Source organism: Vanacampus margaritifer, chromosome 1 (assembly GCF_051991255.1).
Source record: "Vanacampus margaritifer isolate UIUO_Vmar chromosome 1, RoL_Vmar_1.0, whole genome shotgun sequence".
Taxonomy (NCBI): Eukaryota; Metazoa; Chordata; class Actinopteri; order Syngnathiformes; family Syngnathidae; genus Vanacampus; species Vanacampus margaritifer.
Genome location: NC_135432.1, coordinates 29,928,948 through 30,172,740, shown reverse-complemented (window position 1 = coordinate 30,172,740; position 243,793 = coordinate 29,928,948). Strand labels below are relative to the sequence as shown.

Genomic DNA, 243,793 nt, shown 5'->3' with positions numbered 1-243,793 from the left:
GAAAAACGACGTTTTGCGAGCGGAGCGTTCACAGACGGATAAAATTCCCGGCCATATTAATCACGGTAAGTGGACACTTTATCCACGTTTTAGGAATTCTGTCTCTTTGCGAACGCTGCGGCTAGTAAATTCGTCTTGCAAAATTATATTGAAGATGGAATTTATGTAAGAAAAATAGTGATAAATTTTGAAGTTGTTTGGTTGGACGCGAAGTCACAGATTTCGGATTTTACCACGGTATTTGAAATATACACATATGTGGTGACGGAGCATTATTTACAAAATGCTGTCACGTTGGATTGTACGCGACCGTTTTGTAGTCAGTTTTGGGAAACATTTCTATGTTTTTACAAGACGAGAGATACTTGGAGGATTGACATAAATTCCTTGTATAATAAAAGCTGAATAGGAAAAACGTTTTGTTCACGCAAACGAGGGTACATGGATAATTTGTTTTTAAAAATCCTTGTGCGCAGCTGCCGATGTAAGAGCGCAGCTGCAAGGAAGCAGTTTGTTCACGCAAACGAGAGGTTCTTGGATTAATTTCAGAGATACTACGATTGAGACAGCGGAATAGTACTGCCCTGATTAAGACATCTAAAGATCCTTGAACATTTATTCAGCGTTGGAAAACAGATTGACACAAACGGATTTAGTATGCCGCTATTAGTGCAATCGAGAGGTCCTTGAATGATTGAATATGAATATTCATGGACAAGTCTGTTCAGCTGAAAGACAACAGAAATACGAATGCGCAGATGAGGATATATTACCAGAGATTGGTACGTAACGTTACGAGGGGTTTCTGCACAATTGAATCAAATAATTGTGAACAGACATGCTATATTAGTCAATAGACTGCTTCATAATTGACTTAAAGCAGTATTTATTATTTTAAGAGGAGATCATGATATTTGTTTGTCTGTATTCTATGTTTTGTCTTGTGATACAATAATCGGACGTCACTGTTATTTTTAAAGGGACCGCGATAAGATATGTTGTTGACTAATTCTTTTATAAGTGAGACGTCACTTCATTTATAAATGTTAATACGACTTCACTACAATATAATATAATATAATATAATAAGCTATAAAATACGGGAGTCAATAATTATGAAGAGAAATGGATGCTCTATTCGAGCGCGAAACAAAATGGTTTGACCCAAATGCGCTTCCGTTGAACGACAACGGGATGACGCTATGAAACAAGTGTTAACGCATGCGCAGTTGCTATCGGAGATTTACCTACGAAATAAAGACGAGAGATAAAAAAGAATTGCACGACTGGGTGCACGATTGCTGTGGAAAAAATCTTTTAGCGCCGTTGTAATCTACGGTAAATTAATTTTATTGATGAAAAACGTTAAAACTTGCATCGCCAGGCGTTCAACGTAAAATATGAGATAGAACCGGTAATTTCTTCGAGTGAAACAAAAGCGAGACATAATCGTGGATTCGTGTATGAAATGATGAATAATGCTAGAATGCTAGCTTTAGGTATTTCTGTGAAGTTATAACCATTTATATAACTTTAATAAAGTAATAATGTTTAATATGAATTACGGTTGCGCTTTTATTCTGAAGGACTGACTGGCTTGACCTGATATTATTTCCGCTAGACGGAACTAAAGCTTCCAGGTTAGATATTACCGTCAAATAAATGATATAAAATGTATTTAATATTGAACGACGGGACTTGAATATATTGGGAAAAAGGTTAGTTTATTCTAATAAGATATGTCATTTGTTTGATGGTTTTAAAGGCGGCAGTTTAACTTTGGATGTGCGTAGACGGCGACCGCTCGTTAATAGTATTATAAGTATATGTAATTTTTATATAGAGGAATATCCCGGAGGTAACTTTAAGAAAAGTGTATTAAATGATGATTAATGCTGTAATATTGACTTTCAATTGTTTCGTACAGACAGCTCGTATGATTTTGAATTACGTAATAAAACAAATGAAACCGTTTAATAAACGCTGAACGGAATAAATTGATTGGACGATATATTACTAATAAAATTTTTAACGCTAAAACCGCGAGCATCAGGGTCTGCGTTAAATAATTGAACGACATTACATAAATTGTTAACGTAACTAAATTTCTAAGCCCTCATTTAAATCCCCTAACGACTAATGTTGAATACTTAATCTGGCTTTACAGCGCATGATGCGTCATAAATGAATTATATTTAATACAAAACGACGGAATATTAGCACGCACATAACATGGAGAGGTACAGTGTTGAAATATTGTAAAATTTCGATGCATATCTCACGCTTATTAATTGACTCGGTATTATATTTGTAAATTTTTAGAGCAAAGCTATCCTTTTTCATCTTAAGTATTATTTATGAAGGTATGCAAAACATATTAAATTAAATATTGTAAAACATAACAATACTGAATTATAATTAGCAATTATTTAATTGTAAACTTTTATTGTTTTAATTATTATTATTTATTTATTTATTTTTAATTAATTAATTATTTTTATTTTTATATTTTTTATTATTTTTTAATTAAAAAAAAATTTTTTTTGGAATTTTTTGAAATAAAGGAGGATTTTGTTCTTCTGACTATTTACTGACATGTTATTACCTAGTACTGTTGGGGCAGATTTTAATGTTTTCAGTCGAGTAAGGTTCATTGGTCGGTGTCATTATTTCAAGTAAGGGTCAACTGGCACGGGGTGGATCTATGCAAGCAAGACACAGGTGTCATCAAAACCAGAAGCTGCAGACAGCAAAGAGACCACAGCTGCTACCACCAGCAGAGGGGGCGTGATGCGGCCATCATCAAACAAATATCTGGCTTTTCCCCTGATCAGCACTCCACCTGCTGGGCCTGCCACCACCTGATGAACAGCAGAGGTTCCTGGCGCCACCTGGTGGAAAGTTTCCACAATGACTGTGCCGTCATATACAAATGTGATAAATGAAAAAACTGCTCCAATGCACACAATGCTCCGCACAAACTTCCTTAAAGCATTCCTGCGTCCCGAACTGTCCTGTGAAAAAACTGCTCCACTACGCTGGTGACTCCGCCCCCACCAACAATGTTTCTTTGAGTTAGTGATACCAGACCATATGATGTGATACTGACTGTTTACACTGCACTCTATATTTTTGACAGACATAAGGTGATAACATTTACAGTAAAACATTACGTAAATAGAACGAACTGATTGGCAACACTATATACACACAGATTTATTATATTCTAATTCTCTTTTGATTTGATTTGATCTGATTTGTTTATCTCTGTCTATTTTAAAACAGTCAGCTTTTTGGACCGACATCAACAAGGGGGACTAGCAAGCTTATTGGTGATATTAAAACTAAGGGCAACTTTATGTATTAATAATAATTGATAGATTGGCTGAAAACTGAGGTTTTTTGTAAAATTTATTGGCTTAAGCTACAATATTTTTATAGTACAAAAGATAATATTGGTAAATTTCGTGTAGTTTCAGAAATTAAAAAACAGCTAATGTGAATAAGTATAAGATAAAATGTATTTCAATCTTAATTATTATATTTTATGTTTATTGAATTTAGTCTTTTAATATTTTTCAAATTTTTTGTAATTTGAACAGTTGTTTGGGACGCATTGTCGAATTTATTGGTTAAATGTAAAATTTTCCCCTCTTTTTAAACAAAAAAGCAAGCAAAATTTATTTATTGCAGAACTTTTATATATTAGTCTGAAAAATTCTCTAAAGCGATCTTTTTCAGATGGGGGAAATATTGGTCGGTCTGGGTATATCGTCGCGAAGGACACAAACAGTCCATGTTGAATTAAATAAATATAGAATTATAAGTTAGTCTTAATGTGATAAATATCCGTGAGAATGAATTTACAGGAGGACAATTGACAATTGGTGATTGGACTTTTGACCATGGAGGAGAGTAAGTTTTGGCAGAGACAGCAAAAATAAGGTGAATATGTTCCATTTCTATTTTTCCCTGTGGCCCTGGGGTCAGATGTTATTTTTTGATTTATTTGTTGGCGAAAGTTGCATTTATTTTATGGCTGGAAGCACATTCATGCCATATCTATAACAGTAAATATTATGGTAAAACATTCCAATAATCATTACATTCTGTAAACAAAATTGGCCTCGTCAGATTTGAATTGGTTATAAGATTTTCATTGTTGCATTAATGAATGTGCTTAGGTCATTAAATTCAGCCAAAGGCTGGATTCTAATTGAATGTCACAACAAACAGAATTTTTCCACAGGACGGGCCTACAGAACTTCACTAACATTTACTAACTCCAAACTAATAAAAACTACCAGATGCTCTTTCAAAAAGGGATGGGAATAAATGTTTATTAGTGACTAAATGAAAATGTTCTGCACCCAGATGAGGTGATGGAAAGGTCAATATGGTCCAGTCCACGGGGGCACCTGGTTCCACATCTTGCCTATCAGACCTGTCGGGTCCGCCTTCTACTCAACCCCCACCAACAGGAGCGAGCCACCTGACGAACCAACTGAGAAACCATTCAACTGCTTCCAGTTTCCACCAGACGAGCTGAGGATTACCCAATGGAGATAGGAGGAATGTGTCCCTTTTCCGGGCATTCCACAAAGAATGAGTCACACCTTGGGCCCGGTGATCAATCCCTGCATCCCTGGCAGTTGATGTGGGTTCTAAAAGAGCTGAAGGACCGATCCATCCATCCATCCATCCATTTCCTTGACCGCTTGTCCTCACAAGGATTGTGAGGGTACTGGAGCCTATCCCAACTGGCTTCGGGCAGTAGGCGGGGTACAACCTGAACAGGTTGCCAGCCAATCGCAGAGCTGAAGGACTCTGTTTGAAAAAACAAACAAACACAAGAACGAAAACGGAACTGACAAACGACAACAAGTCTTCAATCGCGTCTTCAATTGCACGTACATAATGACACTCTTTCTCATAGTGACTGTCATGCCAATTTGCTATTTCTGGGATCCCCCACCACAATTTTTAAACATAATCACAACACATTGTCTTCATATATGATATGCTTATTTTATTGAAAAAATCTTTTAATGAATCACATTGTTTTTGACATATGACTGACCTCCTCTCCTGCTAAAAAATAATGTTTTTATTTTTCTCTTATTCTACTGTTGCACCTGCCATTGTGATGATGAAGATCCCGCTGGAATCTTTGTGTAAAATGTTTAAATGTCTAGTTATTGGGCTATTAAGAGCCCAAAGGGGGTACTGTTAGATATTATTAACATTTTAATTCTTTATTTCATATATTAACCATGTTGAAATGTTTTGAGAACAGAATCTGCCTCGAACACACACCCACACACACTGACTCTGTTGGCATCATCGCTCACGGCCACTCTAAATCTAGTTCAACTTGTTTGTGAGATATTGTTTTGAGAAAAAGTACCCGGAGAGTATATTTTGTCTGGAGATTGGCACAGCTGCAAATCTGTTGTATAACGTGTTTTAAAAGGCGTTTCACTTTCCAAGCTCGATACTATAAGAAGCCATCTTCCGCAAAGGAGGGGACACAATGGGCACTCTGAAAATTCCACCTCCTACGTGATGTTCAGGGTCGTCCCGATGTCCGGAGATCTCTGTTTTAATAAATCATCTTTGCAATGGTGTTTTTTCTTACAAGAAATCTGTCTTCATATTTCTGGAACACGCAAAAGAGGACAAATATGTGTAACCTCTTCAACAACTAAGTATAGCCTACTTGTCAATTAAAAAAAATTCAACAGGGTCAGGTTGGGGAGAATCTGATTCTGCTCCACTGTAAATTTCAAACTTGGAAACAATTTTACTGATACACAACCACCAGTAAAAATGACATCATTGGCCTATTTTATACGAAATAAAAAAATAGTTTGACGTTGAGAGTCCATTGGAGAAATGACTGCATTTTCCTACTTTTTTCTACTATTGATTATAAAAGACAGAAAGGAGAAAGTATATCCTGTCATTTGGCAGATTTGGTGTGTGTATATAATTATTGGATTTGTTCTAGTTATTGAACACAATTGTGAAATTTTCGAAAACATTAACATGTATTTGTCTCACTCTCACGGATACTACGGTCAGGCCAAGATGGTCAAATATATTTGTGTTCTCTGCATTACGGTAACACATCGTCAACACGAAACCAAAAGCTTTTTTATTTATTTATTTTGTCCGTATTTTGGGAGGGAGGGGTGTGATATGGACGTCGATGTTTGTTTTCTTCCAAGAAACCCTCCCTAGACGTCACACCACTAAAGCATGATGTTTAATACAGATGTGAAGTGGAATTCTATGAAGGCTGCAATTTAACTTGATTTTTAAAAATCCTAGTAAAATATTCCCTTTTAGCAATCACTAAACCAATGTAGTCTAACCAGTGTCCAGTTTCTCCCTGGTTACTAGACTGTCCCAAAAAAAGATGGTTCATTAAAAAAAGTGAAGCTTCATTTAAAAAACGTAAAATGTATCCGCATATTTGAATGCTGTGTTTCTGCACTCTTTTTGTGTTGTTGGCACTCTGGCAACGCAATTTCTTGTCTTCCAGAAGTTGGTGAGCTCAGTGAAAGCTAAAAAGTTTACGTGGTTAGGAAGCTGGAGGTCGGGAATCATAAGCATTGTTTTCAAAATAAGAGACAATTTTCTCTTTTACGATTTGCCTTTAATGGCTTTTTTAGTACATTAAAACAATAATATTCTTTATAGGGCCAAAATATTTTGAAACCATGTGCATAACTGAGGGACACAACAGAAGGTCCTCTGTTGTGTTGCTATCTCTGTTTTATTTTGTTATATTGTAATCTTATCGTTTCCTTTTAAAGCTCGCGCTTACCACACCACTCTTCCATTCATCCTGGATTCTCGCCCTCGGGTTTGTCTCAGCCGGAGCTGTGAGCTTGAATGTTTCTCCAGACGGACATGTCAGATTCAACTTCACCGCCCGCCCAAACAGAAGCGATGGGAACCGAGGGGTGTTTTCCCCCAGGGTACAAGCCATTCAACCCCGAGGAGCACGGCTTGGATCGCGGGTTTCGTCTCACAGCCTACTCGGATTTGAAAGGATGAGGCTGCAAGGTCCCGCAGGAGGCTCTGCTCAAACTCCTGGCGGGACTCGAGCCGAACCGGACCGACGGACCAGGGAAGGACGGAGACCAGGCATCTGAGTTCGTGCAACAGTTGCCCGCCGGCCCTCGGCTCGGTAGGAAAACGTTTCGAAGAAAGCTAGCAATGCATCGCGATGCGTGACTTTATTAGCTTGCGTAGCTAAACAGGCTAGCTAACGTGTGGGGATACGCTGCTGGCACTAATTAGCTAAATAATTTAAGAATTATACGTTTGGCTACTATTCAAGCTCCCAAATTATATAGTCAAGGAAAAAAGACAGAGAACATGTAGCAGTTATAAAAACACAATTGACAAGGTAGTATGAGTCAGCATAATTTGAAATCTTAAGGGCTACGGACATGCTTTGGGTCTGCGTCATGTTTATTTTCTTTAAGGAGTTACTTGGAGGCTAATCGACTTCATGCAAACGTTGCTTGTGTAACTGCTATAACACATGCAGTAACATGTAATGCAGAAAATATTATTTGTCTGCCAAAATCTTTTCCAGGAGTGGGGATGGATTGCTGTGTGATTCCTCTGAGGCACGGCGGGCTGTCTTTAGTTCAAACAACAGACTTCTTTTACCCGCTTGTGGAGCATCCCTACATGATGGTGAGGATTTTCCTCCCAAGAGGTTGTGATGGGCATGTCTGCATCACAGTTTTGAGGTTCGGCCGTCGGGGTGTTGATATTTGAAAGTCGCCAGTTCACCCGCATGCCCAATGACAATGATGTAGAAAAGAATATTAAGTCTACTGCAAAGCAGAACTATAAGGTACCACAAGTATTAATGTTGGTTTATATAGCCTCCAAATGCTAGTTAAAACATACTGCAATGCTCCCTTTTATAGTGTGGCACATGATGATAGTGGTAATTGTATCTCATGTGCAAATGTTGTTAATGCAAAATCATTTTTTATACAATTAAAAGGATAATCGGTGGAATACTGTAATCAATTCTAACACGAACTGCAGCTCTAGTCGAAATTTCACGGAGATGCTATTTACCAATCGATGGAGGTACACGTTATGTAACATTTAACATCAGAAACATCATGATGCTTGGGTCTTTTAGTATTTGAAATACTTAAGTCCTCTACTGTTTTATTGGATTGAAGTAAAAACACCTTTTGAGGAGGTGAAACAAACTTTCAATTTGTCTTTGTCTTCCAGGGCAAGATCGCATGTGCCAATGTCCTCAGTGATCTCTACGCCATGGGCATCACCGAGTGTGACAACATGCTGATGCTGCTCAGTGTTAGCCAGAAAATGAATGACAAGGTAATTAGTTACTTATTCCTCTGTAAATGTTTATTGTTGTTTGAGGTGAACTAAAGGTGCTTTATGTGATCACAATATGATGCAGGACCGCGAGCGTGTAATGCCGCTAATGATTCGAGGATTTCGCGATGCCGCTGAAGAGGGAGGGACTTCAGTGACGGGTGGCCAGACTGTTATCAATCCATGGATTATCATAGGGGGAGTGGCCTCGGTTGTTTGCCAGCCCAATGACTTCATCATGTAAGTCAGCATCAAGGGTTGCTCTTGACCAGGGTTATAATAGTTTTGGATTTTTCATTATAGTGAGTCTTTAACTTAACATTTTGTGTTTTTGTTTCAGTTAGTTTTAATAATTTTTTTAGAGCAGTTTTGTTAGATTTTATTTTTTTCTTAATGCTTCGTTTCTCTTGGATTTTTTAAAATTGGTTTTAGTGTTAGTTTTATTAATTTATTTGTATGTATTTATCTGTCTGTTTTTCTGTCATCTATCTATCTATCTATCTATCTATCTATCTATCTATCTATCTATCTATCTATCTATCTATCTATCTATCTATCTATGCATGCATCCATCCATCCATCCATCCATCCATCCATAGCCCACTATTGTGTACCAGTAATAAAATAAACTCCAATTCTCAAACAACTGACCTTTCGCCCTCTATTTGGACGTACAGCTATAACGAAATGAATGCATTTAAAATTAACCTTGTAAGCTCATGTGTGATAATAATTTACAAAAACTAAATCGAAGGACATTTTCACTATGAATATAGTTAGCTTTAGTTCGTTTTATAAACGTAAGATGCTGTTTCGGTTATTTTTAAAATTATTATTGTTTTAATTTTATTTCGTTAACGAAAAATGTTTTTTCAATTTTAGTCAGTTATTTCATTAGTTTTTGCTGACTATAATATCATTTTCACTGACAGCACCATGTGTTGTGCAATTGGGTAAAGTCGTGCTCGAACAGAAAAGCTTTTTTAATTTTTAAGTCAATTTTTCATCATCATATGTGTTTTTTTTGTATTTATTATTATTTAGAGTTACCCTTTTACTGTCCAATGCACCTTTTTAAAAAGTGGTTGATTTTTGCATAATGTTGTCTTTTAACAAGCTTGAAATTAATTTTTTTGTATTACATTTTTTCTCCATAGGTTTGGCACATTTCTTGAAACTGAGATGACATTTTCAAAACTGCAAGCTCATTTGGCCAAACTGACTTACATTTGTGCACAACCTTTTCATTAGCAAAATCACATATCTATCCCAAAACTGCTCATACATGCTTCACTCCAAGTTCCTTCTTCAAACAAAGAGTCGGTACAGTCACAACTGCAAAGATCCTTCTCAATTGCTTTGGCTCATCTGCATTCACTTAGTTCTTTTGTCTAAAACAAAAAAAAAACGGCGTGAATGTCTCAACCATTCCCCTGTGATATGCTGGACTCATTTTGACAATTGAACAGATGATTTAGCATATTATGACTTGCACACTGAAATCCTGCTGACATGTTTTGAAGAGGACAGCCATTAGACTGAAAAACACCTAATCCAGTTCGATCAGCAAGATCAATTCATTTGGAAAATGTGCTAAATGTGGGCAGATGTGCTAACTGTAGGCTAAATGTACACAACCATTTGCACAGATCCACTGAGGCAATTGAGACATGTTGTAAGATATTTGCAATTTGATGAAAGCAATGAGAAATGCCATTCAGTTGTGACCAATTGTAAGGTAGTTTAGGGATTTGTCCATGGTATTTTAAGAATGTCATCTCAGTGCCAAACCTATGGAGAAAAACAGTAACTGGTCCAGCAGAGTAAGGTCTACATTTTGAAAGTCTCTCTCTCTCGCTCACTCTCTCTCTCTCCCTCCAGGCCAGACGGTGCTGTCCCAGGCGATGTCCTGGTCCTCACCAAACCTTTGGGGACGCAGGTGGCTGTTAATGCTCACCAGTGGCTCGAACAGGTCAGTGCCTTGCAATTCAATGTGTAGTCAAATAGGATTTGACACACTCTGTTAGCATTCTGACGTTACTCTTCCTCCTCCCTTATGTGTGCACATGGATCGCGTTGTCTAACCAGCCTGATCGGTGGAACAGGATCAAGCTTGTCATCACCAAGCAAGAAGTTAAAGAGGCCTATCAAGAAGCTATGTTTTCAATGGCAACACTAAACCGTACTGGTATGTAGCGTAAATTGATATGATCTCTTTTCCAATTGGCCTATTTCTGCCCATCTTTCAAATCTTTGTTTCTCACTTCCTCTAAACTTTATTTCTTTCAGTTGATTTGATAAATCGATAATAAGCTGTCATTTGAAAAATGATAACAAAATCGGGAGTGTTGTCATATTTTTTTGTGAGTATGCGTGGACGAATCTGAATACTCATGTTGATCTTTTCCCTCCAGCGGCAGGTCTCATGCACAAGTTCCAGGCCCACGCAGCAACAGATGTGACAGGCTTTGGTTTGTTGGGGCACGCCAACAACCTGGCAACACAACAACGCAACGACGTGGCCTTCGTCATCCACAACCTTCCCATCATAGCCAAAATGGCTGCTGTCAGCAAAGCCTGTGGAAACATATTCAATTTGGTTCAGGGCACGTCGTCTGAGACATCAGGTAGGAATGCAGGCACAAACAATAACAATACAGTAGTTGCTAGGGAACATACATGAAGATTAAAATTGTTGCCATAAAGTTTTATTATTGGACACTGGGTCCATGTAACACAACATTCCGAGTGTTTTCATGACACTCTTTCTCTCCGTTTTGAAGGCGGACTGCTGGTTTGTCTGCCCAGAGAGCAGGCCGCCAAATTTTGTTCTGAGATGAAGAGCCAAAGCTCAGGGGCCGGAGGTCAGGGTGCCTGGATCATCGGAATTGTAGAGAAAGGAGACCGTCGCGCTCGCATTATCGACAAGCCCCGCATCATTGAGGTTCCACCACGAGGAAGCCAAGTGGCCAATCAGGATAACAACTCTGCGAACCCGTTGCCTGGGACTAATGTGTCCTAGACTGTGTGGTTAAGTGTGTGTGTGTGTGTGAACAGTCATCTCCACTAATTGAAAATAATGCAAAATATGTGAGTGAAGATCGTAACATTCCAAAACCGATTAAATGAATATCCAGCGGAACTAGTGTGTTTGTGTATGGATGTTTTTTATGTGACGTGGGCTGCTATGATTTGTTGGCTTGATTGAAATAGGGGATGATGTTAATGTGTCGTGAATGAATTTATTCAACAAATGGAATTGTGTATCCGTCTTGTGCCTGGCTTAGGCATTACAGTCCAGAGGAAGGCTTGAGCAGCTTCCTCCAGACAAGTGGCGCCAGGTACAGATGGCCTTTTTCGGCTGATTGGTCATCCAGCACCAAGTCGCTTACGTTCTTCCAATTTATGAAACTCTGCCCTTCAAACCCCGGTCAAGGGGCCAGGTGGAGTGGATGCTTGTCATTGGAAGGGTGAGGCACACTTGGCTTGCTGGAGGGCTAAAGCTGTTTGTAGATTTTCTGCTTTTTACAATCAATAAAAAAAAAATAAACATCCACTTTTCTTTTTGTCTGTCGTGACATGAAAGCAATCACATTCCACAAATGAACTTTTGTTACATTATTAAAGAATATTGTAATCTTAAATTATTCCACAAAAGATGTAACAATCGTTAATCGCTACAGGGAAAAAAATGCTCGTTTGGCAACTACCCAGATGCACTCACGGACACTTAAAGGATTTTCATTATAAACCACACTACATGCAAGCCACAACTACAACAATGAAGATACAGTACTTTATACTTACATGCAAGTAATCAATAATTGAGCAGCAAAACTTTTAATTACTACGATGAGTGCGATTGGTGTACTGTAGTGTAAAATGGGAACAGTTTGTGTGGGGAAACTGTCCTAATGGACTTATAGTTTTGGGTACAGTGAATATAAATTTATAAAGCAACTTATGAACTTTACTGGGCACAATCGCGGGACAGTTGAAATTATCCCAGAAGTTGACTGTTTGTTTAAAAACAGACTAATACGCTTATTTAAAATCTAAAGCATTGACGTCCATGTTTTATTTGTTTGTTTAATGACAGACAGATTAATACAATTACTGTATTGTGTCTCATTTGGAATGCTAGAATATTTCCTTCGAATCTTCCTACCACTAGGAGGCGGCATATGCATTAGCAGGAAATGCAGAAGAAGAAACGCGGAAGTCCAATCGATAAGAAAACAAACATCTATCAAGGCGGGTAGTTAACGGTGAGATTTTGTGAGTTTAATACCTTAAATGCCTTAAAGCTGTTGCGCTGCGGATAGTTTTTATATTTCGTTTGAGACTCGTACTCGTACCCATCCATTTGTTTGTGACTTCTATGTTTTTGAAATATAGTCTGCACAGTGCACAGTTTAACACAATGATTTGAGACCGCTGATGTGATGCGATAGGTTTTCTGCGGCCACCATGCCATATTTGGGCAATGAGGACACGGTGAGGGACCTGAGGAGAGCTCTGGCCAACCCCCACGTCCAGTCTGACCAGCTGCGTTACAGGAACGCCATTCTCAAAGTCATCAGGTTGGCGGAGGACACGCACTTCACACTCACTTTTTGCCTTTTAAACCAATAAACCTCTTAAACCAATACACCTCTTCAGTTCTAACATTGTAATGGAGAGTGATATTTGCTTTTCGGATAATGGAGAAAAAAAAGGGTTGTAGTTATTTTTGTTGTTGTATTTTACATTGTCCATAGCGTATCCGTCTTCTGTACCTTCATAGGTGTGATGATGGCAACCTGTCTGTTCTTGAGGTCAGATAATATTTTGTTTCAGGCTTTGGATTGGATTCGAAATGCGTTATTAGGTCAATACATTCAGCAAACAAGAAGTGCCCAGTTGCCTTCATTCAACTTTAGCATATTACTAAAACCAGGTTGACAATGACATAAAGAAAAAAAAGAATTTTAGTATGCAAGTGCATTGGTATTTTTGTGAAAGAGTATTGTGATAGTAAGTTGTGACAATGGGCTCTTTGCACAAATGCAATACTTCCATTTCCTGTCTGTCATGATTGGACAAACTGATTAATCCAGGTGCGCCTGACCTCAGTAACCATGACGACAATGGCCAGACATACCTGGATTAAAACTGATGTTTAGTTTGGGAACTACTACACAAGTGTGAGGAGAGACACCATCAACAGACGTACTCCATTAAGAGTTGACATCACTAAAATAAGTTGACTTCTTTTTTTTAATAGTATTTCATTTGTAACAATTATAAAGTGATGCATATGCAAGCATTTGAAATATTCAGAATGTTTTAAGATATATACATTTAACAGGCTTTTGTTATAAATTTTTGAAATACTTACCGGTAGGTTTGAAATAATCCTCACAAAACTTTCAAGCATCACCCCTATTCTTCCTCTCCTGTGTCTCAGGCTGATGTCACAGGGTGTGGATGTATCCAGCCTATTCAGTGAGATGGTCAAAGCATGTGCCACAGTAGACATTGTCCAGAAGAAACTGGTCTATGTCTTCTTGTGCTCCTACGCCTCTTTGAACCCAGAGCTGTCTCTGCTGGTCATCAACACACTGAGGAAGGACTGTCAAGATCCAAACCCAATGGTCCGCAGCCTGGCCCTGAGGAACATGACCAACCTGAGGTGACACACACTTTTGAGTCCCTCCAAGCCATCCTTCTGGATGTGGCGATCATGTAAACTTCTGACTTGTAACCTGACTTTGTGTTGGTGTTCCAGGTTGCCCAGTTTGGTGGAGTATGTGGAGCAGCCTCTCACTGCGGGACTGAAGGACAGAGCGGCTTGCGTGCGACGGGTCGCCGTGCTTGGCTGGGCCAAACTGCACAATCTTCAACCGAATTCTGAAATAGGTGAGGTGGTTGGTTGAAAATGCAGAAACTGACAAATGTTGGAAGCATGAACATTAACAATTTTATTGATCACATATAACTAAGTGTAAATAAAATCTCAGAAATATTTTATGTCCACCTGAGATGTTTTTCAGCTTTGAAGTGCAACTGAATGTGTATCTATTGTGCAGACATGAAAGCACAAATTCAGTTTGTCTGCGCTTGAAAATCAATGTGGTTTTGTAAAACTCTTATGATGATCATTTGAACAGATGCTGCGGTGGTGAATGAGTTGTACAGCCTTCTCAGGGACACAGATCCTGTCGTGATGGTGAACTGCATCCGAGCTTTGGAGGAAATTCTGAAGGAGGAAGGAGGGGTTGCTATCAACAAGCCCATCGCTCATCATCTCCTCAACAGGTTGGCAAAGATTTCAAAGAACCTGTTTAGATGAGAATTGTAAAACGTGACAAGTCTGGCGCAGTTTTATGTCGTAATTTTAATACCCAAAGGAAATTTTCACAGCTGTGTATTACAAGCCATAGAAAAGCAGACCACACGCAGGTAAAGATATGAAGCGCTTTTTTTTTTTGGGATACGCCATTCTACCATTATAACAGCTATCCCCTCTGACTTTAATTGAAAGTTATGCTGAATTCTCAATCCATTGGTAGTGTCATAGTTGACTCTAGTGTGGTTATTAATTCCCATTCGGTGCATCCAGTGATTTGCTGGCGCCCGTTCCAGGCTGCAGTCTACATTCCCTGTGAACTACCGCTTTGTGTGTGTCAACATAGGCTGAAGGATTGTGACGTGTGGGGTCAGAGCGAGGTGCTTAAGATCCTCCAGCGCTACCAACCTCAGTCTGAGGATGAGCTCTTTGACATCCTCTCCATGCTGGACGACTCCTTGGTCAGCCCCCACCCGCCAGTTATGGCCGCCACACTGAGCCTCTTCCTCGGCCTGTGCTCGGCCTTGCCTGCAGTCAGCCTGGCCGCCCTGGAACGAGTACGGGGTCCCCTGCTGGCCGCTTGTGGAAGTGCGTCCAGAGAAATCAGGTTCACTGTGCTGTGTCACATCCAGGCAAGTGTGTGTTTGGTCAGTATACATATAGCAGCATACTGCAGCATCCATCAATCCATCCATATCCAAATGTTTTATTTATTTTTTATTCATATCAACAAAGTGGTGACAGACATGTCTTTAATAGATGCTTTTTTTTTTCTAGATCAAACCTTGTTTCAACCTGATTTTGTTGTTCAATCTGAACCATTACATTTTATATAAAATGTGTGTGTGTATATATATATATACTGTGCATGCTAAATAAAAGTATGACATGTTTGGGAAGAACAAATGTTTGATCATCTCTGATGCAATTTATGATCCCCATGCAGTTGCTTTTGCGATCCGTCCCTGGCTTGATGGGGGCTCACTACAAACGTTTCTTCTGTGGCTATGCTGAGCCAGCATATATCAAGCAGAGGAAGATGCAGGTAGGCATGTCTCTTTGTTTGTCTTTGTTTCTCTCTCTTCATGTATCCATCTCTGAATATCTCTTTCACTCGGCCTCTGTGAATATCTATCTATCTGAATATGTACATAAAATATAGAATATATGGACACAATGAGACTCAATGACCTCCTAGCAGATTAAAAGTTTTTTTGGGTGGCTTGGGCACTATCAAGTTACCCATACTCACTTGACAGGAGTTTGCCATGGACATAACACCCATCAAGTGAGTATGGGTAACTTGATGCGGAAAACCGCCCAAAAAAAAAATCCTTTTGAGAACTGTTCATTATTGTGCTTCCTTGGATTGGAATGGACTCCCATCAAGTCATCTTTCAAATAGTTATTAAAATACACATTACAGATACACTACTTTATTCCTTATAATCAGGGAATTGATGTAATTGCATTTCAAGCAATTTCTATTTTTTATTTTATTTTATTTTTTGTGACCTTTCAAATTGTGTATGGTTGTTTGCCTGTTTCTACTTACTTGATCTGTTTAAGACTGTTTTTGTTTAGTTTGTTTTGTTTAGTTTCATTTTTACTACATAGTCATTTTAAACTTTGTATGTTTTTGTTGAATTATTTGAGGACCAAATAGCGAGGAAGACTAGCGACCACTTTGTGGAAGCCAATAGGGATCCTAATAAAGAATAAATAATAAAGAAGTGTACATTAGGTACAATTTCATCACAGTGTCAATAGGACCTGCCAAGTCCTCTCAGGATTGTAATATGATTAGTGATTACTGTTGTGTTTGCAGGTGCTGGTAGAGCTGGTAAATGATGACAACATTGTAATGTTACTGGATGAACTGAAAGAATACTGCACTGATGTCAACACAGACACGGCCCAGGCTGCAATATCAGCTGTCGGTAAAAAGACACTCACTTTACATAACATTAAGTAGTGGACATTGTTTTTTTACTTTGTCTTTGTTGCCTGAGGAAATTTTAACCCACAGTGAAGCGTCCTTATTATGCTTACAAATGAACCAAAGTGATTCGTTGGTGATCAATTGTCGCTGCATATATTTTTGCAGAGGTCACAGGTTTATTTGAGTTGTGGTAAATGATACATCAACATGGTCTGGCATTGGAAAAACTGTTTTGGACTATCGTTATTAGTACCTGATTGTTTTGTTCAACAACTGTTCTGCTATATATAGACAGTATTGGAGCAGCTCGATTGTGAAGGAAATATTCATCACGATTATATTGGTAATAATTGATCATGTATTTCTTGGTACAAAACAAGAAAATGTTAAAACGTAAAAAATATTAAGACAAAAGTCTTTGAAACACTATAATTCTGCAAGTTCCTTTTGGGTGAAACTAAATGTATTAAATTTGTTATTTTAAAATAAAATAACAAGGGGCAAAATTTAAACAACTCAAAATTAGTATTAATAATATTTTTTCTTTTTAGGATTATGCTGATTTTGTAATTGTGTAGTGTAATAATTGAAATTGTTACTGAATTTTGGTTAATTGCACAACCATGCACAGTATCATGAACAATTGTGGGATACACTATGATTGTCCTTGTCTATGCATTTCTATTTAACATATGGAGTAACTTGCAGGTCGTATTGGGCGGAGCTACAGCGACAGATGTCTAGCGATTCTCACTGGACTGCTCGGACTTAAACAAGAGAACATCACTTCTGGTCATTTTAATTATTACGTGAACTGTACACTAATTTGTTGAAAATATTTTGTAAGACTTGAGTTGTGTAATTGCCTTTATCCGCTTGCCAACTCTGCAGCTGTGGTGCAGACAATGCGAGACCTCGTCTGGGTGTGTCCTCAGTGCAGTGAAACTGTGTGTTCAGCCATAGAGGGGTGTGAGGACATATTGCAGGACAGCCAGGTAAGGCCAACCTGACGCTATTTCCTCATCCCCAAAATGAATGTAAGAAATAAATCAATATATTAGGTGTCAATTTAAATTTGACCCCAAAGTTCAAATTTTGCGACTACTAGGGTATGTCATAATTTATTTAGCATAAAAAGTTGTGATAAATGAGAAACATCGTTTTGCTTATACTCCTCATCCTGCCAGGGCAAACAGGCCTTGCTCTGGTTGTTGGGAACATATGGTGATAAAGTCTCCAGCGCCCCCTACACGCTGGAGGTGTTCATTGACAGAGTGAGGTGTGAGACCTCCCCAGCAGTCAAGATGGAGCTACTGACTGCCACCTTGAGGCTTTTTTTGTGCCGTCCCGCCGAGACGCAGGACATGCTTGGAAGGCTGCTGCATTACAGCATCGGTGTGTTTGTGTGCATGTGCAACAAAAGAGAAAAGAAGATTTCAGAGTTTCACACATTTTCAAATCTTGTGTTTTGCAGAGGAAGAGACAGACATGTGTGTGCGTGATCAGGCGCAGCTCTACTACCGCCTTTTGCAATGTGGTATTGACGAGACGCGCAAGGTGTTCCAGGGTCGGAGGTCAGACCCCTCCCTCGGTGTTCTCATTGGTCGTCCCGCGGAGCCTGTAAGCCAATGGGCTCACATCTTCAACACACTGAAGCCTCTCTGGCAGAGCATCTCAGAGACAGACACAGTAAACATCCGAAGCTGTCAACACACAGCATCTGACCCCAGCTCTGACCTCTCAGGCACCCTTCACTCACGTCAGCTTGAAAGTGTTCAGGCAGGTGAGTTTGACAGTGAATAAGTATGAAAAAAAAAATTTGCGTCCTTAAGTCTAAGGTGACCACTAGCCCCAAAAGAGAATCCAGAGAACATTTGGACACCCTGGATCAAAAGGATTAACTCTGTTATGATTCAACTTTGACTAAAGGGGGAATAGAAAAGGTGTGAGGATGGCCATAGAAATTGAATTTATAACAGTGGACCCCCACCCCCAATGCTCACTTTTTTTTGTCATTTCTTTGATATTTATATAATATTTCCTAATCCCACACTTATTTCCCAGCGTTTGTCCACAGTATAGCTGAAACGACAAAAATTAACATTAATAATAAAAGAATGCTATAGCAGGGTTTGGTCTAAATATAAAGAGACACTCACACTGACATCTGTAACCACGTCTATCCACATCATGAGTTATCGCAGTTAAATTATTATTATTTTTTTTTACAAACGACATAAATATTGTATAACAGTTCATAAGAAGTTGACTGTCCTTCAGCAATACTCTCGCTGCACTTTTAGGGCTCATCAACTCATTCACTGCCATTGACGGTTATGGACGTCAAAAATTCATTTTAACTATTTTTATTAGTTGAACATTTTTTTCCCACTTTTGTTAACAAGAGTATAAAAACCTAGATTTTTTTATTGTGCATTTAGAACAGATATAAAATGTGTAATTAATTGTGAGTTAACTCATGAAGTCATGCAATTAATTAATTGCGATAAAAAGTTTAATCGCCTGACGCTCCTAATTTTTAATAATCCTTTCTTTTTTCATAAATCGCCTCAGGCGATTAATTTTTTTAATTGTAATTAATCGCATGACTTCAATAGTTAACTCACGATTAATCATACATTTTATATCTGTTCTAAATGTACAATAAAAAAATCTAGGGTTTCATACTCTTGTTAGCAAAAGTGTAAAAAATGTTAATCTAATAAAAATAGTTCAAGTGAATTTTTGGCGTCAAAGGCTGTGAATGAGTTAAAGGGGGACCCATTTTTATTTTGGTCTCAAATACCGTTGTTATCTTTGTATGCTTGTATGGCAGTTAGGAATGTTCAGTGGTTCCATGGATGAATCGTAATCTTTCCCATGTGTCTCCTCCAGAGAGCAGCAGTGACAACACACCATTGCCTGCAGATGTCCTGGCGACCAGCGCCTTTGTCCCTCTCAGCTTGCTTCCGGCTTTAACTCCAGGAGAGTTTGAACGCCTGTGGCTGAGTGGTAACGTGTCAAAAAAAGGCCAAGGTCTGTCCTGTCCTAAAACAAATGTAACTCATTGTTGAAATCTTACAACCGGAGGTAATCATCATCTAGAGGGTTTTGGTGTCCGATGAGCCACCTTGATTTCTCTATCAATCTTTAATGAAAGGTGCGCCTTGTGTTTCATGGCTAAACAAACATGTCCCTGTGCTTTGTAAAGGGGACACACAGTGAAAAGATTAGAAGATATGGGTGTGGATAGAATGTACTATATGAGCTTATCTGTTGAATGCTGCATTTCACAGTACCATTTCTGTTACCTTCAAGTTCAGTTTTTCTGACATTTTATTAGGTTACACCAAAAACACTAATAGTAAAAATTGTAGCATAATAATGTATAAAATACAGTATAATTTGTCTCCACTCACAGTATGCGATCATGTTTTAGTGTTTTCTCAGTAAAGTGCTATCGTAAAACACTGGAACTTTAAACTTGTTGATGCGGTCACTGACTGAAGTTCCAAAGACTGCGGTGAATTGATGACTGTAACAGTGATTGATGATAGCAACCTTCTAATGAGAAGATAATACTGTATACATGACAGTAATCTGATTGGACGTTTTCTCACCATTGATATTTTTGGCAAAAAATGTTGAAAACCCTGTTTTAGCTGAAAATCACCCAAATCTGAACTTTCTGAATGTTTTTTTTAAATTATTTTTTTACAATTGTTGAATTACAGTAGATTTAGCAGGTTCACTTTAAATCGTAGCTATACTATGACTATACTATTATCCCATAGAAATTAAAGGATACTTGACTCATTTAGCCATTCTCAGCAATAAGAAGTTAATATTTTGTTTATAATATGATAACTTCATTATTTTCCTTTTTATTTTTATACTTAAATAAAGAATCATTTTGCAGCTTGCTGTTGAATGAAAATGACATCACGTGTGCTCAGGGCTCAGATAACAACCAATCATGGCTCAGTTTGCGAACGTCATATGACCAAACCCAGAAGGCAGGTGAGCTGTGATTGGTCGTTATCTGAGCTCTGAGCATTTGTGATGACATTTTCATTCAACAGCAAATGGCAAAATGTGTTTTCATCCATCCATCCATCCAACCATTTCCTGAACCGCTTATTCCTCACAAGGGTCGCGGGGGTGCTGGAGCCTATCTTAGCTGGCTTCGGGCAGTAGGCGGGGTAAACCCTGAACTAGTTGCCAGCCAATTGCAGGGCACACAAACAAATAAAACATGTTTTTAAAGGTATTCATTGTACATGAAAAATAATAAAGTTATTGACAAACTATTTGCTTTTTATTGCTGAAAATAACTAAATGAGTCAAGTATCCCTTTAAATATACTGTAATTTCAAACTCATCTTATAATAATACCTTTACTTAGTTTTTCTTGCCAAATAAAGCAAATGCTGTACTTTTTTCCTATTTAGACGGAGCTTTGGGTGAGACCTTATTGCATGTCCGAAAGAGCTCAAATCTGCAAATATTGAGATTTCACTGAAAAGCTGGGGATTGTTTAATTGTGAAATTGTCATCTGACCGTCTCTACTATATTTTTATATTTGCTGCTAGGTGTTGAACATGCAGAGCAAGAGGATGGCGGCGTTAGTGAGACAGAACTTGTCCAGTGTCGCAATGTCAGCCATTCTTCACCACAAAGCTTTCAGGCTGCAATGCAGCTGGTCAACATCCAGACACTGGCCTTCACGCCACCACATGAACTCCCCTGGAGGGTCTACCTGTACACACACACTGAAGCCCCCCCCTGCAGCACACTCATACTGGGAGAGTTACTTTATACTGGGAAGGCAAATGAAGGAGGAGGTGAACAGGAGGGCACCGGAGATGGTGAGAATGCAAATAAAACTGTGGTGGGAGGACGAACAGAGAGCCAGGCAAATAATGAAGACGAAGATGCATCGGGAAGGAGGAACAGCACTGATTTGGAAAGCGACAATGGACAAATAGAAGTAAAAGTGACTCTCAAGCAGCAACCACGAGATGACAAAGCTCTGAGGGGTTTCCTCTCTATACTTACCACTGTGCTGCATGCGCTGTCGTCAGAGAGGGAATGAATTTGTCAATGTGTTTATGCTTTCTGTGTGGATTTTGCGTCTTCTTCCTGTGCTTGTGTGGATTCTGTCGACGTGCCGTTTCTTCATCCATAAACACTGACTGAAAGGTTCATTGAAGACTTCGTGATAGACAATTGTCAGTCCTGCGATTGACTTGTAATAATGTCCCAGGTGTGGCTCATTTCTCATTCTCACGTCAACTACGTTAGCTGGCTGACAACGTTTTCCCAACCAGAAACTTCCAACCATCCGTCCATTCATTTGGTGCTTGTCATCTTGGAGCCAATCCCAGCTGACTTTGGATAAGTGTTGGTGGTATTCAAATGAATTATTAATATGAACTCTTCATTTTAAGTCAAAATACAAGAGTGTATTGAAATATATTTACCATAAACAAATAAGCGAAGAGGAGCAAGGGGAAAAAGTTTCAAATCAGCATTTCTGCTCCAAGCATAAATGCCAACGTACCCAGTCACGGCTAAAAGCAAATAAAATGTAAACAAACGCTATACGTACCAAGCTGGACTTGCTTTTTACTGGAGTTGCTGTAACAAAACACATTTAGCCGGAGTGAATAATCAATGTGATTCTGAAAAGGCAGCCAGTACACTAGTCAAAATAGTTGGGTCAAAAGTACCCCACCCCCGCCTTTTTTTTGTTGTTGCTTTTTGACCTCAATTGGGTTATTTTTGACCCAACTGTTTTTAGAGTGTAAGACCTAAGTGTGAAATACTGCTGGTTTATATGTTCCCTGCTATTGGCTGGCGACCAGTTCAGGGTATTCCCCGCCTCTTGCCCATCAACAGCTGTGTTTCAGAGACTGGATGGATCCCAAGTCTAATACCAGTAATTAAGGTAAGGACCGAAACTTCTTGATGACTTGATGAACGGTCACACTTCTAAGTGCTAAAATAAAACAAAAGGGCAACATTGTTTGATCATTGAATAAAATCCCGGGGGGTGGGGGTGGATGGGGCACACAAAATCTTGCCGAGGGAGCCACATTGGCTAGGACCGCCCCTGCTCATGCCTGACCTATGGGAGCGCTGTAGATCTATCTGATGAACTTGCAACACCTATCCTTGGTGCACATTACGCACACATGCTTTAAAAAAATAAATAATTCCTGCGGGTAAGTACAAAGCATCGTGGAGAGCTAGACGGTGCGCAGAGTGGGTTGTCGGTCCTGGTGTCACGTCTCGTGCACCCCGCGGCCGCGAGGATGTCTGCCCCCGGTTCCCACTGATAGTCGGGACCCAAAGAGCAGGACGCAAGTTAGCATATAGGTGAGTACACTTGTTGGACGACACTTTTTTTTTTTCAAGCGACACCTCTGTGTGTTCATGGTCATTGGCTGTGTTTATTTCTCATCGACGAGAGAACCTGTTGCAAAAAGAACGGTAATGGAAGTTCAAGCCAGTGTCTCATCAATACTGTATTAAACTTCTTGGGAGGAATATGTTGCAGTTTGAATTGCGTGTATGGCAGATACACCTGGGCCTGTAGTTCCCATTATTTTATTCTTTGTGTATCTTGAAATTGAGGCACCTGGGCTGATTTCTATTTTCATTCCAGTCCGTGAGTGACTCTTACTAGTTTCCTCTTGCGTTCGGCACGTTGTGACTCAAGCTATAAAGCACTATTACTACATAAATAAACTACCGTTTTGCACAATAATGTAAAGTTTGACATCCGAAGTGATCGTACCTTTCCTGGCTTTCGTTGAACTTGTATAAACTACATTAAATATGCCTAAACAAGTGTCAATTGATCTGTTCAATGACTGTTCCAATCATTGTATTGTATGCCATTTCTTAATTTATGCGCAAGACAGGGTGCACTGTCCATAAAGTTTCTTTACAATGAAAACAATTCATGACAAAGTCAGTTGTTGAGATATTTTAACCCTTCAAATCCGAAACTGTCGGGGGCAACAAGACAACACACTTGTTTTTCAAATTACCGTAATTCCTGAACCGCTAGTGTGAACCGCAACGTAATCCCAATGTTTTCTGAAAGTAGAGAAGCGAAGCTTTACGTAGATACCACATACATTACGGTAGCTAGCAAATTGTCACGTGTGGAGGAGGGGGAAGTCCCGCGTCATAGGGGGGCGTAACTTCAAAGTACCGTAACTCCAGAACTATTTGTGCTAGCAACGTAATTCCAACAGTTTCTGGGAGCGGAGAAGCAGAACTTTGCATCGATTCCACATTACATTACGGTAGCTAGTAGATCTTCATGTGTGGAGGGGCGCTGTTTCATAGAGGAGTGACGTAGGAGACAGGAGATGACGCATGTCTTACAAATCAACGTATCCACGGCACCATTTGCGCTCGCAACGTATCGGAAATTTTCGCTGACATTTTCTTCACCTACATGCCCCTCATTGAGAAATTATTGGCAAAGGGAATCCAATACACAGAAACTGTGAGAAAAATGACCACATGTCCAAGTGCAACCTGATAACTGACAAAGAACCGTCCAAGAAAGGCCGTGGATCCTGAAAGATATTATAACATTTTTAATACCTAATTTCATATATCAACTATTGTTACACATTATGAACATTTTAATTCTTCATATTAACCTATAAGACATATTTTGTGTCCTGAGCAGAGCAGATGATGTCGACCTCGTATGGTCTGGCCTTAAACTGGGTCATATTATTTAGTCTAAAAAGTTCCTTCTCAGCGTTTTGTGCGAAAGCACATTTAGCCCTTGAACCAGAATTTGTCTCAAAAACACACACACACACACACTCCTTTGGCTGGTATACACTGATTGGTCCAAAATTCCTTGTTTTATTTGTACACGCACATCTCGGTCATGAAAACAAAATTTGCTTTGAAATAATAAACACACACACTTTTTGCTTTCTTCATCAGTCACGGCCACTGTAAATTTGGTTCAACTTGTTTGTGAGATTTTGCTATGGGAAAATCCTTCAACTATATAACACATTCTGTCTCAAAAACATCCACCTGACCTTGTTTACGCCATCTGCTCACGGTTTAGTCTACAAATGAAAAGGAGGAGGTCTTTTTAACTATAAGAAGCTATTGTACACGTAGAAGAGCACATTTGATGCTCTGAAATTCCACGTTCTTTAAGTGATGAAATCAGAAGCTGTTGTATGTCCAGAGACTCTCTGTTTTTTATTAAATCATTTTTGCAAAAGGTGTATTTTTCTTACATTAAACCTATCTTCATTTTTGGAACACGCAAAGAGGACAAATTTATTTTATTCCTCTTCAATCCTACAATTATCAAATGAAGTCCAATGCCAACAGTGTTTGTTTGAAATGGCAAAACATATGGTGGACCAGAGTCTTTTGAAAAAGCTCGGCACTGGGACCAAGAAAAGAGTACACCTACATTGATTAGGGAATCACTAGATCCAAAGTACTCAAAATTAGCAAGTTTTAGTGTTTATTTGCTCAAGGCTTGCTTGAAGTTGGAAAGTGGGGTAGGGAAACAACTCCGGGCCCCTCCTCCCTATCACCTTCAAGATATGTTTGAGTTTATGTGCAAATGTTCCTATTGACCAAATCGGCCATTGGCCTGTCAATGAGTAAAATCGCCGTCGGTGTGTCAAAATTGAAACTGCGTTTTGGTACGTACCGGAACCCAGGAGAAATTTGTGATTCGAATCGCTTTCCTAAATCGGTCTCAGAATCAGGTTGTCACGTGACAGTTGCCTTTCGCGTTCCATTACGCCTCCAAACATCACATTGTTTCAGCAAGTGCTTTTTCTAAAATTAAACAAAATCCAACCATTGCACTATATTAACTCATTTACTGCCATTGACGGCTATAGACATAAAAAAAATCATTTGAACTATTACTATTAGTTTAACATTTTTTCCCACTTTTGTTAACAAGAGTATGAAAACCTAGAATTTTTTTATTGTACATTTAGAACAGATATAAAATTTGTGATTAATCGTGAGTTAACTATTGAAGTCATGCGATTAATTACAATTACAAATTTTAATTGCCTGATGCCCCTAATTTTTTTTAATAATCTTTTCTTTTCCCCCCAAAAAAGATTAATAACTACGGAAGCGTATTGCATTCACTTGAAAAAAAAAAAAATCCTGTTTTTTTAAATAATTTTTTTTCCTGTGTTTTTCGGAATAATTTTTTTCTGTTTTTTTAAATAATTTTTTTTCCTCTGTTTTTCGGAATAATTTTTTTTCTGTTTTTTTAAATAATTTATTTTCCTCTGTTTTTCGGAATAATTTTTTTTCTGTTTTTTAAAATAATTTTTTCCCTCTGTTTTTCTGAATATTTTTTTTTCTGTTTTTCTGAATATTTTTTTTTCTGTTTTTTTAAATATTTTTTTTCCTCTGTTTTTCTGAATCATTTTTTTTCTGTTTTTCGGACTAATTTTTTTTTAAGGGGTTTTCCCTCAGAGATTAGAGAACAAACAACAATACAGTATACACATTCATTCCTTTATTGAGAGCCAGTAAGTAAACATGACCATCTTATTTAGTTTAATCAAGCTTTATTTTGATATGGGTTTAAGGCACTGGGAGATAGTCCTGTCTTTGAGTTATATAGACGGTATTATTATTAGTTTGTCGACTTTACGCAGGCACCTGAGGACTTTGCATTTGTTCAGGAGGAAAGCCCATTCAGATCTGCTAGATATATCAATGTTTGTCCAGGATCAGTTGGATAGATATGGCATGCTCCATGGCTACAAAATGATGCATTTGAAATGCATTCAGGCTGGCTATGTGGTGACTCAAGAAACGATCAGGATACTGATGAAAATACTGGATCCGCATGGTGTGCAACTGAGGCGCAGGAATCGCCTTCGGCGCCGTATCTACCAGAATCCAGGCCCAAACTTTTTGTGGCATGTAGACTCTTATGACAAACTCAAACCGTACGGAATCTGCATCAATGGTGCAATAGATGGGTTTTCACGAATGGTGATATGGCTACATGCTTATTCTACAAACAGTAATCCGAAGATAATCGCTGGATACTTTATTAATGAGGTATCATCAAGGAATGGAACTTGTGCCCGAATTCGTTCGGACCTTGGCACTGAGAACTGTTATATTGAACAAATGCAGATGTTCTTGAGGGACGGCCATCAGGACAACTTTTCGCACAGATGCTATCTGTATGGATCAAGCAATCACAACCAAAGAATTGAGAACTGGTGGAGTTTTTTAAGGAGGCAACACGCACAGTTTTGGATGAACCTGTTCCAAGACCTAAAAGACTCGGATTCCTTTTCTGGTGACTTCCTGGATAAAAGTATCATTCAGTTCACATGTCTTGAAATAATAGAGGTAAGAACAGAAATAACTACTATTTTTCCCCTCATAGTGCACCTGCTTAAGATGTTTTACTTCAATCGTAGTAAAATGCCACACTGTGGGTCAGTTTGTGTGTGGTATTCATGTAATGTGCCTAGATAGTGGAAAAATGTTCACTGTCTTTAGGTTATAGGATTCCACACATTAAAGGAAGAGGCCAGTATTATCAGCAGTATACTGCAGCCTATATTCAAATTGCCAGTACTTAAAAAGTGTGAAAATTAAGCAAAATGTTTCCGTTAGCGTTTGTTCTTAGTTACATGATGCAGTTAGTTAAGCCTATTGCAGATGTTGAGAGCAGATTTGGACTAAATTACTGTCTAGTTTGGATCATGTTGTCTACTGTACTGCAAAAAATGTGTGAACCAATGTATATCACTTTCTTTATTTATACTTATTTAGAAAGAACTACAGGAAGTTGTTCACCTCTGGAACACTCACAGAATTCGCCCAGTGATGATGTACACCTTACCCCAACTTTTTGGTGCTAGAGAGTACCTGAAAAAGGTATCCCAACAAAAGATTGAAGCCTGCAGAGAGGAATGCCTTCAGAGGGGACCGTACCCCTGCGAAGACACAGTGTTTGACATTTGCTGCCTTGTCATGGCAGAAAATAATCTTCATCCACCCACCTGTCCAGAGGAAGCCATTGAGCTTTATATGTTCTTACGTGCTTACATGCGAGCTCAGATTGTATGAACGCTATCTGCTTTATTGGATCAATTGACATGATGTAAGCTTCCGAATTTTACCTGTAAAGGGTATTTAGTTAGAGCTGTAAACAATGGTGAATTTTATACTAATGAACATCTCCACTTTGTGCTTTTCTATATCTTCTGTCTATTCATTATTGAGGAAATCGGTTTTGACAGTTAATGAAAAAAATGGAAGACCTTGGTTTCATTATAAAAAGAGCAGTCAAGGAAATCGAAAATAAAAAATGATCAATATAACACTATATAATACAGTATACTATCCACGTGTGTATGCTTAATGTCAAATGTAGCTCTTACAAACAGAATATCTATTAATACCAAAGTGAAATATTTGTTCCTCTTTTGATATTTTGTTTTTGTGCATTATACCACTAAGGAAGTATACTGTACCTTCCTAATTTTTGTAACTCTTGAAGAGATGTCAGGTGTAATTTGTAGCACATGTAATACAATTTTGGTAATTGTATTGGATTTTCATGTCATCTATCATAAATAGATCAGACATTCATATGTATTTGAATGCAATGTCGCTGTATACATTTGTTAAAAAGGAGTTGCCATTAAACTTTCAGCAAATAAAGCATACTGTATGAATAACTGTTATTAGTGCAAGCATCTTGACCTGAGTTTGCATACATTTGATACATGTAACCTTTTGCAATAAAAGCACCAAAAGAAACATGACCAATATTCACACTGTAGTACATACATAAACATGTCTCAGAAAGTATGATTTCTGAACTACATGACTCAACAATAAAGACACGAAAAAAATAAAAAATCAATGAAAACTACTTTTTAATTGAACAGATCCACTTTTGCTGTCAATATTAACATCTAATATGAGGTAGTGTTTCAACTTGTATTATTTAACAGTGGGAAATATAACAGAGCTTGTGCCAGCCGAAATGGGAAATACCCATGGTCCTCCAGTCCCTTGGCCAATATGATGATATGATGGCACCCTCACATCTGCACCTTCAGCTGCACAGTCTAGGAATTCTGTCCAGAAGGCAGCGTATACATCTCTGGACACGCCATCAGCATTTCTCCAATTATTGAGCTGTCAATCTACAATAAAAAACAAAAATATATACATTAGACATGAAAATCTGAAACTTTATGTCCAAGACTATTTACTTATAGGCAAGACAACCAATCATCAGTGCAGATGATAACACAATAGACAGTATGAAACAATGCAAAAACTTATGAAGCTGGCAATAATGAAGTGTGCTGAATCTGCTGATATAACATCTGACATATACGTTTAGAACAATTTTTATACAAGTAATAGAGAATACGCAGACCATAACTGAGAGAACCTGATGACGCTACATGCGAAAAGTGCTGTTCCCAATTAAGTGTAAAGTCTACACCAGTTTACAGAAGTTCATTTTGTTTTGCAAATGCATATCTTATAATCCTGTAACAGTGCAGTACCCATCAGCTCCTGAATCTACTCAAAGCTGTGGATGCAAGTCTTTTCCTAAGGTAAAATGTGTTAATTTTGGGGCTGCAGCTATGGTTTGTTTTTGAGAATTTATTTCTCTTCTGATTATCGTCTCGAATAATTGATTTAAAAAAAACGATTTTTGCATTATCAAACCATAATAGAAAATGATACCTAACAGAAATGACAGGCCAGTTAACTAGACCTAACAATTGTTTTTGTTCATGAAAACAAAAAATATACATCTTTGCTCCAAAAATACAAAATAACTAACGGAAATTTTTTACATTATCTGCAAGTTAAAAATATGATAAAGAAACAAATTCCAACACTTCAGGGTACGCTCCAACCGCCTGGCTTAGCTAAAGATATTACCAAGCTTTCTCCGACAACAACAAAAAAACTTTCAAAAATATATAAGTTACTTTCATATACGGATAAAATGTCTTTACCCATCTTAAAATGGGAGACAGACTTGTCTATAGCTCCGGAATCTGACTTTTGGATTCAAGTTTGTGAAAATGCATTTAAAATGGCAAAACACACAAATTTACAACTTATCCAATACAAAATAATCCATAGAACATACATTACTCAATATATGATGAAGAAAATGGGCCTCTCCGACTCCAACATTTGTCTCCAGTGTTTACAAAACACTACAGACACTTATGTTCATGCTTTATGGTTATGCACCCCGGTTATGTATTTCTGGACTAAAGTCTTAGAAAAACTTTCCGCTATCTTGGACTATAGGATACCTTTATCTCCAAACTTGTGTTTGCTAGGTGACCTAACAACAACTGACCTACCACATAAACAATTTCAATCTACACTTGTAGCCCTTACTATCGCTAAAAAAACAATTCTGGTTAACTGGAAAAATAAACAAACTCTGAATATCGACCAATGGTCTAACCTCCTCATAAATCACATTTTAATGGAAAAAATATCGGCCTCAAATAAAAAACAAATATCAAAATTCATAGAAATATGGTCTACGTATATAGAATATTTTAACCTAATTCTGGTTATTTAATTCTGCCTGTTAGCGAGAGCCACCACATCGTGATAACTTACATTGATGTCTCTGCATTTGGCAGTTTGTTACTAATGGTTGTGTTTTTATAGTCAGGAACCCAGTTGCTACCAACAGGATCGAGCAGATTCACCTCCAATGAGCACTAAAGGCTAATATTCGGATTCACTGCATGCCAGGGGACTAACTCTACAGGTGCTGTCCCCCCTGGCTGGGCGTGGGCGGGTCTGCCCCTCTGTTGGCTGCTGGGTGGCGGCTGCGTCTTGGTCGTTCCCTGGGTCTCGTGGTGGGTGCTGTGTTGCGGGGCTCTCCCTGGTGTCCGGGGCGGCGCCGCCCCGGCGCGGTTCGTCGCTCTGGGTCCGGCGACGCGGGTCGGGGCCTGTGGGCCGCCGGGGTGCCCCGTGGTTCCCTCTCCCCTCCCCCTTCCTCCCCCTTGCTTCCTCTCCCTCTTCACCTCTCCCCGCCCGTCCTCCGCCTCCCTGTCCCTTCTCCCTCGTCGCCCTTCCTCCTCCTCTCCCCCTCTCTCTGCGGCCCTGCCGCTGCCTCCTGCCCTTCCTGTCGTCTCCTTCCCCCGTCCCCTCCCCCTCCCCTGTCCGCCCTCCTCCCCCTCCCCTAGGCCGGGGGTTCCATCCGTGGCCCGGGTCTCGGCGCTCCGGGGGCCGGGGGAGTGGGCGGGATTGGTGTTGTGCCCGCCCCGCTCCGGTGGGCCTCCGGGCACTTCGGGCGGGCCCCGGTATCCGGGGGGCGAGCCCCGCCGGGGTCCCGGTGGGGTGGGTGGGGGTTTTGGTGGGCGGGTGCGCCTCCCCCCCCCCCAGCTGGTCGCTCCTCTTAACTCACTGCACTAGTTTTGCACAATACATTTTAGGGCACATAACACACTTTGGGGGGGAGTGGGGTGGGGTGGAGACACCGTCTCCGCCCTGCAGCTCCCCTCCAAATTTTAATGCACCACACAACTGGGGGGGGGGGGGGCATCGGTTGGGGCGGCTGCGGTATGGAGCAGTGCTGCGGTCGCCTGTCCGTGTGCTGTGCTGTGGGGGGTGCTGGGGTGGGGAGGGTGTCTGGGGATTTGGGGACCTGGGGGCGGTTGGGGCTGGGTTGGGGTGGGTGGCGGGGTTGGGGGGTGGGGGGGTCGCGGGGGGAGCGGGGGTTGTGGGCTGGTGGGGTGCCTGGTGGGCCTGCAGTGCCCCGTCCTGCTGCGTTGGGTTGGGGGCGCGGGCCGCGTTGGGGTGGGGGGCGCTCCTGCTCCGGGGTTTGCTCTCCGGCCGGTGGCCCCTGCGGGGCCCGGGGGTCGTCCTTTGGCGCGGCCGCGGCCTGGGGGGCCCTGAGGTGTTGCGCTTGCTCTGTCCTGGCGGGGGTCGACGGCTCCCCTCTTTGGTGGAGATTTTCATGCATGCTAGATCCACCACACCAGCATCTATCGAGACTCAGACACAATTTGTTTCTCCCTCAGGTCATTGATTCGGTGGAGGCTGGTGTCTGTGGATCTCACTCTGCTTCGTCTGTCCTTTCTACCTTTCCTCAGTTTCTCCTTTGGGCCCTTGAGGTTTCCCTGATTTGTTGGAGTTTGGATGTCTCTGGGGTTGGTGAAGGTTAGTGGCCCGGTGGGTGGTGTCTGGTCGGTGCTGGGCTTCGCTTTTCTTTCTTTTCTTTGGTCCCCCTTCGGGTCTTCTGGCGGCCCCACGACTCTGGCTGGATTTTGAAGTGTTCGGTTTAGGTGAACGGTATGGGAATTCTTATTTATTTATTTTATTTTTTTCTCACGCACGCACGCACGCACGCACGCACACACGCACACACGCACGCACACACGCACAAACACAAATAAAAAAAAAAAATAAAAAAAAAAGGAGAACAATGATGATGACATTTCAAATGATCAATACTGAGATCTCCCAAAAAAAAGAAAAAAAAAAAAGAAAAAGTGCTGTAATATTGTTATTATATTGTTAATATACGAATGGTGGGGCATGGCTGACGTGCTGACAGATGTGTGAGAGTACTTTGATTAAGCGCAAAGCCAATCAGTCTGCGTTCATGGAAGACTATTAGAAATCATTGATCATTAACTGTTGAAATAACAAGATTTGGACCATTTTAGGTTAAAAAAAAAACCTCTCATAATAACTGTTTAAATTGATAAGTGATAACCCATCAACTAATTGTTGCACCTGTAGTTACTTTAGCATGATAGTAAACGTGTTGTTCTAACTGTTCTTACACCATGTAAGTAATTTGCATGACCATGACGTCTACAGTGCATCTCTAAGTTATCAAGCGTGATTCATTTGTTGCACATTCCTATACTGGAAAAATGCAATGATGACCCTTAGTCTTACTTTGACAGTACTGAACACTTCACATACTGTATATTTGTTCTGAAAATATGTCGTAAAATAATTTTAAAACGTGATATTTAAAACCAATCCTGAAAAAAAAAAGGAAATTGTTTGTATATTCATTTGTATATTTCTATAGCAGTGATGTCTACATCAAGCTGCATTGTTGGAAGGGACAATTGACAAATATAAATATTCGAACCTCTGGAGTCACATGTGGTCAGCTATATGTATAGGTGTATAAAAAAATAATTGAAATTTTGTTAAATATTAAAATATACTTGAGACAAAATACTACATGTAGCTTTGCAGGAACAAATTTCCTGTGACTTACATGATCCTGCTGCATTTTCTGAATGCGCTCCTCAGGAACACCTCTGTTGCGTAAAAATGCCCACAGACCATCATCTTGTGGAAGGCCAGGGGTTGATGATGCAGCCATTGCAGCTAGCACTACAAAAATACAGGAAAAGGCCAAGTCTATATGAATAATCCTTTCAAAGTCAACCTCAGAGTAAATATTGTGCTCACTCAAATTACCAATCAAACTGGTTTGTGTTGTGTGTCCTTTTGTGTGTCAAAGTTTATTCATTAACAATAATATTATACTAATAGTACATTAGACTAAAGCCAACATAGAGTAGTAGTCAGAGTAGGGTTTTAGTAGTAGTCTTACTTTTGTCATTATTAATGATCAATTGTTTTAGTAGTAGTCTTACTTTTGTTATTATTAATGATCAATTAGAAAACAGTTCATCAAGATCTGGGCTTTGCAACGTCCTTCCTCATCGTTACATGCTTAAAACAGGTGTCCCGTGCTAAACAATATGTTACGACTCTCATTTGAGCCATAATAATAATGAACGTTATCTAGGGTGACCAAATGTGTCCTTTTTGGGACGACAGACCATTTTTTAAGTCCTTTCATGAATTCATGAAAATGTCCGGTTGGCATTACGTGACTTATAGGAGGTGAAGTACACTGTGTAGCTTCGACTGCTACCACAATTTCAAGGCCGGGGCGAGTGTCCTCTTTTTGTGGAAATGGGAATATAGTCACCCTAACGACGTTATCTGATTAAGCATAGTGTTTGCGCATATTTAGCATATAACGTTACGACGTAGCCTACATACGGCTCGTTCTACCTAAGGTACGGGAGCGTAGTAGTGCATACTGTACTTGCATATAAACGACGTTATGACGAATGGCTCGTTCTACTTTTGTCAAGTGAAGGATGATCAATGCCCAGCGGGAATCCCTCCTGAATCCCGCTGGGCATTGCTTAAGCAAACTGTTAGCTTACTAAAATCATACCGATCGTATGATATGTACGTGTACTTGCATGCTCCATAACATACAATGATATACCTACCTTACACTAAGACATTAATAATAGTGAGTGTGTTACCAATTAAAAACATGCCTTACCTTAACTGAGCCAGGAGGTACGTTGGAGGTATGCGGGAAAGTGTCCGCCATTAGCGAGTCGGCAACAAGTCAATTGGAGTTCAGAGGTCAAAAAAAAATTACTCCGAAAAACAGAACACCAGCTCTGTTTTTTGGAATAATTTTTTTTCCTTGTTTTTTTAAATATTTTTTTTTCCTGTTTTTTTTTAAATATTTTTTTTCCAGTTTTTTTTAAAATATTTTTTTTCCCCCTGTTTTTCTGAATAATTTTTTTCAGCCTGTTTTTCTATACGGAAAATTACTCCTAAAAACAGAAAAAAAATTATTCAGAAAAACAGAGGAAAAAAATTATTTAAAAAAACAGAAAAAAAAATTATTCAGAAAAACAGAGGAAAAAAAATATTTAAAAAAACAGAAAAAAAATTATTCAGAAAAACAGAGGGAAAAAAAATATTTAAAAAAACAGGACTTTTTTTTTTTTTTCAAGTGAATGCAATACGCTTCCGTAGTTATTAATCTTTTTTGGGGGGGAAAGAAAAGATTATCCCCCATAAACCCATAACCCCCACCCCCAATAAAAAGATTATTTAAAAAATTGTCTAAGTTTTCATACTCTTAACAAAAATGGGGAAAAAATGTTAAACTAATAGTCTAAAATGACGCGTAAACTGGTGTAGTAGCTACTGTGTTTGTTTGGAATTGCGGACTTGTTCATGGCCGTCATTTGAGTTCAACCCACTGTCGTTCGCTTCATGCATTCTAGTGAATTGTACACTTCTTTTTGTCCATGAATGATGCCACAAACACCTAAATAGTGCTTTAGTCCTGTAAAACACTACCACCAACAATGAAAAAGTGTTTTTTGATTTCAAAATACGTTTATTTCCATTCAACAGTGTAACAATTTGACAAAACAAATTCACAAACTATTTACAAATGTGTGCAACTGTGGTACTATTTACAATTATGTGGATGTTTCAAATACAGTTTTTCTTGCTCGGTTGTGCTCCGCCTTTTCCGGTGTTAGAATCGCTAGCCGGTGAGGCTTTATGACGTGGTCATAGCTGCCGCGTCAACGCTTCCAACTTTGGTTAAGAAATATTGTATCACGTGTATATTTACAGGTACACAAGTAGGAAATGCGCCGTCATTCAAAGAAGAAATATGCCGTGTTGCTGTTGCTGCTCCTTGCAGGGGGCATCTACTTGGTTCGTCATACACACCCAATCAACACTGTGAGTACACGCTCTCACACGCGCACAGATAACGAACCACTCGGATGATAAAGAGTATGGTCAGAGTTGATAAATTAACGGCGTTTTTCTTGTGAAGGCCCTGGACAAGTCAGAGGAGCCATTGTTAATCAACTTAACATGGAAGGCAGAAAGGCTGGTCAGTATGGAGTCGTGGGTGGAGCAGGGAGACTACCTGCCCCTCAACGTGACCTACCAACTGCTTGCAGGCGTTCCATCCACTCAAGCTAGTAAGTTTGCTTTAACGTCTGCAAAGCTCATTATAATGTCACTAATATTTGACATGATTTTAGTGTTAAGATTGATTTCATGCCCCTTCTCCCTGACAGGGTATCTATGTATTGGATTGTCATCGGTTCAGAGGAAGAAGGGCAGCTATCTGATCCCCACGTTGGTGTCCCTCTTCTCCCAATCGTCTCCTGAAGAACGCTCCTCCTTGGTGGTGGTGGTGCTGCTTGCGGATTTCGACGTCAGCTGGCGGATGACCACAGTGACCAAGATCAAATCTGAATTCTCCTCGGCGCTAGATCAAGGTCACCTGTTGGTCATTCACGTTCCGGAGGAATGTTATCCACCTACTGCAGGTTAAACAACATTTTACACAAAGTATTTTTTTGGGGGGGGAGTTCATGCATGTCATTCAAATCCCCAATTACTATATTAGACTGACTCATTATGGCTGTTTTGGGATGCATTCAATGCCAAACTTTTTCCTCTGTAGCTCAATGTCTTAATTGAGTGTCAGGTTAAATTTGTGTTGTAAATTGTTGACATGAGACCGTGACTATGTTCACACACACGGGGCCGAAGCCACAAAGAATTGACTGCATCCGCTGGTAGCGTCTTTAAAGGGGAAGTCGACCTTAAAACATTTTTGGACAATAATATGTTATATGTGACCTCACTAGTCTAAACACGACATTCTGATTAATATTACCTTAGCGGAATATGAGTTATGCAGCAAAATCCAGCCGTTTTAATCCATCTTGCGGTGGCCATTTTGCAGTCGACTGAAAATGACCCTGGGGGCTCAGGTAACGACTAATCACAGCTCACCTGTTTTCTGAAGCTGAGCTGTGGTTGGTTGTTACCTGAGAGCTGAGCAACTGTGATCTCATTTTCACTTGACAGCAAGTGGCAAAATGGACGCCTTCTGATATTGATCAAATCTAATGGATTTTGCTGCTTAACTCATATTCCACTAATGCAATAATAAATAGAATACCATGTTTAGACTAGTGGGATAGAACATATTGTCAAATTTTTTTTTTGAGGGGGGGGGGGGACTTTCCCTTTAAATTAACTTATTCACTGCCATTGATGACTATAGACGTAAAAAAATAATGCAAAGTATTTCTATTAGTTTAACATATTTTTTTACTGTACATTTATAACAGATAAAATTATCATGCGATTAATTACATTAAATGCCCCTTATTTTTAATAAAAAACATTTTTAATTAGGCCTATCAGGCGATTATTTAAAAAAATATTGTAATTAATCACATGACTTCACTAGTTAATTAACAATTACTCTGTTCTAAATTTACAATAATTTTTTTCTAGGTTTTCATACTCTTGTTAGCAAAAGTGGGAAAAAAAGTTAAACTAATAGAAATAGTTCAAATGAATTTTTCACGTCTATAGCCGTCAATGGCAGTGAATGAGTTAATTGCACTTAATTTGCATCCAGTTTGCGCCATTTTAATATGACATACCAGTGCACACACGCCCACAAAGTTTCACGGCTGAGAGCAGTTTGCACCTGTTTTCTCCCTGATTGCCACACATAGTGAAGGCATTATTTGATTACTTTATTAAGTGTAATCTTTTGCGTGTTCAAATAAATTGCAGAATTGAGATCGTATGAAAAAGTTCCTTTAAGGAGTTTATTTAAGAGCTATTAAAGACACAGGAGAATTGCTTACATTCGAAGCTGATGTTAAGCCTCAAGTGTGACGAATATGATAACATACAGTTGCTTTATACTTGAAAAAAGAATACTCCCGCCCTTAGGCTTGACAAAGAATTAGTGTTCTTAATAAGCAGACATGATGATACTGATACGATTATCTCAGCTCCCCACCAGGCTCGGAGAAATTATGTAGACAGGCTTTGACCTTGGACCTTCAGTTTTTACGACCAAATGACTGGTGACATGAGGACTTGACCACTTTTAAAACATACACATTCTTATCTCAAGAGCCAGAAGGGAGTGAGAGATACCAATATATTTCACAAAAACATTATCACAGTGTTATTCATTTAACTACACAGTTATATGGCATCTATATACTTATAAGTAAATTCATAAACAGTAAAAATATGAATTGAAAATGTTAAATGTCAACAATAGCAAAGAATAAATGCTGACTTTGCGCCAACAATAACGTGGCTAAACAATGTCAGGATGAGATTCTTTCACTCAATTCAAATAACTCAAAACTGCTCCACTCAACAAACAGGACAGTCAGAAAACTTTTATCAGTCGTCACCAAAATACACATGGACATCTCTACTAATCCTCACATTAATCTCAGAAAATATCAAAACGATCACCTCAATATTTTGGAGTTTATGGAGAAATAGAACAGGCACACCGACAAAGTGGACGCAATCTGCTTGCTCCTTTTTTACCGGTTAGCGGTACGCAAAAGCTACACAAACCTTTAGTGGAATCAGTCCCTGGTGTCTTAAACGGACATGAGAGGGTGTTCATCTTGATAACGCAATTAACACTCCTCCGTATTGAGTCAGTGTGAACTACAGTAATTAAAAATTAAAAATTAAAAATAAATGTCACAAAATCTGAGAAGATGAACCTGGAAGTGCTATTAAACATGCTGTCTGTCATCTAGTGGTGAAATGTGTTATTACAACTGAAAACAGTGTACTAGCATTTTTATCATCAATGTAATCAAGGGGCCACTCCAAGTGTGGTTGCAGGTCACATAGCCAGTTGCCCATACCTACTCTCAATCATCTAGTGTGCTGTGGGAAATTAATACCGATTTATTTTCCGGTAATTGGCTCCAAATGAATTTATTTGCAATAGATACTGTACATAATACACTTGTGTGACATTTTGGTTTGTTACAGTAGATACAGCAGATATACAAAGTCTACACCTCAAATGCAAGGTTTTTGTAAATAATAGGGGTGTGCCCAAAAAATCGATTCTCATATGAATCGCGATTCTCATTTGGTATAATTCAGAATCGATTTTAAATGTCCCGAAATCGATTTTATTTCAATTATTTTATACTGTCTTACCCTTGTTTGTGTGTGCCTTTATTGGGAGCACTGTTTATGTTGTACACGATTTGGCCACTTAGGGGCAGTGTGGTTCCGCTCTTTCTGATACACTGTTAAGTTGTAGCCACATAGAAGCAAAAAGTCATGATCAAGTTATTCCAATACATTTTTTTTTTGCAGTGTAGGATGTTAAGATGCTTCTCTGTATACATTCCTGAAGTGTTTTGTATGAGTCGTTCTTTTGAGTGATAAAAGTGCAATGAGTAGCGCACTAATTAGCATTAGCGAGTCAGACTGGAGTAGATCATGACAATTCTTTGCATATCTATAAATTGAAGCAGAAATCATTGTCAATCAAATAATTGTTAAAATCGATTCTGAATCGATAATCGATTCTGAATCGAATCGCAGACCCAAAAATCGGAACCGAATCGAATCGTGAGACAGTCAAAGATTCCCACTCCTACTAAATAAGTAGATCACACAATATCATTCCAAAACGTTTAACCAACTCTAACCTGCCCAAAACAAACCCAAAGCACAATCCTGCCATCAAGTTTTGAAACCAAGGTTTTGTACTTTTTTGGGACATAATTCCAAAAGGTATGTTTGGTGATAAAACAACACTGCTCATCACCAAAAGACAAAATACCTACAGTGAGGCATGGGGCTGGCAACATCATCCTTTGGGGCTGTATTTGTATTTATTTTTTAGCTACAACTGGAGCCTTAGCATTGTAACCAAATAGCAGTTCAGGCTTCTGCCAGAAAGAAAACTTGAACAGCTGAACTTTATTTTGGGCTAATCAGAGGCGCTTTAACGCCCTCACATCTCTCACTGTAGTGTAAAAGAGATCTAGGATTTCTAAAATATACCTTAAACTACCTTATAACAATCCAGGTCACCATTGTTTAAATAACGTCTCTCTGACTCCCCTACAGGTTTAAAGCGGAACTACAATGATTCCCCAGAACGAGTATCGTACCGCTCCAAGCAGAACCTGGATTACGCTTTCCTTGTGCACTACAGCTCGGGTCTCGGCAGATACTACCTTCAACTGGAGGATGACGTCTCCTCGGCAAAGAACTTTCCTACGGCCATAAAGAAGTGCGTTGAGGAGCAAGAAGGCAAGAAGACAACCTGGGCAACGCTGGAGTTCTCCACCCTTGGCTACATCGGGAAACTCTACAAGTCGGCTCACCTGCCTCTGCTGGCCCGTTTTCTCTTCCTCTTCTATCAAGAAATGCCTTGCGACTGGTTGATGTCTCACTTCCGACTGCTGCTGACTCAGAAGGAGCCCATCCATTTCAAGCCTTCATTATTCCAGCACATGGGCACTTTCTCCTCATTCCAAGGGACTCATAACAAACTAAAAGACAAGGACTTTGAGGACAGCGTCTACTCCAATCCTCCAGCCGAAGTTTTCTCCGACATGTCTACCTATAAGAAACACTTTCCCAAAATGGCCTGGGATGCCGGGGAAGGATTCTTCTGGGGCCGGTCCCCGGAGAAAGGCAACTATTTGACTGTGGTATTCACAGACCCAAGAGTGGTGACGGGAATAACTGTCGAGACCGGGTCAGAGGGGAAAGATATCCTGGGCTCGGCACAGGTGCAAATAGGACACGGTGTGATCACCACTTCACAAGAGGAGAAAACCTGCAAGGGTTTCCATATATTGGGATCGCTCAAGAACGGTCGCTTTGCGATGCAGGGGGTCGACAAAAAGTATGGCTCCGCCTCGTCGTGTTTGAGGATCCAAGTCACAGCCGGGCAGAAGGATTGGGTTGTCATTCGGAAAATCCGAATATCCACAAAGCCCGGCTCACCTCCACAGCAAGCACTGATGTGAATTGGTGTTTCCTGTCAGGTGTCCACCTTATTCCTATTCGCACCATGAGCATTTGCATGAAATACCGGAGCGGCTTTCAGTTTGAACAAGAACCGGCGGTTTTGTTTTCATAATAACAAGTCATACGAGTCCACTTTCTATGACACTTATAGACGATTTTAAGACAAACTGCGCTGTTTTCCTCTTTTCCGGGTTGGCACTGGAAAGCGTACCGATTCTCACAACAACATTCTGTCCTTGTTCGGGGTGCATGTTCAAAACTCCTGGAGCGACGGAGTCCACTTTTTCAGTTTGTTCGTACAACCGCCAACAAGTTCCCAAGCTGCGGAAGACGTGTTTAAATGCTATTGGAGCTTATGATCGTTTAGAAAAAAAAAAGGGGGGGGGGACGTTCAGGGAAACAAAAGCTATCATAAATGATTTACAGCTGCTTCTGTTGTCTTCCAGGAAGTTGCTCCCTCAATTGTTTCTACATGAGAGTACTTGGGAATAAGTAGAGTCGTGGGCTGTGTCCGAATGTCCACCCTCGTCCCTGAACCCTAACTGTCATGACGCACCAGCGCATAAATCTCTTGACTATTTATTGTGAATGAAAATGTTTTAAAACTGTACTTTATTTACATTGTTGTACATATTTTCTAACTAAAATGCATTAATTATTTCTGTAATGCTTGCACTATCGCTCGCGCCATGTTTTTTTTATTTTTATTTTTATTTTTATATACTCGCAATGCATTGTGGTCTACATCAACCTGGTTGAGTGAACATCAATGTTCACCACTTTTCAGAGTGCATTGTGGGTCATTTTGAGTGCCCTACATTTTCGCTCCCTGGACATTCGGACACCCCTACAAAATGGCGTGACCCCCTCAGTAGGTAGTGCACTGTATAGGGACTAGGGTGCACATTCGGACACAGCCGTGGCTTTCAACCCCTGGGGGGCGGGGCACTGGACAATTTCAAAGGGAGGTGCAATAGCTCAGGGGGTGGGGGGGGGGGGGATTCTAGTTTGCAAAACAAGCCGCACTAGTGCGGAGCACAGGGTTGTTCTCAGAAATCATGGACCAGGAGTGTGATGTGAGCACAAAACTGAACTTGTGCAAAACCAGTAAAAAACAAACAAAAAAACTTTTAATCAAACCTTCCTGAAGTGTACTATGAATAAATGTAGCCATTTGTTCACGGGAGATTGTTGAAAAATTGGAACAATGGTTGTCGTTCAATTTGAGGATCACGTTGGACACCATCAATGATCGGCTGTTTGATTTGCACAAAAAAAAAAAGGCTCGAAATTCAAATCCTGCTGACTCACACTCAAGAATTCACAAAAATGATTGCAATGAGCATGAAAAGATGTGTCCATTTATTTGATCGTAGTCACTTCCAGTAAAATTAGACACCACGCTGGACGCGGAATAAACAAAAATATTTAATAATTATGTTAATGTAGTATTTTAAAGTCAAACAATTGAACTTCTGGTTTTAAAGCAGTTGAAGTGGATAATATTGTGTAATATTTATCGTCACAGGTATGAGCTGAAAATGAGATGACCACAACAGTGTTTATTCACTGCACCAAATACATTCATATACAAACAGCACAAATCTCAGGAAGGCTTGTTTATGTCATCTGTGTTGTGCAATATTGCAAACATTTTAAAGGGGGAGGGGGGGGGATATTGACTTTCAAACATGGTCACCTAATGCAGCCTGGGGCCGAGCACCATTTCTGAGAACAAACCCCACACTGAATTATTGTCATTTTGAATTTCATTTTCATTTTTTTTCCCACTGACTTGAAATTTCACAAAAGTCTTACACCATGAGTTTTTGGAAAAAAATTTTTATGGTCACGCTCATAGAATTGGTGACACATTTGAACATGAAATGTGAAGATACTGTGAAAGACATTGTTTCAATGGAAAGGCAGACATTTGCACTTATTAAAAATGGCATTTTTGTCTTATGTCCGCTTATGAAGTGTCGTCCAGGGGTAGGGAACCCTGGTCCTCGAGAGCCGCTGTCCTGCCTGTTTTCCATGTCTCTCTCCTCAAACATGGCTGACTCAACTGATCAGCTAATCAGCAAGCTCTCTAGAAGCCTAAAAACGATCCTGTGTCCCCCCCCTCTACAATTGAAGTTGCCCATCCCTGATTTAATGTGCAATATCAGGACACATTTCAACGCAAGGGTCACTGACCCACAATTGAAAACCAATCGACAGATGAATTCAATCTATGAAGATTTCAACTGTGCATGGTTTTACTGATGAGAAATAGCTCTTAAAATAGGAGTTTCCATTGCCAACATATGGAAGCAACTTAGTAGAAGTAAATAGCAGCAAGACTTCATGTGTGTATTTGATTTCTGTTCACTTGATGGATGTGGAGCGGGTGAGGATGTGGTGACTCGTGTGCTTCGTTGAGTCACGAGTCATGGGGTGAGATCCAATCTGTGCTCAGGGGATTGTTATGTGTTTTTCCTCCAAATTCTTACAATGGATTTAGATTATGTACCCCAACGCACAAACAAGTGTGTCACCACTGAGGGCCGTGCACCATGAGCTCTTTTTCCTTCTGCAAGGAATGAGATCATATTGGATCAAATCTAACCAGATGAATCGTGGCCACAAAGTCCTGCTCATCTCTTTTTTGTTGCGTGTCAAAGAAAATGCATACTTTGTTCCTTTTTTTCAGTTTAATTGTGTAAATACTGATGTAGGAGTTACTGAATTGCAAAACAAGCTCCTTTGTTACAACTACCAATCCTTTTTGTTTTTTGAAATGTGAAACATTTGACTCCAGAATTCTCAAGGGCGTTCGACATGGACAGCTGTTAAGCTGAGAAACCAGAGAGCGATCACATTTAAAAGACACTTCTCAGAATATGCTATTTATAAAGCAGTTTGATCTGGTGCATCAGTACAATCGTCCCGATTTAGGAAAAAAAAAAAAAAAGGGGGGGGGGGGTTGGTTACACGCATTTCCTATTTATATTCACTGGGGGCAAAGGGCTGACACCGAACCAGTATTAGGCCTGGAGTGCTCGCCTTCACCTGTCATGGGTCGCAAAGCTGACGTTGCTCTCTCACTCTGCAGCCTGCTCGACACAGTACGGCCATCGCTTTGTCTGTCCGCGGCAGGCAGGGTGACAGATGACACCTCATCGGCATGCGTGCCCCGTCCCTGGTTGCCAGTTGTGTGGTCTGCAGAAATGGGACGGCTCTGAGACGCTTGAGCTGAGGACGACGGGGGCCTGGAGGTTGAGACGGTGTTCTGAAATGACGGCGAGAGTACGTATTTGAACGTGGACTGGAATAAGTCCAAATTAAGCAGTGCATTCAAATGTGGGGGCTGTAGATGACCACAATGTATCCCGCTGGGCACTGGTAGAAACAGATCGGATTGTCGGGTTGAGGGCCATTACTGTCCGCAGGGGGAACTTTATTGACAATGTTGTCATGACAGACCCCAATTTATGATTGTGACGCTCAGCCAAAGTGCTTGTAATGTTATTATCATAGCCTCTTCTGTTTACACTGCACAGCCATCTGTCCACTCACTTTCTATATTGCTCGTCCTCTAAGGGTCATAAGTCACTGGGCGCACCCAAGACTGGTTGCCCAACAATTTGCATACCCCAATTCAGGGGTGGCAAAAGTTTGGCCCGACGGCCATTTGCGGCTTTTTTACATTGCACTTTTGTTTTTAACTTAGCATATTTTGATAATAAATTAACCCGGTCCGCATCACAAGATTGGAAAGTCAACATGATGAAGGAAGGTACACTATTATTTTTTTTTACAGATTAACACAAAATTAGGGATACACCGATTATTGGCCAGGCTGATTATTGATGCCGATGTTCAGCATTTAGATGAATATGGGCATCGGCCTTTTTGAAGAATAATAGGTCAATTTAATACTGTTAATTTCAGGGAACTATTTATTGAAATTTTCAGTTTACTTTATAAGAGATATTGCTGACCCTGGGAACTCTCTACAACCTTGAAATTAAAGCTAAGATAAGTTAATATTTATTATTTCAGATATTTCAAAACTGGAAACCTTTATTTTCTGTAGATAACAATCGGAAGCTATTTACTTGTTGAAGGTCTTATTTAACTTTATATGATATGCTAACAAAGTTAAGAGTTGGAGTTTGTCTTTTTATTTTTTTATTTTGACACCAATATTTTCCCTTTTAGTGAAAATGAATGTCAGCTCCAAATATGAGTTGTCAGCCTCCTTGACTACTAAGAATCGGAATAAGCCATGGAAAAACAACAACTTATCGGTCTATCTCTACTAAAAATGTACCAAAAGTTGAGTATTACCACATTTTTATATAAATATATTTCAATGTAAATTGTTTTAAAATTTGTCAGTTTTTTAAATGTAAAATTGTAGATAAATTTGAATGCTACAAGATATGCTATTTTTTGCTATCTATTGCTAAAGATGCCAAGTAATTGTTTAATTCTCAAACTTGCGCACACCTTTTGCTAATGTATTTCTTTTTTATATCTATTTTTACGTCAGTGATGATGTGGGGGTACCACTCAGTGACAGTGTGAGTGTGAGTGTGAATGGTTGTCTGTCGCTAATACGGATCCTGTGATTGACCGGTGCCAGTTGTAATCTGCCTACCACATGACCCTAAACAGAATAAGTGGTATAAAAAATTGATAGATTTCTTTTATGTTTAAAGTGTTTAAGGCCCACTTATTAAATCATTCCAATAGCAGTTTAAGTAATCTACAGTGGAGCCAACATTAAACAGTAAATAAGGAGAACATTGATACTTCTGCTTACTTTCCTTTACTGTTCCTAAATATTAGCGCTGAGAGAGGTCACTACTAGCAGTCCGCAGTGGCGCCACCCTTGTGCTCAGTTTAATTTTACTTTTCGGTTTTCCACTCACCTGAGGAATGTGGATCAGTGCAGCTTGTATTTGCACATGAAAAAAAAAAAAAACATTTGGCACAGGATCTTGTATCGGGAAAGGCTAAAAATTCTTATGTGTTGTATTTTCAAAGAGCCTTTTTCTTCATACTGCTTGAACTCAAGCTCAATTGTTGCGTCTGTTACTGCGATGTGGACAGTAAAAGAATAAACCGTGTACATGCGTGAGACAGCTGCTGTCTACAAAGTAGGCCTAACCTGCTTGCTAGTATCCCGCGAAGCATCAGTGTTTTTGCTGCCTCCTAGTGGCCCAGAGTTGGCTGTGTGTTCAGGATCCAAGCCCCAAGCCCTGAGCCTTTCAAGACCCTCCACAGAGCGGCTCGTGGGGTTGATTCTGTGCGCTGGTATACGAGCAGGTAGATCCCAGGTCCCTTTAAAGTCAGGCCAAGCGCTGCCTCTCTGGTCCATGACAGAATGCCACATGAGGTTATTTTAATGTAGACTTTACAATTTTAATAATAAATATTCTTAGCACAAGCTTTTAGGGTTTACCTTTACCATTCCAGGGAGCAGATGTCCTCTGTTATCTACAATACACGTGGTGCGGCCCGTCAGTGTTGTGGGTGCCTAAAAACATCATACCGGAGGTGTCCAAACTATAGCCATTGCATTTTTTTTTGCGACATAAGCTACTAAACGACTGACACAGTTCGAACTTCGAACTACTTTCTTTGGAGGATTGTTTTCATCTCTTTAAAGAAGAAGGTGAGTTGGACCCACTGCAACTCTCTAACTTGTTCTTTTTAATTATGCAAAGAACTTTGTTTCACCTGCATCTGGTTTTTGTTGTTGTGTTGTGTTTTTTTTTTTTTTTGCTCTATAATAAAGTTGTTCTGAATGAATCTCAGCACAGGGCCAATAATAATATTGTGGGATGCAAGGCCAAGAGCTACCCAAAAATCTTGGGAAAATATTTTACTTCTTGTTTCATCACCTTTTTTTTTTTCTTTTTTTTTTTTTTTTACAAAAAAATACTAATAAAATAATAAATGCAATATACATTCAATTATGCATTGCGGACATTTTTCATTTTTAAATAAAAAATAAATGCAATGTATATTGAACTGTATGTGATGCATACAACAATTTGTAATTGCATAGCATATCATTACCTACACTCGTGTATTTAAAAATGTATTTAAAGGTGAGTTTAAACAGCAATTACATGTTTGGATTTTTGGTACAGGTAATGCTTCAACTCAACTCAACTGGCAGGTAGGAGCGCGTTTACCTGCCGGGTGAGGAGCACCTGTAGCTAACGCCAAACTGTGGCAGTTTTTTTTTATTTTTTACTTTCTGGACTAGTATTTACCACCTTTGATTTTCAGTGTGTGGCTTTTAGATGAAACGTTTGGACACCCTTGCATTCGGATGGTGACATTGCTGCATTTGGAACGTTTCTGACAACATAAAAAAACAACATTTAGCGACCTTGTTTGTTTGCTTTGCCTGACACCAGTTCTGCAGCCTCTGAGGCCTGAAGGCATCGTCGTACTGAAGAAAGAAAGGTTACAATGCTCATGTGAGAAATACAAATGTTTAGTTTTAAAGCGTTGATATTTACCTGGTTTGCTGTAAAACTGGACGACATTGCTGCGACTGTTTACAAATGAGTCCGTTGAACGGACTTGTTTCATAGCAACCCAACCATGTGACGTCTTTCAGCCGAGAGTCTACAAAGCTAGGGTAGCGTTGACGAGGTACCACTGAAATCTCTTGTAGCATAACTATGTAGAGTGTAGCGCTGTTTGTAAAATAACTTTTATTTAAATTGGGCCTTACTCAAGGGTGAATGTTATTCACTTTGAAAGCGTGACACCTGTCGCGTTGTGTCGGACAATCGTCACCATCGATTAGAGACAAACATACGTAAATATCGTATTCAGCGCCGGTTTGAACGTCGACGTCAGCGCCATATTGGATGTGGAATAGCAGAACGATGCGCGTAGATGTCTCATTCGCGTGCTTCTTGGAGATGTGCCAAGTGCCAACTGCTCTCTACTGTCTTGGGTGGTTTATGATATAACAATGACTCTTAATTGTATTAGGCCATTATAGCATGAATTTGCGAATTTTCTGACTTTGTAGTGGTGAATACTATGTAAAAGTAGTGGGAAACAGGCAGCGGACTTTTCAGAAGGGAGTTTTTTTTCTTCCTGCGAGCCCATCTCCACCAATTGCCTTTATTAGTACTTAAATTAATATAAATCGCTTAATATCAAAAAACGATTAATCAAAATCTGTTAAGTTAAAATTTAACTTCCTCCAGAAAACCCACACTTCATAATACAAATCATGCTGTGACGTTCACCATCAATTATATATGAATATTTTGACTTCGCAGTGACGTGTTACATACATTGTAAGATTAAGCACTCGTGAAAGATTATTTTGTTCATTATCTATTACGTAGATTCAGTGCGTCTAAATTGCGCGACAGCAATGGCGTATTAATAGCGCGCCTGAGAAATGCTCAAAAACTTTTCAATTTTTTTTTATTTAGTGAATCATATTGAACCTATAGTGATTAGGGAGTAAGGGAGTGACTGAACGATTCCAAACTCAGCCTATGTTAATGCATAAAATTGATAGCGTTTTCGTTTCGCTATCAATGCATTTGACCGGATACACTATTGTTTACTTCCGTTAGCTGTTAGCTATCGCGTGGTGCAAGCTTATCCAAGCTGCCATTCACTCACGCCAAGTGCTCCGTTAACTATTTTGGCAACACCTGTTACCGACTTAACCAAAGTCACTGTTTGTGTGTAACCTAGTCTTGTAAAATGTTCTGCGAGGACTAGTCATTCGTTACTGAAGTGCTAATGTTCTAGAAGACATGGAACCGGGTCCGTCATGTCGCTCTCCTGCCGCCCGGGATCAACCTGTGGTTCCAGCCGCCGGGAGCTCTTCTGTCGGGGATGGAGAGGGAAACATTGCTCGGGACATGAAAACACACTTTCGCGTGTGTCGCTTCATAATGGAAGCAGGTAACCAACAACTCGTCTCCAACGGTGGTTGTACTTTGCACAGATGTAAAAGTAGTGTGTATGCTGTACTATACGTTGGTTACTTTAGCTTAGATGTGGGCAAAGTATTCATACAGGGCCTACTTACTTCCATGATCTAGGTTCCTTTGCCCTCCATCCAGCCATTTTCTTCTGTTTATCTGGGTTTGAGTCAGGGGGGCAGCAGGTTTGGCAGAGAAGTCCAGACTTACTTCTCCCCAGCCAGCAGGATCCCGAGGGGTTGCCAGGTCAGCAGGGGAGACTGGTTTTCCGACATGTCCTGGGTCTTCCCCGGGCCCTCCTCCCAGTGGGACACTTCACCAGGAGGCATTCTAACCAGATGCCTGAGGCACCTCACTTCACTCCTGTCAATGAGGTGGAGCAGCAGCTCTGTTCTGAGGCCCGCCCGAATGACTGTGCTTCTCACCCTATCTCTACGGGAGAGCCGGACACCCTGTGGAGAAAATAAATTTCTGCTGTTTGTAGCCGGGATCTATTGGTCGCAACCGATAGCTTGTGACCAATGGTGAAGCTAGGAATGTAAATCAATCAGACTTTGCTTTTTGGCTCAGCTCGTTCTTCACCCCGACAGACTGTTAGAGAGTCTTAATCTGTGCAGACACTAGACTGATCCCCCTGTCAATCTTCGACTCCATTCTTCCCTCACTCTCGAACAAGATCTCATCTTGACTCCTTTACTTGGGCTAAGATCTCATCCCCTACTTGGAGAGGACACTCTTACCTTTTCCAACTGAGGTCCATGGTCTCAGACTTGGAGGTGCTGATTTTCACCCCATCCGCTTCGAACCCAGAAGTTGTTTCCTTAAATTGGCTAATTTAAATGTATTTTAATTTTATTTTTTGTTTGTTTATTTTATTATAGAATTGGCCAATTGAGGTATTATAAATAATATAAATAAAATAAATAAATGTACATATAGATTTAGCAGTGTTTTATTAAATTGTTAAATGGCTGGTTTAATGATAGTAATAATTAATTATGAATAATACAAATTAAAAAGAGAGAATTACATTTTTATGTACAGTGTTTCTTATTTTAAAAATGCAAAACATTTAAACAGAATAAAGATAAACAAAATTAATCTAATTATTCACATAATTTCTTATTTTGAGTAAAGTACTTATTTTACATACACATTTTAACTTTTTTATTTATTTAAATAAATTAACCTTAATTACAAATGACCTGGTTTGCCTGTGCAATGTAAATATCAAAAGTGGGCCTTGAGCACAAGTGTTTTGTTTGTCTTTTAAATTTTCATGCTGAAAGTTTTTTTTCCCCCCATAAAGGAAGGCATGCTGTAAAGAACACCATAAATGAAATTGTATGAACACATCTGTTTAAATAAATCAATACATGAAATATAATGAATATTCATCTCTTGCTCAGGAGTGAAGCTGGGCATGCGCTCGGTGCCTGTTGCCACAGCGTGTGTGTTGTACCACAACTTCTTCAGGTGTGTCAGCCTGAGTGAGTTTGAGCCCTACCTGGTGGCCATGAGCTGCATGTACCTGGCAGGCAAAGTGGAGGAGCAGCACATCAGGACCCGTGACATCATCAACGTAAGCCACAGGTAAACGTCTTTGTTTATGATGTGGTGATGCTCTCAGTTTTGTCAAATACATTTCCCCTCTGGAGAGACTTGTCCTAAAAATATGGTATTATCATTATCATAAACTTGTTTACTATAACACCGTCCAGGTACTTCAACAGTGGCAGCCCCCCTTTAGAATGTGACAAGGAGTTCTGGGACCTGAGGGACAGTGTGGTGCAGTGTGAGCTCCTCATCCTCCGACAGCTCAACTTCCAAGTCTCCTTTGAACACCCACACAAGGTGTGTCTGCGCCTGCGTATGCGTGTGTGCTGGAGTGAGTAATCACGTCCTCCCTAATTAGCGTCTATCCTCCTAGCGTGACACGTTGTGATATTTTCACATATTATCCCAGAGTCCTTGTGTGCACCGTTAGTCGGGATCTCTTTTTTCGGTATCCTGTATGCTTTACTAATTGTGGTCTGTGTAACGATTCTGAGAATAATATTGAATATTTAGCTGGTCTCGCCCTCTCTGTAGTATCTACTCCACTATTTGACGTCTGTGAAGTCACTTGTGAACCGCCATGCTTGGTCTCGATGCCCTGTTGCTGAGACTTCCTGGGCATTGCTTCGAGACTGCTACCATGGCTCCATGTGTATCCGCCACACGCCCCAACACATCGCTATAGCAACACTGTATTTGGCTCTCAACAGCTATGGAGTGGAGTTGCCTGTTGGGGAGAAATGGTGGTGGCAGGTGTGTATTGGCTTTTAATTGTTATTTGGTGCGCCCAGCTTCATTTTTAAATTATTATTATTATTATTATTTTTTTAATCAAACTCATTTTTACTGTATCAAGATGTAGGATATTGACTTTTGTGTGCGTCTAACTCAAAGAACATTTTTACATTTTGTGTATTAGGATAACATGCTTTGGGACTGGCAGGTGGGCTACATCACGATAACTTTCGACTTTTTGTGTCATTAAAACCCGCTTCCTATAAGAGCTTATCCAGCTCAGTGTCAGTATATCGAAAGAGCTTTACTACGGTCAGCATGCTCAAAAAGGACCATCGGTTCAAGGATATATTGTATAATGTTATGGTTGTAGGCTGCAGCATTGTAAAATTGTAGTGTATTGTACTGAGAGCTGTTTTTTAATTTTTTTATTCTAGAATATTTTGGTTACCTCCTTTAGCTATACAGTGTTCCCTCATTTTCCACTGGGGTTAGTTTCCAAAAAATACCCGCAATAAATGAAATCCACAAAGTATTTAGCTTTATGTATTACATTTATTATAAATGTTTGAAGGCTCTAAAACCCCTCACCACACATATTTATTCACTTTTCTAATTTTCTCTCATTTCTCTCTTGTTTCAACTTCCTCAATGTTCAAACCTTGATACATTTTCTAAAATAGGTACATTACTGTAAGAAAAAATGCATGCAAAATTGCTCTAAAAAAATCTGCAAAACAGTGAGGCCGTTATAGAGAGTTAATACTGTATTACATAATGAAGGTGCAGTATCATACAGAAAGCTACTTACATGGACAAAATAATGGTACCCCTTTGTAAATAAAATAAAAACCCACAGTGGTTGCAGAAATAACTTGAATCTGACAAAAAGTAATAATTATATGATAATTATGAAAAATAACCATTGAAAATCAGATACTGCTTTTGAATTGCGGTTCAACAGAATTATTAAAAACAACTTCAGGAAATAGGCCTGGGCAAAAATGATGTTACCCTTTAATATTTTGTTGCGCAACCTTTTGAGGCAATCATTGCAATCAAGTGATATTTGTAACTTTCAGTGAGACTTTTGCTCCTCTCAGCAGCTATTTTTGGCCACCCTTCATGAGAAAACTAGTTGTTTGAAGGGTGTCTTCTCCAGATGGCATGTTTTTCGGCTCCTTCTGAGATGTTCAATAGGATTTAGATCAGGGCTCATAGGCCACTTCAGAATAGTCCAATGTTTTGCTCTTAGGCATTTTTAGGTGTTTTATTAGCTGTGTGTTTGCGTCATTATCCTGTTGCAAGACCCATGACCTGCGGCGAAGACGAAGATTTCTGACGCTACCCTCACAGATTCAAGACGTCCCATGGCAGATGCAGCAAAGCATCTCGAGAATATAACCGAGCCTCATCTGTCCAAAAATATTCTCCCAAAGCTTTGTGGCTTGTCAATGCATTTTCACAAATTCCAGTCTAGCTTTTTATGATTTGCTTTCACCATCCTCAGTCATCTCACGTGAAGTGTGGTGCATCAGTGTGATCTGACATTGGCGTACCTTGGAGTTTTCTTTGGCGGTGGTTCTGCCCTCTTTTATTGCCATTTGTATTATTAGCCTCTTCGATTTGTCATCAATTTTCCTTCTGTGGCCACGTCTAGTGAGGTTGCCTTCAGTCCCGTGCATCTTGAACCTTATGTATAATATTTTAACTCATTCACTGCCATTGGCGCCTATAAACGTCAAAAAATCATTTTAACTATTTCTATTAGTTTAACATTTTCCCACTTTTGTTAACAAGAGTATGAAATCCTAGACTTAAATTTTTTATTTTTTTTTTAAATAAAAGATTATTAAAAATTAGGGGCGTCAGGCGATTATTTTTTTAAATTGTAATTAATTGCATGACTTCAATAGTTAACTCACGATTAATCACAAATTCTAAATCTGTTTTAAATGTACATAATTTTTTTTCTAGGTTTTCATACTCTTGTTAACAAAAGTGGAAACATTTGTTAAACTAATAGAAATAGTTCAAATTATTTTTTGACATCTATAGCCGTCAATGGCAGTGAATGAGTTAATAATATGTATATTATTGAATAATATATAATAGTATAGTAGAGGATGACGCGCGACTGGATTATTATTTTTTGTACTGGATAATCCCACTCCCATCTGCTCTCATAAACTTTTTATCCTTAACCGTCCCAATCCTGTGATTAAAGATAAAGTTGACTTCCACCTTGTGGAAATCCTGGAAAAAAAATGTCATCCTTTAAATGTGCAGTTGTTGTAGTCATGAAAACATCAAGAGATGGTCTTAGCCTTTAGCTTTAGCATTCACTCTCCTTCGATTCTACTGCTCCTTGTTAAGCTTGTGACGCACCTTGTCACCAAACAGCGCAATGTCTACTTGTCCCCTGTTAAATAGGCAGACTGCCTGATTACAAGTTTGTAGACACCTGTGGTGCTAATTAGAGGACACACTTTGGTTGGTTGGGTCCAATTATTTTCAGTGTTTTGTAGGGCTGCAATCATTTTTGTCCAGGCTCGTCTGATGAGTATGTTTTTAAAAAATAATTCTGTTTCATGTTTCCTATTTCATACAATTTTAATCTATTATTACTTTTTCTTCTGATTCACATTATTCCTGTGCCCACTGTGGGATTTCTTTCATTAACAGAGGGGTACCAATAATTGTGTCCATGTTATACTACAATCACAATAATGAACAAATTGTAAGTTATATTATCTTTATAGAGAAATCATTTCCGATACAGCTCTTACGTTGAATCACATTAGATTGTCCAAGGTGGCCATTTTGTTGTGGCTGGTGCATTCAAAAGCTTGTGGATTTGTGCATTGTGTCCAGCTCCATCTTTGTGTCCTTACAATTAGACTGTAGCAAAATGAAGAAAGTTATTGTACAGATCTTTTTGTAATCTTAAAGGTTCCTGATAAAATCACAAAAACATCCACTAGATGATTTACTAACTACCTCTCCAGCTCCAGTCAGTCTTCAAAGTCTTCATCTTGTTATATTAATTGGACGGTGGTGCACTTAAAAACCTTCCATTGTCAAGCAATTTCACTAATCAGGTCTCTTTTGTTGAAGCTCTGCTTTGCAAGGCATTCTATTTAAATGCAAATGCTTTAAAAAAAGAAATCCAGATTTGTTATGCTTCCCGTTTCCTCCAGCCTCCAGGATAGAAAATCTACTGTAGGTTGTTTGAAGTCCACGCTTTGAGCTTTGTGCATGTGTTGCAGGTACTTTGTGATGGTGTGACCAATGCGGACATAGATGCTGTGATCTCTGACCTTCTCCAACTGTACGACATGGAAGCCAAGTGTATCTGAGGACGCTGCACACACATGACAAGACACCAGTCGTTGGTGCAGGCTGCGTGTGTTTAATCGCAGGTGTGTCATTCCTGTGGGAAAATGTACACACGAGACAGAGCTGTGACCCCCCAAAAAACCCACAAACTGCATTACCGATGCTTAACACTATGGGGAGACATTTCTTCATTTCCTGCTACCTGTTTAGGAAGTCTTAGCAAAGCTATACTTTTGTCTCGCCAATAGCAGAGCAACACTTAAAAAGAAAATCTGATTAGTTATTGTTGAACTTTGTTGTGTTTAATTGCCACATTTTACGATTTTTCTGTCAAACAGAAAAAAACTGCTCTTGTTGAGCCTTATTTGGATGCACCTCTGTTTCTCTCATAGTTAAGACCTGTTCATTGTCACTGACACGTGAATGAATCTTAGGGATCATATGCCTGTACATATTTGCCAGCTCAACTACTTAATGTCTTTAAGGGAGTTTTCTTCCTGCAGTCCTGTTGTTTGTTTTTGTATCTAAAGTTTGTTTTCCAACATCCATGTTTTGTAGCATTTGTGTTATGTAATTCCTAACCTCACGTCACGTGACACAAACCAAAGTTTGTTCCTTTTCATTTGACACAACGTCTTTGGGGAATCAGTGACACTGTAGATGATCTCCCCAATAGCCTTGTACACCTGGCTGGTCATAATGCAAACGTTACAAACCATAACAGCTTAACCAAGCTGTTGTATGATAAACAGTGTTTTTTTCCCCTTCTGGCACAAGGGACATGTTGGTGTGAGTCAATGATTACGCAAGTCCCACACATCCCCACCTAGGAATCCTTAATTAGCAGCAGATCATTAGCGCACATTAAGGAGAAGAGCACATGGCCACCACATCCGGCCTGTGTCTTTCCTCTCCAGCATACTTGACTGAATTGAATGAGAATGAACCGGGGTCACTCCCTTTCCCCTTTACATTGAGGTTCATCCAGTTGGGTATTGAATATGCTTATTGCTTCATTATCTAAAGGGTTTGGCGAACAACCTTGGATGTGGTCCTGCCCAGAAGTGTTGTCAACAAGGAGTTCGGCCCAAATTGTCTTAATCTCCTAAAACCTATTTCTCTTCCATGCAGGTTTTTCAGCAGGTTTTTGTGTAGAGCAGTGATGACGCTTCCATCTAATGTCGACTGCTGCTTTTTATGCGGCTTATGAAATTGTTGGCACCCCATGACTGTTTTTAGTTCCCATAACCTTTGTTGAGTAAAACCGTCAGAAAAAAAGAAAAAGTTTCGGTATGGATCTAATATTTAGCAGATAGTTGAGCTAGTGTTACCAATATACTTTTTCAATAATGAACTCATTCACTGCCATTGACGGCTATAAACATCAAAAATTCATTTGAACTATTTTTTCCACTTTTGTTTAATAAGAGTATGAAAACCTAGATTTTTTTAATTGTATATTTAGAACATATGAATTTTGTGATTAATCACAAGTTAACTCATTCACTGACATTGACGGCTATAGACATAAAAAATGTATTTAAACTATTTCTATTAGTTTAACATTTCTCCCCACTTTTGTTAAGAGTGTGAAAACCTATAAAAAAAATGTATTGTACTTTTAGAATGGATATAAAATTTGTGATTAATCGTGAGTTAACTATTGAAGTCACGCAATTAGTTACAATTAAAAATGGTAATCACCTGACGGCCCCTAATTTTAAATAACCTTTTTTTCTTCTTTTTTTTTTTAAAGAAAAGATTAGTAGGCGTCAGGCGATTATAATTATAATCGTAATTAATCGCATGACTTCACTAGTTAACTCACGATTAATCAAAAATGTTATATCTGTTCTAAATGTACAATTAAAAAAAGTCTAGGTTTTAATAGAAATCGTTAAAATTTATTTTTTACGTTTATAGCCATCAATGGCAGTGAATGAATTAAAAAGAAAAACAAAAGATAAAAAAATTGGAGCAGCAGGTGATTAAAATTATGTTCTAAATGCACAAAAAAAAAATCTAGGTTTTCATACTCTTAACAAAAGTGGATTTTTTTTTTTTAAACTAATAGAAATAGTTAATTTTTTAAGTCTATAGCCGTCAATGAGTGAATGAGTTAAGGTTGTTGAATTATGAAATTGCTAAATCTTAATAAATCATAATGACCATTAAGTGTTTTAATGCCTTTTTCCCCTAAATTAAAAACCAGGAAAGGATCATTGAAAATCCAGGTACAATAAGTAAAAACCCCGCCACAGTTTGGATTTGGCCACAGATGCTTCTACTCAACCGGAAGCCAGGTAAATAAGCTCCCGGGTAGCAAACTCTACACCTACATGTGTGGCTAAAGCCAAATGGTGGCAGTGTTTTTACTTTCTGGACCTGGATTTACCATTTTCTAAAGGTGGCAAACAAATCTAGGTCCAGAAAGTAAATACCCTGCCATAGTTTGGCTTTAACCACTGGCTAAAGTCCTGGTCCTGTCTGCTCACACACACACACAAAGATTTTAATATAACCGTGCCACAGTTTTGCTTCAGACAAAGGTGCTGGCAGGATTTTTACTTCCTGGACCTGGATTGGCCACAATATTTATAGAAAATAGAAAATGGTGATAAAATGTTAAATTAAATAAAACTTGATAAAAGTTTTGTTGACTTGCTAAACTGTATACATTATCCCTTTCCCAGTTAACACAAAAATGTAGTCAGCCATTTATAGTTATATTGCTGCATTTGTTTGAATTCCAGTAAATGTATACATATCAAAAACACATTGAAGTTGTAAGCATAATTTATACTTTTTGATTTATTATTGTAGGCCACTGCTCTATGCAAGATTTACATACCTAGACTTCCTGCTAAAAAGCTTAACCAGAAGGCAGAGTACAGTGAGCACCTTTAATGCTGTTCCATATGAAATATGAAATTAGGCAACCATAGCTCCTAAGTGTGAAAAAAATATTGCAATTATGTCACATCTTGTATCAGTTTGCAATCAAGTGTTTTTGTGGACACCCTGTATTTAGTTTGCATCTTTTCTCTTCAATCTCATATTGTATGCACACATTAAGTTAGTTACTTTCTGATGAGAAAATAGCCCTAAAATGTCATGTGCTTTTTAAGGACAATCCTAAGGTTCCCTTGCAGAGATGACTCAAGGCTTTGAGTGCTCCAAGGTTGTAGCCTTGAGCAGTATATACACACACACACACACACACACGCACGCACGCACGCACGCACACACACACACACACACACACACACTGTCAGAGGAGTGTGAGAAATAAGTCTGCGCAGGTTATTTGAGGACACCCTGCTTGTTTTCACGTCGAGCAGAATACAGAGGCTCAAGTGTAAGTATGTGTGAACACTGAAATCTGGCAAGGGTGCTGCTGGGGTTGCATTTCCTTCTTTCACTCGCTTTTAAAGAGGACGAAACGTCACCTAGCCTCATATCCCTTTTTTGTATTTCTCTTTGAACCAAAGTCCTCTTTTGAAGTGAGGATATGTGTCCATGCGAAAAGAATTACACGATCTCCCCTGCCACGTCCCGCTCCCTTCCAATCTCCTCCTCATGCGTTGTGCCTCTCTTCACGCATGGGACAGGAGACATTGCGTGCATTGCGATGGCGTCACGTGACGTGCCACGCAGTTTTCCTCCCTTCTCATCTGCTCCCCTCGCACTGGGGTGGCTATCATTTCACTGTCTTTTCTCCTTCCCCATATTCCTTGTCTTCCCATCCACCCCCCTCTCCTCGTTTCCGGCCTCTTCTTCCTCTCTCCTCCTCCTCCCTCTTGTCTCCCTAATGTTATATTAATAATGGAGAGGAAGCATGTTCAGCCAGACTCCATGAATTAACCATCAGATGGGAAGGAGAACTAGAGTGAGGAGCATGGAAAGAAAGAGTGATATGGATTGATGGCATTTGGGGGGCGAAGGGGACGAGAACATTTGAGATCAGAAAATGAGTTAAGGGGAGTTTGCATCACACGTCTAAAATTTGCAACCCTCCATTCATCTGTGGTGGTCTACTAGCAAGTATTTTTCTATCTGTTTGCTTTGGACTTAAGGAAGCGCTTCTCAATTATGATTTTTTTGCAGCTTACACACAGGACAATTATAAATATCTTCAGCCACCCATAATAGACAGGTGATGGGAAGACATAAATAATAATACTAAAAAAAATCAACATAATAGAACGGGTTCACAGGTGTTTATTGATCATGTATCTGCTAACAGGAAGTACTAAGATGAATTGTGTGGTATACCCGCCCGTCTATGCTCCACTCTCACAGTCAGCCTAATGCTCCAAAACTGTTAGGGTGGCTCGTCTAAGTGCAGATGAATTATGACCATAAACATACTGTGGATTTACAACAAAGGGCCATCCAACATGTTTGTTTAACTGGGATTTCTTGCCCATGTTTTATTATTATTATTATTATTATTATTATTTTACATCTAAGCAACTCAGGCGCTAATAAGCAAAACGCCAGGCTTCCTGTTCAGTCTCCCTGTGTTGGTCATTATTATTTTTTGTGTTTCTGTGTTGTGACTGTGAAGACAAATTGATTCAAATTTTACAGGTGGAGGAAGGAAACCGCATAATTGTATCATTTAGTTGTGGGGGAGGGGGGTCCCAACACAAAGCATTTCTTGACAATAATATGTTATATGTGACCTCACTAGTCTAAACATGTCATTCTGATAAACATTACATGTGTGGAATATGAGTTATGCAGCAGAATCCAGCCATTTTTATCCATCTGAGGCGGCGGCCATTTTGCCACTTGCTGTCGACTGAAGATGACATCACAGTTGCTCAGGCAACCACCAATCTCACCTGTTTTCTGAAACTGAGCTATGGCTGGTTGTTACCTGAGACCTGATCAACAGTGATGTCATTTTCACTCAAAAGTAAGTGTCAAAATGGCTGCCTTCTGATAATGATAAGAACTGCTGGATTTTGCTGCTTAACTCATATTCCACTAACACAATATTAACCTGAAAACCACATTTTGACTAATGGAGCTGCATAGAACATATTGTTGTCAAGAAATTTTGAGAAGCTTGACTTCCCCTTTAAACATCAGTATTCATTGTGAGTGAGTCAATGTGACTAAAGACCAATCATAAAAAGTCAATGTGACTGCTTTTTGCCCCTGTAGGCCATTAAGAGACAGTGCTGAGCTGACACAGGATTTATTGGCATATTTGACATGAAATGTGTCTGTCAGTGCTGTGGGTGCCGTAATTGCAACTGTGTCGGAATTAAAATGAATATATAAATCACCAGCACTGCTGGCTGCAACATGTGCACATGACCTTACAAGTGGAAAGTCCTAAGGCATTCACTTAAAATAGTTTTGATTTCAAGGGCATTTCTGTTTATGTAACTTAAACCAAGCAGGCATGTCTGTATTGAGGCAAATAAACGATTTGCTCTCACCCCCTCAACACGGGTCCAGTGGAGACCTTTGTTCAAAATTGGCACTGCATGTTGTGCCTCTTTATAAAGTGCCTCTGATTTGCCAAGTCATGATACATCACAATAGTGCAATATGTTCATACCTTTTCATACCTTGTTTGCTCACGCACCGTCGTAGAGTATGTCTAAATATTCTCAGTGTTGTTCACTGTCGTTAAGGTTCTACTGCACTGCATGTGACTTGACCATCACGTGCATTTTTTCATTGTCACATGATTGAGAGGAAAAATGTTGGACTATTTTCCTGTACTTATTTATGGAAATATTGAAACAGATGAGTTCTCATCTGCAATGAAAGCGTTTCAGATATTTCAATATGCCTGTGGGAGATGATGTGATGATAAGAGCAGGGAAAGATCAAATCAGCAACAAAGGTTTTTATAAAGGTGTGTGTGTGTGTGTGTGTGTGTGTGTGTGTGTGTGTGTGTCTGCAGTCCAGAGTAGGATATCTATTTATAAGTTCATCTGATGGATCTATAAATACACGTCTCCGCTTTCTCCTGATTGCATAATAAGTTGTGACAGTATTTAGTTCACTGTAGCAATGCATGTACATTGTTGATGTGGGTGGGTGGGGGTGGGGTGGTGTAATGCATGAAAGGAGTGTTTTTTTTGTTTTTCAGCACTAGCGTGTGCTAGCTTTCAGCACCATGGACAGTGCCTTGGGCCCCTGCTTTGTGTGGTTGCGCTGAGCAGAGGAGGGAGGGGAGAAGTCAGAACCAGTACAGTACATGCAAGATGGACTGCAATCGGACCCCCCCCCCCTACCCCTGATTAAATTAAAAACATAGTTAGCCCAACAGATCCTGTATGTAACAGTGGGGCAAAAATGTCGCTGACTATATTGCTTAAAAGAATGTACAGTGCAAGAAAATGACTTAAAAAAGGTCAACCATGAGCATGAGAAAGAAGAATAACTTGGACTTAAAAACATTCACACTTGGGGCTGACTACACTTTGTTTGGCAGCCTTTTGCATTTGTGTGCGGCATAACAGCTAAATGCTGCTTCATCATGTTTGCTTTGAACACCACAACGCCACTATATGACCCGAGTCTGATGACCTCAGCACCTGACTGGGTTTGTATTCTATTATGCATGTCTTGAATGTATTCAGGATTTTTCAGTATTATTCAGTGAGGTACTCCACTATTGCAAACTGCAACCCATTATATTTTGTATGGGATGTCATTTTTATTTCAGAGTAGGGTTTAAAAACAAAACTGTTATTTAAAATGGATGCATCTCTTTCTTTACAGTCACGGAAGACAATTTGAGGACATGATCCTTTGTTTTGGATGCTCGTGCTGATTTAATTTAAATGTTGATGGCTCTACCGGCAATACCCTTCACTGTGCTGCGGTGTGTCCGCTGTCGTCACCACGCAGAGGAGTGCATGAGGAGGGAGGGAGTGACGTAGGCACCCCCTCCTCCTCCTCTTGCCGGTGGATGCTGCGAGCAGGCTCCTGTGCGCGCGCGGCTCCTCCTCCAGAGATGTCGCAGGAGCATCTCTTGTCAGCGCGCCCTTTCTTTACTTCTTTTCTTTTCTTTGACACTTCACTGCATTGGTCCCCGTCATTTTAATCGTCACCATCAGCAGCAGCAGCATCACAAGCGGTAAGCACCGGCAAATACTGCACCCCTCTCCCCACCCCCACCGCAACAGAGGTAAACCCGGTCTCTCTCTCTCTCTCTCTCTCTCTCTCTCTCTCTCTCTCTCTCTCTCTCTCTCTCTCTCTCTCTCGCTCTCTCTCTCTCCCTCCGTCAGCCGCAGAACTCGGCCGACCCACGGTCAGGTGACAGCGCGGAGTGGAATATTCATCAGCACCGTGCTTGTCTTTCATCCCCTCTCCTCCATCGGACTGTAAGGCTGCAGCAGCCCGCTCACGGTCCTCCTCCTCTTCCGCCACCACAACCCCTCCTCCTCCCGCCCTCCAGTGCATCCTCTCTCATCCGGGCCGGGACATTCTCCGCTCCACGCTCACGCAAGATTAACTGGGGATTGTGGCTCTCCGCCAGCCCGCCCACTGATGCTGATGCTGATGTCCTTGAGCTCGGCCTGCACGGTGAGTGGCGAGTCCGTGCGTGTTGGCGTGCTCGCGTGCATGGCTGCGTGACTCCTATTTACCCCACGCGCGTCTCTTGCTGTGATTGTGGAAGAGCACGCGTGGGGCTTTTTCAAAAGATAGATTTTTAAACGACGTCCGGGCCTGGTGTGTCATCGCGGGCCTTGCGGAGCTACTAGAATAGCCATACAGTCGGGCATACCGTAATACCCTGATAAACAGCGCTATGACATTACGAGAGCGTGTGCGCGGTTGCGGAGCTCCACGCCGTGCACGTCCATCCTTCCTCGGATGGTGGGCGAAGGGCTGCAGTCCAATTGTCACCGAGGGCGACCACCGTAGCTGCACGGGCCTCTGCTGCACTATTCGAGCACGGAGCACCAGCATCCTTCCTTCCTCCGCGTCGTTTTTTTCCGCGGCGCGTCGCACCTGCAGCAGGCACCCACAGGGGTGTCGGTTCGATCCAGTAATGATCTCCAGCCGGAGCCACTTTGTCGCTTGGGCCCGGTAACCTTGCGGTGAGGTGGTGGGGGGCACGGGTTCTGGTTGGATTTGAAGGAGGCGACTGGGAACAGTTCGTGTGCTATGCTTGATATTGTTGCCATGTATGTAGTGAGGCTGATGAAGGGCAGCAGCAGGATGATGATGAGGAGGAGGAGAATGATGCTCAGGCACGTCTGAAGGTGACCAGCAAAGGTCATTTTGTGTTCGAATTGGACCAGTGCTGCACACAAGAGAACAGTGGAGAGCATAAGCAAGTATTATGTGAGTGTGGCTATGAGTGGAGGTGGCTCACAAGGGAGAAAAAACTATCTATCTATCTATCTATCTATCTATCTATCTATCTATCTATCTATCTATCTATCTATCTATCTATCTATCTATCTATCTATCTATCTATCTATCTATCTATCTATCTATCTATCTATCTATCTATCTATCTATCTATCTATCTATCATTCTGTGTGAAGTTCATATCACATATACACAGGGCATGCAGCTCAGCTTTAAAGTTGTGAAGCTAAGAGGTCTGTTTAGGAGCAACACACACAACATCAACAGCTAGAAATTGGGATGTTCGATACCAGTGAGTAGTCACTGATATTGTTATCAAGTAATACCAATACCACTAATCCCCCCCCCCCCAAAAAAAAAACAAAGAAACAAAACAATGACCAATCAATTCCTACATATCCCAATTTTTTTTTTTTGTTAAAATTTCATGAAATTAATGGCAATTGAATTTTCTCTACTTCTAATTTTGAGTTCCTGATCGTAAAACGTCCACAAGAGAGCTGCTAATACTGGTATCAGCTGCCGTCGTGATTACCAATACCTTAAAATAATGCCAAGTTTCGGCCAGATACGATGCCTGATATCGGTATCTCTAGCTAGAAGTATGAAACACACGGAGCTAGCACACATGTTAGTTATGTCACAAGTGCTCAGGTATGTGTGTGTGTGTGTAGCCTGGATTAACCCGTCTGGCACAAACACACAGTCACAGAGCACACATAGGCCTACTGGCCCGGAATTAAATCCCAGGAGGACAATTCCTCTCTCTTAACGGTCAACATTGTAACTGCTGGAAACAAGCATTCATGTCGTGTTATTTGCATGGCAAAGTTCAAATGGAGGATGCACCTAAGGCTGTATAATAAGTAAAAATAACTAGCATAAAAAAATGTTTAATGGTGAAGTCAACCCCCCAAAAAAATTCTTGACAAAAATATGTTCTATGCAGCACCACTAGTCAAAATACGGTATTCTGGTTAATATTGTATTAGTGGAATATGAGTTAAGCAGCAAAATCCAGCAGTTTTGATCAATATCAGAAGGCGGCCATTTTGCCACTTGCTGTCAAGTGAAGATGACATCACAGTTGCGCAGGTATCAGGTAACAATCAATCACAGCTCAATTTCAGAAAACAGGCGAGCTGTGATTGGTCATTGCCTGAGCCCTGAGCAACTGTGATGTCATCTTCAGTTGATAGCAAGTGGCAAAATGGCCGCCCCCGAGATGAATAAAAAACGCTGGATTTTGCTGCATAATTCATATTCCACAAATGTAATATTAATCAGAATGTCATGTTTAGACTAGTGAAGTCACATATATTATTGTCAATAAATGTTTACGGTTAACTTCCCCTTTAAGTAATTAAAACACATTTCTGTATAGAATGTATTGAAGTATTTCAACGAGTACTTTAAAACAAATTCAAATTTGGGAGTGACGTGAAAAAGGACTGTATTGACCTTTTATTTGACCGTTTTCATGTTGAAACATCTCAGCCATGCATGGAAGTCCTCTCCTGCTCTCTCTCTCTGCCTGTCACGCTCTCTTATTTAGAAAGGCCCGCGTTCAAAGACACATTTGTGTGTATATGTGATGACAGACAGAGTGATGACTCCGGGCACGAGTGTGTATATCTGTGATGCATACAGTTGCATAAGTGCCGTGCTTATTTAAGAATAAAGAATGAGCAATGATATCGCGCATGTTTTCTTTAATGCGCGCATACTGGACATGTGCAATTGCGCACGTCAAAGCTCGGAATGAGCCCGGCAGGAAAATGCTGTTGCGGCAGGAGCTCCGTTCTTGTGTGAGCTTCATGAAATCAGACAGAATCAGTGAGTAAGAGACCAGGCTGGGAAGAAAGAATGTGACGGGAGGAGTAAATAAATGATTGCAATGGCAGGAAGCACATAGCTGGGGTGAAAGGAGGAATTCTAATGAAGAGATGAGTCGGCCATGTAGCACGATGCGCATGTATGTGCGTTTGGACGAGCAGGTACTGGAAGAGAGGAAACTTGAAGAAGGAAGCAGGGGTGACTCAGTCATAAACTAACACTCTCAGTCAGGATGGAGGGAAAAACAGGAGGGGGAAGCGATGCATGACGGAGCCCAGGGAGGATGAGGAGCAGAAAGGAGGGAGGAGACAAATAATTCATTAGAAGCTTCAATTGTGTTTTTAAATTATTATTATTATTTTTTAACCCCTTTCATGCTTCTGATGTAAAATATCCTCATCAGAATGGTGTGTGTGTGTCATGTGTGATGCTGACAGTATTCAGCCTCACTAATTGCTCATGTGGGATGAAGCAAGGCTTCGGGATAGTGGAAGAAGCAACGCGAGCTCCCGGGCTGCACGGAACGCTGTTGATGTCGGATTTATTTGAATTAAATCATCTCCAGAGATGGTTTGAAACATGAACGTGAATTCCGCAATTAGGAAATGATGTAGAGTGCGTTCGAAGAGAGCAGCTTGCATCAGAGCGCTTCTCCGTTTTCAAGGCCTCACAAGCTTGTCAAAAGTGGACACACCCTGATGTACACTCGCTCCTTCCGAGTTTCAGAACAAGGGAGACGTGACAGCAACATGGATCCAACAAAGACCAGGGGAAAAAAAAGCAGGGAACTCAATACAAACAAACTGACAGCGAGGTTGAAGGGAGCTGATTGGTTTACGTAAACAAGGAACCGGACTGACGAGAACAGGTGGAAAGTACAAACAAACAAAAAACCCAACGAGCAAGACCGGACATGGTCCACAAGAAACGAGACATAATGTGTGTCATGTAATTAAAAAGACAACAAAACACAGATCATGACCGTCCATTAGGAAACTATATGACAGAAACTGTGCCATGTTCTGTTGGTTGTTGACACACATGGCCACATGTGGCATGTGGAATAGTAGGATGAAAGCAACACAAATAAACAAAAGTCCACATTGCATTTGTTCACTAAAAAATGAAAGTTTATAAATAAATAAATGAATATATATGTATATGTATATATATACAGTATATATATATATATATATATATATATATATATATATATATATATATATATATATATATATAGGGCTAGGCAATAAAGCAAATTAATTCAATTTATTATTTAAAAAATCATATAATAATCATTGAAAATTAACTAAATCGTGAAATTGAGTTTTGTCTTCAGGATTATTAAAAGCTGTTGTTCTTATTTTCTGTTACATCAGAATGCTGAATGGGAGGTTTACAAGACATGTTTTACAATTGCTAACAACTTCTTCATTGTGGCAATTAAGCACAAACTCTGCAGGTTAAGTTTATGTTCAAACTGATTTAGAGTCACTATACATTATTGTTGTCTGAATATTTTGCGCAGGAATTATTTTTGAATTAATGAGACCTTTAAATAAATGTTCTTTGGGTTTATTAGATTAAAATCAATTAAAATTGTAATTGTGCTGAAAGACTGAAAAAAAAATAAGATAATTATTTTTTGGCCAAATCGCCCAGCCCTCGTTCACAAGTACACAAAATTGTTGGTACGCATCCATTTAAGCAAGAAAACTTCACACTGCAAATTGACTTGAAAATGACTCAGATTTCCATTCGTTCATTTTCATTACGTTTGGATTTTTGCATTGCTGCACATGGGTCAGTTTTAAGGTATTTCATTGAGTGGGTTTTTCTTTCTTGCTCTGTGATTGACTGGCGACCAGTCCACGGTGCAATCTGCCTTTCACTCAAAAGTCAGCACTGGTAGGCTCCAGCTCTTTGCAACTCTAAACAGTATGACCTGTATTAAACAATTATGGTCAGGTGTATATTTGAAAAGTGCCAGCTGTTGTTTTGCCACACCAGTGGAAATACATTTAAAATGAAATGAAACAGCATGTGATTGATTGTCAGCTTTAATTTAAAAGAAATATATGAAATGAATTCAGGAATCACAGTATTTTATACAGAGTATGTACCTCAATTTAGGGGCCCAAATGTACCTGTTTTTATACAACTGGTAATTGTAAATCAACCATCAATTTAATATTGTCCATTCATATTTATATCAGTTGTCCTCATTAGGATCACTACTAACTATTCCTGACACCGGCGGATTTTGAGCAAGGGGCTGGGTACACCCTGGATTGGTCTTTATTCAATTACTGGGGACAAACATTCATTCATGGGTTTAGAGATTTCAGTTCACTAACCATTCGCATTACGTATTTGAATGTGGGAGAAAGTCAGGGTACCGCAGGAAAACACGTGCAAGTACTATTCCACCGTGCAGCCTCATTTGAATACTTGGATGAAAATGATTTTCAGCCAGCGAGTTGCTCCCTGTGGATGTGCTTTGCCAGACTGCAGTCATCTTTCGGTGGCTTCTTGTTTGTGCTCTTGCAGCCTGCACGTTCAAAAGTGAAACATACCTTCTTTTGGCTTGAGATCAGGAAAGGTCAGTGAAGAATAGCCCATTTCGTCAGAGATTCTAGACTTGTGCACCTCAGAATTGATCTACTTTTGTCAGAAGCTAAATCGTAAATAAAAAGCAGTAGGCCATCAGCAGCTGTGCTGTACGTGCCCAATGTCATTTCGCTGCTCCATACTTTTACTTTTGTCTTCCTACCGTTGACCACGGGTTCATCTGGCCAAAGAATGTTATTCCATCCATCCATCCATCCATCCATCCATCCATCATCATCCATTCATCCATCCATCTATCCATCCATCATCCATTCATCCATTCATCGATCATCATCCATTCATCCATCCATTCATCCATCCATCCATCATCATCCATTCATCCATCCATCATCCATTCATCCATCCATCATCCACCATCCACGCATCTATCTATCCATCATCATCCATTCATCCATCCATCTAGCTATCCATCCATTCATCCATCCATCCATCATCCATCATCATCCATCCATTCATCCATTCATTCATTCATCCATCCATCCATCCATCATCATCGTCCATTCATCCATCAATGATTCATCCATTCATCCATCATCCATTCATCCACACATCTATCCATCCAGCCATCATCCATTCATCCATCATCATCCATTCAGCCATCCATCCATCCATCATCCATCCATCCATCCATTCATCCATCCATCATCCATGCATCCTTGCATCCATCATCCATCCATCCATCATCCAACCATTATCCATCAATCCATCCATCCATCCATCCATCATCCATCCATGCATCTTTGCATCATTCATCCACCCATCATCCAACCATTATCCATGCATTCATCCATCCATCCATCCATCATCCATTGATTCATCCACCCATCCATCATCCAACCATTATCCATCCATCCATCCATCGATTCATCCACCCATCCATCATCCAACCATTATCCATGCATCCATCCATCCATCCATCATCCATCCATCATTTATGCATGCATCATCCATCAATCATCCATTCATCCACCCATCATCCAACCATTATCCATGCATTCATCCATCCATCCATCCATCCATCCATCCATCGATTCATCCACCCAACCATCATCCAACCATTATCCATGCATCCATCCATCCATCATCCAACCATTATCCATCAATCCAACCATCCATCATCCATCCATGCATCTTTGCATCATTCATCCACCCATCATCCAACCATTATCCATGCATTCATCCATCCATCCATCCATCATCCATTGATTCATCCACCCATCCATCATCCAACCATTATCCATCCATCCATCGATTCATCCACCCATCCATCATCCAACCATTATCCATGCATCCATCCATCCATCATCCATCCATCATTTATGCATGCATCATCCATCAATCATCCATCCATCCATCATCCATCTTTGCATCCATTCATCCACCCATCATCCAACCATTATCCATGCATTCATCCATCCATCCATCCATCCATCCATCGATTCATCCACCCATCCATCATCCAACCATTATCCATGCATCCATCCATCCATCATCCATCCATCATTTATGCATGCATCATCCATCAATCATCCATCCATCCATCATCCATCGATTCATCCACCCATCCATCATCCAACCATTATCCATGCATCCATCCATCCATCCATCCATCCATCCATCATCCATCCATCATTTATGCATGCATCATCCATCAATCATCCATCCATCCATCATCCATCTATCAACTATAAGATTTGCAATATTGTCTAAGAAGTCCACATTTTCAGGTCTATATTTCATTTGAGAAGACTATTTCAAATGTGTTTAATCAATGTTCCATAGAGGAATAGTTGAGTGTGAAGCTTCACTGCTTTCATTCACTCTTGGGTGCTCTGTTCAGAAATGTTGGAAGTTCCAGTGGGGAGCTCTAAAACCAAATGTATGACAAGCTGCTCATTTGAATCTTAATTAGATGCACTGATTCTTTGTGCGCACTCATGATCATGTTTGCTTCTTCTTGTCTTGCAGGTTACTGTAGAGCAGCAGTAGCTACGACCTACCTCACATCTGCACCCGTTTCCTTTCTCCGATTGATCATCTTACTTTGGTCATTGGCCCCTCTCTCCATCTTTCAGTCACCCCCACCCTCATATGCGTCAGCCGGCCCGCCCGTCCATGGACTGGCTGTGAACCCTGGAGGGAGGGACACCGGAGAGACGAAGGCCAAGAAAGCTGGATTCGTTTAGATACCGCGCTTCTCAAGTGCTCCTGCGCACTCTTCTTCACCCCCCTCACCCTCCTCCTCCAGTGATGGAGAAGTGAAGGAGCAGCGGAAGGCTAGGCTGAGACACTGAGGAGAAAAACAACACAATCAGCGCCCCTTGATTCAACAAAAGGCCATTGAAGCGTATGAGAATCATTATACAATTTTGAATAAGAAATCAAGGAAGGCGTGCGACGGGCTGTTGAACACATGAGCAAGCTGTCAGCGAGCACACGAGCGGGCCACTGAGCTGAGGACAGACAAGGGAGGAGGAGGGGAAGGACGAACACAACACAAATCAACCTCGTGTCATGTCAACAACAGCGACAATGGGCGAAATGGCAAACAGCGCAGTGGAATTTTACCCCAAAGCGACCCGGGGAGGAGGAAGGGAAGACGGGAGCCGCGGAGGCGGAGACTTTGGGGTCACGTTGAAGGAGCTGAGGGAGCTGATGGAGCTCAGGGGGGGCGAGGCCCTGCAGAAGATCCAAGACAGCTACGGAGACACAGACGGGCTCTGCCAGAGACTAAAATCCAGCACTAGTAATGGTGAGTAGGCACAGAGCACACATGGTTGGTGGATGAAATAAAAAGCAAAGCTCACAGATGGAATGGGGACATGAATGGATGAATGTTTGACATGCATGTTTTTGGAATGTGGGAGAAAGTTGGTTTACATGGAGGAAACCTGCACAAACGCTAACCGCTAACCGCTAACCGCTAACCACTGTGCTGCTCACTGAATCCTTAGCCAAAAAAAGAAGGACATTCTGCTAGAAGCACTTCAGATTTCCACAACACCTTCAAATTGAAGCCATTCAAATTTTGGTGAGACTCTAAGGTTAAGGTTCAGATGTTAGAATTTATGTTCAGTCCATGCAACATCAATGGAACTAGTGCCATTCCACTTGGTACTTGTAGAATTGCTAGCAAATCTGAGGCCAAGTACACACATGAAGTTAATTGGGCTGTTTTTGTCCCACTTTTGTCCTATCTGGATGGAAGATGTCAAATGTCCCGCTTATGTCCCATAAAATTGTCCTTCTGTCCGAGGTGTGTTACTAGTGTATTTGTCCCGGTAAGAGGGTCCGAAATAGGTTAGGCCAGAGGTGGGCATCGAGGGCCGCAGGTTTTGCGTGTTGCCCTTCTCCAACACAGCTGATATATGATCAGCTCATCAGCAAGCTCTGCATAAGCCTGATAACGATCCTGTTGATTGGAATCAGCTTGTGTTGGAAGTGAGAAACCTCCAAAACCTGCAGGCCCTCGAGGACCGAGATTGCCCACCTCTGGGTTAGGCAAACAATCTTAAATACAGTATTAAATGTACATATTTATGAACAAAAATTTGGATGTGTGTGGTCAAAGATGGCTATTCTCAATTCCGTGGACTGTGACGTGAAAGGAAGGTAGCCAATCAAAGAAGCACGCTAAAGAACAATGAAGAGGCAGTAAATAAAACTAAATCTGTGCTACCTAATATTGCTTTTTGTCTAAAAGTGGGTTTCCCAGGCAACAAGTATTTTCCAAAGCAAGTCCTATTTTGATGACGTCACCATTTTACAACACTCCTGCCTGCGGTCTTCCACGGCAGTGGTTCCTAAACCTTTTTTCAGTGACGTTTCCCTGTGAAATATTTTTTTCAGACAAGTACCACCTAACCAGGGCAAAGCATTTCTAGTTGAAAGAAAAGGGGGAAAATGTGCTGTGTCATCATTGTCTGATTTATTAAACTTTGGAACTTTGTATTTACGTGGTCTCTCTTGAACTATTTGGAAATAAAAAGATAACTAAAAAAGAAAGAAATAATTGAACTATCAAGTTCTCCTTTGAGATAATATAAAGCTCTGTTATAAAAAAATGTTTAATTGAATTGAAAAAAAAATTCAAGTAATTGAGAGGTCATTCTAGCTTACTGAATATAAAATTCATTTTATGAACTTGCATTTTTCTGAAATATTTACATATACTGCACTTTTTCAATTATTTTAAAATCTCACGTACTCCCTGGAGTGCCTTCACGTGCCCACAGGGGTTCTACGGAAAAGACTTGAGTAACTTTGGCATATATCTTGAAGTGTCTGTTCTTCTTTGATTTTGTGAGATCACGTGTACACTACAAAAACTGAAATCTTAAGTAAGATATAATTTCTTATATCTCTATCTCTTTCACCTAAATTTGCTTATTTTTGCTTGACAAGTTCTTTTCACTTTTTTTTTTGACAAAATCATTGTGCTTATTTTAAGATACATATTACTTAATTATCTTATTTGATCAAGCAGTCTTGGGATTGAGTGTTAACAGCCAGTTTTAAGTACTGTGAGTTTTAAAACAAGCATTTTCCACATTTTAAGATGGCTAACCAACATCAAAGGCCCTGCACAGGCGTTTCATGAGTTTTCTTATTTTAAGATTTTGCATAATCTATTAATAAGATAAATGGAAAAAAAGATAAGTGTGAAAATAGTTAGACAAAAGTTAAATATAGCACTTCATTGTAAGCATTTTTTTCTTTAAAATCAATTTGTGGTTTCGTTATATATACACTAAACTCATTTTTTTCATTGTTCAGTGGTGTCTATCTTCAGATTGGGAGGTTGTGGGTTCAATCCCTGTTTGGGTCATGCCAAATATAAAAAAAAAGAAAAAGGGACCTTGTGTACGTCCATGCTTGACACTGAGGCCAAGTTGGCCAAATCATTGTTAGTGTATTTTAATCAATATTATTATTATTTATTTAGTCAATATTACTTGTTTTTGTCTAAAAATACTATTTTCAAGACCACTGGGGTTGATATGGGCGTAGTACTTTCTTATTTTGGGCATAGTATTTTCTTATTTTTCATACTCTTACAGGTAAATTTAAGTACAATTTTCTTGTTCTGTTGGCAGATAATTTTGCTTATTTGAAGTAATAATTTTCTTATTTTACTATGTTTTTTTCTTAAAATTTTTACTGTCCTTTTTGCAGTGTGGCCACGTGAGATTTCTGGCTTGGATGACTTTGTTTTGAGAGCGATTGTAGGACACAATCTTCTTGCGTGTAGTGTTGACATAATTGGAATAACCGTTCTATGAGTAGATTCTGTCCAGATAAAAATAATTTAAACATTTTGAAAAACTGAAGAAAAAAACCCCACATTGTGAATGGAAAAACCTAAAATAATCAAACCTCATCATCACGCTGACAGATTGTAATCCAGAAAGCGGATTTATCTGAGTTAGGTGCACACAGGACATGCTGGGTGCATTGACTGATGAATGGATGAAAGGATTTTACTAATGGAAAGCTGATCAACCAAATCAATACATGGATGAGTGAGAGTGTGCGGGGAAGAAGCGCTGGTGCTTGGATTTCACACCTGCCTTTGTTGGAGGATATTATTGTGGGAAATTGCACTTTTGTGCTCTTAACATTGATTCATCTTGTGATGCTCAAACATTAATTTAGACTATGACAAACTTGTATGTTGCTTTTCTAAATTGATCGGCTATTTCATTTATATTAAAGCACAAATATTGACAAATGGTTTGCAGGAGTAGTTTTGGGCATTTTAGTGCATTTCAGCTCATTCAGAATGCATTTGCACACTTGTAACCTCAAACATGAGTGTGGTACGCCTACACTTTTTCAACCGGTTTGTGGCCTAGCAACACAACAGCACAGAAATGTTAACTTGGAAAGTCAGCAAGAGAGAAGCACAAATCAAATGTGAGCTCAAGAGGCTGTATCAAGGCTAGTAAGTGTGTGGCCTATGTGGCCCAATTTGTTCTACTAGTTGAGATGTTGATTTATGGGTTACAACAAAAAAGTATGTCTCTGTTCATTAATTCGTTCCACCAAGCGTTTACATGAGCTTATGTGTTACTTTCTTAATGTTCACCTTGTAGTTGCTTGCTTCTGTAATAAGAGAGTGGCTCAAACTACTCAGGACAAATTCTTGGTATGTTCTGATCAAGTTTTCTGTATTGTATATCTTTATTTTTTATTTTTTACATTAATTGTATTTTTGCCTAAAATTGGTTAATAATATAATTTAAAAAAAACTTTTGATTTATTTTTATTCATTTGTCTTATAAGTTTGTGCTGAAAGATTGATGACAAAGATGTCATGGAAAGCATGCTAGAACTTCTGAGCTTGAAATTTGATTAATCAGAGGCACTTTAAATGAAGTATGTGTTTAAACATGAGGCAGAATGTGATTCGCTCACTCCGAACACAGCTTCATCCACAGTTACCTCCAGCTACTGTATAAGAGGGTGTGCACACTTGTGCAATGACAGGATCTCCGTTTTTTTTTTACTTCCCCACTCGAAAAGTTTTCATTGTTACTATTATTTTTTAAACTGGGTTCTGCAGGTTATAGGTTAGCTTGACGGTGGGATTTTTTTTTTCTTGGTCTTATTCTTTTATATCACAAAAACCTTTCATTTGAACAGGGGTGTGTAGACTTTTATATCCATCATATCATTTGATCTAATGCACACTGTATCAAATATTTGGCAAGAATAGTAATGTTTGCTTTTGATTGACACTGTGAGAGGTATTCATTTATCAACTATTTATTGTTGTTTTTTGCACTGCATACACCACATTATATTTAGAGCTGTGTCCAATATTTTCATTCTGCCATGCTATGCTAATTCAGGCAACCAAAAATATTAGTAGCAACACTCGGTATGATGCAATGCAATACTACAACCATGATTATACAGATACTGCTAAATGAATACCTCTCTGACAGTGTCGTTCCAAGCTGAGCATTGTTATCTGTTGAGAGGCAGTTTATTTGATACAGATCTTGTTGTGGTCATAATGTTGTGTCCGGGTAATGCATTTGTGTATCTGTCTATGCAGTGCATTCAGCGCCGGTTTGACCTGGTTGTAGTATCCAATTAACAACACTCAACAGAGACTTACAGTAACTTACTGTAATTCAATACATTCTCTCTGTCACTCTGTCGGTCTGTTTCTCTCTCTCCCTTCCTTCGCACACACACACACACACACACACACACGCACACACACACACACACACACACACACACACACACGCACACACACACACACACAAATCCACTGTCCACATCTGGGAAACACTCCTTGTACACGCCCAAACATAGTTTGCTTCCTTCAATGCGCTTTCTTATTTTGTATTTTTTGTCCTCTGGTGTGACAAAGCAGCCAAATCCCTCCATCCATTTTCTTTACCGCATTCGGGTCACGGGTGAGTTGGATCCTATCCCATCTGACTTTGGGTCCACTGCAGTGCACATTTAGATAAACAAGCATCAAGTGAAGTCTTTGATCAACCTGAAGTCGGGTAAAGCTTTAGCACTCTTCTGACGCATCTGCTGAATCGAGCATTCGTTAATACAGTTTCAGTACAACTCTCCCAAGAGACTTTCCTGGCTTTGCGTGAACTCTAGGACTTTGGTCGCTTTTTTTTTTTTTATATTTGTGGTGGTTGTAGGTTGCAGGCTTTCTGTTCAGTCACACTTGCCACAGTTAATGTAAATTGTACCACAATGCAAAAAGGACAGTAGAAAATAAAAAAAAATAAAAAATATATAGTAAGATAAGAAAATTATTACTTCAAATAAGCAAAATTATCTGCCAATAGAACAAGAGAATGTTACTTAAATTTACCTGTAAGATTAAAAAAAAAAAAAATTATAATAATACTAGGCCCATATCAACCCCAGCTGTCTTGAAAATAGTATTTTTAGACAAAAAACAAGGAATATATACTTTTTTTCAAGCTGTAATAAATATAATTATTTTCCTAAAATACATGCATATCCATTTACAGTTGACCATCTTAGCCTGAGTGTCAAGCAGGGAGATAACAGGTCCCATTTTGAATTGTCTTTGATACCCAGTCTGAGGAAAGACACTCTACCACTAGACCATAGAGCCGGTAGTGCATTCACATGAGCTTAGGAAATATAACGAAATGAACCACTTAAACAGATTTTTACCAGAAAAAAATGCTTACAATAAAGATCTATATTGCACTTTTGTTTGATTGTTTCAAGACTTGCATTTTTTTCCATTTACCAGTATCTTATTCCTAGATTCTGCCGAATCTTAAAATAAGAAAATACAACCTTTGATGTTGGTTAGTTGTCATCTTCAAATGTGGAAAAGGTTTGTTTTAAGCCTCACAGTACTTAAAACTGGCTGTTAACACTCAATGCCAAGATTGCTTGATCAAATATGATAATTAATAGGAGTGTTTCCAAAAATTGATTCTCATAAGAATCGCGATTCTCATTTAGTACGATTCAGAATTGATTTTAAATGTCCCAAAACCGATTTTATTTAAATTATTTTATACTGTCTTGCCTTTGTCTGTGTGTGCCTTTATTTGGAGCGCTGTTCATGTTGTACTCGATTTGGCCACTTAGGGGCAGTGTGGTTCCACACGGTCTAATACACTGTTAAGTTGTAGCCACATTAGAGAGTAGAAGGAAAAAGTCACGATCAAGTTATTCCAATAAAAGTTTTTTTTTTGCGTGGAGCCGTTCTTTTGAGTGATAAAAGTGCCGCCAGTAGCGCGCTAATTAGCATTAGTGAGTCAGACTGGAGTAGATCATTACAATTCCTTGCACATCTATAGATTGAAGCAAAAATCATTGTCAATCAAATCATTTTGAATCAAAAATCATCCTTAATCGAAAATTGATTCTGAATCGAATCGCAGACCCAGAAATCGGGATCGAATCGTGAGACATCCCACCCCTAATAATTAAGTAATAAGTATCTTAAAATAAGCAGAATGATTTTGTCAAACAATTTTAGTTCAAGTAAAAATAACTTGTCAAAGCAAAATAAGCAAATTGAGGTTACATCTAAGAAATGATATCTTACTTAAGATTTCAGTTTTTGCAGTGTTGAAGCCATGTGACCGTGTGGCCATAAAGCGTCGCAAACTTCGGCCGAACTGCATCAACTGTGAGCTTTCGCCGTTCGAATGAAATTCAGGGCTTAGCAGAAGATGCGACCACATGGTGAATGTATCCTTGCAAATATACATGATGATTCACAACATCATCTGTAATATGATATAGAAGAGGCGAGCGCACGCATGCACGCACGCACTCTGATATGGACACCCAGCGCTGCAGTACGAGACCATTATATCTACATTCAAGAGAACGCGAGGAGGATGAGGAGCAATTATGGAAAAAACAGGGAGAGAAAGAAGCGTGTGTGTGTGTGATGGGGGAGAGGAGAGAAAGCTAGAACAGCTTGCCGCATTGTCAAGGACACATCAAGGGGAGATGGAGAGAGGGAGGAAAGAGAGGGAGCCAAGCAGAGAGGATGAGTGTGGAAGGATGGATGAGATGGAAAGAGAGAGAGAAGAGGAGGAGAGACTACATCGAAGAGAAAACGACCATTAGTCAGCATCACCTGTTTGCTCCCGCCCTCACACTCGCTACGTCGCCTTGGCCTGAACCCTGTTGGGTGTCATACTGTCGCACATTTGTTCAAGGCCGACAGCAACCGTCGCTGCGGCGAGCGCGCCAGATCTGCAAACAGCACACGTACACAAACCCGTGTCATCGTTAGAAGCCAACCACCGCAGGCGCATTGCTGTTCTCCTTCCCCGACAGCCAATCACAAAAAAAATAATGTATCACGCAAACGGAAGAAAAATCCAAACATTGCACACTGCAGGAATTGCATCACCTGTTGCGGGGCAGAAACCTGTTAGAGACAGGAAGCCCGGGACCTGATATACGCATCACCATGGAAACTGCATCACTTAGGTGGGAGGTTGAAGGGGAGAGGAGGGAAAGCAGAACTTCATATTTTGGCGGGAGGAAAATAACATTGGACTTTATTTCAAAGGATTTCTGATCCTGCAAAGAATCTGCAAAAGATTTTGGTTGTGTAGCGGTCGGACTCAGTTTCCAGTGTGAATGATTGTCAGTTTCTAAATGTGCCTAGTGATGGACTGGCGACCAATCCAGGATGTAGTCCACCTTTCACTCAAAATCAGCCGGGATGGGCTTCAGCTCTCGCTTACCCTGGCTCCGATAAGCATTACATGCAAAATGGATTCATGCTTTTGCTTTATCAAAAGGACAGCAGGCAGTTGCAAGATTTCCAGTGACCCCCAAATGTCTCATGCAAACTGATTAATAATGTTTTTTGGGGCGATTTAAAGTGATTTTTCATTGTTTTATTTATAATTCACGCTTTTAAAAACACATTCAAATGTTTCATCAATCATGATCATTTCAATGCTCTCGTTCCCTTGTCATGTAATAAACTGCTTAATCTTACTTTGCACGTGCAGGCTTGATTCTGGAATACGCCAGCAAAATAAACTTTTTGCAGCAGTTATAAAATGAAAAGACAAGAAGGTAAGAGCAAAAAATAAACAAAAATAGATTTGATCAAAACTGCCCATGTCAAATGTCAACCTTTTTTCAAGGTGATAAATGTGCAACAACAGTTGTCAGCCGAAGAGAATGCAGTGAAGTGTGACACGGTGTCTATTTTCGTCACAAAGCGGTCAAAGTAATGAAGCATATTAAATGTGAATTAATTTTCTTGTCAAAGCATTGACATGATCCACTTGTTAGATAATAATCCTCAAGAGCTCAGAAAATAGGGTAATTTCTTCAAATTCACACTTTCTACTTGATGATAGACATTCATATCCATATTCTTTGGTGATGAATATTATTCATTGTAAAGGGGTAAGCGGAACATTTACAAACAGTTATGGAAGTAGTAACTTACGCTGTCAGATAATTGGAACTGATTTCAAAAGACCTTATGCTCTATTTTTGTAGACATGCGCTTGACATAACAACTGGCACATCTTGATTTCCATGCCAGGGCAAGTCTAGTTTACAGTGTTTGGGAATTTGTCAGACCGCTCTATGCCATGCTGGGCCTTCTGGCGGGCCGCGAGAGTTTCTTTTACACCCCCCTGGCTCACCTGACAATATGGTTACCAACAGTAGACAGTAGGGGTGGGAATCTTTGAATGTCTCATGATTCAATTCCGATTCCGATTTCTGGGTGTGAGATTCGATTAAGAATCAATTTTCGATTAAGAAAGATTTTTGATTCAAAATGATTTGATTGACAATGATTTTTGCTTCAATCTATAGATGTGCAAGGAATTGTAATGATCTACTCCAGTCTGACTCACTAATGCTAATTAGCGCGCTACTCACGGCACTTTTATCACTCAAAAGAACGGCTCCACACTGCAAACAACAACAACTTTTTTGGGAATAATTTGATCGTGTCTTTTTCCTTCTACACTAATGTGACTACAACTTAACAGTGTATTTGACCGTGTGGAACCACACTGCCCCTCAGTGGCCAAACCGGGTACAACATGAACAGCGCTCCAAATAAAGGCACATACAGACAAAGGCAAGACAGTATAGAATCATTTCAATGAAATCGATTTTGGGACATTTAAAATCGATTCTGAATCCTACTAAATGACAATCGCGATTCTTATGAGAATCAATTTTTTTTGGCACACCCCTGGAAAGTAGATAGACCTCAGACCAGTTAAAAAACGGTCTAAATTGCGGTTCAGGTGGCGTAACGTGATTGTGGTGGATTTGTTTTAGGTGCGGGCAGACGGATTCTGCGCTCTGCTGATCTTTGTGGTCGATGCCATCGTTCTTTAATCATGGCCCCCGTGACTGAGTTTAGCTTGGGCCCCCATCTACATCAACATCTGCCTCCCAGTTTTTAAGTTGATCAAATATGATAATTAATAGGAGTGTTTCCAAAAATCGATTCTCATAAGAATCGCGATTCTCATTTAGTACGATTCAGAATTGATTTTAAATGTCCCAAAACCGATTTTATTTAAATTATTTTATACTCCCAGTTTTTAAGTTGAGGTTTTGTATCGCGGCTGCAGCCTTGCCATGTGGATTTTGCATGTTCTTCATATGCTTCCCCCCACATTTGAAAATCATTCATTTTAGGTTTATAGAAGACCCTAAATTGTCCATAAGTGTGAATGGTTGTTTGTCTATACGTGCCCTGCGATTGAATGAGGATTGTGTACCCCTCCTTTTGCCCAAAGTGGGCTGGGATAGGCTCCAACTCGCACGGTGTAATTGATGGATGTTTGGGTTGTACAAGGTGTCTCATTGTAACTGTGTTTGGTTCTTGTGTGACCCAGTTACTATCCATGTCATTTGGGATTTTATCAAGATATACTGAAGTGTTTTAAAAAGTGTCTCCCTCCCCCCATCTCTCTCTGTCAGGTCTCAGCGGGGATCCAGCCGACTTGGAGCGTCGCTGTCAGACCTTTGGCCAAAACTTCATCCCCCCAAAGAAGCCCAAAACTTTCCTCGAGCTAGTGTGGGAGGCCCTGCAAGATGTCACGCTCATCATTTTGGAGATTGCTGCAATCATCTCCCTCGCCCTTTCTTTTTACCAGCCTCCCGGAGAAGATTCAGAGTGTAAGAAGAGGGTAGGGGCAGGGGTGCCGTAATGTGGAGAAAAGCGATAACGATTCTAAGGACCCGTGACTGACAGAGGTCCAAGAAAATAGTATTTTTATATAATGTGAAAGAGATGTGTATACAAAAGTTTCTCTAGTCTTGATGAAGCACATCTAACGTGTGTTAACCAAGGTCACTCAAAAAAATAAATACAAAATTGTTAACGAAATAAAATAAAAAATGAAAATGCTTTTCAAAAAATGAAAAATAACTGAAACTACATTTTATGTTTACAAAACTAACTAAAACAAACAATAACATAATAATTATATAATTATAGCAAGAATGTCCTTCATTTTAGTGTTTGGTAATTAATCTAATGCATGAGCCTTTGGGCATGATTTTAAATGTGATTTTGAGTACATTTATCTAACCCCAATAAGGACGTTTGAAAGTGTCACACAGAAGTGACATCCTCTGGTCAATAGAAAAGCACCTTCAGATGACGTCACTTCGAGGTGACAACAAAATGCAACGCTAGGTAAGAAATGAGTTACTTTTCTCATGATTTTACCATGGTGTTTATTAAATACTGCGCACAAGCAGAGGTGGCAAAACCAGGTCCAGAAAGTAAAAACGCTGTCACAGTTTGACTTTAACCCCAGGTGCTAGCTAGCTAGCTAACTAGCTCCCCGGATAGCTCTTATGGTGCTTGTTTATCTGCTAGGGAGCTAGCAAGCTAGCTAGCTAGCTAGCATCAATGGCTAAAGCCAAACTGTGGCAATGTTTTTACCTTCTAGACCTGGATTGTCCACCTCTGCGCACAAGTAATACACATAAAAAATAAAAATAAACTAATACTGAAACTAACTAAAACTAAAAAATAAATAAATAACTAAAACTAATAAAAAGTAACAGAACCACCCTGAAAACTAATTAAAACCAACTAAATTTAAAAAACAAAACTCAATGAAATGAAAACTAACTAAAAATGAAAATTACGAAACAATAATAACCCTGGTGTTAACTCTTTTTCTCCGCTTTGAATCTGTACCTCCTTGAGCCATTTGCTTCTGTCTGTCCAGCCTGTGGCAACCTGTCGGCAGGAGCGGAGGATGAAGGTGAGGGGGAGGCCAATTGGATCGAGGGTGCGGCCATTCTACTATCTGTGGCGTGCGTCGTTCTGGTGACGGCCTTCAATGACTGGTCCAAAGAGAAGCAGTTCCGAGGTCTACAGAGTCGAATCGAGCAAGAACAAAAGTTCACCGTGGTACGGAAAGGAAATGTCATCCAGATTCCTGTGGCTGACATGGTGGTGGGAGACATGGCCCAGGTCAAGTATGGTAAGCGGGTTGCAAACTCTTAACCACGGAGAGTGCAGTGCGTGTTTTTAATTGCTGAAACTACGTCAAGTGATCGTCATTTATTGGAGTAATTCAAAACCAAAATGAAATCTTTCTTTTTCTTAATCCAAATAACACAGAAAGTATGACAACAATGATAAACGACTCTCAAAAAAGCTATTTTAAGCCAAATAAAAATTTTAAAAAATTGTCTGGAGCTGCAAAACATTGTAATGAACAAAACTGTGTGTTAGATTTAGTCTAATGTACTGAGGGCATAAGAGGTAATTAGAGCTGCCCCATTTGAGATTCATTTTCTTCTACCTTTTGTCTTCTGTTTCTGGATTTAAAAAAATATATATATGTATTTTTTGTAATTTTTACATTTTTAGACTTTTCTGCCTTTCTGGCAAACTTTTTGACAATTTTATTGACATATATTATGGTAACTTTCTTCCTCTCCTATTTTTTGGACCTTTTATGGCTATTTTTGTCTACCTTTTTTGCTAGCAATTGTCTGACTTTTTTTTGTGTCAATTTTGTGTACATTTTGTGTCAATTTTCTGGATTTCTTCTTTTGTTTTTGGACATTTCATAGTTACTTTTTAAAACCCTTTTCTTTTCTACATTTAAAAAAATAAATTTTCTGACTTTTTGGGCAATTTTGTGTAGATTTTATGTTCATTTTCTGCCTCTTCTTTTTTTTGGACATTTCATAGTTACTTTTTGAACATTTTCTTTTCTGCTTTTTTTTTTTAATTAAATTATTTGACGTTTTTGTCAATTTCATGGTCATTTTATGGTAAATTTCTGCTGTATGGTCGATTTTTGAAATTTTTAGGTCATTTTAAAAATGTTTACCTTTTGTCTCTCTTTTTCTGACAACTTAAAATGTTTGACTCTGACACTTTTTGAATATTTAATTATTGAATATTTAATTTGATCTAAATTATTAATTCATTTGAAGAATATTTTGTCTGTAAAAAAGTTAAATAATATCAATTTAATTAAATTAATCAATTTTTTAGAGATCCATAGGGAGCCACAGGAGAGGGACTCAAGAGCCACAGGTTCTTAGACCATGTAAAAGCAGGTCTAATTTATGGAGCAGGTGGTGTAATGCAATTTTGGTGGATTTGATCGTAGTTATACGTAGAAGTTGAATGTAGAGTATAATGAAGAATACTTAACCATACCAACAAAAATCAAAAACATAATCTGCTTGGTGAGAAAATGAACAAAGCTCTTGTCTGTTTTCAGGGGACCTGCTGCCAGCCGATGGCATTTTAGTTCAAGGTAATGATCTGAAGATAGATGAGAGCTCCCTAACAGGAGAGTCAGACCATGTACGCAAATCTGTGGACAAGGACCCCATGCTGCTCTCAGGTTGGTTTCCACATGTTCTCGTCATCTCATTGTGACTTTTACTATCATTCAATGTTGGTACATTTTGGTAAACAGAGGGGTGCTGGGATGTGGTTGCAAATGAAAGGTGTTTTTGTCAATGAGGGCTTGGTCAGATGAACGAGGCCACATATTAACTCATTCACTGCCATTGATGGCTATAGACGTCAAAAATTCATTTAAACTATTTCTATTTGTTGAACATTTTTTTCCCATTTTTGTTAACAAGAGTATGAAAACCTAGATTGTTTTTATTGTACATTTAGAACAGATATAAAATTTGTGATTAATCGTGAGTTAACTAGTGAAGTCATGTAATCAATTATGATTACAAAATTCCATGCCCCTAATTTTTAATAATCTTTTCTTTTTTAAAAGAAAAGATTATTAAAAACAAAAAAATAAAAATAAAATTCCTTTTTTTTTAAAGAAAAAAAGAAAAGATTATTCAAAGTTAGGGGCGTCAGGCGATTACAATTTTTCGTAATTTATTGCATGACTTCACTAGTTAACTCACGATTACTCACAAATTTTATATCTGTTCTAAATCTACAATATCTTTTCCTCTATGTTTTCATACTCTTGTTGAAAAAAGTGGAAAAAAAAGTTAAACTAATAGAAATAGTAATAATTTTTTTAGGTCTATGGCCGTCAATGGCAGTGAATGAGTTAAAGGCCTTTGAGCAGTGCTGTCATGAAAAACATGATAAAAGTGTGACATATTCCCTATAATCAATATAATAGATTTATATTCCACATCCTGTAATAATGAACTAATGTCATAGCAATAAATAAGATTTGCTTTTGGAGGCAAAGTGCAATTCTTCGCTAATTGATTGTGTTAGTAGATACATTCATTGGCTTGACTTTCTTTGTCAGACACATTTACCACTGTGAAGTACATTCTAAAAATGAATTGGTTAAAAAAAAACAACTACCAATCTAGTTGGTTAGGCTCATATTGGCTTGATTAACCAATAGATTGGTCAGACATTGACCATTCCGGATGGTTACGGGCATACCAAATGTATTGGTTAGCCAAACAACCAATGAAATTGGTTACAATAGAAAGTAAGTCTTGATAGATCATTTGGAAATATATTTATTGTATCAATTTATTGTCTTCTAAATGTGTTTATTAATTGTTATAAGTGATTACAATATATTATAATCTTGGTCAGAATGACCAAGATATTGGTTAATCTTTGTATCGGTTGGCCCAATCACCAATTATATATTGGTTGAAAACACCTACCATTAAAGAGTGGTTGTTTTAACCAAAGGATCTGTTGGACACATAACTACCAGCAAGATTGGTCAAATGCAACTTTTTTTGGGGTTAATGTGAAGCAGTGTTTCCCATCCTTTATATAGCCAAAGATTCCCATTTTACATAAGAAAGATCTCACAGCACACCACCAAAACAAAACTGTCCCCAAAAATTATGGATACGTAGTGAAATAATGATGATCTTATCTCCGTGCTTTTTTCTTCTTTTTTTTAAACTCAAATTTAGAAAATACTAATCAGTTAACTTGTAAATGTACACTGTAAGATTTGCATGAAAATGTATTTATTTACCTGAAACTTCAGGCTTATAACTGAGCTACTGTATTTAACAAACAGGTTGCAGTCTGTTTCATGTTTGAACAGCCCTGAAATAAAATATTAAGGCTTAATGTTCCATTAATAGAACCCTAACCCTAAAGTAAGACGTTTTGTTGAACATTTCCATCAAAAATTGATGTTTAAAAATCGATTCGGCCACATATAGAATCAATTCGACGATTTGTGCACTGTAAGATCGCGATATATTGTTGAATCGATTTTTTTAAACACCCCTATTAAATACTGTATCTTTGAAGGTAAACACTGAAAACGTGCATAAACTGAGTTTAGTACTGAAATGCTGAGATCTTGCGTGGCTAAACCTAAGTACACACTTGGGCTTTCTAGCATGAGGTATTATGTTTTTTTGTGTTATTTGGGCTATAGAGTTTCTGATGTTGTGTATCCATTTGCGGCGTATGGAGTGAGGCTGTGTAGAAATGGCTGGCCCCATCGCCGCCTGCTAGGCCACTAGCGGTACCTAGCAGTTGCTAGTGGACTCATGGACCAGTGTTGGGGCCGTCCAATTAGCCACAGCCTTGCGCCTTGCAGTGATTGTGGGTTCACACAACAGGTAACGTCAACTGTGTGTTATGTTTGCTAGTGAGTGAAGGAGCTTGTGAGCCATCGATCCATCGAGTTAACAAGCTAACCAGCTCACAATCCTGCTAGCTCACAAGCAGATCGGTGGCAGAGTCATCCAATAAGTCACCACCTTGCTCTGTGTTGTTGTGTGTGGGTCCACAAAAATACAAAAGTTAAGTTAGTTGTGCAACATGCTCATCCTGGAGACATTGGGTTCTATATACAGTTGTATGTAATGTAAACTTATGAGTAAGAAAAAGGTTTAATGGCCATAAAATCCGAAATACAGTGACAATTGTTTAGATATTTTTTAGAAGTTAAAGTTGACATGAGGAGAGATGTGCATGTGAATTTTGGTGACAATTCCTAGCATTTTTTGTGCCATTAAGCGACATTTAGCTTTTGTACAATTTATAGTCGTGCTCATAAATTTACATACCCCAATAGTACTTTCAAGCACACACAGTAAAAAAAATAATAATCGAAAAATATAAAAATTTTGATGTTTATTTTATTAGATTTTACAGATTTTTCCTATATTATTATTTTATCATTTAATTAAAAAAAAAAGAAAAAAGACTGTAGTGGGGGTTTATTCACCCATTTTTATTAGAATTTTCAAGAAACGTGAAAATAAAATAGAAACGCTAGGAATAAAAAAAAAAAGGCCCAAAATTTGCAAAAAAAGTTTTACGCCTGGAGGGGTTGGATTTTGAAGTGTATCGAAAAAAGGAAAATGCAAATTGGAAACAGGATTTGCAAATAAACGCTGACAAGATCGGATACAAGTCGCACGTTTTGACCGGATATTACGTCACACGTACGTCATACGTTTGTAGTCACAAAGCAATGGCGGACGATAAAGTAAGGTATTTTTGGGGAGACGACGAAACATAAATCTTTTTGGGAATTAGTTAAAGAAGCGAATATTAATGCAATTTTAGATGGAAAACAACAAAGAAACGCTACGGTTTATCAAGAATTAAATCAAACTCATACGACATCATCGAACGGCGCAGTCACTTCCTCTCTTCTAATTATTTTAAATTACTGGTGGGTCACATCTCTACAGTGTATACCGCCACCTACAGAGGCGGAGTACCCTCTCAATATGTGCAAAAGAAGAAAAGATGGAGACGGGTATAAGTCGTATGTCCATTTTGCGCATTTTCAGTAAATTCGCTTAAAAATTTCGAAACAATTGGATGGATGGAAACCTGACTTGTGATTGTATATGCTGAATGTAAAATAAAATGAAATTGTGTTTGGCAGATGATTTTTAACTGCACCAAGCTGCATGTGTCTGCGAAAATACTAGTCTGCACAGATTTGCACCACGCCGTGTGCCAGGCTTGCTCTGGGCATGAATATCGAGCCTATACTATACTTGCCGATTTTTTCCCACAAATCTGTTAAGGCTTGTTATCAACATTATTTTCTGTGGTGTGTCAAATTTATATGACATTTTTATTTTCACATTACGGGGACTTTAATTGTTGTGTCTGCCACTGTTCGTTGGTAAAATGGATATGCTGTATTAGCAAAGTTTCTGTGGTGTTGCGATGGCAATCCTCACATTTTGTATTCAGTTAATGAAATGAAATCTCTTTGGACATCTAGGGACACATGTGATGGAGGGTTCAGGCCGCATGCTGGTGACGGCTGTTGGCGTCAACTCGCAAACGGGCATCATCTTCACCCTGCTGGGGGCTGGAGAAGTGGAGGAAGATGGGAAAGAAAAAAAAGGTGGGTAGAAAAGTAGGGGGGGGGGGGGCAACACATAGTGACAAGTTTGTTGTATGACCGCTGGTGGAAGACGACTGTAATCTCAAGACATGAATACTTCCACCTGCTCTTAAAATCAGTGAACATGCACAGATTAAGTGAGAGAGAAAGAGAGCGAGACTGAGAGGAGTACCTACCTGATTTGAGATAAGAGCTTCAACAGGAAGCACGCCAGTTTAACCTCATCGATAATTTAGCCCACATCCTCTCCACTCCCTCTTTCCCTCTTTGCCGTCTCACGTTGTCACGCCTTCTCTCCGCTGCTTATCCATCTTCCTCTATTACTCTTACTTGCTCTTACCTACTTGTTTACCACCACTCTCACCCTCTTTCACTTTCTCCCCCTGCTTGCCTCCCCTAATCCGAGAGAAAGGCTGCAGATTGAATCAATTATTGAAAGAGTGCGGGGAGCCGGAGACACTCTGGAAAGGAGTGTTGCTTGGTCAAAGACGCCAAGCATTAGTCTCGCGCTCAAACTTGTTTGCCATGCTGAAGGTCCTGCAGTCTGAGCAGAGGCTTCACATACTTTCAGAAGCACTTCATGATAATATCGTTACGCCATACGACTCGCCATACCGCTACGAGTGCAGTCTTCTCTCATGTAGAGGAATGTGCGAGACGTTATCTGAATCCTTACATGTAGCAATCTGGACTAGCAGTGATTTATTTAAAAAGAAATCCACAATGATTTCAATCTAGTGGAGTTGTAGATTGCAGATGTGGCAGCAATCTTTGCAGCCTCAACCATTCATGCAGTCATTTACTGGCGCTAATGTATTATTTAGTAAACTTCATGTCATGAATTGTTGATCTTTCCTCATGCAGTGGGTGTGCTTTTCTTTTAGATTTGTTTTACACATGCATCTTTTGGCATCTAATCTGCAAACAAACGCATTCTTTATTTGAGTTTTTTTTTTTAATCCTCCCCTTTCATTCTTTAAATTTCCCCCTTTTTGCCAAATTCTCTCATGTGTCCTCAACACCTTCTTTCCCCGCACAATGCCCCAAACAGAGGACAATACTCAGTTGCTCATCTCCACAGATGCAAGTTACAGCACGGTCACCAATGGTATGTGAGCACACAGTTGTCTGTCCTGCCCTCTTTGCCCCCCCGTTAGCAAGTAAACAGATCCCCCAGTACATCGTGGCGTGACAGTGTCCATGATCCATGAAGGACTCACACATGTACTGTATAATGTCGCTTCACCTACGTGTGTGTCTTTAATACTCTTCCCTTTTTGTTTCTGTGTGGGTTGGAAACGTGTTGTTGCCTGTCACACAACAGCTGAATCGTTGATGACAACACACTTTACCTCCAATCTATCTTTCTACACCCTCGTCTTTGTGTCTGACCCTCTGTTTTCTGCAGGAAAACAACCTGACGGCGCGGTGGAGAACAACCAGAACAAAGGTAAAAAAAACAAAAACAAGAACACATGTGATATATAAAAAAAGAAGATGACGTCATCTGACATCATACAACAATAGTGTGGAGTTTGCATGTTCTACATGGGATGTTAAATCTAAAGTGTTGCTACCTTATATGGTTTTGTGTGTGTGTGTGATTTAGCCAAGAAGCAGGATGGGGGTGTCGCCATGGAGATGCAACCCCTAAAGAGCGCAGAGGGAGGGGAAGTAGAGGACAGAGAGAAGAAGAAGACCAACGTACCGAAAAAGGAGAAGAGCGTCTTGCAGGGCAAACTTACCAAACTTGCGGTTCAAATTGGAAAAGCAGGTACGGACTGAAAACAGGAAATGAACCATTAGAGATACAGTCAGGTGCTAAGAGGCATGGTTACAAAATGATCCTAAAGCCCTTTCAAAGGCGCTAACATACCCCAACAGACGGACTGATTAACTAACCGTCAATTCTTTCATAGGTTTGGTGATGTCCGCAATCACTGTCATCATCCTGGTGCTCTACTTTGTCATCGACACGTTTGTTGTTGAAGGTCTGTGTGTGTGCATTTGAGCAGGAAACAATCCTTACCATCAAGTTGAACCCAACTTTGAAAGTTGAACATTATTATGTTGCAGGTCACGCGTGGGTGACAGAATGCACTCCGGTCTACGTCCAATACTTTGTCAAGTTTTTCATCATTGGAGTCACTGTGTTGGTGGTGGCGGTCCCCGAAGGGTTGCCTCTCGCTGTCACAATCTCCCTGGCTTACTCTGTCAAGGTATGCTGCGTCCTCAATGGACGTTCGTGGAGCGAGTGTTCAAATAAAGCAAATGAGAAGATGGCACTCATGTTGAAAGTTGGAGCCATTAGATTGTATTTGTTTCAACATATAGGCTTAGAGTATAGAGTTGAATGCAGGTGCATGGTTTTGTACCCATGGCCATTTATAAGCAATAATTAGCAAATATAAATAAAAGGAAAGTAGGGGTGTTAGGCAATTAACATTTTTAATCGTAATTAATCGCATGACTTCAATAGTTAACTCACAATTAATCGCACATATGATATCTGTTTTAAATGTGCGACAATTTTTTTTCCCCCTAAGTTTTCATACTCTTGTTAATATAAGAGTGGGAAAAAAATGTTGAACAAATAGAAATATGGCTGCATCTTTTAGTCATTGATAAAGTAATTTCATAATAATTCATAACATTTAGTTAAAATTAAAAAGATGTACTGTACTGTAAAAAAACGAGTGTGATATTGATTTGTGTTGAGGTAATTTTTTTGCCACTAGATGGCATAATTATAATAATTGCATTTGTAAGACGTTGGTGACAGCTCAGTGCATTTTTCTTTTCATATTAAGAGCTATCTAATCTTTAACATGAAGTAACTTGTGAAATTCTGCAAATTTTTAAAATACAACATGACGACAGTCTCCACAAATATATGCATTATTATTATTAAATTCATTACTGCTCAATTTTGTCTGCTGCGTTGCAACTAGAATTCCCCCAATACAGGCTTTCCAAGTAAGGGGCGGTCATCAATCGCGCGTTAAAAAAAATGAGTGGCGTTGTTAGTGGATCTTTAAATTAACTCCAAATTAACGCACTAATTTTAACACATGGCATAAACAACATTTTTGAACTGAGCAAGTACTCAGCGCCCTATAAATGGTTAAGTTTACCTCACAAGCTAAAACCAGTGAAGCTGTTCCATATGCTAATTTCTGGGCTAAAAATCTTCCCTTCATTATTTGTATGTATTCATTAGGTATGTAAAAGGTACAAAATTGTCCCCAATTCTATATGATTGTAAAATGTAAAAACTTATTTTAGTCATTTGAATTCTTTGTACACATTAGCAAGGTGACTTGTACAGTTACTGTAAATATTCTACCTTTGCAAGCTTTAAATCAAGCTAATGCCAATCATCATAGGACGGTATTAATGGTCTGACTAAACTCAATCTGCCCTTCATCCCTTTGTGTTTCGTAGAAAATGATGAAGGACAACAACCTGGTACGCCACCTGGACGCATGTGAGACGATGGGTAACGCCACAGCCATCTGCTCCGACAAGACAGGAACGCTCACCACCAACCGAATGACTGTGGTCCAGGCTTTCGTAGGTGCGTAAACGGAAATTAAATTAAGGTTTGTTATATTCAGTTTGTTATCTTGTGTTTACAAGTTCTTCCCGTGCTTGGGTTTTCTCAAAATGCACAATGGGGTGCAGTTACCAATACTACATGCAGGTCACATTTGGATTTGCCACACGGTTACATTTTGTGTCTTTCTAAGAGTAAATGAGATGTCAACATGAACATTTTCTCTAACGCTAACAAATGTAGGAGCAAACTACTAACTACTTCTTTCACCTCCATCCACTCAGCACCATCACGCAGATGTCCTGCAAGGATATATTGTGGTCATCTATCGCCATGCATTTCGAGTTATTGGGATGTTTTCATTTGTCGTTGCCTAGGTGACGTGCACCACCGCTTGATCCCAGACCCTGGGCAGATTAACTCCCGGACGTTGGACCTGTTAGTCAATGCTATTTCAATCAACAGTGCCTACACCTCCAAGATCTTAGTGAGTCATATACTGATGTCATTGTTTTGCAAGAAAAAAAAAAAAACTTGCTCTTTCCATTCCAATGTCTTGAAACATTGAAACATTTCATTTGCCTGTCTGCCAATCCTCCGTTTTCAGCCACCGGATGTGGAGGGAGGTCTGGCAAAGCAGGTGGGCAACAAGACGGAGTGCGGCCTGCTGGGATTTGTATTAGACCTACAACAAGACTATACTCCCGTCAGAGAACAGATGCCCGAGGAGAGACTGTACAAAGTAGGGATGACTATTTCGAACACAGCATCTATCTTTACCGGCTTACATAGCAGAAATGCCATGGTCATGATCGTTGGATTTCTTGCTGGAAGTGACTCACAACTGTGAATAAGAATTGGAATGATGTCAGCTTTGTGACTCACAATGCACCTTGCAGAGATATTGTGTGGGATCAACAGTAGTTATTTGAAACTAGTTGTCTCTTCAGATATCATGGAAATTCCAGGGTCAAACTGTCACCATCATAAAAACATCGCAATTACATTATTATTATTTTTTTTAAATAATCTCTGATTTCCTCTTATTGGGTTTACAAGATATAAAGTAATTTAGGTTGGAAGGGCCAGGATGCCTTTTTTCACGCTAGTTTCATTGGTCAGAAGTGGCTTTGATTTTGAACAGGACGATTTTGAACAATATTGAAATATATTCATGCTTCAATTGGGTCGCTCTTCTCCTTCATTTGATATGGAAAAAAACTTTCCTCTGATTGAAAGTGCTTGCCTTGTGACCATCACGTCTTCATTATGTTGGCCTCTTTGAAATTTAATCGTCCGTCAACGGAAATGTGGCCGGCCGTGGTGCACTCCTTTATGGCAACTGACATAAAGTTTTAGCTCTGAACAAGACACAGATTCAATGTCGCCGACAGCAACCTTTAATATTGATGAATGATGACAAATGTGTGATGTAAAAGAAATTGGTGATTCAGGTGCAACAAAATTGGACATACAGTTAATATAAAATGTCTATACACCCCGGTTCAAATGCCATGTTTTTATGACATTATACAAAATGTAAAAATATAGTAAATCGTTTACAGGATAGAGGATAAGCAGTACAGTGAATGGTGGATGCTACATACAATACCTGTTTTGGATAATTTAGCAGAGCAGAGTAAAACGTCTCTGCACACTAAATAATATCTATCCCACTTTTATTAACTTGCAGAGTATTAAAGGTCTCATATTATTCAACTTTTCAACATACTAAAATAGTTCTCAAATGTGTAGAAGACATGTCTGTGACATGCATTCGCCAAAATTGACTTTGGATCTAATATTTTTGCTGTCCCTAAATCAGCCCAAAAAACGCTCTGTTCAAAACAGCCTGTTTTAGGGGTGTGACACTTTTATGTAAATAGCTGCACCAGGCCACGCCTAGGCCACACCCTTCTCTCTGAAGGGGCAGTGATTTGGGCCATGGTAGCCATGTGCTAATGTTGTGAATGGAAATGACTGGCCATGGCAGCAGAAGAAAAGAAAAATACAAACATGTCTTTTACACATTTGATAGCTATTTTATTATGTGGAAACGTGGCATAACGTTTTACTATAAGAAAAAGTAGCATAACGTTACTACAGAGGCTATGTTGTAGCATTAGTTTGTAAATGTTTAGGCAATGGTTATTATGCCGTGATCGGCAAATCTCCCGCGAAAGTTATTTTGCCGTGAATGTCTCCAAATTGCCGTGAATGCTTGTAGACATTTACAAGCTGTTATGAATAACACAAATGTGCACATTTAGGCCACTGCGCAGTCGCAACGTGCAAGCTGTCTCGTCCGGACCACTTAGCGGCCGGTTAGCATCACAAAGTCATGTCAACTAGGTGGCGAGTTGCCAGTCACGGCAAATTAACCACCGCGGATTGTATCTTGACAAAATACGCAACCGCTTCTTATTATCCAGCCACCGCTTTATCATATCTGACCTCTTGTAACCAAACAACCTCCACACGACAAATGTAGCTCCCACGTTAGGCACTAAAAATACACTAGTAATATGGTAGAAGGTGCACATCTCTTATTAGAAAGGATAGGAAGGAAGGCTAAATCAAAAATGTTAAACTTACATCTTTCCCGTTTGCAGTCGTGTCACACTGTTGGGACCGATACATTATGTTTAAACGTGTTGCAAATCCAGCCTTTTGTCAGATTAGACAGAGAATTTCTGAACACCATAAAATGGTAGTGTTTAGGCTGGCACAAGGCAACACATAAATCGCAAATCATCCTCGTAGCTGACACCATAATAAAATTCTCTCAAATAAGGCCATGAATGGCTTCTCTAAATCTGTTACCAATGTCGTTAAAGCGCCCTGGTTTATGTTCCTCCTTGTCACTGCTCTCACTGTTTTTCCATCTCAATTAATCAAGATCTTAAGATCTGTGACTTTGCAGCTCCCGTTAAATGTTTTTTTCTTCTTTACATCCTATTGAAAATTGTGATGTTTAAGCCTGTCGAATATGTGACATTTTCAGATTTACTTTTATTTTTATGACTGTTGTTATGTATGGCTTAGTTTCTTAACATGCTCTGAATTGCCTTTTGAACATGTTAGCATAGTGTAGCGATTGTTCATAAATCATGTGTCGCAAACACTTGGGTGGAAACTGCTCACAGGAAACACTCACACATGATCATGTTTTGCTAAATTTTTTTGAGGTTTTGGTGTCACTTTGTTTCGCTTTGAATAATAATAATTCTTCATTTACTCGCAGGTGTATACCTTTAACTCAGTGCGTAAATCCATGAGCACAGTGATAAAGCTGCCAGATGGTTCCTTCCGTCTCTACAGCAAGGGGGCCTCTGAGATCATGCTGAAAAAGTGAGTGTAAGGGAAGAGAAGAGGTCAGACCAGGAAATATGTGATTGTGGTTCCTATTTGTCTATAAGCGCATACGTTCGATCCTCTGTGCTACAGTTTAGCATTCTTTCTCTCCCCAGGTGTTCTTACATCCTCGAAGCCAATGGAGAATGTCGTAGTTTCCGCCCACGGGACAGAGATGAGATGGTCAAACAGGTGAATGATGTTATGGGATATTACGCTGGCCCTTCTGTCGCATGCAAATGCAGAGTAAGGCTTTCATTACCAGGACACAGCTAGTACATTTAAAGACCTGTAAAGGTATTTCATGGATTTGTTTCTCTATACATTAAATATATTTAAGGATAAGAACAAGGATAAAAAGGATAACAATTTACAATTGAATTGCTGCGTTATAATTGAATTGCTGCGCTATATGGTTCTTATTTCCGTGCCCAGTGCTGGTGTAGCGCGAGATGCAGTCTAAATCTGCATGGAGGTGAGCTCGACTGAGTTTTTCCAGATGCATACAGTTTGGCACAGTTAAGAATGTGTATTTTTGCGCTGTTGTGGGAGTGAACACAGCTGACTTGATTCACCACTAATTCATTCACTACCAGCCTGGTAAAAATGGATCTTTGACGTCTATGGCCGTCTTTGGCAGTGAATGTGCTAATCAAAGCGGCTCGTCGGCTTCTCTCATTCCATTTCAAATTGTTGCGTGAGAAGTGCGGTCACTTGCGGAAGAAGAAACTCATTTGCTGGTGTCCATGCAGGAGGTGGAATTGTGCAAAGTATGTTTATAAGGAACGGCAAGCAGACCTCCACAAGCGAATGATGAAAAGGAGGCCAGGGCAATCACAGATCTGCACTGGGCAGTGTGCACTTGGAAACCGCCTTCCACCTGTATCATTCGTGTCCATGTGTGTGGATTTTGACTTGGAGGCTAGCTTCGAACAGGCACGTATTTGATTGAATGCATTCAGCGAACAAATCTACATCCGTTGAAAGTTGGGAGATGTTCTCCATTTTTCAAAATGTTGGAGCCTCATTTTATATACTGCACGTGGTGTCATGTTTTCATTTACTCAAATTTGGCAGACAACACTCTTCTCTGTACTTTGTCAACTTTACATGAAATTTGTTGTCACTTTAACAGGGTCTTTAACTCATTCACTGCCATTGACGGCTATAGACGTCAAAAATTCATTTTTTCTATTAGTTTAACATTTTTTTCCACTTTTGTTAACAAGAGTATGAAAACCTAGATTTTTTTTCTATTGTATTAGAACAGATATAAAATCTGTGATTAATCGTGAGTTAACTAGTAAAGTCATGCGATTAATTCCGATTAAAAATTGAAATCGCCCGACGCCCCTAATTTTTGATAATCTTTTCCTTATGATTTTTTAAAAATAAAAAATATATATTATTAATTTGTAAACGTAATTAATTGCATGACTTCACTAGTTAACTCACGATTAATCACAAATTTTATATCTGTTCTAAATGTCCCCCCAAAAAATTTGGTTTTCATACTCTTGTTAACAAAAATGGAAAAATATGTTATACTAAGAAGAAATAGTTTAAATGAATTTTTGACGTCTATAGCCGTCATTGGCAGTGAATGAGTTCAGTTTTTGCCCGTATAGCAACTTTTTCCTAAGATTTAGTGACTTTTTATATCAATTACTTTTCAAAAAAGCAATGAGCAACAAATCAAGATTGGACGCCCTGAGATTCCCTCCAGAGCAGGATATGTTCACTCCTCCGCACCCAGAATGCAAATGAACCGTGTTTGCAGAAATACACCACTGGCTTATCCGTCCTAACACTGCAGCTCTGCTTACCTTTTAGCTTTGACATGATAGTACTTCCATGTAACAGTCGATTTGAAAATGTCAGATCTTTGCCTGTCCTTATGGGTGGAGAAATTCAGTGTGTTTGTGTGCGTGTGTGTGTGTGTGGGGCGGGTGTGGGCGGGTGGGCTGGTTATGTAAACTAGTATCACATCACTGTGTGCGGCAGTGGGGCTGAAATTTAGATCAGTTTTCTCGTAGACAATTTCAGAAAGAGGCAGATAATAAAAAGGTTAATTTGGTTGTTTAATTTCACACTTGATGGAAGGGCAGAGACCAAATACAAGCAATTAACATTTTTCCATAATAGCGCTCCTTTAAAGCTTATGTGACTTTATCTTAACCACAAACAACATCACCTAATAACCCTTTTCCCTGCCGTATCTTTTGAATAACATAAAATATTACAAACCCTATTTTCATATTTGCAAGCGTCCCGATATGATAAACACAGCTTAGCATGAAGGCAACCTGATATAGTACATTAACTCATTCACTGCCATTGACGGCTATAGACGTCAAAAATTAATTTGAACTATTTCTAATAGTTTAACTTTCGTTTAACTAGAAGAAAATTATTGTACATTTAGAACAGATATAAAATTTGTGATTAATCGTGAGTTAACTATTGAAGTCATGCGATTAATTACAATTACAAATTTTAATTGCCTGACGCCCATGATTTTTAACAATCTTTTCTTTATTAAAAAAAAAATCTAGGTTTTCATACTCTTGTTAACAAAAGTGGAAAAAATGTTAAACTAATAGAAATTCTTAAAATGAATTTTTGACGTTTATAGCCGTCAATGGCAGTGAATGAGTTAATAGTCTATAATCAGTGGTAGCAGTATATCATGTTTATTCTTTTTTCCCACCCTTGTGAAGAAACAAGGAAAGTCGTCAGGACTCAAAATTCACTGTCACTATAAGGATTATGAGATAATAGAGACAAACTCGGTCCTGCATGTTTTGGATGTGTCCCTTCTTTCAACACACCTGATTCAATTGATCAGCTCATCGGCAAGTTGTGCATAAATCTGATAACGATCCTATTTAGTGGAATCATGCTAGTTATACCTAAAATAAAAAGCGTAAACTGACATCAAATCACAGTTACAATCACACCGAACCAAACTCACGTGACATGACTTGATGTGTGTAAATTGTCACCCGTCAGCATATACCCGCTTTGTTACACTTGCAGCACAATTGCTAGATCAGTCAAAAGCGTTCACCAGCTCCAGCAACAGCTGAGATTGTGCAGCAGTGTGAGCAAGTCCTCCCTTGACTGACAGGCGGGCTGACCTGCCTCACGGCGACCTCAGCTTACGCCATGAGAAAAAGAGCTCTTGTCCTTACACAACTGTATTCCAGCTCACTTATTCTGTTTGCATTGTGGCAGCTTCATGCCACGCCAGCTCTTCGTCATATTGTCTTCCTCTGCTGTCCGAGCTTGTCCGGGGAAGGGGGCTTTCCCTCTCAGCGTTGTCAGAAAGAATACCAGCAAAAATGCTCAAAAGCTCACCAGACATTAATAGTTTTTCATGGATATTTTTTGTGTAATGAGAAATTCTAAATTGAATTGGTACCATTTTCTTCCGGGCTGCATCTTTTCTGATGATTTTACTGCACAGGTGATCGAGCCAATGGCATGTGAGGGCCTGAGGACCATCTGCATTGCGTATCGTGACCTGCCCTCCAATCCAGAGCCCGACTGGGAAAATGAAGCAGAAATCGTGACAGAGTTGACCTGTGTCACTGTGGTTGGGATTGAGGATCCAGTACGACCTGAGGTAGGCGTGTGCCATTATGGAGTAGATGAATGAAAGTCAATCTCATCATGTTTCTGTGTGTTCCCAAGGTACCCGATGCCATCCGCAAGTGTCAGCGTGCGGGCATCACTGTGCGGATGGTGACTGGTGATAACATTAACACAGCCAGGGCTATTGCTGCCAAATGTGGAATCATCCACCCTGGGGATGACTTTATCTGTCTCGAGGGCAAAGACTTCAACCGACGAATCAGGAACGAGAAAGGAGAGGTGAGTTGGGGTCTCTTGAGTGCACTCATTCATGCGCACTTTTTTTCTACCGTGGGCCAAATTAAAAATGCCATTAATAAGTTGCATGTTTCCTTGGACGTATCGTATTGAGAAGCCTTTTCATCAAATACCACTGATGACAGTAGTGATTCTAATTCAATCTATTATTATTGTTCTCAAACTGTCTTGTGAAGGAGGCAAACGGTGATGCATTTTAACTCATTCACTGCCACTGACGGCTATAGACGTCAAAAATTCATTTGAACTATTTCTAATAGTTTAACATTTTTCCCACTTTTGTTAACAAGAGTATGAATACCTAGATTTTTTTTTATTGTATTAGAACAGATATCAAATTTGTGATTAATCGTGAGTTAACTAGTGCAGTCATGCGATTGACGCCCCTAATTTTTAATAATCTTTTCTTTAAAAAAATAAATTAATAAATGATTATTAAAAAAATAAATAAAGAAAATATTATTGAAAATTAGGGGCATCAGGTGATGAAAATTTGTAATCGCAATTAATCGCATGACTTCACTAGTTAACTCTCAATTAATCACAAATTTTATATTCCTTCTAAATGTACAAAAAAACATTTCTACTCTCTACTACATGAATTGAACTGCTGTCATTTGGGGACATTGATAAATACAGTTGTGTGTCACCTGCATCACCATGATAGTCAACATTGGCGTTCTGAAGCATTTGATCCAAAGGTAACATATACAGACTGAACATCAGGGGTCCAAGGCCTGAGCCTTGAGGGACCTCAAATGTAATTGCCATTCGATCAGATTCAAAACTTTCTTTCCTCCAAGTAGGACCTGAACCATTTTATGTTCCATTTAGGTACACCTGAGTTTCCAGCATGTTCAACGGTATATTATGATCAATTAATTCAAATCCCGCACTGAGTTCCACTAAGACGTGCACCGATACCTTACCTGCATCAGTGTTCAATCTTAAACACTGTAAATTATCTGTCGGTGTAAATGTCACTAAACAGTTGTTTGCATGTATGTACCTTGTGATTGGGATACGTACAAACCTCTTGCCCAAAGTCAGCAGGGATAGGCTCGAGCACACCCGTGATGTGCATAGATGGGTTGATGTCCAAACTGTGCAGTTAGTACATTAGTACTTAAATACATTATATATTATTAGCTGAACTAATTATTCAACTAGTCGACAACCTCCTTGTCCCAAAATATCCTGGAATCTGCCCGTCAAACGAGTGATTAACAATTATAATTTGAACTACATTAAGAGAACTTGGCTCCTGAAAAAAAAACACCCCCCCACAGTTGCTATCAGGGGTGGTAATCTTTGAATGTCTCACGATTCGATTCAATTCCGATTTTTGGGCCTGCGATTTGATTCAGAATCGATTGTGGATTAAGAACGATTTTTTTATCCACACTGCAAAAAAACAACTTTTATTGAAATAACTTGATTGTGACTTTTTCCTTCTACTCTCTAATGTGGCTACAACTTAACAGTGTATTAGACCGCGTGGAACCACACTGCCCCTCAGTGGACAAACCGGGTACAACATGAACAGCGCTCCAAATAAAGGCACACACAGACAAAGGCAAGACAGTATAAAAAATGTTTTAATAAAATTGATTTTGGGACATTTAAAATCGATTCTGAATCGTACTAAATGAGAAACGCGATTCTTATGAGAATCGATTTTTTGGCACACCCCTAGTTGCTATGAAATAGCAACATTCCCCTAAGCCTATATTTCTATTAGCTAAGTGCACTGCTTAATGGGATGAAGAGCTTCTCATCACGACAGTGGACCTGCACTTTTCCATACACTGTCAATCGTACACAAGTTGCTGTGTATGTTTTAACACCGCCATATAGTATGCTTGATGGTTGATTTGCTCACGCCTGCAAACTGGCTTCTTGGAATCTTCTAAAAACCAGTGAAACAAGTGACCAATGTTAACTAAAGTCACCATTTCTATTTGCCTGCAGATTGAACAGGAGCGAATTGATAAAATCTGGCCCAAACTGCGCGTGTTGGCTCGCTCTTCACCAACAGACAAACATACCCTTGTCAAAGGTGAGTTTTGAGTTGATCAACCCAAAGACACACTTACATTCACGCATGGACACTTACCTCCAGTCTCTCTGTTCTCCCGGTAGGCATCATTGACAGTACCGTTATCGAACAGAGGCAGGTGGTTGCAGTGACAGGTGATGGAACCAATGACGGACCAGCTTTGAAGAAGGCTGATGTTGGCTTTGCTATGGTAACTATTACTATTGATTTCATTCTTCTCCTTCTAATTCTGCTATTCATTAAGGATGGCCATTTTAAACATTTATGGCACAATTTAATTTAGATTAAGTTTGAGTTCTATGTAACTACTTTAACAATCATTTTTTTCCTTTTGATATAGGGTTGTCAGGCAATTAATTTTTAAAATCATATTTAATCTCATGAATTCAATAGTTAACTCTATATCTGTTCTAAATGTACAATAAAATGTACAATACAAGTTTTCATACTCTTGTTAACATAAAAGTGGAAAAAATGTTAAACTAATAGAAATATGGCTGCACCTTTTAGTCATTGATACAGTAATTTAATAATAATTCATAAAATTGAGGTAAAATTAAAACGATGTACTGTACTGTAAAAAAACAAGTGTGATATTGATTTGTGTTGAGGTCATTATTCTGCCACTAGATGACATAATTGCATTTGTAAGATGTTGGTGACAGCTCAGTGCATTTTTCTTTTCTTAAGAGCTATCTAATCTTTAACATGAAGTGGCTTGTGAAATTCTGCACATTTTAAAATTTTTAAAATACAACTTGACCCCAGTCTCAACAAATATATGAATTGTTATTAAAGGTGGAGTCTTTAGTTTTGTCCGTTTGTGTTTGTAAACAACCAATTCAAAACTGACTCCTCCCATGGCTCAACCCCTCCAGCGAAATGCCCCCCGCTCTGTGATTGGCTGGAGGGGTACAAACGTACCTCTCATGGCAAAACACAACAAAATGGCAAAATACAGGCTGGGGTGGTGATGGTGGATGATGACAAAATACCACCACACATTAACAGAAGCCGAGAGGTGTTGATTTAGAAGGATTTCATGTGTATACATCCAGTGTTTAAGAAGTGTTTATTTCTGAGTGAAAATTAAAGACCTCACCTTTAAATTTATTACTGCAAAATTTTGACGTGGACGTTTCTGCTGCGCTGCGACTGGAATTCCTTCAGTACAAGCTTTGCAATGAAGGGGTGGTCATCAATAGCAAGTTAAAAAAATGAGTGGCGTTAAAGGAACTCAAAATGAACGCACTAATTTTGACACCCCTAATATCAAAATATCTACAACTATTATAAACAAAATTCGACAAATATGCTGCTTCATGAAATAATATATCTTGTATATTGAACACGCAAAGGCAAATGATACGTTAAATGAAACTTTTTTTCATTAGAAGGACGTGTTTTGAATATTCACGTCAAAAAGCAGTTTAGCCTCAGCCGCCCCTTTATAAATAATACATGTTGAAAATTTTAGTCACAGTAGCGTGCACTTGTCCTGGACCACATCTTTTACTCATGCCAACTGCTAAGACTTGGAGGGGAACAACACAGCATTGAGGCAGTAACTCTCCAGAATGATTAGAATGCTTGAACGCTCCCATGACTCATGCCGTGACGCAACCTCTGCCAGGGCATCGCCGGGACAGACGTGGCGAAAGAGGCCTCTGACATCATCTTGACTGACGACAACTTCAGCAGCATCGTCAAGGCGGTGATGTGGGGACGAAACGTCTACGACAGCATTTCCAAGTTCCTGCAGTTCCAGCTCACCGTGAACGTCGTGGCCGTCATCGTGGCCTTCACCGGCGCCTGCATCACTCAGGTGCACTGAATTGGCCTCATATCCAATGAACGGACTGGATGTGTTTGTTGACCATTTTTGTGATCGGATGGCGTCATCCCTTTGCAGGACTCTCCTCTGAAGGCCGTGCAGATGCTGTGGGTGAACCTCATCATGGACACGTTTGCCTCTTTGGCTCTGGCCACCGAGCCACCCACAGAGGCCCTGTTGCTACGGAAACCCTACGGTCGCAACAACCCGCTCATTTCCCTCACCATGATGAAAAATATCCTGGGCCATGGAGTGTACCAACTGGTCATCATCTTCACCCTGCTTTTCATTGGTGCGCACACACGTACAAAAACTACAAAGGAAGTGTATTATCAGATGCAGTGCTTAATGCATTTATTAGACCAGCTGTCATGAAGAGAACTTTTAGGGCTTTAATGTGTACTCTTTGAATTGCACTGAGCTCTTGATGTTTCCCCATTTTGAGCAGGAATGAGACATTTCAAACTCAATTTTAAATTTAGATTAATTTTAGCTTAACTTTAACTTTGTTCTGTAAAGTCAATACATTGAATTTGTTATTGAAATAATAATGTGCTATATTATTTTCTCTTTGTAAAATAGTAAATTTGAAGTCAGTAATGATTATATTTCAAGCATTAAGTGTCAGGTTCTGTCAGGAACGTGGTGGTGTAGGACCCAAATGCAGGGAAGCAGAGGCGAGAAGGCAGAGGTTGAGTCTAAAAAGGGTTTCTTTACTTAAACAAAAACAAGGAGGCAAAACAAGGCAAGGTACAAAGAAACAAAAACAGGCTTGGCAAAACGTTGAGGATCAAGAGGCAAGACATGGAGCAAAAGCAACTAACAGCAACTAACAAACACACAACGGACCAACAACAGCTGAATCAAAAAGAGGGGACTAATGCTGCATTCGCGGATGGTCGGAAGTCAGACTTCTGGACGGGAACGCCCCCTTGAACTCGGGAAAAAAAAAGTACCCCGACTTCACAGATGGACTCAAATGTGACGTCACTCTACAATCGCATACTTTGGAAACGCAGACCGTGAATGGTAAAACTTAATTTACTCCAGTATAAAACTAGATAGCTTTCTTCATTCATAAATATTCTATATAACTTCACGTAACACAGCGTACGGACGTGACAGTATGCCGCTATCTCCCTGCATGAAATTATACGGTGAACTACTGAACTGTATGGAATGCTTATGAAATAAGATAAAAACAATAAATGAAGCAAAATTGCGAGAAGGCAAGTTAGCTGGAGGTCAAAATTAGTTTTGAGGACCAAAATAAAAAGCAATTAATATCCGCCATTTTGGTTTACTTTCAGGTCAAAGTAAGTGTCCTTGTAACGCTTTCAGGTCGGAACTGGGGGGAAAAAATTACTCAGATATATCCGACTTCCAACCATCCCCGAATGCAGCATAAATACACACTAATTACACAACAAGGGACACCTGGACAAGGCACACATGGCTGGGGGAACTGATTGACTGGGAGAGTAGACAAGATCGCAATTAACGACAAAGGGAGACAAGGAAAACACAACAAAACTGACCACAATGGAAACAAAAGCAAACAAAAAAACAACCCTAAACATGACATTAAGAATATAATTTCTGTTACAGAACTTCTAAATATTAGTAAAAATAATAAATAAATAAATAATCAAATGATTATGGTTCTTACAAATGTTAATTTTGCACCATTTTACCATAAACCTTACATTGGGTTATAGTCAGGGATGGACTGGCCATCTGGCATTTAGGGCAGATGCCCGGTAGGCTGACATCTTTTCAGCCTGATGTGGTGATATTTCATTATCATTTTCCTCCATTTTACACCAAAAGACTGCCCCACAATTTAGAAGGGCAGCCCATTAATCCATTTACAAAATAGACAGCAAACTGAACCAATCAATATCAGTGGCAGAGCTCCATGGTCTTAATTCCATTTTTTATAAGAACCTGCCTTTAAAATACAACTGATTCTTACAGTCAATGTCAATTATATCCTTTTTTTTTTTTTTTTTTTTTACACAATAGCAAGCAAACATCATGGCTGAGAAATCATTGGTTATTATACCATCCACAGTCATGGTTTCATGACATAAAATGCACTAATATCCAGAACCTTGCTCAACACATTCATAATACAAGCAGGAACAAGCCTAAGTAAAAAGCAGCGTTAAGAATTGTGAGAAATTAGGAGATTTTTTTTTTGTCTGAAAGGTTCTGAATGAACCCATGCCCATGTTTTAGTCCTCATTGCTCGCAATATTATACTAACAGTAACGACCAAAAGGCTGTATATTCTTTTTTCTCTTAAAATGCAGAAGAAGGTCTAATCTGTCCAAAATGGTTTCTACTCTTACATTTGGCTGCCCACTCACACAGGGGGGCGGCTCAGCCTAGCCCATGTGAAAATGTGTGACCTGAGGATCTTAACTGGTTTCAACTAGATAAGTGCGCCAGAATGCAGATATATGGGAAGACGTCAATCCAGGACAGGTCACAGTGACACAACGGCCTAGCTCTAGTCACCGAATTAAGAGGCGTAATCTAGCATGTCACTGTGCTTTTTAGATATTATTTGAATGAATGGGCCTTTAATCGCAAAACGGCCTTGGCTCTGATTGGCTGTTAGCTAGCCAATGCATGAGATAGAAGTACACTATAATGAAAGCAACGGCATCCATTATCTAGTAATATATGTCTTATGAGTGTCTTGAGCAAGGTTATGTGCATTTTATTTCGTGTAACCCTGACTTTGGATGGTATGACAAATAATGGCTTCTCAGTTCCAGTTCTTTTTTTTGCATCCTGGCGCTGCTCTTGTGTTCATCCTAGAGAACTCAACAGGCTACTCACCTCTTCTTCTCTTCCCTCACCTGCTTTCAGGCGAGCGCATATTCAACATCGACAGCGGCCGCAACGCTCCACTCCACTCGCCTCCATCCGAGCACTACACCATCATCTTCAACACTTTTGTCCTCATGCAGCTGTTCAATGAGATCAACGCACGTAAGATCCACGGGGAGAGAAACGTCTTTGATGGCATATTTGCCAACCCCATCTTCTGCTCCATTGTCCTGGGGACCTTCGCAGTACAGGTAAGACGAAGGGCCCCCTTTTTTTGGGATGCACGTCTTCTCATTTAAAATGATTATTCCATTGGAGGTTTGTTAGAAGATGAGAGATGCCCTCAAGGAGAATATTGAGATCATTTAAATCAGGGGTCAGCAACCATTCCTGTCAAGAGAGGCATTTTAGGCCAAATAAATAAGCTAAAATGTTTCTTGAGCTGCAAAAGATTTGAAGATTGTGATGAAGGAAACAGTGTGTTAGTGTTAATGTAATGTACTGATGGCCCAAGAGCTAATTCGAATTGCACAACAACACAAAAATATGCAGCATCCAATACCTTGATTTATTTTCTTCTACGTTTCGTCTTTAGTTTTGGGATATTTTTTTTGTGTCCAATTTTTCATACTTTCTTTTTCATACATTTCTGCCTTTCTGTTAAATTTCTGACATTTCTGGCTATTTTTTGCAAAATTTTGGACATATTTTCATTTCATTTTTTGCCTCTGGCTTTCCTTTTTTGGACATTTTATTTTTTCCTGCCTTTTTTGCCATAAAATTTCTAACATTTTTGGCAATTTTGTGGACATCCATCAATCCATTTTCTTAACCGCTTTTCCTCACAAGGGTCGTGGGGGCGCTGGAGCCTATCCCAGCTGTTTTCGGGCAGTAGGACATTTGATAATAATTATTTGACTTTGTTATTTTGTTTCTGGACATTTTATAGTTACTTTTTGAACATTTTCTTTTCTGCTTTTTTTCTCTTTAAAAAATGTTCTGCCTTTCTTTTGCTTTTGAACATTTTAGGTTACTTCTTGAACGTTTTCTTTTCTCACATTTTTATTAAATTCTCTGACATTTTTGGCAATTTCATGGTAAATTTTTGCTTTACCTCTTCCCTTTTGGACATTTTAGGTTATTCTTTAAAACGTTTTCATCTTTTTTTGACAACTTAAAAAAGTCTGACATTTTTGGGGAATAATGTATTTAATTATGCTTTTTTTATATATATATATAAATCATGAATTCATTTGAAGAATAGTTTATCTAAAAAATACAAATAAATATGTTAAAAAAACTATTACTTTACTTTACTTATAAATTTGGGGGGAGATCCACAAGATGCCACAGGAGAGGCACTAAAGAGCCACACTTGGCTCCAGAGCCGCAGTTTGCAGGCCCCTTTTTTAAATAGTTGCATTAGACTGGAGCCAAGATTCAAGAACCTCAAAACTGTGAGGCACACAGTCTTATAGTCATTCATCCATTACAAAACATCCAATTAAAACACAGCTACACATATCAACACTAGTGTCCCAAAACCCACATCGAAGGAAAAAGTACAGGGATAATTAGCGAGAAAACAATCAGACAAAGTCTGAACGCATCCATTTTAAGCACCCATTTAAGTTACCATTCAGTGGCCATTAAAAGGCTAACTCAGATTTGTCATAGGCGTGTAAGCAGTTTCACATCAACCTTAATGTTGGCTTAGTGTGCATGGTGAAAAAAAAACAAATGTTGCAAAGTGCACCATAATGACAAGTTTGCTTATCAATAAATCATACTGAGGAACACAGCCAATCAGCATGCATTATTTAAAAAGGTTTGAGGACCTCTGTCTTATGTGTTTCAGCCAAATTAAATAGAGAGGGAAAGTACCACAGAGGAATGTTATGAGTACACAGAAAAGAGCAGACAAAGCGCTCCAGTGCTTATTGGTTCTCCAGGGGAAACAAGAGCTGAGAGAGAGAGAGAGGAGGGAGGTGGTGGTGGTGGTGATTTCGGGTATGACAGAGTAGCGACTAGCGGGATTTTGAGGGAAATGTCAGCGTTGTGGACAGAAGGATTCCTTGAGAAACGGATGCAGCTCTTTGTAGAACGTTATCAGGATCTAATTGAGAGGACGCTTTGCTCTCAAAAAGATTGTGTCTCTCTGACATGCCTTTTGGAAGTCTGCTTGTCACTGCAGCAATGCTAAGAATATAGTTGTCGGACATCAATTGATGCAGTTTAAGGTCATATCAGAGCATAGTGACCTCCTCATTAGGAGACATTGGACAGCTTTTGGCAAGGTTCACTACTGTTTTCAATTTTCTCCATTTGTCTTTGTTACATACTGAAATTAACATCAAAATGTAACTATGAGACAAGCTGCTTGTGCCCAACACAAAAATGTGTCATAATATTAACTGCTGATGAGAATAAAAAATGCAATGCACTGTGAATAACACTGCTCGAGTGAAAATGACTTAATGTGACAAGACAGATTCTTGTCTCCTCATTCAGGCAGAGAGCAACATTTGAATTTACACAAATTTATTCTCAAATATGAAATAAAACAAATCATGTAACATAACGCTGTATGTTTAGCACCAATTCAAAGATGTTTAACAGAAGTTTTGCCTTTTGGAAGGGTTGCAGCTTGTTACATCTGGTGTAAAAAAAAACAAAAAAACAGTTTTTGATCTAAAAAACAAAAAAACATTTTGCCTATAGTCAAATATGGTGATGGAAGTGTGATGGCCTGGGGCTGCTTTACTTTTTCAGGGTCTGCATTACCTGGTGTGATAAATGGAACAATGAATTATCCTGTCTCCCCGAAAGCCTTGTAGTTAATTTCCTCAAGCAGGACATGGACCAAAAAACATACATGCAAAGCCAAGTAAACGTTGTGACTTAAATCTAGGGGTGCCAGGCTATTAAAATTTTTAATCATAATTAATCGCATTGATTCAATAGTTAACTCACGATTAATCACACATTTTATATCTGTTCTAAATGCACAACAAAATATATTTTTCCCAAGCTGTCATACTCTTGTTAACATAAAAGTGGAAACAATTTTGAACTAAAAGAAATAGGGCTGCATCTTTTAGTCATTGACACAGTAATTTCATAATAATTGATGAAATCGAGTTAAAATTAAAAAGATGTACTGTACTGTACTGTAAGAAACAAGTGTGATATTGATTTGTGTTGACTGACGTCATTTTCCCTGCCACTACTGTAGTTGGCATAATTGCATTCATATTAAGAGCAATCTAATCTTTAACATGAAGTAACTTGTGAAATTCTGCACATTTTTAAAATTGTAATACAACTTGAACCCAGTCTCCACAAATATATGTATTATTATAACATTTATTGTTACTGCTAATTTTTGACGTGGATGTGTCTGCTGCGTTGTGACTGGAATTCCCCCAGTACAGGCTTGCCAAGTAAGGGGCGGTCATTAAAAAAAAAAATTGTGGCTTATAATTAACACACAAATTTTTACACCTCTACTTAAATCCAATTGTGATGCCACGTTAGACCCTCCAATATAACTGAACTAAAACAAATCTGCGACGAAGAGTGGGCCAAAATCCTTCACACTGGCAGTTATCGCTAATTAGTGAGTTCACTTACAAGGTTCAATCATCTGACAATTTAGAAACTGAATTGTATATTTAGCTGGGTTTCTTTATGTGCTATTAGCGCTAATGCAACAGTGCAGCGTGTTGCGGTCATACAGTCAAGTCCTCATTTGTGTGTGGGTGTGTGCCTCTCTCTGCTGCAGATTGTGATTGTGCAATGGGGAGGGAAGCCATTCAGCTGTGCGCCACTCAACATCGAGCAGTGGCTCTGGTGCCTGTTTGTGGGAGTTGGAGAGCTTCTGTGGGGTCAGGTAAGCACCTCTTCAGCATGTTGAGTCGAAACATGCTTGCTAAGTGCGAGCTGTTGATGTGGATTTTTGCCATCCTACACTAATATGGGATGGCATTGTCACATAGTGAAAATGTAACAAACTTGACATCCAGGTGATCGCCACTGTCCCGACGGAGCGGCTGCCGTGCCTAAAGGAAGCGGGTCTCGGGCTGGAGCCCAGCGAAGAGGAAGGGGAGGAGCTTGCGGAGGATGAAGAGGAGATTGACTGTGCTGAGAGGGAACTGCGTCGTGGACAGATCCTCTGGTTCCGAGGCCTCAACCGCATACAGACACAGGTACTGTATGCTTGATGAGACTGGAATCCAAAAGCCAACATTTGGTGCCTCTCTGTTGTTTGTTCGCTCTGTGCTGTGAGTTTTCCCTCTAACATGTGCTTCTCTTCAACACAGCCGACATTATGTTCTTCTCGGACTTTCATTATGATTTCCCTGCAATTTAAAAGTGGTGGTTTGTAAGACGGACTGCAGTGTGTGTGAGTGTGTGTCTGCGTGCGTGTGTGAAACAAAAGTATTCACGCTCTGTACTCAAGCAGAAGCAAAGCTACTCTACTTGTAAAAACAAAACAAAAAAACAATGGTAAAAGTGAAAGTGTTGATTCATACAAAAAAAATAAAAGTAGACTGAAATATGCTTAAGTACAAAAGTAAAAAGTACAAATATTGACACACACAAAAAACTTCTCCGCACACAAAATAGTTTCCCTCTTTAATTAACTTACATAGTGCTTGTGCTGAGAAGAAATATGTCACATGTTGTTTGATTGCTAGCTAGCGTGTACACATAGCTTTGCTAATATTTCAATGCTTAAAAATATTCTCAAAATGCTTCTCCGAATCTGTTGCCGTTGTTAATGTTTCTTGGTTCATATTCCTTATGAAACCAACAGGGTATTTAACGACTAAAGAATTTTTGTAGTTGACTATAATATGCTGAAAGTTGGGTAAAAAGTCGATCAATCAATAACATAATTGACATTTTTCAGCCCAATACAGCCCCAACCTTTTGTTCGGCACAGACCGGTTTCGCAATAAAAACATACTGTATTTCATTATAATTTATCACAACAAGGTTTGTGTGAACGCCACAACAAATGATGACAATTATACTGTAAATCACCATTACACTGAATGTAGTTATTTTATTTTACAAGTGTGAGCACGTTTTTTCTCTTTGAAGAGCTGGTCCGGTCTCATTTTGTGTTTAGTAGCATAGCGTGTTTAAGATGGGACACAGGTAGCAATTGTTACTGGAAATTATTGCACGTAACATTTTGGAAATGAAGATGGAGCTTCATTTCACACAGCTGCCCACGTTCCTCTCTGTCAGTCCCATGGCCCAGCTGGTATGAATATTTTAAGACTAACTGTGATCAGAATAGCCCAAGCTAACAAGACTAACCGACGTAACCGCTATTCTCATCATTCTCATCCAACCATCTTATTTTTATACCTTTACCTATACGAAGACTGTGTTGCCTTCTTGACTGTTCATTTCGCTGCTCCACGGAACATTTATAGTCTGGCAACGGCAGCAGATGGGCGAGATGAAAGTGCCGATTAGAAGACGAGATTCCTAAAACGGGATTAGTTATTAGCCAACTTCAAATTTTAGACATTGATGCGGAGGAGTAGGGTCAACTAATAAATTCAACCGCTACCAAAAAGAAGTTGAGCTATTTACATCTTTTTTTTACATGGTGTCGTCATCTACAGAGTTTGAAGAGCATAACAAGCCTTTTTTTCTTCCTTTTTTAATTTTGACAACGTAAAGAGTACAAAATACATATAATTGTCTTTCAAATGCAGGGAGCAAAAGTGAAAAGTGGTCAGAAAAAGTAAAGTGTAAAGTACAGAACCCTGAAAAATGTCCACAAGTACAGTAGCAAATTACAGTGGTGCCTTGACATAAAAGTTTAACACGTTCTGCGACTAAGCTCGTAACTCAAATCACTCACATCTTAAATCAACTTTCCCCATTGAAACAAACAAACAGAAATGCCATTAGACTCAAGCAGAACTTACCCAACCAGCGACCACCACTTACAGTGCTTATTGATAGCACGCTCACTTGCAATTGTCATTTTCTTGGGAGACTTACCGAGGAAAAAAAGGTACCTCTTGAAATACGTGATGTGCAAAACAAATTATCTTTACGCTGGCACAACTGAGCAACGTGGATTCACGTGGATGTTGGGCAACAGTTTGTGAGCCAAACTAATATTTGTCCAGTGTTTGTAAACCAATTTGGTTGTCAACAAAGAGGTTCCACATTAATTGTTCCATTCTTTTCACTTCATTAAATAATAATAATCATCATCATCATCATGCTTGTATTGTTACCTGTACTGTGCACTTTGCGATTTTTTTTTATAAATGTAAAATGCACTATAAATGAAATTTATTATTATTATTATTATTATTATTATTATTATTATGGCTCATTTGCCTTTATTTTAATGTATGCTAACCCATAAAACAAAAACATTGCTGTATAATGATAATGTAATAATTGTAATTTATTGCTTGTGTTGGTCTAAAAAAATACATGGAAAAGAGGCCCTTTGAAAAAATTATTGCATATTAACTCATAATGTTGAGGTGAAAATAATGCAATGAAATAATGTTTCAAAATCGATCATCCCTACTTGCACTTCAAGTGATTGCTTGCGAAAAACGGCAGAAAATTGGCTCGTATCTCGAAAAACTTGCAAGTCGGGACACTCGTAAGGCACCACTCTTTTTGTAATTTATGTGCGCGTGTATGTGTGTGTGAGAGGGCGTTAGAAGCAGCAAAAAGGCATCAGCATAAACAGCAATGCTGACCAATGGTAGTGTTCTAGAGGAACAAACTCTGCTGAAGTGCTTGTGGAAAAGAGTGGGCAAAACACACACACAAACACCGAGAGGGTTCGGCACTCCTGCTGCAACTCCCCACCCTCGCCCTCACTGAGTGCCACTGTTTTATCTCTGTCCTGCAGATGGAGGTAGTGAGCACGTTCAAGCGAAGCGGCTCGTTTCAGGGAGCAGTGAGAAGGCGCTCCTCCGTGCTCAGTCAGCTGCACGACGTAAACACTATATCTACCCCCTCTCACGTAGCTCTCTCCACCGCAACAGCCAATACCAGCCCAGCCCCAGGGAGTGAGTCCGCCGAAAGCATGCACACACACTTTCCTTACACACACACACATACACACACACACACACACACACACACGAGCACACGCGCCCACACACACGCAAACATGCACGGCACGTGGACTTGCAGTATTTTACTGTCTCTGGTTGTGCCCCTCCCCCTCCAGCTCGCCCGCTGCTCATGCGTGTACAACGAATCCTCTATTCTTTTTTTTTTCTTATTCTCCCTTTCAAACAGCACCCGGTCCTGACCAGCTGTGCAATTCTGGTCTGATTTGGTCTGGTCCTAATCCAGGTCTGGTCCCAGTCCAGAGTGTGTTTGGTTTTTAGTGTTGAGTGTTGAGTGTGGTGCAGAAGGTTGCTCGCTGTTGGCGTTCTGTGTCAAGAGTAAAACTGACGTTTTAACGTAAATAATGTATCAAAATGACGATGGGATATTTCCAAAAGGAAATGATGAGGGTCAAAGTTCACAGAGCAAAGGACAGCTCCTGCTGCACCATGTCTTCAAGTGTGTGTGTCAATGAGGTCAAGCCAGGTTTGTGTGTTGAACGGCAAACAAAATCAACATGACGTGGGAGTGACTTTCTAAAGCTGTAAACCTTCGAGTATAAAAGCCCTTAAAAAAAACGCCGCTGTTGCCTAACTTGCCATTCTAAGTTGAGTTTCCCTTTTAGCTTTTTTTCTCCTCCGTCTCCTCTCACTTTTGTTGTGGATGGATTCTTTCTGTGACACGACTTTCAGCTTCAGCGTCTCACGTTTGCCTCTCGTCCCGAGCGCTCCAAAAAAATGTGTGCTTTCTCTCCCTGTCTGTCTCGTTAACTTTTCTCTCTTTCTCCAATCTTGACTTTCTCTTTGCTGTGTGTTCTTTTCCTTTGAGATATTACAGGTTTTCCGGTTTGCCCCGAGTGCACATAAAGACTGTGAAATGTACTTTGTTCGTCCATAAGTAGAGTTGTTAGATGTATTTGGATTGCCGCAGATCTGAATACAGGCTCTTGTCTAGCATAACGATAAGATTCCTTTAGATGTTCTCATCATTTTTTCCCCTGTTCCTCCTTCTTTTGTCATTTCCCTCGTCCTTGATTTCATCCATTTCATCTCCCCCTGGAGAGTCGCACCCCCCACCTCATGTTTCCTCTTGATTTCTCTGTATGTCAGTTCGGCGAGCGTCTGTGTTTGTGTGTGCACTTGCTGACGTGCGCAGAGCCGCTGTTGTCATCGCTGGCGTGTGTGTTCCTCAGTCTGCGTGTTAGGAGACACGTGTGCGTGTGCGCGTGTGTGTGCCGGTGCTTTTGACGTGTCTTGTGTGTGTGCATGCTAGTGCGTGCTTGTGCTGTCTCCTCATCAGTCTTCTCAGTTGCTTCTCCTTTCCAACCTTGCTCCTTCCCTCATGCCCTTTGACCTCCCGCCATCCCACGCTGCCTTCTTCTTCATCTTGCCCCAAGTGATGATGTAGGGGTAGGCAGAGAGGCTCGCGTCTGCGCTAAACCACGCTGGTCATTCTCTACAGACACAAGAAGTCGTTCTTTGGGAACATTTCTGTCTTTCCATCATGATTGCCGTGTAGTACATCATGAATTGTTTGGCAATTTCACCCCCAGGCCTTTAAATTTGAGCTGAAACACTGTGTGGCTGGCTGGGAGAGGTAACATGAAGGTGCGTGTGTACAGTGACAAAGGTGCTGCTGCTGGTTAGTTTGATTATTTAAAAAAAAAATAAAATTCCCTCAGTAGTTCTTGAAAAGCTTGTTGTGAGCACCTGATATGACAAATGTATGTTGTGGCTTTGACATCATACAGCCCAGTAAATCTTATAGTTATAAGAATTATCCTACAGGATATTATGATTTATACTAAAAGTAAGTCGTCCCACGTTTGTCGACTGTACTTACATTTGGTTTAAAGATGGCGGTGTGTATTGGAAATTATATCGCAGGGATCTTAGTTTTCTCAGGGCAAAGGTCCAAACCTCAAAATTTCCTTTTCATTATCATATTAATTTGTCAATTTGTAAATATGGTGATTTTCTTTCCATTAGAAAAATATTATCTGTGTGTACCACAAATGAAACTATTTTGATCTTAATAAAGAAGAAGAATGCAAGAACATGTAAACCTTTCCCTTCAAAAGGAAGTCGAGTCCAAAAAATATATACAGTATATTTTTTATAATATATTCTATGCGGCTCCACTAGTCTAAATGCGGTATTCTGATTAATATTGCATTTGTGGAATATGAATTAACTCATTAAGGCCTAAAGCACTTGGCAAAACATGCCTCTAAAACCTACGGGTGACTTTAGAAGTTTTCCTGGAAATTCAACGATATTGTCAATGCCTACTAAATAATTGATAGCTCCTGAAGCAGATCAAAACATCATTCCAAAAACATTTGCGCGCTTACACCTGTGGCGTTCACACAAACCTAAGTTTTTTATTATTATAAATCTTCAGTTCAATATTAAAAAATAAATAAATCAACAAACAACTGTACTGCATCTGTGGGTGTATGTACCGTCAACACCGGAGCGCACTTGTAATAACTCGGGGGCTCGAGTGGTAATTGTTCATCGTCCATTTCATTACAATGCCGTCAAAATTTTCAACATCCTCATTGTCTACACACATATTTCGGAGCGGTATGTCACTGTCGACTTCCTACTCTGGTTCGAAGTTCTCCCGCACCGTAACTTGCGCGAATCTGCATCGACCAAAATTCCAGGACATGCTACGTGGCCCACGTCACCCTCACGTGCATATTCTGATGCATTTCATCGGCTAAGGGACCAAGAATGGGCTTTTTTTGCACAAATCCACTACTTCCTGAACTCGATATCACTCCTTCATTTCCTATCTTCAGGTGTGGCTGACCTCAGTAACCACGACGACAATGGCCAGACACAGTTTGTCCAATCATGAAAAACAGGAAACGAAGGAGTGGTGTTAAATTCAGGAAGTAGTCCAGCTGTGCAAAACAAAGCAAAATGGCATGTCCGCTTTCCTGGTTTTAAAGGTAGAAGAGCGCTAGAGCGCAACTAATGGCAGAAACACGGTAATGCGCTCCTGGCTATAACGGGTTAAGAAAAAAAAATCCACCTGTTTTTATCCATCTCAGGGGGCGGCCATTTTGACATTTGCTGTCCACTGAAAACGACGTCACGGCTGCGTAGGGAACGAGTAACGCCCAATCACAACACACAAGGCGTAAATTCCAGTACAAATTATATTGGCCTAAATTTCAAGTAACATTTGAAGGAAAATTAGGCCTAACTCTCAAGTTGGCTTTATGTCAACATGCTTACCTTCAAGTAACATGTCAACAGCAGTATCATTGAAACAATCCTTTCCCCAAAATCATAGTATACCAAGTGTAACCAAGCCTTGTTGCATGAACTGATGCAAACCTTCTCGGATGTGAGATGAAATGTCTTCTAAGACAAACAGAGCAATCAAGTGGCAACCGATTCAATGCCCTGAGATAGGCAGACAATGGAAGATTTGCTTGGTTGTTCTATTTCCCACTTGATGGATGGTCGAGCACTTCAGACACCCAAATATTTGTTATGAAACAATTGAAGTCAATGTTCTATAATATGTCCCAGCCTTGCATCGAGTCATGTTACCTGGAGCCTTTGAGTGCTGCTTGTTGTTCAGATAACCTCATGTGTTTACACGCTCGCATTTCTCGGCAAAGCCCTCAGACCTTTAACATATTCGGTTTGAGATGTAAGAAGGAAGATGTGTGTCTTTCGTGCTTTCATCCACTTGAGCTGTGCTGGACCTTTGTGATCCCTGTGGATCCAGTTTGTTTTCATTTCATGTTGGCCTACTTTCATCTACATACTTTACAGCAGAGTTCAGAAAAAAGATTACAGTGAGAGTCCTCTCTCAATTTTCCCTTCAGTTCCTTCATTCTTTCTCGTCTTCCTGCATATTTTAAGAGGAGGTGTTAGCCAAACTGAGAATGATTGGCGCGAGGGCTGCCGAGGTGCTGCTTAAGTGAAAAGCATGCATATCAAAAGGACTCATATGACGTCACATTTGGGAACTACTTTATGTAACAGCCATCTACCTCACAGCTTCTGTCTGTATTTATGTTGCACTTTCTTTTCTTTTTTTCCCACACAACAGCCTCAACCTTCCAGTGCCTCTTCCCTTGTACCTTTAATCATCATCGTTTTTCCATCAAGCTACGCTGAGAGGGGAGGGATGAAGGAAGAGAAGGGAGGGTGGGATGGTTGGAGAGAAGCTGAGAGAGAAAGCAGTAACACAGCAGCGCCCTGACCTCCAGGCCTGCCTGGTCACACTGTGGGCGACATATACTCGAACGTTTACGGGGACAAAAATGAAAACAAACCAACTAAGTGAGAAAGTAACATTCTGAAACCTTCTCAGTCTGCATGACGTGTTTTTCTGCTGTCTGACAGGCTCTTTGGAAAAACAGATAAGCACTGAACCTACTGCTTGACCGTCTGCCTGTCTGTCTGTCCGTCAGTTTGTCTGTCTGCCAGTCTATCACCTACGCCAGAGTCTTGCGTAGAGACTTCTCAGAGTTTGGCCAACTGCAGCATTGAGCTGCCTGATTGCGCGCCTTTCAAAAGTCGAGTCGCTGTTGCAGTTGCTAGCAAGCCGTTGGCCAAGCGGTCTCTATGTGAGTCTCTGTCTGCTCGTGCCTGTCTGGATTCTTGCATTCAACTTCTGCTCAATCTGCTTTTCTTCTGTTTGGGCTTGAGGGAAAGGTTGCATGGACCGCCCGCCCGCCCACCCGCCATGGCAACGGAATGCCTTTATGCACGCCTACGCCACACACACACTGCATAATGCACCCACCTCCCCATACACTCATGGACTTCATTCTGGTGTGTGTTGGTTGGTATGACACAGAGCGAGCGAGACTGTGAGTGACGATGAACTGATTCAGCATGACCTGGCCGCCTGCGGACGCGTGACACGGCTGACTTTGAGCCAATCACCTCTTGTTTTGAAGAATCTAACCAATTGCGTGCTCTTAGAACCTGCTGTGATGTCTGCTTTCTTTTTTTGCAACTCTTCAATTTTTTTCTTTTTTTTTCATGTCCCGCAGCAAACTTTCTCATCAGCATCATCCTGATTCCACTCTGCTCGCTATTTGTTTCTCACCGCTTGCATGACTGCAGGACAATTAGCAAGCGTGTGTGCGCGTGTGTCAAAGACTGACTCAGAACTCGCAGTGCACAACTTTCCAATGCATGCAGATGTCCAAAGCTCCAAGCTCACTACATGGAAAAATCTAACTCTTCCTCCGTTATGTTACAATGGCTGCATGGGTGTGTGCACGCGCGAGCGTGCGTGCGTGCGTGTGCGTGTATGAGTAGCCACTTGGTGATTTTTTTTATTATTCTACATTCAACTAACTCACTATAACTGCTTCTTCTCCATCTGTGCCTGGCATTTAGCCTCACCTGTGTGTGCATGCATGCTATCCAGTATGCTACAGTGCGAGTGTATTTCACCACACACACGGACACACACATTTGCACACACATACACGCACATCAGGTGTGTATTATGTGAGGTGTTTGCTGCTTCTGTGGTCTTTGTGGATGCTGCAAGGTCTGTCTGGTGTGTAAGAACTGACATAAGTGTTTGTCAACAGCAAACTCATTTTAAAACACCTTTTTTTTAACATCTTTTGGCGACACACAAGATCAGGTGGACTTCCTCTGCACTTAACTCATTCACTGCCATTGACGCCTATATACGTCAAAAATTCATTTGAACTATTTCTGTTAGTTTAACATTTTTTCCCCACTTTTGTTAACAAGAGTATGAAAACCTAGATTTGTTTTATTTTACATTTAGAACAGATATAAAATTTGTGACTAATTGTAAGTTAACTAGTGAAGTCATGCGATTAATTACAATTACAAAATTTAATCACCTTTTTAATAATTTTTAAAATCGTGAGTTAACTAGTGAAGTTATGCAATTAATTAAAAAAAAATAAAAAAAAATTATCACCTGACCCCCCCTAATTTTTAATAATCTTTTCTTTACAAAAAAAATATAAAATGATTAAAAAAAAGAAAAAAAAATCTTTTAAGATAATATTTTCTTTAAAAAAAAAAGAAAGAAGAAAAGATCATTAAAAATTAGGGGCGTCAGGCGATTAAAATTTGTCATCGTAATTAATCATATGACTTCACTAGTTAACTCACATTTTATATCTGTTCTCAATATACAATAAAAAAATTATAGGTTTTCATACTCTTGTTAACATTGGTGGAAAGAAACGTTAAACTAATAAAAAATAGTTAAAATGAATTTTTGACGTATATAGGCGTCAATAGCAGTGAATGAGTTAAGATACAGTGAATTCATTTTTAATATATGAATTAAATGCATCCCACAGCATCCGTCTATCTGGGCTTTTAAACAAATGACTTCTTTCTTTATGTCCGAGTGCCCCCAAATTCCGCGATTCGCGTCTGTTGGCTGTAGACTGAAAACATTTGGGTTTGACATCAAACAATAAATATGAGACATTATATCAATATTTTAGCTTTTATTTCCAGGTATTTACTGCTGAATCAGGTCCATAATTTACAAAATAGCAACATTTACAGTATTTGAGTCTGACTGTTTTTCATATGAGCAAGGTAGTGCTCTGACTGGCGGGCGGGTTTTGTTGGCCATGTGTTTGCCCACATTTATTATTCAAATAATAAATCTCAGTGATTTTGCCAGCTCAGTTTCAGATTGGAATTCTGCTTGTGAAGACTGCGTTTACGCTACTTAGTAATATTCGCCACACCAGGTGTAACCAGCATACGTAGCTGTCTATAAATGAACTCAACAGAAATATTTTGTGTGCCAATTTGAAGGAAAAAAATGCAATCCAACTGATTGCGAGATCCTTCATCACACAGCAAGATAATCATAATAATAACACATAACTAAAACATCCTAGACAGAATTGTAATGTTTTAGAAGTAGTCAGTCTCCAGATTTCAACCTGTAGAGCACATGTGTCAAGAGTCCTGCATGTTTTCGAGGTTTCTCTACTCCAACACACCTGATTCAATGATCAGTATCATTATCAGGCTCCTGCAGTGCTTGCTGATGAGCTTAAATATGAATCAGCTGTGTTGAACGTGGGAAACCTCTAAAATAATGACCCTGGGGATCGATAAAGTCTCTGGTCAGTTCAGAAGAACGGAATGAAAAACTTGATGATTCAATATTTCACTGTCACTTCCACTTCAGACAGATTATCCAATCATCATTCAGAAGTCAAGTGTCCGGACCAGCCCACCGTCTCATTGGCGGTCCAAGGGGCGGGATACAATGATAATTTCTTAGACGCAGTTTTTTGGTCATATTTTTCGTCATGAAAATTGTTTTTCAGACGAAAATGAAACGAAAACTAAAATAAGAGCCTGAACGGCTTCATTTTTGAGAGGATGACGATAACGAAATTGACTGACAATTTCCTCAGTGACTAAAACGAAAACAACTCAGTGACGAAAATTCACAAAATCCAATCAGAAGGAGGAATGAAACGTGCGTGGCAGAAGGAACCACTCAGAAATTGTTCACTGCACTTGATATAATGTTCAAACGTTTGCATTCATTGTGCAGCTGTAAAATTAATCTCAGATTTTTTTTTAGGTGAAAAGTAAGTTTTAAGATGGCATATTATTATCAGTTCAAATTATTTTGCTACAAATAGGTGTGTTATGCTTTTCTGTATAAAAGTGTATGCTTAAGGAAAACATTGGGTGGATTGTCAATTTAGTCGACTAAAATTTCTCTTTATTTTCATCGACTATAATTGGATTAAAACTCAAATACAATCAGATGACTAAATTATGACTAAAACTTTAATTAATTTGAGTCAAAAGAATATAACTTAAACTAAATGAAAATTTCTAGTCAAAATGAACACTGGCGGAATCAAGGCCAGCATTTATCCAATGACCTTCCAGATTGGCGCAGTTGAAACAACCCACTTGATGCTCCCTCAGAGAAGCAGTTGATGAGCAGCGGCCATGAATGAGAAGGAAGTCATGTCAGTTATCTGTGCAAGTATCTGATTCTGAACAAAATATGAAATTATTCGAGTGCATATTCAGTCAATGAAATGCACACATAGTGGTTCATATTTCAGTGCAGACGTAAATACATGTAAATAGAAAAACGCTGAATTTCTTGTCCGCACATTAATATTTTGATGTCAAAGTCAAATGTTTTCCGTCTCCTTGTTCCAATACATTTGGAGGGCAGTGTAGTTTTGACGAACAGCTCGAAAATAAAGAGCTCGTCGAGATGTATACCTTGTAGTCATTGAAAGTTAACCGTAATGCCACCTGGCCCTGAGTGTCCGTCTGTTTGTGTCTGTGTGTCTGTCTTCTGGAGGAGACCAGTCGGTCTTTGCGGGTTTCCCTTGACTTTTCCCCCAGTTGAGTGTCTGACTCCTTCTTCTCTTGTTCTTATGCTTTCTCCTCCACCTTCCCTTCTTTCGGCAGATGCGAGTGGTGAAAGCATTCCGTAGTTCGCTGTACGAGGGCCGGGAGAAACCAGAATCCCGCAACTCCATCCACAACTTCATGGCCCACCCGGAGTTCCTCATCAATGACCTCATCCACAACATCCCGCTGATTGATGACACTGATGTGGACGACGAATCAGAACTCAGCAGATATCAGCACGTGCACCCGGCCCTTCGCAAGCCGCCACCCCCTCCCACTCAGCCCCAGCCCACGGCCCGCACCCGTCCCGCCCGTCCGTACCGTCAGCATAGCCTCCCGGTGACCCAGTGCAACCGAAACAACAACAACAGCAGCAGCAGCAGCAGCGGCACGTCATCCATCGCCCACGCCAACAAACACAGCATCAACACCGTCACCCCTAGCAACCAATCCGCTCATTACCACCGCCACCATCAACACTGCAACAGCCATCATAGCAGGGACCGGCTGGGGAACCCCCCAACCCCTTACCTAGCCCATCTCTACTGTGTGGAGACCACCTTATAACTGAGAGGGTTGGGGAGAAGGGGAACTGAGTCCTGAGTCCTGGGGTGGGGAGGTCAAAAGGGAGCAGAGGAGAGAGCTTGAGGACGCACACATGACATTTCCATCCAGACTCTCCTGTGACACAGGAGGGGGGAGGACAATGGCTGCCGACCCCACGTGAATTTTGACGCTATCAAGCCCTTTGACCCCCCCTCAAACTACCACCCCCTCCCCCTCATCCACTTCCCGCCCACCCTGCCTCGACCTCACCCGCTCGTCTATTCAGCCTGCCCTCCGTCTGCTGAAGGTGGCTTTGGAGACGGAAGCCATCCTTCCAAAGCGTCATCAGACCCGGGTCATGTGGTAGCAGGGGCCCGATCCCGTCATTCCTCCTGGTGTTAATTGAGTGCGGTTGCCATGACCCCACCTACTTGCCTGCCATGACGCCACAGTTAATCTGGTTTGTCATTGAAAACATTGAGCGTCTCATTTTGCTTGTAACGTATTTGTTGAAGCTTTAACTTCCTGGTCTTGATTCATTCATTTCTGAACATGATATGGTGCTCATTCCTTTCCACGTTGCTTCACTTCGTCTCTTTGTCCCTGCAGCATGATCTTATTTTTCGTTTTACTTCCACTATCACTCCTCCCTCGCGTGTTGTCTTGTCTCTTCGGGAGGGAAAAAAGTATATACATTTCAAACAGATACCCTTCATTTAAGCCTAATAATAAAGGAAGGAGTTATATAAATATATATACAGTACATATGTATATATTATATTATTTTTTTTAATTAATAATTGGGAAGCGACAATACAGAACTTGTCATCAGTCGCCAATCCTTGAATGCTGCCCTGTGTCCACATGATATCGTCTGTGTGGGATGTATACATCTATACATACATACATGCATCCCCATGCATACGATGAACTGATGTATGGCGTATGTCTCCATACTGGATCCTTTCCAAGGCTCCTCATTTCCTCTCCGCCCTCGTCTTGCTGTTCCTCTTCCCCTGCTTTGCTCTGCTATTCCCCACTTTTGTTTTATTTATTTATTTATTTATTTATTTATTTTGAACATTTGTGAAGCATTATCCCTTTAAATGGCATCAGGTCACAATGCACAGACTATATGGCCCTTTAAGACTGACACTCACCTCGAACCTGCTCCTGCTCCCATGCCATGGGGTCAACACCGTCATGTACTACTGGATGTATGGATAGAGTGATAGATAGAGTGGTTGATTGACTCACACAGGCAAATACTCATTGTTGGTTTAGCCGCTAAACTTTAGCGCTAGCTTCACCCGCTAAACCAGCCCCTAAACCTAGCACTAAACTTTAACGCCTAAGCCCGTAAATCCTACAATGTAAAACAAATAAGAGCATAGTGTGTCACATGATTCATTTTAGTCAGTTCAATGTCCCTACATTAGGCATAAAAGTTAAGTAACCAGCTGATGATTGCTTGAGAAGATTCATATTTTCATATGTGTTACACTTAGCGTTGCTTTAAAACTGGACACAGCACACTTCAAAACTAACCAGCTTGTTTATTTCCAACTGGTAATCCAGTAGTAGGCGGAACCTGACGGCATTTTACGATTTTTAAATATAAAGTGTGACTTTCAGCAGCTCCAAAATCAAATTTAGAGGAAGAAGGTAGTGTTACAATTGTCCCCATTCTAGGCCATGTTTGTATTTTTTTTTTTTTTTTTTTTTTTTACTATTGTTAGTATTTTCATAGACAATTTGCACACACAATCACGATACTTTATTATTACAATGTTAAAATTGTTATATTTCATTTGACTTCTTTTAAAACATTTCAGCGACGTCTTTATTCTTCTGCTGCGACAAATCATGCATTTTTACTGCCTCATAGTGAGGCGTTTGGGGGCCATTGTGAATTACTGTCCATGATAAAACGAAGGGAACGGACCCATACAATCTTGTACAATCAAAACAGTTTCTATGCTACTATACAGACAGACAACAGCACTTTACTTTGGCAGAAATATGTGCTTTCTATCGGATAGTTGTGGCTCCGGGGTCAATTGTAACACAATCGCAACAGGTGTGCTATAGACTTGCTGGCCCTTTCCAAATCATTTTGAAAGGCTTAATTGAATTAGTTTTAATGTTTTGTTTGCCCTGCTAAGCTCATGTGAATATGGCAACCATGTGAAAGAGTTCATGTTTTCAAAGGGTATGACACAGCAGTGCGAGTATTTGACAACATCCATGATGGTAAGCCCATGTGAGCCGGCGACCTCGCATTCCACCGCATTCATCTGCGCGACCTTCCGCGGAACATTAAGCACATTCCAAACGAGCGTGTCCCCCGGTGTCCCATGTCGCACCACGTGCGGGCGAACGGCTGACTTCATGTTGCCTCCCAGTGCAACGCAATGCAAATCAACTCCCACCCTCCGCTCGCCGCCGCCGCCTCCTTGGCCTCCTTGGCCTCCCGCCTCCACACACTTTTCTCCTGTTGACTTCCTGACCGGACCCACCACCAGATAAAGGCAAGGGCGGATAATATGCAACTGACTGACATGTCATCGTGTGTAACCCAGATTAGAACTGCAGTGCAACAGGGATGCTAACACATGCAAAAACAGAGCAGGAACACGCGTGTCCTGCTAGTTCTGTTTCAAGAGGGGCGCAAGGCTCTCTGGAAAAACCCGTAACTGTACAGAACTCTTGTCTTCTTGAATGCTCATCATCATCATGGCCGCCACCCACACCCGGGTGTTGGCATTGTGTTACTCTTGTCTGTTTTGAAGCATGCATTTTGGTATCATTAATGTCACTCTTTATGTGTAGGTAAATCATTTAGACTACTGTCACGACTGTGTGCTATGAACTCTCCACATTAATTGCTCTCTCTCTCTCGTGCTCGCACACACGCACACACACGCACACACACACCTGGTCAAGTCTTAACATTGTCTTTCATTGCCTCGTAGCACAGCTCTGCAGTGCTTCTTTACAGTAAACAAAAAGAAAAAGACACGCACACCAAACATCCTGAGCAAATCTACAGTGTTGTAAATTAGACGGAGCAGTTCCAAGTTCCCATTTCTGTCCATCTGTCCAGCCATGTTACATTATGATATTGTGAGATAGATTAACAGAAGGCAAAGCAGAATGTGAAAAAAAAAAGAATATATTTATCCAAAATTAGAAATTGTACAACTGCATCAAAACTGTACAGCTCGCCCCTAAATTGCACACATGCAACTTTGATTTACAGGTACTATGTTCCTGTTACTCTATTTTATGCTTCTTTTTTCCTTTCCTTTTAGTCTTTTTGCTTTTTGTAAGGAGAGGAAAAACTCAACAGAAGCACTTGTACATTACGATGATTACTGATGATTTTCTCCACCGGTGCTCCCACTGAAGGAAAACATACATTGCACATTCTCCTGAGCATATTCCGAGGGCTGTGTTTTCTGTCCGGTGAACAGCCGCTGACGTGTGCAGAGGTGCCGAGATGCTTTCAAATCCCTTGACACCGTACTGGGTGACTTTGCAGTTAAGCAGGAGACAAATGTACCTTTTGATGATCTCAAAGGACTGGGGGGAAAAAAATGAGGCTGGTCAGCTGGAGGGTGGCTCGGAGCTAGGGACCGCAGAAGTGCAATGCATCCATTGTGTGCGTTGTTTAGGCTGCTCCTTTAGATCTGCCGCAGCTGTTTACAGCCTGGGGAGAAATTTGGGCTTTTACATGATTCATGATATTGTTGTACATTTTGTGCGTGTAATACCCCCCCCCCCCCAAACCCCAAACCCCTCCACTCCTTGCACAATGCAGAGCTGTTCTGCAGACAGAAAATGCAGCCTGAACTGTGCTGAAATGAAAAAAAAGACCAAAAAAAAAACAAAGACTATTGAATATATTAAAGAGTTACCTGCCTGTTATTTAAGCGAATAAATATCTATATATATGAGGAAGAACACACCTGTATACTGTAGACAAACTGTATGGAAATCTAAGATAATTTATCGGGAATTAAATCCTACACCTTTTGTCTGTATGAAAGAAAAAAATACATCAAAGTATTCTACAATAATAACTTTGACAAGTCTGTGTGAGCCTGTGTTGTTTGTTTGTGCCGATTCTCAGTGGTATTAATTAACTCATTGACTGCCATTGACGGCTACAGACGTCGAAAAATTCATTTGGACTATTTCTATTAGTTTAACATTTTTTCCCACTTTTGTTAATAAGAGTATGAAAACCTAGAAAAAAATAGTGTACATTTAGAACAGATATAAAATTTGTGATTAAACAAGAGTTAACTAGTGAAGTCATGCGATTAATTATGATAAAAAAATTTAATCGCCTGACGCCCCAAATTTGGATTTTTTTTTCTCTTTTTTTTTTTAAATTAAATTAATTAATCGCATGATTTCACTAGGTAACTCACAATTAATCAAAACATTTATATATGTTCTAAGTGTACAATGTTTTTTCTAGGTTTTCATACTCTTGTTAACAAAAGTGGGAAAAAATGACAACGTAATTGAAATTGAAATGAATTTTTGACACCTACAGCCGTCAATGGCAGTGAATGAGTTAATATTGGCCAAAAATATATAATAGGGAGCTTCCAACATTCAGAAATGGTTTTAGATTAATGACAGCTCTCGTCCATCTTGAATAGCTTCACGTCATTAGTACATTTATGGTGTAAAGAGGTCATTTTAGAATAGCCCACACTAAGGATTGAGAAATGTTGCCTGAGAGCAAGATATAGTATATAGATTATATAGTAGGGATGGAGAGTATTCAGGCCAATTTAAATTTCTCACTTTTTGTTGTTGCAGCCATTCGCTAAAATCTAAAAAGTTTGTTTTATTTCACATTAACATACACTCAGCACTGCATCTTGACAGAAAGAAACTGAAATGTAGATTTTTTTGCAAATGTATTATAAAAAAAGGAAAAGAAAAACTGAAATATCACATGGTCATACTGTAAGTATTCATACTCTAACATGCTGTCTGTTTCTTATGATCCCCATGTAAATGGTTCAACTCCATCAATAGAGTCCAACTATGTTTAGTCAAACTGATTGGGCTGGAAAATGACAGAGCACATGAGAATCATGAAGCCAAATGAACTGTCCAAGGAGCTCATAAACAAAATTGTGGGCAAGGCACAAATTAGCCAAGGTCACCAAAAACAAACAAAAATAACATAGGTAGAGAAAAACAAAAGCCACAAAGTCATTTATCACTGCGGCCCTCTACCAGTCGGGGCTTTATGGGAGAGTGGCCTGACTGAAGCCTCTCCTCAGTTCAAGACATATGAAAGCATAGAATTTGCCACAAAAAAAAAAAAACACGCACACATGAAGGACACCCATGAGAAATACGATTATCCGTTCTGATGAGATGAAGACTAAATTTTGTTTCTTTAGTTCTAATTCTAAGCGACATGCATGGAGAAAATCAGGCCAATGCAATCCCCGCAGTGAAACCTGGTGGTGGCAGCATCATGCTATGAGGTTTGTTTTTCAGCTGCAGGGACAGGACGAATGCAGCCAAATACAGAGAGATCCTGGAAGAAAACCTCTTCCAGGGTGCATGCTCGGGACCCACAGACTGGGCTGAAGGTTTACCTTCCAACATTGACCTTCGGCACACAGCTAAAATGACAAAGGGGTGGCCCCTTAAAATGGCTGCCCATCAATTTTCACCATCCCACCTGATGGAACATACTGTATATATATATATATATATATATATTATATATACATTAATGGCAAATAAAATAAACTTTTTGATATACATTAATGGCAAATAAAAAATATATATTTTAGCAAATGGCTGCAATGAAACAAAGAGTGAAAAAATTCAAGGGGTCTGAATACTTTCCATACCCACTGCATATATTCTACAATGGAGGTTATTGGTGTGCAATGTAAAGAGAATTTCTGGATTTCCTCATTTGGAGTTGCTAGTACTCACTACAACACTTTTGAGCTGCTGTTTGTTTGTGAGAATTGCTGCCTTTTTCTTCTTCAGTAATGGCCCTATTAGCTTGACATCAAGCCATTGAAGAATTTTCTATTTTTTTTTTTTACCTTTTATAAAATGCATGTATTTATTTCATGTTTTTGCCACAAAAATGTGGGTATTTTATCTGCATGTTGATAACAGCGAAGAAAATGTTCAGATGGATGTAATCATTGCATTTCAGATAGCCCATTTTAATCACCAGAACCTTAATGGGGTAGATGCCACGGACTTCCGACTTCCGACAACTGAGACAGACACACTACACACTTGCACCCGTCGACGGGAACGCGCCGAGGGGCACAAAGGCGCAAGCGCAAGAACTGGGACGCGGCCCACACGTCGCAAACAGGAAACGAAAGCAAAAGCTGATGTGTGAAAACCAGGAAGTCGGAAGTCCCGCCGCCTCCGTGGCATATACACCATTAGAAACACACATATCTATCCATTTTCTATAGTGCATGCTTATTATTATTATTATTCGGGTCACTGGGTGAGCTGGAGCTCATCCCACCTGACTTTGGTCAAGAAGAAGCTGGATCCACCGCGGTCTGGTTGCTCGTCAATCATAGCACTCACAGTAACAAACAACTATTCACACTTAGATTCATGACTGTAGTCATCAATGAACCTAACACGCATCAAACATATTATTATTATTATTATTAACATAAGCAGATGCAAACGCCACAGAGGAAGGTTTGAGCTAGGATTTCAAATCTGACCTTTTAGAGCTGTGAAGCAAAACCAATGTTCCATCATGCTGCCTAGTTATAGGAGAGAAAATTCAGATTCTTTAGTATTTATTGGTCCTTTTGAACAAACAAACAAAAATTTTTTTTGAAAATCAACTTCCACATACAACTTTTAATTTGTGTCATATTTGATACATCCGGTCACAACGCTTTAAATTCATACATTTCTAATAGTCCAAAATATTATAACAAACAGACATATTAAACATATTAGTATTTCCCAAAATCAGAAAGAACATGTCCCACAATTAATAAGTATAGGTGTCTCTCCTTTCTCAATTGGGTCAATACATCAGGGTTTTAATTGAGAAAAAGATTATGCTCATAATGTATTGTATTTAATATACTGCAAAAACTAAAATCTTAAGTAAGATATAATTTCTTAAAGTTTATTTTGATTTGACAAGTTATTTTTTACTTAAAATGAAATATCATTGTGCTTATTTTAATATACTTATTACTTAATTATCTTATTTGATCAAGCAGTCTTGGCATTGAGTGTGAACAGCCAGTTTTAAGTACTGTGAGGTTTAAAACAAGCATTTTCTGCATTTTACGATGACAACTAATCAACATCAAAGGCCCTTAACTGGGGTTTCATGAGTTTTCTAATTTTGAGATTTTGCATAATCTAGTAATAAGACAAATGGGAAAAAAGTATAAAAACAAACGAGTGTAATTTGATTCATTTTGTTATAATTACTAAGATCACTTGTCCTTCTAATATCTGATATTGTTCTTATGTGTATGGATGGAAGAGACAACACTCTTAGTATTAGTCAACCTGCGGAATTATTAGAAGGATCGCCGTAACGATCACGTGTCATCTTCCTATCCCGCTGTCAGCAGGAAGTGGGATTGGAATGTTTTCTTAGAACTGGCGTTCCCACATTGTCGAATCTGTCATAGAAATTGGACAGTTTCCATGTAAATTAACCGCCAGTTTTGCTATACTGGAAGCCACTAGTACAGGGGTAAGCAAGTTCGGTCCTAGAGAGCCTAGTCCTGCGTGTTTTTGATGTCTCCCTCCTCAAACACAGCTGAGAGGTTCCTGCAGAACGTAATTATGAGCTGATGATTTGAAACACCTGGGTTGCAGGTCATGTGACCACCGTAACTGTTACGACGCATCGGTGCATAAATGTCTGACTATTTATTGTGAAAGGAAAATGTTTTAAAACTGTACTTTAGTTCCCTTTTCTTAAATATTTTCAACTAAAACGCATTATTTCCATAGTACCATATATATTAATATATTAATGCATCGCTTTGTTTAATTTCGCAATGCATTGTTGTCTATATCAATCCGGTTGAGTGAACATCGATGGCCACTACTTTTCAGAGTGCATTGTGGGTAATTTTGTATCATTTTCGCTCCCTGGACATTCGGACGCCACTACAAAATGGCGTGGCCCCTCAGTAGGGCACTATATAGGGAGTAGGGTGAACATTCGGACACAGCCATTATCAACAGTTGTTACACGAATTTCATTTGCCAAATGTGGTCCTCTTCTTTGATGATGTTCCATTTCAAGTCAAAATTCCACGATCTCTACCTCCTGCTCGTCCTTCACGGACTCCCCCTCACTTTTCTTCCTCCGACTTCTTCCATTTTGGTTGAAAGCAGGTGAACTTACCTGCTGCATTCTTGTAGTGCTCAAACCTGATTAATGGACTGTCACATGACTGCTTTTATATTGACATGCTCATATTTGTCACCAAGAACAAGTAACATGCAGGTATTGCTTGATAAGGCATACACTTCAAATGTAATTTCTTTAGATGGGCTTTAGGCTTAACAGTTTTTGGAAAAAAAATGAGACTCAGATCTATAGCAGATGACAGTTTTCAGTCATCTGCTATAGATCTGAGTCTCATTTTTTTTTTTTTTTTTGCATTTATAGTCATCTCCACTGCACACATGAAACAGCATTTTCTCAACTAAATGATTCATGACAAAATTGTTGGTAACCCGTGTTAATGTAAAAAAATAAACAAACAAGGAACAATCAATTCAAATTTATCATTAAACAATCAAAATCTGCCACTTCTTCTGAATTGTCATTCAACAGAATTATTTAAAAACAACAAATGATCTAATGATATAGGTCTGGACAAAAATGATGGTACTCATAACTTATTTTGTTGAACAACCCTTTGATCAATCACTGCAATCCAAAGATTTCTCGACTGTCAGTAATGAGACTTCTACAGGTGTTTCAGTTCCTTCCACAGATCCTAAGACCCATTACCTGCTTTGACGCTAGGCAGTACATTTCTCTCCAGAATGCCTCGATAGTCTTGAGATTTCACTGTACCTTGCAGATTCAAGAAACTAGCCAGATCTAGCAATGCAGCCCCAGAACATAACCGAGCCTCTTCCATGTTTTCTTGGTATGCTTCATTTTTGAGTCTATGAACATTTGAGTTCATGTGACTTACTAAAACGCTCGTTTTCTCTCATCTGTCCAAAGAACATTCTCACAAAAGATTTGTGGCTTGTCAATATGCATTTTCACAAATTCCAGGCTTGCTTTTTATGATTTGCTTTCAACAGTGATGTCCTTCTTGGTCATCTTCCATGACAACGAATGGTGCAAACTGACACTGACCTTGGAGTTTACCTTTGATTTCTTTGGTAGTTGTTCTGGGCTCTTTGGGTACCATTGAAAGCATCCATTTCCTCTTGCGACCACATCTAAGGGAGGTTGGCTACAGTCCCGGCGATCATAAATTTTTGCATATGTGCCACTGTTGACACAGGGACATCAAGCTGCTTGGAGATGGCCGTATAGCCTTTAACATGCTTGACTATAATTGTCATTCGAATCTCCTAAGACAATCATTTGCTTTCTGTCGTCCATGTTTAGTGTGGTCACCGTGTCAAGTAGGCAGACTCAATGATTATGAGTTTGAATAAATCTATGACGCCAAATAAAGGACACAGGCACACCTGAGTTGAACATGACCCTCTGGTCAAAACTTTATGTAGCTTTTATAGCAGTATACCATCATTTTTGTCTAGGCCTGTTCCATTAACTATGGCTGATTTTGATTGTTTAAAGCAGTGGTGGGCAAACTCGGTTATCAAGGGCCGGCGTCATGCAGGTTTTGGAGGTTTCCCTGCTGCAACGCAGCTGATTCCAATCAACAGGATCATTACCACACTTATGCAGAGCTTGCTGATGAGCTGATCATATATCAGCTGTGTTGGAGAAGGGAAACATCCAAAAACTGCAGGACTCCGGCCCTCGAAGACCGAGTGTGTCCACCCCTGGTTTAAAGGATCTTTGTGCAGTTTGTCACTTTTATACTCCCAACTGCCACCTCTGGCCCAAAGAACAACTGCAGCCTCGTGTGTCAGGCTCGTTCATGGTGTGCATGAGTACGTGCACGATCTTAAAGCGACAGCCACAATTGACAAATGAAGACATGACTTCAAATGAGGTAAGAAAAACGCCGCCCCTCCCCAAAGAAACTGTGGAGTGTGCAGGGTCCGCGCACACTACTAAAGCTGATAGGTACAGTCAGAGAAAAACAGTCAGGGCTCTTCATACTCATCTGGGCATTGATGGGAGCATGCATGATGTAGAAAAAGCTTTAATATTACTTTATAAGTTTCATGTAGTGTTAATTTCGTTAACGAAACAAATTACAAATATTTTCGTCGACATTTTTCACATGACTAAAACTAAAACCCCCATTCATAACCAATAACTGCGACCCCCCCCCCCCCCCAAAAAAAAAGTAAAGCACTACTGACCATGCTATTCTTGGCCTGGAAGGAAGATGATGTGATATATAGACACATATGGAAGCTACATTGAAATGGAGAAAAATGCTAGGCTTGATTTTAGTCGGAGCAAAGGAATGTGATCAAATTAACATTAGTTTCAAGTGGTTTTGGTGTCCAATGTAGGTTTTTCTTTCAAGAACAGAGGGTTACCAACAATTGTGTTTACTTTGTGTAGACCTTTTGCACCTTCGTCACGTGACTTCACCAGTGTGGACGGCGGAGGTGAATGAATGTTGAAGTGGACTGAATACGGTGCAACTTAGCGACTTTTATTTATTATTGGCCATCTAACCATGACATCTGCTAGTTCTACTTAAGTTTCTGTCGGTAGAAGCGGCATATTTAGTCGGGGCTCATGAAGCGCAATATTTACAGAAGTTGGGAAATTGCTAGTTTGGAAACAGACCCTTATACCTTCTATTGCAGGGAAGCTTGTTCTATATCCTGCACAGACCCTTATCATGCCTGCTGTGTTCACGGATTTAATTTAATAAAATTGCAGACTGTGAACACTTACACTGGAGCTGATTAAAAGATTTAAAAAGCCTGGACACATACCGTTTATTTTTTGTTTTTGTCGCTGGCTGGGTCTCCTGGACGGGATCCGCTCACACCAGGGGGACAAGATACCTAAAGGTAAAGCTTGTTTATCATGCAACTTGAGGACAAGCTTAATGTGGCTTAATGTTACCAAAAACAAGGGACTGTTTAAAGTGCTTAATGTTTTTTGTTTTTTTAAACGTCTTAATGTTATAAAACTATGAACAATCGCATACATTTTGATTGGCGAATGTTGGTGGTGATTGCTCTTAGTTTTCTAAGATTAAGCCATGTTAAGCTATTTTTTTTTAACATTAAGCATTTTAGACTGTCCCTTTTTTTTCTTACAGTCCGTCCTATATTGAACTCATATGGAACTAATAGCGAAGTCTGTGCATGTCCAGTTGGCGTGGGTGCTAATTATTTGGCTCGTTAATGCGATTTGAAACGCACTGTAATTTGACACCTCGTTATAATCTTGACCTATGTTTGCTAGTAAAATATACTAGGAGTTATCTACTAACCCTCTAAAAATGATGGCTGCAAATCCGTGAATACTTTGAAGGCTACCAGTCCTTTCATTTCAGTTGCTGCTATGCATCTGTCTTCTATCTTCATCAGCAGGTATGTGATAAAAAGTCAAGATTGGTTTATACCCCTTTTCTATTAGTACAAGCTACCGCACAGCAAGATGACCATTTTGGAAGATAATTCATTAACAGGACTGTATGCTTTATGAGTTTCAACAGTTTCAATAGATGCAGAGTGGTTATTTTGCCATCCAGCGTGCCGGAGGGGGCATTCCCATGAAGGCTGTGACGTCACGTGCAAAAGGTCTATACAAATCCAGACTTAATCGCCTTAAAACAGGATCTAGTCACTAATGACACTACACGGGCAACGCAAATACGAAAATACGCCGTGCTGATTATCGATATGGACCTTTTTCAGTGCATGCCTTATACTTGCAACCTTTACCAGCCTTGACCCAAATGTTGAGGAAAAGTTATCGGGAGAGAGCTTGCTGTTTAGAAAGAAAAAGAGAGATGCATTAATATCAACAATACAGACAAAAACAATGTAAATATTTGCAACTGAAACGTAGTTAAAATATGATTTATTTGTTCAACTTAGGTCAGTTACCTCAAAGGGCACATTTTCAAAGTATGTACACATTTACATGTTATTAACTGACGGAAATGTAATCACCTAAAGCGGGTGATTTTGGATGAAATATTTAAATTATCACAACAATGAAACTCACAAAGGTGATAGTGCCGTTGAACTGAGCTCCTAAAAACAACTTAAACTCTTGACTAGAACAGCTCTGGCAAATAGGCAAATAAAATGACATATACCATTGATACCGATACCACCTTAAATTTTGTTTTAAAAAAATACACCAGGCCACGTTGGCAGCAGCTTGTCCAGTCTCTTCAACCTCCACCAGCAGAATCCACTTCAGCAATAAAGAAAAACAGGTGGCTCTAAATTAAAGGATTCTTTTGTATCATGGTGCTGGTTCACAAAGAGTTCTTTTGGAAAAATACTCAATTTGAAAAACTCTCCAATGTTTGTGGAATTTGAAAGCAAATGGCTCTTTGTGGACCTTCACCATCATTTGTACATTTTTTGTTCTATTGTATTGAAGATTGCTTGACTTACACAGCTTTTAGAAATTAGCTATGACCAAAATGTCTGAAACATAACTGAAAAACTCCCTCCGCTCTGATCCTTACCATGGAGTCAAGCAGGTTAAGGTGTTCAGAGAGCCATTCATCCCTCATGGTAGAGCAACCATTACCTAGAAGAAACTGTCAACAAGGTTTAGCGGTAACGAGCAATCCAAGCCAACATGTCAAACACATGCACTATCAGCGGGTCCTATGTATAAATCATTAACAGTCTTCACCCGCCATCAAGACGGTCAGAACATTGAGCCATGTCTCAATATGTGAAATCAGAGGTTAAGTACTTGACCCTACATTTTAAGTGATGTGCTTGCACTCGCTGCACACTTAGTGCAGAACTCCACTGAGACATGGTTCTTGTCCACGTGGAGGCACACGCCACCAGATGTCTCTTTCTCCTCCACTTTCACACGTTTCCGTGGCAGTGCGTAGTCGTGTTCGTTTGAGTCGGCGCCCTGGAAAAGCGAGGAGGATAATTTCATGCCATTCACACCGCTCAGCCGTGACAACAGCTGAGCCAACATGCTCTCATTGGCCAGCACTGCTCGCAGGTACCTGGTCTCATCTTCCAATTCCTCCACTCGTTTGGTCAACTGAGAGTTTTCGGTTTTGAGTGCGTTATTTTCCGTGGACACGATGCCCACTTTCTTTTCAAGGCTGTTGACATACTCTTTCTTTTTGAGACGATTCAACCTAGCAGCGATGGCATTTTTGTTGATTACTTGGCTTGCTTGCCGTTGCTTATTCCTGATCTTCAGGGTGGATGACACACTCTCTGGAGAGGAGACGGTTGCGACTTCTGCTCCAGAATCTTCATTCCTTTCGCTGTAAAGGTCTCTCCAATCTCCAGTCCATTCTAGGTCTTCGATTCCCAAAAGGTCATCCAACTCCATTCCTGTATTGTCGAAGTCATCATCAGCTTGGAACTCCTCAGGTAGACTTGGGAGATCTTCTATAGTTTTCACAGCACTGCTCACTTCAATCTCAAGGGACTTCAGCGCACTGTTGCAGTTTCCTCTTCTCCTGGTTATCATTGTGTTGGAAAGTGGACAGTTGATGATGTCCAGCAGCTGCAGTATATATCCCTAGAAAGATAAACAAAGTAGATGTTCATATTTCGTTGTAAAGTAACTATTCAACTTAGTAGTAAAAAGCCTTAGGGTGGATTTTCAACTTGTAATCCGAATATCCAATTTCAGTTTACTGCTTATGTGCTTAATTCACTTGTACTCTTTTTGAATTGAACTACATTCGATACAAGAGATTTATCAAATATTCTGCCATTCTAATTATAACATTAGATACATTTATTTGTACACCACTACTGCACACAACCCTAACTATTTATTTCTGTGCAAATTATGATGCATGGCTGTTGCAAAGGCAGGTTCATGAACATCTCTGTTCAAGACAACAACAAAAAATGATACACAAACATTATTGGACAAATATTGCTTGGTTCACCAGCATGTTACGATCACTTTCGTGGTTATGTACTAAAATGTGCACAGCGGCGTACTAACACGTTGATATTCGGTACAAGAAGGCACACTCAGGTACTGAGATACTTACTGTTTTTAATTATTTCATATTTCTTTATTTTACCCTAATCTAAAGTGCATACTGTAGGCTACTAGGGCAGGGCAGTGGAAATTTAAATGGTGATTTCCAGCGTGCTTTAAGCTGTTAATGACACTCGGAGTTTACTGTGAAATATAAAACAAAATGTACGACACACATTGTATATTGCAATAAAAGCTGAACTTTGTTTTAGAAATATGTAAATTACCATTGATAGACTAATCAAGCATTTACATTGAGTTATATGAGTGATATTCCTTCAAAAACAAATGATGTAGTAGCAAAGACAGGTAACATAAGCAATAGAGTGTTTCCCACACCATGTTAATACTTGGGTAAGCCACCCAAGTAAATTGGCCACCACCCACCCAAGAAGTTTTCAAAAATATATATTAAAAATATATTTAAAAAGAAAAAAAATTGTCGCGACAGGATATACCGCGTGCAACATTAGTTCGTCGTCACTCACTTGTGGATCGTGAGGCTAGAGGAGATGTAGTAACAGGACTGATACCCACCTCCCGTCCAACCCGCCTCCTATCCCCACCGCCGGAGTCCACCCACCCAAGTAGATTTCAAATCTGTGGGAAACACTGCAATACTCAAATGCATGTATTCTTCCTAACCTGTAATAAACGGGGCTGTGTCCGAATGTGCGCACTACTCCCTATATAAGGCACTACTCAGATGAAACGAAAAACTGTGCAAGGCATAACAGTTAACATGGCGTTGTAAATCGATGCTTTTACTTTTAACATCGATGCATATTTTAAGCACTTTACTTCGATGCATCATATTCGTTACATCCCTACTATATAGTAAATGAAGGGTTAGGAGTTAAGGGTGGACATTCGGACACAGCCCAGGTTACATTAATGAAGCTCAATCTTAACTTTCTTCTTCTATTTTATCTTATTTAAGTGTGTACATCATGCATACACTGCACCACACTGCCCCAAAAAGGGCCAAAGCGCCCACAGCTGGAACAGACAGTATTTATTTTGTTTATTGCAATTATTTCAATATAATATTATTTTTCCTTCATTACTAATTCATGTTCTGGTTGTTCTTTCAAATCAAGTTACATTTAATAAGAATTCACCGAAATGAAAATGTTTGGCCGAAACCGAAAATGAAAAAACAAACAAACAAAAAAAACTAAACGCCGGAAAAAATTATGCCAATTTTTTACTATCATTGCATTTCTTCTTTTCCTTTTGGCTTTTCCCTTTAGGGATTGCCACAGCCAATCAGTTGCCTCCATCTAACCCTGTCCTCTGCATCCTCTGCGTTCACACCAACTACCTTCATATCTTCTTTAACTACATCCATAAACCTCCTCTTTGGTCTTCCTCTAGACCTCCTGCCTGGCATTTGGAAACTCAGCATCATTCTGCCAATATACTCACTATCTCTCCTCTGGACATAAAATATTTATTTAGCACTGGCATTTTAACAAAACACAATATAAATTGAAATGTGCCTACAGCGCAGACATGTTGAATAATGGTACATTAAACACCAAATGACGGTTGAGCATTTCCTGCGGTGCGATTGTACTTTATAGTCAATGTAGTTCGCACAGGCAGGCACGGATGCGTGCGGCTGGACAAGGTGTGGCGCACTTAAAATCACATATTCATCCATCCATCCATTTTCTTAACCGATTTTCCTCACAAGGGTCATGGGGGGGCGCTGGAGCCAATCCCAGCTGGCTTCGGGCAGTAAGCGGGGTACACCCTGAACTGGTTGCCAGCCAATCGCAGGGCACATAGAGGCGAACAACCACCCACACTCTTAATCACACCTATGGACAACTTGGAGAGTTCAATTAACCTGACATGCATGTCTTTGGAATGTGGGAGGAAACCGGAGTACCCAGAGAAAACACACGCAAGCACGGGGAGAACATGCAAACTCCACCCAGGAAGGCCGAAGCCCGGACTCGATCTCACGTTCTCTGCACTGGGAGGCGGACGGCCTAACCAGTCAACCACCATGCCGCCCCACATATTCACCAACGTTTACAAATAAATTAAACACATTTGTTCGCACCAGCTAATCAGCTTCGGGAACGGACTGCAAAGTCACACACAGCGTCCTGTACACTGTCTGTTGCCACCCGGAGATAGCGTTAAGTGTTTCTGTGTTTAAAACTGTTGATAGCAATAGTGTTACCATTAGCTAAAGTATTTAGCACGGCCACCGGGGTGCCGGTGAAAAAGTGGAAGCGTTCGAGGGGCTCTTTTTATTTATTTATTTTAAGGGAAGGCGCTGCTAGAGAAAGGGGGTCTTTTTTCGACCCGCTTAAATGTTGTACACCAAGCAACATCCCTTTTCAGCCATATTCTTTCGGCTTTAATTTTATTTCGGCCAAAATAGCCATTTTCGGCCGAAATTTTCCGGTGGCCGAATATTCGGTGCATCACTAATACTTAATGTTGAGTTTTGGTAGCTGAATAAATGCAAAGTTCTGAAATTAATTAAGAATCATGTTCAGTGCTCTAGACTGACCCTAAATGATGGCATTTTGGCTCTATAATTTGATAGAGTTAAAGTATTTATTCTTTATTTAATCTACTTGCCCATGTGACCAATATATTCGTTTACTGGTACTTTATTATTGATTAGTTTTAGTTGCTGGCAAATCAAATCAATCACTTTATCCGTAATATAGTAGAAATGTAAATATTTATGGCATGTCATTTACAGCGTGTGCCCCTAAATTTTATACTTTTGCTCCAACATTTCCAGTTAGGGGCCACTGTGCTCTTAGTAAAAAATAAAAAATAAAAATACTGTTAGTCTGGAGCCCTGGTGGTTATTAATCATGATTTCAATATATATAAAAAAAACTTTCCCTGCCCACCAAAATCGAATTATCAAACCGTCAACGTTATGTCGCGGCCTACCTAAACTTAAAATGGCGTGCTGGCGAAGCATTTAGCACCAAAGTAACACGCCTGCGCGCAGTGGTTGAGAACTGTCCAGTCATAAAAGCATTAACGCAGTAAGTGATTAGTTTAAGGGCGCCACCATTTTACGTGGAGTTCTGAATAGTTAGGTCTACAACCGGATGCTTAACGTCTGACCTTCGTTACTTCTAAACCCTAACCGGAAATAGTCTAAACTACACAAAAGTCCTATAAACCTCTATAGCACACGTCTATTCCTATTAACAACCATAAGTTATTAAATTTTACAAACGCTATTCGTCGTAATAGAACTAATGCAGTTTAAATAACCAGCTTGTCGTACGATGTAATTTTGGCGCCCTTAGCATGTTAGCACGGCCCTGATCAAAGAAGTGAAAAGCCCGCGGGGGGGAATCAAGATTAATGGGATATGATTGCATTGTAGGTAAATTACAGGTACAGGAGGCATGTAACTCGTTATCACGGGGCCTTCGAAGCGGTTACCTACCTAGTCCAACTACGACGTTTTTGTTAGCGCTTGCTAAAGTTAGCTTAACAACATGAAACGCCACATGCAAGGATGACATAACAGTTGAACAGCGAAATCTTCACTGCCAATTTACCGTTCTTTTCCAACGTAGGCGGTGTCGCGATGATGTAAATATGTGATCTTGGATTTTAAAAAAAAATTCAGTTTCGCATTATTTCCTCCGCTGCGCAATGCACATCCAAAAGCGGCGTGTTTGGGAGGCGCGTGTCTGCTGTCTGGATCTGGAACGCCTCCTAGCTCAATTTTCAAGATGGCGCTGTGTGCTGCGTTTAGTGACGTTTGTAGTTTTTTTGCTGTTGTTTGACTCCACGAACAAACGTCTCGTTTTGTATTCGCAACTGTTTTAACTTTAAACTGCGCAATCGTTATGGGTGTACGTTTTTATCAACACCACACGTATGTGGTGCTTAACCTAACGGTATACTGTATTATAAATGTGGTTTGCACTGGAGTTGGAAAAACGATAATTTTGTACAAAAACGTAGGCAAACACCGCGACACCAACACCTAACAATTCAACACTACTTTACTAATGTAAGTCTTCACTCAATATCTGTTATCAGCAGGTTGAAATATATGTTAACAGAGCCTGGAATATCTGCAGAAATAAAAGCAGTGGAAAACAACATTCTAATGGGCCTAACTTTTTTTATTTTTGCCATTCAGCTTTCGTAGCAATATGTACAAATGAGTGATAATTCTTTCACTATATTCTTTATTTGTACTTTGTATTGTTATTTTTGTTTGCAAATGTGGCACTCTTTGTGACCACTAAAAATAGTGACTTTAATGTGTAAATGTAGCATCACATTTGCCAAACCCACAATATGTTTAATTAATTAAACAATCAATCAATCAGAATTCCTCGCACATTTAAAAACAACACAAAAAAGTTTCGATAGTGAAACTGGTTGTTTGTCTAGCCGTACAGTGTGATTGACTGGCGGCGACCAGTCCAGGTTGTCCCCACGAAAGCCAGCTGGGAAAGGCTTCAGCTCACCTGTGGGCCAAGAACCTAGTGAGGAAAAGCACCGTTAAAAATAAATTAAATACAAATGGATAGATGGATTTTGAATGCACTGCCAACATAATTTTTATTGACCACATGGACAGAAAATATTACACACCACCTTGTCACGTTGCCATGGTGAAAAAAAAGTGCAACTGAATTAAATGTAGGGTAGGGAAGGAAAAGGATGTTATCTTACTAGGTAATGTCTGTTTAACAAGAAAGTCCATAGAAAGTGTTAGCTCTTCAATGTTCTTAGGAGCTTTATCATAAGAATATAATTTTCAAGTTGAAAATATTTGCGTTTGTAACTTTTGGTTCGATGCAACGCCTTAACATTTCACACAATTTCATCTCTCATCTTTCAGTTACAAAAATATAAATTCTGATCAACTGTAACAAATGTTAATGATATCAAACAATAAAGAATACTGAATAGTGATATCCACTAATGGATGAGCCCCCCCGGATGTGTATATTTTACAACATTTACATGAGACTCAAAAAAGTTGCAGTCCACTTTTGAGCTTGCTGAGGTCACTGTGGCTCCAAAGAAGACCATCAGCTGTCTTTGTTGAAGCAGAAGATCCGGACACATTCTGTGGTGTGCTACTCTCCATCCCCACTGGCTGCTCACACACAGTCATAGGTGAGTAATTGTCCACCATCAGGCATGAAGGCTCATCTGACTGGCCGGGGACTTTGCCTAGAGGGTAATTTTTCCACACAACTTTGTCAAAGCACACTTGCCACGAGGAACCTCGGAGCAACTTTGCTTTTTCCACCTCCGCATCTGACCATTTGTTCTCTTCCCCTGTTCGATTCTTCTGCGGTTCCAACAGCGAGGAGTGGCCGTGGCGCTTTGAACGCTGCAGCTTCTCATGCAAACTCTCCAGCGTGTAAATCGGCTGCTGTTTCTGCTCTGTGTCCGGGTCAGATTGTTCTGTCCGAGTGTAGATGGAGCAGAGCTGCAGGAGCCTCTGCTGGGTTTCCAGAGGAAGCGGATGCTCCATGTCATTTAAGACTAAGTAGAGCAGGTGAGGCGTACTGACACAGGGAGCTTCCAAGCAAGCGGACAGCAGCTGCTGCCACCTCAGCTGAATGCGGTTGGCAAACATCCTGTCCTTTAGCCTGGCTTTCTTCTGTGCCTTTGTTTGAAAGTGATAATCATTTTTGTTACTGTTACAGAGCATTACTTCAGAGATCCACCCAGAAATGTAGTAAGTCTTGTGCTTGCTCTGCTCGCTGGAGAGAAGCTTCAACTCAGCAAAGAGTTTCTCCAGCAAGAGATGAATGAAGGAGGGCGAGTTAAGAGTTTTTAGGAGGGGGAGCCAAAAACGCAGGAAAGTTGGAGGGAGTTTGGGCTCGGTGGGACAAAACCAATCATTGTCGGAGGTGGCACAGCCTAATGATGACAACTGATCAGCTGTTGGAATTAGGAAGCCATCTTCTAAGAGGACATCAATCAGCATCTCACCAAAGTCAACAGAAAAATGTTTTACCTCGCCGAGTATCCAGCTCATATCAGCCAAAGGGTCTGGCCATGTGTTTTTCTCTTTTTCTTCATGTAGCCCCCCACAAGCATCATACTGCTCCTTTTCGTACGCGATCAGAAGCTCTCTTGCATTCTTGTAAGCCTCCATTTCTTTTTGCCTTGCAATGAGCTCATCATCATGCTGTTTCATGCCCATCTCTTCATCCTCTCCATCAGACTGTGCTTCCCAGTCCGCACTGGGCCCACCTCCCAACTGTCTGGACCAATACTCCTGCTGGAGCCAGTCCAGAACCACCTCGCATCCCTTTCGGCACCATTTCAAGGCAGGGAGTTTGCGATGAGTGACGTCATGCCTTAGGTTGACGATCCATTCTGGGATGTTTAAGTTTCCTGCCAGTCTCCTCAATGATCGGGAAAATTTTCCTTGCTGGCGCTCGGTGATCAAATTGGTAAACCTCACCAGGGCCGCACCATAAAGCAGAACCAGGTCATGAGAGTCCAGCTTTTCGGACCGGTCCAGCACCTGACACCGCACCAGGTCCGCGGTGCAGTCCATCGCCACGGGAGTACTGTTGGCGTACCTTGCTTTCCACGCCGAAATCCTATGAAGAGCATTCCTCTGCAAGGTGGAATCCTTGGAGTAAAGATACTCCCGTACTTGATCCCATTCCGCTTTGTTGAGCCACGCCACCACATGGCGTTTCTTCTCGGAGACCTTTTTCTTCATTTTGAAGGTAGAAAGGGTGAGCGGCGGTCTTGTAGGCAACACGAAAAGGTTCAAGTCGGAAGAATGCACCACAGTCTTACAGATGCTCTTTTAAACACCAAAACGTGACGACAGGCTGCAAGCGTTTTACTGTATATATTTTCCTAGTGAGCGACAACGGGTCCAATCGGAAGTGGTTCTTCTTCTTCGCACACTTTTTTTTTATTTTTATTTTATTTCGAGCAAGTTGTAGTCTGTAATGCTGCCACCTGCAGACAAGCGGTGGAGGAGGCCTGCTAGAACGGTCAACAGAACGGTCGAGGGCCTCCACTACTGCGCATGCGCGCTCGTGTCTGTGAAGAAGAAAATGGCGGCCGTTTCAAATGAGACGGAGCGGGCTCAGCGCATTTGGGCACGCCTGCTGGTAAGTTTATTTACTTCGCTCAAACTTCAAGTGTTCAATTCAAATATTCAGTCCTTTTGTCGCTTGTTGTCTTCTGTTTCCTTTCAATATTTTAACTAACAACGCCTAAAGAAGCAAATACAGTTCGTTGTTTTCGTTTTTTTGTGAGCGTAGCTTCTGGCATTTTGCATTGATATCGCTGATAAATACATGTACCAAAATTAAACAGCTCGATGTGAAGTACTAGGATTAATCATACATATTAACATGTATTTTTAAAAAGTAGTGGAGTGCTTTTGTCATGCAGCTATTGATTGATTGGACGTAGACAATGAATCACTGACAAGACAGTATTACGAGTTTTCCAAATGAGTAGGAAGAAGTTCGAGTTACACCGCTTCTCCACAGTCCATTGATTTATGTATTTACTCGACTGTCATTATGATAATACTAATGCACAACGCGGTATTAATATTAAAAATATATACACCGTAATTTTAAATTGCCATAGACAAAGGAACCAAAATTGACAAAAACACAACAGAGTCAAGTACCAAATGAATAATAACCACGAACATTCTCAAGTGAACACCTGTAGACTGTCACACTTAAGTTTCATTACTAACATACGACAAGGCTATATAACAGTAGAGTATTTAGAGTGGATTGTTTGTGATACATAAGCTACTCTGCTTCATTTAAAGCAAAACTATTTCTATAGTTTGGTTTATGCGTTTGTTGTGCGACTTTGAACTGACTTTATTTTCAATATGACCCAAAGCAGTTTATTTTCATCACATCTACTGATATTTGTACTTGTAGCCTACATTTGTTCTGCAATTACCAAATGACATTTATTTTAAGTTTAATGCAAATGTATTTTCTGTTGCAGTTGAACCATATTTTTAGTTTGGTCATTTCATAATGATTTCCAACAAGTATGTCATTTAACTTCTCCTCAGAACAGAAAATCTTAGTGTCATTAGCAAACAGCACCAGTTTCACTACCTTTGACACCAGATACAGGTTATATGATATGTTGTCTTTTTTTTTTTTTTTAGGCTTTACCATGTCCCTTGCTTGAAGGTGTGTACTTGCAGGAGTCTCACAACATGCTACAGCTGCTCTGCACACCATCCCAGCTTCGCACCGCCATACTGACCTGGATCTGCTGCAGGTTAGGAAAACGCGACATACGTCACTAATACCTAGTACTACATATATATATATATATATGCACATCATTAAATTTAAGTGAAAATAACTACTTCTGTTTTCCCAGTATTGACCCAAACTTTTCCAGTTTGAAAGAGGCATCGTCAAGAATCCATGACCCTGATATTTTGATAAAGGGTAACACTTTGGTCTTTAAATTGTTATTTGCATGCTTGATTAGAAGTGTAAGCTTTAGGATGATTCAATTGTGGACGGTCAAAAATTGCAACCTTGAATGAGATGAATAGGTGCGCTTTTGTGATCGCTATCTTGTGTAGTGCTGAAGATTTTATTATGCAGTTAATTTGTCAAGGTTGTCTTCCAATGTTTTTTTTTCCCCCAAACACAAGCATTATTTTATCTGTTTTATAATAAACAATATCAGATTTATTGTACAATAAAGGAAAATGAACCATGAATTAATGTGACAGATATTTTACCTGCCATCATCATAAATCAGTCAGTGATTGGTCAGATTACAACAATAATGCAAACAAATTTATGGCTGTGCTGCTGGATCACTTCAACGTTCATGTTTCATGAAACAATCATATGTAAACATAGCGATGTTTAATTGTTCATCCCTACTTGTAAACAATAGCAACACAAAGGGTTCAGTATGGCTGCTGTATGTGTTCTGTCCTTCTCTACAGGGATGGCTGCACTTGGCCAGGACCTGATGCTGTGCACAGGAGACAGCCTGGACTTGATCAAGGTGGGAAGACCACTGAGGCCAACCTTATATTTTCTTGGCTGGTTCAATGTGCACCATCTTTTCTCAGTGACACAACAAATCCAGAGTATATCTATCTATCTATCTATATCATGTGTCTTGTTTGTCCTTTTAATGTTTCCATACTAATTTTCCCTCCAGGGTGATGCCAGTTTTCACCAGCAGCTTCAGTTCCTGGAGCAACTTCTTGACACGGTCTCGGACTGCAGTCTGTCCACTGTGCACGATGCGGATATGCTGCTCGACACAATTTTTGCTGATGAGAATCGTTGTCATCTTGCGCAAATGTTGATGCCTTCGCTGGACACCTCTCTTTCAAACATCGCGTATGTTCGTCTCTTCCCCCACAATTCGCTTCTTCTCTCTCTTTCTTTTTAGTGTGTTTTCTTCATCAGCTACAACCCTTCCAATCTGTATTTCTATCACAGGGTTTTATACAAAGGTGCCAAATCAACCAAGCCAAGAAGAGATGACGCTGAGTGTGTCGCCGCCCTTATTCAGTCTACTCGCGCCATGCTGGAGCAGCTGCAGTCTGAGGTTTGACCTTTACTTGGCTGCTGAGTCATGCTAGCAAAACTACAACCACAAATAATCGATAAATCAATTATGTGCTTGTGTAGTGTAGAACGGCTCGTTCATAGATGCATTTTCAGAAAAATGGGCGGAAAACAAATGTTTGTTGTAGGGCTGGGTATCGATTCAGATTTCCAAAATTGATGCAATTCAGAAGGCCCCGATTCGATTCACGATTCACATTGATTTTTGATTCAATTTAGGATTTCATGCAGTACCAATTCTTTTTTTACATGGAAGACATTCTCAGAAGTATAAATGCTCCAAATTGAAACTTCTTGCTCTTGATTGGTGCATTAGTATGAAAAAAATATATATGAATATTTACATTTAGAATTAAATCCAATCCAGTTACATTAATCATGTATGTTTTATTGAACAAGACCTGATCAAAACAATAACGCCTCCCAGTGCAGAGGACGTGAGATCGAGTCCGGGCTTCGGCCTTCCTGGGTGGAGTTTGCATGTTTTCCCCGTGCTTGCGTGGGTTTTCTCCGGGTACTCCGGTTTCCTCCCACATTCCAATGACATGCATGTCAGGTTAATTGAACACTCCAAATTGTCCACAGGTATGATTGTGAGTATGGTTGTTCGTCTCTGTGTGCCCTGCGATTGGCTAGCAACCAGTTCAGGGTGTACCCTGCCTACTGCCCGAAGTCAGCTGGGATAGGCTCCAGCGCCCCCCGCGACCCTTGTGAGGAAAAGCGGTTAAGAAAATGGATGGATAGATGGAAAATAGATTACAACCACAGCACTATGTAAAGAAAGTGGCAAAAACACTGGGCTCCTCCTGGGGAACTCTGAATCACAGAAAGGCACATTTGCATTTGGTAGCCATATTTAAAAGTATCGATTCATGATTTTGTGAATCGATATTAGACTATGAAAAGGAATATCGATTCAATATCGATATAACAATTTTTTTTAAACCCAGCCCTAGTTTGTTGTGTGATTTCACACTTGATGGGTGGGGGGCACACTCCATTAGATTTAAAAATTGACCTTTCCTCAATCTCTCCCCTTGAATGTACAGTTAGAATAGGACAGGTAATGTTGGCTCTAATGTTAAATCTGATTTCTGCTCTTCTCAACTCAGTGCGACTTCCTGACAACCAATGAGGTGCCAAGTGCCCGTGTCTTCACTCCCTGTGCGCTGCAAGTGGGAGTGTGTGACCTCCAGCAGCTGATGACCACTTTCTGCCACGTCTATGAGACACACCTGAGAGTTTGTTGCACGAGAGAGCCACCTCGCTTTAGCGCAGACACACAGGTCTTCCAGAGAGTTTATGAACTTCTGCAAGCTTGCAGCACGGTACACACACACGCACACACGTTTGTCGAAGATGAGTACCTACCCAGAAAGAGGCCCTCACTTGGATGCAACTTTCTGCAGGAATTGGAAATGCTGAACCAAGTATCCAACGCGTCAACTTGTGTGAATCAGGATGTGAGCCAGCTGCAACCCATGCTGTGTAGTGCTAGCAAAGGAAAGAAGGGCACTTTATGTGAGTCTTACCATACATCATTAGGCTCCTTCCTATCATTGTATTTATTTTTTTTGCAATCATTTCTGTCAACTAGAACTGTGATGCTGAACTGCTGTGCCGTAGCATAATGGTGTGCAGTGAAAAATCATCAGGCAAAAAATGAAATGATCTAATTTCATTTAGTCGTCCATGACGTGGCCAAACTAGTCAACTGTGAACAGCAAGTTGTGTAAAAAGTAATGAAACATTGAACAGCTGGCTATGCATTTAAAAGTTTAGAGAGGGTTAAATTAACTCATTCACTGTCACTATAGACGTCAAAAATTCATTTGAACTATTTCTATTAGTTTAACTTTTTTTCCACTTTTGTTAACAAGAGTATGAAAACCTACAAAAAAAAATACATTTAGAACAGATATACAATTTGTGATTAATCGTGAGTTAACAATTGAAGTCATGCAATTGATTAAAATTTAAAAAATTGAATTGCCTGACACGATTTAAAAAAATAAAAGATTATTAAAATTTAGGGGTGTCGGGCGATTACATTTTTTTTCCGTAATTAATCGCATGACTTCACTAGTTAACGCACGATTAATCACAAATTTTATATCTGTTCTAAATGTACAATAAAAAAATCTAGGTTTTCATGCTCTTGTTAACAAAAGTGGAAAAAATGTTAAACATAGAAATAGTTCAAATGAATTTTTGACGTATATAGGCCATAGCCGTCAATGGCAGTGGATGAGTTAATTTTATGTGTTCAATTTAATTTACGATCATCATAAAATTTCACCTGAAAGCTAAATGTCCCAACCTGAGTTGTTGTGTTCAGACACATCACTTTCTTTGGTGTTGTCTTAATTGGTCTAAAATGAGTCCAAATCTGTGTGTGTCTTTGAATGCCTCTTTACCGGCTTTAATAGGCCCAGATTTCACACTAAGTCAATTTCAGTGAGATATTTCAGTGCAGTGAATCTCCAGCTATTCGGATGGGGACGCCCTGTAGCAAATGCAAACAGCCATTAGTAATTGGCTACCCCCACCACAAGATGGAAGCAAACCACAATTTTGATCTAAATGAAGCTCCTCACTCACCATGAGTTATGTTTCCTTAGCAACACGATTCCACAAAATGGTGGCAAAGCATTATTATGATTATTATTATTGGTTTGGCCTGTGCACAAAAACAGCAGAGGTAGTTTTTTTTCATCAAATAACAGAAGATAGGGGCCCAAAAAATCTAGTAAGATGTGAATTTGCGATTCCATTATGTATATATATTTTTAAAATTTTTTGGGGGGTGTTTTTTTTTTTTACATTTGTATGAGCCATTAAGCTACTGATACTGTAAATATATACATACATTCAGCAGACCCATTTTATTTTTAATTTTAGTAAAGGATTATTTAATAATATAGGTTGGATTTAAATTTGAGTCTTTGTGAATTACATGATTTTCTTTTCTTAATTCCTTGAAAAAAAATTGTTTATTGCTTTGTATTTCTCAGCTGATCAACTGGACGAACTAACCAGACGATACAAGGACTTTGTCTCCCGCCTTCATTAGTCTGTGCAGCCAACATTGCAACAATGAATGGATCGTTCATCAATGTACAGTATACATGATTTTTTTTTTAAGAATACCCTCCTTTGATGTCTTGTTTGTACGTGTAAATATGTTGTTGCTCTGTAACATATTTTAAATGAAGGCTATTAAACACTGAACTGTGACCAAACGAGACACATCTGCACTTACAGCACTCCGCCTCTATGAAGGCAAAACAATGCAGCAGCAATTTATCACAATTCACAAAAAGTTTGTTCTATTTTTAATACAAAAGCTCCGTAATTTTGCTCTACTGTATTTAGTTGACAGTGAATATACATTCACTTTGTTTTGCCAGGCAATCTAGAATAATTTTCTCACATTCAATTTAGGAAGGTGAAACTATAATGAACTAACGAGACAATGTTGCAGGTGACAACACACCAGCAAATTGCAGAGTGCATTTTAAGCAGGCAACAGAGCCGTTAACTTTAAGAGATGTCAAATACTGTGCCAATGATCATTAAAAATGTTTTTTTTTATCACATTATTTAGAACATTTCATGCCTACAATTTAGGCATCGTTTAACTAAATGTTGCATAAATGGCTCATTGGTCTTTTTTTCCCAGAAAAAAAAACCTGAGTCAATTACTGATTATATTATTTATGAATAAAGGACCATGAGAAGATTTTTTTCTCAAAATATTGTTCGAGTCAATAGGTCATTAGTGTAAGCCATCCATCTTCTTAACCACTTGTCCTCACAAGGACCTATCCCAGCTGGCTTTGGGCAGTAGGCGGGTACACCCTGAACTGGTTGCCAGCCAATCGCAATAGTTTAAGGTATGTATTTGTATAAATGTATTTGTGCTGCTTTATGGGGTAAATGCCACGGGCTTTCGACTTTCACACATCAGTGTCATTTCCGGCCACTGATGGCCGTGTTCCAACACTCGCACCCCCCAACCGCAGGGCGTCTCATCTCTCAGAAATGCTTTGGACAACTGAGCCAGACACACTACACACTCGCGCCAGTCGACGGGAACGCGCAAGAACTGAGACGCGGCCCACACGTTGCAAACAGGAAACGGAAACAAAGCTGATATGTGAAAACCAGGAAATCGGAAGTCCCGCCTCCTCCGTGGCATATACACGATTATCGGCTTATCTCAAATTTGTACAGTACAACAGACCCCTGCTATTTGCGGGTATTAGGGACAAGTCAGACCGCGAAAAGTTTAGTGAACATCTGCGTGACCGCTTAAAAGTGATCATAATGTACTTATTTTGAATCCCAAATCTACCACAAAATATCCCCAAACACTTGGGTGGGGTTTCACTGCAGATGCTTATATATGCAGTTGACAGTACTTTGCCACAAAAACAATTTAAAAACAAATACTTGCATATAGGCAAGTTTTTCTGTGAATAACAGTGTCTTGCATGCATTAAAATAATTTTCATTTGGTTGCAGCCGTCCACAATTTTGAGCGTGTCCAAAGGTGCACTGCTAATTTTACATTTTGAACATTCAATATACTGCAAGTGTAAAATGTGTTGCAGTGCTTAAGTTTGTTGCTTATTTATATTTTAACACTTTTAATTGCATGACTACATGGTGGTGTCCTGGATGGAAGGGATGAGACACCGTAAACATATTTACAATTGTTAACGTTTTATATACATCTGGAATCAATTCCAGCATTTCAGACATCAATAACTAATAGTTACAGAGCATGGCTCTCATTAACAATTCCGAACATCCGGGCATTTCTGATATTTCCCCAATGCAACGCAATGTAAATGCTGCCTTTATACAGTGGAAACAAAGGGTGTATTATTATATTGCTTTTACCTGTGACTATAGCATTAAATAAAGCTGATTGTTATAGTTGTCAAACGACATTTCATCACATTTTGATATCAAAATAATCCTTACAAATCAAAATACAACGATCCAAAGTCCAATGCTTTTTAATGGACGGAGATGGTCATTTCACTGAGTTGACCGCCATTTTGACTTGTGACGTCGGCTCTGAATTGTCAATAGGCATGCATGCATCGATTCATTGATTAGGTTACCAGAGTCCAAGCAACGCGTCTTTTTGGTGTCAGACAACGTTGAACAAGTGTCACTTTCCGTCACGTGGTGCACGCGTGTGTGTCCGACACAGGCAAGTCGACGCCTTTTCCGAGGGCTTTCAGAAGCCTTTACTAGTCAACCATTCCTTTAGCTCCTTCTCAAAATTTCCTTTCACCCTCAATGTCATCGTGACCTCGTTGACTTGCGTGGGCATTTGTTTGCCAGTCATGTCCTTCAAGTACTGTTTCACGTCGTTGTCCAGAGCCCAGATGTCGCCCTCGACCTTCCGGACCAAAGTCATCCGGCGGTTACCGTGGGTCACGTCAGTGTACACCGGAATGTTGTGCATGCGGGAGCGGCGAATCATGTAAGGGAGAGACGGCGGGGACTCTGCCGGGGGCATCCAGCCGGACGGCGTCGGCCCGGAGTGCTTGGGCGGAGAGGGGACACGTGACGGCGGGATGAGACGCTCGACGAAATGATATTCCTCAGTGGACTCTTGGAATGGCGCTGTTGGGGCACAAAGGTACCTGAGGCTCACAAATGCATTCGGAGATCCCGGCGCCCCAGTGTGTAAACCAAATGATCCCCGCAACGCCGCTGAACGAACTGCGAAGTAGAGCGCCATGATTGAAGGAGAAGGAACGGTTCTTGGTCGGCGGAAGTAGTAAGAGAGCTTCCGCTTCCGGTCGTCCACTTCATACAAACCCGAAAACGGGGTCAAAAACTGACTTATTCATAACCTAAATACTTACAATCATTTATTAACGGTTAACAACCATTAAATTAATAAATTAGATAATTAGTTAATGTATTTTTTAAATAAATGACAAAAAAATGAATACAATACATTTTAAACAACTTTTGAAGAAAAAAATGAATGCAGTAAATATTGCAGGACGCTTGATAATGTGAGTGTTCGGTGGGCCAAATTAAAGAGCCACGGGCCACGCTTTACCCACACCTGGTCTAAAGTGTAACCAGGGGTGTCAAACTAATTTTGTGGGCCGCATTGTAGTTATGCCTTTCCTCAGAGGGCCGTTTCGACATTTAAACCATTTAGCTAAATATGTAATTGCCTCAAGAAATTGTGGATCGGCCGACATGTAGTTTCCTGCTTCACTCGTAATTCACTAATAATGGCCAGGACTCCTTTGAGAAAGAATTTTAGACTCAATCGGACATTCCTGGTTAACTAATAAAAAATATTATTATTATTATTTTTTTAAACAAGTATCTAGTTTTGAAATCCAAAGTCAGGGATAGTAGTTTGTTTACATTACTGCGAAAAGGGGTTTGGTAACAACAAAATGGTTACAATGTTTCAACATTTTCATTTATTACTGTTATGACACTTTTAAATGTTGGCACAGATTTGAACAAAAATCAAGGATGTTGGCATATGATGTTCTTTCATGGGCCACATAATAATATGTGGCAGGCTGGATCTGGCCCCCAAGCATTGAGTTTTACAGTTGTACAGACACCGATAAGGGGTGGGGTCACACCCTTAGAGGATGGACTAAAACGTGCTGCATTTATTTAACACTGTAACCTTCCTTACTACAGAGAGCGTCCCTCTTAGTGTAACTGGAGAAGCTTCTTGACTCGCTCGTCCTGTCTGTCACCTCAGAATTTTTTCTTCTTCTTCCTCTCCAGTTTCAAGAGTGTTTCTCTGACACCGCCTTTCGTCAAGAAGAAGAAGAGGAAGTAAATTGTCAGACAAAGCAAAATGGACAGAGAACGTACACACAACGGGGAGGCCGTCGCTCTCAATAAGCCCAATGACATAGAGGTAAGGAAGAGGAGATGGATGGATGGATGGATGGATGGATAGATAGATAGATAGATAGATAGATAGATAGATAGATAGATAGATAGATAGATAGATAGATAGATAGATAGATAGATAGATAGATAGATAGAGTGAAGTTTTTCCCACCGATATCGAGGGATGAATGCGAGCGTTGTTACTCAAAGAAAGTTGAAGTTTGAGTGTCATGTCACACCTCCATGTGCAACAGGGTTTTTGTAAACACACGCCAAAATGCCTCGGGCTAACGTGTATTACTGCCTGCTTGTGTGTGTATGTAAGCAAAGGCTAACAAAACGGAAATTTCCGTTGCCTTTTTCCTACGTATTGCAAAAGAGGGCTTCCCATTTTTCATTCTCATTATCCAAAGAAGAGAATTTATGAAATTGTGTCTGTGAACACATGTTGTTCTCTGGCCAGGTGAGTCAGCGCGTGTGCGCCACACCCTTTTGAAGCTTACACACCTAAGTGCTTAGTGACGAAACAAACAAGCGCCTCTCTGATGTTGGGAACAGAGGAAAAAGCCCCATGGGTGCTGTGCTCAAAAATTTGTTGCGGCCAACATTGTAGACTGTGAAATCAGTGAAATGCAGTATATAATGGCCTCACGGCTTCCAGTCTGTCACCTGTGTGGTTCCCTCCACAGGCGGCGACATCCCCCTCAGGCAAAGTGTATCGGCCCATCAACATGAACCACTATGCCACCAAGAAGAGTGCGGCTCAGAGCATGCTGGACGTGGCCTTATTGATGGCCAACTCGTCCCAGCTGAAGACGGTTCTCTACGTGGGGCCTCGGTACCGTTTCTACATCCCCCTCGTCGTCTTACTGTGTCTGTCCATCACGCTGCAAGTCATCGTGGGCCTACTGCTTGTTTTTATAGGCACGTAACTGAAAGGAAAGGCTTGCTTTGGTGTAGTACTAGTAGTAATTGTTTTGTTTTGCTTTCAGTGAAGTACGATCTGAACGACGTGCGTAAACACGCCAAGTTGAACATGATGAACAACGTGACGACGGTCTTCGTCTTCTTCACCGTCCTCATCAACATCTTCATCACGGCCTTGGGCTTTGAGGGACACGCTCTCAGGTACGGGCCGCCAAACGCACGCGGCCACATCTCGCGCTTGAATAATAACGAGACTGTCTTGCTCGTTCCCAGGCCGTCACAGCATGACATGATGTTTGAAGCAGCGCCACAGATGTCCCCTCAGTCTTCTGAGCGCAACGCGACTGGTCTTTGATTTGACGCAGCACTTTTAATCTGTTGTCAAACGCAGCTTGCACGTTACACATGTCAGGTTTTCATCATGTACATAGAGCTTTGTATTGCCACTCTTCAAAATGGTGCATAAAACATCAATTTCTATCAACATACTGCCTCCATGATTGTTTGGTTTATGGATTTATTGAACATGTAAATATAAACAAAACACATTACAAGTTTAAAATATAAGTTGATGTAAAAAAGAAAAGAAAAAGAAAAACAAGTGTAGGAAGCAAGAAAGAGTTTATATGTTCAAAAGGGGTAGGAGGAAGTTAAAAACTTATCTAGTCCTACCCCTTATTCGTTTTATGATGATAAAATAATAAGGTCGTGTATTTCAACAAAAGGAAATATATAAACCTAATCATATATACAAGTGCACTTTTAACATACGCACATTTGCCAGCGACATATGTACATGAAATAAAAAAAAATCAGATCCTCATACTCATACAATTTTCATTACAGTCATACCGATACATCCCAAAAAATTACAGCATAAATAAATTTTTAACAGCTCCTGACTGATTTATCATTCCACAAATTCACACCTTTTACAGAAACACACCTTTGTTTAATATTTGTTCTTGTTTTAATTTTTTTGTAAACACTTGTACCACTTATGTTATAAGGACGCTCTCTCATTTCAAACAGCTTCTGAATACTGTGGCAGAGTTGATTGTTGTGTACTTTATACATTATTTGTGCTATTTTAAATTCAAATAAGTCGTAAAATGTCATTGTATTTGATTTAATAAGTAGAGAATGAGTTGTTTCTGTATATTAATCGGTATTTGTTTTATGTGCGTTTCCCCAGATTTCCACACAATAGGTCAGCTATGGTAATAATAATGAACAATATAATGTGTATAATGATTTCTTATTCAGGACATCTTTAGTTTTAGAGAGTATCCCTATAATTTTTAACATTTTCACATGTGTGACTTCCGACATAATTTTTCATCAATAACTACTCCAAGAAATTTATGTTCATACACTCTTTCTCTTTCTATTTCAATTGAATTTACCATAATTTTGACCTGTTGTGTGGTTTGTCTAGTACCAAAAACTATAAACTTGATTTTGTTTAAGTGTAATGATAATTTGTTGAAGTCAAGTTGTGTCATCGGCGAATAAGACACTTTTGAATATTTTTGAGACACAACAGATATCATTTATATACAATATAAATAATTTGGGGCCTAGCACAGACCCTTGGGGGACTCCATGAGTAATCTTCAAGTGTTTTGATTGTATACTGTTAAACTGTAAGTACTGATATCTATTCTCCAAACTTTTCATCCATTTATATGCCAAACCTCTTAAACCATATATTTCTAATTTATTCATTAGAATACAATGATCTATAGTATCAAATGCTTTTTTTTAATCTATAAAAAAATCCAACAGTGAATTTTTTTATTATCTATGTTGGTAGATATTGCTTCTACGAGTTCCATGACTGCCATTGAGGTGGTCCGTTTTTCTCTAAACCTATATTGATTTCACTTAAAAGCTTATGTTTTTCAATAAAATTGTCCAGTCTACATGAAAATATCTTTTTCTAGAATGTTTGAGAATTGTGGCAACAGTGATATTGGTCTATAATTAGTGAATATGTGTCTTTCTCCATTTTTATGAATAGGAATAACTTTTGCTATTTTCATTTTTGATGGAAATATACAGGCTTAAAAACGACAAATTACACACACACACACACACACACACACACACACATATATATATATATATATATATATATATATACTTTTTACTAATGTCATATCAATGTTGAAGCAGTCAGTGGACTTTTGATTTTTTAATATTTAACAACATTTAATACTTCTGTAAAAGCCACATAGTAGAAATTTAGTTTTTTGATGTGCTTATCTATTTCATGTTTGTTTCTTGGCTCAAGGATTTCTTTTTCCAAATTACTGCCAAATAATATACTCATACTAATACTCATTCAAATCATTAGCTATGTCTGAAATGTTTCCAATAACAATATTTGTATCTTTTATAAAATATAATGGATAATCTAGCAGCCAAGGAGCGTTGTGTTCTTAGTCTTGTTCCTGGTGTGTAAGTTATTGCTGGTTTTGGTTGTGTGAATATGAAATGAAATTCTCTTATATTCATCATTTTGATGGTGTTGCTGGTCCATTTAAAAGATGGTATATATAAACAGTATAGTCTAACCCCTAATTGATTAATTACTTAAGAGTCACAAAATTTGTATGCACATTTTAACCAAAACTTTATTGAACCAAGGCACGTTACATAGTGAAAGTGTCACAGTACACCCCAAACAAAAATAGCACAAAAAGTATATACAACATACTGAAGTAACGATTGTATCTCAATTTACTATGCACGTTTATTTACTCAATGTGAAACCTGGCCCTGTTTAGTTGAACACAAAATGTGAATATAATGGTTAATAATGACACCTTCTGCCATCTAGCGAGAACGTTTAAAGGTTCTGCTTGTCAATGAACGTCGCTGGCATAGATGAGCTAATATCCATAAGTATTGTTGTGAATAATTTTCAGAACAGGTGAAATCATTTACCTTCCCCACAGCACACCTAATGAAGTTCAATGAAGATTCAACGCTACAAGTAGAAGTCAAATGTAGTGTTTGTATTGAAATACAATTTGTGGCAATTTTTAGTTTGACATGATTTGGACATTTAGTATCATGTACATAATCGTGAATACAAATATGTTTTAGACCACAAAAACAAACACTTAAAGCAACGAAAATGTTTTAAAAAGAAAAAAAAGGAATGTAACATGTGCAAGAAGTAATTTAAACTAATAAAAAAAGTTTCGTTTTTATTTCTCTCTCCAAGTGGATATAAAAAGTATTCAACGCACCCCATGTTCAAATGCTGTTTTTTTTGTGATCTGAAAAAAATAATGTGGTTGCGCAGGTGCGCACACGCCTCTCATGCATGGGTTGTGTACAGCTGCCTTCACAATTAACCAATCACTTTCAAACTCATGTTAATGGGATCCAGTATCGTATCGTAAAGACTAAGTCTTTCTAAAAAATAATAATAATAATAATTCTGCATCATGCATGCTCCACCTTTTTTTAACTCGTGACTGCCCCCTCTGGCCTACAGCGTAACTGCGGCCACACCACACTGAAGGGAAGATACAAGATGATAAATGCAGTTAAAAAGTCTGGGCTTTTTGTACACATCTGGGCATCGGTAGAGCATGCATGATGCAGACATTTTTTAACATTGGCATTTTAAACACCACAATGCACCTTTAAAGGCTTTTGAATTATGAATTTCAATGTCACAGTAAGTCCTTCAAGGGGGCCTACATTATTTCACATTTGTTGCATGTAGGACCAAAATATTGATTTGACTTTGGCAGACAGCATTTCCAGTTTTTAATTGTACAAAAACACAAAAGACTATAGCAACAAATACCCAAAATAGAGTTTGATCTAAGTTATGGAAATGAGCTGACATCCTAGAAGGTATCATTTATTGAAGCTTGAAAGGATTTTCGTCTTTGGTCAAGTGACAATAAGTGTAGTAGGCGGCTACTACCACTGCCATCAGCAGTAGCATTTTTATCACCCCCCACATTCTGCACCCAGACCGGACGGTCTCCTTGGAGTGCACGGCGTTCTGATTGGTTGCTCTGCTCCTCAGCTGGATGGGCCTGTAGCACAGGAAGGGATGAGCACCATTATATGAAGTCAGTTGTTGTGATGCGAAAAGTTTACAGACATACTCTTCGTCTCCGTCTGATTCTTCATCTTCATTTGGCTCGCTGTTGTATCTCCTTTTCAGCCTGGTGGAAAACCAATTCACTTTATTATCGACAATGACGTCACATTATAGACATAACGCTGACTTACAATGAAAATTTGCCTCATACATTTGATTGCTTTTAAAAGGCCACATATGATGCATATTCCCCCGTAATTTAATACCAACCAGCTGTTGCCCAAAGAAGCTCAATGCAGCTTTGCTTACCTTGAAGCACCACTATGATACAACCTTAACACCCATAATTAACCCATTCACTGCCATTGACGGCTATAGACATCAAAAATTAATTTGAACTATTTCTATTAATTAAACATTGTTTTCCCCTTTTGTTAACAAGTGTGAAAACCTAGAATTTTTTTTTATTGTACATTTAGAACAGATATAAAATGTGTGATTAATCGTGAGTGAACTAGTGAAGTCGTGCGATTAATTACAATTAAAATTTTAATCGCCTGTCGCCCCTAATTTTTTATCATATTTTCTTTCTTCTTTTTTTTTAAATCCCGTCACGTGATCATTTTTTTCATTGTAATTAATCACATGACTTCAATAATTAACTCATGATTAATCACAAATGTTATATCTGCTCTAAATGTACAATATATATATGTATTTTTAGGTTTTCATACTCTTATAAACAAAAGTGGAAAAAGTGGAAAAGTAATAGAAATAGTTCAAATGAATTTTTGACGTCTATAGCCGTCAATGGCAGTGAATGAGTTAATTGCAACACCAGCTAACTTGTTCAGTCAGGTTTTCATGTAACTCCACCCAGCAGGACACAAAATGGGATAGTCAAAAAAGGTGTGTGAGTGTGAGTACACTGTGAGGCACTCACATGTCTTCATAAACTTCATGCTTGACCTGTGAAAATAATAGCAGGATGGAATGTAAGACGACTGACCTTGTCTCTATGTCAAATTAGCAACAAACAAATTGATAAGCAGTTGCACTTACCGGGCTGCGGTACGTGACGTACGTAATTTCCTCTTCTGTGAAGACAGACAAAAAATCAGTACACTTTTATTGCGGTCACGTGTTTCTGGACTGGTCGGTCCCCCAGCAGAACACAGGTCATTGTCTTATTTGGAACATGCTCACACTTTGTATGCATTCTTTTGAAATGTCACGGTAAGCTATGAATTATTGATCTTTTGTGTATTTTGAGTGAAGCATGTGACATTTAATTAAAGTAGAAGTCAACCCCAATTTGTTTTATTTTTACAAGAATATGTTCTATGCAGCCTCACTGGTCTAAATACGGTATTTTGGTTAATATTGCGTGAATATGAGTCAAGCAGCAAAATCCAGCAGTTTTTATCAATCTCAGGGGGCGGCCATTTTGCCACTTTCTGTTGACTGAAGATGACATGTTGCTCATATCTCAGGTAACAACCAATCACAGCTCAGCTTCAGAAAATAGGTGAGCTGTGATTGGTCGTTTCCTGAGCCCTGAGCAACTGTGATGTTATCGTCAGTCGATAGCATATGGCAAAATGGCCGCCCCCTGCGATGGATAAAAATGGATGGATTTTGCTTCATGACTCATTTTCCACAAATGTAATATTAATCAGAATGTCATGTTTAGACTAGTGAAGTCACATATAACATATTATTGTCAAGAAATGTTTAATGTCGACTTCCACTTTAAGGTAACCGTTTTAAATTTTGGGGGGAAAAATCATGTCATGTTTAAAGGGAAGACGTTTACAACAAAAGGCATGAACCAAGATTCAAACTCAGTCCCCATCCCAACACTAACCTTCGAACTCAAATGCCAAATGCATTAAATCTTGTTACATTTGGAGTTTGTTTGACCAACATTATCAAAAAAACTAGGCCTTCAATTGTGTGTTTTGCTCTTGTGGCACATTTTCTAATTCGGTGGTCACCAGAATATTTATGACCGTCAAGTCTGTGAACTTATTCATTCAGTGTCAAGCCACTTTGAAATGACTATTTGTTGTATTCAGCCATGGTTAGCTCTGTTACTAGTTTTATTTGAGTAGGTTTCTACTGTCGGTTTTTGGTCCCATTCCCATGAGCTTGATGAGACTCTCAGCCAGTATTAAGGAATTTGATTTGCATATTCTGTGATTGGTCTGCTGCATTTGCGTCTCATCTGTTCATGATGCTTGACAAGAAGCAGCACTGAGTGAAAGTGTAAACAGCTATGTTAGCTTCTCATGCTATCCTGGTTAGCTACCATATGTTTGTCACTTGGGAATAAAAGGCGGAGTGTTACAGTATGGGTATTTCTTTAATGCTTTATATTACATTAGTGGTTGATTTCATTTGATACCTTATACATATTTAAGAATGAGATGTATTCCCTATCCTTAGTCATCATTAGTCTGTAAATGGACATACAGTAATGTGCAAAATTGACTTTTTAATGGCTTAATTTTAGACAAATGTGTTTAAAGTGCTTAAAATTAAACAAAGTAAATCTGAAAACCAATACAATATAAATAGATGATGCATGTTACCACAGCATGAAATGATTTCTTTTGTTTGTTTTCTGCCAATGTTTCTGTCCCAAAAAGCCATTACAGGAACACTGGAGCATCCTACCTTCCTCTCTGTAGTAAGTCTTATCAGAGGAGGGTTTTCCTGGCATTTGTTTCATGGCCCTCTCAAGCTTCTTCACATACAACTTGCGAGTGGAGTCTACGGGCACAGATGCACGTCAGCTGTCTACAATACAATCTTCAAACTTCATACCAAAATATGCACAACCATGCATAAAATGGCTTAATTTTGTCAGCAGAACTGTTGGCGTACATTACTACCAAATGCAATGCAGTGTTAAAAAGTACGTTAATTACTTGTGTTCAGTTGATAATACTGTATCTGTATTTCTTACCAACTATGGGTCCATGTTTGATGCCGTAATCGGTAAGCAACTTGCTGAGCTCTTCATCGCTTTTGTCACTCAATGACATTCTACACAATGATAGAGATGGATACGTGTGATAGTTTCGATCAACAGAAATGGTCGAGTTTAGAGAAGCGAACAAAACATGGAGCGAACTAAAACCAACCAACAAAAAACACTGATTGGACAGTTAAGAAAAGATTCAAACTTACTTTTGAAACAGGGGAGGGGGAAAGAGTTCCGCGTTGGAGAAAAAAAATCGTCCCGGCCAGACAAGTTTTGGATTTGAGGAGGAAGAGGGCGGAGGGCGTGTACATCTGGAGTGGATGACGTCACATTCTCTAACAAATCAGTTCACAACCATCACATACGTATGGAGTTTGAATTTGAAATATTTTTTAGTATCGAACTTCAGATTTATTTATTTATTTACATTGTTTTGTATTTTCCATACACTCTCTCGGGGAAAAGCGGTTGGGTGGACATATAAATAATATCCTCATTCTAATTGTCTGTATCAAATTCTTAACCTCTTTAACCTTTTCAACCCTTTTAACTTTTCAACCCTTTTAACTTCTGTCCCACTAAAAAACACATTTCTGGTATGATATGTTTGCAGAAGGAACACCTTGCCTGTCCGAGGTGGATATGCCCCTTCATATGGTTTGATGGATTATGGATATGCATAAACAATAGTCGACGACGGGTCACGGGGGGTGGGGGTGCCATGGATAAGAGGCGTGAGGGTAGCGACTTTACTTAATGTAGACCCAGTGGTGTCCAACTCTTGTCCTCAAGTCTTGCAGGTTTTTAATGTTTCTCCTTTCTCTTCTCCAGCACACCTGAAGCATTATCAGCAAGCTCTGCATAAATCTGATAACGATCCTGTTCATTGGAACAGGTGTATTGGAGCAGGGAAACTGGGAAACAGCCCAAGCCTGTAGGACCCCGGCCCTCCAGGACCGAGTTTGGACACCACTGTTGTAGACGTACTATCAGAACGTAATCAAGTTGGTCGGTGGTGTGCATGCAGTTTCCGCTTTGTCCTCTTGGTGTCGCCCAAGGGCCACAATTGGTTCACTTTTCTGAAGACTGCGCATTCAGTTTCAGATCTTAATAAATCCACAACAGGCCTAATAAGGGTATGTTTTTTGCCTCTCTTAACTCAGCAAGTTTGAAGCGCGGCTGATCTAAATAATGGTCAAAGCTACAGAACTTTTTAGTAAATTCAACGTGAACGGCAGCAAGGTTTACTCGATTGGGCAGTTCCTGGTGGGGTTAAGTGAAGTTGAGATGGGTTCAACATCTTGCTCATACGTCGACACATGATCACAATGGCCTGGGGATCGAACCCACAACCTCCTGGTTAGGAGACGACCAATTGTTGCCAAGGAAGTCTTTAGAGGTGCGCATGCGTACTGAAAAGTCATGTGCGCACCAGATTAGATAGACTGGTGCATATTTTTGCATTCCAAGATGCTTGGAGCACTAATAATTAGAGCTCTGTGGTGACTGTAGTTTGGGCAGGACAGCAGAGAACTTTCAGTCAGCAGCCACAAAACGATTGCTTCCTTGGATTAACTTCAGAACAAAAAGGCTGCTAACTGCTAAAAAAGTTATGGTTTATATTTCCATTAACTGAATGAAGCCTGTATGTGGAACTCACATTTCTGTTCACAGTGGACAAATAGTCAAAACACACAGAAAAATACTAGACGACAACTTTATTGTGTATCAAAATACCGTCTTACAAACATTTAAAAGCATTATTTTTTTTAATTTTAATTCTGGACAAGATTCATGTTTCTGTAGAGATAGCGCTGTAAGAAAAAAAACAAAACCCTCAAAATGTGAGACGCAAACACTTAAGAAAAAGCATCTTTTTTTTGGTCACCATATTGGAAAGATGTAATTAATCACAACATCTTTTGTCCAGCATCATTTTAAATTCTTCCCTTTTGAAAAGATATGTTCGCAACACAGGTGGGTGTTCTCCTGAATCTGAGGGAGTTTTGTGAACATACAGCCGAGTCAAACGCACAGAAAAGCAGTGTTGTGAGCATGTGACACGCTTTGCGTTAGAATACTACCTGTTTATCTAAGGCTTTTATGTAATGTTTAATAATTAGATATCTACTCTAACGTGCATAAGTTTAAGAACAGCAGTGCTTAAAACTGGTTCACACTATCAGCAGGTATAACTGTTACCAAAAAAAAAAAAAAAAAAGTATCACATACAACACATACCGAATTGACAAGTCATTTTCCAATTACCAACCACAGCAACAAAATGATCCAAACTTGTTCAACATGAGCGAATTACATTTTATACGGACAATGAAAGAGTGTCATTTGATGGTCAAACAGAAAGGCACATTAAACACTCTTTGGCTAGATGGCCATTATTGTTCATATAAAATGTAAACTTCCATATATGGGACAGACTCGGTGGGATGCATTATGCATCAATTAGACTGAGCCATCGACAAATGCCCACTACGGCATGCCAGAGTTTTTAAATGGAAAAATATACGGTCAATTCAACTGCTAGTTTGCAATCATTAAAAGGTGCGTTATTCTCCTTCCCGAGACCTTGCTTATTAGAAATGGGAGAAAATTGACTCTACAAGCTGAAAACAATATTTGCATCTGAAATCCGCTTAAGAGAAATGTATAACATGGGTGGGACACGGAGCTGTAAACAATTACAACAGTGGTAAGAGAAGCTGCTGATGGTGCAATTTTTTTTTTTTTTAGACAATGATATGGAAGGGGCTGCCGGGAATGTGATCATCTCCCCATTTGACCACCAGGATGTACTCTCCCTTCTCTTTGAGCTGGTAGCTGACATTATACAGGCGGTTGCCCAAATGTTTTACCAGGATCTCCTCGCAGGGAACTTTGGGGCCGTCCACCCCAACCAGCAGCATGTTCCGCCCTATGCACACAGATGGAAACGTATCACTGGGTCAGTTCAAGCTAGGTAGGGTAGTCCATTTACGGTCTTATGGTGCAGAGATTCAACACACCTGCTTTGCTGCAGTCAACGCTGAAGCTGTTCTTCTGACCAACAAAGCCCTTGTTGAGGCCGAGACCTTTAGCCACTACCTTACTGGCATCTGATTGGATAGGAGCACCTTGCTGAGTGGAGCTGATGGCACGAGTCACGGGATCAACCATGACAGAGGAGGTTTCGTGCATACTGTGGCTGGCCACAAGCTTGGAACCTGGAAAAGGGTGTGGCAACAACCATTCTCAAAGTCCATCAACCTTCACTTGTAGAGTCGCTTTCTTACCAGTGATCTTTGCCTTGAAGGGGCTTCCCACAATGTGGTAAGGTCCACCATACTTGATGGATATAAGATAACTGCCGGGTGCCATTGGAGTGTAGGTGACCTTGTATCCCTCCGAGCACTCCACACAGTCCATCTTCACTTTGGAGGGACCATCGATGGTTACAGCCAAAGCCCCGGGGCCTGCATTGCTCGTGTTGACCACAAATTCGCATGCTGTTCCTGTGGTAACAATAGAGGACGATTAGTGTTGGGATTTTCACAACATTCTTTTTTTTCCCCACGCAGGACGTTACCTGTGCTGCCTCTTTCTAAGCCTGGTCCATAGGCAGACACCATCCCAGGGTCTCCGGCCTGGCCCGTCTCTCCAACACGGATCTTAAATGGGCTACCAGGGATGTGACTTCCGTTGAACTTCACATCAATTAGATAGAGGCCGTTCTCTCTGGGGATGAAGCGGACTGCGTACTTGTCTACAAGACAGAAAAAAACCCAAATTCATTTAAAGAGCTGACATCAGAACTCTCCACATAACAGTTAATAAAATGTGTAGAAAAGCATTTTTTTTTGGTGGTTACCTTGGTCTATCTCAGTAACGCAACACTCCTCCAGAGCGCCTGATGGGCTGTGAACTTTTGCGTCGATCACACCCTTTGCTCCATTCAGGCTGACTGCGAATGATGCCGGCTGGTTCACCTTCAAGCCAGACTCCTGCTCGACAAAACACACTCACACTCTAAACTCACCATCCCTGTTGCTCAGCATTTATATAAACACATTTACATGTGTATATACACACAGATATACTCTATATTGCCAAAAGCATTCTCACCCATCCAAATAATCAGAATCTGGTGTCCCAATCATTTCCATGGCCACAGGTGTATAAAATGGAGTAGCTGTTTTTACAAATATTTACGAAATAGAATGCGTCTCTCAGTAAATTCCAGTGTTGCACTGTGAATAGGATGCCACCTTTCCTCAAGTGCAGTCGTGAAATGTACTCTGTCCTTGACATTCCACTGCTGACTGGAAGTGTTTGGGGATGACAGCAACTCAGCCTACGTAAACTGACAGCAGATATAGGGGCACATAGTGCAAAACGGTTGCCAACAGTCAATAATTAGAGACCTCCAAACATATCGTGGACTTGAAATTTCTCTGGAGTGATGACTCTCCCTTTAGTAACCTGATTTATTAATCAGAGTTTGGTGGTGCAAAGTCTTAAGTTTTTTGGAGGGGGGGGGGGGGATTTATGTGTGGGGTTGTTTTTCCAGGGGCTGGTCTTGGCCCCTAAAGTTCCAGGGAAAGGAACTGAACGCTTCAGTACACCAAGAGATATTGGACAATTCCATGCTCCCAACTGTGTGGCAACAGTACGGAGCTGACCTCTTCCAGCCCGACTGAAGCCTGCACAGAGTCCTGACCTCAGCCTGAAAAAACACCTTTGGGATGAATTACAGCTGAGACTGGGAGCCAGACCATCTCGTCCAACACGTGTGTGACCTCACAAATGTGCTTCTGGAAGAATGGTGAAAAATTGCCATAAAAAGAATGGACCAACATCATATTGAACCCTATGGGTTAGGAATGGGACGTCACTTAAATTCATATATGGGTCAAGGCAGGTGAGTCAATACTTTAAGCAATATAAAGTAGTTTGTATGGTTTATTTTTTTATATATATGATCAATAACTGTAAAGACATTTACCAAAGTAAACAAAACAAATATATAAACCTTTTTTGTGTAAATGTATCCCATGCTGTAACAGCTACACCTAGTATGGTTTAAAACATTTTTTCTTTTTTTTTTTTTTAAGTAAGACAATTTAAAATTGTAGGCATTTATAGAAATGTCAATATAAAAAGAGAAAATGTGGCCCACTGAAATTATTGCATAATAGTAAAGACAAAAGTATCAAACTATAAAAACAAAATCATGCAAGTCATACTCTGCTTATGAACTCATTACAGTACCGTACACTCTTTTCTTCATTCAATTGTAATAAAAGTAAAGATGCGCAGCAACTGATTAGATATATCCAATCATGTAATTACACTCTTTAGAAAACATGATGTAAACCACAAAATGTCATTTGGGAGCAGGTTTATAACGATTTTGGAATTTTCATTATAATTAGTTTTGATTGTTTACTTTTTTTCAAAAAAAGAAAATAAAAAATCCGTTTGAATTAGTTCTTAAGGTGGGATTTATTTTTTATTTTATTTTTTTCAAAATAATATTAATTTAAGTTTATTAGATTTAGTATAAACCTTTTTAAATATATGTCATATTTATGGGGCGCAAGATTTGGGGGGGGGGGGGCACTAAGTATTGTGTAATAAAGAACTACAATTCCCAAACGACTGTTCCACTTTCCTCTGCACGGATGTTTTGTAATGCCAAAATAAATGTTTAACATTGACAAAAGTAAAAACGAAGGTCATGTAGTCAGCTTTATAAAAGTATATGGTTTCAGTTATTTAAAAAACAAAAAAAACAACTTAATTTCCCAATGAAAATGTTTTCTTCAATTTTAGTTTTAGTCATTTTGTTAAATGCAATAGCCTTGTTTGGGACACAATGGTTATCAATTTAGCATTAGAAGTTTTTAAAATACTTAAAAAAATAAAATTTAAAAAATCCCTCAAATAACAGTAAAATTAATGCATTTTGAAAAGGAAATTTAATAGGGTAAGTCTTTACAATTATTGATCAAATGTCATGAAAATGACCCACATGCATAGATAATTATTTTGTACCTTACCTGGAGGTCGCTAAGAAGGTTAAAGAGGAGGCTGTACAGTAAGGCAAGCGAGAATTTAACACCAAGAGAAAAGGGAAGACAAAGTCTTGTGTATGGATACGGATGCTTAAGTGATGGTGTTTATGCAACTTTCAGCTACCCAGACAGTCCCAAGCACCATTTTTGTGCGTATGGGACTCAAAGGTCATACTCCTCTGACATCAAGAGAAGCTGACCTGGTCTCTGCTCATTTCCAAGTTTGCTTAAAATGTATTTAAATGTTGAGTGGGTTTGCATGCATCCCACCATTTAAATCATGCTTCAATATGGAAGACAGTTACTTGTGATTAAACATTTAAGTAGTCAAATGGAAATTTTAAACAATAAGTCGGGTAACAAATCTGAATTGTGTATTTCACCTGAATGAAAGGTAACTTTTTTATTTTTATTTTAATTGTCCGAGATGTTCAGATATTCCACAGTATAATCACAATATGTATACTACGATCTACATAATGTATGTGTGCAAGGAAGGGGGTGAGGGACAGCCCATTTCAAACCTCTTTAACCCTTTAGCGCCCCATGATCACAATCAGAGGCGGTAGGCTGTTGGGAGCCTTTAGAACGAGGCACGAGAAACACACACAGTCCTTTCTTATTCCAGAAGCCCTTGGCACTGCCCAATAATGCAGTGGCCTGCATCTAAACCACTCTAGCAGTACTGTCATTAAACATCACAATCCAACTAGCTCCACAAGCTTTATTGTTCTACTGCTCCATTTCCTCACCCTCTACTCCCTCACGATTTCTAAATACCTCAGAGTGGTAGTTTGGATAAGGTCACTTTACAAGCAGATGCATTTTGGGCAGTGCGCTGCGGCCTGGCGTGTGCGTGCACATGGACATGTGTGCGCGTCTCAGAGCCTCACCTGAAGGCTGGCAACAGTGAGGCGTCGGGCGTCATCTGAAGGCGAGGCCACGGGAACGATGAAGGGACTATCAGGGATGTGTTCGTCATTAAAACGGATCGACACCTCATAGTCTCCTATACACACACACACACAAAAATTCCAATAAAAAGGCAATCCCATATTAATCTATATGAATTAGGCAAAACACAATTTTTTTAATCAATACATTTATATGCAGTTCAGTGGAGTTTATTTGCTGTCCATATGCCCACAGTTTAGCCGCTTAGTTCTTTCATTGGCCAACCATGCTGCTAATTTGCTTATATTGCCGTTAGGGGTGTAAAAATGAGTGCATTAATATGAAGTACCTTTAATAGCACAATTTTTTTCATTTTTAAATGTGCAATTATTGCCTGCCCCTCACTTGGAAAACCTGTGCTGGGGGAATTCCAGTCGCAACGCAGCAGACCGTCCACATTAAAATAAAGCAGTAATTCATTTAATAATAATGCATATATTTGTGGAGACTGGGGTCAAGTTGTATTTTACAATTTTAAAAATGTGCAGAATTTCACAAGTTACTTCATGTTAAAGATTAAATAGCTCTTAATATGAAAAGAAAAACGCACTGAGCTGTCCCCAACTTCTTACAAAAGCAATTATGCCATCTAGTGGCAGAAATATGACCAACACAAATCAATATCACACTAGCTTTTTACAGTACATCATTTAATTATAACTACATTTTAAGAATTATGAAATTACTGATCAATGACTAAAAAGGTGCAGCCATATTTCTAGTTTAGTTAAACATTTTCCCCCACTAATGTTAACAGTATGAAAATTTAGAACATACAATTTGTGATTAATCATGAGTTAACCATTGAAATCATGCAATTACAATTAGAACATTTTTAATTGCAATTGCTGTACACGTCTCACTGCATAACAAATGAGCTGCACGCCATCTCTTTATGCATGTTGTACAAATTTACACTACTGCTTCTGCACCTCTTTTCTCACCTGGCTCCTGCACAATGTAAGACACTCCACTAGAGCCATCCTTGCGGTCCTCAAAGGCAATTTCGGCCTTGCTCGGCCCCTCCACAGCAATACTGAGTCCACCAGCTCCAGCCTCCCTCGTCCAGATACTAAATTCAGCTTCACACACACACAAAAGAACCAAGCTAGGCTCACTTTGCAGAAACTCGCATAATCTCCAAACACAATATCCAGCCACCGCACCCACCTGGCACTCCGGCCTCTGCTCTCTCCAGGCCTGGCCCACCAGCACGGACTTTATGTGCCCCTCCCTCTCCAAGGGGGCCAACAGTAAACTGGAACGGGCTGCCGGGCACGTGCATCCCGTTGTATTTCACGCACACCGTGTGCACACCCGTCTCGGTGGGAATGAAACGGATGCAGTACGTGTTGTTCTCTCCCTCCATAATTTCGGCCTGGTGAACTTGACCAGAGGGGCTGGTCACCTGAGCAGCCATGTCCGCTATGCTGATCTCTGAAGAAAACAAGCAGTTGAGTCTTTGAATCATTGAAACTGCTTATTTTAGTGGCAGAAGGGGAGCAATATGTCCGTGTATTGAAAAATTGGTCACCAAGATAATTTCTTTTCTACCTGGGATCTTGAGGCTGAGGTCACACTGGCTGCCAACATTGGCCACCGATGCTGCTCTCTTCTTCCTTGTGATGCTCTCCTTCATCCTGCCCTCACCTGTCACCTTTACTGTGAACGCACTCCCTGCACATGCAATTACAAAAAAAATGTCTAAGCTTAGCAATTGTTGACATCACTGTTGCGGTCTTGTCCTGCTATATTCCCACCTGGAACGTGTTGGTCAGCAAATTTGATGCTGATGATGTAATTCCCAGGTTCAGTGGGGCAGTATGTGACCTTACAGGTGCCATCCTCCTGGTCCTCTGTGTTTATGTCCACTTTGCTGGGCCCTTCAATGGACAGGCTCAGACCACCGTAGCCTACGTAGACCAAAAGTGTGAGGGCGGTTCCAAATACTTCTCAATGACTGACATTACTAACGCTCATAAAGCTTGTACCTGCATCACGGGTGTCAATGATGAATTCAGCAGGCTCAAAAGTCCTGGCTTCACTCAGCCCCAAGCCACTAACATGAACACGGCTGGCATCTCCAATCTCAGATTGGTTAATCATAACTGAGATGGGGCTGCTTGGAATGTGGCGACCATTTTTCTTGATGTTCACCAGATGCTCTCCAATCTCCTTTGGAACAAAGGAGATGCCTGCAACAGAGACGGTGATTTATAAGCTATTAAGATAATGAACGTATATCCATTTGTTTAGAACAATTATACTTACCAACATGTCCATTACGCAGCATCTTTAGGAGGCAGGGTTCCTCACGACCAGAGGGTGTGGTAAGCGAGGCCGTCAGTTGGCTCAGGTCAAAATCTCCAATGTCCAGAGGGATGTCAGCAGCTGATCCCACCTTCAGATGGGACATCCTCATTGAGTCGTCCCCTGGAGACAGGAACAAGGAAGTGTGATGCACACACTAAAACCCAATTTGAACTCCTCTGTATAATATATTTACATAGTGCATTTCAGGATTTTGGAACAAGGTATTGTATCTAACTACCAGTAATCTTTGCTGAAAAGGGGCTGCCAGGAATGTGCTTGTCATTGTATTTGACCAGGATGCTGTAATCTCCTGGGAGAACAGGCAGATAGGACACACTGCACGTTCCATCCTGGTTGTCCACGCAGCTAATGTCTGCTTTTGATGGGCCCTCAATGGCCAGAGATAGACCACCTACAGAAAGAAACTTATTTAAACGACTTTACTCATTTTGGTCAACAATCGGTTAGGAAATAAACTAGCATTAATGGGCTTCAGCCACATTTCTGATGCAGTCTATGATAAGAGGTAGAGAATTTTCATGCTGCTGTATGAGCCCTACATACCCTCGCCTGCATCTTTAGTATTGACTGTGAAGACAGCAGGCTTGTTGACAGTCCCATGGATTAGGCCAGGACCATAGGCACTGACATTACCGCTGTTCATGTAGTCCACAAAGAACTGTAAGGGACTTCCTATGAATGTCAATGAAGAAAACATTGAAGAATGAACCTCTCATGAAGGCAATGTAATAGTGGTGCAACAAATCATCATTGACCCGTGGACCGTTCAGATCAGGCCCCGCAGATTGGTTGGTGGGGGGGAAAACCAACAAAGTGCGCATTCACAGTGGACACCAGACATGTCAAGGAAGCTGAAAGATACTCAACGCAACACACCGCTTATGCTCAGGCTAACTTCAAAATAAAGTTTGCTAAATTAAATAATACATTGATGGCAATGCAAATAGCCTTAGTAGACTAGTTGGCCCACGTTGTAGCGTGATCGCTATTTTGACTTCCCTTTTAGACATTTATTTATTTATCGTAGCTTTGATTGACATTAACGTTGAGACTAACATCAACACGCTAGCTCAAACTCCTATTCAATCGCTAATTTAGGATGCCAATAAGTTGCTAATTAATTACGCCGTCATTGTATGATGCGGGAGAGGTCTCAGACGCAAGTGGCTAGCATTATTAACGGGTGCCTGGCTGGTAGCTGTAAATGAGTTTGACAGCTGGTACCCTGGCTTACTTTAATTATTTTTCAATATTCGGGACCAAGGCTATGTAATTCAATTTCCATGTTTAAAGGAAGGGACTGTGCCTTAAATTGCACTTTGAGGTCTTTTCATTATTTAAAAAAGAGAAAAGAAAAAAGATAAATAGAACTTTGTCTTCATTTATTTGATAAAACACTTTTGCCTTTAAAAGAAAAACATTCAACTCAAAATGTCAAACATAGCTGTTTAGATTTTATGAACACAACTTTAAGCCCTTAATATCATGTCATTTTACACATGGACCATGTATAAAATAAGAATGTTTCTGCCTCATATTGCACTTAAAAGTTGTTCCTAACTCCTAAACTGCTATTTAATGGTGAAGAGCATTTTACAAAATAAATCAAGACAAAGTCCTATTTCTTTCTTTCTTTCTTTGCTGATCCGAAAAATGATCCAACCTGTGAATCCGTGATCCAATCCGAACCATGACTTTTGTGATCCGTTGCACCACTACAATGTACTGCTATGTTTCCAAACAAAAGACCCACCGGGGATGTGAATGCCGTCATATTTGATGTCCATCTCGTGCAGTCCGGCCTCAACTGGCGCGTACTTCACAGTAACAGTGCCGTCCTTATTGTCTGTGATGTCAGGCTTGGCAACCTTGCCTGATGGCATTCGGACCTCACCTTCAGTTCAGGAGAGACAGCAGTGAGATTCACGCAGCACAAAAGAAGAGACCAGCTTTACTGTTTGGTTTCCTACCTGTGATCTCGCCTTTCTGAATGGTAAACGGGATGACCAGGTCAAATGGCCTGAGTCCTGTCACATCGAGCCCATTCATTCCCAGTGGTCTGTCTGTTGCCTAGGAGACAAAGAGCACAGATGTAACAGTCAGTGTATGAAGACGTCGTGGAGATTTTACACATCTTTGTCCTGTGTTACAACAAAACAGCATAGAAAAAAATAGACCCAAGCAAAGAAAATGGAATTTAACATTGAGATGAAATGATCAACAGTTGTTGATCACTGGCATGATGACAACGACGACGATGATGATGATGACGACGACACCAACATAAACTGAGAATGAGATGAGGACTAAAACATTGGAAGGTCAAAAGGACAGTTTAGCACCAAGAGACTCAGAACTTAGAAGACATGTCCACGCAGATCATTTGTCCCTTCAGTTGTCAAAAAGCACTGGACAACACAGTGATTCATACAGAACTGCTGCTATTAAGCTCAATGCCAATTGTTTGAATGTATCACCTAATGACTGCAACACTTAAATGTTGTCCAGTGTCTCTTTGTTACTGAGCAACTCTGTTGCATTGTCCATGTTAGGAACCCTGTTAATGAAATGGAAGAACACTGCGGAAGAGGAGAAACAAAAGGCCTGTCAGAGGTGAGAGACCTGCAATGACACACTGACGCCGGACAATGTTTCATGGTGCAGAGCAGAGGAAGGAAGTTGGGTAAAAAGACAATGGAAATGAGATGAGGGGCCCGTTTATTAAAAAAAAAAAAAAAAAAATGTTGGTACAGAGTATTTCGGTACCCAGGGCTGTTGAGCGTAGTACTGGGGCATTTGTCGCTGCTGCATGAGCTGGTCTGATGGGGCTCCCTCCAGCGCCTGGGGGAGGGGGCGAGAGGTTGGGGGGGGGGGGGATAGAAGGGTTGTAATGAAGTAAAACTGTGACACCTGGATCCACTGAGGATATTTCTGCGGGTAGAGACTGTAAGACTAAAGAATGAGCCATTTTCAGCCATATAGATAACAAAAAAAAAAAAGTTTTGTCATTTTGAAGCATCGTAGCCTATATAGTGTGACATAGCAATTGGAATGTCCAGTGGCTGATTTATGAATCACGACTTGAAGTTTTTTTTCACCGTCAAATTGTAGGCCTAAAAGTTTGTAAACTACTCAGTGGGCTGGACTTTTAACAATCTGGTCAGTTCATATTGTGCTCATTGTTTTACACTGCACAATTCTATTTTTAATTCATATAGCAAGCTGCTGTACCTCCTACAAATTCACTCACCGTGACTTGGAACGGACTGTTGGGAATGTGCTCTCCTCCAAAACGGACGCAGATGACATACTCGCCGGGCTGTGGAGCCGTGTAAAAGATGTCGAATGTGCCGTCCTCGTTTTCCACGACGTCTACGTCCAGCTCGGCTCCCTCAGGCGTGCACACGGTGCAGGTCACCTTGCCTTTCCCGGCTGCCTTAGCATCCACAGTGATGACTGTCTGTTCCCCAATCTGAATGGTTGGGCCAACACCGGCACCTGTGGAATTGAAAAACTATCAAGTAGATGATATACTATGGCAATCATTTAGCATGCACGTTACACCACCAAGAGAATAGGTTAAAGATGAAATGTCAAGTCATGTTAAATTCAGAAACTATTTGCCCAACCTTTGTAATGTTATAATATTTCTATGTAGAACTGGAAGCTTGATTATCCCAAGTGTCATTCAGCATGCCAACCTTAAATGGGTTTGAGTTAGTATTAGTGTATCCAAATGAACATGTGAGCACAATGCACACATGAACTGCTGAGATATGGACAGTAAAAAGAGGGAATGTAGAAGGTGTATAGGAAGACAGAATAAGAGCCCAGGTTTAAAGTGTTGTTTTCATGCTAAAAGACAGGAGTTCCTCTACAGAACAAAGTTGCTCCATGGGCTTACCTAAACCGTGACCTCCGATTGAGACTGATAGTGGGAACGGTGACAAGCAGGATGTGCAAAAGACAAAAGTGACACACACAAGATAGTCAGGTAGGGGTGATTGGAGGCAAATGTGTGCTCTAAAATTCCAAATGGGGAAAAAAAAAAAAACTGTGCTAAGTGCTGTGAGGCAGGGAGGAGTGTCTGCATGTGTGCTTGTGTTGTGTGGAGCAGGGAATAGGCCAAGGAGGAGTGTAACAGCAATAGAAATATATAAATGCATGAAAAGCTGTCAAAAAAGCAGCAGTTGCAGAATTGCGCAAAAACCTGCTGAGAAGCAGACATTTATTGGCTCAAGTCGAGCACAAGTCAAAGTGTCCAATATATCAAACCGCCAGAGAGCAGGGGCTCTGTTCCCATCAATGTCAACCGGGAATGAAAATACAGGGTAGCAGGGGGATCAGTAGTCTAAAACATCTATATTACAACTGGAACTAACTTTTCGATGCAATCTCATGCTCTTAGTCAGTGACCTTTGGCAAAATCAAAATAAGCATTAACCTTTCATCACATAAGTAAGTAAAGCAAATTCCTTGATGGCTTTAAAAGGTAATCCAAAATGGCTGAAATTTTGCGACTACATGAAAAACATGGCTGAGGGTTGGATATCTAAAATAGAAAAAAATATATATCCACAATTAAACTTGTGTTGGAATTGAATAAATAGTATAAATGTTTAAAACAAAAATTCAGGCATATACAACGATTTGTTTTATATATATATTTTTCCCCTTTACAAATGAATGGAATGAAATTTAAGAATACAGAATTTCAGATCAGTGATTGACAGAATTGTTATCAGTTTAAAAAAAACAAAAAACACTAAATTTGTTACTGATTTCTCTAGGACTGGACAGATTTAAAAAGGCAAAGTCAACCTTAAACACTTATTGACAATAATATGTTTTTGTGACCTCACTAGTCTAAACATAACATTTATTCAACATTAATATTACATTTGTGTAATATGAGTTTTGAAGCAAAATCCAGCCGTTTATCCATCTCAGGGGGCAGCCATTTTGCAATTTGCTGTAGACTGAAGAAAACATCACAGTTGCTCAGGGCTTAGGCAACAACCAATCAGAGCTCACCTGTTTTCTGAAGCCGAGCTGTGATTGGTTGTTATCTGAAACCTGAGCAACTACGTTGTCATTTTCACTCGACAGCAAATGGCAAAATGGCCACCTTCTGATATTGATCAAAACTGCTGGATTTTGCTGCTTAACTCAGATTCCATTAACGCAATATTAACCAAAATACCATATTTAGACTAGTGGGGCTGCTATTGTAAATACTTTTTGGGGGGGTTGACTTTCCTTTTAATCAGAGGAAATTTACCTGCATGCCCACACAAACAAAACTATGGAGGATATTGATTGCATACCTGTGACAGTGCATTTGCTGGCATCTCCTGTGGGCAGAGCCCGGATGCGATACGGCGAATATGGGATCTCGTCTCCTCCGTACTTAATCAAGATGGTATATCTGCCGGTCATGTCCGGAACATAGGACACCAAGTACGTTCCGTCGTGGTTATCACGGATGTTGGCTTTCTTTGGCTTCCCTTCTGGGTCCTGCTCATACAGTTAATTCAACAATGATTCCACTTTCTTTAAACTACACATCTTACATGTCACTACACTCACAGTGATTTGCACTGCCAGCAGTCCTTCCCCTGCATCTTTGGCATCAATGGTAAACTCCACAGGCAGAGAGGCAGGCACCCCCGTGGTGTTCAGACCAGGCCCACTCGCTCGCACTTTACTGGCATCGTGGGTAGGAAGCACCTTGACCTTATAGGGGCTGAAAAGGGTGATATAGTTTAGTGTCGTAGACAATTACAATGCTTACAGTCTGCATGTGTAGTTACCTGCGTGGGATTTCCTCATCTGCATATAAGACGTTAATGGAATACGGACCCTCTCTCGTAGGAACATAGTTGACTGTGTGAGTTTGGTCACCATTATCCACAGTTTCTGCAGGCTCCACCATACCTAATATGCATAAAAAACACTCTTCAATCCCAGCAGTCATTTTAAAAATATGACATTAAATTATTGTAAAATACAAGCTTTTAATTGATATCTGTGAATGAAAACAAAGCAACATACCTTTGGGTCCCTGCACGCGAACCTGCAGTGGGCCCACTCCAGCTTTGGTAGCATCTACTGTAAAGGCCTGCGGAATATTGGCCCTGACATTGGCACCAAGCCCGGGACCTTGGCACTTGACCTTAGAACTGTCCACTGTGTCAACGACTGGCACTGAGAAAGGACTGCCTACAAAGGCATCACAAGAATGTTCAGACAAATCAAACATTATAGACATGTTCAACCTAAATGTACAGGTAACCTTAATTTGACCATCTCTAAACTTTAATGTGCGCATGTGCAACTGTCCAATACAATGCATTTCCATGGATGTCCACTTCTACACCATTCTTTCTTTTTCAGTCACACTCCGTTGCAACCTGCTGATGACAGGTTGACACTAGGCTCAGTGGCTACTTCCCTTTGAGAACATCCCATTTGAGGCCTTGCAACATACTGTTGCTTAATACTTGAGTGTCATCTTTGTCTCAAGACATTAACATGTGAACAGCATGACAAAGACACCCGTTAAATACTGAACCAGAAAATTCATTGATATGCTAGTCGAACACCCGTTGTGAATTTTGCTGTTCAGGCTCAAACGTTTAGAGAAGGTCAAATAGTGCATTTTAGGTTCATCCTGAAATTTCGCCCAATGCCACATTTCCCTAAGTTTAAGTAAGCAGGGTTGGATGACAACTGTCACAGCATTTCCATAACAGCATGAGAAATGATGATCTGTAGTTTTTTATTTTCCAATTTTAGTACCATTAATGGGTTGTCCTCCATAGGTCACGTTGAGGTTGTATGTGCCCGGCTCATAGGGGATATACTCAACACTGCAACTGCCATCCTTGTTATCAGTGCAGGACATTTTGGCCTCCGATGGACCTTCCATCGCCAACCCAAGACCGCCAGTGCCTGCTCCCCTGTAAATAAGATTAACATAAAACAAGCAAGCTCTCATGTCATTGTGCGGTCAAACTGCCGATTAGTCTTTCAACTAAAGGATTCAAGTCCTATTTACCGTGTCTCCACTGTGAACTTGTTGGGCTTGTTTGTAGTGCCGCTTTTCAGGCCAGGACCATGCACGCGTACCCTGGCCGGATCACACCCTTCAGTGACGGCAACACGGAATGGGCTTTTTGGCACTGGTGTGCCATCATAGCAGACCTCCACATTGTGTGGGCCTAAAGCATACACAGGGAACATCTTTAAGCCCACGTACTTCAAATGACAACACACTGACTCTAATAAGATGACACGTTTCTACTAACCCTCCTCGTAGGGCGTATACTCCACGTTATAAATGCCATCTCCGAGGTCGGTGATCAAACTATCAGTATGACTGCCCGATGGGTTGCTAATTAGAGCTTTGATGTGGTCGCCTCCAGACAGAGTAAGAGCACGAGCATCCACTGTGAAATCAGTGGTGGCTTCACGGAAAATACCTATAATAAAAAACAACAACAAAAACAAAGCTGTCACAGGCTCGAATGTAATGTTGTAATGCCCTGATGATAGCCCACCGAATCATTAGTATAATTTTGTATTAAAGGTGGGATGAAGCCACTGCTTCTAGTCCATCTGTGACCAATTTATGACCTCAATCCTTCAAAAGGTATTATGTGCTTCTTGATAGCTGTAGTTTGAGCTACAAGAGTTCTGAAGAAATCATGACGTAAGGCTATTCCTTGTTAAGGCATTCACCCCAACCTCAAACAAATGACTCAGTATAATCAAGAGGATGGCAAATAGTGGTAACTACTAAGACTTCAAAAAGGGCCAAGAGAAGAGCTCATTGGTCAGATCACTACATAATTGGAAAATAAATCGATTTTCTCCTTGTTTCTATTTGTGCAGTGGTAAGATGGAAATCTGTGGCTGTAGGGTTAAATCAAATACTATGACAACATTTTCAAGCAATGCCAATGAATGATAAATAGTGTTATCAACCAAAAAAAGTAAATTATTGTTTCACCTTTGCCTTCCACTCCTGGTCCAAACACACGGACTCCACTGGCATCGATGGCTGGCTCCACAGTGAGCCGAGCGGGGAAGTTTGGCACATCCTGGCCACCGTAGCGGATGGTGAGAGTGTAGGAGCCAGGATAGAGTGGAATGTAGGTGATTGTGTATGTGCCATCTCCGTTATCCTCAATATGAACTTCAGCCTCTGTACCACCATCAGAAATTATCTCTATGGTCAGTTCAGCGGGGCCAGCATTGGTACAGTCCACAACAAACTCCCCAGTTTCCCCAACCTTGGCGCGCTCCAAGCCTGGGCCAGAACAGCGCACCTGATGAGAGATGATTATCATCAACTAAAGCCTGCATTTCTGTAGTTCTGATGTATTAAACATGTGCACATATAGTCATTCAGAATTACCTTAGAGGGGTCTGTGGCCGGATAAGCCACGGGCGTGAAAGGCGATCCTGGGATTTGGACTCCATCATAAGTCAGTTCAACCTGGTATGGCCCTGCTTCCCTTGGGATGAACTTGACCTGACTGGTTTCTGGACTCAGCCCAGGCTCCACCTGGAATGATCATTTGCTACATCAACATTTGTACGAGTGTGTGACGAGGTGTAATAAATGCATGCAACAATCTACTCCACCTTGCTAGCAACAGACTTTCCGGAGGGTGCTGTCACTTTCGCCGCCACTTTGCCTTGACCTCCAGCACCTTTTGATTTCACAGTCACCTCCTGATCCTTGCCTACGGACATCTCTACAATAAACAAGCACAAAGATGTAGAGTTGAAGAAAAAAATTACGTTGGGAAAAACATTAAAACGAGGCAAGTTGATCAGGATTTAAATGTGCTCGAAAAACAATTCGGAATCACATCAGTGTGTGGAAACATTGAATTGTTAGCATGGTTTAGAACAGGACTGATAAGCACATACTGTCCCCCAGTCCCGTGACGTTGATCTTGCTGAGGTCCAGTGAGGGCGCCACAGCAACATTAAAGGGGCTCTTGGGTATATGATCTCCACCATAGGTCACAGCAAGCCCCAGAGGACCCTAATGTCGGGAAGGAATTGAGATTCAAGGTGTAACCGTCCATGTCAATGGCAGTGGCAAGCTTTTGACAACGTAACAAATCCATTGTGTTGGTAGAAACAGCGAGGATGGTTGACTTGGGGTAAACACACCACAGCAATGGTGAGTGTGGCAAAGAGGTAAAGAAACTGATCCAAGCAGGTGTGGCAAAGGTGGAGGAAAGTGTCAGGTGTGGCACAGATTAAGATTAGGTTCTTTTTAGGCGTGACCAGGGTGGATAGGATTTGAAATTGACTCATAAGAGAGATAGCTAAGGTTAGATGCTTGAGAGACCAGATTCCATTGTTTGCACATGCTCAGGATAGGGAGTTTCTATTGGTAGCAGGATGATGAGGATGGAGCTGCCAGGAAGAAGGTTGATTGCTGTAGTGAGGAAAGACATCAGCGCAGTAGGTGTTGCAAAAGGAGGATTACGAAGTCAGTCTTAGACAGAAAAGGATGACATGCTGTGACTAAGCCCCGAGACAAGATGAAAGAAAAAAAGTTTGTTCTTACATAACTGTATCTGCAAGTGCTCTTGGCACGTACAAATACAATCATGTGCACTTATGGAATTACAAAACTTAATAGCTACTATGCATATTCATTCAACATACATACTAATAATCTTTGACAAGATGAGTATCATGTTCGTTATGTACAGATCAACACTAATCAAAGTGTAATTCAGCAATTTGGTGATGAAGTGCTGCCTCCACGAGTGAAAATACAATTCATGCTTCATAGTTCACTCGCTTTTTCAGACTCCAGGCTCAACAAAGTCACTCTGTAAATTGCACAGGTGGGCAAGGTAAGCAATGGCTTATTTTTATGAGAGGAGCCCCCCCCCAAATAGTCAATGTAGAGGGCCCTGTAATTGTTTGTTCTTTCTGTATTTAGCCAAAGCATGGCAGGGACTTTTAAGACACCTGTGAAAAGGGTTTAAACTATGGGGATTTTTTTTCATCTCCAAGTAGTAGCTGGACTACATTGTTTCTGTAAATTTATGAATAATCTTCTGTTTAATATTCTGTTTGGTTCAACATGCTAGGACCTTACCTGCAGCACGGGGGTGTATTTCACAGTGTGTGTATTGTCATGGTTGTTAATGATTTCAAAGTCCTTGATTGCCTCTCCTTTGATGGGTCCAACAATGCTGCAGTCCAGGTTTGCTTTTCCCGCTCCTTTTGTGGTCACGGTGAAATGAGTGGGCTTGTTCAATTCAACACCTAGGAAAGGCACAATATTGAATGTGGACGATGAGACATATTAACAAGTACATTATGGCTCAATGTTGACACATTGATCACATACACACACACAGAAAAAAACGTTGGTACCCCTCTGTTGAAAAACCCACAGTCAATCTGACAAAAATAAACATTTTATGAAAATTAACTTCAAATTCTTTTTTTTCTTGGTTGAACATGTCTCTACGGTCAAATTATTTGTCATTTCTAGGGACACCATCATATATGTCCAGGCCTGTTTCATGAAGGTTTTTTTTTTTTTTTTTTTTAATTAAAAAAAAAATGGTACCCTTAAAACGGTACCCTTACCACTGCGGCTGAGTCCTGGGCCTTCTGCCTTCACTTTACTGGCATCATGTGCAGGATCCACCTTGATTCTGATGGGCGTCATGGGAATTGCCTGAAAAGTACAAACATGAAAATGAATATGGTCTTAACAACTTGCATACAGACAGTATATCATTGCAACTTCCATGATGGAATGAAAACTTCAAGTAGGAATTACAACTAACTCACTTGGTCAGCAAACAGAACCATGATGGTGTAGCTGCCTCCCCCAGGTGGGGTGTATTTGACAGTGAACGTATCGTTGTCGTTTCTAATAATATCAAAGTCGATGTCAGCTTCTGCATTCCCCACAACGCCAGGGGCGCACTTGATTCCGATGCTGATGTCACCTTTGGACCACAGAAAAGTAAAATCATGATACACTGGTATTTACGAGCAATGATTTTTGGTGAGCTACAAAAATTACATTATATCTAAATTTGCATTACATCGAATTTGTAATATTTGACCTTGCATCATACTGGGCACCTTTTTACACAACCATTAGGTACCGGTGTGACTACATATTTTGTGTGTATTCTTTTGTAATACACTCCACTACAATTTCGGATGATTACAAAAAAAAGAGAAATAACTAACAGTTTTAGAGAAATTCACAAGCGAAAATGTAGCTTTAACAATGAATTGTTACATCAGATGTATTCCTTTTAATGTCAGAGAAAACTACGGAAAGTGGTAAAGTATATGTAATGTTTATACTTTTGAAGTGTTACAAAGAGTTTTGATTTAGTCATGTGGAAGAAAACTACTTCCATCCTATCCCATCTTTACCTTGGCCAGCCTCAGTGCAGTCAACCGTAAAGTATGTTGGCTCAAAGGCCTTGAGACCAGTCTTGGCCACTCCAGGTCCTGATACCTTCACCTTGTTTGGATGACATCCTGCCCCAACATTCATCTGTAATCCAAAACAAGAAGACCACTGTGTGACAAATTGTCATTTGAAGAAAATCAGTGGAAAACTTTCATGAACCGTGAGAGCATACATACCCTGAAAGGGCTGTCAGGGATGTTGACTCCGCCCCAGGAGACCATGACTGTGTGTTTTAAAGGTTTGCGCGGTGTGTAAGCACAAGTGTAAGTGCCGTTGCCATTGTCTTTAACATTAACATCCAGAGGAGTCCCTTCCCCATCCTGCAGTTAAGGACAACCAAAGTGTAAGAGACTGCGTCAATGAAATCAAACATTTAAAACAAGAGAAGAGCGCATCTCCATCTATTTTAGAACATAGTGCACCATTGTGAATAAGTAAAAGGAAGCCTATCTAGTTTTTGTAAACAAGTCAATTTAACTTATCCTGTAGGTGGCAGTAATATGTATTAGAGTGGTTAACAATAGTCCCCAGAGGTTTCACAGAGTTAATAAATAAATAAAAAATAAATGAAAGCTTAATCTGTGTTTAATTCTAAAAAACAAGATTTACATGTGTATATGATAACTTTACCTGAGCAACAATCTTCAGTGGAGCTTTTCCACCTTGCTTGGCATCTACTGTAAACTCAGTTGGCTTGCCGACAGCCAAACCACTGCTTTGAAGACCTGCACCATATGCCTTAACCTAAAAAAAACAAAAAACAAACACACTTTCACTTTTGAGGAAGAAAGTTAGATCTATGAGGAAAATACAGTTCTGTGTAAAAGCTTAGGCCACTATTAAATGTGTGCTTTTAGAAACACTGAAAGTTTGTGCGTCTAACACTATTGCTTACCTTGTCAGGGTAAAAGTCTTTGCCAGGTGGGTTGACAATCTCAGCCATAAAGGGGGAGTGCTGAATGTCCTCAGTATTGCAAAGCACATGTACTGCATACTCGCCAGGCTCTGTAGGCCAGTAGCGCACATCACAAGAGCCATCGCCCTTGTCGTCACATTCAATCTTGGCCTGAGATGGACCTTCCACAGAGAAACCTGAAGACAGCAATGCAAGCTTGGTGAAACAAGTAGGATGTGAGCGACAGTGAACAGTTAAAGACATCCAAAAACATACCCAAAGTGCCAACATTGTCTCCAACAGCCTCCACTACAAAGTCCGCCGATTTGCCAATCACGCCGCCCTCTAGGCCTGGACCCCAAGCCCTCACCCTCTGCTGGCCGGCCTCGGAACCAACCTTGACTTCAATGGGACTAAAGAAAGCAGTGAAACAGTTTTATATATATATATTTTTAAAGATTTATCTATTCTGTACATCATCAATGCAGTAACATTAGTAGCTTTAGTGCGTGTGATTGTATACCTGCGAGGGATGTGCTGTCCTCCCCAGGTGATGGTGATGCTATAAGTGCCGGGTGCGGTGGGGTAATAATCAAATCCGTACACACCATCACCCAAATCTTTCCTTTTGCAAGGTTCCTCAAGGCCCTCTGTAAACAAGCATCCACATCAGTACCACTTTTTGTCTTGTATGTTAAGAGCTACTGCAACATGATACGGCCCAATTCTGAAAAATTATTTAGCTGACATTTTAAACTACTTTCAGAAAATATTTTCCAGCAATCTTTACAAACTAGTAACATGTGAATACACAAAAGCCAGAGCTAAAAGGTATCATGGTGTAAACCTACCAGTATGAAAAAGTGATAAATGGATGTACATGGAAAAAAAAAAAAGAAAGAAAGAAAAAAACTCACTGGGCCCCTTGATGGTAACTTTAAGCTCTCCAGTGCCAGCTCCTTGGGTGTAAACTTTGAAGTCTGCTGTCTCCTTTACCCTTAGGCCCTTAGGCTGCAGACCACGACCCTTCGCTTTGCATAAGCTGGGGTTGCATGCTGTTGAAAGACACACACACACTGACATTGAGAGATGGCTCTTTGTGTTCTGACAACCAATGACGACAAATCAGGTCAAAAAGGCAGGTGTGCGCACGAGAGCATTGTCACTTTGAAGTGATCACTCAATATAAAGTATTAAGTGAATAGTAAATGTACTGCTAGGACATATGACCTTACAATAGTCTACTGCAGCTGGGCTCTTGCTTTGAAAAGGAAATAAAAATCACTAAAACTTGACAACCAGCAAGCGTCAATCGTGTATTAGCCAAAATCTCAGTGAATTTGATTTTGTTGGCAAGAACCATATACCTACCAATCAGGCCTTTAAGCTATTACAGCCATCTTGGGTCACATATCCTTTGGGTTTTGTTGATCTAACGTAGACAATGACTGGGAATTTGAAGTTGCAAATCGTGGCCGGTGGAAAACTGAAATGCGCTGATTGGACCAATTGATCTTATCTTATGCTGTTATCGTGCTCCGGATACCTTTAATATATAATACGGTTCTTGCCTTTTCACAGAAATAAAATAGTTGAATATTTAAAGTTTGAGTGACAACGGTGCCTTGTAAAAGTGCTCAAATGCCACCTTTTATTGACCTACAATTCAATGTGTTAGAGGGAAAATGGGATGCTATAATATAAAAATCAAAAACATTTCAGTCTCAATGGCTACTGGAAAGAATCTTCTGGTACTTTGGAAATGAGTCTTATCTCTCCCTCTCTCTCTCTCTCTGCCCTCTCCACATTTTGAGTTGTTAACATGCTTCAAAGGAAGTAGGCCTTTACAACTACACAGGAAACGACATCCTTCATTTCGCCTGTTAATGTATAATATAGTGCCTGTCACGGTATGATGGCTTACCAGAGATAAGGAAAAACGCCACAAGAAGAGACTACTAGCTATATGATAATAGAAAAGATATGGCTTCCAGTGAGAATACTCTGGTAAACCTTGCCAAAAATGTTTCATAATAAATTTGTAAATTAAGATAAACAAACACTACCGTCAATACCTGCAATTTACACTTCCTTTTCTTTATGCATGAAATAAACACGGTAGCATCCATACAACTCAATTATGCATCGGAACAATTGCCAACAAGTACTGACAGTGTCATTTTGGAATACAATTCATTCTCTCCAGCTCAGGTTCTGACCAAAACACAGATCAGAACATATCATTCTAGTTCTTAAGGGTTTACACTGCCTCCCAGTGAGCTGTAGAATATATTTCAAAATTATGCTACTGGTCTCTAAACCACTGAATGGTTTGGGTTATTTTAATACATTAAAGAAGTGCAGTGAAGTGAAGTATAAACACAGCTCTGAGATCAGTAGACTCTGATCAATAAGTGGAACAGAGAGTTCCAAGTAAACGTGGTGAAGCTGCATTTAGCCATTATGCTGCACGCAAATGGAAAGGTTAAAAACTTAGTATTTTGTCCTATACCTTTGATTAGAGTCTTCTAAACATTTTTAAATCTTTTTTCCCCCCTTTTAATTATTTTAGAAAACTACTAATTTCTTTACTCTTAAATGTATAAAGTTTTCTCTTGATGGGTTTTAACATTGTCAATGTATATCCTTTTAGAATTTTTTGTAAGCTAATTAACGGTTGTGTTTGTTGGTGCTGCGTCTTGTGTAAAGCACACAGAGTTGCTTTGTGTATGAAATGTGCGAAAGACATAAAACTGCCTTGCCTATACTCAGAAATCTGTTTTGTAAAATATGCGTTGTATGTTGAAAAGTGATTGAAAGAGATTTGAGGCTGGAGGGCACACAACAGTGACTAATGTCATTATGTAATCTGCTGACAGACTGTTACTGAGCTGGAACAAATAGGATTCAAACTGTTTAATGGAGAAAGAGCTACTGACGACAAGACAAAATGTCTGTTGCAAAGCAACATGCAGAGGGAATGAGTACTTCCTCATGGAGGTGTGGAATTCTTCCCCACTAGGTTACAAACAGAAAGCTTATAGGCAGATGGCATATACGCAAGTTCACAGATGCAAACATAACAAGACATGCAATGTTACAAAAACTGTCAAAACCATGGGCATACAGCTCAAACACTCATGCATGAAAACATGCAGTTTATCATTAAAAACCATTGCATATCACTATCTTAGTGAGTACATTCAGTGGTAAAACCCATTTACAGCCCTGCATAGTAACCGATTTAAACACTATAATGTTCACAAAACAAAACATCCTCAAACTATTGTTTGAAGGCATCTTCTGAAACAGAATGCTCTTGCGAAAAGATCCTTACTAAGATGAGTTTTAAACTGTGCCACTTACAAAGACAGCGATACAAGAACACAAAAGCACAGACAAAGACATATGTGGGTACCCAAGAGAGATCCCAGGAAACAGGAAATAACAGCAGAAGGAAGAAGCAGCTCCTGAGAGTAGACAGATGCCACCAGGCCTCTATCAGAGGAGGCCAGGGAGGATCCGGCACAGAGGCAGGAGGAGGCGGCAAAGAATTAAAAACAAAAAGAAAACTCATTGTGACGACAAACGTACTCACTAAAGAGGTTTCAGTAACATTGACAATAGAATAGTGACAACTGGGATTGTCAATATACTGTATAAGATTTTCTTTACGGATCTTACCTTCCCCAATGTCCACTGTGAAGGGACTTTTGCTGATCTGACCACCAGCAAAAGTGACATAGATTGTGTGTTGGCCCTCCTGGGTTGGTTTGTAGGTGCAGCGGTAGCTGCTGTTGCCCTTGTCTTCTATGCTGCAAGTTACAGTGTTCTTCTTCCCTGCAGGGTCCATGATCACAACCTCCACCTCACCAACACCAGCACCTGTGCAACAGAACGGCTCTTAGGAAGACAACCCAAGAAAAGAAAAAAGGGCAGTCTTCGCACATGATACTTGATTCATGTAATTACCCGCTGTGTAGGTGTCAAAGTAAGTGCTCTTGTTGGCAATATTGCCAGTGGGCTCTAAGCCAGGTCCCTGGGCAGTGGCCTTGCTGGAGTCTCCCTGTGCCATGCCAATCTCCACCTCAAAAGGACTCTTGGAGATGTGTTGGCCTGCAAACAACACCGTCACCTACAAAATGTTACAGAAAACAGAAAATGCTGTCATGTCATGGTGTGATAGTGGACAGCGAGCAGATGTTTCTTTGTTTCATCTTCGGAGAAGACCATCGAGACTTCCTCCAGTTCAAGTTCACCCCAGACACAAAATCCAATACTTTCCTGAAAAAACTGGGTATGCTCAAACAAAAGGTTCTAAGTTGTATGTCAGACACAGATATAAACCTCTGGAAACAAAAGCTCAAATGCTGATCTCTTCTCATATTCATCTTTACTGCCAAACGCAAATGTTTTAAGTCTACAGCACTCATTGTTTCAGTAATTATGATATCAGAGACAAAATGATTGAGAAATGTTTTGATGTCATGCATTGCATTGATGTTTTAAGTTGCCTAGCACAATTTGTGTGTGAGGGGGCAGGGAAGAGGTATCTCAGCAATTTAGCAGCATTTTTACATTGAATGGTGTGTTTTTTGTTTTTAACACATGCAGACATTATCAAAACCAACTGTGGGGACAGTCATTTGCATACTGATTCCATGAAATATTACCCAGCATATATTTGAGTTGAGAAGAATGAGGACCTCTGTATTGCGCAAAACAATCTCTAGCTTACCTTGTGCATGCCTGTGACTTTCGGTATATAGAAGGCAGAGTAGGTGCGATTCTTATCATTGTTGGCTGTCACTTTGGCCTAGAAGTAGAAGTAAAAGGTATTTAAAAATGCAATATCAAGTGATACAATGTCATTCATTGCACCAAGTGTCTATAACCTCCTCTCTGTGTCCTGCAGGATCCTCAACATAAACGAGTACTTCTCCCATTCCTGCACTGATGGTCTCCACAGTGAATACGGCCTTCTTCATCACGACATTGCCAAGCGGCTCAATGCCTGCAGAGAGTAGAGGTGGTCTTCATTAGCTTTCTTCATGGAATCGGGTTAGGGTTTAGTGTTAGTGTGTGTGTTTACCTGGCCCATAAGCACGAGCTTTCTTGGGGTTGAGTTTAGGACGGAGCGGTGCACCAGGCTTCAGTTTAGCCTTGGGGAACTGGGACAGGTAAGTCATGACGGAATGCTCGTCCACGTTGGGGTCAACAATTTCCTCGGGCGTTATAACCTATGGGGTGGGGCAACACAAAAAAAAAAAAAAAGGTTTTCACCATGACGCGAGTATTTGTTGATGAAAACAGGGAGTCTATAGCTACACAGCCCAAATGGAAAAAATTACTGTTATCTGCACTACAGTACAAAGTACCTGCAACTTACTACTGTGCAAAAAAACAGAATGCACGCACCGAAACACACATGCCCTTTGTCTTTTGGAAACAGTCCACAAAGACTGAGACAAAGTGCTCTTCTTACCAGAAGTCTAGCAGTGGGCGGAAACAGCAGCGACCACACAGCAAAGTGGTCGCACGCAATGCTGTGCCAGCTGCCAACTCTGTGCCAGACAGCACAACATGACATAGGCAACTGCAGCCCCCTGAGACACTTAATTTGCATTTTAAATTTTGCACCAATACTTCACCAAGTTTAGCCAGATAAATCCTATGGGAGAATAAGTGAAAATGAGAACACGATAATCTTTTTGGCCCAATGCCGACTAACGGTGTTTCACGTAACAGGCTCACTCAAGAAATCTGCATTGGTTGGTGACAACGAGAGTCCCGAGAGTGCGTGCATGTTTTTTTTGTCAGGGTTGGTTCATGGTCGCAAAGATGCTCGCCAGACTCTTTCAAACACTCTTTATATTCTCAAACCGTTGTTGCAGAGAAATTTTAAACCTATTCAAAATTTGATGGTGGCAAGAAAAGCAGTCTTCCTTTTAATTGTAATAAATTAATAGTTTCTATTAGGATTTTCAATTATTTGCTAACATAAACAGATGATCATATGAGACCAGCTCTAGAGTGAACATGGGTTTTAGTCTTAGTGTTAAATAAATAAAGCTGCCTTGCCTTGTGGTGTAGAAGAGGTCATTCATCACTTTACCTGTGGTATACCCAGCCAGTCATCAGCTTGCTGCATGGCCTCACGGGCGTTGTCCACAGGTTTAGTCTGATCCCACTGGTCCCAGTCAGGACACAGACCTAAGGAGAGCATCAAAAGTAAGAAACAGTAAGAAGACTGTGTTTGACACAGTAAAGTGGGGAGTGGCAAAAGCGGTAACCCAGTGTTTCAATTGGCATAACATGCAGTGTATATGAAAAAGCTTTACTGTGGGGAGTAATGTATTTTAACACATTATCAAGCAGCGTGAATACAACCATCAAACAATCAATTAATTTCATCGTTATTCTGGTCAGGACAAGGTACTTTGTGGAATACTAAACATTTTTGTATTGTTTTACAGAGACAGTGGATTAAAATTAGGCCAACAACATGACATTGGCACCCAAATTAAACTGACTAGAGGTAACTACAGTAATCGGGTTCAACATCTACAGATGCCTACACATCTATTCTTCAGTTTACATATAACTGCAAATTCATTTAAGGTTTTTTCAGTATGTCAAATATAGCCATGTTGTTAGTGCAGTTATTTTCAAGTCTTTCTGCAGGGAAACAAAAAGCTTATCTGCCACTTGAGAGTGTGGTGGTATGCCAAACATCCCAAAAATCCATACTTCTTTTCCCTCGTTTCATCTCTATAATTATCCTCTTATTCACCTCCCACTCACTCTTCTGCTTTAATAGAATAATCTCCCCCACACCCTTTCTGTTTAGTACATTAAATGCTTTATTAACTCATTTTCATGACCGGAACTGGGATCTTCTTCACTTCAATTTCAAAAAGCTTTTGCCTGAAGCATCACATACAGTATGCGTTGTACCCATCAATCATAACTACAGTATATGGGTAATTTCACATATGTTTGTTTTCTCATCTTCATTAGCTGTCATTTTGTGAAGCATGCATGCACAACCCTTTCACAGCAGTCACCTGGAGCACAGCTGTCGACGAGGGCCCCCAGAGCCCGGCCAGTCTGCCAGTCTCGGTTGAAGTTTGTGATGGGAAGCTCAGGTAGTTTGTTCTGAATCCATCCCAACAACCTCTGCTTGGGGGTCTTTTGTCTGCCATCATCTGCCTCCTCCTCTTCATCCCACATCGGCATGGAGATTGAGTAGTGCAGAATCAAGGTCCAGATCAGACCCAGGATGAGCTTCAGGTTCCCATCAACGATGGCTTTGGAGTCTAGAGGCAAAAAAAAAAAGTATATTCATTTTTCAATGATGGGTGTTTGACTAGTAACGATCAAGTAAACATTCATTTAACCCTGTGATTAGCAACGAGACAAGAGTTCCCAAAAGTGTTTGTCAAATTGCTTAGTCTGGTTGGAAAAGCCACTCCAACCCAGGAACAGGGCACCAAAATCAGCTGAAAGATTCTAGAGAAAATCATTTATTGTGCTAAGAGGAAAAAAAAAATCATTTTGGGTAACATTTGAGTGTGTGAGATGCCTATGGAAAATAAAAAAGTATAGCTTCATCATAGCTCTTCGACTTTCATTGCATCTGCTAATTGGGGGAACCCCTTTACCAATTGGCTGACAAGTTTCAGGTGAAAATATTAACTAATACGCTTGTATGGGCTAAAAATACAACAAGTTCTCCAAGCCAATGTGCCAAATTGACTGATGATTCAAACTGCATCACTTCCCCTAAAAACTCCACTGAAATGGAACACTATTCATGAGAAGACCATGTGGGCATTACAATAGATCAAGTACATCAATCGTTTTTCCCTGAATTTATCTGGTATGGAATGTGGAAGATTTTAGGTGTGTTTTTAAAGAAAATTCCACAAACGTCATGTTGGTACTGTGATATTATTAATATCTTTAATGAATTGGTACAATCTCTCATTGAATGATCTGCAATCCTAGTATTGTAGTGAATGGAATAATGCCTGGAGGAGTTCTGTATGAATCGTGCATTTTCCCATTGCTCAACTCATGCCAACTACTTGAGACTGAATAATCAGCACCTCTGATTTGATCCATTGGTAGTTACAATTACACATAAATATCATTGTGATTTTTGCTTCCTTAGTTTAAAAAAAATGGGGGGGGGGGTCAAAATATACAGTGATAAAGGTATTAACCATTTAACTAGAGTTTGCTGTTCAACGTTTTCCAGTTATGGTTCTATTACAGAACAAAAATTAACGTTGAGTGATGGGAAAATATGTCACAAATAAGCAGTATGTTAAATAGATACATTAAAGATTGAAAATCTACAACGACAGCATTACCATAAATTGAAAGAATACAATATGTTTGCACTTGGAAATGCATTCTTTATACAATTTCCCCACATCCAAAGCTTCTAACAAGGGCATATTGGCATTCATCACACTGTCGCTCTAAACATTTGACACACTTCTATGTGTTCAAACAAGTCAAAAGGAGGAGAAAATGAGGCGCTTGCCTAGGCAAAAGCTGATACGTCCTAAGTACACACAAACAGCTTGTAACAAAGTCAGAAGCATGCATGTACACGTTGCACAAAATGGGCTTGATCGGAAGGGTGATATCAAACTTGAGGACAAGCCTTGAGGAAAAGGTGGGGCTATGCATGTGTGCGTGCTCAAATACACACACATCCTAACTGATGACAATCATACATGTATAAGCATTTAAGTTTTGATAAACACTGTGGAACTTCTGTTAAGATACTGTACACATGCCGAGTTCAAGTGATCAAATATTTTCGTTTTTATCAAAATGGCACCCCATAACGTGAGGTGTGATGCTGGCTCACAAGATGTCATGTGCACCAGTGGAAAAACAAACCTCACAATGATTTGGAGCAGGTCAGACTAAAAGGGCCTGCTTTAGTAACCCCTTCCCACGGGAACTCAGAATTTGTGGATCACCATAGCAACACGGAGTCAACTCACTCTGCAGTAGTACAAAGAAAGAAAGGTGATGACACAGAAAAGCCAAGAAGCAAAAAGTGTGCTAGAACAGAAAAAAAATAAATCGTGGTGACGAATGGTGATTAACAACTTACTTAAAACTCGTGTGAGATGCCTTGTGTATTCAAGTATACTACACGTCAGAACAAGCAGTAAGAATGCCAATGAGCCAAAAGAAGGGTGCGTCCAACCTTAACCTACCACCTTCGATTTACCAGATGAATAGAAAAATATCAGAAGCACCACACATTAAGAATGACTGGAACCAGGACCTGTGTTCTTTGATGAGTTCAAGATTATTTGGTTCAGGTGGTGTCAAGCTTCACTTTTGTAAACTTTTTCAGATGGTGTCAACTGACTGCTGTATTTGGCTTATTCTGCTGGTAACACACCACTCTGTCCTGTGACTAAAGGGATAGTTGACTCATTTAGCAATTTTTAGCATTAAGAAGTTAATTTTTTTCTATGATTTGATAACTATTATTTTTCATGTACAATTAACACCTTTAAAAAACACATTTTGCCACTTACTGTCGACTGAAAATAAGGTTGCATTCGAGGATGGTCGGAAGTGGGACTTTTCAGAGTTCAAACCAGGAAGTGTGTACGGGAAAGCCCCCTTGAACTCTGAAATTCCACTTGCGAAGACGCAAAAAAAAAAAAAAAAGTACCCTGACTTCACGGACAGACTTAAATGTGACGTCACTGTACAATGGCGACCCCTTTGGAAACACAGACCGTGAATGGTAAAACACAATTTACTCAAATGTAAAACAAGATAACTTTCTTCATTCATAAATATTCGACATAACTTCACGTAACACAACAGATGCGACAGTTTGCCGCTAGCTCCCTGCATAAAATTATACGGTGAACTACTGAACTGTATGGAAAGCTTATGAAAAAAATAATAATAATTAAACCATACATGAAGCAAAATTGCGAGAAGGCAAGTTTGCTGGAGGTCAAAATGAGTTTTGAGGACTAAAATAAACCAATTTATCACTATCCGCCATTTTGGTCGTTTACTTTCGCCTTGAACGCTTTAACGTGGGAAAACTCTGAAACAACTCCGATATATCCGACCATCCTCGAATGCAGCATAACTTCGCGTGCTCAGGGGCCATCCTCAGTTTGCGAACGTCACATGACCAAACCCAGAAAACAGGTGAGCAGTGATTGGTCGTTATCTAAGCTCCGAGCACCTGTGATGTCATTTTCAGTCGACAGCAAGTGGCAAAATGTGTTTTTAAAAGGCATTACTTATACATGATAAATACTGAAGTTAAATTAATTCTAGACAAAACATTTAATTTTACAGCAGTAACACAGCAGTGTTCAGTGATTTCCGTAACAAATTCCAGACAATCCATAACAGCTGGCAGCTCTCCTGAAGCAGAGAATGGTCACCCTGCCTTTGAAGATTGGGCTGCAGCGCAGTATCTCAATTTGAAAACTACCCAAAACACACTTCCAAGTTGACCACTCCCTTGCTTAACAACTTGATGGCAAATGTGATGGACTAGCCAAGCATGTCTCCAGACCTAAATCCAATTGAGCATCTACGCTGCTTCCATCAGAGGAAGGTGGCGGAGCACAATGTGTCCACTCTCCAGCATGCACCTGCTCCGTGATGCCAAGATGGAGAAGTGGAATAGGACTCCAGTGGCAATCAACATAGTTATGGTTAACTATTTAAGAGCGTTAAGGAAATGCTAGAAAATAGTGGTGGCTACACAAAATATTGACAACTTAGAAATACTTTGGACCTTTAAACTTTGAGGTGTACTCACTTTTGTTGCCAGCAGTTTAGACTTTAATAGCCGCGATTCCTTTGTTTTGAGGCGACATATTTAAAGGGACAGTAATGTGAAAAATCAACTTTTTGGAGCTTTTAGCCATGTTAAAATGCTAATTCCTCACCAAAGTGGTGTTTTTCTTGATTCACCCCTCTAAGAAATTTTAGGTTATTCTGCTCGCCAAGCACCAGCCCCTCCCAACCTGACAAAACGAGTGGATGCTCACTCTATGATGTCATCAGGTGCGGATCCACCACCGCACCGCCTATGTGGACTAAACACACACCCGCTTTCTCTGAGACCTCCATGCTCGGAGGATAGTGATAAAAGTAGTCTTTATCAGTAAACATTCTGTCCAAATCAATTCAAAGCAATCAATTATCTTTCACATTTGCAATGCCAAAGTGCAATGACAATTGGCCGTATTCAATTCCCAGAAAGGTTCCGTGGTGGCTGACGTGTAAAATACAAGTAAAATTTTGCACTATTAAACTAACTGAATGAATGGTGAAGTGGTCCCGGGTTCGCGTCAGACTTTTTTTTATTCCTTCTCCTTCTTGCTCTCTCTTTCCCTACGATTTCTTGCGGCAAGGAGGCGTTTTGTTTCAAACGTTTATTGAAGAATTGAACACCCATCCAATTTCCACATTTAAAGAAGACACGGTTGTACTGAAAGGGCTGGCCGATCTTGCGTGGCAGAGGAGTGCTCGAACGCAGCGCTCCAGAGTTTTGTAGGCAATGCACAACGAGGGGGGGGCACCACAGGGGGGAGAGGCGGGGTTTTACTGCACCGGGTGTTTTACTTCGGCAATACAAAAATAGCCAGCAAAATACCTAATGTTTAGTAAAAAAGGACATCGCCATGGTGTCAAAGGTAAGATTTAATCATTATTTGCCTATAGTTAACTGTGGAAGGGTTTGAAATACCGTGATATAGCACCCTTAATACTTTACGTGTCGGCGACTTTAAATTGTTAAGAGGAATTTATTCTGTGTTGTCCCATGAAACGCTGCACAAATATTCACAAAAGTGTGAGATAAAGGTATTATTTTTTTTAAATATACTTCCATACATGTTTTTGTCCCTTCTATTCCAAATCCAATGGATACATCCAACAATCTTGTATCCAGAATTACATACAAAATCCTATATTGAAGACTGTAGGCTAAACAACTTCCTTTGATGTAAGGAAAGAATTGACACAAATCAAAACTGTTCATACAATATATTCCCGGCGAATCGCCAGGTTTTTCTTGACCACTTGAATCTGATATATAAATAGCACAAGTCACTCGTCGCCTCCACGGCAGCAAAAAAAGCTTCACTTCTATAACTAGAGTCATGACAAAGACGAGAGGAAGACCGTCAGAAAGACACAAAGCCATGCTAAGCTATCAAAATGCAGTCGCAAAACACCAAAACAAGCATTTGTGGGATACAGTGCATTTGTTGAATACCCAGTAACTTAAGCAACTTGGGAGGAAAATAATACCGACTTGACACACAGCCTTATGGAGGAGGACCAGAAATGAAGTCGGAATGTAACCCCATAAATCAGGTGTAGCGGAGGATGGGTGTTTGGTTGAGGGGATGAGATTGACTAAAATTATGTTAGTTGTAAAATAAATACAGTACTTTAAAAAAATAAGAACCTTTTTTAGTCAAAATTTTGAGAAAATTGCAGTTTTAACTTTCAACATTGGGGAAGTTTGTATCGTTTCAACAGCAATCGTGAATATACAGTAGGAAATGGGAAAAAAATTTACAAAATGTATATAGCACAAACAACTTAAAATAGTCAGTGCATTAACTATCAAATCCAATCTATCAAGGTTATTTGTCATTTTGAATGCTGATTGTTAATTTTTTGGGTTATAGAATTCAGATCTGATTATTCTATTTAAATAGACTTGCGTTTTTTATTACTGTGAAAGCAACTGATACCCATTTTCATTTCACAAGCAGTCAACAGGTAGTACTAGAAACCATTTACTCTTTTCCTGCTTTAGGCCACAAAGCAGCTCACACTTTAGTAAGCTGCCTTGTTCTTTGGATTGATACATGCCTTTCTCTCCACTAAACTTGCTAGGAATGTGCCGGCATTCCCGTTAGACCACACCAGTTCAGACGGAGCCCATATACGGACACAGACTGCTACATAATCCCCCTCTGCTGAGTCATACCCCCTTGGTGCATGTGTGTATCAGTGAGAGACTCCCCCCCCCCCATTACAAAAAACTCCCATGACTCAACTATATGGCGCATTTGTGCAGCCATCATCAGCCCCCATTCGAGCGTCATAGTCATGACATCATCACAACCTCTGACTCTACCGACCCCGCTTCTCAGCATCGCAAGGATCAAGAGAGAGTGGCAGAACAAACTAGAGAAAGAACAGCGAGAGCATCAGCAGATCTTGATGTTCTGAAAAAGTTCACAATGTACTGCAGCATTTGGGAAAAAGCATCCATGTTCATTACTCATATAAATCCAGACAGACATTTTGATTCAATTTCCATGCAAGCAAAGTACATTTTCTAATTTCCAATGGAACAAAACTCCACTCAGAACAGTGTAGTCCTCCACCAAAACCCAACAATAACCCTCGATAGTTGTAAATTCACCCATCCTTTCTTAGCAGCTAGTCCGGAAACAGCTGGGTATGTGGAAAACGCTTGTAAAATTGTTTTGCTGTGTGTGTGAACAAAATAAGAACAAGCTTTGTTTTAAACTCCAGTCTTGCAAATGGCTAATATTTGCAGTTTACAGTTGATAAATGCCACAAACTGAAGACATAAACAGGTTTGCTGTGTTTATTTTTTAGGGCAATGACCACTGATATATATCTTGCATATCGACCTTAATTTGCTTCATGTGGCTTTGGAGGTAGAGCCACAGAGTAACGTAACTAACTACTCGTCAAATATAGCTTCATCTTCGGAGGATAACGCTAAGTCATGAGTGCCACCTATTTCGCTGACCCTCAGCTGCACGTTCACATTGTTTTACTTCTTACTATTGCTATATTTACTTCAACTTGCACCTTTCTATTGCTAAGATTTATTTTAAATTGCAAACGAAAGTAAAGCAGGAAAAGGTGTCCTCTGATTGTCTGTTATCAGACACATTTCATTGCCGCGTTTCGTAGAACAAATATGCACACAACTCACAGTAATCAACTTAAAATGTATCGGGATCACTAATCACGATCCAATTAATTGTTCGGCCCTTTGTGTAATAAATTGTAAAGTTGCCAATATGTATTATTTTTTATTAATAATGATGATGAAATCCCCAAATCACCAAAAAGAGGTAACTAATGGAATAAATGATTTCGCATACGATAATTCCACATGGGAAAACTGAGCAAAGAAGCAATCTGCCAAACCTATTTCTCAACATTGTATTTAACCTGCATATTGGATTTTGCATTATATTTAATAATGTAATAATGATAAAACGATGGTGGGCTTTCACTTGTCTAGTGCTTTCCTACATGAGGTACTCAAAGCGTTTTAACACTGTTTACTCATTGAACCTACTGATGACTGCATCAGGAGCAACTGGGGGTTCGGTATCTTGCTCAATGACACTTTGACATGGTCACAATGGTGAGGGATCGCACCGACACACATTGGGTTGGGAGACACCCACTCTACCACCGAGCCATGCCGCCCCACAATCACTTGTTTTACGAACACATTTTGCAGCCTCACGGTTTGACCTGCTCTCTCGGGTCGTTTCCCTTCCTCCTACACTCGCCTCCCTCCCTTCAACAAGCCACAATGGATCTACTACACTTCCTCATTTTCCTTTCTGCCATTTCCACTCACTCACCCACCCTGCCTCGGCTCTCCCTCGCTTCACTCCCTGTGACTGGAAAAAGTTCCCCTTGGTTTTTTAGCCTTAAAAGGGCAGAAGCAACTGGATCTTGGCGGCCCTCCCATTCCACAGGCTCTGGTTACAGAGGAGGAAGGAGGGGTTTGGGAAGATTGGGGGAAGTGAGACAGGGAGGAGGGTGGTAGACCTAAAGAAGAAAAGGTAGAGAAAGTGCTGTGTGGGATTTTTTGTTTGTTTGTTCAATCTTGCACAAGTTGAGATACGCTTCGCTTGAGTGATTACACAGTATGGTGAAAATGTAGGTTGAGGAGCAAAAGGGGAGAGATTTTATCCAAAAGGGGTCTGCAAGAGTAGACAAGCTAAGGGTGATGAGAAAGAAGCACATAAAATGATGAACGAGGGGCTTTAATAAATACCATGTGGCTTCAATCAGGTGGTGTTTCATGGAAGCATCTGGTAACACTGAGCAAGCACACAAGTTTGCATTTTTAAGTCATTGATGAGCTCAAAAAGCACAGAACATTTCCAGCATTGTACCCTGCTTCCATCTATTATATACATATGATCCCATTACATAATAGACATTTCTTTGTGAATCCCAAACCGTGGCTTCATGTCGCTTGCTCAGTTTGAACAAGAGGAATGGGGCGTAAGGGCACATTTCCAACTCTGATGTAATGCAATAGGCTGAATGCCACTGAATGGACGGAGAATGCACATTCTACTTATGCTCACAACACCCTCCACCAGTCCCCTTTCTTGGCGTGGCAGGAAGCTATGCCAATGATAAGGAGCTGACAGGAAGTGATCATTTGGACGAGAATAGCAAAACTAGCAAATGCATTCCTCTCTGGTCTTAGGCCTAGCCATCCATCACCTTTCTATACCACTTATCCTCATGAGGTCCATGGTTGAGCTCGTCTGATCTTGGCTGTCTCGGGGAAAAGGTTATAGACTATTTAGATTCTTCAATATGACACAAGAAGGCCACAGTGAAGATTCAGAACCCAAACTTCAGAATGGTGAGGCAAACATGCAAACCACTGGCCCATCTTACTTCTATGCAACAGTAACACTCGAACACTAAAAAGTAAGGGTGTAAAAAAATAATAATAATAAATTCGGCAATATATCGCGATATTACAGCGCACAATTCTCCTATCGATTCAGTATGCAGCCGAATTGATTTTTTAAGATCAATGTTTGATAGAAATATTCAACAAAATGTCTTAATTAGGGTTAGGGTTCAAACTTTAAGCAAGGAAGAATGTTATTTTAATGGAACATTAAGTCTTAAAATTTGATTTCAATGCTGTTCAAACATGAAACAGAATGCAACCGGTTTGTTAAATACAGTGGCTTTATAGGCCTGAAGTACATTTTCATACAAATCTTACAGTGCACATGTTCAAGTTTAGTGATTTTCTAAATTTGAGTAAAAAAAAAAAAAAACACAAAAATTGACTTATAGATTCGTATCGGATTAATCGGAATCGAATTGTGTCCTATGAATCGTGATACAGATCGAATTGCAAGGTACTAGGCAATTCACACCCCAACTAAAAAGTAAATGAACTTTGGAAGAACTTGTCTTAAAAGGAACCCCGACTAATGACAAGTTTGCTCCATCCATCCATTTTCTTGACCGCTTTTCCTCACAAGGGTCGCGGGGGTGCTGGAGCCTATTCCAGCTGGCTTCGGGCAGTAGGCGGGGTACAACCTGAACTGGTTGCCAGCCAATCGCAGGGCACACAGAGACGAACAACCATTCTCACAATCACACCTATGGACAATTTGGAGTGTTCAATTAACCTGCCATGCATGTCTTTGGAATGTGGGAGGAAACCGGAGTACCCGGTGAAAACCCACGCAAGCACGGGGGGAGAACATGCAAACTCCACCCAGGAAGGCCGAAGCCCGGACTCGATCTCACGTCCTCTGCACTGGGAGGCGGACGTGCTAACCAGTCAGCCACCGTGCCCCCAACAAGTTTGCTCTATATGATTTATTTGGTTGTTACCAACATAGGCCTAACTATGAGATTATTTTTTCAAATATAATTTCCACTTTGTATTTAATATCTTTAAACACTATGCAAGATGTTCAATTGTATTTAAAGAGTAAAATAACTATACAAATTTCCACTTCCTACCCATCCACCTCCCACAGAAGCCAGACAATTCCAATTTCATGGACTTTTAGTGTCCATATACAAAATAGTAGGTTTCCTTGGTTCCATTTCATTATTACGAAATAGCCGGGCTGTTGCCACATGCGCATGTGTCTCAACTTGCCTTCTCAGCCCGGGGCAATATACAAGAGAACAACCAGTTACAAAGTTACAGCACAGTTGTGTTTACGCGACATCCAACATGCATGCTCAATCACATTGAGTTAGAGTTAAGCGCAACAAGGGCTGGCTTTTTTATATATATATATCTATATATATATCTATCTATCTATCTATCTATCTATCTATCTATATATATATATACACATATATATATATATATATATATATATATATATATATATATATATATATACATATATACATATATATATATATATATATATATATATCTATATATCTATATATATATATAGAGCGAGAGAGAAAAAGAGAGAGAAAAAGAGAGAGAAAAAGAGAAAGAGAGAAAGAAAGAAAGAAAGAAAAAGAGAAAAAAAGTGAGAGAGAGAATAATTACAATTACAAGATACAGAGAATCTGCTAAAACAGCAGATTGGGGATTACGGTTTAATTAATAAACTACCCTACAAAGGCAGGATGATGCCAAGGTTGAATGATTAAGTTTACTCAAACATGCGTGTTATGAGGCAGTTGGAATATGCACACAAGATATCTCAAGCAGGTGATAGCTAGTGGGTTGGAGCTTCAGTGTAGTGCTTGCTAACACACAGTGTGCCAGAAGGTGAAGCTCTTGATTTTAACTGATCAAACTTCACAGCTGAATTCAGCTCAAGTCATTCACATCACATATACCAAGATGATGATGAGCCAATGGTATCACGTCAAACTAACAGGAAGTCAAAAAGTGTTAATGCGAATTACATAGTGAGTGCTATTTGATTCTCTCACGCTCATAGGTTCACTTTTTTGTTTTGTTTTAAACAGATACCTCAATGGCAAAATTGTCCCCAGGAAGTCCTTGCTCTACACACGCAAAATAAACATCCTGGCTCACACTGACCTGTTAAAGATGCCCCTTTCATTCAACATTTTTCCACAGCTGTAAAGAAAAAAGTTGCTATAGTTCTGTCTTGATTGATGTTTCACTAAAGCAGGGTTCGACATTAAACCTTTTACCTTTGTTTTCTTTTAAATATATATTTAAATTATGAATCTTTTTTTATTTCTTGTGTAAACACACTAAAGTGAGGACGCCCTTCACACGTAGATAATTATATTGTTTTCATGGGACAGCACTGAAGAAATGACACTGACGCACTGAAAACTAGTTAGTCTACATTTTATATAACAGCATAAATCTATTGTTCCCTCAAAATAAAGCTAGTTCTAGCTAAATCTCGGGCAACAAAAGTGAGCACACCCTTAAATGAAAATGCCCAAAGTGTTAGTATTTTAAGTGACCACCGTTATTTTGCAGCAGTGCCTTAACTCTCTTGGGGGCAAGGAGTTGACCAGAGCTTCACACTGGAATCTGCTGTCACTCCTCCATAATGACATCACAGAGCTGGCGGCTATCCGAGAACTTGCGCTCCACAAAAGGGGTTACGGTCCGGAGACCTGCTTGGTCAGTCCATCACCTTAACCTTCAGCCTCTTTTGCAAGGCAGTGGTCATCTCGGTGGGGTGTTTGGGGCTGCTATCATGCTGGAAGACTGGCATGATGCTGGCCTAGCTTCCATGTAACCTGCCCTTGTTAAACTGTTGGATGATCTTGGCCACTATGCTGCAGCTCAGTTTCAGGGTGTTGACAATTTTCTTATAGTCGAGGCCACTGGTTGTCAGGAATAATAAATTTACACTGTTGCACACTTGACTACTTTTCATTGAGTCAATGTAGTTCTTCTGTGTTGTTCCATTGAAAGCTATCATTAAACAACTACAGAAATGTGAAGAGTGTACTGATTTTTGTCAGATACTGTGCAATTTGCAGACACACACATACAAAATGTATAGGAATGGGGGGGGAAATGCCCTTTGTTTAGCCATTTTATTTATTTATTTTTACTTTAATTAGATCTAGCAACTTTATTAATGTTCTGCTTTAATGCATTGTTTAAAATTTTAGATTCATGCTGCATGGAAGCCTCGCCATAGGAAGGTCATGACACTACTACGTTACAACTTTTACACAATTGATAGAATTCTTAACTAACCATTGATTGTGTCCATATGCCAGGCTCACGTCATGTGTACGCCACATTGTACAAAGTATATCACATGACACGATCATCATATATATAAAAAAAAGTATATATGTCACAAGTTGTACATTGAATATCATCACCAAAAAGTCTAAAACTACTGTGCCAACAACAATCTGTAGTTTAAAAATAGCGGTTTCACATGGTGGTTTGGAGTAAGAGATTCATCCGTAGCGTGTTACATGATAAACACGTTTGAGACCGCAAGCAGAAGCTATAAAAGACGCACCATGAGCGAAACTAGGACAGTGGTGAAGAAAGAAAGACCTCAAGCATTATGCTGTGTTCCGATAGCAGTTTGTGCTAAATTGTGGTGCAAGGGTGTGTCCATTTTCTGCAATGAGAGGGGGAAGTAAAAGAGCAAAGCGGACTGGCTGCTCTCTCATCTTCTGATTAGCACAGTCAAAATAGGAGAAGCTGGATAAGGCTGAGTCAGCTGGCATCACGTCCCAACAGACGTACCAATGACCCATTTGGTCAAAGCAAGGGGAGGTGGAGGGAGTGTGCAATTAAGTAACAGGTGAGGGAATTAAGAAATAAAGATATTGTAGGAGGCAATTTAAAATGATTTTGAAAGGAGAATATGCTGGCGTAATGGCAAGTTGTCCAAAGTTCAGAGCGTACAGTCTCACCTGCTGCTTGTTGGGTTCGCGAGCACATGGAAACTACCAAGTGTGCAAGACATTCCCCCAGAGATGTCACTGGTGTCTGCACAGCTACTCAAGGCAGTGCAGGGACCAATCTTTTTCTTGCTTCTCGCAACAGATGTTCCCGTGGACAAATGGACATCTGTCTCAGCGAAAGACATGGAAGACAAACTACAGAGCCTCACCTTGCCTCTGACCTTAAGACCTCTACTAAGTACAAACACACGGTGCAGGTTGAGTTTTTACTCGGCCACGCTAGTATGTGCAAGCAAAACTATACTGTAAAACACCGAAAGGATGCGTCATGAGCCAGAGACGAAACCATTAACGTGTTAGCGTGAGCCAAAGATATACGGATTACCCTTTGCCAACAGATTATACTATTCGTCAACTGTTAGAAATTTAATTCCACAAGAGTGACATGGGATTTTTGCTTGTAGTTGAAAATCCATTTACAGTGTGCATTACTGCCACCTGCAGAAGCGGAGTGGGACTGTATCAAGAGAAATGTTCACTAGGCTGTGGACTAAAGACTCAAAATTGTACCAGAGGTATGAATGTGAGTGGTTGTCTACAATGTACCCAGCAATTGACTCGCGGGATGTACCCCGCCTTTCGCCAAAGTCAACTGGAATGCTCACCTGTCACCCTAAAAGACCGAGCAATTTAGAAAATGGTTGGCAAGTTGTAAGCAGTGACACGTCCAACTAAATCTTTATCTACTTACTTTTCTTTATTGCTATTTGATGTTTATGATTGAAATACCATGATGGTATTATTCCAGCATGGCCCGGATCATTTTTTAAACTAAATTTTAGGGATGTGTATGTGTAAGAAAGTTGGAGACAAACCATGTATTTTCCAGCAGGACACAGTTATAGCATTCAGGGGACACACCCACACCATCTGTGAGTTTTGTTTTTTTTAACGATTTTGAAGCCTTATTTTACATACTTGGAATTTTTGTTTCTAATAATTCTAATTAATCAGTGTTGTTGACACTGTTCTCTGTGTTGTGTTAAAACTTAGACATTTATTTTCACTTTACAGGCAGGGCTGGACTGGCCATCTGGCATACAGGGCAGATACCCAGTGGGTCGGTCTCTTTTGGGGCCAATGCAGTGATTATTATTTCACTACATTTTACCCCAAGAGACTGGCCCACAATTTAGAGGGACCAGTCCAGGACAGCAAACTGAAAATATCATCAATAAACATCAGAGGCAGAACTACATGTTAGGCAAGAGTCAGGCTTGGCTGGGCCCAAGTCAAAATGCCAGGGCCGATATTTTGTGCCAGTCCAACAGGCCTTTTAAGTGTTCCAAAGAATTGCTTGGCTTAGCCATTGCCTGTATATAAACCAATGAGGAAATTAAGAAATGGCAGTACCATAGCTGTCTTGTAGTTTCTTGTGCCAGCTCACACAGTATTGTTTTAGCTGCAAAGCTACGTAGGAGGAATCGATTTCCCTCCTGGAGGTCTAAACCCTTACCAAGTGCTCTTGTTGCTTCATTCACTAGTGCCACCAATGTGTGAGTGTCCATTTCATAATGACTTCTCCCACTATTTAAAGTCTGCGCTTTTGACGCTAGACCATCAAGTCAATACATTCAAGCAAAGTCCATTTGACCCAGTCTGATGTCACCAAGCAGGAGCAAAGTTCTCACACCATGGAACCCCAAGCGTCCAAGCGTGTTCTTCCCAGATCAGCAGGACACCAGCAAAGATTCCCCTAACTACATCCTGACCTACAAAGTTTGGACTCAGAGTAGGCAAACAGGCAGAAAGACAGAAAGGGGCCCTCTTCCCAATCCTACCAAATGGAGTGGAGAAAGAGGGAACACAGCAATGGGCCCATGTCGACACACGCATAGGGAACCGCCTGCTTTTTCACTCAACACTGACAAATGTTACACTTTGTTACAGCCCTATATAACCCCCTTGATGACAGTTGTACTTAGTTTGTATAGCTCCACTACGCAGTTGCTCATCATTAAACTAAACCAGTCTCGTCTTTTACAGAGAATTCATGGGTAATTGGGACACAACGTAATCACTGCACCTGGTCCATAGTGATTAGTGATGCATGTGAATGGGAACAAACGGAACATTATGTCGGAAATCAAAGCTTTTCTTTTGGGCAGCAGGAATGAATAAATCGCTATGCTTAGATTAGCATATTTTAGCTCAGCGAAGTTAAAGCAGCATAAATTCAATCGTTGCCGATTCACTCGTTGCACTCATCATGACTCACCGATGGACACCAGCTTGATGCTCTCCTTGTCCAAGAACTCCAGGGCCACGGACACGTTCTCCAGCTGCATCTGGCGGAAGGTGGGCCTCTGGTTGTACTTTCGGAACATCTTCTTCTGAGACAACACCTCCAGCAGCCCGATGAGCCGCAGCCCGTCGCTGAGGTCAGTCTGCAAGTTGCCAATTCGCTTGTTCACACATTTCAGGTGTTCGTTACACCAGCGGGTGAACGTGTTCTGCTGGATCTTCTTCCAAGGAGCGTCCTCGGCCAGGTCTTTCTCCGTGGCGGGCATTTCTGCGTCCTTGTCCGGGGAGAGAGCGTTGGGAGCGGGCGCGGCGCTCTGGTGGAGCCGGGGGTGGGAACCACTCATTTTTATAGCGTCGGCTGTCTCTCGGTTCGCTGCCTTGTTTCTGGGTGGAGTCTGTTCAACTTTTCCTTCTCTCTGTCACTCGGTATCGTCTGTTTGACAGAAACAAACCAAGAGGGAAAGTTGGAAACACGACTTATAATGGCACGCAAAAATAAATGAATTTGTTCAAGATGTAAACGAGTACGTGTTAATTTAGGGGGACGAAAGTGCAGTGGCGAAAACCAAGTTGCCTCCGGCCACCATTACAGACTTATTTTTTAACCCATTGAATTTCTCCCCCCGCCTCTTGCCCACAGTCAGCGAGGATAAGGAATGAGGACGAACGGTAAAAATAATAATAAATACAAAACAAATTATGGATATTATTGTGTTGCAGACTGCGAAATATACTTTTGAAGTCTTTATTACTTTTTTAATCCATGTATGATTCCAATTGGATCCCGGTACACTTCCGGAATGCTTAGCTCCTCCTCCTAAAAAAAATCCACCTTTTAAAAAAAGTATAAACTGTCAAACTTTGTCAATGCCCTACAAAACTAAGCTCGCAATGTAACTATATTTTACTCAATCTAAGCATACATACGTCTTAGATTTGTATAACAATTATATTTGAGAAAGTAAAACTTTTCAAATTAGATTTTGATTCCATTTTTTGTGACATTCCCAATCCTTCCACACTTATGCCCAACACTTGCAGTTATGAATATACAGTACTGTTCAGACAGTACTACATTCCAAGGCAGTGCAGTGCACCAGTGGTCTGCGCATCGGCTACACAGTTCTCAGGTTCTTGGCTCTGGCCTTCCCTGTGGACTTTGCACGTTCTCTACTCTGTGTGTGGGTTTTCATCATGTAGCCTACTTCTTTATTGCAAAAACTTGCATGTTGGGTTGATTGAACACTTTATTGTCCCTTAGTGTAAATGTGAGCGTGAATGGTTGTTTGTTTATGTCCTGCGATTGAATGGCAACCAGTCCATGGTGTAGGCTACCCTGTCTCTTGCCCAAATTCAGCTGGTGTAGGCTGAGGAAAGTGAAAGTGCTTACATTATCTTTACTAACTATCCATCCATCCATCCATCATACCTTAACCACTTATCAACATGAGGGTCATGGGTTTGCTGGAGCCTATCCCAGCAGTCTTTGGGCAGTAGGCAGTACACCCTGAACTGGTTGCCAGCCAATCCCAAGGCACACACAGACAAACACAATCATTCACAATCACACCTATAGGGACAATTCAGATAATTCAATTAACCTATCATGCATGTTTTTCATAATGTGGGAGGAAACTGGAGTACCCGGAGAAAACCCACGCAGGCACAAGGAGAAAATGCAAACTCCACACAGGAAGTACGGAGACTGGATTCAATCTTACGACCTCTGCACTAGGAGACGGATGTGCTAACCAGTCGTCCGCTGTGCCGCCCACCGTTACTAATTATGTTATGAATAATTCATGCTGTTCATCTATGTGAAGACGGATCATCGCAATCTTTCCTCACAATTATTATCAACTACTATCAGCAGTGTGTTAACAAGGTAGGAAACTGAAATATAAATATGCAACACTTTATTTCTACAAATATCTGTTTATATTGTCAAAAGATTACTTCTACCAATTTCATTGTCCCATCATAACAGGCCTACAGTGGTCCTTGGGGGTGAACTGGTGCCCAAAGGCATCATGCAGTTTTATATTTTGCCTATGTCATTATTTTCGGCTTTTACTCATGTCCAGTCGTGAACATTTTTGTTTGAGTGGTGTAAGGCCGGAACTGTCACTGGCGATGGCGTCATTGTGTGTTGTGCGCAGTATTATCTTTAAAGATGTCACAGAGTAACAATATGTAGACGCAGACTTTAGACACCCCCACTTTGGCTTTTCTGTACTGATGAGAACAAAAGAATCACCATCACCAAGTAGGCACACCATTAGGATGCTGCATTACATTTCACATCAGCTGTCTCTTTTGCACATGTTAACGCTGGTTATAGTGAGAAATGTATTCATCCTATTCATGCATCTTGCCATGTGAACATAAAGTACTGGCAATTAATAAGATGCCTGACTTAGCTCTCTATGAGGCAGAGGCCAAACCCAGAAAATGAATGAGTGCTCTTAATGTTAATTTGATACAAAAAAAACATCATGGCCTACAGCAGGTTTCCCCAAACTTTGGGTCGAGATCCAAAATGGGTATCCATATTTGTGTTTAATACTGTATATGCGTTTTTTCTCTCAACAATAACTTATTTAGCAATTTACGAACTGTTTCCTTTTAGCAGATTTTGCATTAAAAATAAGTTTTCACAGTCACACATACCAAAAACAATCTATTTTCCTTGTGCCATCTAGTGGAAGTATATTTAATTGTTCTTCCCATCAGGACAGACAGACAGACGACAGACAGACAATTTAAAGATTATTATTAATGTATTTATTTGTTGCAAATAATTCCTTTTAGGACCAATTAAGTTAAACAAGATCATTTCCACAGCCACCAGCCGTTGTAATGTTGATGCTACAACTGCCATGAATTAACAGCATCAGTGATTGCCAAAATATTTTTCCATGTTTGTTCAGTATGTACACACTCTTTTAAAAAAATGGTATTTCTAATACTATATTTTTTTTTATATGGTGTGTGTTAGACATTATTAACATTTTTAATTCTTTCATGTGCCAAAGACACTTTAATTGTTTCTGTGTAATTTTGGACTGTTAAATCCAAAAATGACATGTGTTCCTGTGAATTGTCTCTAGTTTTTCAGATATTCATATTTTTGAAAATTAATTGAAAATGTACTTTGACACTTTCTGAAATGTACTTTGATTGTTACTAAAATTAGTGTTTGTGCTTTGACATCACCTGTTTTTGCGTTAAAAAGATCTGTTTACTGCTAATATTGCCTAATTTCCTAAATGTTTGCTTGATTTTGATTTTCACACGTCTTTTATGATATTGCATCAATAATCCTGTCATTTTCAGATTCAGTGACATCAAAATACCCTAAACCCGTTTCTTGGCACCAAAATGTGTTGAGTTGTTAACCAGTGTTATTATTGGCTGGTAATATTCAAATATAGTATTTCACAAAATAAACTATTGAAAATAGTCATTGTTATTTCGCGATTATGATATCAAATTATAGTTATTTACATGAATGTATTGTGATGTCAGTAAAAGTTTGAAACTCTGAATTAGTGTGCTTCCAAGCTCTGATAGTGATTGATTGCATGTTTATTTAGTAACTCTTACTGTCAAAGGGATGAGGCTCCCTAACTTTATGAACACATCATCACAAGCGCCACGGGTTTCAAGTCTTTAGATTCCTCACTAAGCAACAAGGCAGTAGTGGCTGTAAAGACGGGGAGCGATGTGACTGCAGCTTCTTTGACTAAATAAGGAGCTCAGTGCCAGCAGACTTGGTGTGGCCTGCAGCCATTTACGAATGCTTTGCCTTTGTCTCTCTTAGTGCGCGTGGGTGTGTGGCTGTGTGTGTCTGGTCAATGGAGAATTTGAGGAATGCCCCCCCAAACACTATACCAACCCAATAGAAGCCCAGCTCTGGAGCCCCATACTTAATATAACTCCAATATCACTCTTACACTCTCTTGCCATTGAGTGCTTCGACTTTGATCCAATGAGGTATGGAATTTATTTTTAATTTACCAACATTTTCATTGGCTTACACATATAATCCACTGCTGAAATCTGTATCAACATGTCATAATGAACTAGGTAAGAGCTGTAATAATCTCTGCCGGGGTCCTTGGGAGGAAGTAGAGTATGCGAAATGTTTACTTAGTCGTTAGCTGTTCCAATGGTATTACATAAACAACAGCACACACACGACCACGACTCTGATGGCTGAACAGATGTTGCTAGTACTTTTGACATATTCTTTGTCTCCCTCTAGTGACTAATTGTTGTACTGCACTCCCTCTGTCTGTCATGTAAAACTGTTTTTATCTTATCCTGAAAATAAATGATACAGGGATACTCACATCTATCATAATCTTAGATTTGCCTTTGATTTTATTTTTACGACCTTAAATTGTCTTAAACACCTTTAATAGAAGGGCATTGTCTTTTCCAATGACATTTCTCCTCGCAGTATAATGAATGCATCTTAAAGCCAGATATTCTATACTCAAGTCAGACAAACTACCCAATAGTATACTATAATGTCGATAATAAATCAACAATCTGCTAAAGAAAATGTAATAATATCACAACATAATAAACCAGCTGTTCTGATGGGGTACTCACCAACTGATTCTGTGGCCTATCCTTGTAAAAGGTTTGTAAAGATGTGTCATTAGAGTCTGCTCAAGTTGCTTGTTTGGAACAGGTTTGTTCATAATCGAACTAGTTGTTGGATATCAAGGCAATAATGATAATTATTACATAAAATAGCCTTTGAAAAGGTCGATCTTTGTCACTCATGTGACAAGATCAAGGCTTTACATGCACAATTTGAGGGATTCAAAAATAGTTTTCAGAAGGATAAGTGGTCAGGTGATGTGTGTGCAGAGGTGATTAATGAATTAAACTCCTAATTGGTGAAACACAGGCCTCACCTAGGTCCTAACTTGCTTCCTCTCCCCTGTAATGCAGTTGGGTGCCAGCTGGCCATGCCAGCAGCTGTCGTCACAGCCGACCACACCCAGCCAGCCACACAGCCGAGCAGAAGAAACAAACGCCTCTAACCAAGCCGCACACTGCACCAAGTGTCAAATATGCATGTAAAATAGTTACAATCATCATTTCAGATCCACATGCTCCCCTTGGAATTCGATCAAAGCGACAGGATCACTGGTTAAATGTGACGACAACAACAGTGGCACAGTTAGAAATAGCACTTCTTATTTTACACTCTACATATTATTTGCTCCTGTAATGTGTCATTATCTTGTTTATAGCCACACTTGGCAACAACTTCTCTTGCTGATGGTGCATAACATCAACAAATCAATCAAATCTAACATTGTAGCGTACAGTAATTTCCTGAAAAGATAATTTTATTCATTCAATTTCATAAAAAACAATATATGTATGCACCATTAACTTCAAATTGGATGTACTGTATACACAAACTAGACTAAAATAACGACCAATAGAGCAAAAAAGGAACAACTTAACCTAACTTATATACAATCTTGATTCTTCTTTTGCATATCGTCACACTCTTGAAATAATTGCCTAAGTCATTTTTTCTGCACTTTTTTTGCTTATATCATCTCCTTATGATGCAAAAGGTTCAATTTTTGTGTTTCCTGAAAAATCTGAAAAAATGACATAGCCGATTATTTTAAGAATGCGTCTATTGTCTCTTCAGGAGACACTTAAAAAACACCTTAATTGAACAGCATTACATCCAAGTATGTTGTACTTTTAGGAATGTTGCTCCTTTCATTACTGTTTCAAAAGGTCCTACCACACTCTTCCAACTTTTTAGGCCAGACACAGTCACTAATTCTGCATTTGCTAAACAGCAATCTGGCACTCAAAGTGTTGTGCCACTTCCATGTCACTTTAGGGGCTCTGTAGGAATCCCCTAATAACTAATCCTGAGATTAATAGGGACACAAGTTAAACAGCATCAAAGTGGGTGAGGGGAACACAAAGATGTGCTTTGTTCAGTCAAAAAGACACATGCTGCAGTATGTCAAACAGTTAACCACAATTTATTTTGAGGTTATATACCCAATAAAACGTGTAGAATGAGTGAAACTTGCAAAATGCAATTGTGTGGAATATATTAAGACAGTGGTGTCCAAACTATGGCCCGGGGCCCATTTGTGGCCTGCAATCCATTATTCAGTGCCCCGTGGCATATACTACACTCTAAAAACAGTTGGGTCAAAAATAACCCAACTATGTGTCAAAAATCGACCAATCGTCCAATCCTCTATTTGGGTCGATTTGACCCAACTTTGAGTCAAGAAATAGGTCTTTTAGAGTAAAACAACTCATTAAATATTTGTCAGATGCTTTTCTTGGGCCAAAAAAATTGGGTCATTTTGAAAAAAACAACCCAGAAAGCTGGGTCAAATTGACACATAAAGTGGTCCATTTCTGGTCCATACAGGTAATTGAGTTATTTTTGACCCATCTGTTTTTAGAGTGTAAAAATGACATTTGACATGGCCCGCCCAAAAAAAGAAGAAAAAAAAGTAAAAGTGAGGTGGCAGAGAATATGGCTATCTATTTTTTTCCCCAATTTAATTTCCCACCCCAAATCACTAACTTTTCAATCATCAGTTGACTTAAACACGTTCTCGTGTCAGGTGTACATTTATTATAATTCATAATGCAGCGTGTGGTCCATTTCTGGTCCATAATTGAGTTACTTTTGACCCATCTGTTTTTAGAGTGTAAAAATGACATTTGACATGGCCCGCCCAAAAAAAGAAGAAAAAAAAGTAAAAGTGAGGTGGCAGAGAATATGGCTATCTATTTTTTTCCCCAATTTAATTTCCCTCCCCAAATCACTAACTTTTCAATCATCAGTTGACTTAAACACGTTCTCGTGTCAGGTGTACATTTATTATAATTCATAATGCAGCGTGTGGTCCATTTCTGGTCCATAATTGAGTTACTTTTGACCCATCTGTTTTTAGAGTGTAAAAATGACATTTGACATGGCCCGCCCAAAAAAAGAAGAAAAAAAAGTAAAAGTGAGGTGGCAGAGAATATGGCTATCTATTTTTTTCCCCAATTTAATTTCCCTCCCCAAATCACTAACTTTTCAATCATCAGTTGACTTAAACACGTTCTCGTGTCAGGTGTACAATTATTATAATTCATAATGCAACGTGAAATTACCAATCAACCAATCTCTGGTTTAAAAAATAAATAAATCAAACTGTCCCTGGATTACCTTATTTGGTGAGACGCCATAAATGAAGCCTGGCTAACAGAGGATCAGAGAGGCAAGATACATGTTTGCGGGTTCATGCATGATCAAACCGCAAGGTCTGAAATCCACGGCACGGTCACCTGCACGCGTGCGTGAATCGGGTAAAAAATTAAAAAGGTAGCCGAATGTTTACATGGGATTGCGTCACACACTTACACCGACACACACCAAATTTGAACAAAACAATCTCGCACTTTATTTGACAAGGGTCTTTTCAAAAACAAACTTACATGAACTCTTGGAGTGTGAGCCTGTCTGTCTCCGCTGTCCTGCGTGGGTCCTCCCCACGCGAGCTTCCAGCAGGAGGGAATGGACTTTTAAAGTTTAGAGGCTCGTGCTGGTGCAAACAGAAGAGGAAAAAAAGTACTCCCTGCGCTCTTTTTGCTGCCGGACTCTCTTCTGAGGTCTAGTGCTTTAATTGGTGGACGAGTGGAAGCATCAGAGGTGCTGTGGGGGTGTCACTGACTGCCTCGGCTCGCCTCTTCTTTCGGCAGTGACGTCACGACCGCGCCTAAAGGATATTAAAGGTGTGATGTCATCGCCTCGTGCGGCGCACGCACCTCGATAATTCTACTTGTGAGTGTGTGTATATAATGTGAGACCCCAAGCCCCCAGCTGAGTGCTCAAAAGGCAAGAATGTTCTGCTTACAATTCATCAGTGGTGGGAGGACATAAGCAGAGGAGGAGTGGAGACAGAACAGAGGGAATACACGAGGAGGGATGGAGAGAGAGAGAGAAAGAGAGAGGCAGAAAGACAGGGAATCGATGACTCTCTGGAAACGCCATGAAAACTTCTACTTATAAACTCTAACCTCTCTGCATGTGTGTGTGTGTGTGCATGTTGTATTAATTACAGCCAGATGTTTGCTGTTGGGCCTGTGAGCCAGGCGGTCAGTGACATCATCCATGTGGAGTTCGTAGAAGTTACATTAGCAGATCTTTCACGCATTTATTTATTTTTTTGGCCTGATGTGGCTTTTTCCAGGAAATAATAATGACAAAAATAGCAATCTATCCATCCATCTAATGCACGCATGAGATGCATATAATTTCAGTTAAGGTTGCGTTCAATGGTTTCATAATATATCATAGTACACCCACAGTTCAAGCGCTGCTGTAAATGACATGTAGTTGCAAATGTACAAATGCCAATATATGGTCATGATTTTAAAATAAAAATATTCGCTCTTATGTATTGTTATATTGGTTCATTATAAACTGAAACATTTTGACTTTTGTGACGGAGCGGGTGCAATCTTTCTGAAAAATGTCTGACATATAGTAGTACCAAGACTAACCTGTGAGAGGCAGAGAGGGGAAAAAATACAAAGGAAAAAGTAGTAGAAGAAGAAATATGGCACTAGGCTAACAAGCTTTGTGTTGCTGCATAGTTGGTTATTTCATTTAATTGGTTTAGCTGACCTCTGTTAACCACAAAGTATTTGCAATTGCAAATATTGAACAGGTTATAACATTTATAATAATATTTATGATTTTTATCAGATTTAATAAAAAAATTAGGATAATCTTTAAAGACATCCAAATATCATGCTTTTGCTTATTTCAATTTGAATGGAGGAATACAGTATGCTCCAATTTAACCAAATTTAACTAGGGTCAATAATGCTCTTAGGAATAGGCCCCACTGTACTTCAAGTAACTGGATCTCAATCTACTTTGGCCTGCTGGCGGGGTTCAACCTGAGCTAGTTGTCAATCTCACTATAGACAAACAAATAATCCCCTCACATTCATACCTATCCACCTTATTCCTGCGCCCCAGGACCCTTTGCGTGAATGATGCGGGTGAACTCCGGTTTGAACTAATATGGGAACATTAGTTGTCATACTTAGTTTATAAGAGAAAACATTTCAATCCCTCTTACGGGTACGTACAGTTGCATGTTTAGCTACTTCCTGAACGCTTGTCACTTCAACTGCCAGCCGGTGAGGCAATGAGCAATCTCAAAAACTCTGAGGTGTATCGTTAGATTTGTTACCTACACAGCAACAAAGTTGGTTGCGTATTGTCAAAAGAAATTTGGCGCCATCTTATTTTAAAGCAGTTGTAGGACCCAGCCAGACCCTTAATCTTATATCAAACCCACTACTTCCCACTGCATATTAGCCACATCACGGAAATCCTGGTACATAATAACAGCAACAACATTATATGCAGATTAAGAATAAAATACTGAATTGGTGAACAATATTTTAACGTCTGTGCTGGAATTGCCATTGCTATAGACGTCAAAAATTCATTTGAACTATTTCTATTAGTTTAACATTTTTTTCCATTTTTGTTAACGAGAGTATGAAAACCTAGATTTTTTTATTGTACATTTATAACAGATATAAAATGTGTGATTAATCGTGAGTTAACTAGTGAATTCATGTGATTAATCACCATTAAAAAAAATAATCGTCTGACGCCCCTAATTTTTAGTATTTTTTTTTTAAATCACGTCAGGCGATTACATTTTTTATTTGCAATTAATCGCATGAGTTCAATAGTTAACTCACGATTAATTACAAATTTTATATCTGTTATAAATGTACAATAAGGACATTTTTCTAGGTTTTCATACTCTTGTTAACAAAAGTGGAAAAAATGTTAAACTAATTGAAATAGTTCAAATTAATTTTTGACTTCTATAGCCGTCAATGGCAGTGAATGAGTTAATACTGAGCACTGACCAGCAATAGTCCACACACACGAAAACTCCATATTATTGCCTGACTGATATTAAAGTATTTCCCCATATTGTAACATAGCTCTCAATCTTTACCAATGAATCTTCTTCTATGGTTGTCGTAATGCAAGTATAAAGTTTGACGGGCTCTTTGTCCACAAAAGGAAATGAGTGCAACTTTAGGTAAACTTTTCAAATCAAGATTTTAAAACTAATCCTTCTGTGTTCATTCATTCATTCATTCATTCATTCATTCATTCATTCATTCATATAGGTGCTGGAAACTGTAGAGATTCTTACAATAACATTCTCTCTTTGTCCGGAGTGCATGTTCAAAACATTGCTCTTTGTCGCCACAGGTTCAATTGACTCTGGTTGTTAGTCCAACCGCCAACAAATTCTGAAGTTATGCAAGGTATTTATGAATGCTACAAATGCTTACGATTATTTAGCAAAGAAAAACAAAAAACGTTCAAATAAACCGCGCTGAGAATCGAAAGCCGTTGTAACAAATGGCTCGATACTACTGGTGTCTTACAGGAAGTCACGCCCATAATTGTTTATACATCAGAGCCCTCAGGAATAAGGTGGATGGACAATTGGGCTAACAACTTGAGCTTGGGACATGATCTCCCGACTGCTAGGCAGACATCCTAACCACTACATCACTGCGCTGCCTAGGTAGAATATATCTAATATTATTGCTTAAGCCTTATAGCATGTCGTGCAAACATGTATACATTTTCTGTGATTACAAAGCCAAACCATATTAGGCTCAATTGTTAATGCCATTTCAAATGGATAATTTTCAGGATTTATAGATCTGCTGTGCATGGGGAGATTAGACGTAAAAGGATGCAATGTAACGGATAACGACAGGGTCTGCTTTTAATAGTTTTAGAGTCAGTAGTTAAAAATCTGAGTAGTATGGCGCCAACTGAAAGCCTCATAACAAAATTCGTCTTTGCTAGCCAGTTAAGGAAACTAAAGAGGTTCAATGTTTGACTGGAAATGATGAAGGTGATTGTTTAAAATGCCCTTTGGCTCTTGTCTTTCTGCCTCTTGTTCACTGTCTTGTGCACAACTATATGAAGCTGTACGTGGGCCAAGTGGCAACCTTCCTTGAGCTTATACACACATTAACTTATATTAACTCTTGCATGCACGCTTTTTACAAATATAAAAGGAAAATGTCACTGTTTTGTGGGCAATTCAACAATGAAAATTTTCTTGCTGTCTCAACTAATCCCCATATTTGTCTCCAAGTCAAAGGCACTCAACACACATAAACCTTGATCCCATATAACCAACTGGAGATGTGGAAAAATGTTACTCGTTAAAGCAAAGCCCAGTTTTAGACTTGTGAAATATATAAAGAAGCTTTATGACCACTTAAAGCAGGTAAATTGCACAGACACAGCAGTGGAAGCAAAAAAAATCAAGCACATTGAATCTTACTTTTGTTCAGTCACTAGTTGCATAATTACTACCCATAAAAGCATCACAATGTGGATGGCGGAACAAAGACATTTTTCTTTTAGATTTTTGGTGAAAAACTACTTTAAAGATTCACGTCACAGTGTCAACTCAACTAGCTGTTTTCTGCACCAACCACAGCCCATCACCTCATGATTTCTCCACCATGACAAAGCAGACTTTGCCCTTTGATTACTACCAGCACATAATAATAAGGTCCTGAGAGGGTGTTCTTATTTCACATGCTCGGTGAAATCAAAACTGAAATCACATCCCACCTATCATAATAAGCCAATGGCTCCATTATAGTTTAAATACATGAGTTGTGAAGAATAACGTTGGCAACTCAACTAGACCAATAATTTCTTTTTTTTAAAGGAGAAAATTGAGAAATTAAATTGAGAAAATGTTCTGAAATTGCACGATTGACTTTTGGTGGGGTGGGGTGGGGGGGGGTACAAAACAAAAGATGATTTGACTTTTGACCTCAATTAGTAGCATCACTAATTGGTTAACATCAGAAAGTCCCTTTTCTTACCTTTGATATCCGCTACCATGGCCATTGAAAGTCATATATTCTTATTGTCTGTACATAGGCTTGATGAACAAGACACTTATGCATTTTATCCATCCATCCATCCATTTTCTTAACCGCTTGTCCTCACAAGGGTCGCGGGGGGTGCTGGAGCCTATCCCTGCTGGCTTCGGGCAGTAGGCGGGGTACACCCTGAACTGGTTGCCAGCCAATCGCAGGGCACACAGAGACAAACAACCATCCACACTCACAATCACACCTGTGGACAACTTGGAGTGTTCAATTAACTTGTCATGCATGTCTTTGGAATGTGGGAGGAAACCGGAATACCCGGAGAAAACCCACGCAAGCACGGGGAGAACATGCAAACTCCCCCCAGGAAGGCCGAAGCCTGGACTCAATCTCATGTCCTCTGCACTGGAAGGCGGACGTGCTAACCAGTCAGCCACTGTGGCGCCCACTTATGCATTTTAACAAAATACAATTTTCATTTTAACCACAGCTTCAACAGTCACCTTTTATTGGATATAAATGAGTATTGTATGTACTGTAGGACTAGGGATGGGCAAGTACCAATACCAAGTGTCGGTATTGGCCCGATACCTGGCCTCATTTCAAGGTATTTGTACTTGCTGTGGCGGCCGATACCAGCATCGGGTGCCCTCTTGTGCCAGTTTTACGATCAGGGTCTAGAAATTGACAGACCTTCTACAAAAGTGGTACAAAAAATTGTACTCACTGTAGATGGCTGGTTTACTCCAGAAACATGCATACTGTCAATGTGTGTGTTGGGAAGCTATACTGAATCATAAGTTGTCGTACGCCAGAAATTAGGGTTACGATATGTTTATATTTTACAATTACAGTCCTTTTCGCATGTGATGTTGCTCATCATTTGAATACCTTTTATGAGGTTTGGTTTAATTGCAGACTTTCCACACACATTTTTTGACTGATAAGTGGTCCCCCCCAGATGTATACAAACACAACACAAATCCAAACAAAGCAAAACAAATGCAATACAACCAACAGAATCATGCTGCTTAAAACCAACAGTTTGCTGTCATGAAACAAAAATACTGTAGACACCCCACACCTACTGTACATTCCTAAAACTACTACCACAAGCACATTGTAATGTATGATGAAGATTTAGGATCGTCAGACACAGAGAGAGCAGTAATCACAGTGACTCACCACATTGAAGCCAATGATGTCTTCAACAGGCTGAGTCATAACAGCACAGGACTTCCGACCTCTTCTTTGGGTACTGTGCCTCAATGCGGACTGTGGTCAGTGTGCATTACAGTAAATTCTGGTTTGCTATCCATGTGAGTGAGCAATTATTGGCATTTACAGTTAAACACCATCTATTTACGCTCTACTGTAGAAATTTGACCTCTTTTCTGAATGGGGAAAAAAAAAGTTGATTTTGAGGCACACTATTTGTGCCCATAAACTTGGTGTAATTGTCCATTCCAGTTGACTTGTAGTGAGTGATGCATTACATCATGGACCGATCAACTGTTGTTGCAATTGTGGACCTTGCATTGAGAAAGAATTATAAAGACTGCACAAACGTCACCTATGTGAATCATTGAAAAATGGAACACACTATTCATACTGGTTCCCTTGGTTACTTGGGTCAGAGAGCTCTGCCACACCACACAGGAAAGGACAGAGAGAGGTGGCAGTTGCACAATAACAATCATGTCAAATACTGTAGGAAAAGAAATTATTCATCAGCACTATACAATTGTGATAAATGTATGACTACAAAGTAACACAATGGATATAATATTCTGTATTGAAAATAAAATGTATTTTCTTACACTGAAAAAAAACACACACACAAAAACAAGCAAGCTTAACCTGTTACTGTTCCAGATGAATCAAATGTAGTGAAAAACAACATGTTTTACGTATATCTACAATGCAGAGTATACGACACGGCCTCATCTAGTAACTAGCAAAATCCCACATAATGTAGGCTCTTTTCAAAGATTAAATAAACACTTGACTCTTGTTTGGAAAAAGAGGCGAGTATCTTCGGGACATTTACTTGAGTGACTCCTACATGGGTGTCTTTCCACTCCCTGGCCATATTAAGACAATCACACAGATTGAACAAGAGGATTGACAAATTGGTAGGGACAGAAATCTGGACCTTTTCCCAGATTAATTGATGTTTGTACTACATGTGTCAAGTGCAATGAGTGTGTGTTCAAGCATATGCATACCTGTGCAGAATGTGTATATATATCTATGTGTGTGTGTTTCCCCAATAAGAGATGTGACAACACTACAAACGAATCTTTTCCTATCAAAATGTACACATACAAACATTTAAGTAAACGTCTCTCTATAAACAAGTCTTTCTTACGAAACTCTTGATGCCCCACACCCACCTGTTAGCAAATAGATTAGAGAATATCTTGGGAATGCTCACTCTCACATTTAAACACTGAGACGCCCTTCTCTATCTACAAACACAGCCTTTTAAGGAAAGCTTTCTCTTCCTCTCTCTGCCTGTCTTTCTTCCACTTTTACACTGTTCATTTGGGCCACCCCTCCAGCCCCAACTACCCCCCAAACCCCCAAGCCTGCCCCGCCTCCCCATGTGTGTGTGTGTGTGTGCGCGCTCTTATTTTTTCTTGTCTTTGGCTCTTTCCCCAAGCAAGCAGTATTGAATTCCCTCTTGACCAGCATGCCCCTGTCGGGTCTTGTTAAACTAAAGAGAGAAGAGGATCTGTGAGAGACCAGTTGAGGACTAGGGCAAAGCCAACAAACAAGAGCTTGAACGTGATCCAGAGAGATGTGCAGATTGCACTGTGGAAAATGTTTTTGCGGTCCTGGTTTCTGTAGAGTGACAGTAGGGTATTGTTTTGTTATGAGCCTGGATCCTAGGAGGAACATACACCATTAAATTCACTTTTGAGCTAATAGTGAAGGGGCGCACTAAGACACGGGTGGAGGGATGAGCTCCAGTAGTTTTGCCCTTTTAAGGGGGCGGAGGGATGCAGACAGCAGCTATGAATGAATGAGCTCTCTCGCATTTGTTCCCCCCTTCCTCCATCTTGCCTCCTGTGAATCTTTCTCGCTCTAATTCTTCTACAATGAATACATTTCCTTCGGCGTGTTAATCTATGCAATGAAAACATGTTGTGAAATAGTGTGCACAGTACACTAAGATGTTTCAGACGCAATGACATCATCATGACCCCACTGGATCACTGACTTTTCATTTGTGTGTGATTGATGTGCATCATGTCACACATGATGACAAACAGATACCTGCACCTCAAACAAACGTGCCGCACCTGTGTGACTCAAGCGCTGCATTTAAGTTGTGTGTGTCGTAGTGTCTGGTTGTGTTTCCAGACGACCTTTGTATTAGTCCTGGTCATAGGAGTGTGTGATAAAATGTAAGGTGACACCAAATCTCTCGTCTTACATCTGGATCCACTGGAAGCTCATATGAAGGGGAAAGCGTAATGACCTCATGCAAGATTAACAGAAGCATGCAGTGAAAATGTCTGGATGTGATGATGTCTGCTGTGTGTGCGCGCGCGTCTCTCTCTCTGTTCAAGCAACCCTGACAGCATAGCAGTATCAAATGAATTTGACCTGTAAAGTAATTGTTGCCCTTCTCCAAAGTGTTCCCAAAATCTTCTGTTATTCTTGTAGTTTATTTTGTGGCAGCTCTGTTATTGACCTTTTGCACATGACGTCACAGCCCTCATGGGAACGCCCCCTCGGGGACACTGGACGGCAAAAGAGCCACTTGCCTGTATTGTAACCATTGAATCTCATACAGCGTAAAGTCCTTCATCTAATCGATTATCTTATAAAATGGTCATATCTTGCTTTGCAGTCGGTTGTACAGACAGACAAAGGAGGAAACCAAATGTTGCTTTTTATCACATACAAAGTAATGAAGACAAACGACGTCAATTGATAGCAGCAATCAACAGAAAGGACTGGCAGCCCACAAAGTATTTACAGATTTGCAGCGATCATTTTTTGCGAGGTTAATAGATAATTGTTGTAATTAGTAGATAAATGTTCATACGTTTTACGAGTGAACGTACACTCTAACAAAGATTATAACAGAAGTGTCGAATTGCGTGTTTCAAATCACATGAACGAACCAGATAGTTAGCGTCCGAACACACAGCTTAGTTTTAAAACGCACCTTCTTCAAAACTATTAAGTGCATTTGACTGTTTAATAATGGGGGATTTCGTCTTTGTGCTTGGAGTTTTTCACTCTGGATCCGGAGTCATATTCATGAAATTATCGCACAGCTTGCCACTACGATAGTCATTTGTTCCATGCTAGTAAACATAATAACATAACATCATCACAGCGTTTCAATATAGAACGAACTATGTAAAAATAAGTCAGTTAGCATGATAAACAAGTTTTACCTTTGCATTACGAGGTATATTGTCCCCGGGTGTGAGCGTAGCATCTTGTCCCAGAGACTCAGCCAGCGACAAGCTTTTAAATCAGCCCCGGTGTAAGGAGAAGAGACAGCATTGACTGATATAGGTCGTGCGCTGTGAATTTCGGCAAAGTCAGCGATTTGATTAACTTGGTAAAAACAGCAGGCAACAGAAAGTAAGGGGCTGTTTTCAAACTAGCGATCTAAATATCGCGCTCTATGAGTACCGACTAAATGTGCCACTTCGACTGACAGGCGAACTTTGGTTGAAGTAGTAGATTGCAATAATAACTTTTAATTTGTAAAATAACAGTCGCTAAGTCACTAAGTCGCTCCGGGGTCACGTCCACTTCCATTCAACATTCATTTCCTTCCGCCGTCCGTCAAAGGGCAGTCACGTGATCATGTGACATCGGTGCAAATGGTCAATACGCCTCCATAACCTTTACCACTCTGGATTGGCTGGCACTGTGTTACTCATCACACTTATTAGGCCACTAATGTCTATTGTTTGGATTGCACTTTGGGTATGCGCTACCACATACAAATGAAAATATGACGAAACAAGACCCTAAAAAACAGGAGGGGGTGGGGGGGGCAAAAAAAACAACAGTGGCCTGTAATGCTTTGGTGTAATACTGGTGTGGAAAAGCGAGTCTTTCCTATCTGTTTCTTCTCAACCATGAATAATATGCTTGTACTGTATGTGACAGTGCCCAAGCACAGCCTCAGCTTCTGTTCTGCATGATAGGCAGCACGGGAGTGTACTGGCTTGTCCTTGTTATTGAAAGGAACTGGTGCATTAGTTCAAAATCAACCGCGCTGGTTCCAGCTATTATATACATGTTTGGCTTTTTTTTTTTAACATCTTTATTCAAACAAAGTACAAATAGATGAGAATCAACCAAGCATTTCAACGGGTCAATTGTTTATGATTGTTTTGTGTCCTTTTCTATTCTGTACTATGGAACAAGTCGATCAAACTGTAGGGATTTAATTTAAAAAATATATATACATATTTTTTACATCTATTCCAAATGGCTGAATGAATGCTGAATCAAAGAGAAAGGCAGAGGAAACCCCATAACATTTATTGAGAAAGAAAAATAACTAGAGCATTTATTTTAAAGAGAAAATACCTTAGTGTCGAGATAAACATTCCGTACAATTAAAAAGGCATCAAGAGAAAATACATTCTTGTCAGAAACATTGTTCTTCCTCACACATCACTTATATTGCTATCACTCTTGTTAGTTGTTCTCTTTGTCTCACTATGTGCACTCACCCAGGGTTCAGCAGGAAGAGGATGACATCATATGATCTCATGACTAAAGCAGTTGAGCCCAGCACAGACCTGCAGAGACATGACCTGCAGAGTGGGAGACATGGACACACATGGTGGGACAAAACACATGCTGGGCATTGTTTTGTGTACCCTGCTGGATATTTAGTGGCTTTGTAATTACATCTGGCATTGATTGTAACTATACTTAGTTTTGGTTTTAAGTTGTTGAGAGCGAAACTTTCACACATTTTGTATTCTTATTTGAACTATCATCACTCACCTTAACAAACTTGAAGACACGACAATGGCAGAAGATCACAGCGGCATCCTGTCAAATTTGATGTCATCCCTGATACGCACATGTCATCCGGGTGCTGATATAAAGGATTAGCCAGGCTTATAGTTCTCTGTTTATTTTATTCTTTGGCATTTATGCAATATAATAATCATACATATAGTACACTATATGTTATGAATCGCAATATACATTTCACACATACATATTGGCTGTACATATAATTCATTATTTTTATCATTCAGCACAGTGCCAAGTGATGCTGAGCTGACTTGAAGGGTTGTATTGACTTAACATTTGTGTACATTTTAGGGGTGTGCATCTCTCAACACAAGACAATTCAATATGATTTGTGGGGTGCAAAGACAGTTCTATAGTGTGGTACGGCTCAGTTCCAAAGGGTATGATGCAATCATGAAATGACTGCATTATATCTATCTGTCTATCCATCCATCCATCTATCTATCTATCTATCTATCTATCTATCTATCTATCTATCTATCTATCTATCTATCTATCTATCTATCTATCTATCTATCTATCTATCTATCTATCTGTCTCAGAGTTGTACGTGACAGCATCTCTCCAGGAAATCGCAATTTGTCTGTCTTTTTACTATTTCTACATTTTGTCATTTTCTGTGGCAATATGCCGCGACATAAAATCACCTGCGTCATACTCAATTGTTTGCTTTCGTAGACCTTGGGTTTCCATGGAAAAATACAATCTCCACTTCCCTACCCGCAGTTGTGTTACAAAAGTCCACTCAGCATTTTTTTTTCAATCATCTTGTTACTGAATCGGGTCTTGTTCATTCGTACGTCTTCTATTCAGAAGAAAACCACAGTGTCATCCAAATCAGTGACAGAAAAATAAAGACACAAATGACTTCCATATGCTCCATTTTTTTACCCTCCCCCACAGAGCTCTAAGATTGACAGTTCTAACCTGCACTTGACCTGAAGCTAACTTTGTTTTCTATTGAAGACTGTGTTAACCCATTCCACAGCATTTAACCAGCTACTCAGCCATGCCTCTGATTGCATACACCCTGTCCCTTTTTTCACAGCTTCCATGCACTACGAGGCGACTTCTTGCGACACCTGGATGCTGCCCCAGTTCCACCACAATAGACGTGACCACCTTCCTTCACCGCTGCATGTTCACTTGTTAAACACAATAAGATGTTGTCGTCTTCAGTGTAGATGCTGGTGTGGTGTATGATGCCTTGCTCATGGGTAACCCGGCAGTAGCCAGAAAGCAGACTAACATCTCTTCAAGCATCTTCAACATTTTTTTTTTTTTTTTTACATTGTTGCCCATTGTGGGACGTTAACCCTTGTCCTTGACTCTAAAGCCCATTTCCTCACAGACTGATACTGCCATCCATTCATTTGCTATACGGTTGTTCAGGAGTAACTAGAGGCCATCTCAACTGGTGAAAAGCATTCAGCATAACATATATACATGAATATTGACGACCACTCGAGGATGAATGAGGTGGGTCCTGGCCTATACTCAAGAGTCAGACTCAAGACCCTATACAGTATTTAAGTCTTGGTGACCAAGACGTTGGGTAGCATTATTGTTTCCACATCAACTTACAGTAATTGAGAAGGTTGTCAGGTTAGGACAAGGGCTTTGGAACCTCATACTCACATCTTAATGGAAATATTCTCCGTTGTGCCTTTAAAAGCATGCAATCTGTTTTTTTAGTGTTCTGTTCTGATTTAACTTTGACTGCAGGCCTCAAGTCATCTTGATCTTGTTTTATTTTAAACTTGGTATTCATTTTTCAAGTACATGGGGATATTGACCCTTTTGGAATTCTCCAGAGGAGCTGCTTTTCCAATTTTAGTGTTCTTACACAAACATTGACAGTAGACTACACACACATGGGGGTGCAGCACCAAATTCTGAGCCCCCACCATATCCGAAACCCACAATACACAAACGCTGCAGTCTATCATGAAGATGTTTATATGGTTTGAGAATTGCATTGTTTGAAGTTCAACCTCATTGGCTTCCGAGGGAGTATAAAAAAGCTTTAGTCTAAATGTCTGGAAACTATAACCAATCATCACCAAAATTTAGGTGCACATTCCTACTCATGTCCACTTGCTTGTACCTGTAAAAACATAAAAGTAAAAGATGTACTGTATGTAAACAAAATAAAGAAATACATCTTTAAAACATTACAAAAGTCTAGGGCCCCTTTAGTATTATTTATTCGGCAGCCTGCCCGAATCAACATGTCATCATCATCGCTAGAATTAACCTTAACCCCTCGACTCACATTGTTCCCTGCAAATAACACACTCCCTACAACAGATCACACGAACTACACACATTTCCGTTTTCACACGAGGTGTTATCAGCCACACCCTGATATATGTGTCTGTGTGTTTCCCCATCACTGCAGGTCACCAGAAACAAACAACCACTTGCTAAAGAAACATTTATGGTGTTTGCTCCCTTGAATCTCTTAGAATGTCATCCTTGCCCTTCAGATACAGGAAAGTCTGGAGCGTTTCAGACAAAACAGGATTAGACAAGACATGGCAGTGTCCCAAAGCTGATAGATGACCTTCACATGAGACTCCACAGGGATCCCAGTCAGAGCTCACTGGCTGCCATGATTGAGATTAAAAGAAGTGTTCTGACTCACTGATCCAGTAGTAATGTTCCTCCAAAGCTGATGTTAATTGACTTTGTGTTTACCAACCAAGTACAGAGCATTAACAGGTAAATGCAACAGCAGATGTATGCAAAAATCCCCATATATTAATCCAAGAGCAAACAAAACATGACAACTGGACATGCATAATCAAAACAACCTCAGGGACCATGGGATAGCGAATTCTGTTCGGTAGAGTAATTTCATAGTACATTTCAGATTTGGGAAATTCTTACATTCTCTCTATTGTTTTGCATTAACAACAAGAGTTCAAAGATTAAATCATTTCTCATTTTCTCAAAAAACTCACATAGCCTACCACGGTACAATATTGCCCCTTGGTGGTCATCTTATAAATAGCCTCACTTGCCGAAATTTGAACCCAAAACATCTTGACTGTCAAATGTAACAAATTGATTAACATTGGTTGTGTTTATCATTAATGACAAGCCACAAAGTCAGACGTTGGTTGTGATTTTGCTGCATGGGACAGCTGATATTGAGTAGTAAGCCTACTACAACATCAAAAAATAGCAAGAGGTCAAAACAAATGGGCTTTTCAGATTGAATAAAAGTCACGCCGTTTTAAAATTACAACATTTATATTATACGTAACAACTAAGTCAGTTTTCGCCTTTATTGAGTAATCGACTATCACCGACGACGTAGTGTCTAGACAAAACTACATTTCCCAGAGTTCCTTTGAAACAAGACGACCGTCCTCAAACATATTTACTGCAGTTTTTTTTTTCTTAAAACGTGCTTAAATCAAGCATTCAAATCAAATAAAGATATGCAATGACGTTTTTGTGTCAGAAAATAAAGACGTGAAAATAAAAATATTAGCAAATTTCGTGGGCATATGACGAAGCGGAAGTAGAGCCAACTTCCTTTCCTCCATTCGGTGAGTGCGTGGCCGCGTCGCATTTTCTTTGACTCTAGAGTAAATTAAAGAATTGTCGGTACTATTCAAAGCGCAGAGACAAATATTAAACATATAACACGTGTTTGTTCGTTACTTTTCAGATTGCAACCATGGGCCGCCGACCAGCCCGCTGGTAAGTTGGCTCTTTTGACGTGTCGAGCCGCGGCCAGGCAGCAAAGTAAAATGGCAGCGGCATCCACCCCGCGACATGTGGGCTGTACTAGCTCACGGGCCTGGTGGCAAAAGGCTGCTGGCAAAAGGGTGCTGGCACCTTGTCTTCCTGAAAGTTCTCAATTGATATTGCACTCGTTCATTGTAGTCGCTCTTGTGTTTTTAGCTCATGTTATCATTTCGTAGCGCTAACTTTATAGAAAACTTTAGCTGGCGTCACCTAGCATTAAGCTAGCGTTACGCCAGCATACCCGTGTAAGACGGTATTGGACCATTATACGCGTGCCATCATAACGTTGTTACTTAGATGTGCAATTGTGCATCAAATTTATTTGATATCACTGTGGTACTTAACTTTGATTTACGTTTTTATAGCTTTGTTTCCGAACAATCTCAGATTTCAAATGTTAAAATGGAGATTATAAGATTAGTTAAGAACAGTGAATAACTTTTGTTAGCCCTCCTAAAAAAAAAACGTTATAAAAGCAACAACAATTTACTCTCCGTGTGTACTTGCTAAATGGAGAACAGATATTGCATGATGTGTAGAGTGGACATGTATTGGAACAAGGATAGTTTGTGTTTCGGATATTCTGTGAATTGTGCAGATTAAAAAATAAATAAATATATATATATATATTATTATTATTATTATTATTATTATTATTATTATTATTTTTCTTCTTCTCTGAGTTTCCTGTTGAGTGTAGCAATCGATCGGTGACCATCCTATTTGTCCAATGCCTTCTTCACAGCTACAGGTACTGCAAGAACAAACCCTACCCGAAGTCCCGCTTCTGTAGGGGTGTGCCTGGTGAGTGGGTCACTTTGCATCATCGAGGGGGTTGAAAAATACATCTAAATCATATCAACATTGCACTGTAGTAGAATGCAATTTCAAATCGCAAAGATTGCAGTTTTGCAAACAAAAACAACTAAAACATCGGCTTCACTTTGGTCTCTTGGTAGACTTTATTTGCAGGGTTCTCCCTAAACTGGTAACCAGCCAATTACAGGGCACTCATAGACTTTACAACATACACTCACACACTCATAGCTGTCTGGATAAGTTCATTGTCAAGAAGTGCAGCCCACATGTAACTTGTAAAACCAAAACCTTTATGTATAATAAATATTGTTTGTTGTAGTTTAGATTAATTTATTGCTTTTGCAAAAAAAAAAAAAAAATGGGAAGAGAACTTTGACAAAGTAATTGCATATTCAATCGCAATGTTGAGGAATAATATTGCAATCAGATTTTTTTTTTTTTATCTTGTTGAGCCCTAAACGATTGTCAGTGTTAATCATTTCATAGTGGTCTGGCACCCCACCCTGCAGTTTATTAAGCCGACTGGTCTTGCTGCAGTGCATTTCTGGTGTGCAAAGACTGCAGACAGAAATTCTTTGGTTGTGTAAGTCCTCAGCTGGGCGGTGCTGAGTTCTTTAAGGGACCACTGAGACATGTTTAAAGAAAATTTTGGAGAATTAAGATTTCTGCAGTTGCAGCTAGATGATAATCTTGTCAAACAAAACGCTTCACACAATTTTTTATTTTTTTTTTGGTAGATCCCAAGATCAGGATCTTTGACTTGGGCAGGAAGAGGGCCAAGGTAGATGAATTCCCTCTGTGCGGCCATATGGTCTCCGATGAATACGAGCAGCTGTCCTCAGAAGGTGAGAAATGGTCAGGACTGTTTTCACCCCTGCCCTCACCTTTATGCAGTATACTGTATATTGACTGTGTAAATGCAATTTCAACGCCACTTGACTGGTCAAAACTGTGAAACTACTAACTCACAAATGTAAACTGCCCTGGTTTATTAGCATCAACTTTTACATGTATAGTTGGACTATTTGTGCAGCTCTGGAGGCCGCACGTATCTGTGCTAACAAGTACATGGTGAAGACCTGCGGTAAAGATGGCTTCCACATCCGCATGCGTCTGCATCCTTTCCATGTCATCCGTATCAACAAAATGTTGTCCTGTGCCGGAGCTGACAGGTGAGTGTGGCTCATTGTTATTCATGACCTTAAATGACCTCCAAACTGAATTGTCCCCTTTCTGCTTGTAGGCTCCAGACAGGAATGCGTGGTGCTTTTGGTAAGCCGCAGGGCACTGTGGCCCGTGTGCACATTGGTCAGGTGATCATGTCTGTGCGTACCAAGGCCCAGAACAAGGAGCATGTGGTTGAAGCCCTGCGCAGAGCCAAGTTCAAGTTCCCTGGACGCCAGAAGGTATGCAAATGTCACTTCATACAAATAAATTGTAGAGTGAGAGCAGCGTTAACTTGTCTCGTCTACCATATATTTATCATCAAATATTGCAGCTTATTAAGCCGACTGGTCTTGCTGCAGTGCATTTCTGGTGCGCAAAGGCTGCAGACAGCAACTCCTTGGTTGTGTATGTCCTCAGCTGTGCGGTGCTGAGTTCTTGAAGGGACCACTGAGACAAAGCTTAGCAATCCGCTTTTTGTGTCATTGCCATGTTTTTCTTCCCTGTCCAGATCCATATCTCCAAGAAGTATGGCTTCACCAAGTTCAATGCCTGCGACTTTGATGACATGATGGCTGAGAAGCGTGTCATTCCTGATGGCTGTGGGGTGAAGTACATCCCCAGTAAAGGACCTCTGTCCCGCTGGAAGGCCCTCCATACCATTTAGAGCATCGGCAGCCTCTCATTGACTACAACCAATAAAGTGGCTTTCATTACCAATGTGCCGAGTGTATTCAATTATTGGGTTGGAAGTGATGTATTATCGTGATCAGGTGTCGCCAACCTTTTTGAAGCTCAGAGCACCGCTACTTCTTTGCTACTGATTAGTGTAGGCTTCCTCACACCTGGTCCTCAAGGGCCAGAGTCCTCCAGGTTTTAGATGTTTCATTTAATCAGCAAGCTCTACTGAAGCCTGATAATGACCCCAATCTTTGGAATCAGGTGTGTTGGGCAGATACAGTGAGGAAAATAAGTATTTCACCCCCTGGTGATTTTGTGAGTTTGACCCTTTACAAAGAAAGGAACGGTCTATAATTTTCATGGTAGGTTCATCTTAACAGTGAGTGACAGAATATTTTAAAAAATCCCAGGAAATCACATTATATTAATTTTAAACATTTATTTGTCTTTTATTGAGGAAAATAAGTATTTCACCCCCTACCAACCAGCAAGAATTCTGGCTCCCACAGACCGGTCATGTGACCAGGAGGCACACACATTAGTCCTCTTACTTAATTGGTATTCCTAATTAAGTTCCCGTTACCTGTATAAAAACACACCTGTTCACAGAATCAATCAATGCATCAGATTCCAACCTCTCCACAATGGGCAAGACCAAAGAGCTGTCTAAGGACGTCAGGGACAAGATTGTAGACCTGCACAAGGCTGGAATGGGCTACAAGACCATTAGCAAGCAGCTGGGTGAAAAGGAGTCAACTGTTGGTGCGATAGTTAGAAAATGGAAGACACCAATTGACCATCAATCTCCCTCGGTCTGGTGCTCCACGCAAGATCTCACCTCGTGGAGTGAACCGGATCATGAGAAAGGTGAGGAAACAACCCAGAACTACACGGCAGGAGCTTGTTGATGATATCAAGGCAGCTGGGACCACAGTCACCAAGATGACCATTGGTAACCCACTACGCCGTAATGGATTGAAATCCTGTAGTGCCCGCAAGGTCCCCCTGCTCAAGAAGGCACATGTACAGGCCCGTCTGAAGTTTGCCAATGAGCACCTGGATGATTCAGAGGAGGCTTGGGAGAAAATGCTGTGGTCAGATGAGACTAAAATCGAGCTCTTTGGCATCAACTCGACTCGCCGTGTTTGGAGGGCGAAAAAAGCTGACTTTGACCCCAAGAACACCATCCCCACCGTCAAGCATGGTGGTGGAAACATTATGTTTTGGGGCTGTTTCTCTGCTAAGGGTACAGGACGACTTCACCGGATCGAGGGGAGGATGAATGGGGCCATGTACCGGGAAATCTTGGGTGAGAACCTCCTTCCCTCAGCCAGGATATTGAAAATGGGTCGTGGATGGGTGTTTCAGCATGACAATGACCCAAAACATACAGCAAAGGCAACAAAGGAGTGGCTCAAGAAGAAGCACATCTGCGCAAACTTGGTGACCAACTACAAGAAACGTCTGACCGCTGTGCTTGCCAACAAGGGTTTCTCCACCAAGTACTGAGTCATGTTTTGCTAGGGGGTGAAATACTTATTTTCCTCAATAAAAGACAAATAAATGTTTAAAATTAATATATTGTGATTTCCTGGGATTTTTTTTAATATTCTGTCTCTCACTGTTAAGATGAACCTACCATGAAAATTATACACCGTTCCTTTCTTTGTAAAGGGTCAAACTCACAAAATCACCAGGGGGTGAAATACTTATTTTCCTCACTGTATATCTAAAACCTGCAAGACTCAAGCCCTCGGTGACCAGGAGTGGAGAAGCCTGGATTACTGTGAAGAGCTACCAGTTTGAAATAACATTTACTAAAAATACTTTTGGTTGTGTATTATCTATTAGAGATGGGGGAAATAATTGGCTAACTGCTTAGTTGATCAGAAAAATTTGCTGATGCAAATTTCTGCCTTTAAACAAGGTGGTGTATTTACCCAAGTAAACTGGATTAATCAAGAGGAAAATATCTAAAAAGATATGTTGGTGACAACCCTAGTTAACAATTGACATTTATGTGAAGACTGTCAATGATTTCTCACAATAGTTAGGAAACCAGAATTCCAATATGCAATGCTTTTATTTACATTTTCAAATGATCACTTATACATTCTTAAAAAATTACAATGCCCCATCATTGCTGAGCTATTTTGGGAACTGGCCTACAGGGTATCCATGGTCCAGAGGGCTATCTGGTACTACGTCGGTGACCCCTGGTCATGATGGAGCAATCAGGAATAAGTGTGTGGTTGCCAGCAAGTGTCTTGCACACAAAGTGACAAGATTTGAACTACGGTATTAAACAAATGCTTATACTTCCCGAAAGCAGACAAAATGAATTTTTAGCTAAATGACGTTCATTGAGATCCGATTGGACTCAGTAACAGTTAACCATTTTTGCTCATTTTTTTCAACGTTTTGAATCACCCACTTGCCACATACCCATATATATATATATATATATATATATATATATTTTTATCCTTTAGGTCTAGCAGTGGCTGGGTGAAGGGCTATTTGACCTGTCACACACACACACACACACATATTATATATATAAATATATATAAATAAGTAGCCGAATTGTACCTAATTTTCTTAAAATCAATATATAAACCAAATTGAATTAAAAAGCTTTTGCCATCAAATAAAAAACAAATATCAAAATTCATAGAAATATGGTCTACGTATATAGAATATTTTAACCTAATTCTGGTTATTTAATTCTGCCTGTTAGCGAGAGCCACCACATCGTGATAACTTACATTGATGTCTCTGCATTTGGCAGTTTGTTACTAATGGTTGTGTTTTTATAGTCAGGAACCCAGTTGCTGCCAACAGGATCGAACAGATTTACCTCCAATGGGCACTAAAGGCTAATATTCGGATTCACTGCATGCCAGGGGACTAACGCTACAGGTGCTGTCCCCCCTGGCTGGGCGTGGGCGGGTCTGCCCCTCTGTTGGCTGCTGGGTGGCGGCTGCGTCTTGGTCGTTCCCTGGGTCTCGTGGTGGGTGCTGTGTTGCGGGGCTCTCCCTGGTGTCCGGGGCGGCGCCGCTCCGGCGCGGTCCGTCGCTCTGGGTCCGGCGACGCGGGTCGGGGCCTGTGGGCCGCCGGGGTGCCCCGTGGTTCCCTCTCCCCTCCCCCTTCCTCCCCCTTGCTTCCTCTCCCTCTTCACCTCTCCCCGCCCGTCCTCCGCCTCCCTGTCCCTTCTCCCTCGTCGCCCTTCCTCCTCCTCTCCCCCTCTCTCTGCGGCCCTGCTGTTGCCTCCTGCCCTTCCTGTCGTCTCCTTCCCCCGTCCCCTCCCCCTCCCCTGTCCGCCCTCCTCCCCCTCCCCTAGGCCGGGGGTTCCGTCCGTCGCCCGGGTCTTGGCGCTCCGGGGGCCGGGGGAGTGGGCGGGATTGGTGTTGTGCCCGCCCCGCTCCGGTGGGCCTCCGGGCACTTCGGGCGGGCCCCGGTATCCGGGGGGCAAGCCCCGCCGGGGTCCCGGTGGGGTGGGTGGGGGTTTTGGTGGGCGGGTGCGCCTCCCCCCCCCCCGCCCGGTTGGGGGGGGCCCAGCTGGTCGCTCCTCTTAACTCACTGCACTAGTTTTGCACAATACATTTTAGGGCACATAACACACTTTGGGGGGGAGTGGGGTGGGCACCACACAACTGGGGGGGGGGGGGGGCATCGGTTGGGGCGGCCGCGGTATGAAGCAGTGCTGCGGTCGCCTGTCCGTGTGCACCCCCCCCCATTAATTTATTTTAATGCACCACATACGCTCATTGACATGCCTGGGGGGCGGATGGATCGGAGCGGGGGGGGATATCATTTCCCTCTGCTCCGGTTCACCTGCCCCCAATTTTAATGCACCACACACACACACTTATGTATATACACTGGGTGGGGTCACACACACGGTTTAGGGGTAGAGTTCGCCAGTCGGCGAGCTGGCGAACTTAGTAACAGGGTTAGTTTTTCACTTAGATCGTTGGGGTGACGACCGGGGCCTCTCCCCGCTGGGCCTGGGGTTCGGGGATGCCGCCCGTCCTCCGGTGCCCCCATCTCCCCTTCTGCCCCTGGTGTTCCGTCCCTCCGCGTGGTGGGGTGGGCGCGGGTGCCCTCTCCGCTCCGCTGCCCGGCCCCCTCTTCGGCGCGGATGCCTGGGTGCGGTGTGTCCCCGGGGTCTGGGGTCGGGGGCTGGGGGGCTGTCGGTTGGTGGGGGTGGGGGCGGGGGGCGGGGGCGGCTTGGTTGGTGGGGGGGTGGTGGTGGGGGTGCCGGGGTGGGGGGTGCTGGGGTGGGGAGGGTGTCTGGGGATTTGGGGACCTGGGGGCGGTTGGGGCTGGTGGCGGGGTTGGGGGGTCGCGGGGGGAGCGGGGGTTGTGGGCCGGTGGGGTGCCTGGTGGGCCTGCAGTGCCCCGTCCTGCTGCGTTGGGTTGGGGGCGCGGGCCGCGTTGGGGTGGGGGGCGCTCCTGCTCCGGGGTTTGCTCTCCGGCCGGTGGCCCCTGCGGGGCCCGGGGGTCGTCCTTTGGCGCGGCCGCGGCCTGGGGGGCCCTGAGGTGTTGCGCTTGCTCTGTCCTGGCGGGGGTCGACGGCTCCCCTCTTTGGTGGAGATTTTCATGCATGCTAGATCCACCACACCAGCATCTATCGAGACTCAGACACAATTTGTTTCTCCCTCAGGTCATTGATTCGGTGGAGGCTGGTGTCTGTGGATCTCACTCTGCTTCGTCTGTCCTTTCTACCTTTCCTCAGTTTCTCCTTTGGGCCCTTGAGGTTTCCCTGATTTGTTGGAGTTTGGATGTCTTTGGGGTTGGTGAAGGTTGGTGGCCCGGTGGGTGGTGTCTGGTCGGTGCTGGGCTTCGCTTTTCTTTCTTTTCTTTGGTCCCCCTTTGGGTCTCCTGGCGGCCCCACGACTCTGGCTGGATTTTGAGGTGTTCGGTTTAGGTGAACGGTATGGGAATTCTTATTTATTTTATTTTTTTTCGCACGCACGCACACACGCACACACACACGCACGCACACACGCACAAACACACATACAAAAAAAAAAAAAAAAAGGGAGAACAATGATGATGACATTTCAAATGATCAATACTGAGATCTCCCCAAAAAAAAAAAAAAAAAGCTTTTGCCATTTATTATTGTCAAGTAAAGCAGAAATAAACTACAGTATGTTGTGCTCATAAGTTTACATACCCAGGAAGAATTTGCTCCTCTCTCGCTCTCTCTCTCTCTTTCTATATATATATATAAATATATATATATATATATATATATATATATATATATATATATATATATATATATATATATATATATATATATATATATATATATATATATACATACAATATATATATATAAATATATATTTTGTGCTTGCTTTTTTGATCTCCCCTTCGGTTACTCTATGTGCTTAAGTAATATGAATGTTTGTTTAAGCAGACAAAAGATTCATGATTTGCTCCGCCACCAGTGTAAGAGCCATTCCTTTCCACAGGCGTTGACAAAGCTGCAGTTCACACGACGCACTGTCCTGTACGTCTCATCTAGTCACAGGTATGCACAGAGTCCACTTTTTGTGGGGCATTCAGCTCGTAGCAATGGGTGTCCAGTTGGGGAACGCGTTCTTCTTGACTGTTCTGCCGATGGTGATAAAGGAACGATACGTTAATGCTACAAGCCAATCGGTTAGCAACCGATCCCGTTTGGAAGACAGCTGGCAGGTGTCTGTGTCCAACTTCTTCATGACTTACAGAGTCCTGAGTCAACTGGTTCCCATCCTTCCAGGCCTTTTGCTGGCATGGCTTGGGGACATGGGCTGGAGGAAAAGCCTGATTACGGTCCCATTGCTTGGCCTAATGCTGTCCCGGCTTGTGGTGCTATTCATGTTGATACTGGACTGGCCTCTCAAAATCTTGTGGGTGGAGGTAATCATCACTGGATTGTGTGGGGGCTCCACTGTGTTCTGGAGTGGCATCTTGACTTTGTTGTCGCTTAGCTCCACGGGGCAGGACAGATCCAAAGTGTTGATGAGAGCGGATCTTATCAGTGGACTATCTGGTGTTGTGGGATGTGTCACGGCCGGACACTTGTATGATTTCTCCGGTACGACCCTGAGACCAGGTGTTGTCACCTTGCTGCTGTGTTTTCTGCTTCATGCATCCTGCATGCTCTACGTGATCTTCTTCCTACAGGCGAGTGTTCTGTGGCTCATACTTTTAGTATCACAAATACAGCCGGAGGTAATTGGTTTGTTGACTTTATGCCGCCTGACAAATAACTTTCAGTTTAAGTTAATGGCGTCAATTTATGCTAGTGTATATTCTTTTACTGTATGTATTTAACTTTTGTCCAAGAACACTAGCCATGAAGAAAATAACTCAAATTCAAATCCGCCCTGCCTGACTATCTGTTAATACTTAAAACTTTTATTAAAATATATATATTTTTTTACCTCATCCATTCTGGATGAATCAGAAATTGACTCATGTCAAGACTAATCTAGAATAGAATACCTTCATTGTCACTGTACCACAAGGTCCAACGAAATTGAATACAACCTGAACAAAAGACAGTGGGAGACAAAACTGGAATTCTTTCTCACAAACCAACCTGGTCGAGCCTGAAGGTTTGTTTGTTGCAGTGTGTAAATACATCATTAGCTATTGTTTTTTTGTATTGTATTTTGTTAGTTTAACATTTTTGTTCACTTTTGTTAACAGGAGTATGAAAACCTAGAAAAAAATATTGTACATTTAAAACAGATATAAAATTTGTGAATAATCATGAGTTAACTTTTGAAGACATGCGATTAATTACAATTAAATTTTTAATCGCCTGACACCCTAATTTTTAATAATCTTTTTTTTTTTTTTTTAAAGTAGTTTTTTTTTTTTAAAAATGTCTAGGTTTTCATACTCTTGTTCACAAATGTGGGAAAAACCTTTGCAGGTTATTGCCAAGTAGTGAAGTCCATTATGCCTCCACCTACTCAAGACAAACTACTACACATCTTAACTCATTCACTGCCATTGACGGCTATAGACGTAAAAAATTCATTTGAACTATTTCTATTAGTTTAACTTTTTTTTCCACTTTTGTTAACAAGAATATGAAAACCTAGAAAAATATATTGTACATTTAAGAACAGATCTAAAATTTGTGATTAATAATGAGTTAACTATTGAAGTGATGCGATTAATTACAATAAAAAAATTTATTCGCCTGACGCGATTTAAAAGAAGAGAAAAGAAAAGATTACAAAAAATTAGGGCCGTCAGGCGATTAAATTTTTTTAATTGTAATTAATCGCATGACTTCACTAGTTAATTCACGATTAATCAATTTTTTTATATCTGTTCTAAATGTACAAAAAAAAAATCTAGGTTTTGATACTCTTGTTAACAAAAGTGGGAAAAAAATGTTAAACTAATAGAAATAGTTCAAATGAATTTTTGACGTTTATAGGCGTCAATGGCAGTGAATGAGTTACACAAAACATAACTTACTCATACATCCACATGTAGTCTGCGAAAGGCCGACCTATCTTCCTAAAGAATGCACTCATGATGATATAGTGATATGATTTGATTAATTTGTCAAAGTGTATGTACAGTAATGTATTTCCATGCAGGCAGGAGCATTGAGTGATAACAGGAGTTTGAATAAAGCCAACAATGACACCACATGTGACCATCCACGCAAAGTTGCGAACATAATACTGCTGTGGATGTCCGGACTCCTCTACAATGCTATAGATTCTTCAACGAGAAACGTTCTGGTCTTATTTCAGTTAATGGAGCCTCTTCACTGGAGTGTGACCCAGGTGAGTCCATTTTAAAATACCTGCTGGCTGTTGCACCATTGACGTTTGTGCTACAAGTAAAATATTTTAAATTTTTTAGTAAATGCTGATCATAAGCACATTGTATGACATTAACTCATTCACTTCCATTGACGGCTAAAGACGTCAAAAATTCATTTTATTTTTCATTCATTTCAGTTTATTAGTTTAACATTTTTTCCCCACTTTTGTTAACAAGAGTTTGAAAACCTAGAATTGTTTTAATTGTATTAAAACAGATATAAAAATTGGGATTAATCGTGAGTTAACTAGTGAAGTCATGCGATTAATTACGATTAAAAATTGTAATCGCCTGATGCCCCTACTTTTTAATAATCTTTTCTTTAAAAAAAAGTTTCTTTTCTTTTTAAAATTTATTTATTTTTAAAGAAAAGATTATTAAAAAATAAGTTTACATCCGTTCTAAATGTAAAAAAAAAATGTAGGTTTTTATACTCTTGTTAACAAAAATGGAAAAAAAGTTAAATAGAAATAGTTCAAATGAATTTTTCACATCTATAGCCGTCAATGGCAGCAAATGAGTTAATATACACACTACATTCGTGTGGTCTCTGTATCCTGGCTTCTTCCTTCAAAGCAAAAACACGACTCTTAGATTGTCCTATAAGATTGTCCTTCTGTCTGAGCCAAGGGTGTTAAGCGTGGTTTTGTCCCAATAATAGGGTACGAAAGGAATCGGGCCTAACAATCTTACACAAGTTCAATATTTACAACCACAAATCTTCGTATGTACTCTAGAGCCATTTGACTCCATTGACTGTGACATAAACAGAATGCAGCCATTTAAAGAAGCACTCTGACTGACGACCAAGGACAGCAGACAATGTAACTGGCAACTGCAATAGGGACGGGAATTTGTAAAAATGATTTTTAACAAAGTGAAGCACACATTTTCTGTGCATCCATAATCAATATATCAATGTGTTGCTATTTTTACAGCTTAGCCACACACAAGGATTTGCAAAAATATTTACCAGGTTTGGCATTTATGATTGTTGGCCCTGGCGGTTTTCTGTGTAGATCAGGCAGGCAAACTGGCTCTTTTGAAAATCGTTCATTTGCTGACTTTGATTGGAAGTGGATGGAGGAGAGAATGTATAGATTCAGCCTATTATTGCTACGTGTAGCCCACTCAAGCTTGTTGTAACTTTGACCTATGCTGCTCCTGCAGGTTAGCTATGGGAATGCCTCAGGCTTCCTGATTACACTCTCAAGCTTCCTGAGTTCCGTGGTTTTATCAAGGTGGCTCAGTGATTGCTCTCTGATCACTATCGGCTTGCTCTCCAATGCCGCCAGCATGCTTCCTATGGCCTTTGCCACCACCACATACATGTTCTTCATTGGTAAGTTATTTTGGCATTACATTTTTTTTTTTAATTATACCACTAAAAAGATTTTTTCTTAAATTTCTATCCAATTTTCTTCGAACTTGACACAGTGGTCTTTTTCCATCTTATGCACCTCGTGTATTTTCAAAGGTTGTGGTCCAACAATGTTAACACCAGGACCTTGTCTCTGTAGCCCGTGTCCTGGCACTCTTCTCCCTGATGCCAGTTCCGTTGATCTATTCTCTACTGTCCCAGCAAGTGCACGGTTCTTCATACAGTGAGTTATTATTTATTGGCTGGAGTTTGCATGTTCTCCCTGTGCTTGTGTGGCATTTCTTCAGGTACTCTGGCTTGTTGCCACATTCAAAGACATGCAAGTGTGAATGATTGTTTGTCTATACACCCCAACCCACGATTGGCTGGCAACCATTTTATGTCAGCAGGCATCGGCTCCATCTGACTCTGACTGTAGTGAAGATAAGCACTAAAGAATATTGATTTATGGAAATCTCATTAAACATGAGTTGATCAGTGGTATGTGTGCCAAGTGTCAGTGCGTACTTGGGCCAATTTCTGCTTGTAAGAATTTTTTTTAATTTCTTTTTGGAGAAGTTTGTGGAAGTCGGATTTATCAAGCGTTCTGACAAAGATGCAACCAAGGACCCAAGTAAATAAAATCCTATCCTAATAAAAGGATAGTAATTTAAATGATGATGGGCTTCCAGTCAGTTAATTAGTCAATAGTACCTTGGCTTTATAATAACACAAGCACTTGGAAAAAGCTTGCTTCTTTCATTCTCTTATTCCAATTAACTCATTCACTGCCATTGACAGCTATAGATGTCAAAAATTCATTTAAACTATTTCAATTAGTTTAACTTTTTTTCCCACTTTTGTTAACAAGAATATGAAAACCTAGAAAAATATATTGTACATTTAAGAACAGATCTAAAATTTGTAAAACAGATCTAAAATTTTTTCCACTTTTGTTAACAAGAGTATGAGAACCTAGGAATTTTTTTATTGTACATTTATAACAGATATAAAATTTGTGATTAATCGTGAGTTAACTATTGAAGTCATCTAATCTAGGATTTCACATTCTTGTTAATAAAAGTGGAAAAAATGTTAAACTAATAGAAATAGTTCAAACGAATTTTTGACGTCTATAGCCGTCAATGGCAGTGAATGAGTTAAGATGTGTAGTAGTTTGTCTTGAGTAGGTGGAGGCATAGTGGACTTTACTACTTGGCAATAACTTGCAAAGGTCACAATTAATTCAGCCTTGACAGCCTGGAAAATAGAGGAATGATGTAAACAAAAAGAAAGTGATGTTTGTTGCAAATAAAACATGTTTGTTGGTAAAATATATTGAAGTTCCCCTGACTAATAGTTACTACTGCTGCATATATTTAGCAAGTGAAGTGTTAAATGATAATGTAATGTTTTTTTATAAATAGCAATCTTTTCATCTGAGTTCCTCTCATTCCCAGGTAAAGTCCTCATCGCGCTGCAGCTGTCTTTGAAAATATCCAGTGCGGGAACTAACCTGCTGTACGCCAAGATTTACCAAGAGACTTTGAGTTGGTTCCCTGGCTTTGTCCTGATACTATCCGGCTTGATCTCCATTGTGGCCATCATACCCATAAGGTACGCTGCATGTGTAACGTATACAAACAAACACATAATATACCTGAAATGATATTGCAGTGCAGTACAAACAAAATTGAACAAAATTATAGGAACATGTGACTTGACATGCTTGCCTATACGATGAGTTTCAGATTTGTATTTTATTTTATTTATTTTTTTATGAATAACAACAATATCTACAGTATACTTCTTAGAGGGGTAACCAAGATGAATACCAGAGGGCTGTCTATGGGTGAAAATACGAGCATTTGTGGAGGTGAGAGAAGATCAATCAGAGCCACAGCGCAATCTGTGGCTATGCCCAGAATTGTACAACCATTTGGAATGTCCTGCAGAAGAAAGATTTCACTGCTATACGAAAGAACAAACGTTAAACAGGTAGTTCCAGGAAAGCAGCAGCTGTTGGTGACGCATAGCTATAAAGAAATACAGTACTGTCTAAAACAACTGTTAGTGACATCGGTTAAACCTGCAGAGAAAGGAGTGACAGCATCACAATCTAAAGTTTGCACAGGACACACCTCAGTATTTCTAGGAAAATGTTTTATGGACTGATGAGACAAAGATGACCCTTTACCAAAGAAATGATCTGGTCGTGAACTCAAAGACACAAGCTCATCAAATGAACTGAAGTCACTCACGGACATGTATGATAATAGGAAGGTAGAATCCAAGTACCCACTTCTCTATCTGTGATCTCTCTGGCCAACTTTACATCATCTTCTCATGGAAATCTGCTTGCAATTTCTTAACATATTTTGTGTATCTCGTCCAGAGTGCGAGGAGCCGCTTTGATAGGCAGTGATACAAGTTGGCTCTGTCCACACCCACAACGGCGCTTTTTCAAAAATACACCATGCTGCCCCAGCTTGCACTGGTCTGCGAAAATACCAAATGTAGTCCAGCTTGCCCCTGCGCAGATTTAGGCCACGACTCGCGCTTGCATTGGGCAGGAAAACAGAGCCTATACTTGAATCTTAAAAAGTTGCTAAATATAGCAAAACAAAAGATGTGACAAGTAATTATTTAGCTCTAAATTGTTACAAAAGGCATATTGTCTCCTTTAAATGTGGCAACTCATAGCTCTCTTCTATGTCTTTCCTTTTTAGAATATTCAACAGTAGACTGTCTTTTGGGTGCATCCATCAGGTCATTGAAGACGAAGAGGCGGGTCAACATGACCTTTTACTTGAAACGGAAGAACCCAGTGACGACAAAACTATTTGCAAGCAGTGTCCTTCCTGTGTTCAATAAAGGAACAGAATGAGAACAAGAATTTACCCTCTGAGAAAATAATGTCTATTCTGGGTTCAGACAGCTTAATATGATGCTTTGGCGTTTTCACATTTTATTTTCAATACACGCATTGCAAGTAATTAGACTGATTTCAAAAACAAAACTGAACATTATTTATGCACACACAAAGCAACTTTACTAAATCTGGAAAGTGGAAACTGACTGGTTTCAATAGTCAATCTAATTGAAAACCTCCTCTGTGTAACGCTGAGCAGATATTTGTATGTTTACAGATATAACTGATATATATATATATATATATATATATATACTTTATCTACTATATAGCCTATATCTGTATATATGTACAGTATATAAAGTATATTGACGCCTTCTTAAAATAATCGCCAAAGTCCTTTTTTTCAGCTTTTTCAGGAACCACAAACATATTGAACCATTTGCATCATGATTTATTTTTTTATATATTTTTTTTGTGTGCAAAAAAAAATGACTTTGGCAATTATTTTAACTCTTTTACTGCCGAACGTTATCCAAAAACAAACCCCGACTTGATTTCGAGCATTTTCACTCATCTTTCAAGGCATACAACAGAATATCGTGTGCTATGACTACATAAACATGGTGTCGCGTTTTATTCTTTCATTAGAAAAAAGAGTATGTTCCTAACTTATTCCGTTCTTTAGTAATCACCATTTGAAAATAGGTCATTTGAGTGACATTGAGTAAAAATTGAAAAGATAAGGAGAAAGATACATTTTCTGCACAACAATGACTTTGACACTAATCTTTTTTGTTTAGTGGCGCTCTGTGGATTAGATTTAATGTGACAAAGGCTTTGATCATTCACGTCATCCTTGAAAACGTTCTATTTCATCAGATTGGTCATGTTTCAGCGTAATTTCATACTACTGGGAGCCCATTGAAAAGAGATACAATACTGCCATCTGCTGGCCAAAGTAAGTTGTGTTTTGGGATTTTTCCAGCCCATTCACAAAACAGCGCTGCGCAACAACTTCCACTGCCCATTGAGAAAAACAAAACAAAACGTAGTAAACGTCAATTAACGTTTTTGGCAGCATTCATTTGGATTTTAGTATACGTCATTAAACGTTTTTGCCGGTAAAAGAGTTAAGAGGGTGACGATATGTTCATATGTACACTTGTATGTATTTCTATCAATTATCCTTGTTCTAATTCTTCAAAAGGAAATTCTTAAACTGCTATTCTCTGATATTTTTGTTGCACACCCCACAGCGAAGTATATCACCCCCAATGCAGGCATGCTAGGAGAGATAAGAGAAAAAAGGGGTGGGCAAATAGTGCTGCACTTGAGGTGCGGGATTGGTGCCTATCTTAAAAGTCCCATAGTATGAAAATGCACTTTAGTGGGTTTTTCCATCAATAATATGCATCCCCGGCCTGTCTACAATCCAACCACGTATGAAAAAAGTCAGTCCGCGACTTCTTTAGCTTTCTCTTCCTGTGCTGTCCTCACGACACGTGACTCTGTGCTGCTAGACAGCCAGCGAACTTAAAAGGAAAACTCCACACACAAAGCGTACTTTTCTTGCTTTATGAAGTTCTTTGCTCTTACAGACACAGCAAAATATGAATGTAAAAGTATCATGATTTTTTTCTGGTAAAAAGACAAATGTCTTCCAAGGCTCAAGTGTCTGGAGCATTTCTCAAAGGACTGTTTTGTTAGTGAAAGGCTTTTCAGAGCTGGATTTGCAACACGTTTAAACATAATGTATCGGTCCCAACAGTGTGACACGACTGCAAACGGGAAAGATGTAAGGTTAACATTTTTGATTTAGCCTTCCTTCCTATCCTTTCTAATAAGAGATGTGCACCTTCTATCATATTACTAGTGTATCTTTAGTGCCTAACGTGGGAGCTACATTTGTTGTGTGGAGGTTGTTTGGTTACAAGAGGTCAGATATGATAAAGCAGACGGTGGCTGGATAATAAGAAGCCGTTGCGTATTGTTTTGTCAAGATACAATCCGCAGTGGATAATTTGCCGTGACTGGCAACTCGCCACCTAGTTGACATGACTTTGTGATGCTAACCGGCCGCTAAGTGGTCTCGACGAGACAGCTTGCACGTTGCGACCGCGCAGTGGCCTAAGTGTGCACATTTGTGTTATTCATAACCGCTTGTAAATGTCTACAAGCATTCACGGCAAATCAGAGACATTCATGGCAAAACGATTACATTTTTTAAAATTGTAATTAATCGCATGACTTCAATAGTTAACTCACGATTAATCACAAATTTTTACATCTGTTCTAAATGTACAATATTTTTTATAGATTTTCATACTCTTGTTTACAAAAGTTGAAAAAAATGTGAAACAAATAGCAATAGTTCACATGAATTTTTGACGTCTATAGCCGTCAATGGCAGTTAATGAGTTAACCAGTATTTATTAAAATTTTACTCTTACCAAACTGCTGTATGATTAATATTCAAATTGGGGGTTCAGAACCTTTCAAGTTTAAATCCTACACACAGCTGACTGTGAGAAAATGTCATCATCACAGCATGTCATGTTTTTGAATGTGTGAACTAGTTCAACAGAGGATCCCATGTATTTTTCAAACAATAAACACGTTATAAAGGCATTTTATACACAGCTGTTATTTTTTTTATGAACACTTGGTGAAGAATCATCCCACTGAATTTGATTAAAGGGAAAAGGGAAGTGAAACCTGACAGTCACCTCCCATAGGAAACTATGCCCGGCTGTACTGCAGCATGTGCACTGTAGACTTACCAAGTACTGTATCGGAAAGTCCCGCCCACAGGAAATAGTCACGTTGGACAGGCATTTGTAGGGCAGGCTTCATGTTTCACAAAGGAAGAAGCTGTTAGCAAAACGCAACCGAACCTGGTAAGATTGTGTGTTTTGTTTTGTTTTGTTTTAATTCTCATTGCAGGATTCTTACACACAATGGTTCAGGAAAATATCTGACGGGATTGTATGTGTGTGTGAGCATGTTTGTTAGAGAGATTGTGGAACAAATGAAGATAATTCACTCTAAACTTTTATGGTCTGGTCAGCATGAATTTGTGTGTAACAAACGTCATATTTAATGTAGAGATTTTTGTTGGTCCTCCTAATGAGGAGGATGCAGGTTGACAAATTTAGATCTGTGAATGTATAAATAATTTTCCAACACATGATAATAATAATAATAATAATAATTCACCCTCATTTACCGTATAGGCTGGATGACCTTTTATGATTACATTAAATGATGTCCTATTTTAGTCCTGCTTTATATTAATTTCCTTTTTCAACCCAATAAGACCCACATAATATCACAGAGGAAGTCAGAAAACATTGGGTTTAATAATTAATTTAATGATGATAAATCATTTATGTTACATTGGATGTGAATCACACACTTTCTTACCTTTGCATCAAAAGCCAGTTTCTTCACAGTCCATCTAATCAATCTTCAAATATTTGGAGTAAAACTGCACTCACCTGCCTCTTCATTAGGTACGCTTTTATAGTCTACTTTGAGGTCCACTTTCATTGACATATTCAGAAAATTGTACATTTAAATATAAATATATACAACCATGTCCTTCATAGATGGGATTTTTTTTTTTATTTGCATAATAATGCTTAAATAAGTAAATAGTGAATTCTTAATGTATTTATTGGTAAACAAATGATAATAAATTAACCCTTATATAATAAAATAAAAAATGGTTAAAACCACAATTTATTAAATACAAAGGACAAAATATTGTTTTACTAATATTTTGTATTGCATTTTCAATGAAAGACCATTAACAAAAGTTTTTACTAGAGTAAAACAAAACAAAAACAAAAAATAAATAACATTGAAAAACATGCTTTAACTCCCGAAAAACATGCTTTAACTCCTTGCAGCGCATATTATAGGATCATGTAAATTCATAGCGGACCGGACTGAAAAACCTTTGCCCACCCTTTATACTGTACAGTATATAATGTAGAACTGTGTTGTATCATACTGTGAGGTACTTGATTCTCATAATAAGGATGGAAGAAGGAAAATATCTGACATTTTTCAGTATATTCCATCACAGTATTTACAGCGTTAAATGAATACCTCCCTAGCATTATTATTTTTGTATATGCAGATGTATTGGATTATGCAAGGGTACCTAATGTTGTGACTGTTGTGTGGCTTTCCCACAATTTTAAATATCTTTCTCCCCATGACTAATACGACTAACAATAGCACTTCCGCAAGTGCCACACCCAAAGATAAGTACTATTATGAATATTCCACCCAGCCTTGTGACTATATGCCATGTATACCGTTGTCTACTATTTGTCATTTTAACAGCGATACAATTGCAATATTGTGCTTCACATTGGAAGCTATAGTGCAAGGGGGAAAAAAACACAAGTTAAATACTTTAAAGCTGCACACAAGGAAAGTTACACAGTAGCACACACTCAAGACATTGTTTTGCTCCTCTCATCATATTTTCACCTGTCTGGTATGTACTATATATACAATATGTAAAATATAATCTCCCCCAGTCCTCATGCTCTTTTCTCATATAGAGTTATAGAGTTGAGATAGGGCGACTTAAGCAAAAATATTTGCAGTTTTGAAGCACATACCATCGGGCAAAAGTTTCCAACATGTTGATACAGCTCTGCTTTTGCAATGTTATGCAATGTTGTGTGATTGACTGTGTGTGTGTTTCTTTTAGTTTAGGATTAAATTCGCCAGTCTATTATTATCATTTAAAAAAATATATATATTAAATTTTTTAATTAAAATAAATAAATAAATAATTATCATTTTTTTCAAACAATTGCTAA

At 39.9% G+C, this 243,793-nt stretch overlaps 16 protein-coding genes, 3 long non-coding RNA genes and 2 other non-coding genes across 39 annotated transcripts in view; 14 read left to right on the top strand and 7 right to left on the bottom strand.

Annotated features, from left to right (window-relative positions):
* Positions 1-310: 310 nt before the first annotated feature.
* On the top strand, positions 311-5,627 carry LOC144036322 (uncharacterized). 2 transcript variants are annotated; one of them, XR_013288626.1, is made up of 2 exons: positions 311-782; positions 2,677-5,627. It is a non-coding gene; the product is annotated as an uncharacterized LOC144036322 (long non-coding RNA). The 2 variants fall into 2 exon arrangements; XR_013288625.1 differs by lacking the exon at positions 311-782 and adding an exon at positions 790-1,718.
* Positions 5,628-6,843: 1,216 nt separating this feature from the next.
* On the top strand, positions 6,844-11,941 carry sephs3 (selenophosphate synthetase 3). The gene is made up of 8 exons (XM_077546812.1): positions 6,844-7,198; positions 7,613-7,716; positions 8,278-8,385; positions 8,471-8,625; positions 10,267-10,357; positions 10,474-10,573; positions 10,800-11,012; positions 11,169-11,941. The coding sequence occupies exons 1-8, from the start codon at positions 6,901-6,903 to the stop codon at positions 11,405-11,407; spliced, it is 1,308 nt and encodes a 435-aa protein (XP_077402938.1). The 5' UTR covers positions 6,844-6,900; the 3' UTR covers positions 11,408-11,941.
* Positions 11,942-12,551: 610 nt separating this feature from the next.
* ap4b1 (adaptor related protein complex 4 subunit beta 1) lies at positions 12,552-22,263 on the top strand. Of its 2 annotated transcripts, none has more exons than XM_077550445.1 (14): positions 12,552-12,653; positions 12,840-12,968; positions 13,835-14,059; positions 14,156-14,286; positions 14,538-14,685; positions 15,063-15,348; positions 15,663-15,761; positions 16,545-16,656; positions 17,367-17,450; positions 17,550-17,653; positions 17,846-18,053; positions 18,133-18,441; positions 19,554-19,694; positions 21,252-22,263. In XM_077550445.1, exons 2-14 carry the CDS (start codon positions 12,856-12,858, stop codon positions 21,752-21,754), a joined length of 2,463 nt encoding a protein of 820 aa, XP_077406571.1. In that variant the 5' UTR covers positions 12,552-12,653; positions 12,840-12,855; the 3' UTR covers positions 21,755-22,263. The 2 variants fall into 2 exon arrangements, with proteins under 2 accessions (XP_077406571.1, XP_077406581.1); XM_077550455.1 differs by having other exon boundaries at positions 12,621-12,663.
* Positions 22,264-22,854: 591 nt separating this feature from the next.
* On the top strand, positions 22,855-41,386 carry LOC144036251 (alpha-1,3-mannosyl-glycoprotein 4-beta-N-acetylglucosaminyltransferase C-like). The gene is made up of 5 exons (XM_077546741.1): positions 22,855-23,040; positions 35,176-35,286; positions 35,384-35,534; positions 35,634-35,888; positions 39,502-41,386. Exons 2-5 carry the CDS (start codon positions 35,191-35,193, stop codon positions 40,410-40,412), a joined length of 1,413 nt encoding a protein of 470 aa, XP_077402867.1. The 5' UTR covers positions 22,855-23,040; positions 35,176-35,190; the 3' UTR covers positions 40,413-41,386.
* Positions 28,594-34,207, bottom strand: LOC144036280 (uncharacterized). Its single transcript, XR_013288619.1, has 3 exons — positions 34,073-34,207; positions 32,978-33,096; positions 28,594-28,883 (listed from the first exon to the last, which is right to left on the bottom strand). It is a non-coding gene; the product is annotated as an uncharacterized LOC144036280 (long non-coding RNA).
* An 853-nt stretch (positions 41,387-42,239) lies between the features above and the next one.
* cfap126 (cilia and flagella associated protein 126) lies at positions 42,240-47,805 on the bottom strand. Of its 4 annotated transcripts, none has more exons than XM_077546767.1 (5): positions 46,941-47,805; positions 46,808-46,870; positions 45,869-45,943; positions 45,575-45,775; positions 42,240-43,687 (listed from the first exon to the last, which is right to left on the bottom strand). In XM_077546767.1, the coding sequence occupies exons 1-5, from the start codon at positions 46,965-46,967 to the stop codon at positions 43,409-43,411; spliced, it is 645 nt and encodes a 214-aa protein (XP_077402893.1). In that variant the 5' UTR covers positions 46,968-47,805; the 3' UTR covers positions 42,240-43,408. The 4 variants fall into 4 exon arrangements, with proteins under 4 accessions (XP_077402893.1, XP_077402901.1, XP_077402911.1 ...); XM_077546775.1 differs by having other exon boundaries at positions 45,875-45,943; XM_077546785.1 differs by lacking the exon at positions 46,808-46,870.
* Positions 47,806-47,900: 95 nt separating this feature from the next.
* On the top strand, positions 47,901-54,560 carry ccnq (cyclin Q). The gene is made up of 5 exons (XM_077546754.1): positions 47,901-48,363; positions 49,793-49,976; positions 50,105-50,237; positions 50,475-50,693; positions 53,945-54,560. Exons 1-5 carry the CDS (start codon positions 48,213-48,215, stop codon positions 54,032-54,034), a joined length of 777 nt encoding a protein of 258 aa, XP_077402880.1. The 5' UTR covers positions 47,901-48,212; the 3' UTR covers positions 54,035-54,560.
* Positions 54,561-60,955: 6,395 nt separating this feature from the next.
* atp2b3b (ATPase plasma membrane Ca2+ transporting 3b) lies at positions 60,956-123,866 on the top strand. 7 transcript variants are annotated; one of them, XM_077546677.1, is made up of 29 exons: positions 60,956-61,125; positions 61,277-61,574; positions 68,805-69,588; positions 79,305-79,502; positions 80,570-80,827; positions 82,088-82,213; positions 86,045-86,170; positions 87,222-87,278; positions 87,579-87,620; positions 87,780-87,944; positions 88,090-88,161; positions 88,247-88,389; positions 89,615-89,747; positions 90,104-90,213; positions 90,334-90,468; positions 92,971-93,077; positions 93,197-93,272; positions 96,550-96,708; positions 96,777-96,956; positions 98,946-99,033; positions 99,117-99,223; positions 100,667-100,858; positions 100,946-101,159; positions 103,748-103,959; positions 107,493-107,600; positions 107,734-107,916; positions 110,619-110,778; positions 111,014-111,070; positions 119,281-119,459. In XM_077546677.1, exons 3-29 carry the CDS (start codon positions 69,351-69,353, stop codon positions 119,304-119,306), a joined length of 3,672 nt encoding a protein of 1,223 aa, XP_077402803.1. In that variant the 5' UTR covers positions 60,956-61,125; positions 61,277-61,574; positions 68,805-69,350; the 3' UTR covers positions 119,307-119,459. The 7 variants fall into 7 exon arrangements, with proteins under 7 accessions (XP_077402803.1, XP_077402828.1, XP_077402811.1 ...); XM_077546702.1 differs by lacking the exon at positions 111,014-111,070 and having other exon boundaries at positions 110,619-110,705; positions 119,281-123,866; XM_077546685.1 differs by lacking the exon at positions 87,222-87,278.
* An 8,127-nt stretch (positions 123,867-131,993) lies between these two features.
* On the bottom strand, positions 131,994-137,874 carry crebzf (CREB/ATF bZIP transcription factor). Of its 2 annotated transcripts, XR_013288599.1 has the most exons (4): positions 137,704-137,874; positions 132,879-133,669; positions 132,633-132,707; positions 131,994-132,352 (listed from the first exon to the last, which is right to left on the bottom strand). XR_013288599.1 is itself a non-coding variant. In XM_077546588.1 (3 exons), the coding sequence occupies exons 2-3, from the start codon at positions 133,616-133,618 to the stop codon at positions 132,698-132,700; spliced, it is 750 nt and encodes a 249-aa protein (XP_077402714.1). In that variant the 5' UTR covers positions 133,619-133,669; positions 137,704-137,874; the 3' UTR covers positions 131,994-132,697. The 2 variants fall into 2 exon arrangements, 1 of the variants encoding a protein (XP_077402714.1); XM_077546588.1 differs by having other exon boundaries at positions 131,994-132,707.
* Positions 137,875-138,694: 820 nt separating this feature from the next.
* On the bottom strand, positions 138,695-140,865 carry las1l (LAS1 like ribosome biogenesis factor). Its single transcript, XM_077546513.1, has one exon. The coding sequence runs from the start codon at positions 140,859-140,861 to the stop codon at positions 139,140-139,142; it is 1,722 nt and encodes a 573-aa protein (XP_077402639.1). The 5' UTR covers positions 140,862-140,865; the 3' UTR covers positions 138,695-139,139.
* A 124-nt stretch (positions 140,866-140,989) lies between these two features.
* Positions 140,990-146,990, top strand: haus7 (HAUS augmin-like complex, subunit 7). The gene is made up of 9 exons (XM_077546526.1): positions 140,990-141,264; positions 142,305-142,420; positions 142,526-142,596; positions 143,112-143,173; positions 143,333-143,517; positions 143,620-143,728; positions 144,861-145,076; positions 145,158-145,269; positions 146,763-146,990. The coding sequence occupies exons 1-9, from the start codon at positions 141,100-141,102 to the stop codon at positions 146,819-146,821; spliced, it is 1,095 nt and encodes a 364-aa protein (XP_077402652.1). The 5' UTR covers positions 140,990-141,099; the 3' UTR covers positions 146,822-146,990.
* A 1,469-nt stretch (positions 146,991-148,459) lies between these two features.
* Positions 148,460-149,568, bottom strand: mrpl49 (mitochondrial ribosomal protein L49). Its single transcript, XM_077546570.1, has one exon. It carries the CDS (start codon positions 149,510-149,512, stop codon positions 149,003-149,005), a length of 510 nt encoding a protein of 169 aa, XP_077402696.1. The 5' UTR covers positions 149,513-149,568; the 3' UTR covers positions 148,460-149,002.
* Positions 149,421-152,067, top strand: LOC144036151 (ninjurin-1). Of its 3 annotated transcripts, none has more exons than XM_077546549.1 (5): positions 149,421-149,551; positions 150,544-150,679; positions 151,344-151,578; positions 151,647-151,782; positions 151,855-152,067. In XM_077546549.1, the coding sequence occupies exons 2-5, from the start codon at positions 150,617-150,619 to the stop codon at positions 151,934-151,936; spliced, it is 516 nt and encodes a 171-aa protein (XP_077402675.1). In that variant the 5' UTR covers positions 149,421-149,551; positions 150,544-150,616; the 3' UTR covers positions 151,937-152,067. The 3 variants fall into 3 exon arrangements, with proteins under 3 accessions (XP_077402675.1, XP_077402683.1, XP_077402666.1); XM_077546557.1 differs by lacking the exon at positions 149,421-149,551 and adding an exon at positions 149,604-149,795; XM_077546540.1 differs by lacking the exon at positions 149,421-149,551 and having other exon boundaries at positions 150,197-150,679.
* Positions 152,068-155,451: 3,384 nt separating this feature from the next.
* emd (emerin) lies at positions 155,452-158,841 on the bottom strand. The gene is made up of 6 exons (XM_077574586.1): positions 158,628-158,841; positions 158,336-158,431; positions 156,719-156,753; positions 156,600-156,625; positions 155,721-155,780; positions 155,452-155,648 (listed from the first exon to the last, which is right to left on the bottom strand). The coding sequence occupies exons 1-6, from the start codon at positions 158,704-158,706 to the stop codon at positions 155,468-155,470; spliced, it is 477 nt and encodes a 158-aa protein (XP_077430712.1). The 5' UTR covers positions 158,707-158,841; the 3' UTR covers positions 155,452-155,467.
* A 1,507-nt stretch (positions 158,842-160,348) lies between these two features.
* flna (filamin A, alpha (actin binding protein 280)) lies at positions 160,349-207,120 on the bottom strand. 4 transcript variants are annotated; one of them, XM_077546417.1, is made up of 49 exons: positions 207,031-207,120; positions 202,385-202,843; positions 187,455-187,706; positions 186,503-186,600; positions 185,480-185,627; positions 185,283-185,401; positions 185,126-185,203; positions 184,360-184,522; positions 184,072-184,272; positions 181,305-181,442; positions 180,911-181,037; positions 180,664-180,800; positions 180,388-180,584; positions 180,123-180,236; positions 179,669-179,812; positions 179,453-179,576; positions 178,850-179,010; positions 178,643-178,733; positions 178,143-178,312; positions 176,948-177,065; positions 176,657-176,769; positions 176,427-176,576; positions 176,019-176,337; positions 175,315-175,488; positions 175,065-175,227; positions 174,806-174,966; positions 174,059-174,226; positions 173,818-173,941; positions 173,594-173,750; positions 173,332-173,521; positions 171,909-171,932; positions 171,255-171,502; positions 170,771-170,845; positions 169,975-170,074; positions 169,758-169,898; positions 168,548-168,676; positions 168,222-168,395; positions 167,942-168,103; positions 167,662-167,865; positions 167,431-167,583; positions 167,225-167,347; positions 166,841-167,107; positions 166,615-166,752; positions 165,610-165,725; positions 162,511-162,643; positions 162,229-162,405; positions 161,936-162,154; positions 161,669-161,866; positions 160,349-161,577 (listed from the first exon to the last, which is right to left on the bottom strand). In XM_077546417.1, the coding sequence occupies exons 2-49, from the start codon at positions 202,752-202,754 to the stop codon at positions 161,393-161,395; spliced, it is 7,635 nt and encodes a 2,544-aa protein (XP_077402543.1). In that variant the 5' UTR covers positions 202,755-202,843; positions 207,031-207,120; the 3' UTR covers positions 160,349-161,392. The 4 variants fall into 4 exon arrangements, with proteins under 4 accessions (XP_077402543.1, XP_077402560.1, XP_077402552.1 ...); XM_077546434.1 differs by lacking the exon at positions 170,771-170,845; XM_077546426.1 differs by lacking the exon at positions 171,909-171,932.
* LOC144036115 (uncharacterized) lies at positions 202,553-208,398 on the top strand. The gene is made up of 3 exons (XR_013288587.1): positions 202,553-203,079; positions 206,234-206,406; positions 207,379-208,398. It is a non-coding gene; the product is annotated as an uncharacterized LOC144036115 (long non-coding RNA).
* Positions 208,399-223,975: 15,577 nt separating this feature from the next.
* On the top strand, positions 223,976-226,899 carry rpl10 (ribosomal protein L10). Its single transcript, XM_077548812.1, has 7 exons — positions 223,976-223,994; positions 224,117-224,148; positions 224,942-225,000; positions 225,753-225,860; positions 226,049-226,187; positions 226,259-226,421; positions 226,691-226,899. The coding sequence occupies exons 2-7, from the start codon at positions 224,126-224,128 to the stop codon at positions 226,844-226,846; spliced, it is 648 nt and encodes a 215-aa protein (XP_077404938.1). The 5' UTR covers positions 223,976-223,994; positions 224,117-224,125; the 3' UTR covers positions 226,847-226,899.
* LOC144042003 (small nucleolar RNA SNORA70) lies at positions 225,519-225,651 on the top strand. Its single transcript, XR_013290492.1, has one exon. It is a non-coding gene; the product is annotated as a small nucleolar RNA SNORA70 (small nucleolar RNA).
* Positions 226,508-226,640, top strand: LOC144042004 (small nucleolar RNA SNORA70). The gene has a single exon (XR_013290493.1). It is a non-coding gene; the product is annotated as a small nucleolar RNA SNORA70 (small nucleolar RNA).
* A 5,460-nt stretch (positions 226,900-232,359) lies between the features above and the next one.
* LOC144033951 (solute carrier family 46 member 2-like) lies at positions 232,360-239,106 on the top strand. 2 transcript variants are annotated; one of them, XM_077542390.1, is made up of 6 exons: positions 232,360-232,408; positions 234,486-234,677; positions 235,888-236,059; positions 236,238-236,321; positions 237,538-237,694; positions 238,807-239,106. In XM_077542390.1, exons 2-6 carry the CDS (start codon positions 234,582-234,584, stop codon positions 238,949-238,951), a joined length of 654 nt encoding a protein of 217 aa, XP_077398516.1. In that variant the 5' UTR covers positions 232,360-232,408; positions 234,486-234,581; the 3' UTR covers positions 238,952-239,106. The 2 variants fall into 2 exon arrangements, with proteins under 2 accessions (XP_077398516.1, XP_077398509.1); XM_077542383.1 differs by lacking the exon at positions 232,360-232,408 and having other exon boundaries at positions 234,372-234,677.
* Positions 239,107-241,777: 2,671 nt separating this feature from the next.
* dnase1l1 (deoxyribonuclease I-like 1) overlaps positions 241,778-243,793 on the top strand; it is a 7,525-nt gene continuing 5,509 nt past the window's right edge. Inside the window, exon 1 of the mRNA XM_077546336.1 lies at positions 241,778-241,849. The gene's annotated coding sequence lies outside the window, so the exon portion shown is untranslated. The remainder of the gene's footprint in view (positions 241,850-243,793) is intronic.

What these genes read in the sequence shown, in the direction of transcription:
- mrpl49 (XM_077546570.1), bottom strand. Translation starts at nt 149,512, where the DNA reads ATGGCGCTCTACTTCGCAGTTCGTTCAGCGGCGTTGCGGGGATCATTT.
- ccnq (XM_077546754.1), top strand. Translation starts at nt 48,213, where the DNA reads ATGGAACCGGGTCCGTCATGTCGCTCTCCTGCCGCCCGGGATCAACCT. An exon ending in ATCATCAACGTAAGCCACAG is followed by an intron (nt 49,977 to 50,104) that starts GTAAACGTCTTT and finishes AACACCGTCCAG; the next exon opens with GTACTTCAACAGTGGCAGCC. An exon ending in CCTTTGAACACCCACACAAG is followed by an intron (nt 50,238 to 50,474) that starts GTGTGTCTGCGC and finishes CCCTCTCTGTAG; the next exon opens with TATCTACTCCACTATTTGAC.
- LOC144036251 (XM_077546741.1), top strand. Translation starts at nt 35,191, where the DNA reads ATGCGCCGTCATTCAAAGAAGAAATATGCCGTGTTGCTGTTGCTGCTC. An exon ending in ATACACACCCAATCAACACT is followed by an intron (nt 35,287 to 35,383) that starts GTGAGTACACGC and finishes TTTCTTGTGAAG; the next exon opens with GCCCTGGACAAGTCAGAGGA. An exon ending in CGTTCCATCCACTCAAGCTA is followed by an intron (nt 35,535 to 35,633) that starts GTAAGTTTGCTT and finishes TCTCCCTGACAG; the next exon opens with GGTATCTATGTATTGGATTG.
- rpl10 (XM_077548812.1), top strand. Translation starts at nt 224,126, where the DNA reads ATGGGCCGCCGACCAGCCCGCTG. An exon ending in CTTCTGTAGGGGTGTGCCTG is followed by an intron (nt 225,001 to 225,752) that starts GTGAGTGGGTCA and finishes TTTTTTTGGTAG; the next exon opens with ATCCCAAGATCAGGATCTTT. An exon ending in TCCTGTGCCGGAGCTGACAG is followed by an intron (nt 226,188 to 226,258) that starts GTGAGTGTGGCT and finishes TTCTGCTTGTAG; the next exon opens with GCTCCAGACAGGAATGCGTG.
- crebzf (XM_077546588.1), bottom strand. Translation starts at nt 133,618, where the DNA reads ATGATAACCAGGAGAAGAGGAAACTGCAACAGTGCGCTGAAGTCCCTT.
- haus7 (XM_077546526.1), top strand. Translation starts at nt 141,100, where the DNA reads ATGCTGCCACCTGCAGACAAGCGGTGGAGGAGGCCTGCTAGAACGGTC. An exon ending in ACAGCCTGGACTTGATCAAG is followed by an intron (nt 143,174 to 143,332) that starts GTGGGAAGACCA and finishes TTTTCCCTCCAG; the next exon opens with GGTGATGCCAGTTTTCACCA. An exon ending in AGGAAAGAAGGGCACTTTAT is followed by an intron (nt 145,270 to 146,762) that starts GTGAGTCTTACC and finishes TGTATTTCTCAG; the next exon opens with CTGATCAACTGGACGAACTA.
- atp2b3b (XM_077546702.1), top strand. Translation starts at nt 69,351, where the DNA reads ATGTCAACAACAGCGACAATGGGCGAAATGGCAAACAGCGCAGTGGAA. An exon ending in GGAGAACAACCAGAACAAAG is followed by an intron (nt 87,621 to 87,779) that starts GTAAAAAAAACA and finishes TGTGTGATTTAG; the next exon opens with CCAAGAAGCAGGATGGGGGT. An exon ending in CCGGCGCCTGCATCACTCAG is followed by an intron (nt 100,859 to 100,945) that starts GTGCACTGAATT and finishes ATCCCTTTGCAG; the next exon opens with GACTCTCCTCTGAAGGCCGT.
- cfap126 (XM_077546767.1), bottom strand. Translation starts at nt 46,967, where the DNA reads ATGTCGTCCAGTTTTACAGCAAACCAG. An exon ending in TGCTCCCTGGAATGGTAAAG is followed by an intron (nt 45,776 to 45,868) that starts GTAAACCCTAAA and finishes GTCATGGACCAG; the next exon opens with AGAGGCAGCGCTTGGCCTGA. An exon ending in CGCGGGATACTAGCAAGCAG is followed by an intron (nt 43,688 to 45,574) that starts GTTAGGCCTACT and finishes CCGTCATTTCAG; the next exon opens with AACACCGTCTCAACCTCCAG.
- ap4b1 (XM_077550445.1), top strand. Translation starts at nt 12,856, where the DNA reads ATGCCATATTTGGGCAATGAGGACACGGTGAGGGACCTGAGGAGAGCT. An exon ending in GCTCATCATCTCCTCAACAG is followed by an intron (nt 14,686 to 15,062) that starts GTTGGCAAAGAT and finishes GTGTCAACATAG; the next exon opens with GCTGAAGGATTGTGACGTGT. An exon ending in TCAAGCAGAGGAAGATGCAG is followed by an intron (nt 15,762 to 16,544) that starts GTAGGCATGTCT and finishes TTGTGTTTGCAG; the next exon opens with GTGCTGGTAGAGCTGGTAAA.
- emd (XM_077574586.1), bottom strand. Translation starts at nt 158,706, where the DNA reads ATGTCATTGAGTGACAAAAGCGATGAAGAGCTCAGCAAGTTGCTTACC. An exon ending in ACGTCACGTACCGCAGCCCG is followed by an intron (nt 156,626 to 156,718) that starts GTAAGTGCAACT and finishes TTATTTTCACAG; the next exon opens with GTCAAGCATGAAGTTTATGA. An exon ending in CATGAAGTTTATGAAGACAT is followed by an intron (nt 155,781 to 156,599) that starts GTGAGTGCCTCA and finishes GTTTTCCACCAG; the next exon opens with GCTGAAAAGGAGATACAACA.
- LOC144036151 (XM_077546549.1), top strand. Translation starts at nt 150,617, where the DNA reads ATGGACAGAGAACGTACACACAACGGGGAGGCCGTCGCTCTCAATAAG. An exon ending in ATAAGCCCAATGACATAGAG is followed by an intron (nt 150,680 to 151,343) that starts GTAAGGAAGAGG and finishes TTCCCTCCACAG; the next exon opens with GCGGCGACATCCCCCTCAGG. An exon ending in CCTACTGCTTGTTTTTATAG is followed by an intron (nt 151,579 to 151,646) that starts GCACGTAACTGA and finishes TTTTGCTTTCAG; the next exon opens with TGAAGTACGATCTGAACGAC.
- LOC144033951 (XM_077542383.1), top strand. Translation starts at nt 234,480, where the DNA reads ATGCAGGCAGGAGCATTGAGTGATAACAGGAGTTTGAATAAAGCCAAC. An exon ending in TTCACTGGAGTGTGACCCAG is followed by an intron (nt 234,678 to 235,887) that starts GTGAGTCCATTT and finishes CTGCTCCTGCAG; the next exon opens with GTTAGCTATGGGAATGCCTC. An exon ending in GTGGCCATCATACCCATAAG is followed by an intron (nt 237,695 to 238,806) that starts GTACGCTGCATG and finishes TTTCCTTTTTAG; the next exon opens with AATATTCAACAGTAGACTGT.
- flna (XM_077546417.1), bottom strand. Translation starts at nt 202,754, where the DNA reads ATGAGTGGTTCCCACCCCCGGCTCCACCAGAGCGCCGCGCCCGCTCCC. An exon ending in GGACAGCACATCCCTCGCAG is followed by an intron (nt 180,801 to 180,910) that starts GTATACAATCAC and finishes TGCTTTCTTTAG; the next exon opens with TCCCATTGAAGTCAAGGTTG. An exon ending in CACTGAAGATTGTTGCTCAG is followed by an intron (nt 179,813 to 180,122) that starts GTAAAGTTATCA and finishes CCTTAACTGCAG; the next exon opens with GATGGGGAAGGGACTCCTCT.
- las1l (XM_077546513.1), bottom strand. Translation starts at nt 140,861, where the DNA reads ATGAAGAAAAAGGTCTCCGAGAAGAAACGCCATGTGGTGGCGTGGCTC.